The 226472-nt window shown below is 46.0% G+C and overlaps 1 protein-coding gene and 1 long non-coding RNA gene across 11 annotated transcripts; one reads left to right on the top strand and one right to left on the bottom strand.

The window, feature by feature from the left end:
• Positions 1-66103: 66103 nt before the first annotated feature.
• On the top strand, positions 66104-155225 carry LOC119181087 (histone-lysine N-methyltransferase E(z)). Of its 10 annotated transcripts, XM_075876870.1 has the most exons (22): positions 66104-66324; positions 70345-70462; positions 79818-79946; positions 80084-80197; positions 80311-80518; positions 86617-86713; positions 89495-89658; positions 103572-103598; positions 108816-108907; positions 109429-109639; positions 109806-109993; positions 114749-115010; positions 115657-115806; positions 116655-116716; positions 116773-116868; positions 121973-122029; positions 133757-133838; positions 133903-134068; positions 134181-145009; positions 145078-145260; positions 153055-153259; positions 155061-155225. In XM_075876870.1, exons 1-19 carry the CDS (start codon positions 66119-66121, stop codon positions 134239-134241), a joined length of 2490 nt encoding a protein of 829 aa, XP_075732985.1. In that variant the 5' UTR covers positions 66104-66118; the 3' UTR covers positions 134242-145009; positions 145078-145260; positions 153055-153259; positions 155061-155225. The 10 variants fall into 10 exon arrangements, with proteins under 10 accessions (XP_075732985.1, XP_037288164.2, XP_075732987.1 ...); XM_037432267.2 differs by lacking the exon at positions 153055-153259 and having other exon boundaries at positions 70348-70462; XM_075876872.1 differs by lacking the exon at positions 153055-153259 and having other exon boundaries at positions 115657-115770.
• On the bottom strand, positions 72549-157014 carry LOC142775471 (uncharacterized). Its single transcript, XR_012886775.1, has 3 exons — positions 156646-157014; positions 154620-154725; positions 72549-72990 (listed from the first exon to the last, which is right to left on the bottom strand). It is a non-coding gene; the product is annotated as an uncharacterized LOC142775471 (long non-coding RNA).
• Positions 157015-226472: the final 69458 nt, after the last annotated feature.

Genomic DNA, 226472 nt, shown 5'->3' with positions numbered 1-226472 from the left:
GGGCAGAACGCGGATGGGCGCATTCTATCGTCGTGTGTCTCGCGCTGGCTGTATGATTGCCATTACGCGACTGTGGCTTCTCTAACCAAATCTATACTTTGACAACTCGACTCTGTTATGGAGGCGGAAATGTTGTAGGCCCGTGTGCTCAGATTTGGGTGCACGTTGAAGAACCCCAGGTGGTCGAAATTTCCGGAGCCCTCCACTACGGCGTCTCTCATAATCATATGGTGGTTTTAGGACGTTAAACTCCACATATCAAATCAATCAAATCTTTAAAATATATTGAGGCATCTCAGAATTTCATTCACCAGATAGTGGAGCAGAACATATTATCAGATGAAAGATTGGAAATTTTCCGAGCACCGTTTTCTCCGAATAATCAGGAGCTTCTCAAACGAGTATGTACACAGGCAAATACCCCCCCCCCCCCCACCCCATTATAAAGAGAGTTTGTACACACGCTGCACTGTTATCCGCCAAGGGCTTACCGTTGTGTGCGAGTGAAACTTATTTTCGCTGCATCTCCTCACTGGTTACTTCTGCTGTGAGGCAACTGTGCAAACATATTGTGAGTGAGTGATAACTTTTATTCATCGAAAGGGTGAGGAAGGCTAAGCCAAGTAGGCTGCCAGGCCGTGCCTCTCGATCACGGCTTGCGCTCGGTCCAGGATCCGTGTTTGGATGTCTCTGTCGGTGCTGCAAATAACCTCCCATCGTTCCTCGGTGAGCGGGGTGGGCTGGCTCGAGGCGATAGTCCTGAGTAATGTCGTGGTAAGTGATCAGGGGTTCCGGCACTGGGGCGCCCGACCGCGAGGGGCCCACCGCTCGGTCGACAAGTCCTCGAGCTTGTTGGTGAGCCGTCTCGTTGCCGGGGTGACCCGAGTGGGCAGGGACCCAGATCAGTTCGAAATGGCGCCGCTCGTCTTGCTGCAGTAGCGGGCGAAGGAGTCATAGGGTAGTAGGCGAGACAAGACCTCGCGAGAAATTTGAGATGGCTCGTTTGGAGTCGCTGAGTATGACGCGAGCGTCGGCCAAGGTCGCAGCCAAAGCGATGGCCGCCTGCTCCGCTGCGACGGCGTATGTTGTTCGAACGGTGCTGGCCACGATTGCGATTGCAGGGCCAGAAGGCGCTGAGGAGGGCGACACGGAGACGATTACGAAGGCGTCCCTGAATGAGTTGTAACGGGTCGCATCCACGTAGGCGACGGCCGGGTGGTCAGCGTACTTGGCGTGAAGCATGGTCACGCGGGCTTAAAGGCGAGCGTCGTGGTGACACGCGAGCATATTCCTAGGCAGCGGCTTGATGCAGAAGGCCGTTCGAACAGCATGGGGCATGAGACCAGATCCGGAGGGTGGAAGGAGGTGTTGTGGCCGATGGAGGAAAGGATGTGGCAACCGGTTGGTGAACGGTAGAGGCGTTGCACCTGAGTGGAGGGGGAAGTGATTTTAAATGAAAAAAAGAAAAAAAGTGAGCCTGTTAAGGGTAGGAAGGTCGCTATGGCATGTACGACGGGTTCTCTTTAGGGTAGCGGGCTTCCCGCCGTCGTCCGCATAGCTGATCTTCGCCAGTGAGGAGACGCGTTCGTACTAGGTAGAACGAAATATTTATTTACATTATAAAAGAAGGATAGGAACTGTACAGGGATCCAGAAGATCCCGCAATATGTACAACAGAGATTTAGTTCATGGTTCAGCTCATGACTCCGCACAAGATTCAGCAGTATTTACAAAAATGCTTCGGCTTTTATAGCCCGCCGTCCGAAGGACGCGGTGATCACTCTTGCCACAAAGCAGGGGACGAAGTCATTGTGGTCCACCCACCAGAAAGGGTGCAGATATTGCACCACTCGGCTAGGCGAAACGGTCCAACGGCGCCGGTACAGTGGCGCCGTCCCCCCCCCCCCCCCGCCGCTGTATGAGCCCGTTAAACAAAAGGCTTGCCTCGTGAAGCTTCCGTTGAGACCCGACTGTTTCCTGGGACGTCTACCGGACAGCGTCTTGCAGACTGGGCGCCGATGGGGTGTAAAGCCTCCCTAGTAGACCGGCTTACACACAATGGCTTCTGGCCCGTAACAAGCCCCGTAACTGTCTCTCAGGGGGAGGACACCTCAACAGTAGCTCAGGAAGAATGAGGGTAGAGAAGGGATTACATGTATAGGATTAAAAGCTCAAGAGATAGAGATAGAGGAAGGAGAGAGCGAGGCGCAGGGACAGTGAACGACGGAAGTGAGAAGATGACGGGAAAGATGGACACGGTTGCAGGAGTCCGAGGACGGGGCGCCACTGGCGAGAGTTCTTGTCGGCGTCAGGTGATGGCGTAGGGCAAGTCCAGTAGGTCAGAGCTGCACTGTCGTTGAAGGTCGTCGGCGTCAGGAGGTGACGTAGGGCGAGCCCAGTCGGCCAGAGCTACGCTAACGCCGGAGATCACGAGGGCACAACCGATCGGCACGGAATCCAGGGAACCGGTGAGCCTCAACTCGTCGAAGGTGTTGTGTACACCAAGGTGTAGAAGTGTTGAGGGGAAGGCCTAGGGCGGTCTTGTATGCCCGACAGATGAGGACGTCTATCTTGTCGCGTTCTGATTTAAGGAGAAGAGTATAAGGAAGGCTGTTGGTGATGCGGGCAACAACGAAGGCGTCAACAAGGCGAAGCAGATCGTGTCCTCGCATTCCTGCACGCAGCGCGTGGACACAAGCGAGGAATATTGCGGTCTGTTGCACCGAGAGTGAGAGCTTGTCGATGGTGTATGTTATGGTGGTTGGACTGTAATATCAGCCCAAGCACGCGGAGATGGGGAATGATGGGCACAGGAGTAAAGTTGACGTGCACAGTGATAGTAGGGTGAGGCGTTTTGTAGCGATGGTGGTCGGGAGACCGCATGAGAAGGAGGGCCGATTTGGCTGCCGAGCAAGTGAGATCAGCCACGTGCACGTGGGAAGCCACGACGTCGGCTGCGCGTTACAGCACCTGCTCGATGTGGCTATCAGATCCCGATGTGACCCAAAGGGCGACGTTGTCAGTGTACAGGGTGTGTTTGATACCGGCGATACGGTCCGGCTTTCCAAGGAGTGAGCGGAGGATAAGATTAAATAGAAAAGGCGACAATACGGCACCCTGAGGGGTGCCGCGAGGGCCAAGCTCGTACGTGGGAGACGAGAGGTCCCCTATGATGATTTCGGCCGTGCGGTTCGTGAGGAATGCGTGAATGAAGTTGTAGGTGCGGGTGCCAGGATTGAGGGCTGAGAGTGCGGCAAGGATAGCCGAAATAAAGGAGTTGTTGAACGCTTTATGAAGGTCGAGGCTAAGGAGAGCCTTAGTGTCTGATAATGTGGGTGGGTCGAGGAGGTCATGGTGGAGTCGCAAGAGGACATCTTGCGTCGAGAGTTGGGGGCGCAATCCAAGCATGGTGTGGGGAAGGAGATGGTGAGCGTGGTGATACGTTTGCAGGCGAGCGAGAACGACGTGTTCCAGAAGCTTGCCTGCGCATGAATTGAGTGAAATGGGCCTGAGATTCTCGATTGTGAGTTTCTTTCCTGGCTTGGGAGTGAAAGTCACGCGAGCGTGTTTCCTTGATTAAGGTAGGTTGCCCGAGCACCAGCATGTGCTCGTTGAAGAAAAAAGTAAGGGTAATGAACGAAGGAGCGTCGAGGTTTCGGAGGAGCTTGTTGGGGATGCGATCTGGACCGGGCGCTGAGGTGGTGCGGACCTTCTGTAATGCCACGTAGACGATAGTTATAGCGCGAGAACAAAACGATGACACACAGACAAGAAGGACACAAAAAACTCCGTGTCTCTGTGTTGTCGTTTTGTTCTCGCACTATAACTATCGTCATGCCATACCAACTAGCCCAAGCTGCCACACTCCTAAGCCACGTAGACCGCCGCTTCTGTGTTGTCGGCGTCGAGTTCTGCGTTGGGAGCCCCAGTGTAGGATGCGAGAGGGGAACAATGTACACCAGGGGTCAGAAGCTGGAAGTACTTCGCTGACAGGCCTGCCATCAGCGACGGAGTGTCACCGGGGTAGGCCCGGACCAGTCGTTGAAGGTTGTAGTGGCTGGCGAGCGACCGGCTTGCCGGAAGCAGGGTCGTGGAGGTGGCGGAGGAGATGCCAAGACTGCAGCCCAACTAACCGGAGAGCTCCGGGCAGAGTTGTTCCCATTGTTGGCGTGCAAGCACGGTGGCGTGCTGCTCAATAGTACGATGGAGGTGTGTGATGCGGCGGCGTAAGCGACGGTTGTGACGGTTGCGTATGCCAACGGTTGGCGAGTCCCGTTGGAGCGGCCCACAGATGGGCAAGGTGGGAGTCGATTGCGGGATGGTCCTCTGTGGTAGTGATTGAGGCAGTGACCGTGTCAAGATCCGCTAGCAGCTGATCGGTCCATGTCGAAAGGTCCTCGATGTTGGGGGCAGCAGAGTGCAGCCGGCGTTTTCGGAACGCATCCCAATCTGTGTGGCGGGTTGTGTGTGGACGTTGCTTGCAGAGGGACGTGTTCACTTGAATTGTAAGAACATAGTGGTCACTGCCGAGGAAATGGTGCGTGTTGGACCAGCGCGCGTCGCGCACACTACGGCAGAAGCTCAGGTATGGTGTAGTGTGGCGGCACACACTGTTGCCGATGCGGGTTGGCTGCGTGGGATTGATGAGCAAGGAAAAGTTGAGGTCGTGAGCGAGCTGCCACAGCCTCCTTCCGAACCTTATGGTAACCCCAGCCCGGATGCCTGCACGTTGACGTCGCCGAGAATAAGAAGGGGGGATTTGGCTGCTGTCGTTGCAGGGGCACGAACCAGGGCGAAGAGCGATGCTTCTTCCGTGGCACGAGGGGTGTTGTACACATTGAGAATAAAAAGTGCTCTTTTCGCGTCTCAGGCAGTACCTCGAGAGAAACTTGGTGCAGTTCAGGGAAAGCCAGATCGGCTCGATTGACAACGAGCGCCCGCCAATTGAGGATGGCCGTGACGGGGTGGGGCAGGGGATCATGAGCTACTTGGTTGTGGGCAACGTAACGGGAGAGGGAAACGTTGGCGTGAGTTTTCTGTAGTACGATGATATCAGGAGAGGCCGAGGGGTCTATTTGTTGAAGGTGGAAAAGAGGTGTTTACGTGACGAAAACCACGGCAGTTCCACTGCTAAATGGTTACGATGGATTGGTCAGCCATTTTTGACAGCCGATGACATTCCCTCGGCCGATGATGGATAGGATCGGGCTGCGGAAGTGTAGTTGGTGTGGGCATGGAACGGTGGCTTGGCTCGGATGTTTTCGAGCAGGGTGTCAACTGTCGATTGAAGAGATTCGAAAGACGTGGCGGGGGGTTACGTGGCAAAGTCTGTGCGCAGGGAATTGAGAGCTTTGCGTTGAGTGAGAAGCTGGTGGACGGAGGTAAAGCGGCTTTCCAACCGTTTTTCAAGATCCACCAGTGTCGTCTTGATCATCATCATCATTATCAGCCTGACTACGTCCACTGCAGGACAAAGGCCTCTCCAATGTTCCGCCAGTTAACCCGGTCCTGTGCTTGCTGCTTCCAATTTATACCCGCAAACTTCTTAATCTCATCTGCCCACCTAACCTTCTGTCTCCCCCTAACCCGCTTCCCTTCTCTGAGAATCCAGTCAGTTACCCTTAATGACCAGCGGTTATCCTGTCTACGCGCTACATGCCCTGCCCATGCCCATTTCTTCTTCTTGATTTCAGCTATGATATCCTTAACCCCCGTTTGTTCCCTAATCCACTCTGCTCTCTTCTTGTCTCTTAAGGTTACACCTACCATTTTTCTTTCCATTGCTCGCTGCGTCGTCCTCAATTTAAGCTGAACCCTCTTTGTAAGTCTCCAGGTTTCTGCTCCGTAGCTAAGTACCGGCAAGATACAGCTGTTATATACCTTCCTCTTGAGGGATAGTGGCAATCTGCCTGTCATAATTTGAGAGTGCTTGCCGAATGTGCTCCACCCCATTCTTATTCTTCTAGTTACTTCAATCTCGTGGTTCGGCTCTGCGGTTATTACCTGCCCTAAGTAGACATAGTCTTTTACCACTTCAAGTGCACTATTACCTATCTCGAAGCGCTGCTCTTTGCCGAGGTTGTTGTACATTACTTTTGTTTTCTGCAGATTAATTTTAAGACCCACTTTTCTGCTCTCCTTGTCTAACTCCATAATCATGAGTTGCAATTCGTCCCCCGAGTTACTCAGCAATGCAATGTCATCGGCGAAGCGCAGGTTACTAAGGTATTCTCCATTGACTCTTATCCCTAACTGTTCCCATTCTAGGCTTCTGAAAACCTCCTGTAAGCACACGGTAAACAGCATTGGGGAAATTGTGTCCCCCTGCCTTACACCCTTCTTGATTGGTATTCTGTTGCTTTCTCTATGAAGCACTATGGTAGCAGTTGATCCCCTGTAGATTTCTTCCAGAATGTTTATATATACTTCATCTACGCCCTGATTCCGCAGTGTTTGCATGACGGCTGATATTTCTACTGAATCAAACGCCTTCTCGTAATCTATGAAGGCTATGTATAGTGGTTGGTTATACTCTGAGCATTTCTCTATTACCTGATTGATAGTATGAATGTGGTCAATTGTTGAGTAGCCTGTTCGAAATCCTGCTTGTTCCTTTGGTTGATTGAATTCTAATGTTTTCTTTACTCTGTTAGCAATTACCTTTGTAAATAGCTTGTATACTACAGAGAGCAAGCTGATCGGCCTGTAATTCTTCAAGTCCTTGTCATCTCCTTTCTTATGTATTAAGATGATGTTAGCGTTCTTCCAAGACTCTGGTACTCTTCCCGTCAGGAGACACCTCGTAAACAGGGTGGCTAGTTTTTCTAACACAATCTGTCCTCCATCTTTCAGCAGATCTGATGTTACCTGATCCTCACCAGCAGCTTTGCCCCTTTGCATGCTCTCCAAAGCTTTTCTGACTTCTTCTATCATTACTGGTGGGGTGTAATCTGGGTTACTGCTAGTTCTTATAGTATTAAGGTCGTGGTTGTCTCGGCTACTGTACAGATCCCTGTAAAACTCCTCCGCTATCTTAACTATCCTATCCATATTGGTAGTTATTTTGCCTTCTTTGTCCCTTAGTGCATACATCCGACTTTTGCCTATCCCAAGTTTCCTCTTCAATGCTTTGACACTTCCTCCGTTTTTCAGAGCGTGTTCAATTCTCTCCATGTTATTCCTTCTTACATCGCATACTTTACGTCTATTAATCAACTTCGAAAGCTCTGCCAGTTCTATTTTGTCTGTTGTACTTGACACTTTCATGATTTGACGCTTCTTAATTAGGTTCTTCGTTTCCTGTGAAAGCTTGCCAGTGTCCTGTCTAACTACCCTGCCTCCAACTTCCACTGCACACTCCATAATGATACTCGTCAGATTATCATTCATTGTATCTACGCTAAGGTTGGTTTCCTCACTGAGAGCCGAGTACCTGTTCTGCAGTGACACTCTGAATTCCTGTACTTTCCCTCTCAGTGCTAGCTGATTGATTGGCTTCTTGCGTATCAGTTTCTGTCGTTCCTTCTTCAAGTCTAGGCGAATTCGAGACCGTACCATTCTATGGTCACTGCATCGTACCTTGCCAATCACTTCCACATCCTGCGCGATTCCAGGGTGTGCACTCATTATAAAGTCTATTTCGTTCTTATTTTCGCCATTAGGGCTCCTCCATGTCCACTTGCGGTTTTCTCGTTTTCGGTAGAAGGTATTCAAAATCCGTAAATTATTGCGTTCTGCGAATTCTACTAGTAGCTCTCCTCTGGCGTTTCTAGTACCGATGCCATAATCTCCTACTGCCTGGTCTCCAGCCTGCTTCTTCCCTACCTTTGCATTAAAGTCACCCATCACTATAGTATACTGTGTTTTTACCTTACTCATTGCCGATTCCACGTCTTCATAGAAGCTTTCAACTGAAGCGTCATCATGGCTGGATGTAGGCGCGTAAGCCTGTACTACCTTCATCTTGTATCTTTTATTCAGTTTAATTACGATACCTACCACCCTTTCATGAATGCTATAGTATTCCTCTATGTTGCCAGCTATGTTTCTGTGAATTAGGAACCCCACTCTCAGTTCTCTTCTGTCTGCCAAGCCCCTGTAGCAAAGGACGTGCCCATTGTGTAGCACCGTATAGGCCTCATCTGTCCTCCTAACCTCACTGAGCCCTATTATATCCCATTTAACACCCTCTAGCTCCTCGAATAGTACAGCTAGACTTCCCTCACTAGATAAGGTTCTAGCGTTAAACGTTGCCAGGTTCAGGTTCCAAGGGCGGCCTGTCCGGATCCAGAGATTCTTAGCACCCTCTGCTGCGTTGCAGATCTGACCGCCGCCGTGGTCAGTTGCTTCGCAGCTGCTGGGGACTGAGGGCCGTGAGTTATTTGACGTAAGCATGTGGGAGTACCTCCCACATGCGTGTCGTCTTGATAGCTATCTAAATCTCTTCGGAGAGATGGAGAGATGTAAGAGGGACGTTCGGTCTGCGGCGCTTCCTAGCGCATCCTTCGGGGGTCTGCGCGTTTATGTCGGAGGAGGAATCGATCAGTGAAAAGTCAGAGAGGCGGAGAGAATTCATTGGATGACAGCGATGAAAAATAAGCCGGCTCTCAGTAACTACCGAAAGGGCAAGAACGAAATAAAGCGGGAGAGGATTCATGATAATTCAAGGGGAAGCATGTTCCCAAGCAACGATTTGTCCCCGGCTAGAGGTCGGTGAGAGGTCTGTAACCACTGACCTCTGTCTGTGACTGACCGCGAAGTGGTTGGCCCGACCTTGGCAACCAACGTAGGGCCGGTCTTGGGGAGTGACAATGGCCTCACGCCTGCCGACGTCGGAACACAACGCTGGGCCGACCGCGTTGGCCGACGGGTCCGAGTGCGTGATGCACGCGGGTTGACCATGGCTCGACTTTACATAAGCATCGATATGCCGACGGCTGCAGGTCGGTTGCCAACGTTCATTGCTGCGCTTTTCTTTTTGTATTTTGCGCACATGACATATTGGCTCAGTGCACATGTAAGATGAAATTAAACGCCTCTAAAGTTAGCGTGTGAGTACGTAACACGTAATAAAAAAAACGAACGCAACCTTCCTCACTTTATATGTTTATTCCACTATGTTTTCATGCAACTTTAATCGCATGAAACGATTTGCAGCAGTTCTTGTGCTACCCAATTATACAGTCGATGCAGTGGCATTCCTGGTAGCTCAGTTCTCTTTTTCGGCGAATTTTTGTGCTCTTGGCTGTGAATACGTATTTGTTGTGCGACGTTTTACCACCGAGGTGTGAGGCTTAATTGTATCGTTCTGTTGCTGGGAAAAGCTGAAAAGAACAAACAAAACTAATAATATTTAGAGAAAGGCAGACTATTTACATGATTAGTTGTACAGTCGCATGCGTTTATAAGCTGTATTTGCACAATTTGGCAAAAGATTTTTTTAAGTATATACAAAAAAAACTGTCCACTTACAATAAGTATGTCAGCGCGTTGTGATTATGAAACGTGCTTAAAGCCCGGTGCACAGTTTCCTCGTAATATGTCGCTGGAAAACAAACAGTGCAACAAATGTATTAAGGACAACACATATTACCTTCAAGTCAAGCCAGGGAGATATTTTTCAGTCGGTGTTTACAGCCCATTTGCGACCTAATGTAACGTTAAAAAATTGCGTAGGCCTTAGCAACCAAGCATGCATCTCACCAGACTTCCTTTAAGTACGGCGAGACCAGTGCATCATGCTATCCATACTTTTTGCAGTCATTGCTGCAGTGCTCCCTAAAGGATAAAAAATATGTATATTTGTCATGCTCTTTCAATATAAAAAGAACAACAAAAACACGAAAGGCGTTTATTTACCCGTAAACGATCAACGACGTCTGGTACAAGAGCCGTTCACCCGAACCATTCTTATTCGTCAGCTAGAAGAAACTACCGCATTTACTCATCAGTTGCGCAGATCAAAGTGAATTTTGTCAAGAGATAAAAGTGGCAATGCGTCAGGAAAGGAAATGCCACTTACCAGTACGTATGAAATCCTCGGCGGAGGGACGCGCCGGCCTCTGGAAACTTGGCAAAGGAAATTCTGCTCAATGCATGTGCGTCACTTTGCATGGTAGTGCTTCAGCAAGTCCTCGGAACGAGATAGCGTTGTCTCCATCCCGTTTCACATGCGTAGCGAGCGAGCGGCGGCGGTCGCGGCGATGAGCAGCGGGAGGACGTGCGCCGCTGCTCTTGCGCGACGCCCGCTGCTCTGGCGGGAAGTGTTGCTCGCGGAACGCGCCGGCTAACCGCTGTTTTCAGTCGTAGCTAAAAACCACGCCTTGATCCAAGTATCCTTCCTTTGGCACCCTTGTACTGCAAGGTTCTTCATCTATAACCGCTCGACTTTGACGCGTTTGTACACTGATTGAACTACGTGTAACGGGACTTTTATAATAAATAAACAGTGTTTGCAGTCGCTTTTTCTTTTGTTCTGGCTTTTAACGTACATATGATTCTTGTTGCGCGCTCATATAACTGGCCATGAAGAAGCAAGAGTTTGCTGGGATGGTTTTATTAGACAGCTTTTCTAGCTAGGTGAAGGTTTAAGAACTGCGAGCGTGTTTTACGCAGCATTTCCTGTGCTTCTCCGGTTCATTGCTCTTGTTTTCAGTGATTGATTTTTTGGGACGTGGGGTATATACACCTCGCAAAATTGAAACCTAAATTTTTGTGCCTGTTCGCTCGAGTCACAATAAAAGTTTATATAAAAAGCCTCAGTGGTGAGCTTCGGCCGTGTTTTTGGTCACCCTTTGGTATGTGCGAGCACACTCTTCATCGGGATTTTCCGAATGAAATACATCGCTTCTGGCACTCGGATTTGTATGTTTCTACTACACTAAATAGTAAGCCTCTTAGGTTTTTCAATGATTCAGTACACCACCTCAGACAGAGTTTCACCAACGGCAGGTAGCATGGTATACGTGATACACTCGTTGTCTCGGTTCTTTGGCTGCTCTATAATAAACTAGTGCGTGGCCCATATCGGGGACTACGCCGCAATGCGTGTTTTAACGGGAATTTGCGTCCATGAATGCTGCGGTGGTGAGCAGGAAAGCCGAAGTATCACATCATTTCACACAACACATCTTTGCCGTCAGTACACAGTGACATTCAATTGGTAGCCTCCGGCCATGTATTTTAGTTGCATGCATCTAGGCATGTGTTGCTGCATTGGTGCCTGAAATCAACAGCTGTTCTTCGTTATATGCGCAGTGTATGTTGTGCTCGTGACCGAACATCTATTTTCGCCTAGCCAGCCGCGCATTCCGGTACTGAGTGTCACGAAAAAACATGGCCAGCGTGGCAGGACTCGCCAACAGCGTGAAGGAACGCTACGAGTGCGCGACGAGAGCGGACACGCGTCGCATCGGCTCCCGCTCTATTCGTGAAGACCGGTGGAACCTTGCTTCACACTTCACCAAGATTGATCTTATCTTCTTCGTAACATCGTTCTGCACTAGAAGACACCTCTCTCATCCAGGTGGGCCAATTTTGGGGCATTTTATGTCCACTTGTTTATCTGACCTCGTGGGAGCTACGCTCGCCCGACCGAGCGTTGCACCGAACGCCGACTGCGTCGGAACTTCTCCGCGGCCGCAGCCACAGATGGTGGTCGCCGCTCTCCGTGGATATGATCCCACGACGTTGGCGTGGAAAGAAACTTCTACCCCAGTGCCCGAAAACTCCGTTCCACCAACGGATAACGTGAATGAGGGACTGTTCACCGTGGTGGCCCTCCGCAAGCGTCGCCAGCAATCTAAAGCTACCAAGTGCTCGGCTACCAAGTAAGGCCGCGTCCGCGAACATACCACCCGAGAAAAAGACATTTCGTGATCGTGGCGGCCTACCGCTATGCCCCGCATTGCTGCAGAAGACTTCACCATCGTGCTGACTCCTCGTGTCAAGGTGGATCTCAAAGCTACTTTTCAACCAAGTGAACTAAGCACCAAGCTCACCTCATACGTGAACGCTACCTCGAGTGACTCTATCAGTGTGTGGCCCATGTGGGATCAAAATATCATTGTTGTCTCAACCGAAGACATCAACTCTGCGAACCTTCTCTCTCTAGAATTCTCACTCGAAACATCACAAGGTCCCCTACCAATGATCGGCCACACCAAGATCAATGGGGAAGTGTGCCGTAACGTCATTACGGTGCACGAGCAGGAGACCTCCACCTCCTTGAAAACAAAAATCCATTGGCGTAGTGGAAGCATCGCTTTCATTAGAAAGCTTGGCAAGACTTCGGTGGTCCTTATAACTTTTGAGGGCCGCCGCGTGCCACGTTTCGTGCAATACAACAGCGTTGTGACACCAGTACGCGAATACAAACGCACCATTCCAGTCTGCTACCGCTGTGGCACGGTGGGCCACCGGGTGGAGCTGTGTTCCCACCCGAACGACCAACGCTGCGGCCATTGTGGTCAAGTTGTGGGGCTTCTGAGGAGGAGATAGCACCCCACGAGTGCAAGCCATCGTGCCTGGTGTGCGGTGAGGGACACCTCACCGGATCCCAGGCCGGCAAAGCTAGGTTTCGCCGCCTGCAGCAGCCGGGCGGGCATCATGGCAGTCGCGGCTCGTTGAAGCAGCGGTCAACGCCCAAGACATCTGGCGTCGTGCCAGAAGGATGTCATCCGGGAGCTACCAACCAAGCCACGAAGAACCCTGCTACTGGAGGGACCAGTCAACAAGCACCACCTCCACCTAAGACACCGTCACAGCAAACGTCATCCAAGACACCTGACCAGGGTGCTCCCGTGTTCCAATCTGGGGACGTTCCACCTCTGACTAATCTCGGCGCCCGTAAGTGGCCGAACAAGAAAACTGCTTCTCAGGTAGGCAACGGGGCGAGGGCTGCCTCCTCCTTCTCCTCTTGCTCTTTCTTCCGCGCCTCCTCCCCCGAATTCCTCGAGCTCAAACAAGAACTTGCTGCTCTGCGGGCACAGAACGCGCAGCTTCAAGCCAAAATTGCCGCCTTGGAGACAGGTAGTCCACCACTCCCCCTCGCGTCACTCCCCACCAATATTATCATTTCCGCTCCAGAACCGATGCCCATGTGCACCATTCCTTCCGTCTCGGAGCCTTCTAAAACTGAAGAGCGATTTCAGGCTATTGAAAGTACTATGACCGCTTTAGTGACACAACTCACCGCCATAATCAAAAGCCTGGGCACTCTTTCCAACACTGTTACCCAACAGGCGACGAGTAACATTAAAATTTGGCTCCATGGCGTAAACCCTCGAAGCCGAAGGGCTAATCCCCTGAAGGACGTTTATTGTCCCTTTAAGTTTTCACACGCCATCAGCCTCGCGGAAACACCCAAGGACTCCGAGCTCCCACTTGCACAGGGTGCCGAAGTAGGAGTATAGTCCCTCCCGGCCACCCCGAATTCTCTATGGCGACTCATCTTAACTGCTCCCCATCGCCACACCGAAAACCTCTGTTACTCTCTTTAATTCAATGGAACTGTAGATACTTCAAAGATGGGGCCAAATGGGCCCATTTTCGCCTCTATTTTGAAACATTTGAGCACCTGTGCGCCGTCATTGCCCTTCAAGAGCCCGGCAATGCCGCGCGCCTCTCAGGTTATAACACTTTTCAACAGGACCCATTCACCTGCCTTCTTGTACATGAAACCTTAACTGCGCAAGAGGTCGACCTCAACATTTCAATACCGTACTTGTACACTATGGTCACGGTTCTTCCCCTGCGAAGAACCGACCCCCCAGTGCACATCCTCGATATTTATTGCAAACCTAAACTCAAAAACATCACATTCGCTGACATATTCAGCAGGGTACTGGAGCTCGCCGGGCATGACCCCCTTTTAATAGTGGGTGCCTTCAACGCCCCTAGCAGGTTTTGGGGCTATCGCAAGGAAGAGGCGCGTGGAAGGAAACTTGCGGAGCTAACTTCCACGTGGGCATGACTCTTCAAACAGACCCCGCACAACCAACTCGTGTAAGTAACTCTGTCAGCCGGGACACCTGCCCCGGCCTAACATTCACGAAAAACATCAGACACGCAGATTGGTTTAATACCGAGGAAACCCTCTGTAGTTACCACTGCATTCTCAACACTACATTTTCTACACGACCCCTACAACGCCCCATCGCACAAGCTCACCTACCAAACTGGGAAGCCATCCGGCAGTCCTTACCTGAATCTCCCATCCCGGAGATCAGTTATTCCCAGTGGGCTCACTCTGTGCTCGAAACACTGAGAAAACACAAGACCAAAACACAACTCACGGATAGCCATCTGGATGTAGCTAACCATCTCCTTTATCTTTGGAAGGCCCGTCGATGCCTCACAAAAATATGGCGCCGACAAAAACACAACCGCAAACTCCGCATGCGGATGATACTGGATCTCACCCAAAAGGCGGCCGAGTACGCTGCCCAGCTCGCCGACTCAAATTGGGTAGATTGCTGTAACACTGCGAGCAGGCAAATGTCCAGTCGCAGTACATGGAAACTCTTCCGCAGTCTGATTGATCCCACTCAAACACGAGGTGAAACGCAAAAACAACTGCACCAAGCCTTTCACAATATCCACGGCTCCACAATGCAACTATCCCTATTATTACAGAACTGATATCTTTGCACTCAGCAGGACACGAGAGGCTCCGCGTATCGCTATGCAGGCAGAGAGAACTCGGCACTTGATGCTCCTTTCCAGTTACACGACCTTCGCGTCGCTCCAGCCAAAATGAGGCGAGGCACGGCTTCTGGGCGAGACAAAATTACCGTTAAAATGCTGGCAAATCTACCCGATGCAGCGCACCAGTCGCTTCTTGACTATATTAATACGATCTGGTTCGGAAAAACGCCCCTCCCACTACACTGGAAAACGTCTCTAGTAACCTTTATACCAAAACCAGGAAAACCGATCACCACTGAGAATCTCAGACCCATTTCTCTTACTTCTTGTGCGGGGAAGCTAATGGAAACTATGGTCAGGGATCGTGTCTCCCCCTTTTTGGAAGAGCACCACATTTTCGCCGATTCTATGTATGGCTTCAGGCCCAAGAAATCTTCGCAGGACATACTCCTACAACTACACCACGAAGTACTTAATCCCGTAGAACACCCCCACAATGACAAGATGATTCTAGCGCTATACCTTAAAGGAGCCTTCGATAACGTTAAGCACGAAGTCATCTTAGCTCACCTAAGTGCCACCAACTGCAGCGAGCGCACCTTCAACTACATCCGAAACTTTCTTACTGACAGAGCGGCGCACATTCGCATCCAAGATAAGGAATATACGGCCCCTATCCCCTGGGCACGCGAGGCACACCACAGGGCGCTGTGTTGTCGCCTCTGCTGTTTAACTTAGCTATGGCACAGCTCCCGGCCCGCTTGGCTGCTGTCGACAGAGTAAAGCATGCGCTTTATGCCGACGACATCACTCTGTAGGCCACAGAGAGATGCCTGGGCAGCATAGAGGATAGTCTGCAAACTGCCGCCCATATAGTGGACGAATATGCGGCCTACTGCGGACTCCAATGTTTCCCACAGAAGTCTGAATTCGTGCACCTTCGGCCGTCGGTGAAGTGCACTTCGTCCATCAACCTTTCCCTGCATAGTGGACCTATTAATGAGGCACTAGGAGATCCGTGTCCTTGGACTCTACATTCACAAACACCGCAGGGTCGAGACAACACTTCACAAGCTGCGCAAGTTTGGAGAACAGGTGGGCCACAGGTCCGCCGAGTCTCCAACAAGCGGGGAGGTCTCAAAAGCAAGGATGCGCTTCGTCTCGCACATGCTTTTGTCACTAGTCGCATCTTGTATGCGACTCCGTACCTGCACTTACGGAAGCACGATGAAGATTCCTTGGAGGTCACCCTTCGCAAAATTGTCAAGAGAGCCCTAGATCTCCCGATCACTACTTCCAATGCAAAGCTTCTTGCGTTCGGAGTGGTAGACACCTATCGGGAGCTCCGGGAGGCTCACCTAACAAATCAATACACGCGTCTGGCGCAGACCCCGTCAGGCAGACGACTCCTAGATCGCCTACACATTCAGCATAAATTCCACACAGAGGAGCGGGTACGAGTGCCCGAACATTGGAAATACGCGATTCATGTTCGACCCCTCCCCACCAATATATCACGTGAGTCGCACGCTGGCCATTAAGGGGCGCGGGCTCTTGCTCTCCAGCGCCAAATTTGCTCTAAACAAAACGTATTTTACATGGACATCGCCGGCCCTTACCGCAGGGGTTGTTCATGGCTGCCGTAATCCACCAAGACAGGCAGGTGGATGGTCTGTCCTTCCGCGCAACCAATGCGACCCATGCTGAAGAGTTGGCCATAGCTGTGGCTATATCACACGGCAGTTCTCAAATTATATTATCAGACTCCAAAGGAGCTTGCTGAAATTTTCAACTGAGATGGATCGCACCCCTAGCTGCCAAAATTCTTAAATCTTGTCCGCGAGTAGGTTACCCCTCTCCGCGTTCAATAATCTGAACTCCGGGCCATCAGGGCCTCGCAGGCAATGAGGTGGTGCACGCTGCCGCCCGCGCACTCATTCCCCCCACCGATGCCTAGCCCACCCATGACCCCTGTGTTCCAGAAGAAAACGCTCCTCTCCTAACTTATAGAGAGATAATTATCCATTACCGGGACTCCCACCGCCGTTTTCCTCCGCCCTGCAAAGGACTTAGGAAGGCGGACGAGACAATTCTTCTCCGGATATTTACGAATACTTTACTGTGCCCGGCAGTGCTTACACACTTTGACTCTTTCTTTTCCGGCCTCTGCCAGTACTGTGTGGAGGTGGCTGACACCTACCACATGGTATGGGCATGCCAGCTCAAACCTTCTTTACTCCTGAACCCAAATCCAACAAGAGAGGACTGGGAGGCAGCCCTGCTCGGTTGCCAGGACTTTGCGGCCTAACTAGCCATGGTCCAGCGTGCCAGGAGAGCGACCACGACAAATGGGGTTCCTTACTAGGGACTCCACTTAGTACTGCAGGGAGGCTGACCCACAAGAGGATGGTCTCCCTAGCAACCAGTTTTTTTATTTAAATAAATGTTTACTACTACTACTACAGCGTGAAAACATGCAGCACTGCAGGAGACGTGGACAGGTAAGCCTGGGTTTTGGTGAGAGATAGAGCTGTTGAAGGGGAGAACGGAAATAAAGGCCCCTCGTGAATGGCTTATTTCCCCGAACCGTGTCAGCACGCTTCGCAGCCCCTCCTTGTTGAGTCACATCACAAAATTCCTTTTCAGTGACCTGCATGCGTGGAATGCTACTTCTCAATTCGACTGCACTAGAGCCTGGCCTTGCTCTCTCGTATACGTGTTAAGCGTATCAGCTATGCATCATGTCACCAAATTTTATCTTCTGTCAAACCACTAATTTTTGCTGCTACAGAGAAGTACGGCGTGCCCAAAGAGGATTTGAAAAATTGCCGGAGTGCAAATCGTAGCCTAGGAGTGAAGCCGTGCCCCAGACATGGCTACACTCCTAGCGGCTGCAGCGGCCATCTTACTAGGGGCATAATAAAGTATCACCGTTCAGCGATTAAAAACGGAGAGTTTCCTTCGCAATTCCAACGAGTGTAATGTGGAAACTTTTTTAATGTGGAAACCAGTTTTTCTTAGTGAGCCTCCGATTGGAGGCAAAGTACTTGGGAAATTCAGTCACCCATACTTGTTTTTGTGTGTTATCTCGTCGGGAACAACTGTCTTTTAATATATAACTAATGTAGAATTAACACTAACATATCAAAGCCATTTGATCTTTAAGTGGGCACTATCAGAAAAGAGCATGTTTCCGCCATCTTGGTAGGGGCAAAAGATGGCTTCACTTCTGCTGGCAAGGCATTGCGGGAGCTTCCACTCCAGTAACTTTTTTAATCCTCCTTGGGCGTGCCATGTGGCTCCTCCACGCGGGAGTTAACGTGCGATGAAAATACAAAAAAGAAAAGAATAGTAAAATATAATCAAAAAGGGACGTACACTCTATTGTAACTCCGGTGGAAACTTCGTCGAGAGCAACGAAAGGGAAAAAAATCGCAACATATCCACGGAGTGAATGATGATGAGTGGGGCGAAGCGCTAGAGGATTCCTTCGCTAAACCGTGAATCATCCGCGAATATCGCCCACTACATCATCAAAGACGTGACATACACTGTATATATTTATACGAGAAATTTTATTGTTCGTAAGTAGCTATACGTCGCTTCCGTTCCCCCTTCATTATAACGAATTTATGTTTTCATTATAACGAATTCATGGTCGGTGAAGTGGTGGATCGGTAATGGGGCGTAGTGGGATGTTTGCAAGGACGAAGTAGTGGGCAGTTTGCAAAGGTAAAACGGGACTCGCTCGCTGGATTCCGTGCCGACCGGTTGTGCCCCCGCGATCTCCGACGACAGCGCAGCTCTGGCCGACTGGGTTGGTCATACGCCACCTCCTGCCGCCGGTCCCCAAAGACGACGTCAGCGCAGCTCTGGCCGACTGGATTGGCCCTACGCCATCTCCTGTCGCCGACAAGAGCTCTCGCAAGTGGTGCCCCGTCCTCGGACTCCTGTGACCGTGTTTTCATCTTTCCTATCTCTCTTATGTCGTCGCTCATGTCCCTGCGCATCTCTATCTCTCTATATATGTACCTTTGCTCCTATCCTTTTAATTCCTCCTTACCCCCCTCCCTCGTGAGCTACTGTTGAGGTGTGTCGTCATGCCACTGTTGAGGTTTCGCACCCTGATGCAGACAGTTACGGGGCTGACTTTTCTCTTCATTTCCCCCTCTTAGAACCACTTCAGGACTCGCTCGCTTGATTTCGTGCCGACTGGTTGTGCCCCCGCGATCTAAGAAGACAGCGAAGTTCTGGCCGACTGGCTCGCGCTACACCATTTCGGACTCCTGCGACCCTGTCCATCTTTCCTATCTTCTCCTTACTTCCGTATGTGGGCCTCTCTATCCCTATACCTTTCAATCCTCCCTATCCTTTTAATCCCTCCTTACCCCCATCCCTCGTGAGCTACTGTTGAGGTGTCGCACTAGATGCAGACAGTTACGGGGCTCACTTTTTTTCTTTTCTCTCTTTTATGAATCTTCCCTTACCCCGCAGTATAAACCTGTTTTGGGCTCGCGTGGCGGCTGGCACTCCGCTCTTGGAGCGAAATCGCTCGCATGTGAAACGCCCGTAACCCCACGACATCAAAATAAAAATGTAGGGAAAAAAATTGGCCCCGTATCTGCATGTTACCCTGCAAATGTCGTCAAAAGACGATAGATCTTGCGTCAGGAGAGAGTGAACCAAACGTTTATTTGGTGTTCTGCGCAAGAAAATCGGTGAATGGTATTCTGGAGGCGCTGCGTTAGAGTGCCTCGAGCGTGCAGTGGAGGCGAACGAGCGCATCAAGTCACGTCACACGTGAGACATGAGCGTTATTACCTTGGAAAACAAAACGCGAGGTGATAAGTTGTAGAACGCAAGGCGACAGGTAGGTGCCACCACCGTTTCGTCTAAGCAAAGCGTTGGAAACACTTTCCTCTTCGTGCAAGCGTTGCATGGTCAGCGCAACGTGATAAGTGCTACGGTGCTTAGAATTACTAATGTATGCCTTTTTCTAGTAAGAGACACACATACAGAATATTGACGTGTTGTTATGGTGCCTCAGATTTGCGCAATAACTGATTTTCAATTGAGAATCGCACAAGTATGAACGCTGAACATTGAGCAATATTAGTGGGCGCTGCGGATGGGGTCGGCCGTTTGGAGTATCGCTTGTCCACTTTGGTACCGTTTAAGGTACCGTCAAGGGCAGACAAACAGACAAATGTACAGACAGATAGACATACAGACCAAAGTTTTTGTGTCTAAGGTCGCCAAGAAAGACTATCGTCTTTAAAAAGCGAAAGAGCGACTCCGTGGCGAGCGAGCGCATTCCTTCCCTCCTTTCAGGGGTTACAAATTTAGTCACGCGTCCGCAGCAGCTGGACGCAGCCTGCTAGCCTTTTGCAGTGGCAGGCCGCGTTCTTACGGCTGCTGCGGACGCGCAATAAATCTGTCTGAAGTGGTTATAAGATGTAAAATAAAAAAAAAAAGTGAGCCCCGTAACTGTCTGCATCAGGGTGTGACACCTCAACAGTAGCTCACAGGGGATGGAGGTGAGGAGGGATTAAAAGGATAGAAGTAAAGGTATGGAGAGAGAGAGATGCGCTAAACCAGCGAGCGAGGACATATGAGGGATAAGAGAGATGGGAAAGACGGAAACATGGTCAGTGGAGTCTGAGGATGGGGCACCACTAGCGAGAGCTCTTGTCGGCATCAGGAGATGGCGTAGGGCAAGTCCAGTATGTCAGAGCTACGCTGTCGTCAAAGGTCGGCGTCAGGAGATGACGTAGGGACAGCCCAGTCGGCCAGAGCTATGCTGGCTCGCTAGATTCCGTGCCGACCGGCTGTGCCCTCGCGATCTCAAATAAATCTGTCCATTCTTTCTGGGAGAGACGTTACGCGTGGTGTATTTCTAGGCCGAAACGATGGGACCCCAACTTTTCTTTTTTCTTTCGAAGGAATGTACGTTCTGCTCTGTGTGGTAAGCAGTAAGCACGAGCGGTTGGGGTGTTAGAACCAGTCGTAAACGTTTTTTACGTCTTTTTTTTCCTTTCCGTGTTTTTCTGCTAGAGATCAGCACGCGAATCCTGTGTTGACCTTGGCTTGCCTGTACTTCTGCGCTTTCAACCCTTCTGTTCTACAATTATTATGTGTTCATTCTAACAATCTTTAAGGAATATTTCTAGTTTATATCGTTTGTGTGTCTGTACTAAAATCTTACATGAGGTCACGCCTGTCGTGGACAGCTTTCTTGGGAGATTTCAAGTTCAGGTCCGTGGCCTTGGACCATTGAAAGCGCGCTCGACCCAACGCGTATACTGTTCGCGCCTCCAAAGTGGGGGACACGTCCACCAGTGTCAGTGGTTGTTTTTGTGTGTGTATACACATGTGTGGCGCAAGGAGGAGAGCCCACAGGACTCCCAAAGACATCAGTGACCTGTCGCCAGCGACACATTTTAGCTGCGCAGACATTCCCTTTTATTCGTGTCATTAAATGAGTTTGTTTTGTTTTAATCCCTGGCTTTGTTTCACCCTTCGATATTTCACAACTTGAGTCATAGAGTCGTGGGGACACTACAATGCTTCTCGCGGAGGTTCTTTTTTTTCTCCCCACATAACACATATGGCGTCGCCATTTTCATATTAGCATAGAAATATGCATTACTGCTATGTACTACACTAATAACTAGCTTCTATAACAAAGCGTTGCGTACCTGTTATTATATACTAGGGTTGTTGGTGTAGTGCTGCCTAGGCAGTACGGAAAATCTTCATGATTGCTGTTGTATGAGTTTCGATCTTGCTGTTTTAAGGTGATACAGAATCACTTTTAGTGGTCGTAATTTAGCTGAGAAATGACAAATGCATTGAGTGAGTCAACTTTGCTCCAAGTCGTGGACGTTACTTGCATTAAAAGTCAATGACATTATGACCTTCAAATTAATTACACTTCGGCATACATACTGCAACTGATGAACTGTAGGTAGGCTCCGATTTTGCAGTATTCACCCATCCAATTAAATCTTACGGTAGCTAAAATCTAATATTTACGTCGTCAAACAATTGAGGCAGAAATTCACCGCTTTTCAGCGACTTTTCTTTTTATATAAATCTGGTGTTGTATCGAAGAAAACCAAAACCGTACTTGAATGCCCACACACACACATATATATATATATATATATATATATATATATATATATATATATATATATATATATATATATATATATATATATATATATATATATATATATATATATATATATATATATATATATATATATATATATATATATATATATATATATATATATATATATATACGACCCGCTCCAGCTTTAGGGAAATATTGGCCACGATAATGTGCCCTCTCCCCCTCCACCATCTGCTCTCTCTTGCAGAAAAGTGTCGAACCAGTCATACTCAAAATAAATGAATGGATATTCTTTAAAGGATGAACAAACAAAAGCGTAAACAAAAAAGAATAAAAGTACCTAAAAATCAAATCTAATAATACTAACACGTGCCGGCCGATGCACGTATACTATAGCAACGAATTCGTTTATTTTCACGCGCTATATTGATAATCCTATGTGTGCGGCTTCATGTATGTATAAATAAATTAATTGAGCAACTCACTTTCAGTGTTTCACGAAACTTCGCCGAGGCACGTCAGTCGCCCAGGGCTCTCGTTGATTCCGTGGGTAAGTGATCTTAATTTCTTTATGAAGTATGACTCCCGCTGTTCGCGCTCCCGTGTGTTCTGGAAGCCGGATTGTAGGAGTATGAAACTTACGCATTCGAAAGAGTGACCAGGAAGGTTGATATGTTTGGAGAACAGCGAATTGGGGAGGCCCTTTGCGTGTGCCCTGTGGTTGTTGAAACGCAAACGGAACGCGGTTTCCGTGTGTCCAATATATTCCTGTTTGCACAACTCACAGCGAATTTTGTATACCACATTGGCTGAGTCACAGTTAAAGTCGTCTTTAATTTTGTACACATACTCTGAACAGGAGGCTTCGGCCGTATCTGTGGTCACCATGTGTGCGCACACCCTGCAGCGAGGTTTCCCGCACGGTCTACAGCCCTGACGGTGGTCGGATTTGTGTTTTCGCCGTGACCAGTAAGCCTCTCAGGTTTTTGTTTCTTCGGTAAATCACCTTGGGCGGAGTCTGAAAAACGGCAGAGAGGCGACTACTCTGTTTAAGTATGTTAAAGTGGCGGATTAGCATAGAATTCACCCGAGGGGCGGCGGCGGAGTATGTGAGGATAAAATTTGCCCCTGAAGTTATATCTTTATTTCCGCCCTTTTCTCCCACTGTTGATTCTCGGTTCAAAGAGCGAGCGCGCTCAATTTCATTTTCAATAATTTTTTCTGGGTACTTTTGACGCAAGAAGACTGCTCTCAGTTCCTGTGCGTGGGTGTCAAATTGCGTGATTTCAGAGCAAATTCTATGTATCTGTGGGCTTGAAACTAAAGGACACCTGTTTTGCAGTGATGGGGGTGACTGCTGTGGAAATGCAGATACTGTTGGCGGTCAGTAGGTTTTTTTATACAGGGAAGTAGATATGGTGGTGCCACTGAGTGATACAGTGACATCGAGTAAGTGAACACTCTTCTGCGAATACTTGTGCGTGAATGTTATCGAAGGATGCAGGGAGTTGAAATGGGAAATGAATTTGGAAAGATAATGTTCACCATCAGCCCACACGAATAATATATCATCGAGGAAGCGTCGGTAGAATATCGGTTTGAATGGAGAATTTTCGAGGAAAGGAATCTCCAAAGAGGCCATGAAAATATTTGCGTAATTTGGGGCCATTTTGGTTCCCATGACAGTTCCGTTTACTTGTACTACAATGTAGATAATGTTTTTGGTCGAATTCAAAGTTATTACGTTTAAGTACAAGATTCAGGAGCACCTCTAAAGCGCTTTCATCGAACTCACTCGTCGGTTTACTTTTTCCGTAAGCGGCGATTGTGGCGGCGATTCCTTCGGTGTGGGGAATGTTTGTGTATGGGATGTGCTGAATGAGAGAGTCAATGAAACTAGAGATTTTTTCAGTAGCAGTATACCGTTGCTGGAAACTATAGGTCGGCCGGGATTTTTAATATTGTGAATTGTGGGTAATAAATAGAAGCGCCCGTTAGACGAGTTGCCAGGTGACATCATTTTAAGCATATGATACGTTATCTTACCAATCTTACGCAATGATATTAGTAAGGCCTTAATAGTGCTTTCATATACTCCTCTGACGGATCACAAGGGAGTTCTTCATAGAAATTTTCATCTGCCAGTTGGCGAAGCCCTTCTTTGATGTAGTCAGTCCGACCATAAGCAACGCAGGCAGGAGAGATTGATTGATTGATTGATATGTGAGGTTTAACGTCCCAAAACCACTATATGATTATGAGAGACGCCGTAGTGGAGGGCTCCGGAAATTTAGACCACCTGGGGTTCTTTAACGTGCACCCAAATCTGAGCACACGGGCCTACAACATTTCCGCCTCCATCGGAAATGCAGCCGCCGCAGCCGGGATTCGAACCCGCACCCTGCGGGTCAGCAGCCGAGTACCTTAGCCACTAGACCACCGCGGCGGGGCACACAGGCAGGAGAGAGCCAGAGCTTTACACGTTGAGTACGGCGAGTACAAAGGGGCAGTATATACAGATGTCGTGGAATAAAAGGGCAAAGACGCTTTTGTGATTGTGGTGGTGGACAGCCAGGTACGCTTGGTCGCCTCTGGATCGGTCAAAACCCGCTCCTCAGAAACTGCAGAGGAAGCGGCTATAGTGCTAGCTATAACTAATTCACAGTCGGACTGGATTTTCAGTGATTCAAAGACAGCCATCCGAAATCTGGCGAGGGGAAGAATATCAGCGACCGCCACACGATTTCTGCACGGGGCCACAAGACGATAAATTCGAGAAATAGAAATTGTCTGGGTACCAGCACACTCTCGGAACCCTGGGAACGAGGCGGCTCACCTGAATGCTCGAGGTTTCGTCAGCCGGGTAGGTGATCAGCTGCCCGTTCCGGGGAGGTCCGCGAGAGATGGGCTGGTGTCCTTTCACGGCATAACGAATCATTTTAAACTGGAGCGGAGGTTTTATCTGCCCCCGCCCATGCGGTTGACTAAGGTGCAGGAATGCATCTGGAGAAAACTGCATACGTGATATTTTCCCAACCATTACGTGTTGAACAAAATATACCCGGAGGAGATAAACTATGCAAATGGTGCCAGGCTGTGGCAACGTATTGTCACGTGCGTCCCGCAATAAAGACGAAAGCAACAGTGCATACGCGCATCTGCACGCTTTTATGCAGAACGCAACAACGAGAAAGACGAGGAATTCTCTGGCGCGCGGTAAATAAAAAGACCTACCCGCTGCTGCTCTCTCAGTGTCTTCAAATAGGACCTCTGTCTTCACGTCGCGATACTAGTGAAGGTGCTGGGGCCTGCAACCTGATGCAGGAAAGTGTTGTTCGGGACCGTACACCAGGTCCGGAGCCTCAGCATCTTGTTACGACTCCAGTACACCAATTCAGCCGGCGCCTACTAGGCCTAGGTCCAGAACTCTTGACTGCCTCTCCCCTTACCAACATGCATGGCAGCCCCTTCAACGTCTGCGAATCTTCCTACGGCCCAGACGACTCATCCTTACCAGGTAACTTTTGAGACTCCTCGTGTTCCCGAAGTCTTCCGTGTAGAACCGTATGAAGATGTCGAGGACTGGCTCGACCAGTTCGAGCAGACCGCTGTGGTGAATCGTTGGAGCGTGCAAGAGAAACTTGGCCGTGCCTACTTCGCTATAGAAAATAGCGCTCGCACATGGTACGAGAACAGGGAGTCTACTTTCTAAACCTGGGACAATTTCTGCCAAAAGCTTCTCGAGACGTTCCTGAGTGCGGACCGACGGGATCTCGCACAACAGATGATTGAAGCCCGCGTGCAAAAGCCGAACGAAAGCGTCGCCATGTTTGCTGAGGATATAGCCCGTCTATTTCGCCGCGCTGACCCTGACATGCCCGAGGCGAGGAAAGTTCGTCACCTGATGCGGGGAGTTAAGGAACGGCTTTTCGCCGGCCTTGTACGAAATCCGCCAACAACAGTGGATGAATTTATCAAAGAAGCGACCGTCATTCAGCGGGCGCTCCGGCATCGATGCCGCCACTTTGACCGCTTGCCCGACCAAACGCCTGTTGGTGCCGCCGCTCAAAACGCTGCCATTTCCGAAAGCTCTTTACGGCCAATGATTAGGCGAATCTTGCGGGAAGAGCGGCGGGCCCTCGGCTTTCCGTCTACCGAGCCTCCAGTTGCTTCTGTTGCGGAAACCGTGCGCCACGAACTACGGCAAGCCTTTTCATCACCGGCACCTTCACCTGAACCACGTGCATTGACCTATGCTGATGCCGTCCGCCGTCATCCGCCTGCCCCAGAAGAAGCACCCTTTCAGCCACGGCCCATCATCTTGACTCTCTTGATCGGCGGCGGCATGTACGCTATTTTTCATCGATGGACCTGCGAAGCGACTATTGGCAAATAGAGGTCGACGAGAGAGACCATGAGAAAACTGCCTTCGTGACACCTGACAGTCTTTATGAATTTAAAGTGCTTCCATTCGGGTTATGCTCAGCGCCAGTCACTTTTCAGCATTTAATGGACACTGTGCTATCAGGACTGAAGTGGCAGACATGCTTGGTCTATCTAGACGACGTTATTGTCTTCTCAGTTACATTCGAGAAACACCTAAGTCGATTATTCGCAGTTCTACAATTTATACGTTCGGCTGGCCCGACTTTAAAACCAGAGAAGTGCCATTTTAGTTTTAGCGAGCTTTGCTCCATAGGCCACGTGGTCAGCCACGAAGGTGTTCGATCTGACCCGGGCAAAATCGACGCTGTCGCAAAGTTTCCCGCACCGCATGACAAAAGAGCAGTGAGACGCTTCTTAGGCCTCTGCGCTTATTACGTCGCCAACTTTTTGTCTATTGCGGCGCTTTTGTCGTGGCTCACGCGAGAGGATGTCCCCTTTCTTTGGGGCGAAAAGGAACAAAATGCATTCAACGAGTTACGCTGACGCTTCCAAACACCTCCGGTTCTTGTGCACTTTGACCAGGAAGCGCCAACAGCTCTTCACACCGACGCTAGCAATGTAGGCCTGGGCGCCGTACTGATACAATGGCAAAAAAGTGACAGCCCATGCCAGCAGAGCTCTCTCTCGCACGGAAGAGAACTACTCGACTACCTAAAAAGAGTGCCTCGCTGTGGTCTGGGTGGTTCTCAAATTTCGACCGTATCTGTACGGCCGCTCATTCAAGGTCGTCAGCGATCACCACTCGCTTTGCTGGCTCACTAACTTGAAAGACCCATCCGGCCGTTTAGCAGGCTGGAGCCTTCGGCTTCAAGAGTTTGATATGACCATAATTTATAAATCAGGGAAGAAGCACACCGACGCAGACTGTCTCTCGCGGTCACCCGTCGAGCCTGCCGCTATTAATGACGAGACTATGGACGCGGCATTCTCGGGAGTCATCAACCTGGCCACTATTTCACAAGAGCAGCGCAGTGACCCTGACCTGCTTCCGCTTATCGACTTCTTAGAAGGACGACGTGAAGACGTGCCGCGAGTTGCGAGAGGACTGCCATCTTTTTGTTTAAGGAACGATGTCCTATACAAGAAAAACTTTTCTCCTACTGGCAGCCCATACTTGCTCGTCGTCCCTGCATCACTGCGAAAAGAAATTCTGGAAGCCTGCCATGAAAAAGTCACCTCCGGTCATCTCGGCTACACTCAAACATTGTCCCGCCTTCAAAAGAGTTACTACTGGCCGAACCTGCCTGTTGCTGTAAAACATCACGTCCAAACCTGTGCCGACTGTCAAAGACGCAAAGCACCCCCCGGCAGGCCAGCAGGCTTATTACATTCCGTCCAAGTACCAGCAAAGCCATTCGCCCAAATCGGAATGGATTTCCTGAGCCCATTCCCAACTTCTACTACAGGGAACAGATGGACCATTGTCGCCACCGATTACTCGTCTCGCTACGCAGGAGCTAAAGCCATGCCGAGGGCCACAGCAGCAGAAGCGGCTCATTTCTTCATAGAAAACGTCGTCCTTCGGCACGGTGCTCCAACAGTTCTCATCGCGGATAGAGGAACTGCGTTCATGGCAGAAATTTTGAGTCGGTTCTCAGGCTCAGCGGTACAGCTCACCAGAGAACAACGGCGTACCATCCACAAACAAACGGACTAGGAGAGTGGCTTAATAAGACCCTCGCATACATGCTCTGCATGTATGTCGACACAGAACACAAGAACTGGGATGAAATCTTGCCTTATGTGACCTTTGCCTATAATACCGCCCGGCAGGAAACTACCGGAATGACGCCGTTTAGTTTAATACACGGGCACGACGTCACTACAACGTTGGACGCTATGCTGCCGCACGAGTGTGACGACACTCATGCTGACGCCGAATAATTTGGTCAGCACGCCGAAGAAGCCCACAGCTAGCCCGCGTGCGTATTTGTCACCAGCAACACAAAGATGTGAAACGGTACGACCTACGACATAAATTGGTAACCTACACACCCGGGCGACATGGGCCAGGATCCCAATACGTCGACGCGGAATTTCAGAGAAGCTATTACGATGATACTTCGGCCGATATTGAGTCACCCGACGATTGAACGACATCAATTACGAAGTTATTCTCGACGGTGATTGCAGTTCCAGTCGCCGAAACCGCTCACCCGAGATCGTGCATGTCATCCGGATGAAACGCTACTTCTCCAGCTAACTCTCGTTTGTCCTGTGGGTGCCGGTGCATATGTGCGTTTTTATAAGTAGAGCGCCTTGGCTGCGCATCGGGACGATGCCATTTTGGAGGGAGGCAAATGTCACGTGCGTCCCGCGATAAAGACGAAAGCGACAGTGCATACGCGCATCTGCACGCTTTTATGCAGAACGCAACAACGAGAAAGACGAGAAGCTCTCTGGCGCGCGGTAAATAAAAAAGACCGACCCGCTGCTGCTTTCTCAGCGTCTTCAAATAGGACCTCTGTCTTCACGTCGCGACAATATGATCACATACTTTGGGAATGTAGCATAGTGCCGCCGCCAGGGGATATTATGCGTGATCCCTCTCTTGAGCACTGGGAGGCCGTGTTGACCAGCTCAGACCCAGTCGTCCAGTTAAGGGCCACACAGGTCGCCGCCAACCTTGGGTTGATGGCTATCTAACACGGAATCGTCCGTAGTCGCTTTCTGACGAAATAAAGTTTTATCATGCATCATGTTATTCCGCAAACTTTCTTGAGCCAACTGATGCGAAGCCATCGAAAGAGGGTGCAGGTGCGCGTGCTGAGGACCTTTGGTGTTCAAGCCGACAGCAGAAGCTCCGCAACAGCCTTCTTGGAGCGGAAAAAATCACGCGACAAAAAAAGGGCGTGGAAGCGACGAAATGAAAGGCTGCAGGCAACAGTAGATGCCTACAAGAAAGAGCTGCATAGATTAAAGGAAGAGTACAATGTAAGCAAATTTCTTCAAGTAGCCAGACACTGCGATCAGGGCTGCACTAAAGCCAGAGTGATAATGGACCAAGTCCTAAACTACAAGGTGAAAAAACCAAAGTGGTGTGAAACCACTATACGACACTGCGTGATTCTGCTAAGCCTCTCAACAAAGTCATACGAGTATTTCAGGACCGAGCTCCTCGTGCTCCCGTGCAGAACTACGCTACAAAGATACATGAGGACAACTGCCGGAGAAGTAGGCTTCAGTGAGCTAGGGAAGCAGAGGCTCAATACTGAGATCAAGTGCCTCGGGACGGAGCAAGCCAAAGTTTGCAGCCTCATCATAGATGAAATGAGAATAAAGCAAAGGCTTTCAATACCACAAACAACGAGACGCCTTCTTGGGACACATAGACATGGGCGCTCTCAACCAAGTGTTGCCAGACTCGCAAAGAAGCGAACTCGCTTTTGTGCTTTTTGATCTGTGGTCTTCACGCTAGGTTTCGTATCCCAGTGGGATTCGTTGCCAGATCAGTCAATGGCAAACTACTTGCGGAAACGACCAAGCACGTCATCAAGAAAACTAAAGAAATGGGATTCGAGATAGTTCGAGTTTTGACGGACAACCACAAAATAAACGTCGCTGCAATGGAAATATTATCAAGTGGGCAACCGAAAACCTGAGTGTCTCATCCCGGTGACTTAAGCCGCAGGTTTGTTTCTGGCGTTCGATTAGAGTCACATCCTCAACAACATCCGATCGCAATTTCTGGCACGAGAATTAGGAAGAAATGGCGAAATTTCTTCAACCTACATAGAAGACCTCTACAAGATGCAGCGGGGCTCGATTATTAAGCCGGTCCGTTTTCTCACGAGGAAACACGTCTATCCGTCTAATATAGGAAAAAAGTGGGAGTCAACCCTGCCGTCCAGTCATTTTCACCAGCCGTGACAGCGGCTTTGTCCTTCACGAAAAATCATGCCGGGCACACGTGCGACGCAAAGTTCGCCAGCGTCGGCCCAACTGTTGAGTTCATGAATAATGTGAGCAGATGGTTTACTCCCATAGACGTCAGCAACTGCCAGCAGCATATTGTCATAGGGTCGTGACGTGGCCGAAGACAGGAGACTTTGTGTTGCAATTTAACTGTTTATTTGGGCGAACCTGTGCCCGGTAAATGGACAGTTCGATTACAGTAGCAGTCTTGGACTGATAGCGGCGAACGGAGCGTCGGCCGTCGATCAACTACTGACAAGCGGGGAAGCGCGTCGGGATTTATACTCTTGCCGTCGAATGTTCTAGCGTTATCGCTGGCGGTGGCGTAGGTTCCAGAATAATCTGTACAGTTCGCAAGCGGGCGTTATTTTATCGAAATGGTCTACTACAGTCCGGAAAATTCTCGAAAACTGCAGGCGCGGTTAGCGCTGATAATTGTGTAGTTTTGGGACGATAACAAAACTTGGGAAGTGGAACGTGGCATTGCCCCCTCTGAAAAAGGCATCGTCCCGATGCTTTAACTAAAGATGAAGGCACAACAATAATGCAAGAAAGTACAATTAATAAATTAAGATACTGTAATAATACAAAAAAACACTGTTTCAAATTGTTGACGCGCATGAAACGGCTTGAGGCGCGCGACATGGACGACTTCAGGTTGCTATCGGCGTCGTTGAGTTCGTGATGCCGTCGGGGACAACCTCGTAATCAAGTGGGCCGAGACGTCGAACAACCCTGTACGGTCCAAAGTACCGTCGCAGAAGCTTTTCACTTAGTCCACGTCGGCGTATCGGCGTCCACACCCAAACCCGTTCACCGGGCTGGTATTCCACGAAGCGTCGTCAAAGATAGTAACGGCGGCTGTCGGTCGTCTGTTGATTCTTGATACGGAGACGTGCGAGTTGTCGGGCTTCTTCGGCGCGTTGAAGGTACTCACTCACATCGAGGTTTTCTTCGTCGGTGACGTTGGGTAACATGGCATCGAGCGTCGTTGCGGGGCTCCTTCCATAGACCAATTCGTATGGAGATATCTGCGTCGTCTCCTGCACCGCCGTGTTGTATGCGAAGGTCACGTACGGAAGAATGGCGTCCCACGTCTTGTGTTCGACATCGACGTACATTGCCAGCATGTCGGCGATCGTCTTGTTAAGCCGCTCGGTGAGGCCGTTGGTCTGTGGGTGGTACGCTGTCGTCCGGCGGTGGTTTGTCTGGCTGTATGCCAAGATCGCTTGAGTTAAGTCGCCAGTAAATGCAGTTCCTCTGTTGGAGATAATGACCTCCGGGGCGCCGTGACGTAGGACGATTTTTTCGACGAAGAACTTAGCTACTTCGGATGCACTGTCTTTGGGAAGGGCTTTTGTCTCGGCGTAGCGGGTGAGGTAGTCGGTAGCTACTATACGATCTACTTGTTTCCGAAAGACGACGTCGGGAACCGCCCCAGTAGGTCCATACCAATCTGCTCGAAAGGTCGGCAAGGTGGTTCAATTGGCTGCAGAAGTCCCGCTGGCCTTGTCGGCGGTGTCTTGCGTCGCTGACAGTCCCAGCATGTCCTCACATAACGAGTGACGTCGGTGGTAAGACGTGGCCAGTAGTACCTTTCTTGTATCCTCGCGAGCGTGCGAGAAACACCGAGGTGCCCTGCCGTCGCATCGTCGTGCAGGGCCTGTAGGAGTTCTGGTCGCAGAGCTGAAGGCACCACAAGGAGGTACTTGGCTCGGAGCGGTGAAAAGTTTTTCTTTTGGAGAAGACCTTTTCGCAGGAAGAACGCCGCAAATGCGCGCTTGAATACCTTTAAAACTTCGGCGGTCCTGCCTTCGAGGTATTCTATTAGGGCCTTAAGTTCGGGGTCGGCCCGCTGTCGTTCAGCGAAGTCGTTGGTGGTTATCGTTCCCAAGAAGTAGTCGTCATCCGTGTCGTCGGGTGGTGGTTAGTCGACAGGCGCACGAGAGAGACAGTCGGCCTCGGAGTGTTTCTTGCCGGACTTGTAAATGACAGTAATGTCATATTCTTGAAGTCTCAGGCTCCATCATGCGAGGTGACCTGAAGGGTCCTTCAAGGTGGCTAGTCAACACAAGGCGTGCTGGTCGCTTTATACTTTGAAGGGCCTGCCGTAGAGGTAGGGGCGAAATTTCGACGTAGCCTAGATGATGGCGAGGCACTCCTTTTTTTGTTGTGGAATAATTGGCTTCTGCTTTGGATAGCGATCCGCTGGCGTAACTAATAACCCTTTCAAGTCCGTGAGCCCTCTGCACAAGAACGGCGCCAAGACCTACGCTGCTTGCGTCAGTGTGTATTTCTGTCTCGGCGAATTCGTCGAAATGGCCAAGTAACGGAGGCGTCTGTAGGCGATGTTTAAGCTCCTGGAAAGCGTGTTCCTGCGGCGTTTCCCAACTCCACGTCGGCCTTGGTAAGGTTAGTGAGAGGATCGGCGATGCGGGCGAAGTTTTTCACGAACCGCCTGTAATAGGCGCACTGGCCCAGAAATCGGCGCACAGCCTTCTTATCAGTGGGCGGCGGGAAGTCGACAATGGCGGCTGTTTTGCGTGGATCGGGACGAACTCCAGACTTGCTAATAACGTGCCCCAGAAACAAGAGCTCGTCGTACGCAAATCTGCACTTTTCTGGCTTCAGTGTGCGTCCGGACGCCTTGATGGCTGGAAGCACGGCTTCAAGGCGCCGAAGATGCTCGTCGAAACTCGAGGAAAACACGACGACGTCGTCCAAGTACACAAAGCAAGTCTGCCATTTCAATCCTGCCAGTACTGTATCCATAACACGTTGAAAAGTTGCAGGCGCTGAGCAAAGACCGAAGGGCATCACCTTAAACTCGAAGAGGCCGTCCGGTGTTATAAACGCCGTCTTCTCTCGGTCTCTTTCGTCGACTTCGATTTGCCAATAGCCAGTCTTGAGGTCCATTGACGAAAAGTACTTGGCGTTATGGAGCCGATCAAGTGCGTCGTCTATTCGTGGGAGAAGATACACGTCCTTTCTTGTGATTTTGTTCAGGCGGCGATAATCGACGCAAAAACGTAGGGTCCCATCCTTTTTCTTTACTAACACCACGGGGAATGCCCATGGACTCTTGGACTGCTGGATAATGTCATCCCGGAGCATTTCATCAACTTGTCTCTTCATGGCCTCACGTTCTCGCATCGAAACCCTGTACGGACTCTGACGGTGTGGTCTGGCATTTTCTTCGGTTATGATGCGATGTTTCGTGATTGGGATCTGCCGAATTTTTGATGACGACGAAAAGCAATCTTCGTATCGCAGGAGCAGGGCCTTGAGCTGTTCTTGCTTATGGTTCGGAAATCTGGCATTGACATCAAAAGCTATGGGAGGGGCTTGGTTCCTCTGAACAGGTTCCGCAGAATCGGCGAGGGCGAAAGCGCTGGTGGCTTCGACAATTTCCTCGATGTATGCGACCGTTGTTCCTTTGTTCACATGTTTGTACTCATTGCTGAAATTCGTGAGCATAACCATTGCTTTGCCTCCCTGCAGCTCTGCAATTCCTCTTGCGACACAAATATTTCGGGTGACCAACAGATGCTGACTGCCTTCAACGACGCCTTCCAAGTCAGGTGATTTAGGAGCGCCGACTGAAATAAGGATGCTTGAGCGAGGCGGAATGGTGACTTGTTTTTCCAGCACATTCAAGGCATGGTTACCTGACGGCGTGCGCGGCGGGAGTGCTTCTTTTGTGGATAACGTTATCGACTTTGTTTTTAGGTTGATGACAGCACCATGGAGGCATAAGAAGTCCATGCCATGGATGACATCTCTCGAGCAACGCTGTAGGACTATATACGAAGTCTGTAGGATAAATACGGCCGTTAATGTTAACTCTCGCTGTTCAGATTCCTGCAGGCGTTACGAGATGACCTCCGGCTGTGCGGATTTCAGGGCCTTCCCAAGCTGTTCTAACTTTCTTTAACTTCGCGGCGAACGACCCACTGATGACGGAGTAGTCGGCTCCAGTATCGACGAGAGCGGTCACACTGTGGCCGTCGATAAGAACGTCGAGGTCGCTAGTTCGCCGTTTCGCATTACAGTTAGGGCGTGGCCTCGGGTCACGGCTGCGTCGGCTTGTTCCGCTGCTTCCATGTTGCGTCGTCAGGTCACTTCGGTAAGTGAGGTTTCGCCGTCAGGGCTTTGCCTGGTTGGCGTTGTGTTCGGAAAGCTCCGTCGCGGCGTCGTCGTCGTCGGAGGATCTTTGGTAGTTCGTCGCACAGCAACCGCACCTCCATCGGTTGCTGCCCTTAGTTTCCCGGATACGGGCTAGGATACCGGCCCCGCGTCGGGCCAAAGTACTTCCGGGGGTGCGGTGACATGCGGAGGCTGGGCGACGGTGAACGGGAAGGATTTCGTGGTGTCCATTGAGTTCCTGTCAGGTAGTCGGCGATGTCACGTGGCCGTTCTCCTGGCTGCGGACGCGGTGCATTAATGGCGAAGCCACGCAGTCCCATCTGTCGGTACTGGCAACGGCGGTATGTGTGTCCGGCCTCGCCGCCGTGGTAGCAGAGCGGGCGGTGGTCAGGGGCGCCAGACGTCAGTCTTCCTCGGCGCACTGCGCTGGGCCGCTGGCGAACGGTAGGACGTCGGTGGGGGTGGTGACGGCGGTGGCGTCTGGCAACGGAAGTGCGATGGGGCAGCGTTTTGGCGAGCGCGTGGAGGAGGGGCGTGGCGGCGGGCTGCAGCAGCATAGCTCATGGCTTGCAGCTGAAGCTCTTGAGGCTGAGGAACGCCCAGCGATTGCTGGATCTCCTGGCGTACGACGTCCGCGATAGATTCCACGTGAGGCTGTGCCGAAGGAAGTAATCTTCGCAGCTCTTCTTGCACGATCGCTCGGATCGTCTCACGCAAGTCAGTGGTTCCAAGCGCTTGAATGCCGGCGTATCTGGTAGACGAGAAGCTACGCTTATATTCCCGCGTGCGCATCTCGAGCGTCTTCTCTATCGTAGATGCTTCTGAAATGAATTCGGCGACCGTCTTTGGCGGGTTTCTGATCAGCCCGGCAAAGAGTTCTTGCTTTACTCCTCGCACGAGCAGATGGACCTTCTTCTCCTCGGACATGTCGGAGTCTGCGTGGCGGAAAAGTTTAATCATATCTTCAGTGAATAGCGCCACGCTTTCGTTTGGCACCTGCATGCGGGTTTCAAGAAGAGCTGCGGCCTTCTCCTTGCGCACCACACTTGCGAAAGTGGTGGGGAACCTGGCGCGAAAGACGTCCCACGTTGTAAGGCTTCGATCTTGATTCTCGAACCAGGTCCGAGCAGCATCTTCTAAGGCGAAATACACATGCCGGAGCTTGTCATTGTCTGTCCAGTCATTGAAGGCGGCGACGCGGTCGAATCTTTCGATCCAGCTATCCGGGTCTTCCGGTGTCGAAGCGCGGAATGTGTGCGGCTTTTTGGGTTGCCGGAGCAGGAGTGGTGCAGGCTGCACGGGGGCGGTCATGGTTGCAGTAGTTGATGCCGGGATGCGAGTCTGCCTGGCTGCTTCAGGAAGGGGCTCGTACTCTGGTTGTAGTCCCCTCTGCCTGCGGCTTGTTCGCTGTTCAGGGTTAGTGTCCGTGTCTTCTTTGACGCTTGGGCTGGGGTCGCGGCTTGAAGGAGGCGTCCGGTACATGGAAGAAACAGCACCTCCACCAGATGTCACGGGCTCGTGACGTGGCCGAAGACAGGAGGCTTTGTGTAGGAATTTAACTGTGTATTTGGGCGAACCTGTGCCCGGTAAATGGAAAGTCCGATTACAGTAGCAGTCTTGGACTGATAGCGGCGAACGGAGCGTCGGCCGTCGATCAACTACTGACAAGCGGCGAAGCGCGTCGGCATTTATACTCTTGCTGTCGAATGTTTTAGCGTTATCGCTGGCGGTGGCGTAGGTTCCAGAATAATCTGTACAGTTCGCAGAGTAGGCGTGATCTTATCGAAACGGTATACTACAGTCCGGAAGCTTCTCGAAAACTGCAGGCGCGGTCTGCGCTGAGAATTGTGTAGTGTTTTGGGACGATAACAAAACTTGGGAAGTGGAACGTTGCAATATTCACCAGAACCATCTGGGCACCAGGCAGTTTGATGATCCTGAGGACTCCAGACTTCATTGGCTGGAACTCGTTTCTTTAGAATGCATTGAAGAGTACAAGATAGCAAGCGCACCAATGAACTTTCTAACGAAAGAAACTCACCATGCACTGGTATTTACCACAGTCGCCAACGACCAGTGTATCAGATTTCTGTTAGAGGGTTCAATTTGTATTGACAAAGCTTTGAAGTGACCCCATCGAATACCTGTTTGCGACGTTTCGACGCAGCGCTGGCTGCAATGATATGCTGGATGTCAGAAGCGCTCTCTCGGGCCTTGAAAGATGCTGAAGACGAGCATGGTTGCGGCTTTCCACACAAGCAATGTACAGAGCTCAGCTTTGTTCGCTTCTTAGGGGAGCATTATTAGGAGTGGCGAGTCAAGCAGCACATCGACAACAAGCGTGGTCGCAGCAGTGAATTTGGCGCAGCACCTACTGCAGGAACCCTGCACTTCGACGAAGCCGTTTATGTCCACGCCTGATATAGCAGCAGTTTCTCTCATCGCAGGATGCAAATCTAGCGTCGTGAGTGAAAAGACTGACTGCGAGCGCTGTGCGTCGTTAGTCTTGAAGAGAAAAGGGAGCAGCACCAGTACTACGGACGGCTTGATTTCCCACCAGGACAGAGGTGGTTTGTGCTACCCCACTGCGGAGCACGTGCGTGTGCTGCATGCCCTGAAAAGATTTGTGGACGTGATGCTTCTGCACCGCGCAGCTATTGTAATTGTTGGCCTGCTAATACTGCTGTGTGACCGTTTTGACCAAATCCAAAGGCGCAAATTCATAAAAATTTTGTGCAGAAAGTTCATGAAGCCTCTATTCACAAACTATGCTGTCGATTTCACTGATAAAAAATCTGTGGCCAGGCTTTATCAAAGAAATTGAGCCGTTGTCACGGAAGCTTTAAAAAGCTTGCACGACATGCGCACACCTTCAACGTTGGGCTGACAAGTGGTTTCAATTCAACCAGTTGTTTCTTAATTTGTACTGACTTATTTCGTTTTATTTTTGTCTTGTGTGCATATAAAATTGATATGTCTTATTTCAATACTTCAACCTGTGAATTCCACTTATATTTCGATAGGGATCGATATTCGGCAGAGCACTCCTTCGAGCGCTTGCAAACAAAGAATAAGACACCTTACGACACGTTTTTTTCGTGATACGTTACCAAAACAAACGCACGAATGCGAAATTACCGAATACGAAGGAAATTAATCGCATAAAGTGGGAAAAATACAGTGGCCGCATCCACCCATAGCAGTCAAGCAAAGAGAGGCCACGCGAGAGGGTAATAACCTGACGCCACCACGCAGTCACTCGGAGCAATAGAGCGTCAGTGGTAGGGCAATGGGAACGGCGCGACGCAACAGGCACAGAAAAAATAGAGGAGACGCTGTTGTTTGAACACACAAGTAGACGGACGTCGACATTATAGGTAAAATTATAGCGCTGTGCGCACGTAACTTTCGCTCACATTTTTTGACGAGAAAGCTCCATGGGAAAGCCCGACTCCATGTCCCGCGCCATGCCGTTGTCAGATAGGAAGGAGGCGCGGCGCCCTGAGGCGCTTTGTCTCATTAGAGTCTCACGTAACTCATCAACCCATCACCATCCATACGTCTGTCCCGGCATGTCGTCCCCCCCCCCCCCGAGGGTCCTGAGAGAGGGAAGTTTTGTTTCGGGCAGACGGCCATATCCTGGCAAGGGAGCCGCCACTCGGCGCCAAACAGACGCTGCCTGCCTCCCGGCATATTTCGACCTCGACACGCAAAGCGGACGTACCCTGACAAGGTGGGCTATCGCAGCGCGTGGGGCGCGCTGCGGTCACGGCCCGTCTCCTGACCGCTAGGGCTCAGCGAGACACAACGCCATAAGCGCTGAGGGCTGCGATATGCGCCAACAAACAAAACGGAGTTGTGAGACGCGATTCGCCATCACATTCTATGTTTGGCACACAACCGATGAGCCCGCGTCGGGGACCAGTTCGCCCGTTTCATGGCTGCAGCCAATTTTTTGCGACGGTCCTCGTCAAGTGGAAACCGATAAAAACGTATGCTGCCTTTGTCAGCACAGCCGCGACGCGGCTCGTCGGCATATCGTTTTTTTTTTCTCTCTCTCTCGTTGCTTGACTGAGAACACCACATGCACCAATGAAAACCAAGCAGGAACTACGGTAGGCAGAATGTCTTTTGCCTACTGAGCGAAATTATAGTGTACTAGAATAGCGGTAGTGTGTTCAGGCACCCTCTCTCTCCATGCATCGCGTGAAGCGGCACACGTGGACAAAAAACCGGTTCTCAATGTGGCGCTGCCGTAGCATGGGCTGGCAGGATTGTCATCTCCGCGCCACTCTGCCTTCTCGGGTGCTGTTCAGTGACCTGTTGCTTGTGTTCGCGCCCGCTTAACGAAAGTTTTTCTGGCAATGTTTTTGCTGGCCACGCGGCAGTGAGGCAATGCCGAGTCATCGGCGGCAACGACACTACTTTGCATCTAGGTGCGAAACAAGGTATACCATTGGAAAAAAGGTGAGCAGCCGTCGCTTTTCGCTGCGCCCAAAGATGAAGCGCGGAGGAAGGTTTGGGAACCGAATTTACATCGAAAGGCTGGGACCTTGAACGAAAGCTGTTCTGTGTGTGATCTACACTTCGAGCCTTCATGTGTTCTCGGAGTCTACGGGCACGTTATCAACGGTGAAGAAGTTCGCGTACCACGTAGGAGACCAGAGCTAACGCCGACGCCGTGCCGATGTTACTGCCCAACGCTCCAAGCTACTTATCGAAGAAAGCGCCGCATTCAAGACCTCCGAGAAAGTGGAAGAACTCGGCGGTCGAATCTATCATCTCCAAGATAACTGCAGCACCCTGTGTTGACCGTGACGCCACTGATTCAGATTCATCGATGGACCTTCCTGCTGACTACGAACCCGAGGTGGCGAAGACTACAGGCACTGCAGCTTCGCTGGAACGCTTACTAAAGATTTGTTTACCTTCAATTTATATGAGCTCGATCGCACCGCATCTCGTGTCAAAGAGAGCGATAATTTACGTGCTGTCACGACTTCACTTTTTCGTGAAGGGTATCAACCTGTCTCGAGACAGACTCGAGAGGCAAAAAACCAAAAAAAAAAGCTGCATGCGAAAACCAGTCGGTGTTCTTAAAGGTGCACCACCCTGATGAAGTGATCGTGAACTGATAATTCCACAAAATGGCGTCGAATTTGATCGGCGTTACTGCTCACTGCAGTATGCGCGCTCGTGAGAAAGATTGTGAAAATTATTCCGAAGTCTTCAGCTACGGTGTGCCTCTCAATCAAATGGCAGTTTTGTCACCTTAGCCTCATAATTACAATTGCATGATGCAACTATCGACAAGAACGATGCCGCGCCCGTTACGAAGGAAGTCGAAGCTGTCACAGTGTGCAGACTACGACTCTATATATAGCAGTAATATAATAACAAACTTTCGGGTTTATAGATTCTCATTCGATACCTCGATTCAAACTTCCTAATTTTTTATTCGTTCACCTACCGAGCTTTAAAAACTGCGGGCAGTTTCCCCAGGAATGACTGCTTCGCCGTCGTTTGTTAATACCTTCATTCGGACCGTGCGTTGCAGCTTTGATATTTCGTTGTTTTGAATGCAGTACGAACACACCCATTCAGAAAGCTTCTTGCGGACGTGTCAGCAATTAAACACAAAGACTATTAAGCGCGACGTATGCAAGCGCATGTCACGGGATCGAATTCCGGCCGCGGCGGCTGCATTTTCGGCGGAGGCGCAAATACTGACGTGCGTGTACCTAGATTTAGGTGCACGTTAAAGCACCCCAGGTGATCGAATTTCCGGAGCACTCCTCTACGGCGTCTCTCATAATCATATGGTGGTTTTGGGATGTTAAACGCCTGCTGTTACTAATACAGAAGTGCACAAAAGACAGTGTGTTAGGCGACAGTTCATGCTAAGGTGGCGTCATCTCGCGGCTGTCGATACCAACTGCGGCAGCCACGGTTCCTCCCTGACCCCGTACATGGAGAAAGGAAAAATGACCCTGAAGTATAGTGTACTAGAATACTCGAAGCACGAAGGAAAGAAAGGTCTTCCTCCGTGCCCCGAAGGAAAGTTAGGAGAGAACCTGACGTCACTCGTTGTGAAAGCGGAAGTATTCTCTCGTTTACATCCGATTGTAAAGCAGAAGGCGGAAAGCACGTGGGCTGCGCAGCGCGGGTGTCGTGACGATCCGAAACTAATGGAACGGGGCTCAACACTCTGGGCCAGCGCGACACTTTCGGCGAAATCATGTCGTCCGAGTGTTAACAGCGAATGACTCGCTTGCTGGATTCCGTGCCGACCGGTTGTGCCCTCACGATCTCCGGCGTCAGCGTAGCTCTGGCCGACTGGGCTCGACCTACGTCACCTCCTGACGCCGACGACCTTCAACGACAGTGCAGCTCTGACCGACTGGACTTGCTTTACGCCATCTACTGACGCCGACAAGAGCTCTCGCAAGTGGTGCCCCGTGCTCGGACTCCTGTGACCGTGTTTCCATCTTTCCTATCTCTCCTATCCCCTCGATTTGTTGTCGCTCTCTCTGGCTTACCACCTCACGTCTCTTCCTCTTTTCTACACCTTTACTCCTACCCTTTTGATCTCTCCTCACCCCATCCCTTGTGAGCTACTGTTGAGGTGTCGCTCACTGAAGCGGACAGTTACGGGGCTCACTTTTCCTTTCTCTCTTAAGAATCAACTTCAACGGCTCTCCGAAAACGAAGCAAGTATACAAGATAACGAGCGCTAGATGCACTGACAACGGCGTGCGTTTTCACGTAATTAATTCAGCGTCTGTACATACAACACGATCGGTCGTGCGCATTCTTCTACGGCTGCATTCCAGCACGAGACCGACGCAGCGCCCAGCCACTGTGCCCGTGTTCCGCGTGAAACTCACCGGCGTCGGCATTCTGCGACCATGGTGACTTAGAGCACGGTGCAAGTGACACATGAACGCGGTTGCTCTAACGTTGAGATTGCTATGCTGGGGGCGAGTTTAACAAGTGGAACAAAAAAAGGTATTTTATTGCGCACATGCAAGTTGTTACTGTACACATACCGAACACGAAACTACGTATGTGCAAATGGTCCTCATTGCGTCTTGCTGGGCACAACAGCTTCGCCCCACAAGCAGGAGCACTGCCAAACCGTCACTGACCTGCAAGACGTTCGTCGTCGTTCCGCTTCGTCATAGTGCCTAACGCAATTTCGTTGAACACTTCAAATGCTTCATCCACGTCATCCGCCGCATGACACATAGATATGCGCTCGTTCTACGCGCTGTTCAGGCTCCGTGGTGTACGAAAGGTTTCGTAAACGTTCAGTTTCAGTTTATTTATTTTTACTTTCGTACAAAACATACATGCTTACATAAACATACAGAAGGAGGTCCCAGAGCACTTGGCTGAAGGGGGACCTCCTGTCAGAAAATGTGATAAATATGCACAAGTAAAATGCAGCAATGTGGAATAAGTTATACAAATAAATGGAATACAGACTAAAAAACAAATTTTAACAATCATAAATACAACAAAACACTGCAAAGAACATATAAAAATAAAATGAAAACCCAGATATTATTGACGAAACGAACAGAGGAACGAAAAAAGCAAGAAAAAGATGAGTGGCTACGGCACCATTAAGAGTGCATGAATATGAACAGGTGTAGATAATATTGCACATCTTAGAATTTTATGGTATCCAGCAGAAAAGTAAATAATGTGTTTTTAAAAACAGCTAATGATGAAGACTGCTTAACGTTAAGGGGAAGGCTGTTCCAGGTTGATAAGGACGTGAAATAACCAGGGTGTTTTTCCATAATTAGTATGGACTAATGGCAATAATAAATTGTTGTTAGCTACAAATCTTGTTCGGTTGGTGTTTACTAGAACAGCGTCTGGAAATATGTTTACTGGAGGAGGGTTCTTCATTATTTTAAATAACACTATGTATAAATTGTATTTAACAAAGTTGTCTAATGATAGTATTCTGTTATTATGAAGAATGTCGGACACACAGCAGCTGAATGAGCTGAACGTTAATATACGGATGGCCTGATTCTGTAAATGTTGCAGCGGTGCTATGCGAGTTGCATATGTGGTACCCCATGAGGTGATGCAGTAGTTCAGATGACTGTGAATGAAACAATAAAACAGTGTTAGTAGTGTAGGTTTGCTGAAATAGTACCTGGCTTTTAATAAAATTCTAATACCAGGAGCAATTTCGCGCTTCAAATGGGCGATGTGTTTCGTAAATTTTAAGTTAGAATCTAAAGTAACACCGAGAAATGAACATTCATTAGCTGCACTAATGACATGAGAATCAAGAATGATAGTGGGAAGAATTTCTGGTGTTCTGTGACTGGTATGAAAAAGCATGAATGAAATCTTGGTGGTATTAATTTTCAGCGAAATAAGGTGGCACCATGCTGAAATATTGTTCAAATCAGTATTCAACTTCGATGTAAGAGCAGTTAGTGATCGATCACTAGCAAGCAATGTCATGTAATCTGCGTAAAGGAAAGCTTCTGATTGTGATAGGTGATTAGGCAAATCATTTATGTAAAGTAAGAAAAGTAGTGGGCTAAGTATCGATCCCTGCGTAACTGCCTTGTTTGTTGTTTCAAAGTTAGAAAGTGAGGAACCAACACACACAACCTGTTGTCTGTCTGTTAAATAACTCTTTATAAGCTTCAGCACGGGCCCGTCGACCCCTACTGCCCGTAGTTTAGAAATGAGGATGTCATGATTGATGGAGTCGAATGCTTTCGATAGATCTATGAAAACTGCTCCTGCGTAGAAACCAGAATCAATGGCGCTTTTTATTTTATCTGTGAAAGAAAGTAAAGCGTAGTCAGTCGAAGAACCCGCCCTGAAGCCGAATTGATTTGAGGAAAGAATATTAAATTTTGAGAGGTATGTGGTAAGGCGTTTTTTAATGCACCTTTCAATGACTTTGCTAAAGAAAGGGAGAATAGCGATAAGACGATAATTTGAAATGCAAGACCGGTCTCCTTTCTTAAACATGGGAATAATTTTAGCTTTTTTTAGCTGTCTTGAAAATATTCCACTCGTGAAGATTAAGTAAGTGATACAGGATAAAGGGTTAGCGATGCAATGAGCGACTAATTTTACATTCGCTGAACTGATTTCATCTAGACCTGCGCCCGTAACCTTTAAATGATTTATGACATTGATAATCTCGTCTGGGTCTGTTGGAAATAAGTACATTGATTGTAAGCAACTTTGAGGTGATACTTGATTATTGTTGTTTTCCTCGGAAGTGGGACCACAGAAGAATTCATCGAAAGCGTTGGCAATATCTAACGGTTTGGTATAGAAGCCACGTGATGACTTAATCTTTCTCATGGGTTCATCCCGACTAGATCTATTTTAGAAAGAATTTATTATTTTCCATTGTCGCTTTGCATCAGAACCAGCCTCAGCTATTCGACGTTCGTAATATATTCTTTTGGCTTCTTTTAGTAGCTTATTCAGTTGATTGCAGTAGACTTTATAGCGCGTTCTGAGTCGAATGTTGAAAGGACGCTTTTTAACTTAGCGGTAAAGGTTGTATTTTTTGCGTAAGCTAGTCAGAAGGCCATTTGTTAACCAGGGATTTTGCAACGCAGGGATATGTCTCCGGCACCTCACGATTTCGGTCGAATTTACGATACATTGTTTTATGCTATCTGAAAATTCATTAAATGCTAAATCTACGTCTGATTCTGAGTTTATGGAAGACCATTTTAGCTTGGAAACCTGTGTAATATAGTCATCTTTGTTGATCACAGCTTTATAGAACTTATGAGAAGGTTTATGTAGTTGACAAGGAAGTTTAAAGAAGATAGGGAAATGATCCGTGATGTTATTCTCAAGTACACCGCAAACAGGAGGACACAAATGATTAGAAAATATGTGGTCGATTAATGTGGACGAAGACCCAGGGGTACATCTGGTTGGAAGGGAAACCAAAGATTCGAGGCCAAAACCATGAAGGCAGTCAGTGTAAGCAATAGTAGCGGCGCTGCAGTCGTCTAGCAAATTTATATTAATGTCACCAAGAATGAGCACATTTTTCTTTTCTGAGGATAATTTATCAAGCACAATGTTCAATTCATTACAAAAAGCAGATACAGACGATGAAGGCGACCGATATAAGTAACCGATAATTGTTTGATTGACATCCTCCAATTCAATCCACACAGTTTCACAATTTTGCACCGAGAATATTATGTCGTTCCGCCGTTTGTAACGAAGATTTGCAGATACAAAAACAGCGACACCGCCATAGCTTTGTTGTGTACGGTGGCAGTATTCGGAAGTATAAGAGGGAAATCCGTATAAATTGCCGTCTGCGTGAGATAGCCAAGTCTCTGACATGCAGAGAAGTGAAAACTTGTGATCTAAAGAGGCCAGAAAATCAGAGATTTCATCATAATGTTTTTTGAGACTTCGTGCATTGAAGTGAATTGCAGAGAGGCATGGGTTTAAAAAAAAGGACTGAAGTTGCATAGTCGAAAAATAAGATGACATTATCGCAATACGTTCAGGCGCTAAGTTAGCTACTCGGCCTGCTGGTCTTTATCGGAAGATAGATAAATCGCCCTCAGACGAGATACGGAAGACACGACTGTCACCTGTCTTTATGGCTTTTATTTCGCAATTTTCAGTCCAAAGAAACTGCCAGCCTTTGTCCCTTTTCAGTGACTGAGCTTTTGCGAATAGAATTTTGTTTTCACGGGTCAGGTGATCAATAATGTAAATGGGAACATGATTAGGGCCGGGGAATCCGAGATCCTTCAAATTTATGCGAGCCTTTCGCGCCTTGGTGATGAAGTCCTGCTTTTTTGTTCTAGAGGAGAAGCGGGCAATAATATTCTTATTGGCCGATCCAGACTTTGTTGGCACGCGGTGGACAACATCAATGTCAGCTTCAGAAATTGGACAGCTTATTTTATCGCCAACAGCCTTCAAGAGCGCAAGGCAGTTCTCGCCCTGTGTGCAGGCTACGCCCCTATTCGAGAGTACTGTTCAAGTTCTGACAGACGTTTGGCCATTGCTGTATTTTCAGTTTTGAGTGTTTTGTCTGCAGTCAGAACAACATTCTGAGCTCGGACTTCTTCAACCAACGAGTTAAGCATGTCGACACTTTTGGTTAGTGCCTCTATTTCCAGTTTCATTTCAACAATGCTAACTTCTGATGACAGTCTTATTGAGCATTTTTTCACAAGATCAGAGACAACTTCTTCCGACTGACTCTTGAACAAAGCCTCTAACTGATCAATTCTTTTTGCAAGCTCAGCACAAGAAGGCATGGTGTAAAGCACAAACAATAGCAATATATGGGCACTTGTAGCAGCGGTGGTCACCGAAGGAATTGTAAACTACTAGTTTACAACCTTTAACGGCACTAACCTGCAAAAACAGAGTAATCCTTGAAGTTCGTTGTTTCCAGCCGTGACCACCGCTGCCAAATGATGCCAAGTCGATTTCGCCGTCCCACTTATCCGGGAAGAATGAACCAGGCAGCTGCGCAGTGCCGATTATCGACTCGGGTTGACCGTGCAGGAAATCCACGCAGGTTGCACCAGTGACACACGAGACAGGCGATGAAACCGAGGCAAGAGCAACACGTGCGCCGAGGTGACCGTACACGGCTTGGTATAAACGACGAGCACTGCAAAAACAGAGTAATCCTTGAAGTTCGTTGTTTCCAGCCGTGACCACCGCTGCCAAATGATCCTATCTTGCGAAGAGTATAGTAACGTTGCGAAGAGTATAGTAACTGCCAGGAGAACACTGCATAACCAATAACGCGGCGCAGAGCACGGATATGATGATGATGATGATGGACCTTCAGCTTTCCTGGCACTCGCCCGCAAAGGGGATCGGCCAAGAACCGGGCGGCAGAATCATCAAGTGTGCTAATTCAGTCATTCAGGTAGTCTCGTAGCCGTAAATAATAACAATAGGCTAACAGGGTAATCTCTTTGTTGCCCTTATGTACTCGCACACAGCAGAGAAAACCTCCCTGTGGCTATAACCTAATGTAATCCCTCCGAAGGGTAAAATTAGTTCCACGTTTATTTATTTTTTTTTTGTCCGCCACGGCTCAGCACGAGACCTGCGAAGGCACACATGCCGCCGCCAGCCGCGGCCGCTCACTGCTAGACTAGGGTGGCTAGTGGCGCTGTCATCGGGCAATTGGTTTCGCCACGGAGGAAGGAAAGATAGGAGAGCGCATGCCCAGCCGGCGCTCTACGTGTAAAGTGTGCAGGAAATGACATCATGGCGGCCATAGTCACTGAGCACATGGGCGGTGTTGCTATGATTACGTGTTGCGCAATCAGTGCTGCCAACTCTAGAGAAATTGCTTTAAACCTAAGGAATTTAAACCTAAGAGAAATTTGTCAACATCTAAGAAAATTTTTCATTTCCACGTGAAGCAAGCAGATCGACGGCGGGACCTCCCACCCACAACCTCGTTTTTCTTCCTTCTTCCATTTTCTCTTCTACACCCCCTCTGCACTGACCCAAAAGCGCTGTGCTATACCCAGTTGCTGTTACGAGGGGTGCAAAGAGGCCGGTCTCCCCCCCCCCCCCCACCAATGCCGTTAGCGCTCTCCTACACTTCATTGTTCATTCTATTCGACGTCGTTCGAACCTAAGAAAAAGTGCTCCTATTTATTCCTATCCTTTTAATACCTCCTCACCCCCATCCCTTGTGAGCTACTGTTGAGGTGTCGCACCCTGATGCAGACAGTTATGGGGCTCACTTTTCTCTTCTTTTCCCTCTTATAACCACTTCTCTCAAGCCCGCCAAGTATATGTTTTTCTTCACACCAACCTCCCAATTTGTCGCCTTTCACCCGCAGCATTATTTGTTTGGTTTGTTGTTCTGTTTTATCAGTTTACCTTATTTGCGAACGCTGTCACGTTGCTAGTGGACTGCCCCGTGGAGCCATGTGGCTCCGCCAACGTCCCCAAGGTGACCTTGGTGGAGCCGTATGGCTGAAGCACGGCCAGAGTAGTAGGCTGCATGTACGCGGTTACTTGCAGAGCTGAAAAAGAAAGTTGTAGGAAAGAGTGACTGCTGGAAGACTGAAAAGATATATTTGAAACGACTATATAGCAGCCAACATTTGTAATAAACGTGTCTTTTCATAACCAACTAGCATATAATATGCTTTCATGGTTAAACTATTTTTCGTCACAATATCCTGTATCAGATATTATTACAAAGCTTGAGATCATGTTTTTCGGGACATTGTTTAAAAGTTATGTAAGCGTGCATCACTTCATGTTTTATATGAAACACCACCAAGCATTTTTTGAAAGAGAGTTGCAAAAGAACAGAACTGGTGAATTTTTAAAGCTTGCTCACCGGAATATTTCACGTACTGCGCTTTATATGTTCATTATTATTATTATTATTATTATTATTATTATTATTATTATTATTATTATTATTATTATTATTATTATTATTATTATTATTATTATTATTATTATTATGTAACTTGCATGCTATTACAAGTGCACTGTACCGTAGTGCAAGATTTTCGTGTTTTGCATTAAACAGCTAGCAGTGCTTCTAAATATTATTTTGATAATTTATCACTTGTTCGAACCTATACAATACTTCTTTCTTGGTGATTTGTATAACATACTGCGATCCGACATGCCCCCTGTAATTGTGATGACCACTTACCTTTGTGATTTCACGGAATAAGATGTTGTTTATAGCTTTTGAATTTGTACTGCGACATTTTTTCACCTGCAGCACGGTGATTTAAGTGAATATTTTGCGAACTTTGAAATTGTTTCCCATGGCACAAACTTATTAGTCTTCAAAAAACCGCTCTCCATATAAATCTAAACAAATCTAAGAAATTTTTTCACTACGGGGAGGGAAAAATTGACTCCGCATGTTAGCAGCACTGTGCGCAGTGTAGCTGGTCTAGCTAGGGTAAGGTGGCGCTAGAGGTGTGCGCCAATTGGTCGGCGCGCCGCCGCCGAAAGCTTTCGCCGCGCCGCCGCCGCCGCCGACGTTTTTCATCGGCGCAATCGGCGCGCCATTTATGCACCAGTACCGAATTTGTTTGTTTGTTTGTTCGTATCCTCTATTTTCACAGATTTGTCTTTTTCTTTTTCATCTTGATTTATATATATCTTCGTTTCACATTTATGTAGCCAGTAAAAAACAGGCTTTTAAGTTATCTTCATCTAGCTTTAGAAACCGAGAGCACCACTATGAACAGCGGCACAAGTTCGGCGGCCGCTGCATGAAATGACATATTGGACAAATTGACAAAAAATAAATGTAACAGTTACAGTAATGCATAAACGCTGCCATCTGAGGCTTAAAAGCAATTTTTGCCGGTTTTCTATGTCGTAATTAGCAATGATAAAAGTCATACGACGTTGAATGTACTGGCCCAGCGTGTTGATGCGTGCGAGTTCACCATAGCACTGTTAGAACATTATTATGGATGCGAAACGGCATCATAATCAGTCCAAGATGGCAGCCTATGATCGTGCCCGAAACAGGGCGTATACATAGAAGAAATGAAATGGTAGCAGTGCAGCACGAATGCAGCGCATTAGGTGAAGAACTACACAAAGCCCCGAAGGATGAAATCGAAAGGGAGAAGTTTAATGGAGATTAGAAGCGTCGAGGCATAATACATGCTCGAACTATACTCAGGGTATATCATCACCTGTCCGTGGTGTTAAAGTTGATAATTTTCGAGGATGACCACTCATATGCAGCGTCTCAACATGCTGCAGAAAATATTTGATGCCTTTTAATTCAGGCATCAGATAACCGGGATGAAGATGGCATGGCAGTAAGATGGCAAGAGAGAGAAAGGAAGGCTGGGGGATTAACCACATCTTGGCATCCGGTTTGCTGCCCAGCACTGGGGGTGGAGAAAAAGGGGCAATAAAGGGGGTGTAGAGAGACAGAAAAGAAAACGCATGTGCACTCGGGAGTAGGATGGCAAACTTAACAGAGGATTTATTACATTCTGTACAGACAGGGCGAGAGATTTCTTGCGAATGAGCTGGGTGGCTCATTATAAAGTGTGCGTTTTGACTAAATCAGGGAATGGGTCCAGAATGCGCTGTTAAATCACGGGGGACACACACCATTTCTGACGGCGCCGCTCACACTCGCTCAAGTCAACGTCTTTGATTGGGGCGTGGACACCACACTGCACTGACACCAAGAAACCACTGTGGTCGTCACGTCGAACGTCTTATGGTGCCGGAATGCCACCTCACTTCCCGGCTAAGATGGACAAAACACGGCGGACAGCAGGCTGGCAGCCCTTCGGTGGCTTGTTTGACGAACAAAGAACGCCGCTCTCCCCCGTCGGCCCAGGCGCTGCGTGTAACAACGCTATATAAGTGGTGAGCAGAGGCGTAATAAGCTTGCCTGAGGCCACCAGTTTTAAAAAGAACAAAATAAAATTTAAAAAAACTTGCCAGCAAAAAGTTTACAAAAGACGGCTGGATTCGTCAATAATGCGGAGACAGACACTTGAGCGACATGTCATATATGACGTAGTCCAGCAAACATGTTTTCATCACGTAACTTGAACGGACCTACTGGCACTGTGAAAGATGAATAATAATTGTTGTGGACAGTGGTGATGTACTTCTGTTGCGAGGGTAATGCTCAGAATTAACCAAATAAATCTTAACTTTATATTCAGGTGTTGATAAAAAAGTTAGTCAAGTTAGAAAGCTCCTCAGGTGGCTAAGTAATAATTTACTTCACCATACTTTATGTTGAAGTAATTTGCAAATAAATAATGCAATCTCTGTTTAATTGATATTCAATGACGTGACTGCAATCAACGGTGTGTCGTCGCTATAAAACTGGAACGTTATCTGCGGACACGAGCGGGCGAATACAGCGGAGAACGAATATGTCACGCAATAAAAGCGATGTGATGTCGCACATATTCGCCTGTACAACTCCGTGCCCTTTTGCTTGCTGGTGATGTATTCGAAGGAGCTAGCTAAGTCTCGGGTAGAAGTCGAGCAGAGTAGCCGGGGCTGATAAGAGTAACGTTTATATACACTATTTACACACTAAAGGTAGCTATATGGTGATGGTAGCGTCATGGAAGCGTGATGTGAGCTTCTCAGGGATGGTTCAGAGCGTCTCGGTGCTCACGCTTTACGCCCTGCAGGTCTTCCTAAAATTATCTGCAGGAGAAAACAGTGGACTGTTTGCAATAATCTGCTAGGCAGCTTTTCTGTAAGGTTAGTTTTTCAACCAAGAACTCACGTTCACAGGCTGCTTTTCTCGCTCATTTCGTTTTTGCCATTCTTTTTTTTTTTTTGAGATCTTGTTGTGCTCGCGTGCCTTCACTGGAATTTGGAGAGGTGACATTTTGTTGTACTTGCGTGCTCAAAATGAGAAATAAAAGCAGTCTGTGAACGAGAGTTTTTGGTTGAAAAACAAACCTTACAGGAAAGCCGTCTTGCAGATCACTGTAAACTGACAGACTGCATGTCAATTCAGTTCAGGGCAGTCCGAACAAATTGTCGTCTTCATCTCCATCCGCCAAATGCGGGGGGGGGGGGGGGGTAGTGGTTATAAGAAGGTGCCTAATTTCTGCAGCCCAGCAGGGAGCGCAGGAAGCAGCGAATAAGGATTTAAAAAAAACGAGAGAGGGAGAAAGAGAGAGAAAGTCAACACTGCCTTCTTTTCAACCAAGGAAATCTCTTTCCTTGGTTGAAAAGAAGGCAGTGCGCCTTCTTTTCGCACGTTCCTGGCAGTGCGCAGGAACGTGCGCCTGACACACTTGGAAAAGTAAAGCACATTGTAAAAGACCACTTCTGCTAATTGAAGGACTTGTAAACCATCACCATCTAGACTTTGGTATTCTGCAGAAAACCCGGTTTATGCACTGGGGCCCGGTGCACAGATGTTCCAAATTGCAACTCTTGATCATCGCGAGCGCGAAGACGGCAACTGAAAGCCTCTATGCTGTTGTCTGTACGGCCGGTGTAACGAAACCCTCCAGTCTTGAGGGTGTTGGGTTAAACCATACACTTTGCCCATTGCTATTTTTCATCATGGCGTTTGTCTATTAACTGACTTGTGCTATGTGGAGCACGCGGCAGTAGTGCCGATGTGCTATTTGGTGCTGGTACAAAAAGAAAACTAGTTTGGATCGCTTCTTCAATGAGTCCTTCAATTGAACCTATGCTAGGGGGCTGCATAGAAGACTATACGCCTGACACACTTGGAAAAGTAAAGCGCATTGTAAAAGACCACTTCTGCTAATTGAAGGACTGGTAGACCATCACCATCTAGACTTTGGTGTTCTGCAGAAAACCCGGTTTATGCACTGGGGCCCGGTGCACATATGTTCCAAATTGCAACTCTTGATCATCGCGAGCGCGAAGACGGCAACTGAAAGCCTCTATGCTGTTGTCTGTACGGTCGGTGTAACGAAACCATATATAAAAATATTTTGCTTTGGACGCACTCGGACTGAGACTAACGAAATTTCTCTCTATTTAAACTCACTCAGACTCACCGATGTTTTTGTCAGCCGGATCCACAAATACTTTCCTCAAATATACCCACTCATACTCAGACTGATCAAAACGTTTCTCCAGCGGACTCACTCGGGCTAATAGACTCGCGAAATGTTTCTAAAACAGATGCACTTGGACTGAAAATGAGCGATATTTGACTTGGTCCGGTTCATACAATAAACGTCGAAGGAGCACCATTGAAAAACACATGTGAAAGAGTTGCAATTGCCAAGCAACCTCATATATATATATATATATATATATATATATATATATATATATATATATATATATATATATATATATATATATATATATATATATATATATATATATATTGTCACGTGATCACAGAACGACCACAACGTCTGTTCACAGGAGCAGCACTGGACGTCGAGCCGAACCGAACGTTAGAGCACGAGCACACACCAACCGTCCTCTTCTTCTTTCTCACCATGGCACATACTCGCATTGGCGTGGCTAAACCTCGTTCCATGCCTGTGGCATCACCCCCCCCTTCGAAAAAAAAGTACCACCCCGATGACCAATGCCGATTAAAAGTTAAAGTAGTCGCGTACACGCACAAAGACGCGTGAAGAAGCAGTGTCAGGTGGCTCGGGGGTAGTGTGGCTTCATCCGTGACACATGAACAATGTCGGGCTGCTGGGAACATCGAGATCGCTGAGCTGTGTCTTCAAGCAGAATTTCGTAGTTGACATCTGTGAGGCGCCGTAGTACTCTATAGGGACCGAAGTAGCGGTGAAGTAACTTTTCCGAGTGGCCCCTTTTGCGAACGGGGATCCACAGCCAGACCAGATCACCGGGTTGGTAAATGACATGGCGATGACGTGAGTTGTACCTCTGCGAGTCGATTCGTTGTTGTTTTTGGATCCGCTTGAGTGCAAGCTGGCGGGCCGCGTCGGCGAGCCGGAGAAAGTCGTTCGCATCAGTAGTAATATCGGTCGTGTCAGGCAACAGCATGGCATCAAGCATCGTAATTGCTTCTCGGCCGTGAAGCAACCGGAATGGAGTGAAACCAGTAGTCTCTTGAACCGCAGTGTTGTAAGCGAACGTTACGTATGGCAAAATTGCATCCCAGTTCTTGTGATTACGGTCGACGTACATAGATAGCATGTCAGCGAGCGTCTTGTTTAATCTCTCCGTCAGACCGTTGGATTGTGGATGGTATGCGGTTGTTTTGCGATGAGCTCGTAACGTCTTGCATCAATTGGGCTGTAAAGGCTGTTCCACGGTCAGTGATAAGAACTGTTGGCGCTCCATGGCGGAGGACGATGTTGTTGATAAAAAAATACGCAACCTCATTGGCGGTGCCTCGTTGTAGGGCTTTCGTTTCGCAGTACCTCGTTAAATAGTCAGTAGCGACTACGATCCAGCGGTTGCCATCATGTGACTTCGGGAAGGGCCCAAGCAAGTCCATGCCGATTCGTTCAAACGGTTGTGACGGGGGTGCAATAGGATGTAATAAACCAGCAGGGCGCACAGGTGGGGCTTTACGGCGCTGGCAATGATTGCATGTTTTAACGTAATGCTTTACATCCTGGGTGAGCTTTGGCCAGTAGTAGCGAGTCCGAATCCGGGCAAGGGTACGTGCGAATCCTAGGTGGCCGGAGGAAGGCTCGTCGTGGCAGGCAGATAAAATGTCAGCACGTAGCCCTGGTGGAACGACGAGGAGGTACTCAGTCGCATAAGGTTCGAAGTTCTTTTTGTAGACGATGTCGTTGCGGAGACAAAATGACCCTGAACGTGCAAATGCCGATGGTGGATTCGAGCTGCGACCTTGAAGGTATTTGATAAGTTGTTGGATCTCTGAATCATTCCACTGTTGTTGGGCCAAGTCAGATTCACTGACTGCACAAAGAAAATGGCCATCGGTATCATCGTTCCTCGATGTCGTCGCGAGGGGTGCGCGCGAAAGGCAATCAGCATCAGTGTGCTTGCGGCCCGACTTGTAGACGACTGTAACCTCAAATTCTTGAAGGCGTAAGCTCCATCTCGCGAGGCGCCCTGAAGGGTCCTTGAGATTGGCCAGCCAACAGAGGGCATGATGGTCCGTAACTACTCTGAATGGACGGCCATACAGATACGGTCGGAACTTTGTTATCGCCCAAATAACAGCAAGACATTCCTTCTCCGTGGTCGAGTAGTTAGTTTCCGCAGATGACAAAATGCGGCTAGCATAAGCGATGGGACGTTCAGCGCCGTCTTGCCACTGGACGAGTACTGCACCAAGACCGATGTTGCTTGCGTCAGTGTGAAGTTCGGTGATGGCATCTTCATCAAAGTGCCCTAGTAAGGGTTCACTCTGAAGGCACTGCTGAAGCTGGGAAAAAGCGGCTCTCTGCTCTGGACCCCACACGAAAGGAGTATCCTCCTTCGTTAAACGGGTAAGGGGTTCAGCGATGTTGGCAAAGCTCTGGACAAAGCGCCTGTAGTAGGCGCAGAGACCCAAAAACCGGCGCAAATCCCGTTTGTTCGAAGGTGGAGGAAATGCTGCAACAGCCATGGTCTTTTCTGGGTCTGGTCTAATGCCATCGTGACTGATAAGGTGGCCGAGGAACTTTAGTTCTTCGTAGCCGAAATGACACTTCTCCGGTTTTAGAGATAGGCCTGCAGATCGAATAGCGACGAAGACGGACTGAAGTCGTTGTAAATGTTGTTCAAATGTTTTGGAAAAAACAACGACGTCGTCTAAATACACGAGGCAGGATTCCCACTTCAGACCGGACAGGACGGTGTCCATCATCCTTTGGAACGTTGCCGGTGCAGAGCACAATCCAAATGGTAACACTTTGAATTCATAGAGGCCATCGGGAGTTATGAATGCTGTTTTTTCCCTGTCACGTTCATCGACCTCGATCTGCCAGTAGCCGCTGCGTAAATCCATTGAGGAAAAATATCGGGCATGTCGAAGTCGATCCAGTGAGTCATCTATGCGTGGGAGAGGGTAGACGTCTCTCTTCGTCACTTTGTTGAGCTTCCGGTAATCGACGCAAAATCGAAGAGTGCCGTCTTTCTTTTTAACAAGTACGACGGGTGACGCCCATGGACTGTTCGAGGGTTGGATGACGTCGTCGTCGAGCATCTGTTTCACTTGAAAACGTATTGCCTCTTGTTCTTTCTGCGACACGCGGTAGGCGTGCTGTCGTACAGGCCGTTCGGTAGGGTCCGTTATAATGCGGTGCTTCACGGTTGGGGTCTGCTTGATTTTGGAGGTGGACGCAAAGCAATCACTATACGTACGTAAAATCATGCGTATCTGCTGTTGCTGCGCACAGGATAGCTGGCAATTCACGTCAACCGTGCTGGCTATATCAGTGTTACCTTCGGCAGCAGTGGCAATCGGAGCGATAGGGGAACATTCTGCGTCATCGATGGCTTCAAAGTTCGCGATTGCTGTTCGCTTTGCTAAGTGTTGGTACTGGCCGCCGAAATTCGTGATCAGAAGCTGAGTCCTCCTATGTTTCAGTTTGACGACAGCACGCGCGACACAAATCTGCCGAGCCAAGAGCATCGAGAGGTTAGTTTCCGCGATGCCACTACTCTTGTTGTCACAGTCGCTCTCCACCGTTACGAACATACTGGCTCGCGGCAGCAGTGCGATGGTGTCGTCAGCAATTCGAAGTGTTGTGGTCGGCGCAACTGCATCCTTTCGTAGGGCTGTATGGTTGTTAGATAACGTTATGAGCAGGTCGCGAAGGTTAATAATGGCTCCATGCTCGCGGAGAAAATCCATTCCGAGAATCAGGTTTTGGGAGCATTCGCGCAATACAACGAAGGAAACAATGTACGTCGACTCACGAATTCGGAGGCGGGCAGTGCACATTCCTAGCGGTGTCAATAGGTGACCTCCCGCAGTCCGGAGGTTGGTTCCTTGTCCCCAAGGTGTCGTTACCTTTCTTAGCTGTGCAGCGAGGTCAGCGCTTATAACAGAATAATCGGCACCCGTATCTACCAGAGCGGTCAGCGGGTGGTTGTCGACAAGAACAGAGATACGAGCAGAGACCTGTTTGTCGTCGATGGCGCACGTCGGTGAAAGAATGTCGTCGGATGTCGGCAGGCAAATCGGGGGAGGGTCTTGTAACGGTCGATCAACAGCGGCCTCACCCCCAGAGGTCGCTGTTCTTAGTTTCCCCGGCGCGGGCTTGTGGATCTAGGTGATCTTCCTGCGAGGACGTCCGCAAAGGTTGATTGTTGGCCAGGTGACGTGGAACGCCGTGGAGATGGTGAGCGGGATTGGCGACGCGGAAGGGTTGAGGATCGTTGGCTTGCCAAGTATTCGGCGATAGCACGGGGCCGCTCACCATCTCTGGGTCGACGAGCATCCGGACGAAAGCCGGGAAGACCCATGTGCCTGTAGGCGCACTCACGGTAGATGTGACCTGGTTCACCACAGTGATAACATAGAGGCCGGTTGTCGGGAGCACGCCATACACTGGATTTCCGTGTAAGGGGTGGGTTGCCGTACTGCGGTGGTCCCGAGTAGAACGACGGTGCCGTCTGCAGGGTGGACGGACGGGACGGATAGCCAACAGCCGGTGCAGGAGTACGCAGTGCTTCCGCGTACGTTAATAGCGGAGCTTCGGCTGGACGCGGGGCCATCATGGGTTGGACTTCGGCTGCACGCAGAGTCGTCATGGGGTGCACCAGCTGCCGGACCTCTTCGCGAACGACATCCGTTAAAGCAGCAACATGGGGCGGAGAAGACACCACGTGCAGCTTTTGAAGCTCCTCGCGCACAATACTGCGCACGAGCTCCGTCAGGTCTTTTACAGTCGTGACGTCAGGTGTTTGTAGGACCGACGACACTGACGAAAGACTGCCAGGACGTTCATACTGGTACGAACGCTGCCTTAGCATTCTCTCCATTGTCGTGGCTTCGCGAAGGAAATCCTCTACAGTGCCGGGAGGGTTCCGCACTAGTCCCGCGAACAGCTGCTCCTTCACTCCCCGCATTAGGAGGCGCACCTTCTTTTCTTCCGTCATTGAAGAGTCGGCTCGCCTGAACAGCCGCGTCATGTCCTCAACGAACATGGCAACACTCTCGTTCGGACGCTGGTTTCGGGAATTGAGGAGCCGTTTCGCTTGCTCCTTTCGGTCAGAGCTTCGGAAAGTATTTCGCAACTGGTTGCAAAACTCTGGCCAGGTTATCATAGTGGCTTCATGGTTTTCGAACCAAGTGCGCGCAGAGTCCTCGAGATAAAAGTAGACGTACCGAAGCTTTCGCTGCTCGTTCCACTCGTTGACGCTGCCGCAACGGTTGTAGTCGTCAAGCCAGTCGTCGACGTCCTCATAAGGGTCACCGTGGAACGGCTTCGGAGTACGCGGGACGTTGAAGAACCATGGAGGAGGCAGCGTTGATGTTTCTTGGGTTTGCGTTCCCGCACTAGCCATAGTACTGCCGAGTTGAGGAAATGGTCCGAATTCAGGAGGTAGGCCTAGTTGTCGCCTGCTACGCCGTAGGTCAGCTGGTTCTTCCAAGTCGCGGCTAGTGTCGGGACCTTGCTGCTGATTGCAGTGCATACAACACTACCCAGCACCTCCACCAGAAAATGTCACGTGATCACAGAACGACCACAACGTCTGTTCACAGGAGCAGCACTGGACGTCGAGCCGAACCGAACGTTAGAGCACGAGCACACACCAACCGTCCTCTTCTTCTTTCTCACCATGGCACATACTCGCATTGGCGTGGCTAAACCTCGTTCCATGCCTGTGGCAATATATATATATATATATATATATATATATATATATATATATATATATATATATATATATATATATATATATATATATATATATATATATATATATATATATATATATATATATATATATATATATATATTTATATTTATATTTATATAGCTTTCAACATACAAAAACAAGTTAAAAACAAACTTAACATTACATGCGATTTCCGCGACAGGCACATGCGCGCTGATAGCACTAAATACAATAAGTACCATATGAATTGGCTGCATGCTGTAAATACCTGTGCTATTTTGAAATTTGGTGACACTATGCTGGTATATATATTCGCCCACGCTTGTAATTTGGTCATTGTGCGGAATGCTGTAATATAAAATTTTTGACAGCAGAAAATCTGAGAACCATGACTTGACAGGGTCGCGTCTTTTAAAAAGTATGTTACCTGTCCCTAGTTTCGTATCAGGTAAGGTGCATTCATGGTTCATTATTCATCAAGTCTTCCTGCAAAACACAGCAAGAAAAACTTGTATTCATTGGAAGGACCAGTGGTTAGTGCACATGTACGTGTTATCCTACATAAGCTGAGTCTTTCGACAATAACTCATCAGTTGCAATACAGCGCCTGTGTTTGCGTCTTCTTAGGTGGGCATGATTGTGTTGTATTGTATGCTGCTTCCTCAAAAGGAAAATAATGACTAGGTCGTTAGCTACCTGCTGCAACAAATAAAAAAAACAAGATGCAACATTTTTTTCTTTCAGTACTCCTCTTTCTGCCCCCCACCCCCCGCACACACACGCACACCAGAGCTATAAGCGTCCAAGAAGGAAGAGGGGCTGTTAACGGTTGCGCACCTGTCATTGCTTCTCTAAATGTTTCGGTGTGAGGGGGTTCATCGGAGCAGCGAGGATATAATGTACGACAGGAATCAAAGGTGAACATTCGACATAAGCCTGTCTGTTTTGGATAGAAACTGAAGGAATGAGAACTCCAACCAAAATATATTTAAGGAAAAAAAACCAGATGTTTCGAAGCTGGTCCGGCTTCTTCCTCAGGGGTGAGAGATTGGCTTCAAAACGTCGTTTTTTTAATATGTTTTGGTTGGACTTTTCTCATTACTTCAGTGTACTAATAGAAGTGGGGATGGTGGTAGAGGAAATGATTGCCCCAGTGGCTTTCGCAATACTTCATTAGGCAAAATATTTTCTCTTTTCATCTTGCTGTGTAATCTCCTATAGCCTTCTCATGACTCTCGGCTAAGCTTTGTTTTGTGCTCGGTAGCTCAGAATGAAGTGAGTTTCCACGAACCTTACCTGCCTTCCAAACCAGTTACTGCATGCAAGCTTCCCCTGAAATCTGTGTTTGAAGAAAAGGAAAAAGACGTTATCTTTCCTTGCGAGAGCAGGGCTCAGTGGCTTGAAGGGAGAGGGGGGGGTAGGGGAGAAAAGAGTTTAGAAGTAGGAAAGAGGAGAAGGTTTGGAAGAACGTGACGGTCATGGCTGCCAGAGCAGAAAGAGAATAGGGGCCGTTGGCAGGGCAGTGCGAGTCGTACGACTTGGAAATGTGGAGCTGGAACCACGTACGCACATACCTACGGCCATTCCCACAAGAAAAAAATGTCCTAGATCACATTTCTTGGGCAAGAATACAGAAAACTAGCTAAACGAGAAAAGTAAAAAAATTCCGCCATATCCACGAAGTGAATGATGATGAGTGGGCGAAGCTCCGGAGGTAAACCTGGTAAACCATGAATCCTCTGTACATTTTGCCCACTCGATTTTATTACATCGCTCCCCCTAGCGTACGTCGCCGCACAAAATCGAACGATTGCCTTCAACCAATGACACGCGCCATATGTGACATCATTCCTATTTTATAAGATCTCGCGTCTTTCATCAACTACAAGTACCGCTTTCTAGTTTATAACATCTTGCATCTTTTCATCATCAGCTACAAGTACCACCATCTAGTAAACACTACAAGAACTAAACGATAGGTGGCTACATACAGGAGACGGTACCGCCATCTAGTGAACACTGCAAGAACTAAACTAGAGGTGGCTACATACAGGGGACGGTACCGCCATCTAGTGAACACTGCAAGAACTAAACTAGAGGTGGCTACATACAGGCTACAGGGGACGCACAGCCCACGCCCTAAGGAGCTTCGCCCCTAATAAATAAACAACCGATAATCCAACCACCGATTGTCACCACAGCTGCGGAAAGAAGGAAAAACGTAATCCATGACCTCGGCACCAGCGGCTACACAGAGGCATTTATTCGCAGAACACTGTGTATAAGAAAAGACACGGGAAACACGACACCAATGGCACCGCAACGACGCCGCATGTCGACCCAACTTGAGCGCAGGGAACAGCGAACGGAGCACAATGGCAGAACACTCCGAGACCACTCGCAACATGTTTGCCCCATACCAGTCCCGAAGGCACGGTGTAGAGCTCGTTGCGATTTGTAGTATTTCAGCATTCCTTGAAGAGCAGAAAGAGCGCGAAAGATTGGGTACGAGAAACTTGAGCGTGGAAAACGACCTTGCCATCAAGCCTTTTGCAGTGTGGACTGGAAAAACGCAATGATGGGTGAGGGACGACAGGAAGTTCTTACGCGCTTCAAAGATGACTATGAATGGAAAAGTGTGTAAATGGGAATGAAAAAAAAAATCTACAAAAACACGGGCGTTGCTATGTTGTGTCGGTACAACAGAACTGCAGGCCTGTTGGAAAAAGAAGGCAGCAATATCTCATAAAGAGACTCGAGAATTAAAAGCCTCTCTGATTGCCGAGAGGTAAAAGAATTCTTCGACCACGTTTCAGCTTGAATAAATTTATTTCCGCGAGTGATGAAGGATCACGTACGGCTTGAACGGTGCGTTTCTGCCTCCTTCCTTCTTGAAATATGGCCGCGAGAATTTTCATGGTACCCTAAATTACGCAGCCGCTGTTTGATTGATAGCAAATGACATGACAAAATCCCATGGTCTGTATCATCGTACATTTTAACAAAACTTGAAATCCAGCCAGATGGCGCATTGCTATCGGGAAATTTTTAGCGCAAACTAATGCTTCCTCACGACGTTCACAAGCACCCATCCTGTCTCTCTCGTTCTTCTTAACGTCTTGTTTAGCGCTCACAACTATCCCAATTGCCACATTTATTCAAGAAAAAACTGAAGTAGCATCAGAGGGCACAAGCAGTTCAACGCAACAGAGAGAGAGAACGGGTACTCGATTGCTCACGAATCGTGCTGCTTTCTCGTCTTTGAAGTCACATTAATAATGAATCTGGAGCTTAGCACTTCTTCTCCGTTGATTAGGTACATCATCATAGATCAAGCTCAGTGTAGATTCCGATGTCACGTAATAAAGGTGTCCTGGAGTGGCACATTTGTCACAACAAGCTGCAGAACCCAATTCCATGCCTTCGTACCGTCATGCTCGTTGAATACAAACGTTTGTAGATTGGATTACAGAAACAACATTAAAAGGCCGAGAAATATTTAATTCCTCCGTTCGTTAGTAACGCACTTCGTTATGTATTCTGTTCTCTGGGAGCAGATCACGTGATGAATTAACATAAAGTGCTGTTTCTATTTCACCACAGTCAGCGAACGGTGCACTCTACAAACACATCACCTACATTAAACTTCGTGCCAACACTATGCATACTATCCTCAGTTACATCGCCAAAAAAAAAAATACGGGTTTCACGGAAAGAATTTCCTAATGCTTCGTTATATATTCAAACGTCAAACTTAAAAATAGCACCACCATGAACGGGATTAACTCCACGGCCGAATTTCACTGCAAAAAGCGCGTGAATAACTGCACCTTCCAGGTATGCAATAGACATTGCATGAGGTTTTAGATGTGTGGGGACATCATTAGTTCAGGTTACATTGTTTGAGCGTAGAATTAGCTGTTTAGTCACGTTTACTATGATTTTTAATGTTAATACTTCACCTCATCGGTCATTTAGTGACGGTCATTTCATTTCCACATCTTTAAACGAGTTACCCCAGTATCAGGAACCGCCTCCTACACAAATTGGACCCATCGAGAAAGCTTAAAGGTCTATCGGACCTCTCCCGCCAGGATGCAACTTTACTGTGCCGCCTGTGGTTAGGAGTAGCTTTTACAAAGGCGTACTCTTTTCGCATAGGAATGGCGGATAGCTCCCGATGTGAATCGTGCGACACTGACGAGACAATAGAACATCTACTGTGTTCATGTGAACGTTTTGCGAGCGAACGCAACTTGCTACGCGAAACGTTAGAGACACTAAACAATAGACCTTTTTCCGAAGAGAGGATACTTGGCTCATGGCTCTACGCGTCGCTGGCCAGCAAAGCGACGCGGGCATTGCTAAGTTTTCTAAAGACGACTGGACTACGCGACCGCTTATAAGCGTGCAATGGACAAGGTCACATCTACACACACGTTGCCCTTCACTTCTCTCTCTCTTTTCCTTTAATCCCCTCACCCCTTCCCCCAGTGCAGGGTAGCAAACCGGACGTGCGTCTGGTTGACCTCCCTGCCTTTCATTTCTTCCCTTCCTCCTCCTCCTAAATGAGAGTTATGAATAGTTGATATGCAAGTATTTTTTAAATATATATGACTGGTGTTTTTCAAAGGACCTAGAATGAGTTCCGGGGAGGGAGAGATATGAACAGTTTTATCATTTGAAAAATAAAGTTTTCGGCTTTACAAACCGGAACGTCAATACGACAACAAGGGACGCCATAGTAGGAGGTTTTAAATATTCGGAACCATGGGTCGGCTAAATAAATGGAGCCTACATAGACTCGCTCAGTAAATGTGCTTTTATCTTAGGACTATATATAGGGCCCAGACTATAGCCGGTATTTTGGTCACATATAAGTGACCAAAAATATTTTTCTTTGCAAAACATTTTCGCAATATACTGCTTTCAATGGAGTAATTCATCCCGACATTTTTTTAATACACCTGAGGTAGCCGCCAAAACACCTTGGACGTTTGGCGTGGAATGACCGATCAAACTTTACGTCGATACCTATCACTTTTCGTCTCCACTGTCTCTTTCTAAGTTCGCGTTCTTCCTTTCTTGACATTCAATTTCACAGTAATTTAAAAAATCCACATTATATTGGTTCTATAGAAGAAAATAACTTGTGGTATACGCATGTTAAATAAAACTTGGCTGTGCACTTACGCCCCATCTCACTGTTTTGTATCAATCATTTCACCGTTCTCATCTTACTTACCTTATTGCCCCGTGGTTGCGATGGCAAAGAATATGGTACTTGGGTTGTTCAAGACGACACTTTTTATTTCGTGAACGTGTGCCTAGAAAAGTACAAAGTGCTAGAAATTGACGCTTTACGCAGATAGCGGTGATCAGAGCATTGGTCGTCGGTAATATAATTTGCGCGAAGGTACGTCGCCATATACACCCGTGGCATCGAACATCATCCATATTGTAGGTGTCTCAAGCTTATCAGAAGATTCTAAAATAATCTAGAATTTTCGCAGACTGCCAAGCGTGCTTTGCGCAAGGCAATTGATTATTATGAGGTGTTTAACGTTTCAAAACCACCATATGATTATGAGAGATGCCGAAGTGGAGGACTCCAGAAATTATGACAACCTGGGATTCTTTAACATGCACCCAAATCTGAACTCATGGGCCTACAGCATTTTCGCCTCTATCGAAAATGCAGCCGCCACAGGCGTGATTCGATCGCGCGACCTGCGGGTCAGCAGCCGACTACCTTAGCTACTGAACCACAATGGCGGTGTCTTTGCGCAAGACAGTGACATAAAAATACAAGAGAAGTGGCAGTATAATAGTGTTGCGATAAAATTTCAGAAGATGCAACAGGCTCCACTGTGGATGCTATTTTCATACAGAACCGTCAGCGGATAGCCACGCGTTGCTAGGTGGATCGACGTCTTTGGGTATTTCGAGTAGGCTAAGTTTTTACCTAAAACATACGGCGTGACGACAGCACTCACGTTGACTGTAAATTTTAGCGAAACGAAGTTTACGCTTCGGTTGGATGATATGCATATTATTAAGAAGCTGTTGTGTATTCCTCAAAGGTCGAGAACATCAATCGTCGAGCGAACCTTCACTATCACGTGCTGGATGAAAGGAATATATCTATGTAATGTTTACAGCCAGCCTATAGACTGCAACTGACGGTGTGGCCCGACATCACTCCTGTAAGTCTATATATTTAGGGTTGTATCCGTTACAGTAAAAAGTAACTAAATATGTTACTAGTTACTCTAATAAAAAAGGGAACGTTTCACGGCTCCACGTTGTATATATACATAAAAAGGTAACGCATTACCATTACCGTAACCGAAAAAAACATAACGAATGTTACCTCTGCCGTAACTCCGGAACCATCAGTTTTAATCAATGTGTCTTTGCTGCAGAAACGCACAATGAGAATTTTTAAATTTCAAATTTATGTTTCACACATACTAACCCAAGCAAGAATTATACTCAATGTTCAATTAACGAGAATTATTTGTACAAATGTGCTGAACCTTAGCAATGCTATAAAGAGGCTTAATGACGCCTGCCCATGTGATGGCTTCTGACTCTGCAGTGACACAGGGTGAAACCATTTTTTTTATTGGAGCATTACACACAAAGTGAGGTTCGATAATCTACGGTATTCACAAAGAAGCTATCATTGAACTCTCAAGAAATTTACAACAATCGGCCTTTTCTTGATCCTTCAGCCCCTTCAATAAAGCATGTCGAAATCGGTACTGTTGGTCCTAGCAACCGAAATGGACCGCCGCGCGCCAGTAGGCAATCATGGAGGCCTACGGAGACCTACATTGGTGCCTTTTTATTGGGGGGGGGGGGGGTATTGGGAGATGTCGTGGGGAGGAGGGGGGACACATGCAAGTTTGTGACACCAGATGGGGCTTGCAGACGCGTAAGTCTAGAAAAATCACGAAGGGGCACACACATCTTGTTGCAATAGCAGCCATTTTGTTTTAATATTTTGCAGGTTTTATTTTTGTTTATATAAGAATTAAAATCATGCCTAGAAATCAAATTGACAAACGAGCATAAGTTCCCAGCACTCGTAATGACATTATTCTATTGAGTCTTTTCCGGAACCAGTCGAGAGTGGCAGTTGCGATTTCAATTGTCTCACACACCTGATGGGTATTGAGCACGTGTACACGCTACAAAAAAAAAGCATTGAAAAGTTAAATGTTTTATACATACTTATCAAGCATTCTTATTTGGGACGTTTTTAAGAGAAATTTTGATGGGGCCCACTTGCAAGGGGTGTCCCCCTCCCCTGACCGAGCACAAAGGGGTCGGGGAGTCAACGTTCTCTGCAGGCGTGGTCAACGGGCACCCAGGTCATGACCAGTATGAACTGTGCATCTGAGAAAATATTGCATTTGCTCTCATCTTCACATATGGCCATCGACAGGTTATTGTCTTGGGTGTAAGGAAACCCTTCTTTCAACTTGCATCATGGCTGAGGGAGGGGGTCGTGTTGCTGTCGCTAGAGTGGGTAGCGAGTGCTGGTGCGGCTTGAAGGAGTCAAGTGCCCCTTTTGCACCACGCTTATGTCTACACTTCATTCATTGAACACAACGGTGAGGTCTAGTTGACTAATGCGCAGATTTGTTTTATTCCGCATCTTATACCGCTACCTAAAACATTCTCACATTGTGAAAAGTAGGTATTTCGATTCGTTTGAAGGAAAGTAACATTCAAGGCATGACAGATACTCAAAAGAGCGCTTTCCTGCAATCGCAATAAGAAAACTCGTAGCAGAGGTGCTTCTTTTTTCGTGCAGCGTACAATGTAAACGTGAGATCCAATTCGGAAAAAGCGAACTGAGTGACGTGCGTCGGTGCTTGCTCAATGTTCAATGAAAGAAGGTTTCATGAAGTATGACGTAGCCAACAACAGAAACAAACTTCTGCATCTTAAATTTAAAAAAAGAACAAGCAAAGTGCTGCACATTCGTGGTAGAACATGGACATAGATTGAAATACGCGTTTTTTTATTATGAAAGCGAAATAAAAACTATTTTACAAAACGCTTTGCATTCATCGTGATGTCGGCACATCTGTGTAGTGTCATTAGTGCTATTTGGATAAAAATTTCTGAATTTCAACTAATTCAGTAACCTCTGGCAGAAGAACCCTTTGAATTTTTAGTTTCGGTTTCCGCGCCGTGGGCGCCGCCGCCGCCGATGAAAATTGGCCGCGCGCCGCCGCTGATAAATTAACCGGCGTGCGCCGACAACGCCGCCGCCACCGACTCTGAACGACCCCCACGCCGCCGCCGGTCGAAATCACCTCGGCGCACACCTCTAGGTGGCGCTAGGGTGGCTAGAATGCCACCCTAGCGCTACCGCATTTTCGTGACGAAGGTAGGGTGGCTACCCTAACGAAGGTGCAGTGGAGTTTATCCTTCTTGTCGCACATGTTCCTAGGTAGTACCTAGGCATAGGGAGATCTTTAACACGGTGCAAGAGTAGTGATCTCTATGGAACAAGCGGGGCTAAAGCTTCCCCAGATCCAATTTACCCGGTTAGATGAGAGAAAAGAAAGGGAGAAAGGCTCGTGTGAGACGAGTCCTGCCGACACAGTTGGCGCCACTCAAGCGCTACACTCGGCGTGGAGATGGCGAAGTGTTTTGTGCGTGGCTGTGCGTTGTTTTGAAGCTCCGACGCCGCGTTCAAGCGAACGCTGGTGAGTGCATACCACCGCTGCCACTTATCGCGAAAACGCAGAAATAAAAGTAGCGTAACTGACCTTTTTGAATCTTTCGAAGCTATATTGTGTGCAGTTGTATTATATTTATTTTTTTAAATTTATTTTTTTCTGTTTTTGCCGTGGGTTGTACTGTCTTTCATAGTGCTGCTAAGCAGGCGTGCAGAAAGATTGGCAAAAACGTTCTGCTATTTGGACCGCATTGGATTGCGTGAATATGTGAGGTACGTGCAGTGCCCACATGAGCCGGTCGGCCCCATCATCACTGGGCCTTCGTTGGACCGCGTTAGGATTGTTGCACGTCGTCTTAGTCGACGTTATTTAGTGTGTGAAGAAATCGACCTACGCACCAGGCAATATGGCCTTTTTCGTTTGCTACCGCTCAATAACGACATATTTTGGTTCGTGGAACGTGGTTCTGCCTGCCCAATAACAAGGTAGCAGTGCGAGCGTAAATATTCCACACCAGATTGCACAAACTAATTTCTTTATGCGTGCATTTTTTTTATTCATTTTTCATGCTGCCGCTTTCGTATCTGCTACGCATTTCTTGTGAGCTTTATAATGATCGCGTTGAAGCACAGTTCCAATCATAACATAGAGACTGGCAAAACAACTGAACATGTTACGTCAATTCCGCGTGTTTGTTATTAAGGGATGTTTTCCTAGCCTCATCATTTCACGAGTGCTGGCACCTGCTGCCTTGCTGAGTATAAAATGGCCCACCAAGCATGCATGTGTAACTGAGCATGTGGCGCTGAGCATGCAGCCATTGAGGACCAAACTTCCAAAGTGATTATATGCTACTTGGTAAGTGACCAAGTAGACGAAACAAGAGAGAACAGAAGTCTACATCAAAAGCAGCCAAGTGTGGATCATGCAGTAAAATAGTGCTGAGCTACAGGGATGTGAACGAGCTTTTTTTTTTTGTGTGTGTGTGTGGCCTAGGGTAGACTGGCTCGTACCTACGAGGTGGATTGACCACACTGTCCAGTCATAAAGGATAACCAGCACCAGTAGCTGAGGTTAATATGGCAGACTGGAATATGAGCCCAATAGCATATTACTTGTAGTCTAAATTGATTGTGTTACACACCGTCATTTCATCTCTGCATTTTTAAATCGCCGAGCATTCCGCAAATAACATTTAAAATTTTCAATTACGCATTCTTGGTCAATCCCTCATAGCAAATATGTGGAAAAACAGACAAACGTGGCAGCAAAGTGTGTAGGACAAAGAAGACATTTTAGTGAATGGTTAAATGTTCATCTATCTCCTTTTCATATGTAGGCATGAGGTTTGCCTTTTTCACAGTGAAACTCGCCATGAGATCACAACAAGGGCGTCGTAGTTGTTCACCACCGCCGGCGATATCCGTAACTGCTATCACATGAAATAATAAGAAAAAAATGTAAAGAAAACATATCCAGGATTGAATGAGGTCCGAACCTGGGTCCTCTGTTTGGCGGCCCAGTATTTTACCTCAGAGCCATGCCAGTTCTGAAATATTCTGCTCACAAATACAAGTGTTATGTCTGGAAGAAGCCTCGTTAACATGCGTAAGACAGAGTGGCAGAAGAGTAAAATAACAACCAGGCGTCACAGAAAACGACTTATGTAACCAGGCGTCAGACAATGTAAATTGTGTATCGAGCAAGTCATTGAAGGCTTCCAACCCATTGCAAAGGGCTCAGTCAAAATTTTTGTTGTAATCAGTCACCGAATCAATTAACTTAGTAGTGGGTGTCTTGCAAGTGTACTTGTGTTAGTAGCCCCAAGAAACTTTTGCTGTGACTGTGCTGCACTTTCCGCACATGCCATGAAGTTTTCTCGTGCTGCTGCTGCTTTGAAATGCTTGTCTTTGAACTCTAGTTTGATTAGCTACAGCTTGGCCAAAAGATACTGCCTTGTATGACTGGTATTAGCGTGGCATGGTTGGTCTGTGCTAAAGTAATCAATACAAAAAATTTTAACCTAATAAATGTATTATCCGAAACATTCATCAGGTTGAAAATGCCCCAATAAATGTTTGATGTGAAAATGTTCATGTGGTGGTATTCTTAATTGTATTACATTCTAACCTTGATATAATAAACACGAATGTAATAAAATATTGGGTCTTATTTTTATGTAAAATGCAACTTTGTTGTAATGAGGTTTAAGTGTATTATTTATTTGCTACTAATTGGTACACTCAGAAAAACAATTCAACACCACTTTCATTGAAGCTGACTGAGATTCTCAGTTTAACTTACAAACCATTAGTCAAAACATAGTCACCGGCAAGGAGATTCAACTTGACAGCTGTGCCAATCATATTTTTCAGTCAAGAAAATTGTCAGTGAGCACTGGCATGCAGCTGGCCAGGTTTCAGTGCCTTGTGGGATTAAAAGCCATTAGATCCACAAATGGCAATTGTAATCAAAAGCAGGGCTGTGTGTTTAGACGATGCCCTTGCCATTTCTTGTAAATCTAAGACAATTGCATTGAAGTAGACTAGGCAGGAAGTTGACTGTCTCCTCATGGCCTTTTAAGAAGTAGGTTACCAGTCATTAGCAAGCTGTACTAGGTAAGAAAACATGACTTGTGGCCCTTTCTGTAATTTTAACACGAAAATTGTTTTATGCCAGGGTCCATCAAGACTTCAGTGACATATTTTCGTCATGGAAATGACGCTGAAAAAGTACACATAAGCAGAAGACAACATTTTCTTAACGGCCGTTCAACTTTGGTCAGCAAAAAGAGATGCCATGCACGCTGTCCACTGTGCCCTGGTCCCATACTCTGAATGCCTTACAAACGCGCCTGTTATGCCTTGGTGGTGCAGGCTGAGACGTTTACTTTAAGTTTTCTTTAAGCCTCAACATAATTTCTGTCCTCACACAGTGCTCTTGCTAATGTGAAGAAATGTATCATGATTGCGAAATCCTCGATAAGTTCCATCAAAGTGTCGTTTTTATGCGTTCTTCCCGTTTGGCACATTTAGAATAGGAAAACTGCAGTTTTGTCAATGCACTGCCAGGAATGAACCTATCTTTTGCATCGGCTTCGCTCATAGCCTTCATGCATACCAAAAATAGCTCTGTGACGCATGACTACACCATACTAAGACTGCTTCACATGGTCGTAAATCTGCATTTCGGCTAACGGGGAAGACACGATGTGCGTTGCGTTTCCTTCTGGTCATACAGCAGTGTTCAATTAACATGCCGCTAGTAGGCGACATTAGCCCAAGTTTGGTGTCCAATCAGTGATGCTCTTCTGGCTGTCACACCACTTTCTCTCATTTCGCTCCACTGTACAGCTATATGACCACAACGGCTTGTTTAACCATTGATCATGGACCCTAGTCTTTGGAATGCAGATGTACCACCAAGCGGCAGCTTTGGTGCATGCACATCAAACAGTGCTATATATGCCAAACACCAATAGGCATTGTGAAACGTCTCTTGTAAAGTATATAAACATTCAACCACTTATGTTAAGACAGGTTTCACATTTGTGTTATCCGTATTCCTATGATGGAGGGATCAACTGTGGTTTTTTTCTGTGTACATAAATGCTACTAACATTTAACCATTTTTTGCTAGATAGGTCAGAGGATTGCGTCAATCTTTTGGCTCATATATAGCACTCGTTGGGAATCATTTTAATGGGCTAGGTTTTGCCAGAGCAGCTTTGATCTTCAGCCATTCCTTGAACTTCAAACATTATCTGGAATGACTTTGTCAATTCTGATGTCTGTATCAATCAGAACAGACTGTTTTGCTTTGCCCTTGGCATTGAATTGTTTTTCTCCTGTGTGCCATTTCGTGAAGTTACCCATTCTCTTTATTCTAAAAGGCAAGTCGTGCTATAGCATAGACGCAAGTTCAGTCACTCAAGCGCCATTCGTGGTGTCTTGACTTCTTTCTTGTGTCCGTGTTTTCACGCCCTGTATGATGAATACCTTCCGAATAGTTCAGCTCTCTTTTGCCACCTACTCTTTTCCTTTCCAGCAGGCTATTCGTGCAAATGGATGTGAGCAAAGTAAGCCCAGAATGGAGAAAACGAGTTCGTTCGGAGTACATGAGACTCCGGCAAATAAAACGCTTCAAAAGGCATGACGAAGTCATGGTGTGTATCATGTTTTGCTGTGAATTTCCGATCAAGATGTGAATTGCCATGAATGCCTAGAAAAAGCAAAAATGTTTGTTAAAAAAAAAAGCTATGCTTTGGGAGTTCTTCTAGTGACACACAAGTGTTGCCCTCATAGGTAGCAGCCATCCCTGGAATGCCATTTTTGGGCTGCATAGGCATGGCATCTTTCACTTACTATCTAGCATTGTAAGCGTTTTGTACGCTGTCTCATGGCACGCACAATCTGCATCCAACAGAATGCATGTTTAGCTCCGAATTTTCGCAAATTTAGGAGCAAAGATTTAGAATTGCTCTAGTGTGTACAGTCCTCCCTGTCAGCTTTACATATTGTCCTGCAGGGAGCTTTTATTTTCACTTCCATAAAATTCAACAAAAGGTTTAGCGGTAGTGTTACCTTGGTTTTTATGTGTGTGTGTTATGGGCACAATGCCTTCTTGCAGGTCACGTACATACGTTCATATTTTGCAAGAATGGATACATGGCACAGTGTTTAAAGCTCTTGCCTTCAGAGCATGGGGGCCTGAGTTCAAACCCAAACACCGGAGTGGGAACTTTTCTTTATTTCTTTATAGTGGTCATTGTCTTATGTGCCAGGAGGCTGGATGAATAAATAGTTTTAAATTCATAAAGATTTCTCTGCTGGCTGAGCAAGAAGAGTCTACCTATTTTTCTGGCACATAAGGTCATCATTATAAAGGAATATATTTTAGGAAAGTTTTTCACTCCCCTTCTTATATTAAAAAAATGTATTAAACAAATGCATGCAAGGTTGATAAAAGATGACATTTTTGAGATATTTACTCGTAAATTAAGCATGAAAGCCACCATGATCAAAATAAATGAGAGGGTTCATTATATTCTCCAATGTCTTCTCTTTGTGGTGTCGAAATTTTCATTATAAATTTTGTTTACAGTGAAGAAATTTGTAATTTTTGTTTAGGGTGAAGAAATAATTTTTGATGCCCACAACCGATTTCGCTGGCAGGTGCTGGCGAACAGAGGCATTTTCCACGCTTTTTAGATTACTGCTATTGATTGTTGATTATATCTTTAGTTTGTATTGTTTTAGACCTTGTTAGATTATTTTCATTGGTTTGGGCATTGCTAGCATTGCTTTAGGCCTTTATTGAGTGCTATGTCACCGTGCTACAGGAGGCAGTAGATGAATGATGAGCTGGGGTCCTAAATGGCTGTAGAATTGAAACCAAAAGAACTTCAATATTTACTACCGCAAGGAAGACCACAATCTAGCAGCAAAGTGGAACTAACTTCTTCGCCACTTCGCATTGCAAAAGCACATGTCACTGTGTCAGCAGCCCACTTAAACTTATCCCGCAGGGGCGTCTGTGTAAGTAAGTGTTTGGTGCATAGCGACACCACGGACCCGAGCTAATGGGGGGTTTGGACTCCCTCCTACTCCTAGCCGTGAGTGGTTTTGCCGTGTCCGGGGAAAAGGGGATCCCGGGGGCTAGCCGACGCCGGGTGATTGGACCTTTAAGGCCCCCCAGCAGAGGCAACACACCCCTTTGGCCCCAGCTTCATGTAGACAGCACCCCTGGGCTGACCCACTCAGGGGAAAATCGGCAGTCGCTTTTTCCCATCTCTCTTTAGCTAGATCTTCATCTTTTTCTCGGTCCTGTCTACTTCTCTCTTTTGTTTACTTCTAGTTCTTCCTGGCAGCAAGGGTTAATTTCATGTGGTCACCCCACCTTGGGATACGTCACATTAGGTTATATTGGCGGTGTACAGCTGGTGTATGCAAGCCATTTCTTCATGTCTTGCAGTGTTCCCTCATTGGGCTCGGTGGTAAGTGGCTGCCACCACTACTGAACAAAATTCATATTTTATGGCCAAAAACTTGCAACTCTCCATTGATTGCTCCCTGAAGAGGGTGCACACCGAAGCAAGTTTTCAACTTTTCCAACTCGACAATGACAACTTTCCACGCTACCAAGTTATCCATAGTGATACATCAGCAAAACCTGTCAGAAAACTTTCCCTGTTCCTAGTTTCAAGGTGCCTAATAGACACACTTGGAACAGGTTACAAAGCAACGAAAATGGTCAGTAGAGACCTCTTCATTAAGTCAGAGACAGGGAACAATATGAAAAACTATCCAGCTTGAAACCTTTTGGTGATGTCCCCATCACTGTATAGGCACATTGTTCGATGAACACTGTCCGAGGAGTTGTGTCAGAGGATGACCTAGTTGACTTGACAGATGCCAACTTCTTGATGGCTGGAAAGAAGAGAATGTAAATAATATCCAGAGAATTAAGATGAAGCGAGATGGCAAAAATATTCCAACAAAACATAATCATTAACTTTGGCTCCAGCATTCTTCCTGAGACACTTGCACCTGGGTACACAAAGCTCCGTTTTCGACCATACATACCTAACCCCCAACAGTGCTTCCAATGTCAGAGATATGGCCACGGCTCGCAAAGCTCTCGTGGCCGGCAAACTTGTGCACAATGTAGAGTTTCAGGCCACACCTCCGACTCCTGCAAAGAACCAGCACACTGCGTCAACTGTGATGCCAATCATGCCGCATATTCACAGTCGTATTTATTTTGGAAAAAGAGATCATCACATTGAAGGTGAAGAAGAATATCTCATTTCAAGAAGCAAGAAGAAGAGTTTTGCCATTCTATGGCCCAACAACATATGCTTATGTGGCGCGTCAGGGGGCAGCATTGCACTAGCCCTCGCCACTCCTTCGGCAGAGCGAGCCATCAGCTGCATCTCCTGCCCCCAAGGCGGCAGTAGTTCAGTCTACTCTGCCTACACACGAACAGAGATCGGAGACCTCAGGGTCCTCAGGTCTCAAGGCCTTACCTCGCCAGGCGAGGTCTAAACTTTGAACAACCAGACCGCACATGTGGGCATCCAGTACCTCCGAGGAGGCAATGGATACGGTAGCACCCCTGTTGCCATTAGAAAGAGCGGCGTGGCTTCTTGGAGCACACCAAGAAAACAAAAAAGCAAATAACGGGGCACATTGACAGCCCTGTTACTTGAATTCCAAGTTTCCTCCTAAACAGCCACTCGCTTTTCGTACACACAGCACTATATTGCTGTCATCGTGAACACAAAAATTATACAGTGGTGGAACGTCGGGAGCCTTCTCAGGAACCTTGAGGATGTCCAAGAACTTTTACACAAACACCCACCAAAAGTGGTGTGTGTACAAGAAACACTTAAAACCAAAACAACACTAACTTTCTATGTAACTACATTATTTTCTTAAAGGACCGTGATAATGCCATGATATCATGCGGAGGTGTAGCCTTTATAGTCGATGAAGGAATCGCATGCACACACAACCCTGAACGTCCCTTGAGGCAGTGGCTGTTCGAATTGTCCTTTTGGACAAACTGATCACAATTTGCACTATTTACATTCTTCTGAACTATCAGGTACAGAAACAAGATTTCCAATCTTTAATTGGTGAACTTCCAGAACCTTACCTTCTCCTCGGAAACTTTAATGCACATAACCGGCTATGGGGTGGCTCTCGATATGACGCGCGAGGTCGGCTGTTGAACAGTTCCTTCTCTCATTGAGCGCGTGTCTTCTCAATCGAAAAGAAACAACCTATTCTAATCTTCCTAACAATACTTATTTTCCCATAGACCTAAACAGAGTATCTTCATCGCTTGTGCCTCTACTCTAATGGAAAGTCATCAGTAATCCCTACGGAAGTGACCATTTTCCCGTAGTTTTGAGTATACATCAACTGAATGTTCACCACAGGTTTCCAAATGGCTCATGACCAGAACCGACTGAGAGCAGTTTTTTGCCATCGTTCATTCAGGTTGGAGACTGACGTATGTACTTTAAGCATAGATGCTGCTGTCGGCTATTTCACAGCTTTTTTGATTGATGCTGCAACAAAAGGCATACCACAAGCGAATGGATTCTTTGGAAAACGATGTTTGCAGTGGTGGAACTTGGAGTGTCAAAATGCGCAAACAGCAAAACAAAGCATGGTGGCTGCTTCGGGAGTCTCCGACAGCTGAGAATCTCGAAAGCTTTAAGAAAATAAAGTCTGAAGGCAGGAGAACATGCCGGCAAGCCAGGAGAGAAAGTTGGTGAAAGCTTTTATGGGGCATTAATTCGTATACGCACGAGTGCAAAGTCTGGAACATGGTTAGCAGGTTAACAGGAAAAGAACCACATTCACTCTCTTTAGTAAGCACACAAGGCGATAGCTTGGAAGACCAGGCGACAGGAAAAACCACATTCACTCCCTCTAGTAAACACACAAGGCGATAGCTGAGAAGACCAGGCGAACTTCCTAGGCACCTACTTCGAACGAATGTTGAGCTCGTCGCACTATTCTGAAGCCTTCCAATGATACAAAACAAAAATGGAAAAACAGAAACTAGAGCGGAAATCCACAAAACACGAGGCATACAATGAACCGTTTCGTTCAGCTGAGCTGCAGGCATCGCTAAGTTGCTGCTATAAATTCGCTCCAGGCTCCGACCTAGTTCTATACGAAATGCTAAAACATCTGCCCTCTGAAACTCAAAATGCCCTCCTTTCTCTGTATAATGCTGTTTGGTTTTACGGTGTGATTCCCACTGCCTGGAAAGAAGCCATTAGTGTTCCACTTCTAAAATGGGGCAAGGACCCATCCTTAGTCTTCAATTACAGGCCTATCACCCTTACCAGTTGTTTGTGCAACGTCTTTGAAGAGATGATAAATAGAAGACTGATGCACTTTCTTGAAACAAACAGCCTACTTGAGCCACACCAGTAGAGGTTTAGAGATGGAAAATCTACCACAGGCGACCTTATTTGTATCGAGGCACAAATCCGTGACGCTTTTGTCCATAACTAATTTCTACAGGGAAGGCTATTATAAGATACATATGTATCTATTATGTGTACCCAGAAAGTGTGCTTGTAGCAGTGACCGAATGAGTGTTTAGAAGAAGCTCTGAAAGGCAGCTCTTTTAGCTTTTGCTGTGACTGTGCTGCGTTTTCTGCGCAGGCCTGGCATTTTTTTTTTTCTCTTTGTGTTTCTCAACATGGAGAAAGCCTATGGCACTACGTGGCGTTTCGGCATACTGAGAAACCTTTCACATTCAGGTGTGCGCGACAGAACGGTCTGTGTAATTTAAAGTTATCTGTCCAGTCGGACACTCCATGTTAGAGTGGGGACTGTTCTGTCAGAAACATTTGTGCAGGAGACACGTATGCCACAAGGAGGTGTATTGAGTTGTACTCTTTTTATAATCGAAATGAAGTCCTTGCATATGTCCATCCCATGAAGCATATGCACATATCTCGATGACGTGCAAATCAGCTTTAAATCATGCAGCTTTTCAATGTGTGAATGGCAGGTTCAGTTGGGTTTGAACAAGCTTTTGAAATGTGCAGATGAAAATGCGTTTAAACTGAACCCACAAAAGAGTGCTTGTGTCTTATTCCCCAGAAAGAGAGGCCTTCATCCTGATCCGAACGTTCACCTGCACGGTCAACGTCTGTCTGTTAAAAGTCAGCATACATTCCTAGGTTTAATATTATATAGCAGACTAACATTAACACAACATATTAATTACCCCAAAACAAGTGCTTAAAAACGATGAATATTCTGAAAGTATTTTCACGCACTTCATGGGGTAGTGACAAGTGTCTCTTGAATTTTTACAAAAACCTGATACTCATGCGCCTAGATTACGGTGCTAAAACCTATCAGTCTGTGACACCATCAGCCTTAAAAATACTCGACCTCGTGCACCATCTTGGAATTCATCTTTTTACAGGTGCTTTTTAAACTAGCTTAATGGAAAGCCGGTATGATGACTCGAACGTGTGGTCACTAGGTCTCCAGAGATCCTACCTGTTTTTCTATTCTTCCTTAAATTAAATGCAAATAACAAACACCCCGTGCGCTCCACCTTCGATGACTTGTCCAGTTCTTTTTTATTTGAAAACCACCCTGCTATGAGACAGCCCTACACACTTCGTGTGAGGAGTCTAGCAAAAGAAATGGGTGTGTCACTTTGTGAAGACCATTTGGTTGCTCCTGCTGTATCTGTCCCACCATGGCAGTGGCAGCTTATAAATTACGATATGTCCTTTGTTGAAGCTACTAAAAGTGCGCCTATTGCACATATGTATACACACTTCCTTGAACTGCAGTATAAATATTTATGTCCAAAGTATTTTCACCAATGCCTCAATGACTCGCACTTCTGTGTCCTACGTAGCGGTTGGTCCATCTTTCTCAGATGTAGGTGTTCTGCACCCCAATATGAGCATCTTCACTGCAGAGGCATACGCGATATTGTTGGCCACCTAACATATAAAAGAATTGAAACTTTCAAAAGCTGCTATATATACTAATTCTCTAAGTGTTGGCAACAAATCTGAAATCTCTTAAAAAATACACGAACCCTATCCTTGTCTCTGTGTACTCACTTCGATGCGCAATCTATGCACAGCAACAGTCTGTCATAGCCTGCTGGGTGCCAGGGCATTGCGAGATTCAAGAAAACGTGTTAGCGGATCATCTAACTGTTGCCGCCCACGAGTATGCCACCATCAATGAATCTATAGCTGTCTCGCGCTGGGCCTCAAACTCTTCATTAAACAAAAGCTGAGGGAAAATTGGCGTTTATGGGATAGGCAAACAAACAAACAAACAAAAAACCTCACCTCATCAGGCCACATATCGCGAATTGGCCGCGAATATCGAAGTCTCGCTACACGGAAGCAACACTTAAGATTAAGAATAGGACATACACACAGCACATACTCACACCTTTTGTCCGGTGACGATCCACCACTATGTGAAAAGAGCGGTGAAGCTCTTACCGTGCTTCATGTTTTAATACAGTGCAAAGAACTGGATTTAATTAGAAAAAACACTTTCCGTTTCCCTTCTGCCATCGAATTCTCTTGCATCCATCAATGTTTATAGGTAGGGAACCGCTTTTTAGCTGTCAATCATTGTTCGCATTTTCAAAGAATGTAAATAGTTTTCACGTCATATTTTCAGGTATTCCCGCAGCACAACCTCTCTTAGAAGAGGCCGCTGCTACGATGGCTACACTGAACAAAGCACTTACCTCGCGGCTCTTGGAAACAAGGGTGTAGACGATCAAGGCACTTGTGCGAATGCCATACATGTCCACCATGGTTTTATTATTGCAATCTTTGCCACTCATTTTTACTACACATGCTTCACGTTATGGTCATTATTTTAATACTTCTATGTTATTACCTGCCTTTGCACGAGGAATTTTAAGGCCCTTATACAACCACTTATCATGATCATTGTTCACATCTCTAGGTCCTGGCGCTCTTTGGCCATTGAATTGCCCTTGCACCACAAAACACCCAACATCATCATCAACCACTTAAACTTAGTTAAAATCGTGGAAAACGCATCAGTTTACCAGTGCCTGCAAGTGAAATTGGTTGTGGACATCAAAAATTAATTGTTTGTTAAACAACATTTACAACAACGAAAAATTTCCGCATCACAAGAGAACACATTGGATCATACAATGAAGTCTCTCATATATTTTTATTTCAATGGTTTTGATGCCGAATTTATGAGTGAATATCCCAAATTTTGTCAAAGTTGCAATCAATTTTCTCATTTTCTCAACAAATGCTTGTTTACATACATCAAAAATATTTTTAGCAGATACTATGTTGAGTGGTTACCTGTCTATGTTGAGTGGTGACCAGCGGTTATCCTGTCTACGCGCTACATGGGCCGGGCATGTAGTGCGTAGACAGGATAACCGCTGGTCATTAAGGGTAACAAACTGGATTCCCAGAGAAGGGAAGCGGGTTAGGGGAAGACAAAAGGTTAGGTGGGCAGATGAGATTAAGAAGTTTACGGGTATAAATTGGCAGCAGCAAGCACAGGACCGAGTTAACTGGCAGGACATGGGAGAGGCCTTTGTCCTGCAGTGAACGTAGTCAGGTTGATGATGATGATGTTGAGTGGTAAAAGACCTTTAAAATTTTCATGACTGAAACAATGCCGCCATTTTTGCCAAAAATGCTTCAATTTATGTGTCTCAGTGCTTTTTTTGTTAAGCTTATTTAGACTGGAAAGGGAACAAATGGTTTTACTTGCGATGTAACGTGAAAGAATACTGACAGTACAATGCTTTAAAATATAATTAGTCGTTCCACCCATTTTCGAGGTAAAAAGTACGAATAATTTATTCCCACCTAGCTTTTTCTTTTCATTTAACATTAAAAAAATAGCCATGTGACCACACAATTTTTTAAATGAAGATACTTTACTAAAATCACTCTCAAACCATGACCTGCCACCTCAATCTTTTTTTCAATAGCATAACCAGTGGTCGCATTTTGTGCTGGGTCATTTTACTTGAAATGACCAAGCTTGCTTGTGTAGTGCAGGGCCAGAGCTGGAAAAGTATGTTGCAATGTTGGTAGCATATCTCTTACACGGCAATTTAAGTCACCCAGTTTATCGTTATAATAGGAATAGGTCTTCATATTTTATACTATTAATTTTGAGACCACGGGCGCAATTCTTGTGGTGTCCACTTAGTGTACATGTCCAATTTGGCGGAGTGCTTTTACATACGCAAAAAATAAATAAATAGCAGTGAATTGTGACGTCATAGCACCCTTGAATATGTCGACGCACCAAACCCATCAGCACATTTCCAGTGTAAAGAAAAAGAAAATGGATGAAATGTACAGTAATAGGGCTCCTAAACAAACTTGACAAGTCTGAACTTGAGCATGAACATATATAGATGTTTGAAGAACAATGCAGGGAATGTGTACTGACCTTCCAAGTACGTCAGGCAGGTGGCAGTGTTAAACCTAATTTAAAGGCTGACATGACTATAGTTCATGCATGGCATTTCGAGGTGTGCATTTAAAGTCAGATCTCTAAGGACAGCATTCTTTGTGGCAAAACGCATTCTGTCTTTCTTATTTGTGTCGAGAGTTGTCAAAGCTACACGGCATCAGAATGACATTGCGGAAGAAAGAGCGGAAACTGGACGTGCACCGCTTGCTGAGCTCCAGCCAATCATTAGAGGCCACTAGACACCACAGAATAGCTCCTCAGGTGTCTGTCAGCTGTTTTGCAGTGACAAGTATAATATATGCATTTTACTTTTAATGTTGCAACCTCAAAGTTATATTTGTATTTGCTTTTTTATTTAACCTTGGTTCAGCATTAGAGTTCGGCTACATCAAATCGCACATCCCTTGACCAGAAAGACAGCTTCCCTTTTCTCTTTGTGTGTTATGCTTTGTTTCAATTGCAGTAAATGCACAAGTATGTAACAGTATCTTTTGTTGATTCCAGGCTGCATACATGACCAACAGGCGCTTCATTATTGAAACAGCAGCCCTCTTGCAAAAGCAACAGACTGAGACCAAGGCCGTTTGTTTATTTCCAGCTGACATGCCTGTGCACCTTCCTGTAATGAAAAAGGTATTACGGTATTATGTTCTGTGTAAGTGCGTTAATAATGAAAGTCTTTGAAAATTCTTGCCTTTAACTACTTGATGCGAGCTATTTCTAGCTTAACATTACTGAAAAATACATAAATTTCTTTTTTCTCGTAAAAGTGTGAAGCTGAGTTGGCCGATGGAAGCAAGCAGGTAGCACCAATGCGCATAATGTATGCTGTCAATCCCATTCCTACCATGTACACGTGGGCACCTACTCAACAGAATTTCATGGTAGAGTATTTTGTCTTTGTGACCATAGTGACACTTGTCACATTTTGTTACAAATGTGTTACCTTAGTAAGAGTCCAATTTTACCAAAAAAAGATGTAATGCTTTTGTGACAGGTGGAGGATGAGACTGTACTACACAACATCCCCTACATGGGAGATGAGATCTTGGACCAAGATGGCACCTTTATTGAGGAACTGCTAAAGAACTATGATGGCAAGGTGCATGGGGACCGAGATGCAGGGTCGGTGAACGACGAACTTTTTCTTGAACTGGTTCATGCTCTCATGGCCTATGATGATGATCCAGGAAGCAGCAGCCAAGGTGTGTTACGGTTAAGTCTAGTGGTTACTTGGTTTGTGATTATCAGTGACTATTTTATTGTCTATGACTAAATGAAAGATTGGGAATGGATCAAGTAATTATTTTTTTGTTAGATACAACCTAATGAAACTGAAGAACAATGAAGCCAAGGAGGGTGTAGAGGATATTATGCATGTTAGCATGCAGTGCCTCACTGGCTTTGCCCAATTGCAGAACTTCTGCTTGGTCATTGAGTTTGCTAGGCTGCTCACAGATGCAGTGCATGGTGGCTTCATTGAATATAAAGTTCAAAGTAACTTTTTCTTCTAGGGATGGGCTCATATTAGTTCTGAGCACTTGTGAAAACCCAGTTGTATTGTAGACATAGTTAATCTTGAACGGAAGGGTCTGTCTGCAAGAATTAATTTTTTTGTTGGTTAGTCTGCTGGTTCCCAGGATAAGTATGAGTTTTCTGTTTCACATAATGTTCTTCCACCTGTTTCTTGCTGGAACCGTATGTGCCACATTTGCATTTGTTACTAATGCTTCACTGCTATACACATATCATATATTGCGGTGGGGCAAGTAAGTATATGGCAGGATTTCATGTGAAGAAGAGTGGCTGCTCTGACTGTTGGCCTTGTATTTTTGTTTATAATATAGCCAGCATTTCCTGATTACACAGTAATTAATCTACTCTGAATAGTTACGAACTTACTGTGGTATCTGCTCTAGGTAATCCCAAACACAGTTCCAGAACTGCTCCAAAACTGTTCTTTTGCTCAGAATCTTCTCAGTTATACTCCTGCTCATATACTGCGCCAAATTATAAACAGGCCGAAGACTTATGTTAATGCATAAGCGTAATGTTGATTTTACTTTTGCTTCTTTGCAAATCTACAGAGTAACAAAATCATGCCATATATTTTTTATTTTCAGTCATAACACCTATCTTCCTGCCTTATGGGTGTGTTTGGACGCAATATCCAAAAACTGCAGGCTAGACAGGATAGTATTCTAAAGTTGTGTGTCAGAAAAAAAGAACACCCAAAAAGTTCATGTGCTAATGTCTAAACTGATGGTGCTCAGCTAAGAGCCCACTTTGCAGTGCACAAACACGGTTAATTGCACTTGGCTTTAAATAATCTTGAATTTTAAGTGGATATCATTCTATGCACAGCAAAGTAAAATTTTGTAAGTGATTTTCCAAAATTCTAGTATAAGAAAAAAAGCAAGAAGTATGTGTTTCATTTCATCCTTTATTAGTTTTTTAAAATATTTTCCTCAGAATGTGCTATTATTTGACAATCATGTAGCCCTCCTTCTAGTCTGAGATATCTGTCCATAGCAACATTAAAGGGGTACTGACACAAAATTTTGCTCCCGAGATAGCCTGCGAGATCGATTCCCATCAATATGCATATATAATGAGGAAAACATCAGCAGTGAATATACCGCAAAACCAGAATGTAGGTGTAATTTTTTTTCAAGAAAATAAAATAAATACGAAAAGTCGACCCTCGTCTTTTATACCGGTCATTGGCAGAAAAAAATTTGAAAGTCTCGCAACAATGGGCAGCCGAAGTCAGAAGCCTCCATTTCCACTGTGCGCATCAGCAACGGTGCTGTTAGGCTAGGCAAGGCCTACAGTGTACTAGCAACATCATTTTGCTTCGATTATCTTTGTCAGTCTGCTGCAAGGAGGCTTAAAGAAATCTTGCTGGAGTGGAGGCCGCCTATACATACCATCAAGGCGCAGTCAAGTCGCGCCATGTGCGCGGCGGCCACCTTGCCATAGGCAAGATACGGGAGCCAAAGCGCGCCCGCCGCGTCTTGCTGCCATGGTTTGTAACTGTTATGATGGGCATTTGGGGGATGTTGTCTAGAATAAGAAGTCAAATGACAGACAAGAATACAATCTTCTTCATTCTGTTTCTTTTTGGCATTTTCCTTGCAAGCATGCACACCAACTGAAGGTATCGCTGGCTTCTGAAAAGAAGCATACTCGTGAGAGCAGATGACCTCACGTTCTCAGCATTCATTTTCCTATTTATTTTATTCATGTGACAGAATCTTATGCATATGTGGAGTTCAGCCCCTAACTTTGTGTGGAATATGGATGTGGGGGTCCCAAGCACCACACATAAGGACATGCTCATAGAGAAAGATATACTCGTCAAGGCTGAGTGGTAGTGGACAGCATCGTCGAGGCTGAGTGAAGTAGTCAGCAGTGAGTCGTAGTGGTCGGCAAATGACTGGTAGTCGACGGCACTTTATGATAGGCTTTAAGAAAGAAGTTGTCGAGTATGCCGAAGTGCACGGCAACCTGGGGGCACAACGGGAATTCGTTGTATCGGAGAAAAGCATCCAATACTGGAGGAGCCAAAAGCAGTGCATCACATTTTGCAGCAACAAAAAAAAAACTTCGTTTTGTGGATGGACGATAGTGCACCTTGAACTGGCAATGCTACCCGCCAAATTCATCCGAGAGCTGCGTGCAAAGTTGCCAGCCCTGATAGCAGAGTGCATCCGCGTGAAATCTATCGAGATAGCGCGCTACTCTGGGCTCACAAAGGGGCGATTCAAGGGCTCGCCACCATGGCTGCGCCGATTTATGAAGTGGAAGGGCTTTGCACTGAGGCGGCGTACTTCTGTGTGCCAAAAACTGCCAAGATTTCGATAAAAAGCTGGTTGAGTATCAGCACTTCATCATAGGGCTTCATCGACAGCATTGTTGCATGATGGGACACATGGGCAACGCTGACGAAGCTCTTATCTGGTTTATTTGTATTGCATCGACGCACGGAGCACACGAGGCTCGGCGTCCTTAGCCCGGGCCGGGAAAGATGAAGAAAGTGACACACACGAGACCCGGGTGGCAACTCTCCTTATGTGCACAAGTATGGCTAATATATACATTTGTAAAACATCCTCTGTGGGGCCAAAAAACTGGTTCTGAAACCGGGACCGTAACCTATATACCACATCATCCCCCCCCCACCTCTTGAATAGAAAAGCATGCGGAGATAACACATAACACAAGCAGAATCATCCCCTCCCCCAAGAGAGGATGTCCGCATAGTCACTGTCATGTTTGGGTGTACGGCGCCGGCACCTGTACCGGTGCCATTTCCACGACAGGCGTCTGAACTGTCGCCGCCCACTGCAGTCCAGTGGAGCGAGAGAGTAGGCCTATGAACTTTTATCCAGCCTATTTTCGGCATAGTAGGGGCCGGAAAAAGCAGCTAATGACGCCACGATGTAGTATGGCTCGGCACCACCGACGCAGAACTCGTGCAGAGAGCAAGAACGGGAAGGAGCAGGTCGGCGTAGACGAGACCGGCAGAAGCACCTCCGCAGCACGCGGAATTGGGACTGGCTCTGGAATCGCAGTTGTCCTGCTCGACATAACTTTTACGTGTCGTTAGAGGCAGGCTCTCAGTGCTGGGTACCTTAAGATTTCTTCCTTGCTCCCTTCTGTGTTGCCAGCAGCGTGAAGGGGGAACACAAAGAATTGGAAGGAGAACCGCACTAATCTAATGAATTATTATTTTTTCTTTTAAATTTATTATTGTTCCACTCAAGACACCAACTAGTGTCTCCTCGATATGAAGAGGAAGACTACAGTGATCATCATCATCATCATCATAATCATCATATTAACCATGCTTGTGTACATAAAGAGAGTTTCCGCCCGAGTCTCATTTATGCCACTTTTTTCATCCTTCCCGGCCTGTGCTTCGAAGCCTTGTGTTCTCCGTGCGTTGGCCTATGATGAAGAGTTCATGGACCGACGCATGATACAACAATATGCCCTCGAACCGGACTGATTGCTAAAATATCCAAGCAAGGTGATGCTCTTGACAATGAGCAACGAGCATTCGTGATTTACAGTGATGCTCGCATGCACAGCTGATGGAAAGAAGCTGTCTCCTTGTATCATTTTCAAGAGAAAAGGGCTACCAAAACAGGACCTTCCCCCTGGATGTTATTGTGAAAGCGAACAGAAAAAATATTCGTGAATGAATCCCTCATGCTTGAGTGGATCCGGCTCGTGTGCAATCGGCGACCCAGTGCGCATTGTCAGCGACTGAGCATGTCGGTGCTAAACTCATTTCGAGGCCACCTCACGGCCGATGTAAAAAGAGCTCTGTTCGATAGCAAGACTGACCTTGTCGTGATCCCTTGGGGACTACCATCAATCCTCCAGCCACTGGACATAGTGCTCAATAAACTCTTCAAATATCGCTTGCGCGAGTCTTGCAGTGAGTGGATGCTGGGCGACAATCCCAAGACTCCCGCTGGTCGCCTACGACGTCCACCAATCGCGACCGTTTGTGGCTGGGTGTCGTCAACATAGATATCTCTCCCGCAAGAGATGGTGCGCAGGCTTTTCCGCAAATGCTACATCAGCAAGGCATTGGGTGGAATAGAGGACGATGCACTCTGGGACATAACTAGTGAGAAACAGACGTCGTCGGACTCAACTCTGAGTGAAAGCAGCTTGTGGCCTTCTGGCGTTTAACTACATAAGATTAGTGATTAAATAAAAAGAAACGTCACCACAGTGCAGCTGATTGTGTCGCGTATTTATCAAGGTAGTGGTGTGTCGCGATACGTTGTAAATTAAAAAAAAAAATTTTCCGAAATTGGGGGGAGTCGACATATATTGCGGTCTGACTTATTTATATTTCTGTTTTTACGGTAGCTTGGAAGGTATTGTACAGAAATTTGGAACTCTAAATTTTGAAGGTATTGACACTACCGAAAGAGACCCCATGTGGACGCCCCTACTTTCCTCGCATCTGCAGGCTGCAGTATATAAAACAAGTTATGATGATGTCATAGCCCCACCCCCTTTTTTTCCATGTTTGTTCCAGCAGTCTCTATTTGTCGGTGGCTGGTCGCGAGTGCGTGGCGGCAGCACACGCATTGAATGTTTCGTGTTTGCCGATAGTGTAGTGCCATTTCCTATTCGCAAGGACTTCTCGATGCGGACCGTGCGGAAATGTGTCAGAGTTCTGTGTGATAACATGGTCGAAAGCTGCCCACGGTAGGTGGCGATAGTTGCATCCAGTGGCTTGTCGTTTTTGGAGCTCTCAAACTGAAACTGGTCGTTAACGAGGAGCCTGTAATCAATTATCTGTCATAGCTGCAGAAAACAATGAGCCACGTTATGACTAACTGGCCTGCTGCAACAAGTTGCAGAAAAAAATGCGAGGCCAAAGTTTTTGTTTCATTACCCCTTTAATATTCCATGAAGAGAACATTGCCCTGCCGTTCTTTTCCTCCTATTTTCCTTTCTTGGTCCCTTTTACTGTTTTAAGCCATATTGAAAAGAAAGCCATTGAGATTGCATCCTTGACTGACCACCCCATTTTTTTCTCTGTTAGGCGTAGGCAATAATTTCAAAGATCTTTTTTTGAAAATGTCAAGTTTGTTAAAACTTTGCTTCAATATACAAACCAACATTTTTGTATGCGAAATTTTACAAAAACACTGCTTATACACCACCATAAATGTCAAAAGAAACTAGATAACAGATCTGTGAGATAACAAACGAGGAATTTCAGGCCGCAGTGGGGTTGAATAAGGTCTCCCAAAAGAGCACAATTCGCAGACTATGAGGGATTTCGTGGTCATTCACTTCATACTTTATTTGCTACCTCTCAGAGGTAGCGAATAAAGTATGAAGAGAGGGATTTCTAAGAGGGCTTTCTAAGTAGAATGAGAGAGCTGTTTAAAGACTTGTTAGATTGGGCATAGAAAATGGCTTCAAGCTAGGTTGGGCATAGAAAATGGCTTCAAGCACAGTCTTTGTGCAAACAAGATCATCACTATACACTGCATTGTGGACCTGTAAGTAATGGATTATCTCATGTGCTGCTGAGACACACACAGCTTCATCAGCTCCGTTTTGTTCTTGCAAGAATGTTATCATCCTTGACAGCCTAAATTTCATTTTGTCACAGAGGATGTACTTACCTTGAATGACCCTTCCCATTTCTTGAAACTTTTTTTTTTTTTTGCGAAGTGATACACGTTTAAGAAGTGTCGAACACTCCCACAGTATTTCTATATTATGATTTTCTTTCTGTCTCTTTTTTTCTTTTTTCAAGACAAATACGATGACAGGGGGTTACCGACAGACTTCATTTTTACTGCCATCTGTTCTGTGTTTCCTGATAAGCGATCCCCACAAGAATTGAAAGAGCGGTTCGTATCACAACATGTATTTTTTGTTTAGAAATATTGAAAGCTATGTACTATCAGTATTAAAGAAATAGGAACAGTTGCAAGCATTAGCAATGGTATAGCATGTGGTAGAATCAGGGCGTCGATGAAGTATATATAAACATCCTGGAAGAAATCTACAGTGGATCAACTGCTACCATAGTGCTTCATAAAGAAAGCAACAGAATACCAATCAAGAAGAGTGTAAGGCAGGGGGACACAGTCTCTCCAATGCTATTTACCGCGTGCTTACAGGAGGTTTTCAGAAGCCTTGAATGGGAACAGTTAGGGATAAGAGTTAAGGGAGAGTACCTTAGTAACCTGCGCTTCGCCGATGACATTGCATTGCTGAGTAACTCAGGGGACGAATTGCAACTCATGATTACGGAGTTAGGCAAGGAGAGCAGAAAGGTGGGTCTTAAAATGAATCTGCAGAAAACGAAAGTAATATACAACAACCTCGGAAAAGAGCAGCGCTTCGAGATAGGTAATAGTGCACTTCAAGTTGTAAAAGACTATGTCTACTTAGGGCAGGTAATAACTGCGGAGCCAAACCACGAGATTGAAGTAACTAGAAGAATAAGAATAGGGTGGAGCACATTTGGCAAACACTCTCAAATTATGACAGGTAGATTGCCACTATCCCTCAAGAGGAAGGTATATAAAAGCTGTATCTTGCCGGTACTTAGCTACGGAGCAGAAACCTGGAGACTTAGAAAGAGGGTTCAGCTTAAGTTGAGGACGACGCAGCGAGCAATGCAAAGAAAAATGGTAGGTGTAACCTTAACAGACAAGAAGAGAGCAGAGTGGATTAGGAAACAAATGGGGGTGAAGGATATTATAGCTGAAATCAAGAAGAGGAAATGAATATGGGCCGGGCATGTAGCGCGTAGACAGGATAACCGCTGGTCATTAAGGGTAACTGACTGGATTCCCAGAGAAGGCAAGCCAGTTAGGGGGAGACAGAAGGTTAGGTGGGCAGATGGGATTAAGAAGTTTGCAGGTATAAATTGGCAGCAGCAAGTACAGGACCGGGTTAACTGGTGGAACATGGGAGAGTCCTTTGTCCTGCAGTGGACGTAGTCAGGCTGATGATGATGATGATGGTGGTGTCTTCCAGTCCTCTACATTGACAGTCGGGCATCTGGTTTGGCAGCACTGCGCATATGTGTGGTCATGGTGATGACTGGATGGCACACACTATAATCATTGCAAATCCTTGCCACTGTTCTCATTTCAGTCGACGTTGATAGTATTATGCTTATCACAGTTCAAGGATAAAGAAGTGCTGTTTTGCCTTAAAAATGCCATCGGATGAAAGTATACTTCATGTGCATACATGAAGTGTACTGGGTGTTTTTAGAAATGTGTTCATAATTCTTAGATATTGTGAAAGTTTTATGACGGTAATTAAAAAAGGTAAATTATTAACCCTTTAATAAGTGGATATGCGTGGTCACTTTCATAGAGGATAATTTATGTTCTTTGTGTAGAGAACACGGTTTTGGGACGTTAAACCCCACATATCAATCAATGTGTAGAGAACACATTGCAACTTAAAGATTTTGAAAAAGCGACCTTTAGCAATAATATACAAGTCATGAAAATAAGCGAAATTCAGCAGTAAAAGCAAAACACGTAAGAATGCAACTGCTATATTTTTCTGAGATGGCCAGAATGAGCATGTGTCATTATATTTATCATGAACTGACTAAGTTGTGTGGGTGTGCAGGCAGTGCTTGCAATTATAGCATGCATGACACACATATGAAGAGGTTCAATTCTCCCATTTGACATAATTGCCTCAACTCTAGGAATTGAAAAGCTGATTAATTTAACTTAATTACTGTATCAAATGATGCCTACAACAATCATAAGATGCCTACCGCTATAGAGAAAGCTATTGTAAAGTCAGTGAGCAAAGATAGCATTTTCCTGATTTTCGATAGTTTTTCGCACACATTTCTTGAAATATCTGGTATAGAAGACATGGTTTAAAATAAATGGTTTAATATATGATAAGTCTTTATTTGGTGAATGAGTGACATTGTAATGTGTACATGAAGGTTTGTGTGTGCTACTTTTTTTTTCGCTCACAAGTTTGCCATGCTTATTATGAGCACATCACTCTAAAAAAGCAGATGCTGCCCAAGTGCAGTGTTAGTAAAGGTATTTATACCTTGGCTGTATGTTTCAAGAAATGTGGCCCAAATTTTCAAAAATAAGGGATGTCATGTTTGCTTGTTGCCTTTACCATTACTTTTTTGTGGCAGCTGACATTTTAAGATAAATAGAAACCTTAACTGTGGCAGTAATTGTACAGATGATAGTAATTAACTTATTAATTTGAGGAAACAGGCAGTGAGATCAAATAGACAAATTCAAGTTCTTCCTGGTAAAAGCTGATTGTTACTTTGAAATTTTGAAAAGGTGGCCACTGGCAACGTTTTTGGAATTATTCAGTTTCCTTGTTCTTGAGAATTTTCGGACAGATTTTTTGAAGAACCCACTATAAAATGCTAATTTTGAGCTCAAAGCATTCGCAATGCAGCCCTTGTGCTCTACAAATCCACTGTCATCTTTTGAAAGTGTACAATACCAACACATGTAAGTACATCATCTTGAATGGTTGGCATGTTGTACTTTTGTCCTATTTTCCAAGAATTTGTACTTTCTGGTGAACAACTCTTTTGTTGTTGCATGTCATATCTTACCAAATAGATGTGCCACTCAGCTGCTGAAAGCAGATCACCTTTCCGACAGGTACCGGGAGTTGATGGAGAAAGTGAATCCACCAACAGTGCCCCCTGAATGCACACCTAACATGGATGGACCATTCGCTCAGTCGGTACCCCGTGAACAAAGCATGCACTCTTTCAGGACTCTTTTCTGTCGGCGTTGCTTCAAGTATGACTGCTTTTTGCACAGTGAGTGGCATATCTGCTTTTGTGGTTTTACAGAAGTGATGCCTAGCAATTATTGCATTAAAGCAGATTATCCCTGAATTTACGAAGTTGCAGTGCCAACCAGATTTTGTGATTGATTGCAGTAGAAAAAAAAAATATGCCTTAGGGTTGCCTCATTATCCCTGTTTGTGAAGTTTTCTCTTATTTTTAGATATCGCAATCGGAAATAACTCTCACATTTGTTGAAGTCTGTAGGCTGGTTAAAAAGATAAATCTCAACAGTACATAAGGTGCAGTTAAGTAACTGTAATTTTGACAGATGAAAAGGCCAGTCACAGTCACTAGGAAACTGCATCATGGACTTAATTAATAATCTTATCTCCAAAGTCATTGAATTACTGCACTATGATGTGAGATTACCTGTTTGTCTCTGAGAGTATATTACATGGCAAGCAAGCTTGCAATTAGTTTGAGAAATTGTTACTCAATTGTTTTCCTTACTCTTTCAGAAATAATTCTTATATTCACAGTGTTGCTTACGGTTGTGTGTTGTATCAGTGCAGTGGTACTGTCACTATGAGCTTGTGACATGAGTCTCAGTGATGTTCATTTAGTTAGGTAATCAAGTGTCTAGGTCATTTTTTATTCTGCAGCGGCAGTGTCAACCAAATGGAAGTCCAGTATCTGGTTTTAATCTTGTAGAATCTCAAGGAGAAAAATAAATACAGCTTTACGTGTTGAAAAGCGAAAAAGCCATTTGCTAAAAAAAATCAGCAAAAAAAATGTTAGATATCTAAACTCTTCAGTTCAGTCATAGAAGATCCCAGGGATTGTGTTATGGTATGCTGTTTTTTTTATACTGATTTAGGTTGAGCATGGTTGAGTTGAAATTGGTACTGCATAATTGGTTGTGCATGACAGTGAAATTAGTACTGTAATATCAGAACTTGCTAATCTCTATTTTTAGGCTTTTTAATTAATATCGTAAATTCAGAAAATTATTTTGAGATATCATCGAGGAACCGAGCTTTAGCCTTTGTTATTGGATTTGATTTATCTAGATCCTGTACTGAGCCACAATTTCTAAAAAAGCAGACCAAGTGAAATATGTGTTGCTATATATATATATATAAAATGTGGTTTATATGCCATAAAACGTTGGTTGCTGCAAGGTTATAAGTATGAAAATATATGCGCTTTCATGTAACTCTTTATATTGCTGCATTTCGACGGGAGCCCCATCTTTTTTCAAGGCATAACAATATTACATATTTCCGATGTCTTCTCATAGCACTTAAGGTAGGAGGGAAAAGGACAGAAGAGAAAAATGAAGGAATAAGGTAAGGGGGTTAAAAGAGAGAAAAAAAGGACGGCATCTCAAGAGAGTAATGTAAACGCCAACATTGTAGTAGTAAAGGAGTGATGCCATCATTAACAACAATACACCTCACGCACCCACCCTTCCCCCAAGTGGACACTGTGACGACCCGTGTTAGTATTGCACCTTCTGGTGCAATCCACGGGCAGCTTGTTCATCTTCGAAGATTACGGCGAATCGATGGGGGGAAAGACTTGAGGGCTTCGAGTGCATGTCGGTAGCTCCGGAAGATATGAAAATGTGGCACCGGCACCACTATAAATTATATGCATTGGCTTCTTTCAGGAGAAAAAATAAATAAATAAAAGGTGCGTAAAAAAAGATGACTGTGCGACTTTGCATCTGCTTTTTCTGCAAGCAGACTTGTCTGAATCTGTGTGCTTGGGAATAAATAAGGAATGCTGGTGTTGCGGGTGGCAGCTTTCGAAGTGCAGATATTGTTGCCTGTCTGTAGGTTTTCTGTATACACTAGTTACTAACGCACCATCCTCTATTTGAATGAGTACATCAAGGAAGCTAATTTCAGTGTTAGAGTAGGAGTGTAAAGTAAATGCTGGGATGCGCTTGGCTAACTCGCATGCGGTGAGGAGGTTCAACCTTCAAGTTCGGGAGTTTAACTTGGGACTGCTGGATTTGCGCCATGTGAGAGAGGGCGTGTGGGCCATGGGATCGACACGTTCCCACCATAGACTATGCTCGCGGCCACTGGTCTACACCCGAGCTTCGCCGGATTGTCACTCCTGGCATGGAACATTTATAACCTGCTCCTCGACCTACGGCGGCTCTACATCAGCAACTGGCTTGACCACACATCACAGCCGGAGCTGTACGAGCTTCGGGAGACGCCAAGGCACTTTGGTGTGACCTTCCCGGTGACACCTGTCGAGGTGGCGTAGGGAAGAAAGGCAACCAAGCAGCCCCTGACTCAGCCACTGCTCCCTCTGGAGCTCGCAGATCCCTTCGGGACCCCCATCAAGGAGTGTTCAACTGCCTATGCGCATGCCACGGCTGGAACAGTGAAACAAAATTCTCAATCACGCCACACAGGAGCTAACTAAGGTCACCATTGAACACTGTAAAAAGACTCTAAGGACACTGACAGACGAGGATTGGTATGCACGAAATAACTTTCCTCTTTCGGAGTGGGAGGCCAAAGAGCTAGATTTATTTGAGCACAAAAAAAAAAAACGGGGCAAATGGAAAAGCTTAAGAGAAAGAAATTTGTGCGAAGTAAATGTTTCACCACAAGCTATACCCAGTGTTGCTTAAATGAATAATACCAAGCCACCTCACATTCAGGAAAATTTGCCACCACCCCCAAAGAACCAAACATCATCATCCTTTCAGATAAAGAACTTAGCAAAGAAGAATTGACTGTACTAGCACATGGACTTACATTCTGCTGAGCAATGGAAAGTATGATGAATTTACACTTCTGAAAAACCTAGACAACTTAGCACAAAACCTACGATAGGAAGAATACTTCTTCAATAAACCCCAAAAAGGTAACCCACTTTTTCGTGAGGTAATCGGACGACAATGGACCCCAGACGCCAACACACATCGACATTTGGATCTATACAGTCGAGCCTGCTTGTAACGAACCTGAGCGTGATGTGGCATCCATTCGCTGTATCCCGAAGTTCGTAGTAAACGAAACACAGCTGTGAGGTAATCGGACGACAATGGACCCCAGACGCCAACACACATCGACATTTGGATCTATACAGTCGAGCCTGCTTGTAACGAACCTGAGCGTGATGTGACAACCATTCGCTGTATCTCGAAGTTCGTAGTAAACGAAACACAGCTTTTAAAAAAAGTTGCGAGTGAAAACACAAACTTTCTTTGCTCCAAAAAGTCCGTAATGCACGTGTTTTAAAGAGCAGAAGCGATAAGGGCGGTCTCGAGTTCATTTAAAACGGCAGGGTGCTCGTTTGCCGAAGCCCGTGGCATAAGCTGTATGAGGCACCGGCTCCAAAGTTTCGTCATTCTCGCAATCCGATTCCTCCCAATCGCTCTCACCACTTACTTCATTCACAATGCCCCAATCCGTGCACGGTTCCACAGTGTCGGCATCATAATCGGCCGTAATTAAACCATCGCTACAGGTGTCCCACCCGCTCTCGCTGGTCGGAGTCGACGACGCGCTGCCACAAATCGCCGCCGCAGTGGTTCTGTTCGGAAGCTTCAGGCTCAGCATCAGGCCCGACGTCGACAAATCAGCCTCGAAAAAACAGTTTCGCGCACATGTAGCTGTCACCGTTGCCCACGAAATATTCACCATCTCCACAGCTGAATACCGGGACGCCCTAAGCGGCAAGTTGGCTGCCAGGTGGTCAACAGCTATGAGCAAGCGCTCCGCAACGCGGCACCTAACGCGCGGATTACGCTCAAGCCAAGCGGTCACACTTTTGACGTTTTGTTGAGCGGCAGGAAAAAGCGTACTTGTCCTCCTATCTGCCATCATGACCACACACGCACACCAAGAACGAGCAAGACGCGCACACGCGACACGCATGCCAGAACGCATGGAACAGCTCTGGGCCCATTTCCAGTCAGAAAACGACACTAATTCGAGCCAGCGTGGCTGGCGTCGTGGAGCGGTGGAGACGGGCAAAGGGGTTGTGATCAAGAGAGGAGAGCAGATTTGCGATAAAGAGAGGGGAGGATGCGGTGGGAGGGCGACCTTGAAAACCAAGACACACGGGGAGAAGGCAGGTTGGGTAGCTTGCTTGAAAGGTCCGCGAAACTCGCACGTAGAAAAACTTGAAAGAGTGCCTGCGTGCGCAGAAGCCAACCACGGCTGCCTGGATCAGTGCACGCAGCGGTGTTCGAAGAATCTGCGGCTGTGGTCAAAAAATTTTTTTGTTGCGCCGGCAGGTTTGCATCACCTCACGAACTTTGATATTTCGCGATTCGTTTCGCACAAATTTAGAGTCGTTTTCACGCTTCCGCACATGCGCGGAAGGCATGCTAAGTTGAGTGCGAAGTGAGCGAGATTAAGTCCAGAACACGAAACGAATCGCAAATTATCTAGGCCGGTAGGGTAGCATACGGGCGTGCACTAGACGCAGACTATCGGATACAGTCGGTGGCCAACGAAGTTGGCAAATGGTCTGGTCACTCCAGGCCGGCGACGCCAACGACAGAACCAGGGATCAAAAACAGGGTAGATGGCCGACCTGTTTTCGAAAGATCGGTGACAGTGTGAAAACACGGGCTTCGTCTGACGATGCCGGGTGCTCCAAGTAGCGGGAAGACAAAGGATGGAGGTCTGCGTAACAAAAAGGAGTTGGGGCATGGAGGAAAAAAACAGCTTTCCTTCCTTCATGGGTCGGGAAGAGCGGCAACTAGAGGGTCACGGAGGCAGGGTCGGCGTTTAGCAATCAGAATGTATGGGCACCTCGTCGATGCCTGATCGGTGGTCGAAAGTGGTTTCCCGGGAAGTCGGCAGACCGCTGACTCCGTTCGCTGTAAACGATCAGCGGCACTAGGAAACGTTTGTTGTAAGTGCAATTTCGTGCCATTCACGGTCATGCGGATATTGTTCGTTTTAAGCGAAAGTTTGTTTTAAGTGGGGCCGTTATATGTGGGCTCGACTGTATATAGACGCGGTTCAGAAAGATGTCATCCATGCACACCAGATGCACAAGATAAGTATGAATAACATATCAAGGAAAGAAAGATAATTCACTGCTCATGTTGAGCAACCGCGAAGATCTCGTCATTATACCAGCAGACAAAGGAGACGCGACTGTTATTCTAAATAGATCGGAATACATTGAGGAAAGAAAGTGACAACTGAATGATGAACAATTCTTTGAACACCTCGACTCGGACCCTACCACCGAGCACATAGAGAGAATTGTAACAACCCTAGAGGAACTCGCACGTGAAGGTGCTATTGATTCGAAGCTTCGAAAGGCACTTATTACGGTGCTTTGGGCACCAAGTCGTTTTTGCATGCCACCGAAAATTATAAAAATGTAAACCTGGGCAGACCCATTATATCAGGCACGGGAATGTTAACTGAACCTATATCTAGTTAGTATATTGACTCTTTAATCAAGGACATCCCACCCACACAAGTCCTTTTTGCATGCCAAAAATCATTTCGCTTGGGAAATATCAGAAGTAAAAATTTTAGACGGTGCATTTGTGGTAACATAGGATGTTAGTTCACTCTACACAAATATCCCGCATGACGATGTTGTAAGGGCACTTGTTGAATCGTATGGCACCCACAACATTGACACATATTCAAGAAGAATAGTAATTGAAATCTTAACAAGGCTTTTACTCGAATTGAACAGCTTCGAATTGAACAATCAGTACTACGTTCAAATCAGTGGCACAGCAGTGGGTACAAGAATGGCCCCAGACTACACTAACATATTCATGCACTATATGGAGTCCAATTTTCTTTCATCATGCAACATTGAACCTTTAATCTAAATAACATATTCATAATGTGGACATATTTGGAAAACGAGCTCCTCAAGTTCAACCAGGCATTTACCCAGCGCATCCCAGCATTTATTTTACTCACTCCTACTCTAACACGGAAATAAGCTTCCTTAATATGCTCATTCGAACAGAGGATGGTCCGTTTGTAACTAGCGTATACAGAAACGAACAGGCAATAATATCTGCACTTCAAAAGCGGCCACCTGCAACACTCCAAGACCAGCATTGCCTATTCCCAAGCACACAGATTCAGACAAATCTGCTAGCAGAAAAAGCAGATGCAAAGTATGCAAACACATGCAGACAACAACAGTGGCAGAAAGCACCCACTCAAATTTTAAGCACAGGATAAGTGGTGCACTAGACTTTGACTCGGACAATGTCATATACCTACTGGAATGTGGGGTATGTAACATGCAATATGTGGGCCAGACAGACATGACGTTTAGAATAAGATTCAAGTGCCATCGGGCACATGTACGTTCACTGCGAGGCCTTCCACTTTCAACGCACAGCACTTTGAAATATCACAGCTCTGATGAAATCAGGGTTGCACTATTGGAAAGCAATTTTCGAACAATCAGAGAAAGGGAACAACGGGAATCGTACTTTATCTACAAATTCAACACAATAAAAAACAGAATAAATGAACACCTAGGCACCCTGTCAGTTTTACGATCACTAAAAGATGCAAACGCCTCTCTCTAATCAGTCCTCTACCCCTGCCTTTCCATATCGTGACAATAATATTATCCCCTAACACAGCTGTAAGTGTGTGCATCTGGCAATATAGCGGAATGAATAGAATCAGTTTGCCGCTTCAAGCACAGCCGGCACGCACAGTCATCTTTTTTTTTTACGCACCTTTTATTTATTTTTTTCCTGAAAAAAGCCAATGCATATTATCAATAGTGGTGCCGGTGCCACATTACTGGCTTTTTGATATCTTCCGGAGCCGCCAACATGCACTCCAAGCTCTCAAGTCTTCCCCCCACTGAATTGCCCTAAACTTCGAAGATAGACAAGCTGCCCGCGGATTGCACCGGAAGGTGCAATACTAAACGCGGGTCGTCACAGTGTCCACTTGGGGCACGGGTGGGTGAGTGAGGTGTATTGTTGTCAATGATGGCATCACTCCTTCACTACTACTATGTTGGCACTCATATTACTCTCTTGAGATGCCATCCCTTAAACCCCGTCGTGTTTTTTTTTCTTTTTCTTCTTTGTTTTTAAATTTTTTCTTTCTTTTCCCTCTATCCCTCTTCCTTCATCTTTCCCTTCTGTCCTCTCCTCTATGAACATGCTATAAGAAGACAAGGAAAATGTGTAGATATTGTTATGCTTTGAAAAAGATGGGCTCTCGTCAAAAGGTCGGCAAAGTGAACAGTTGTTAAGTAAAATCGCATATCTCTGTCTCTCACTCTCCTTATAGATATATATATATATATATATATATATATATATATATATGTATATATACTGTGAGCATTATTTATGCGTCCCATCTTCTCATCTGTACATACTCATCATCACCACTTCAGTTTGGATTGTGGGGCTTATGCATATGACAATAAAGAAGAGTCTTGAGGGTCCTGGACGCCGTCTTACAAGTGGTGGAGAGTGCTGCCCGGTCCCTGCATCCTCTCGCGCTCTCAGACACCCTCAGCGTCTTCTAGAACATATCCCTGGAGTTCCGTTCAGGCCTCCGTTAAATAACCTGGGTTCAATAATGTCGCAAGCCGACCAGCCCAGCGCGGCAGCTTCGCCACCGCTCCCACCGCCAAGAAACCCTTCCCACCTGGTCACCAGCCCTCAAAAGGATCCTTTGCTGTTCGCAGGGCTTCCGGGTGAGGACATTGAAGACTGGCTCGAGGAGTATGACCGTGTGAGTGCCATCAACAATTGGAATGAGCCTGCGAAACTCACTCACACTCACGTTGCATTCTACTTGAGCGGTGTCGCAAAGACGTTGTTTTTCAACCACGCTACAGATTTTCCGACATGGCCCGCCTTTACACATCACCTCCGCCAGATTTTCGCCAACCCGTCAGTGCGCTCGGATATTGCCAAGGAGAGGCTTGGTGCACATGTTCAACACCCCGGTGAGTCTTACAGTTCTTACATTGAAGATGTTCTCGCCCTCTGCCGCCGCATCGACAACTATATGACGGAAAACAACCGTGTGCACCACCTGCTCAAAGGCATTGCAACAGTCGCTTTTAATGTGCTTGTGGTGCAGAACCCCCCGACCGTAGCCGATGTTGTTGCTACCTGTCAGTGCCTTGAGGAGCTTCAGACCACTCGGGTGCAACCTGATATGTCTGATCTGAGCTCGAGCCGTGACACAACAGAGCTGCGTGCATTGATCCTCTCTATCATCCGCGAGGAACTTCATGCACAGGCTTCACCTCGCCACCTTGATATTCAAACGGCGCCACCTGCTACTAGTCTACGTGACGTCGTGAGGGAGGAACTGGCCTTGATGACTGGCACACCAGTTCCGAGCTCACATCCCGTGTCCATGCCAAGTTATGCTCACGTTGCTGCAATGACACCTGCGCCCCACCAAAGCGTGGCCTCAATGACTGACTGACACACCTGTTCCGAGCTCACATCCTGTGTCTATGCCTACTTATGCTCAGGTTACTGCTATGACACCTGCACCCCAGCAAAGCCAATGCAGCTACGAGCGCCTGGAGTGCATGGTTCACTTAACTCACTCGCACCGCGAGCATCTGCCCAGCCTTGCAACGCCTGGCGCACTACGCGGCCAACTTGCTTTTATTGCAGCATCCGTGGTCATATTTCAAGGTTCTGCCAACGCCGTCAGCAAGACGAAAGACGAAGCTACAATGACTCTGAAGGGGAAGATTTCTACACCACTGGACCGCCCTATCACCTTCAAGTCCCTATTCAGCCTTTAAGTGTTTGTACAGTCCGCGTTTTCATAGATGGCATCCTTCACCACGTTCAGTTTCTTGTACTTTCTTTGTGCACTCACACACTCAATTTAGGATGGGACTTCCTTTCTCCGGCATCAGCTTTCATATCGTGTCGTCAGCGAGTAATTCATATGTCAGCTACTGAATGTTCATCTGATGTCGATCCATACAGCTTCCGTTTCGTTGCTGCCGCCGATTGTTTCATTTTGCCTTGAGATGAACAAGTATTCACGATCGCTTTGGATGCTATAGATACCGGTTACATGTTCATAGCTCCATCAGTTTGCTCCAAACCTGCCGGGCTTTTCATCGCACCCGGCCTTGTGCGGTTTAATGATGGTAAAGCATTGGTTACCGCCTTGAACCCAACTTTTTCGCCAGTGATGCTGCCCCAGGGCACTGCTGTGAGCTGCTTCGCTGACAGCGAGCCTTTTTCATTGGTTCCCCTTCATGCAGAATCAGCGTGTTAGTCTGCTTCAACTGATACCAAGGCTACCACTCTAGAATTAAATGCTACCATAAGTCCTCACCTCACTGCCGAGCAAAAGAGAGACCTCCTAGACCTTCTCCAAAAGCACAGCCTTTCGCTCGACGTAGATTCCATGGTTCTGGGCCGCACTTCCGTTGCAGAGCACAGCATCGAAACTGAAGGCAGCTCCATTGTACGCCGCCGCCCATACCGTGTGTCTTCGACAGAACGGCAAATCATTGAGGAAAACGTCGCCGGTATGCTCAAACGGGATATTATTCGACCTTCATCCAGCTCTTGGTCGTCTCCTGTGGTGTTGGTCCGGAAAAAGGATGGTTCTGTCCGCTTTTGTGTTGATTACAGAGCGCTCAATAAGATCACGAAAAAAAATTTATATCTTTTGCCACGCATAGATGATGCCCTTGACTCCCTAAAAGGCGCAGAGTATTTCTCCAGTCTCGACCTCTGATCAGGGTATTGGCAAATACCTATGCGCGAAGCAGACAAGAAGAAAACAGCGTTTGCAATGCCAGACGGGCTTTACAAGTTTAACGTCATGCCTTTTGGCTTATGCAACGCTCCGGCAACATTCGAGCGCATGATACTGTCTTACGTGGTCTCAAGTGGAAAACCTGCTTATGTTATTTAGACGACATTGTAATTTATTCTTCCACTTTTCCTCAGCACCTTAAGCGTTTGGACGAAGTTCTAACGTGCATTTCAAACGCTGGTCTTCAGCTCAATACAAAAAAGTGCCACTTCGCCAGCACAAGCATCAAAGTATTGGGTAACCTTGTAAGCAAAGATGGCGTTCGACCCGACCCCGACAAGGTTGCTGCCGTAATTAGTTTTCCTCATCCAGGCAATCAAAAACAATTGCGAAGTTTCTTGGGCCTGGCGTCTTACTTCCGCCGCTTCATCAGTCACTTTGCTGCCATTGCGGGGCCGTTACACAAGCTTCTGACATCGGGAACGGCCAACGAGTGCGAGTGTGCTTTCCAAGCCCTTGAAAGTGCTTTGACATCAAATCCCGTCCTCCGTCACTTCGACGAGAGTGCACCCACTTTCTTGCACACAGATGCTAGCAGCCACAGAATCGGTGCTGTCTTCCTCCAATGCGACGGCACTTCACGTGAGCGAGTAGTTGCTGAGACGTCCCCTGCTACGCCACTGATTGCCAAAGAGAGGGAAGACCACTGAACCCCTTTTCCATCCTGTTCCTTCTTGGCTACCTGTCTCAATCACTTTCCACATATAGGGGTTCGTGCTGGGGCCGGGAAGTAAGAGATGTCACGATTTTTTCTTAAACATGGACGCATTTATTTCAATAGCAAGTGCAAACGGCGTACACCCATACTGTCCGTGAACGATATCTCTGTTACACGAAATCGTAACGCATCAGAAAACACTCGCGACACGCGACACAGGATACATAAGCGAAGTAACGGCGACAATACAAGGGTGTCTCAATACAGAGTAAACACACGACACAAATTATAAAGTCATTAATTAATAAAACCGTGCAATGTCTCAATATGCCGCATCCCTTCCCGCAAAGCTCGTTTAAGTAAGGGAGGTGAAGTTCGTCTCACAGAATGTCCGTGTAGTCGGGGCCTCGGAGTTGGCTGCTCGAGTCGGGGCCCAAGGTTGGTTCTTGTCGTCGAAGTCTGATCTGTCCAATTCGTCAGCGTCTTCATCTTCTGCGTCATCGACGCCTACGTCGTTCCTCTCAGTGATTTTCATCTTAGCCCTCTTTCGTAACGCTCCATTCACTCGCCTCCTATCCTCACGTACCGTTCTTGCCCCAGTCATCATCTCATCGCCTCTCATCGCTATCTCTTCGCACCGTTATCTTCCTTTTCCATTCCGTCTCTCTACCATCTCAATCTCAACGCTCCGTCTCTCTGACTCTCTCGTATCGTCTCGTAGTCCCTTTTTGTGGGACCCGACTCCGCCCTACCGGGGCACCAAACCGATCGCCACTATCGACGCGGCATATTTTCTTGTCAGTCGGAGTGTATCATCTTCGACAGCCGCCCCCGCGGCCCGCACCAGTGGAAAACCCTCTCCCAAGCAAAGCCGAGCAAGTAACAATGTTCAAACTCAAGCCTCAGGGAGAGAGATGGGCGAGCCGTCCGAAGACACTTTAATTACGGGTGAACAATGGTCCCGATGGTTCCGGCACTTGATGAGCCGATGTCCAGACCAAGTCTCAACGTTTCCATGCAGCTCGGTGTCTCCCCCAAAATTCTCCGTAGCCACCGCTTATTCGTCATTCAATGCCGCGGGTAGCCATCCGCGCAGAACGCAGTAATGAGTCCTGGAGCCATGGAGGCTGACAGAAGTCAGACTGGACCCGGCACAGGCGCTGCGGCAGGGTCGCATTCCCTGAACCAACAAAAGGTGCTTTGCCGCTTCCCCATGCCACAAATCTGAAGGGTGCGCGCAGATTACCTCCACCGTACACTGTCAGACTGTCTGTAGGGGGGGGGGGGGGGGGTGGCGAGAACAGTAGAAATAATCCTTCCAGGTACTCCACTCCGGAATGCCCATTCGTTACACCGAAGGCTTTTCTTTTCCTTTTTTTATGCGTGGGTTTAAGAAACGAGCGTAAACATCTTGAAAGGACCGCGGTTCAGTCCGTGTTTGCGGGGACGTCACATTGCGTATGCCAGTCGCGCACAAACACCTGCGGAGGAGAACTACTCGATAACAGAACAGGAATGTCTTGCTGTCGTTTGGGCCATCCAGAAATTTCGACCTTATCTGTATGGACGCCAGTTCACTGTGATTACCGACCACAATGCTCTATGCTGGTTGTCTTCGCTGAATAATTCGTCTGGGCGCCTCGGTCGCTGGGGACTTCATTTGCAAGAGTACACTTTTGATGTTGTGTACAGGTCCGGCAAACAGGATCAGGATGGCGATGCTCTCTCTCGCTGCCCTCTGCCACTTTCATCTCCAATCACGCATCCTCGATGCCCTTGAAGTGGTCAAGCGGTTTCCTCTTCACTCACGTTATCACCCCTGGCAGTTGCTGGGTCGCTATCTTTAAACAGCAGCGCTCAGTTTGCCACGTGCCAACGTGACGACCCCTACTGTAACTGCATCATCGGATACTTCAATGGCTCACCTTCTCCACCTAATGCCAGACTACATCGTCAGCTACAGCAGTTCAAGATAAAGAACAATGTCCTGCAGCGCTATACTTACAATGTGGATGGGCATCGGTGGGTACCAGTACTTCCCCGTTCGCTGCGAAAACAAGTACTCGAAGCATTGCACGACGACCCATCAACGGGACACTTAGGATTTCAGAAGACCTACAACCGCGTCTGGAGCCGTTTCTTCTGACCTGGTCTTTCTACCTTTGTGGCTAATTATGTCGTTTCTTGCGCACTTTGTCAATGCCGCAAACGACCAACTTCAGCTCCTGCTGGCCTATGACAACCCATTCCATGTCCCAATACACCTTTTGTCACTGTCGGAATAGACCTCACCGGGCCTCTTCTCGTAACGCCAGCAGACCACCACTGGATCGTCACAGTTGTCGACCACCTCACACGATACGCGGAGACCGCTTCTCTACGCCCTAGCTCTGCCTCAGATGTTGCCGCCTTCTTTTTAGAAGCCATTGTGTTGCGCCATGGTGCACCTCGCGTGTTGTTGAGTGACCGAGGCAAGGCCTTCCTGTCCACAATCCTTGATGAAATTCTTGAAACTTGTGGCACAGTTCATAAGACCACATTCGCTTACCACCCGCAGACAAATGGCCTGACAGAGCGATTCTACTGGACTCTAATCGACATGATATCCATGTACATCGGACTCAACCACGATAACTGGGACAAAATCTTGCCGTTTGTAATGTTTGCACACAATACCGCTGTTCAACGAACCACCAGATATTCACCTTTCTTCCTCGTCTACGGTCGCGCGCCGACATTCATCATCGACGCCTCTTTCTTCAATATAACGACAAAAATGCCCACAACTACACCAGGACATTTTGTCTCCCGGCTCGCTGACACACTACAACGTGCTCAACTCAACATCAAGGCCAGTCAACAAGACCACAAGCAACGCTATGACAGTTTTCGTCGAGACGTCACCTTCCTTCCTGGAGATGAAGTACCACTTTAGATGCTTGTTCGTACACCCGGATTGTGTGAAAAGTTTCAGTCACGCTTTCTCGGACCTTACGTTGTTTGTGAACGAACATGTCCTGTACATTATCTTGTCACTGCCATCAAGGGTTCCTGGGACCGTCGTTACCGTGCCTCCGAGGTAGTCCACGTTTCTTGTCTGAAACCCTTTGTTCGCCGTACCTTTTCCCGCCTAAGTCTCGGCCGGGCCGGTCGCTCAAGTGTGCGGGGAAAATAAGTGTGAACATTATTTATGCGTCCCATCTTCTCATCATCTGTACATACTCATCATCACCACTGCAGTTTATATATATATATATATATATATATATATATATATATATATATATATATATATATATATATATATATATATATATAGAGAGAGAGAGAGAGAGAGAGAGATGTCATGTGTTGCAGTACTGCACATTATTTTTAAAAATGTGACTGTTTATTCTCTTTTTTTGGTTTCTTCTGCTCTTGAACTTCCCATTGTTTTTTGTTTGTTTTTTCGTGTCCTTTCTTAAAAGCAAATAGAGGGACGGATATACTTCCAGGTAAACGAAATACAACTATTTGCATCTCTGCCTTCACCCTCCACTACTTTCTTATTCCAAAGCTTTTTTGTGTATATGTGTGTATAACTAACACTTACTAGATTCCTAGCATTCTGCTGCACCTTTGCTTGCATTTTGCCAAACTGAATGGCCAAGTTTGATAGAATACTATTCTGCTAATCAGGCTGGTCATAAAGCTTTGAAGTGTCAATGGTGGCTCAAACATCTAACAGAGACCTGTTTTATCAAAGTGATGACTGTCATGGGCTACAGCCACTTTGCATACCTCTCCAGCTATAGCAATCACATGGAAAGATGTGAGCCTTCAAATACCTCATTGAAGTGGAAGTGTTACTGTTAAAGCCACAAACTCGTGTGTCTTGCAACATGCATGATCTTCCTTTACTTATACCGGTGTCATATATTGTTAGTGAAAGCTTTGAGGCATACTTAACAGGAAACTAACATGTCATTACTTTGCCATGTTGAAACGTGATCTTGAATTAAGGAATTGTGGAGGGAAGGTAGCTGTATTATTTTACAGCATTTACTGGCTTATTTGGAAGCTTGATGATCAGCCTGCCATACTTCATCTCTTCATCTGCCATGTCTTTGTCACCTTAACAAATGCGTCACGTGAGCATTTTACATCAGCTTGAAAGGCCTAGTGAACAGAAATGCGCATGATCAGAAGTTCATCTTTAGGATTTGCGTACTACCATAATGTGAACATAGAAACCAGTTTCCAGAAAATATTATATAAGTGCCAATGAACTCTTTGGTCATGACGCACCATTCTGGCAACTTTTATTGAAAGGGCAGATTCAGGCTCATGTTTTGAAAAGAAAATGATTTCAGTGATAAATAAATGGGTCTTGCAAACGAGGAAAATATTTTCTTTCTTAGTTTCCCTATCCCTATTATTGTCATACTCTTCACACTTAATGAAAAGGGCTTTAATAGTGGTTTATTTACCCCTCACTGGCCCTGCCCCCCTTTTATTAATAGTTATTTCTTTGTTAAAGCACATAATGCAACTTTTTTTCAATGCAAGAGCTGAAAAAGAATTATGCTTGTTAAAGGGGATAGAGGATACCTTTCTTGACTTAAAATTAAGATGACATCTTTAACTTGATTGCTTTGTTGGTAACTTTTGGTGTAAGGTTCCTACTCTATGAAACTAAAGTCAGTATTAGTAGTTTATTTTTCTAGTTTACTTTCTACAGTTCTGGATAGCCATACATAATTTCATTGGAGTGCAGGTCCTGGTCTACCAAGCGAAATCTTTGTGCATTTTTATGAAGTAACTTTTTTGGGGAAAGCAAACTAAGGCCAACTTAGGTTTTTGTTGTTTCACTGCTCCTGACTACTTTCCACAAGCATACTCACAAAGCTGAGTTTTATATGTGTTCCATCCTAGTAGAATGTGCCATTAGTCCTTGTGCTGTTGTGTCTGTTTCACTCTTTAAAGAAGTTGTGGGTAAAACCAAAATATGAACTCTTCTTTCTTGCATAATTGGTTCAGTAGCAAGATGCAGGTTTCTTTGTAGGTTTTTGTTGAGCCATCGTAGCATGCTTCATCAAAAGTGGTCAAACCGAAAATGTTTCTAGAATCAGCACTTTGACAATGAGATCTGGCAAACAGCTGATTGTGTTTACAGTCTTTTTTCCTCTGCCAAAGGGGGGGGGGGGGGGAGTTAACTAGCTGATTGGATAGGCATGGTGAGAAATGTTGGAACTCAAGGAGGGATATTGTAGTAGTAAGGAAAATGTGAGGAAAAGAAGTTTTTGCTTATAAGTGGTTGGACAGCTGGTTGTTTGATGAGATTCATTTTTCTATATGCAATTATGTTTTCACAAAAGTTCCTTGTAGAAAGTGTGCGTGCCGCATTCACTCTTGTCACTAATGATTTACCACTATATGCATTTTGTATGTTTAGTGGAACCAATCCTGATTAATGACTATTCTCTGGATATTGGCCTTGTCTCTTTGTTTACAATAGTGCTGCATTTTTTTTTTGCACTAACAATAAGCTACACCACGTAGTTATATGCATACACTTATTTGCATACAATTCGAAGTTATACCAAACACTTTTTTACCTTTTTTCTCCTTCAGATCTGCTCCAAAATTACATTGTTTCATTCACAAAAGTTGCATAATAAATTACCTTAATGTGGCTTGTGTGATGCTACAGTCCACTCAGGTTTTCTGGAAGCCGTTTCCTTCTATGGCTTTCTTTTGTGTTGACTTTATACAAAATATCACTGAGCTTTCATAGTGCAAAAGCTTTGTCAAAGCTGTCCATGGTTATGACAGTAACATGGAAGCACACATTGAATGTTCATACATCTAGGCCAGCATTTTGTAGCAATGCGTATTGCTCGATATGATGCTATTCTCATTATCCACTAGTCACTTGCTGTCTGATCCTGTTGATAATGTGGATGAACAACTGTTCTGACCATTGGCCAAGCACAACACAAAAAACATGAAAACTCAGCATTGCAGTAGACATTGTTACAAAGCTCTGGCATGTGTGATTTAGCACTTGAATGGTACCATGTCAGAGCAAAAAGTGTCATTGCACAGTCTTGCAGTGTTAGAAAATAATTGTACCAAGCTCTGTTCATTTTCATGAGTTCATTGAACTTACTATAAATTACAATTATTTCAATAAAAAAAAAGAGGGATGTAGGAGCTATCAAGTGCTAGAAAACATGTTGCTGTACACGTCGATGATATGTGAAGGGTGAGAGGTAAAGTCGTGAGGGTTAAGACCAAAGTTATTGAAACTGAAAACAAAAATAGTAAAGGAGACACGGGAAGTCTCACAATCCAAAAGTACCTGTGCATAAGCACACGCAGAAGCTGAAATTGAGTTTGCAGGACAGAACTGGTATAGTTTAATTCCATGGTTGTGGCGATCACATTGTCAGATGACATGACTGTACCTTCCTTTTCCGCCATCTAGCAGAAACAAATCTTGTATTTTTACATACTTCTACCTTCCTTTTTTTCTTGTCATATTTCCAGTGTAAAATTCAACACAATGAAATCACGAATACGTGCTAACTATCCCATTTTGTAGCTTCACTCTATTCATGCATGCTTGGTGGCTTGACAGCGATTTCTGTGTGCTGTCATACTCGGTAGCATATGTTTAATGTTAACTTTGTGTTGATCTTTCCTAGTCTTGTTACCAATTCGTACTTGTTGCAGAGGGCTCCGCCGCGGTGGTCTAGTGGCTAAGGTACGCGGCTGCTGACCCGCAGGGCGCGGGATCGAATCCCGGCTGCGGCGGCTGCATTTCCGATGGAGGCGGAAATGTTGTAGGTCCGTGTGCTCAGATTTGGGTGCACGTTAAAGAACCCCAGGTTGTTGCAATTTCCAGAGCCCTCCACTACAGCGTCTCTCATAATCATATCGTGGTTTTGGGACGTTAAACCCCACATATGTCAATCAATCACTTGTTGCAGAGAATGTACTACATCACTGCATCTGTTTGTCATAGTGCACAAGAAATTGACCCGTGCTGCATGCACAATCTAATCACATTGTAGCCTATTTTAGACGATTGTAATTTTTTTTGCATATTGACAAACAGCGAAATCTGGTTTGGCCTGAGAAAAGGAGCCTCTGCACATATTACTACAGACAAAAAGCTGTTTTTTTTTTTTTTGCTTTGTGTGTTAATTTTGTTTTAATGAGAACTTTCAAATCAAAATTTATGCCACTTGTTGCTTGTACTAATGCTTTATAGGGCACATGACAATAAACAAGGTATTTCTGAACAAGGACTTTTGCTTAGTGAAGGCATGCTTGAGAAAGGGATGCCTTTTCCTAGCGCATTGTCAAAAGCTTTTTTTATATTAATAGTCTTTAAAGATTAGTGTACAATGTATGAATCTGCCAAGTTACAAGACACAAGCTGATATAAACATCATTCATTGCATTTCATGGTCATCTCATGCTACATCATGCTTGGAATGAAACTGCAACATTTAGTATCCCAGCTTCTCTTTATATTAGCGCACCTTGGGCCCCTTTTTTGTTTGTTAGTATTTTACGTTAAAGTAGTAATGTACGCTATGCATGGCTGTGGTCCTTGCTTAAGTAGGCACTATTTTACTTAACACAGAGCAAGAGAGACAGGAGAGCCAATTTTGCTGTGAAGATGTGGATGCAAATTGCTTATTTGTGGGATGTTGTCAATGATTTGCTATATGTAGGAACATATTTGAATCTCTGAGGTTCTAGCAATGTCAGCCTCCAGCTGTTTCACACTTTGTGCAAGAGTGCACAGTTTTCATTTTCATCTGTCATTAAACACACATAACTGCAAGACACAAATGACCTAATTTTCACATCATGATGGTCCAGGAAACCTTGACAATAAAATTATGATAGATATCTAGCCTTTAACAAAGAAGCATACAAATTCAAAGCAAATTTACTCACTAGAATAAAGCACTTGTGTGCTGTTTGCTATTTCCTTCTGCTTACTGTCTGTTGGCAGCAATGGAACACTGGCCGAACCAGCTGGATCACTAAGACATCATGTCGTTAAAATGATTTCATTGTTGCTAGCTGGAACATTATTATGTTGCCTCAAAAATATAGTCATGCTTTATTGCGTTTCTGGACAACTAAAGGATGTGCTTTAAGTCATCATGTTTCACATCACACCCATGTACGCATAGAATTCTGTATATTCAGTGGTATCTCGAAAACTGGAGGTACAGAGGCATGTCTTGCTATGGGTGTGGTTATGTGGACACTTGTAAGCTCTTATATAGCTTACTTGTAAGCTTTTCTGTCCATAAATGTTTTCTTGCCAACCATCAGTACTCAAACTTTAGTGAGCACACTTACTGAATACTGATAGGGAAGCGATAGCACAAAATAGAGAAAAATATCACGATGATGTTGCTGATGATTGTGTGCAAGCGGCAACATGGAGGAATAATATGGAAGAGGAGTAGGAGGAAGTGGAGGCACGAGCAGTCGAATAAACATTGAGTGCTTAGGGTAGGGCTCCAGTTCGTTATTACCCGACAGACGAAAGATGAAGAATGCTTGGCATGATTGGTCTCTGCAGCTTAATCAAAGTCAATGTCCTGTGTATACTTCAGTCTAATACAGTCAGCACTCCTGTCTGTCTTGCCTTGTGCTCCTTGCTCTAGCACATGTTGATGTTTGTTGGTTCTTTCCAGCATTTCATCCAGCACCAAGCCAGTACAAGCGGAAAAGCTGTGACATGAAACTGGACACTGAACCATGTGGATCACATTGTTACCTCCACTTGGTGAGACTGAAGGACACTATAGATTTTTCTTTCTTTTTTCCCACTATATTCCACTTTTAACTTTGAAAATTCTGATGCTAATACCAAATTTGTAATGTCCATACTTTCTCAAGATATGCCATTGTATAAGTGGCACTGAAGTTGACATTAAAACACCATTTTGATCATTCAAAACCTGTGGATTGCCTGCTTGAACGTCATATTTTTCTTCTGTGGTATACTTTAATGTTGCGTGTTTGTCTTGCTTTCTGCCAATGTAATATTTTGTGGTTTGCTGCAAATGTGAAAATAGAATGCCATAATTGTGAGAAGCAGAAGTGTTTAGTGTGCTATGGACATAATGCACATAGGTGGTTAGGTAAAAACAGTGTGCTGTACTGGGCTTTCGATTGTGCATGAGTTTGCTATTATTGGCACTGTGTCTACATGTGTGTTTTTTAAACTACAGAATTGTGCTCCTTTACTGCTCATGTCATACTGCTCAATTCACAGCAGAGATAAATTTTTTTCTATTACCTTAGGATTCTGTGAAGGCAAGGCTGCAAGCAAAGCTCAAGGAAGAAAGGGAGTCATCGGAACAACGCCAGATGCAGAAGCAAATCTCCATGGACAGTGGGAATGAAGCGAGCGGTGAAGACAGCAATGACAGCACACGCACAAATAGCAAGAAAAGTGACAGCTCTGAAAAAGACTTAGATAAACCAGCACAGATGACTGTCAACAGCTTGTCAGGTTGGCTTACTGCCTCATTATTTTTATTGGCATATAGTTACGGGAGGTATGCAGAGCTAAACACACATTCACAATGCTGATTCATGAAGGTTAGATTGATCAGTCTCCATTACTTGGCCAAGTGTTAGGTTTCTCCCTTAATTAAGCCAGCTACATTTCCTTACAGGGAAATCATTCGAAAGCAAAGCTTCTCGCCTGCTTGCATCACTTGAACCTGTAGTGCAGCCATCGCTAGAAGAACTTCAGGAAGAGTGGTCTGGAGCAGAGCAGTCACTTTTCCGTGTCCTGTGGAGAGTTTTTTATGGCAACTACTGTGCACTTGCCACACTCATTCTTAGCAAGACCTGTGCTCAAGTAAGCCATCATTCATTGACGTGTAATGCAGTTCCTATAGTGTGGAAACCTGATGCCTTATTTATTTGCAGTAGCTCTTAAAAACAGACACAAGCATAAAATCTCACTCATCGCGGTAACTTGGTGACTCTGGTGTTGCACTAACTGTGCATGAGATTGCAGGATGAAATGTTCACTGTGCCGGCTGCGTATTGACACAGGTGGAACGTTAAATTGTAGTATCACACCTGCAACAGACCGATACTACACTGACGTACCTTTTGCATAAAATAATTATGGAAGTGGTTGTATATCTTCCTTTAGAATGTTGTCATTTATAATACTGAATAGTAACACTACCAATGCTACCTACAAGTCCTTGTTCTTTTAGTTTGTTGTGAATCATGTCAAGAAATTAAGACTGCATTAGGCAGCAATGTTTACAAACTTTAGAAGTGTTCAAAAAAAACCTTTGTACAACTTCATATAGATATGATTTCTGTTCCTAGTGAGTTCTGTTCAGTTCTGCACCCAACACATTTTTCTAACCAGAATGTCATCATATGCTGGGTGCCTCAGTAGCAAGGCATTGAGGGTAACATGCTCACAAATTCCACATCCATAGCAGAAAGGCTAGTAATTCTTGCTGCATGCTTGAGGCCTTATTTGCACAGGAAATTGAGAACCTACTGGCCAAGTATGCAATACGCTGAAAACCTTGGAAGCCTCACATAATTATTTTCCATATAGGTAATTGGTTGTCAGAACTAACCAAGGAGGATTAAAAAAATTGCTGGAGTGGAAGCTTCCATAATGCCTTACCAGCAGAAGTGAAGCCAGCTTTTGCGACTGCCAAAATGGCGAAAACATGCTCTTTTCTGGTAGTGCCCACTTAAGGACAAGTGGCTTTGATATGCTAATGTAAATCCTACATTAGTTCTATATTAAAATATAGTTGTTCCCGACGAAATAACACTCAGAAACAAGTATGGGTTACTGAATCTCCAAAGAACTTTGCCTCCACTTAGAGGCTTACTAATGGAAATTAGTAGCACTAAGATGCACTTCGAGCACTATGTGCTCGAAGTGCATCTTAGTGCTACTAATTTCACGCCATAGATGCATCGCCATAGATGCATCGAAGTGCACCATAGACGCACGCCATAGATGCATCGAAGTGCATCTATGGCGTGCGAGGAAAATGCTCCGTTCTTAATCGTTGAACTTTGATATTTTATAACGCCTCTAGTAAGATGGCCGCCACAGCTGCCACCTTGTTATAGGCACAGCTTCACTCCTGGGCAATCATTTCCACCCCAGCAATTTTTTTTTAATCCTCCTTGGTACTGACAACAATAAGTTGATGTATGATTCTGTAGTCTTAATGTAGAACATACATTTTAATGCACTACTTGCCAACTGGCAGTGATCTACCATTTTGTAGCAGGTGTAATGACATCCTGACCATTGTCTATGTGTTACTAGATTGCTAGGAGGTAGAAGTGAAAAGTGAGGAAAACTTCCCCATAGTCAAAGAAGGGAACATGCCCCTCACCCCTCTAACCTATAAAGTTTCAGGGCACTGAATTGTTTTTTTTTTATCAACTCGCCTATACTAGTCTGGCATGATGTTGATAAGTTATATCAGTCCAAAAAATATGGCCTGCTGTGTGTTTGTTTGAAGAAGCAAGAAAAACAAGAGGCAAGATGTAAAGTTTATGATAGAGCAGCTGTGATAATAGCATTTTGTAGAGCACATAGCTGCTGGTAGTCATGTTAAATGGCTGTTAATTATAGTGCTAATTGTATGAAATATTCCAGTACATTTTCTTATTGTAATGTAACATATTTACTCGCATAATGAATGCACTTGCATAATAAATGCACCCCCAACTCCAGTCATCAAAATTTGGATTGGATTTTATTTTTACTCCGCGTAATAAAAGCACCCCCTACATTCATCTGCTGTAGTCTCGCTAACCGACACCTGGTGCCTTCTCACTCGTTGGATCTCTTCCGTTTTTCATTATTTTGCCGACCCACCTCGACTCGCTCCCTCTCTCCCCTTCGCCCACTGCCAGGTGCCATATTGTTTTTCTTTCTATCTGTGCACGGCCCATCCCCTGTCTTATCTGTGTGCCACAGGGGGGCTCAGGAACTGTGGGAGTGTGGAGACATCGCAGCTGATAAGCACATGAGTGAAGGTCACGAAACTGCCCGCACCAACCAACGCGGGCAGTTTCAAAAAGCCCAACCAAGTGCACGCGATTTTCGAGCGATGACGACAGCATTTGCTGTCGTGAAAGGTCATTCGTCACTACCATGTCGCAGGTTTCTGAAAAACCAGAAAAAAATCGCTCATCATCCAGAAAAGATCGTGATAATTTCCGCAACACGGTAGCACCCCCGATTCTCACTTCTGTTGTTATCTGCGTGCAGAGGAACTTCTCATGAAGAAGTGAGGCGGCGACCGTATTTTGTCGTTAATCTTGTTATCGATGTTTTGTTTTGATGGTTCGGGGGTAGCTTGCTGCAATGTTGGTTACTTACTGCAATGTAAACAGCGTCGTCATGGTCATCATGCAAGATTGCTACGAAGTTGGCAAAGTGTGTTGTAGCGTCGTAGCGCACGCTTTTGGGCGCCTCTCGAGATCACAGCAGACCACTGTTGCAGTTGAACGATTGCGAGAAAAGGTAGCTGCAAAACGCTTTTATGGCGTGCTCGGGCGGCCTGGGGACAGCTTGCGGAAGATAGCACCATCAACCACCGAAGATGAATAAAGTGCAACAAAAAAGCTATTTCCAAACAGTGTACGCGTATGTCAATTGCAAAAGGCTAAGCGACCGAACTTTTTTTGCATTACCGCATTTTTTGCTCCTCCCAAAAAAGTTTTCATAAAGTTTACCCTGTGTAATAAATGCACCTCTTAACTTTTCACTGATTTTTCTAGAAAAAAATGTGTTCATTACGCGAGTAAATACGGTACCCCTTATACTCCCAGCACCCTTTACAGTAAGTACTCATAAGACTTCTGTACAGCCACATCACACTTTCACTTTGTCCCTGATCATACCGCCCATTTAATCATATTTCTTCGTGCTGTTTGGCCGTCCTCGGCACTTGTGCTCCATAATCAAGAATGTAAAAGGTCTGTTAGAACAGTATCCGACCATTGGTGAAAGAAAAAAACTAGCATAATTGGAGCATTGGAAACCTAATTCCCCTCAAAGCAGTTCCCTTGGAACTCCACACATCTTCTCCCAGCGGTGCTGCCATCGTTGGAAGCATTCTCAGAGGGCATCTTTTTGAATAGAGTTTAATTCAGCTGTCGTTGGAGCCATAATGTCCTTCCTTGTCTGAAATCCCTCTCCTTTCAATATCCTCTTGAGTTTTGAAAAACAGCCAGAAGTCGCAAAGGGCCATTTTAGGAGAGTAAGGAGCCTGTTGAACTACCGGAGCCTATTTGCCAAAAATGTCTGAACCAAGTGTGAGGAATGTGCAGGAGCAGTGTTGTGATGGATGTGCCAGTTTCCTGTTGACCACAACTCATGTCTCTTGTGCCACACAACATCACGTAGGCGACGGAAAACATCCTTGTAGTACTCTTTGGTAATTTTTGGTGATTGTTTGACCCTGTGGTGCGTACTCGTGGTGTACCACACCGCGGGAGTAAAAAAAAAGCACTCATCATCACTTTTATGTTGCTGCGCACTTGGCGGGACTTCTTCGGTCTTGGTGACGTGGGATGCTTCCACTGTGACGACTAAGATTTGGTTTCCGGGTCGTACCTATACACCCAAGGCTCGTCACTAGTGATAATGGTGTTAATGATGTTAGGGTCACTGCTTGTGAAATCCAGCATGTTTTCTGAGACTTCAACACGAAGTTGCTTTTGCTCCACCGAGAGCAGTTTCGGCACCAATTTCACCGCAACTCTCTTCATGGCCAAATCTTTTGTCAGTGCTGATGCCCATCTCATCCGCAATTTTCCGGATAGTCACACAACGGTCCCGCATCACAACAGCGTTCAGTTCAGCAATGACCTGGTCATTTCAGCATGTTGATGGCTGACAGGAGCATGGCTCGCTCTCCACCGATGTGCGGCTGTCTTTAAACCGTTTGTACGACTCCTTCATCTGTGTGTGGCTCATAGCGTCGTCACCGAAAGCCGTCTTGATCGTCCCAATGGTTTCCATTTGGCTGTCAGCCAGTTTTTTGCAAAATTTGATGCAGTAGCGCTGCTCCAGTTGGTCCATCATTTTCCTTGCAATGAAAAACCGACTAGAGCACTACCTCACTAAAACGCTGCGTCCCAGCGACTGATGCTATTGGCAGGCGGGAAAGAACCCACGCAAATGCGCAAAGGTTTAAGGTCGACTGATGCAAGCGTGCTTGTTTCAAATCCATCAGGTGCTCGCAAAAAAAAATAATAATAAGGTCGGATACTTTTCTAACAGACCTCGTACCCCATGAAGCACGACACCACAATGTTTATGGTGTGCCTACTCTTTATCTATTTCATCAGTTATGCTATGCACTGGTTTACCACCAAAACTGCAAGTGGCCTTGTTGGAAAACAATTTAGTATCTTAAAGCTTTTGTACAGAAAATATGGGGACAAGGCGAAAGGTTGCACACGTCTCTGTGTGTTTCTCCCCTTGTTTCTTCTGCATAACGGTTGAGATTATTGCTTTAACATAACGTTACAATGACAATCATATTGTAACCAATGCAATTTTCTTTAAGAAGTTATAGGTAATGTAATATTGTTGCAGGTGTATGCATTTGCACAGCGGGAACTTGCAGATCTTCCACCTGAAGAACATGTACATGACAGCACACCACCTCGTAAAAAGAAGAAAAAACATAGACTGTGGTCCATGCACTGTCGCAAGATCCAGCTGAAGAAAGACAGTTCTTCTAATCATGTGTACAACTACACTCCTTGCAACCACCCAGGCCAGGCTTGTGACCAAAACTGTCCTTGTGTCATGGCACAGAACTTTTGTGAAAAATTCTGCCACTGCAACTCGGACTGTACGTATTCGTTCCATACTGTCTACGCTGTTAAAGGGGCGCTGAAACACTTTTTCGAGTAACCATGCAATCAATTCACTGGAAAAGCGTACTACCTCACAAGTTGAACGCCGCAAAAACTTTAAGAATCCGTCCAGTACGAGTAGAGTTACAAAGATTTGTCATACGCTGCAATCACATTCTCTCTTCTCTCGTCTCTACGAAAGCGCTGGAAGCTGAGCAGGGAAAGATTGGAGGGGCAAATAAAAAACGTCACTAGCGCCTCGTGACCTTGAGCTTTTTTTTTTCTTTTTTTTCTCTTCGAATACGTGGCTTTTTTAGTGCGATCGAGCGCGCACACGTGGACAAGTGGCGGCCTCTCGCGGCAACCTCTGTAACAACCGAGCGCGCCATGTTCAAATCAGCCAATGGCTGATAGATGGGCTTACTGAGCTTATTTTCCGTGATTTGTCGAGAGAAGAAAAAGCTATGTTTAGCTGACTTTGATAATTTATTGTCAATTCTAGGCTGCGAGCTGCCCTATAATATTTGTCTTGCGTGTTGTCGGGAGCCTCTACTACCGATTGGCAGCGTTTGCTGACCATGCTCAAAAGGTTTTGCAGCGCCAAAGAGCTGGATTAATCTTACTTATTTCAAACACTTTTAGGTCAGCAACGGTTTCCAGGGTGTCGCTGCAAGGCACAGTGCAACACCAAGCAGTGTCCTTGTTACCTGGCTGTACGAGAATGTGACCCTGACCTTTGCCAGACCTGTGGAGCTGGTGCGTGTGATCAGTCCTGGGGGTGCTGTCCTTGGTGTTAGTACCAATCTGAGCTCATTCCACTGAATTCAGTAGCTACTTGGCATGAGTGCTGATGCCACACCATAAGGTGTAATCTGCAAAAATGGTAGACTTTCCATGTTGGTTTTTACTGAAAGAGTTATGTAAGCTTGAGCAAATGTTCTTGCAGCAAAGATTTAAGATTAAATTGAATTTGTTTATTTCAGATATACATACACAATTGATATTGTGAAATATGTCCACATGGTAAAGCAAAAGGAGACTCGTAGGTCTCTTGACAAGGTCTTCACCCTGGACTTACATGTCCAACAGCAGGAGCAAAACCAGTGAGAACATGCCAGTTATAGAAATAATTACACTGTTCATTATACAGTATGTAAATTAGAATGAAAATGAAAAGAAACACTTTAACATGAATATAAGGGAAAGTTTATACAAACCGTAATAGTGGAAGCAACAGTCTTTGCTTATGAAGCACGTAAAATATAAAGCAAAAGGTAAACATGAGCATGTTATGATACATCATTCAAAAGTTGTACGTTTGAAAGGAGACGGGGGTACGTAGTAGTTTTACGTGTTTTTTAAAACATGAAACGATTAATTTTGGTTGCTTATTTTACACTGTTAATATATTGCAATATTTTACAAACAATATGTCCAGCAGTCATATCAGTGCATAGTGTAATAAATATTGCTGCACCATCCCTTCTATTTGATTGCCTTTTATACTTAAACATAAACTTTACCCTTTGATTTCCTAGATTGTGGTAGGCATGCTTTGCCTCACTTGCAGTCTTCAGGATATTTTGGGGGAAATTAGTGTGTTTCTCATTGTGCATAGGTACAATTTTCTCTCGGTACAGATCAGTTTGATGTCCAAAACATTTCCTGCAAAAATGTGAGTGTGCAGAGGGGCCTAAGAAAGGTAAGGCACAATTGCAGTTTTTTCAAGACGCTGATTAAGAAGTGGCAAATTTTCAGCACCTGCTGTTGGCACCATCTGATGTTGCTGGCTGGGGAATATTCTTGAAGGAGACAGCTCAGAAAAATGAATTCATATCAGAGTACTGTGGAGAAGTAAGTAACATTTTCTCCAGTTCGTTGCTTCTTCACTTACAGTTCATGCATTACGATAGATGATTCATTCAATAGAAGTGCATGCTACTCTGAAAACATTTGCTGCTAGAAAATTACATTGCCTGAGTAATTTATGAGAAAAAAGTTTTGTAGTACTGATCTTAAATGTGCCTCAATGAGATGACTGTGCAAACTTGTGTGATTGCTCAGCTATATAGGAGAACCACGAACATGTAAATCTTTAGGTGGGAGGTGGAGGCATTAGTATGAAACAAATGATAATGACATTGATGAATATGAATACATGGGTAAAGACTTTATGAAAATTTTATGATAGGCACTTGTCTTCTCACACATACTCTACGTTCTGGCTGAAATAGTTTTGCCGCACCTTAAGTAACATTAAAGTGAGTGGTTAGCAATAACTGATTTATTAACTTTCTCATGATTATTATGAGAACAGTTGTATATGGAAAAGTGGCAGGGTGTGGCAGTTTATGGCATATGCATTTTGTTGAAATCCCAATAAACATGTTATTTGAGATGTTTATTTCCCAATTTCAAGGCCACAATAGACCTGTATTGGGGTACGTCAGAATGTGACGTCACTGGCGCACGTGCAAGGCAGTGGTTGGCAAAACACTTCCGCCGGTGGCTGGGTGGGGTGCAGTCGCTCAGTGCTTGGGGCACGTTTTTTTTTTTAAAGCTTAATCTTCATCTCACAGTGACATCTACTGTGGTATGTGTCAGAGAACACTAAGTGTGTGGTAAAATGCATGATGAAATAAATATTTGCCTGCTGGCTGACTGATTATCTCGGAGAAGTGAACACACGTGGCGGCCTATGCGAGGAACAGCGGCATCGTCTTCGAAAATATGCAGTGTTGACTGTGGCCTGTAGTGTGCGCTGAAAGGCATCGACAATATTGGTTCACCTTTACGGACGGTGAAACTGAGAATATTGTGCGTGGGGTGTTTGTAGTGGGAATAACGTGATGTGTCCTGTTTGCAAAAACACAGGTATTCATTGTGGGCCGGTTGCAGTAACGGGTTGTCGATGGAACTTTACGATCTGACATTTTAGTAGAGGTAAAAATGCATTTGACGCGATCATATGCGAGTGGGTACATCTTAGCGTATGCGCGGCGTGTAGAAAAATAAAAGTGCATGATCTCCAGGTGATATATACGACTACGCATGAGCTATAAGCATGTTGTAGTGTTGCCGAATCTGCATATACGCTTCACCACGGCTATAACTTTTATTATCAGATACCCCCGATACGTGTTAATGGAAACAGCGGAGATTTTTGTTTCTTATCTATTTTGTACTTTTGCGGCTCGATTCTTATGAAGTGACGATGTGCATTAGAAGTTTGTGTATCAGGCCTAAAGGAACAATGTAGGTACGAAAACACGTTATAGGTGTCAAATGCAGCAAGGTAACTGTGGCAGGTAATATTATATAAGTTGTCAGGTTTTACATCACATGAATTGTCACTGGGTTATTGAGAAACACAGCGGCGGAATTTCACTTTAATTTTCACGGGGATATGTTAACCTCAGCCTAACGCACGGCAAGAAGTGTTTCTTTCTTTTTTTTTTTTTTTCAGTTATATCTGATCAGACTTTTGCGCAATGAGTGAGAATCTTATTCGTGAGGTCGTGCACAGCAGCTCAAAACCGTGCTGTCACCAATGCTGTACCTCGTTTGCAACTGCATTGCACATGCCAAGATGGAAATTGAATAAGTTTACATCCATTCAAAACGTTCGCTTTCGAAAGACATCAGATTTTTTTATGGCTGCCATTTATGTGGGTGAAGCCCACAGCATGCCAGTCGCGTCTCTGGCTACTATAAATGAAGTTTGTCCATCCATCCAACTACGATGAGGAAATTTCCACACTATGAGCAGTGACCCTTCAGCGACACCCTTCTTTCAAAAGCTGTGACTTTAGAACATAGCAATGTAGAAATTTCTGTTGAAGGAATGCAGACATGCAGCTCTGTTATGCAGAAAGATGCTGCCGGCGGAACTTTCTTGCCAACCAGCACCTGCTCTGAGAGAGAGTATGGTGGGCGGGGTGCCCGCAGTGATGTCACACTGTTTACAAACAGGGAGAGGTCTGTTGAGGTAATATCGAAACTGAGCACGCCAGATATGCCGCTACTGTGTTAAATTAGTACAGAACTTCATGCGACAAACATTCCAAAAAGGTCATGACGGTCAGCGCAAACGAAATACAAACACAGAAGAAAATGACGACACTGGGAAACGGTGTACTGGGGACTCATAGAGGCGTCTGAAGTGGTAAAAATGAGACATGTGTGAGCTGCCCTTCGATCCCTTTAATTCATGAAGAAGTGGCTTTCATGGAAGGTGGACAGTGTTGGTAGTGTACGCATCAGTTTTTTCTCTGTTGGTTATCTTTGGGCTATGTGCTGAGTTATTAATCTTTTTTCTACCCATATATATATCTGTGATTTTTTCCATTAGACATTCAGTTGACAGACAGCGCTTGTGTCATCGTTTCCTTCTCTGTCCGTGTTTCGTTTGCGCTGGCCGTTATGACCATTTTCTAACTCGCCCAACTCACTACCCTATTAGAAAAAGGTGCTTCGCAGCAGAATCTGGTCAGGAAAAACAGCAGTTTTCAAATTCACAAGTGGACATATGTTGGCAAAAGAGCTGGGCCTCATCACTCACACTCACTAAAATTTTTTTTCAACCCGACACACTCAGACCCAGACTCCCTAAACTTTTTCTTGTAGTGGAAGAATATCATGTAGTGGAAGGAGTCTCCTCAAAGGGCCAGTAAACAACCTTGAGGTGCAAAGATTGTAATGAAGAGAAATGTGCACGCTTTTGCTATGTGAACATGCTGCTGCAAGAATTTTCTATATACATGCTATGATAAAGAAGTTACAGGGGTTGGAACATTCATTTCAGCTGGTTTCAAATTTTCGCGTGGCTTCGCCACCCTTCTCCGCCATAGGGAGGAGGGAAGGCGCAGCCCGCCATTGTGACTTCGTCCATTTTGGCAATGTAACATGTCGTCAGGAATACGTCATCGGCACACAGCCAATGACTGAGCAGGGCTTCCCCCACATGAGTGCGTGTCATAGCAGTGCGGGGAGGAATTGATGTGCGAGGAGCACCTTTCCTCTGGTGGTAAAGTAGCAAGATGCCTCTTATCTCAGAGGCTTTCGTTCTGGCAATACCACTTCTCCTGGTAGTCTCAGGCTCTACAAAACAACAGATTGAAGCACAGAAAAATTAAAATGCAGACTGCGTAGCCAAAACTGCATCAGCCCAGGACCAAGGTGCTGTTTCTTAGGGCGAAGGGCAAATCAACGAACTCACTGGTACGTCAAGTTGCCCGTAGAGAAGAATACGCATAAAGCTGTATTCACACGATGGACCAAATCGCGATTCGAGCTTGCGGAATGTGTGCTATGTCACCATACGTCAGCAGTTCACGCTTCGGTCGGCGTGGACCGATTTGTGATATGACGAAAGCCTAAATCCTTGGGATCCTCAAAGGAGCAGTGCAGAAATTCTCGCTTGTAGCGTGAATTCTCCCCTGTCGTGGTAATACTGGCTGCAGAGGGGTCCGAATCACGTCACATGTCACGGGACTGATTCGTCCACGATCGTGCCTATTGCGTTTATACAGTTGTAGAAGGGTATTGGTCAGTCGAAGCAAAAAGGCACGGGAAGTGCTTTCTTTTTTTTTTTTTTTTAAATGAATGGTCTGTACGGCTAGCAGCACTGTAATATTTGGAAAATGGTATCGCCTCTTGTCTACTGTACAAATCGATTTCATTGATTGATTGATTGATATGTGGGGTTTAACATTTCAAGACCACCATATGATTACGAGAAACGCCGTAGTGGAGGGCTCCAGAAATTTTGACCACCTGGGTTTCTTTAACGTGCACCCAAATATGAGCACAGGGGCCTAAGCATTTTCGCTTCCATCGAAAATGCAGCCGCTGCAGCCAGGATTCGATCCCGCAACCTGCGAGTCAGCAGCTGAGTACTACCTTAGCCACTAGACCATTGCGGTGGGACTACTATACAAATCGGCCAGCTTGTTTGGGGGAGTGTAAAAAAATAGTCGGAGCCTATTTACTGGCCCTTCAACGCATTATATATCGCGTGGCAAATGCATTGAATTGTGCCAGGTGTCAAAAGATGTGAACTGAGCAATTAATGTGTGTTTTAAAGGCCCACCAATTACGAAGCGCACAGACTTATTTGATCTTTAGCAGAAGCACATCCATCAACGAAATGAACAGCCCCGTAGGTTTGTGTGTTATTCTACTGATGCATAGTGGGCCCTTTGCTGATTCGCAAAAGGAATGATTATGGCATAGTGGGCACTTAACAGCTGTGCTTGAAATAGGCTTTCAATTATACATTGAAATGCCCAATGTTACACACACAGTCGTTTGTTTCCTTATGGCAAGCTTGAGGCACGCGCCAAGAAACGAAGCAGGCTAGCATTTCAGAAGGCGATGTGCACGAGGCTCGATCACGCTATCGCGATCTACTCTTGTTGACGAAGCTCAAGCAACCTCGAACTCTTTTTCTTATATTTTGCTGGTCTTCTTTGAACGCTGCAAAAGATCACCACGTAGCATCTGCTTTACCACAATTAATTGGATCGGTCATTTTGGATTACTCTCTACAACGTAAGAAGCCACGCTTGGTCCTGAAGTTAACATTAAAAATTTTGCATAGTTGATCTCAGTCAATTAATAATTAATCAACATATAAAAACTGTAACAAGTGATCTATGATGGCAAACCATATGTTGTCGGTTTCATTCATTTACGGTTAATGTTTGAAAAAATTGTTCTAGTTGCATGACCCTGTATGTATACAATAGACTCTGGAATTCAAATTTGTAAGTAAAGTAGCAAATTGGGCTAGTTGGAACATACACATCACGATCAGTACAAAAAGAAACACAATTTTTTAGTTCACTCAAACAAATCTTAAACTTCTGCTTCCCTTGCTATGTTTTCAATATATTTTAAAGACGCCTAATTTAAACTTCTACATACAGATCCCTTTGTATATGTGCATGTGGTGTAGCTGAAGCACTTGAGCTTTGCCGCACTCTTCAAGGCATCTCTTGTGCTGCAACACACAGTGAGTACAGAACCACTCCATGCTGTTTTCAGCTGCTGTGACTGCATGGCAGTGATTTAGGTGGTTAGTATGTTGCTCTGAGGGGTGTGGCCACACTCTTGCTGTGACAGTGGAATTCATATCAGGTTTCTACGAAAAGTTGATACAGCCTATGGAGGGCTTGCTTCAATACCGTCCAGTGAAATTATTAGTTTAGCTGTTAACCAAGGGAACATTTTATTAATTGGCAACTATACTTGTGCACAACTCTTTTTGGCAATGCAGCGAAAGCTACTAAGCCAAATCGCACGTATTTTACTGCTAATGAATGTAGTCCTACGATTGTGTCCTTATTTTGAACATGAGATGTGAAAAGTTTTGTCTTCATTTTTTGCATGTTCTTCTTTGACACAGCATGCAGCTCACACCAGTAAGATATTCGTATTTGTTTAAATTTATTCATTCTAATAATTGTTGGGGTTTAACGTCCCAAAACCACGATATTGTCATGAGGTCATGACACAGGCAAAGGGAGCAGACTGGAGAGAGCAGTTCGGGTTAAACTGTTTATTGGGCCTAACGTCCACTGCAGGACAAAGGCCTCTCCCATGTTCCGCCAGTTAACTCTGTCCTGTGCTTGCTGCTGCCAATTTATACCCGCAAACTTCTTAATCTCATCTGCCCACCTAACCTTCTGTTTCCCCCTAACCCGCTTGCCTTCTCTAGGAATCCAGTTAGTTACCCTTAATGACCAGCGGTTATCCTGTCTACGCGCTACATGCCCGGCCCATGTCCATTTCCTCTTCTTGATTTCAACTATGATATTTTTAACCCCCGTCTGTTCCCTAATCCACTCTGCTCTCTTCTTGTCTCTTAAGGTTACACCTACCATTTTTCTTTCCATTGCTCGCTGCGTCGTCCTCAATTTAAGCTGAACCCTCCTTGCAAGTCTCCAGGCTTCTCCTCCGTAGCTAAGTACCAGCAAAATGCAGCTGTTATATACCTTCGTCTAGAGGGATAGTGGCAATCTACCTGTCATAATTTGAGAGTGCTTGCCAAATGTGCTCCACCCCATTCTTATTCTTTTAGCTACTTCTATCTTGTGGTTTGGCTCCGTGGTTATTACCTGTCCTAAGTAGACATAGTTATTTACAACTTCAAGTGCACTGTTATCCATCTCGAAGCGCTGCTCTCTTCCAAGGTTGTTGTACATTACTTTCATTTTCTGCAGATTAATTTTAAGACCTAACTTTCTGCTCTCCTTGTCTAATGCTGTTATCATGAGTTGCGATTCGTTCCCCGAGTTACTCAGCAATGCAATGTCATCGACGAAGCGCAGGTTACTAAGGTACTCTCCATTAACTCGATGGCGATCCAAGTGCGCCTGTGGCGCGATTTTGCTGCAATTGCACATTCTTGAGCCTTGCTGCGCACATTTAAGTACAGCTTGCCCTAACTGCGCCAAAGTGTCGCCTTTTTACATAGCATCAAACTGTTTATGGCTCAAAATAACTTTTAGTCGCAGCAAACACAACTAGAGCCTCTTTGATAATGCCGCTGCTAGCCTAAGTATCAGCGCCGCTGTGTGTGTTTCCGTTGTTGAAAGTTTATCAGCAAGTCGTTGATAGCCATTATCAATGTTATGGAACTGGGGATAACGTGTAGAAAAGCTACATTTGGGGGTGAAGCTCCTTATGGCGTGGCTTGTGCGTCCCTCGTAGTACGTAACCACCAGTGGAATATACCCGAAATAGGTATAACATTTGACCTCCAAGGGGGTGCCAGTGAGAGATTTCTTTTGTGCGTTGTTTAACAATAAAAAATAGTGCTCAATGTACATGCCAATAGCTGCTAATGGGGAATGAGAGACAGGAACATTCAACTTTTAGTCAACGCGCACGCTGCGATCGCAGCAAACACAACTCCATTCCCCATTAGCAGCCATTGGCATGTACATTGAGCACTATCGGACAAGAAAGAGTTGCTACATTATACTCGCTGGGTGTAACCTACTTAGTTTTAGAAAGGTTTAGCGAGCGTTGAGCCGCAGGGCCATGAATACAATGAACTAGTATATACCATGGATGAATTCGAGGTGGTTAAAGGGGGGAAGCAGATATGAAGCGCAAGCCGTAGGAAATTAAAAGCTGAATCCTCCTGTCTCTCATTTCACATCAGTAGCCACTAGCATGTACATTTCATTTTATTATACCCCTCAGGGCCAGAGGCATTACAGAGGGGGAGTGGTAAAAGCACAAAAAGGTAACAAAATAAAAGGAACAAAATATGCAAGTACAATAGAGACGCACTATAAGTTAGAAAGAGCCTGAGTATACAATATTAGCTACAGAATTGCGAAAATGTTTACAGTTATTAATGTTTACAATGTCAGCGGGAAGGCCATTCCAATCGCGAGAGGTTCGTGGTAGAAATGATTGATAAAAGTACTCAGTATTACATGAAGCGAATCCAACTTTGTGACGATGATCAGTGCGATGGGATACATAAGATGGTTGAGGGATGAGTCGATCGCGCAGATCAGGATGATGATACATTTTATGAAACAAGGCAATGCGTGACACTTTTCTGCGCAGTGATAATGATGGGAGGGAAAGGTCTGATTTCATAGAAGTTATGCTGGCGGTGCGACTGTAATTAGCGCGAATGAAACGTACAGAGTTGTTCTGAACCATCTCTAGAGCAGTAATTAAGTTGATATGGGTGGGATCCCACACCGATGTAGCATACTCTAATTTCGATCGGATTAGTGTTTTATAGAGCAGGAGTTTCAAGGAGGAAGGAACGTGATAAAAATTTCGACGAAGATAGCCTAACATGCGGTTAGCTTTGTTAATTAAGTGCTCGATATGAGCAGACCAGTTTAGGTTTGCAGTAATGTAAACACCGAGGTATTTATATGAAGTTACTGATTCTAAATGAATGTTATCAATGTGGTATGGTGGTGGACGGGAAGATTTTCTGGAAACACGCATGACTTTACATTTATTAATATTTAGTTGCATTAGCCATTCACTGCACCAGTCTGCGATTGCGCCAAGATCAGACTGAAGTGAGGCAACATCATTAGAGTTCGTTATCTCTCTAAAAACAACACAGTCATCCGCGAATAGGAGAATATTAGAGTTAACAACGGAAGGAAGATCATTAATATAAATTAGGAATAATAAAGGCCCAAGGACTGAACCTTGAGGACATCTGTAAACTCTGAGTTAAAGCCATTAAAAGAAACAAATTGTGAGCGGTTTAAAAGGAAGCACTCAATCCATTTCAGTAAATTAATACCAATATTAAGCGTGTTTAGTTTAAGCAGTAGCAATTTATGACAAACCTTGTCGAATGCCTTAGAAAAATCTAAAAATATGCAGTCAATGATCGATGATCGATCTAGTACTTGATGTAGCGCATGAGTAAAGGTTATTAGCTGAGTTTCACATGAGTAATGTTTTCTAAAACCGTGTTGTGCTGAACAGAAAAAAGAGTTGGATTCTAGAAAACCGACAAGGTTAGTGAAAATAATATGCTCAAACATTTTACAACATGTGCTGGTTAAGGAAATGGGGCGATAGTTAAGTGGAGATGTCTTGCTTCCAGACTTGTGAATTGGAATGACCTTCCCAATTTTCCACTCATTTGGAAGAATGGACTGATCAAGAGACTGTTGAAAAAGTTTAGTTAAGATTAACGCAGCGTAGGCCGAAGTGTTTTTCAAGAACTTGTTACTAATATTATCACAGCCGGGAGCTGAATGAAGGCTAAGTCCACCAATGAGCTCAAGAACACCAAGTGTACTGATTAGTATAGGTGGCATACTTTCAAAGGTATGGCTGTTTGTTGTGGGGTTATTAACAGCAGAATGGGCAGAAAAGTTCTCAGCAAATGTACGGTTAAAAACTGAGGCACAAATATCAGATGAAATGGGGTCGCCAGAGGAATCGGTCAGTGTGATAGCGTCATCGGTTGAGGGATTAAAAGTTCGCCAGAATTTCTTAACATTTGTGGTTAACATGGAAGGTAGTACATGGGAATGAAAATGTTTTTTTGTATCTCGAAGGGCTTGAATGTACAACGTAGACGCTGTTGCATATAAAGCCCAACGTTCATTAGAAGGCGAAAGTTTTGCGGCGCGAAAGAAACGCTTTTTCCTGTTTGACAAATGCCGGATATGGCTGTTGTACCAGGGTGCATTTGAGTTGTTGGTTACACTGCGGTGTGGGATGTACTGTTCAGTGAGTTGAATTATTTTATCTGAAAACATATTCCAATTAGTTTGTACACTGCGATCGTCAAAACCGTCAAGAAAAAGATCAGTGAAGGTAGAAAGGTCATTGTTGATTGCCTCAAAGTCACCTCTGTTATAGTCACGAATGATTTTCTTCTTTTTCTTTGTTTTCGGGTGGGCTAAGTTAATGGAAAAATGTAGAAGCAAATGATCGCTAAGACCCGGAAGGTACGTTATGGGCGATATTATATCGGAACTGTTTGTTAGAATTAAGTCTAATGTGTTTGCAGCGTGAGCTACTATTCTGGTTGCTTGTGTACACATTTGCTGTAAGGAAAATACCGAGCAAACGTCTAAAAATTCGCGAGCTTGGGACGAAAGCGGAAATATTAAAGGGGAATGGGAATTCCAGGTTATGTTGGGAAAATTGAAATCACCCAGCAAGAGCAACGGCGATGTAGGGAAACGCGTACTAACAACGTTTATGGCATCTTGAAGTTCGCTACTGAATGTAGGCGAGGGTGAGGGTGGGCGGTAGCATACCCCGATGACTACATTCTGGTGACTAAGCGTTACCACAGCCCATATCATTTCTAGATTAGTATGAACGTGTACAGATGATGATGGGATATCGCTGGAAATAGCCAGAAGTACGCCACCGCCTCTCTGTGTGCCACGGTCGCGACGAAAAAGTGAGAAGCGATGAGCGTTTAAAAATATCTCGGAGTCGCACACTTGCCCGCAGAGCCAAGTTTCAGTTAACGCGATAATTTTAGCGGAGCATGTGTCGATCGCTGATGATAGAGAGTTATACCTGTTAAGAACACTTCTGATATTAGTAAACAGGACCGATATGGAAGCTACAGTCACATGACCACTGCCCCTCGCGCTTTCCTAGGGCTTGGAAGTTGCAGGCGGGGCAATGGTTCGTGTACTACGATTTGGAATGTTGATGATTGCTGTACAGATCATGATGGGATATCGCTGGAAATAGCCAGAAGTACGCCACCGCCTCTCTGTGTGCCACGGTCGCGACGAAAAAGTGAGAAGCGATGAGCGTTTAAAAATATCTCGGAGTCGCACACTTGCCCGCAGAGCCAAGTTTCAGTTAACGCGATAATTTTAGCGGAGCATGTGTCGATCGCTGATGATAGAGAGGTTGCTACGTTATACATTGAGCATTATCTGACACATTATCTGGTTGCTACATTGAGCACTATCTGACAGGAAAAGGTTGCTACGTTATATTCGCTGGGCGTAACCTACTTGGTTTTAGAAAGGTTTAGCGAGCATTGGGCCGCAGTGCCATGAATGCAGTGAACTAGTATATACCATGAACTCAAGGTGGTTGAAGGTGGGAAGTAGACCCAAAGCGCAAGCCGTAAGAAAGTGTGCGTGTGCCACCTCTCGTTTAGTCCTTGAAATGTCCACTGAATGGCGGTGCTTCTATATGGGGAATATATGATAAAAAGATGCGAGATGGTGGGACTTGGAGTGTTGAATAGATGGACAAACGGACACACAGACAGATGCATGGATGGACGCATTAACGGACGCAGAGGCGGATGCATGAACGAACGCAGGGACGGGCGTACGAACAGACGCAGGGACGGTCACACAGACGGACGCATGGACGGACGAATGCTTCGCCCCACTCTCCATCATTCACTCTGTGGATATGCTGCCATTTTTTTTTTTTTCTCTCGTTCGTAAGTCACTCGGGTACTGTGTAGTCACTGTGGCCAATGGGAGACTGGTATCGACATTGCGTGCTATAGAAACGGCCTATGATTAACGCAAGTCAATATTCGGCCGTGAAACATTCTCTTTGATATCTTGCAAAAAAGTAGATGCCTCTTGATCGCGCTTCGCAATTTTCTTCGGTATGCCAGTATCGTAAAGTTAAGCCTAAACATTCACGCGGAGCGCGTCTGGCACAATGTGGTGAGACTACTGCTCGCGAATGTTCTAGGACTCACTTGGCACCCGTCTGTCTCTTTTCTCCCCTCTTTTTCATGTTCCTAGTAAAGCGCCAGTTACGAAATGTTCGGCAAACTAAGGCACCAACTCGCCCGCAAACTTCTTCTAGAGTGCAAAGGATTGTCACGCGTCTTGATTTCCAAACCGATGGATCACGGGGGCTAGCCAGTGCACATGGAAATTGAGCCGCGAAGTCAGCCACAGCGAAAAAACAAGTGCTCTCTCGCCTCCTTAATGCCGTTAGAACAATCGGTGTTGTCATCAGTAAACCAAAAAGGAAAAAAAGTCAGTTTCACCACAAGAGTAAAGTTATATAAGAATGCAATAGAAACAAATTGAAATGTTACATGAAGTGAGACTAGCAGCTCACTCTTTGGGGTCCGATCTCACGCAAATTTACAAAACGCTTTTTTAAGAGAGTACGGCCACTCCAGGAACACTCTTTGCACATTATATTCGCCCTGTGACGGCTGCCCAGACAGTGAAATAACTCGCGTGACAGCGACAACCGTGCTCGTAAAATCAAAGGTCGCAGTTGCTGCACGTCTTTTACTCTAGTTAAAGACATGTGGGGTGGCGTTTATTCTTCTCTGTTGAACCTTTGATGGCCAATGTAAATGACAGGGGGATCTTATCTCATGTGCCTCCGAGTGAAGGAGGTGGGGCGACATGACGGCAACGGTATAAACCCGGTCAAGAAACTGTCAGTACAATTTCTATCGCAATAAAACATAAAGTAAGTCTCCCCGGATTGTAAATATTCTCTAGTGATTCCTTCGCACTTGTTGAGAACTACGCTTGCAAGTGAGCTCAGCGCGACCGCCGTTTGTTCGAAAATTGCACAGTGACTCTCTCCTTTGCCCAAATAAAAAAATATATGGTAGCACTTCTCCTACGAAACCAGTCGGTGGCTATCCGTCATTTTACCTATTCACAGAACCCCATAGTTATTTTTCAACCATGTCAGTGGCACGGTGCTCATATAACCCGCCCATCGCACCTTGATGGCATATTTGTGAATGCATGGTGTCGCAGGAGCCAGCATTTCAACAGACTTCGTCTCTTTCATGGCTAAATGCACCCCCCCCCCCTTTCATGTTTACATTGATCACTGACCACACCCTATTCGTAAAGTCCTTTAAACTAAAGAAAAATGTCGCTTGTTGTTATAGCTCTAGCAATTATTCAGAAGGGTGTAGCATCATTCACAGTGAGTTGTGGCCATTATTCAACGCACCATCTCCGGAAAAAATTCCAAACACTACGTTCTCACTTGCAGTGATTTAATTTTATTTGTCTTCATTCTTTACTCATGGGATTGCTGGTTTTCTAATTGTTTTTTTACAAACTTACGACACCTGTCGTATCAGAGAAACGGTATACGCCGTGCTTACCTCGTCATTAACGCATATAACCATCATTCTCACGCACGCTTCACTTTTGCACATCACGCACATTTTGCGCAATGCAGTGAAACCGTGATGTGACACTTTGGTGCTAAGAACTAGATTAACGGCTTCTTTGGATGCCTTTTTTTTTGTCTCCTTGTTTATATTGCAGCAGCATTTCTAGTTTTCACACTAATAAGAATTCACCGAGAATGTTGACATGTTTCGCTCCAAATTATTACAAACTTCGCTGTGTATACTCCAAATTCACTTCGAAACACAGTCCTGCTACAAATCTGCTCCAACACACTTTTTTCTGCTCCAAAAATTGCCCTAAGTCGTGAACTGACTGGATCACCACTAGTTATGCCTTAGTCTTCCAATTCTAGGCATCTGAAAACCTCCTGCAAACACGCGGTAAATAGCATTAGGGAGATTGTGTCCCTCTGCCTTAAACCCTTCTTGATTGGTATTCTGTTGCTTTCTTCATGAATTACTATGGTAGCAGTTGATCCCCTGTAGATTTCTTCGAGGATGTTTATATATGCTTCGTCAATGCCCTGATTTCGCCGTGTGTGCATGAGTGCTGATATTTCTACTGAATCAAACGCCTTCTCGTAATCTATGAAGATTATGTATAGTGGTTAGTTATATTCTGAGCATTTCTCTATTACCTGATTGATAGTATGAATGTGGTCGGTTGTTGAGTAGCCTGTTCGAAATCCTGCTTGCTCCTTTGGTTGATTTAATTATAATGTTTTTTTTTTACTCTGTTAGCAATTACCTTAGTAAATAGCTTGTATACTACAGAGAGCAAGCTGATCGGCCTGTAATTCTCCAAGTCCTTGTCATCTCCTCAGGGATAGAGAATACAATCTCAGAGGGATAGAGAATACAATCTTGGAGCACTGATTTTGTGGTTGCCAAACGTATGGCTTAGCCACAAGTTAAGTATTGAAGCTGAAATTATAAATAGAATGCATTACAGGTGACAAAAAAAATAAAAGCAATGCATTTCAGCTGGCCTTAACTTCTTCGCACATAAATTGTTCATGACTATACTGTTCAGTGAGAACATGAATTCCATCGAACCAAAGAAAGACAAGTCCTCAGTCTGACAAAACCATGCATGGCTGGTTCGAAACATGCCCGTGTACTCCACAACGGCCAGCTCTTAAACGCCGCGAGTAAGAATGCGCTGGTGGCGAGGGCACTATTATTTGGCGCCCACAATGAGAGGCCACGGGGAAAAACAGATTTAGTGGTTAACCCCTCTTCGTACGGATCTCGTCAGTTTTTTGGTGGGAGGAGACAAATGGGAACGAGAAGAAGGGTTCATCTTCATGTAGCACATGGTGGACGTTTTAAGAATTAGCTCCTCGTGAGCCAGAATCCTGGCCTCATCAGCATTGGGAGTTATGGGAGCTACAATTGAGGCGCGACTATGTGTGGAAGGAACAAACACTAAGAGTAAAAAACCAAGTTTGATTCAAAGCCGGAGCAATCACTATGTTTTACAATTGACATTTCTTTCCCCCAACAATATTGTGTAATGAGTAAATAATTTATGACAGTTTTTTATATTTACAAACAGTCTATTATTACTCTATTATTACTCAGTGCAGCCGCTGCACTACAGGGAAAGGCACACTTGTAAAATTCGTATGATGATGCACACCCTCACGTGTTTTACTGTGCCGCACTTGCCTGCATTCTCTGCTGAGCGCGAAATTGTGAAGTGTGTTTTATCATTGGTTCAGCTCTTGAATGCGGTGTCCAAAGGGCAGTGGAACAATGCGTATTACATTTAATGCCGAGTGCTTTTGTCGGTACCTGCAGAAACCATGTGCTGTGCAAGGATGCAGTACCAACAAATGTATGCCTGTTGACCCATATGTTTTAGATAATAAACAAGAACAATGGTTCAGAATACAGTGCTCGCTGGACTTGCATTCATCAGTATTCCTGCAGCCCAATTTCCTTCTTGAGCATGCAGTGCCTACTCTTACTCGTGTTATGGGTGAGCAGATCACCAAGTTATCTATCATGCTACAATTAGATCACCAAGCAGATCACCAAGTTATCTATCATGCATACGTAGTGGTAATTTATCGGAGCATAATGAAAAAAAAAAAATAACACAAGTAGTAGTGTCCGCAGACGTTTTTCTGCTTATCACCATTGTGTGTAGTGTAATAAATTTGAGTTATTGTGACCATTGAATAAAACTTATATGCAAATTTTTGCGTGAATAAGCATCGTTTCTTTCTGTTAAAAATGAAGAACACAAGCATTGTGCATGCTAAAGAACCTTCATATAGGAAGCAAATAAGCAACGCTGCAGATATGACAGGTATACGCTGTTTGTTGTTTTAAACCATCTGCGGAAGATGCCACGACTGCCAAATAAATGTTTAGAGAAAAGATTCTTTGTAAAACAGTCACAAAGTGAACGGTAGTACACTTGAACTTCACTATCTAGTCATGAGTGGGTATCGAATTTGCTGGCGTTGACTTGAAGCGCACTTGTGGAGTACTCGCCGGCAATTGCCTTAGCGCGAGTCCTTAGCGATCAGGGGCCCAAGAGAAGTAAATTGAGATCAAATTTCGCGCCAGTGCACCCAAAATGACGTCACTTGTTTATCAGCTATTGTATCACATTCGATATATTTTTTGTTCCGCCGGAAGTGTTTCCTCTTCACAGAGATGGTGGTAAGCCCCAAACAGCTGATCAGCCACCATTTTCTGAACGAATGGGCTTCTATAGAGCCTTCGCTACCAGTTGTATTTACCTTGTGTTCATCCCTACAGTGCTCACCGCTGTACGTCTACAGCCATGTCTCCGGGTTTTGCAGCGATGATTCATGGAAAGTAGGTGGCTCCCTTGGCTGCTGGATAACGGCCGTGGCGGGTGGCGGTGGTCTTTCAAGTCTTATCTGATAGAGGCCCGAACTCGGGATGTAGCCCTCGTTGCCTGTGGCTAGCTCGCTGATCGAGGCTGGCGTCGATGTCTCTTTCACGATTGGAGGGGGGCGTTCGATACATGGACCGGGAAGCACCTCCAGCACATGTCACGTGGTCGTGTTGCGGGCGAAGGGAGCAGACTGGATGTTTGGGTTAGACTGTTTACTGTGCCGAACTTGTGGCCACGTAAAAGGAAAGTCAGATTACAGCAAGATACTGGCTCTGATAGTGGCGAACAGAGCATCGGCCGTCGATCAACTGACAAGCCGCGAAGCACGGCGGCATTTATACATGTGTCGTGGAATATTTCAGCTTTATCACTGATTTTCACGCAAGCTCCAGAATAATTTTCAGTCTTGCGGGGCAGTCTTAACAGAACGATCCACAATGATTGCGAATTTTCTCGAACAATAATGCGCAGTTTGCACTGAGCATTCCTGACCCAGGCTTGTGGCGTATACCGAATCAAACAAAAGTGAAAATAAGAAACACGCGTGGCAATATGATTATGAGAGATGCCGTAGTGAAGGGCGTCAAAAATTTCGACCTCCTGGAGTTCTTTAACATGCACTCAAGTCTAAGCACGCAGGCCTCAAAAATTTTTGCCTCCATTGAAAATACAGCCGTTGCGGCTTGGATTCGATTCGCAACCTGCAGGTCAGTAGCCGAGTGCCTTAGTCAGGAGGCCACCGTTACGGGTAATTTATTTGTTGTCACTTTACGCTTCTGAAGGCGTGCAAAAGCTAAGCCTTTTATGTGTACTTTGAATGCTAAGCGGCATCTGGGTCAACATGAAATGCTCATCACGCACAGCCATCACTTTCCACAGCGGTATGGAACGCATGACATACTGCACTACTTTGCGTAGTGGTACATGTGCAGACGTTTTGCCCCTGTAGCTTTCTCCACATTGCAAAAAAAAGTTGTCGTTATAATTACCACATATTACATGTCACCACAAAAACATCACCACTGATGACATGCATGTTTCTAATAGGACTCTCATTTTCTTTTGGAATGTATGATCTGAAATATTAACTTAGTCCCCAGCAACAAGCCCACCAGCAGCACTCAAACATTTTGAGAAAAGAGTAGATATGTTGTTTTTTTTTTATACCCATACTTTGCCTTTGCAGTCTGTCGCTTACCTGGCTTGGTTTCTCACTATACTTTTAGATCATTTCACAAGACGAAGCCGATCGCAGAGGAAAAGTGTACGACAAGTACATGTGTAGTTTTCTCTTCAACCTTAACAATGGTAAGGGAAAGATTGACTTAATCTTTACATGGATGTTGACATCTACGCTGATGGTTTCTTATAGATTTTGTTGTGGATGCCACTCGTAAAGGCAATAAGATACGGTTTGCCAATCATTCAATCAACCCAAACTGCTATGCCAAAGTGATGATGGTGAATGGAGACCACCGCATTGGCATTTTTGCAAAACGGCACATTCATTCTGGTGAAGAGTTGTTCTTTGACTACAGGTAAGCATCTTCTGTAGTCGGTGTGTACTTCTTGAATGCTTTCCAAGTTTGCAGAATGCAAACATGATACTTCAGTATCTGAAATTAATCTCATTTCTATTTTTTTTTACAGATATGGGCCTACCGAGCAACTCAAGTTTGTTGGAATTGAGAGAGAACTGGAATTCTTGTGATTTTCACTGCTGGTTTTGTTGATCGTCTTGACCCTATTGTCTTGACTTTGTAAATAGGTTCTAGACCAAGCCGCAACGCACAATTTTGCATTGTGGCAGGCACAATTTTGACAATTAGGCATGTTTTGACTCTATAGTGAGTTTTTCTTCGACAATGGTGTATGAACGATTTGCATGTAGTAAACACACTTTTTTGCTGTTAGCTGTTTTGCATTCAGTGAAGAATGCTGATTTACTTAATTAATGATGGTCACTTTATAATGTGATCTCCTAACAGGGGTGGAAGTGCTGCGCCATTCTGACCTGCTGCACCTAAAAGGCACTTTGCATATGTAACGCCACATTTAGTCCAGTTTTATCGTCGACCGAGCAACTCGCGTGGGCTACACAAAAGACCCAACTGCATTCATATTAATTAGTTCGGTCATGTCGTATTTCAGTTCAAGCTTGAATTGTGCTCCACGTGAACAGAATACACAAATCTTATTAAGGTGGCATTTGTGTGCATACGTCATCATACAAGTACATTATGTTTTAACAGCAAAGTTGTTAGTCAAACTATAAAGACGGCAGTGGTGTTGCAAAAAACTTGCCACACCGTTAGCGAGCAACCGCCAGGCACAGCACACTCTCTACAATGGATACCATTGAACCATATAAACTGAATGAAAAAAATAAAAATCTGTTTCACCGGCAAAGCAATGATTGCATTAGCAACAATTTGTAATGTTCTTATGGTAATGCCGCGCGCACTCCTTTCGATTTTTGTTACCGCACCATTTCGCATATAACGCTGCTTTGCGCAAACCGTGACCAAATGACTGGGAACCAACTAGATAATTTGAGGACCTTCCGATGAGATTACAAACAAAGCGCGTACATTAGAGTTTGTTCTGGTTTGTTCTGGAAATCATGTGGCCGCTAGTGACAACGCTAGAATCTTCGGTGGCGCATGTATAAATGCCGACGCACTTCGCTGCTTGGCAGATTATCAACGCTCTGGTTTGCTGCTATCAATTTATAATGTGTAGTGCTTGTAGAGTGACGTTTCGTTTTCCGAGCTCAGGTTTGCCTAAATAAAAAAATTGGCAGATTCCACGTACAATCGGAATCGATGATATGCGAAGCAGGAATGAGGAAGGTTGATATGTCGCATTAAAATTGGCGCAACATTACGAGGCAGACGCAAATTACGCCGTACATGACTTTCATGTTGTGATTATCTTGTTTGTGCCTAGTATTTGTGTTTATCGTCCATTCACACTACGTAATACCAAGCTTGGTATTACGTATGCCACGATTATCATGTTCGGACGCGTCATTTACCTTCCTCATCTATTCATGTCACGTGATACCAAATTTGGTATAAGGGAAGCTAGCAAAACAGTCGCTAGTGCATCATGAGTGTGGTATGTAGTCATGATCTTGCATGACATGCATGTCATGATTATCATGTTTGCACCAGTCGTATACCTTTGTCATCCATTCACATCACGAAATACCAGATTTGATATATGTGAAGCTAGCGAAACGACCGCGAGTGCATCATAAGCTTGGAATGCAGTCTTGTTCCTAAGTGACATGCATGTCATGATTATCTTGTTTGCACCCATCACACAGCTTTTTCATCCATTCACATAACGTAATACGAGATTTGGTTCATGTGGAGCTAGTGAAACGACTGCGAGCACATCATGAGCTTGGTATGTAGTCATGTTCCTGAGTGACATGTATGTCATGATTATCAGGTTTGCCCCAGTCATATATCTTCGTCATTCATTCACATCACGTATACCAAACTTGGTATACGTGAAGCAAGTGAAACGACCGTGAACACATCATAAGTGTGCATGTAGTCATGCTCTTACATGGCACGCATGTCATGATTATCATGTGTGCAGCAGTCGTATACCTTCGTCATCCACTCACATCACGTAATACCAAATTTGTATGTGAAGTTAGCGAAACAATCTCAAGTGCATCATGAGCGTGGCATGTAGTCATGTTTTACATGACACGCATGCCAGGATTATCTTGTGTGCGCCCATCACATAGCTTCTTCATCCATTCACATCACGTAATATACAAAATTTGGTATGTGAAGCTAGTGAAACGACCGCGAGCGCATCATGAGCTTGGCGTGTAGCCGTGTTCCTAAGTGACATGCATGTCATGATTATCATGTTGGCACCAGTCATATACCTTCATCATTCATTCCAACATGTATACCAAACTTGGTATAATTGAAGCTAGTGAAACAGCCGTGAGTGCATCATGAGCGTGCATGTAGTCATGTTCTTTCATGACACGCATCTCGTGATTATCATGTGTGCAGCAGTGATATACGTTTGTCATCCATTGACGTCACATAATACGAGACTCGATATATATGAAGCTAGAGAAACGACTGCGAGTGCATCATGAGCGTGGCATGTAGTCATGTTTGTACATGACAAGCATGTCATTAATAACATGTGTGCAGCAGTAATATACCTTCGTCATCCATTCACGTCACACAATACCAAATTTGGTATATGTGAAGTTAGCGAAACAACTGCAAGTGCACAATGATCGTGGCATTTAGTCATGACTTACATGACACGTAATGATTTTCATGTGAGGGCCTGTTATGTTCGCCATGCAGTCATGTTGTACCATACCAGTTTTGCAATATGTTATGTGAACGAAACCACGACAGGAGCAGCAAGACCATGACATACATGTCATGCTTTTCATGTTATGACTAGTTAGTCACTTATACTCGTCCTACAGACATGTTATGCCATACCAATTTTGGTATAGATCCCTTATCCAAACGGTCAGGCGAGCTAAAAGTTGTAGGCGGCTAGCTAGATGGATGGACGGACGGATGGATGCGGTCAAAGTCGCCTGCGTTTAGTAAGAAATGCTTCGCATTCGAAAGTTCACGAAAAATCAGCGGCTGCTGCCTTCGTCAACATCACGACCCCGTGACGATACGAAGTGCGACAGTTAACTCTTTGGGATACGACATCGCGTTATTCTACGAAACGCTAGTGTAAGAGAATAAGTACGGCCGCTCCAGGAAGAAAAGACGGGCGGCATATTTCTTTTCTGCTTGAGCATTCGACACGCGGTGGGATGCTATCGCGTGCGCCCTCGGAGCGTTTGAGATGGGCCGCCTCATTTAATATCTGCTTGAGCAGCGCTTATCACACCAGCTTGCGTAATTTTACCCGCAGGTATAACGTATGATGCGCAGAGAATGTGAGCAACTTGTAGTTTACGCGGAACATCACGGCGAAAACACGTAGAGTGACCATATAATTTGTATCGTAGTAAAAAGCTTTTCACTTCATTGCCTAGTAATGGCGCGGCTAGCTTTTTTAAAAATTTATTTTTTTAAGCCTTATTGCATAGCCGCTTGATAAACGTTTTTTTTTTATCCAGCGGCTTGTGCTTATTGGTTTAGTATGAAGATAACTTTTATATCAGTCTTCATTTGCTGTTCATGTTGGATGTGCTGTTTTTAATTACATGTTGAACAATGCAACATTTTAACATCAAATATTTTCAATCCTTTGAGGTGTATTAGCTGTACAGAGTGTCAGTTATATTTTTTTTAGTTGCTGTGCTTTCAGCTTCGATATTGTAAGGTTTATTATATATAAATTTGGGTCTGGTCGCTTCATTAGCATTGCATGCTTAGTAAAAACTCCTGAATTGTTTGTGTTTACCAAAAAGCAAAGGTTCTAATTAACAGTGATTTGTGACCCGAGAAATCTGTTCCAAAACACCCCTTCTGGTGCTCCAGAGCTGCTCCAAAAAACTGCAGCCTGCTTCCGCCCCTGCTTAACTCCCAATGCGTGTGCACTCTCATTTTGCACCTACTGTGCTCTCCACTAGAATAACTTAGAATGCAGCTGCCAAAAATACCCAGTAGACAAGCTTGGTAAGGGTGTTTTTTTTTTTTTATCAAAAGACTGAGGCCCCTTCGAAACAACCCTACCGGATCTCTGTCTCATACGTGCCGGGAATCAGTGAGCAGTTGTCCAGGGTACTAGGAAAAGAGGGCATTGAGGTGGCACACAAACCCGTCTCAACAATCGGGCGATTCTTGCCGCGACCAAAAAACGACTTTTCTCTTCTTTTAAAATCACTTCCCCTCTCGCTGGATTTCGTGCCGACCAGTTGTGCCCTCGCGATCTCCGACGACAGTACAGTTCTGGCCGACTGGGTTGGTCCTACGCCACCTTCTGACGCCGGTCCCCGACGACGACGACAGCGTAGCTCTGGCCGACTGGATTTAGCCCTACGCTATCTCCTGTTGCCGGCAAGAGCTCTCGCCAGTGGTGCCGTGTCCTCGGACTCCTGCGACCGTGTTTCATCTTTCCTATATTCTCTTTACTTCCGTCGTCGCTCGCTGTCCTTGCGCATCTTTCTCCTCTCTCTCTCTCTCTCTCTCTCTATAAATATATATATATATATACTTTTAATGCTATCCTTTTTAATCCTTAATCCCTCCTTACACCCATTCCTTGTGAGCTACTGTTGAGGTGTCGCACCAGCTGCAGACAGTTACGGGGCTCACTTTTCTTTTCCCTTTTATAACCACATAACCAAAAGACCGCCTGCTGAAACAGAGGTTCCCCGGGCTAGTCTACGAAATTTTGTGCACAGACTGTCTCGCCACCTACATCGGTGAGACAAAAAACTTCCCCGAAAGGATACGACAGCATCGAAGCAATGTGCGTAACCTCAACGCCGTACGAAATGCGCTCGCTGAACACAGCGAAAAGATGGACCACCGCATCAATTTCGACGACGCCCGGGTATTCGACAAGAAGTGTAGCCACACAAAAAAACAGTTTATAAAGTACTGGCACATACAAAGAAGTCCTGGAAATGTTAACCGCTCAACTGGAACCTTGCCTAGTGTATACATGCACGGTCTACAGAACCAGTTAGGAAACACAGCAACAACAACGGTGTAAAGAAGGACGATGGAGAGGGCGACACCGCCAAGAAAAACCGCGAGCTTGAGAGCCGACCGAGCAGTCACGCCTGAAGAAGGGACCGAATCGGTCCCGAAAGGGCGGGATCGTCAGTGTAGATTCCTTACTTTTTATGTTTGGACTATAACTTGGCTGGATAATTTATGTTATTAGTATTAGAGTTTACCCAGCCAGACAAATATCTGTCGAAGATGTTCACCTTTACATCATTGCGCTCTCACTACGGCCAAGAAGCAACTCTGCTAGCAAAGCAGTACGTCAATGTATCCCGGGACGTGTCCACCTACAAGAACCAACTCTCCTTCACGAAGACATGCCAGGACCTGAACTTGATACCACGCAGCTTACGCCTCAAGCGCCTTGTCCACACACCGGAAGGAAACAACGTCGTGGCACAAGCCGAGCGCTGGCTGGTGAAAGCCCGAGTACACGAATGTCACAGCATCATAAAGAAGGAAGTGGACTTATATTTCCTCCGTAGACAACTAGAATACCGGATCCCTGACATATTCAAGTCCCTCGACACATTCGCCAGAAACGTCGCCGCAACCACAGACCAAACCAAACAGAAAGATTTAAGGAGTAAACTCATGGCACTGAAGAACAAACACAGAACCGCGGAAATGCAGCAAAACCACCAAAAGCGTCGTCAACCTCTCAAGACAACTATCGGAGCACGAGGCAAGCGTTCTTTCTAAAGGGCACAATTTCAATACAACTCCACCACCTCTTTGGCAGATCGTCGCAGCTGTTGAAGATGGCATACAACACGTGGACAGCGAGGAAAGGTACCACATAAGACTCAAAGCCATTGGAATCCTCTCAAAAGTACCAGCACGACCTCGAAGGAATCTCAACAATCCTGAAAAAGCAGCACTTCAAAATCTCCGAAAATACTCAACCATAACCATTCTTCCAGCAGACAAGGACAATGCAACCGTTATACTCGACCGCAAATCCTATGAAGACAAGATAAAAAAACCTGAAGAACCCTGAATACGTGAAACTTGCTAAAGACTCCACGCCCAGAATTCAACGGGAGCTAAACAAACTATTGGCCGAAATTTTAAAAACCACTCAGAATCAAGAACGCTTTACTTGCGCCCCATATGCAGAAACGGTTCAGCGCCGGGATTCTACGTCCTTCCTAAGATCCACAAACCGGGAATACCGCTACGCCCGATAGTTGACTACCAAACTTCGCATGCTATCTGAACATCTACACAGGACCCTATCACCACTAGTGGGGAAGACAGACATGTCATCATCATCATCAGCCTGACTATGTCCACTGCAGGACAAAGGCCTCTCCCATGTTCCGCCAGTTAACCCGGTCCTGTGCTTGCTGCTGCCAATTTATACCCGCAAACTTCTTAATCTCATCTGCCCACCTAACCTTCTGTCTCCCCCTAACCCGCTTGCCTTCTCTGGGAATCCAGTTAGTTACCCTTAATGACCAGCGGTTATCCTGTCTTCGCGCTACGTGTCCGGCCCATGTCCATTTCCTCTTCTTGATTTCAACTATGATATTTTTAACCCCCGTCTGTTCCCTAATCCACTCTGCTCCCTTCTTGTCTCTTAAGGTTACACCTACCATTTTTCTTTCCATTGCTCGCTGCGTCGTCCTCAATTTAAGCTGAACCCTCTTTGTAAGTCTCCAGGTTTCTGCTCCGTAGCTAAGTACCGGCAAGATACAGCTGTTATATACCTTCCTCTTGAGAGATAGTGGCAATCTACCTGTCATAATTTGAGAGTGCTTGCCAAATGTGCTCCACCCCATTCTTATTCTTCTAGTTACTTTGATCTCATGGTTCGGCTTCGCGGTTATTACCTGCCCTAAGTAGACATAGTCTTTTACAACTTGAAGTGCACTATTACCTATCTAGAAGCGCTGCTTTTTTCCGAGGTTGTTGTACATTACTTTCGTTTTCTGCAGATTCATTTTAAGACCCACCTTTCTGCTCTCCTTGTCTAACTCCGTAATAATGAGTTGCAATTCGTCCCCTGAGTTACTCAGCAATGCAATGTCATCGGCGAAGCGCAGGTTACTAAGGTACTCTCCATTAACTCTTATCTCTAACTGTTCCCATTCTAGGCTTCTGAAAACCTCCTGTAAGCACGCGGTAAATAGCATTGGGGAGATTATGTCCCCCTGCCTTACACCTTTCTTGATTCGTATTCTGTTGCTTTCTTTATGAAGCACTATGGTAGCAGTTGATCCCCTGTAGATTTCTTCCAGAATGTTTATACTTCGACGCCCTGATTCCGCAGTGTCTGCATGACTGATATTTCTACTGAATCAAACGCCTTCTCGTAATCTATGAAGGCTACGTATAGTGGTTGGTTATATTCTGAGCATTTCTCTATTACCTGATTGATAGTATGAATGTGGTCGATTATTGAGTAGCCTGTTCAAAGTCCTGCTTGTTTCTTTGGTTGATTGAATTCTAATGTTTTCTTTACTCTGTTAGCAATTACTTTTGTATATAGCTTGTATACTACAGAGAGCAAGCTGATCGGCCTGTAATTCTCCAAGTCCTTGTCGCCTCCTTTCTTTTGTATTAAGATGATGTTAGCGTTCATCCAAGACTCTGGTACTCTTCCCGTCAGGAGACACCTCGTAAACAGGGTGGCTAGTTTTTCTAACACAATCTGTCCTCCATCTTTCAGCAGATCTGATGTTACCTGATCCTCACCAGCAGCTTTGCCTCTTTGTATGCTCTCCAAAGCTCTTCTGACTTCTTCTATCATTACTGGTGGGGTGTCATCTGGGTTAGCGCTAGTTCTTATAGTATTAAGGTCGTGGTTGTCCTGGATACTGTGCAAATCTCTGTAAAACTCCTCGGCTATTTTAACTATCCTATCCATATTGATAGATATTTTGCCTTCTTTGTCCCTTAGTACATACATGCGATTTTTGCCTATCCCAAGTTTCCTCTTCACTGCTTTGACGCTTCCTCCGTTTTTCAGAGCGTGTTCAATTCTCTCCATGTTATACCTTCTTACATCGCTTACCTTACGTCTATTAATCAACTTCTAAAGCTCTGCCAGTTCTATTTTGTCTGTTGTACTTGAGACTTTCATGCTTTGACGCTTCTTAATGAAATTCTTCGTCTTCTGGGAAAGCTTGCCAGTGTCCTGTCTAACCACCCTGCCTCCAACTTCCACTGCACACTCCGTAATGATACTCGTCAGATTATCATTCATTGTATCAATGCTAAGGTTGGTTTCCTCACTAAGAGTCGAGTACCTGTTCTGAATCGACACTCTGAATTCCTGTACTTTCCCTCTCAGTGCTAGCTCATTGATTGGCTTCTTGCGTATCAGTTTCTGTCGTTCCTTCTTCAAGTCTAGGCGAATTCGAGACCGTATCATTCTATGGTCACTGCATCATACCTTGCCAACCACTTCCACATCCTGCACGATTCCTAGGTGTGCACTCATTATAAAGTCTATATCGTTCACATTTTCGCCATTAGGGCTCCTCCATGTCCACTTGCGGTTTCCTCGTTTTCGGTAGAAGGTGTTCTAAATCCGTAAATTATTGCGTTCTGCGAATTCTACTAGCAGCTCTCCTCTGGCGTTTCTAGTACTGATGCCATAATCTCCTACTGCCTGGTCTCCAGCCTGCTTCTTCCCTTCTTTTGCATTAAAGTCTCCCATCACTACAGTGTACTGTGTTTTTACCTTACTCATTGCCGATTCCACATCTTCATAGAAGCTTTCAACTGATACGTCATCATGGCTGGATGTAAGCGCGTAAGCCTGTACTACCCTCATTTTGTATCTTTTATTCAGTTTAATTATGATAACTACCACCCTTTCATTAATGCTATAGTATCCCTCTATGCTGCCAGCTATGTTTCTGTGAATTAGGAGCCACACTACCAGTTCTCCTCTCTCTGCCAAGCCCCGATAGCAAAGGAGGTGCTCATTCTGTAGCAACATAAAGGCCTCATCTGTCCTAGCTTCAGTGAGCTCTATTATATCCCATTGAACACCCTCTAGCTCCTCGAATAGTACAGCTAGACTTGCCTCACTAGATAAGGTTCTACCATTAAACGTTGCCAAGTTCAGGTTCCAATGGCGGCCGGTCCAGATCCAGAGATTCTTAGCACCCTCTGCTGCGTTGCAGATGGCGGCGGTTGCAAGGCGGCGGTCAGCTGCGAAGCAACTGACCGCCGCCTTGGTCAGTTGCTTCGCAGCTGCTGGGGACTGAGGGCCGTGAATTATTTGCCGTATGCATGTGGGAGGTAGTGGCCAGATTCTGCACTAGGGTGGCCAATCGTTCTCTGGTGAGGGAGTGCGTTCCCGGCGGTGTTTGCCGGTGAGGCCACACCCCTGGCCTGTTAATACAGTCCACGCGGATTTTTTTAGATGCGGAGCATCTAATACTCGAGGCTTGTAGTGCGGCGCCATCCGCAAGCTTCCTCCTCCTTCCACCATCTGTGTATCCCTTCCTCCTCTACACACCGCGCGCGCTTCACTCCTCCACCATCTGTGCACTCTTCCTCCTCTACACACCGCGTGCGCTTCTCCTCTTCACGAACATTCGCTAGCTGTATAATGTAGCGCGCATGCGCCGTCACGCTTCGAGAACATCGGCAGCTGACGCGCGCGCATGCGCCGTTGCGCTTCTCCCCCTTCTCGAACATTCGACAGCTGACAGTGCATGCGCCGTCGCGCTGTATATATACTCAAGGTCGGCGCTCGCTCGCTCAGTTGCCGCTCGTCGGTTGGTTTGTACGGCGCGTCGACGTCCAAGGTCGCGGTGAAATGAATTCCAACGAATCCACAAACACAATGATCGACGTCCCTTCGACCAGCGCCGCCCTTTCGCATACGTGTGTACGTGTTCACTCATTTAACACCCCCTCCTACAACCACGTTAACCAATTTAGCCATCGACCCAAGTAAGTCGCACTTTAACACCCCGTTAACCAATTATATGCTCCGCATCCTCCTCAGTGTTGTTCCCCCAAGGGAAGCTGCGGGCAATTTTTTTTTTAATCTGGTTGGGAACTGCGCGGCACCGGGATTTGAACCACGGACCTTTTGCATGCGAGGCGGATGCTCTTTCCACTACGCCATCGCCGCGTCGACATGTGACACCACCCAATTCGTTCAACGTGTGTCTCTGTTCACGAGTGTGCCCGTACCCCTCGCGGTCTCAGTTGCCCGGACCACCATGGAGAGAGATGAAAACCTCAGCACGGACGAACTGTGCCGTTTGAAGGAATTCTGCCTCAACGCGACATATTTTTTTCTGTCGGAGGTGATTTCTATCAACAAACAAGTGGAACCGCCATAGAAGCGTATCCCCGTAGTTTGGCACCCTCTGCGAACAATGGGTGACGTATGTGACGATTTCTTGGGAACGTAATCCCTGCCCCTAGATAGGTACTACACCAACTAGGGAACGATTTCTCGGTCTTGTCCCTGGGGACAAGGCCGAGGAATCGTCGGTTTACAGCCAGCCAACTCGCTACCGTCGCCGGCCTTTTGTTGGACGTTGCTATGCCTTTATTGCGTGTTGTTATGGTGGCTAGAGTGGTGTGGTGATTGGCGATAGCCAACTGAAATGGAGTCGCCCTCCTTTGAAGACGTCCGTGGATATCAGCATGTTCAGTTTCAGGGGATTCGACGCAGTGCGCCTAACTCAGGCAGTCTCTACAATGGGCTTCCAGCACGTGGATTTTGCCGTCGTTTATGTTGGTGGCAATGACCTTAGCCACGCTAACGCGGTGCCTCAGGAGGTATGCGACAATATCAGGGTAAGTATTAAGAAATTCTCGAATGCTTCGTGCCAGTCGTTGACGATTGTTCTTCCTTTACATTTTAGACGTAAGTTTTACAGCTCCTACACGAAGTGGCCCCGGCGGTGTATGTGTTCAAGGTGCTCCCGCGTTGTTACAGCCATGAGGACACCGATGCGCAACGCGAGGCACGAAAAACGCGCTTGCTTAACCGTAAGCTGACGGCTACGCTGAAGCGCCTGCCATGTGTTCGCATTTTGAACGCCGAGGTAAGTGCTTTACCGTACGTTTAAGGTCAGCATGCAGCTTTGTAAAAACGTTTTAGTCGCACTGGTTGCTCATTGCTTGCGGTTAGGTGATGAGGCAGGAGCTGCAACCAAATTTCTCTCGTGTCTATGCATTAATCTGAATTACCCAACCGTGTTTATTGAAAGAACGTTAGGCGATGTTGAGAAGGTAGCGAAATGAAGGCCAAGTCATTGGCTGCATTTCGATCTGCTTGAGTGGACGAGTGAAAACCTGCTGATGAAATGCAATGTATGTACTATCGGCGTCAAATGAAACCCGAACAGCGGAGCGCGTGTTTCAAGCATTAGGAACAGAATTGTGCTGGCCGTCCAGTCATCACCATTGACAGGCGTGCACATCTGGTTTGGCAGCACTGCGCGATCCCCATAGAGTGCATTATTATCTCCGTTTCTGCCCTAGTTTTCGTGTGGTGATAATGGGGGACCATCGTAGGCGTGCCAACCGCTTTTGATCGTATCACTCGCAATTTCTTGCTTTTACTTCAGCGTCGCAGTGCAATCAGTGTGTTGGTAAGGTAAAACAAAAAGAGAAATGTAATCGGTTTGCGGTTTCCAAATGACTGTCGTATCTCTTTCGCCAGCGCTGCTTCACTTGCACCCTTCCTCCAGAGACCGACCGGAAAGGGCTTCACTTTAACTGGGAATGGTGGTGGTAGTGGTTAGAAGGAAGAGGAAAAAGGCACCTAATTTCTGTCTGCCTTCAGGCGACACGGCGCAGTGCCTTATAGGGGTGGGGGGGAAGGAGGGATAAAAAGAATAGAAGGAAAATAGATGAAGAAATAGACAGGCTAGCAAGAGAAAAAAGAAGGAGATAGGGAAGTGGGGATCCGGTCGAAGCAGTCCAAGGGCGGGGCGCCACAATGCGAGAGCTGCACGGCGTCAGGAGACCGCGGAGGGCGAACCAGTCGGCGGGAGCTACGCTAATGTCGGAGATCGCGAGGGCACAACCGTCCAGCTTGAAATCCTGCGAGCGAATCTGGGAATGCCGAGCGTTTCTTCGGAAGAAAGAGCGGAAATTGTTTCGCTTTACCGGCACGAAGTGATACAGCGTGAAATTGCCAGCATTGTGAACCGAGTTTTGTCTACTATAAATAGAATTTGCCAGGCCTTCCGTGATAACAAACCGTGCTGCAATACTCGCCTTCGGCTGCAGTAGTCACTCTGTATTTTTTTTTTTTTTTGTTCCTTTCAAATAGCATTACCATACCTAGAACACAAGCAGAAATATTGCACTATAGACATTTATAGGGGGATCGCGCAATGATATGCCACTCCGGATGTCCGGGCCTGTCTGTGTCAATGACTAATGGACGGCGCGCACTAAGCCATTGATAAGGCTTGTACCACGCGCTCCGCTGTTCGCGTTTCATTTGATGCCGATAGTACAGTGCTCAACTCGGCTGCCTATAACGACGGAGCGTCGTGCGCGAAACAGCACGGGCGACATCTGGAGTCGCAAATACGCCACATCTTAGCATGCGCGGCGCCAGTGATGTGCCTGCCTCGCAATACTGATCCCTGTTTATCGCCGCGAATGCAACAACCGCTTTTGCCGTCAGAGGCGCTGAGCGATTTAACGAAAAAAAAACAAGAAAGAAAGACAAAGTAGAGCCGTTGTCTCTGTGATACGATATCACGAAGTGAGAATAGTTCTTTTTGGTTGTTTTATTTCCATTTTGTAATGTTGACAGCTCTTCGACGGCCAAAGCAGCCATCACGGCCGCGGAGATAAAGAAGGGGGAAACTGCAGGGCAGGCACATCATTGGCGCCGCGCATGCTCAGATGTGGCGTATTTGCGACTCCAAATGTCCCTCGTGCTGTTCCGCGTGCGACGTTCAGTGATTATAGACAGCCGAGTTGAGCACTGTACATAACGTACCTGTTGGAAAGGCAGCGATAACGTTTTAGGATCACTATAGGTCCTGTGTTCATCACAATGAAGGATATGAATAGGGCAATTATTTATGGCGTAGGTGCCAGTGGGTGCTGGTGTATCACCACATGTACCACAAAGGTTGTGGTGGGAGTCTTGAAGATTGGGACACTACCAAAATGCTTGAGCATGCACTATTTACATTGTTTGGTTTCGCATTTGAGCTTTTTGTTCCGTCTGCTACAGGATGTATAAGTTGATGCATGAATTTTTGCAGGTAGCCTTCTAGTAACTATTTATTTAACGAGCGCTTTGATTCTTTGGGAGGACACACCGGAATAGCGAAAGCATGTGAGCGTCCCATAGTACAGGAAATGAGCGAGTCATTTACAAGATTTTTTATACTAATAATGTGAGAATTGCCCACATGCTAGCCAACCAGTTAAAATTGAAGCTCATACATGTTAAAAAATTTTTGGAGCAATCTGGGTTATTAGGCGTATTGCAGTGCATGCACTCCAATACAGCTGATATCAGTGAGACTAGAAACACAAAACGAAGTTCGTCAAACAGTACAAGTAGACAAAGGGAAAAAAACACATGTCTTTGTTCTCATCTTTGACCATTGTTTGCTTGTGTGCTGTTTTTTGAAGATGCATTAAGAGCGGCGAGACCAATCTCACACCTTGCCTCAAGTTAAGGATTGAAAATGAATAGTCACATGGTTTGTTGGGTGGTTTTGCAATCTTGGAGCTCTGCGAAAGTTTTTTATTCATCAATAGAAAGCTAATGAATATTTCTCAATATGTCTCCTAAGCTTTCCATAAAAAGTTGTGTTCATATTGCTGCATTAATGAAACGTCTCAAAATTAATTTCAAGTTAGACAACTGCCTAGAATATACTGTCCATATCCTAGTGGAAATGTAAGGTAAATACATAGTGGTGGAATTGAGCATACTTTTTGCCATTTCAATAAGATTTCGCAAAAAAACTGGTTTGTTGTGCAGCCTGCTAGACAGGCCCTCATACTGCGCAAATGAGCCATTCGGATTGCTGTACGTGGTCTGCCATTTTTATGCACAGTAATTCATGCCTAATAATAATATGCCCCACCTAAATGACTCGAGCATGGCAGCCAATAGACCTTTTTCAAGCACACTAGCGCTGCCACCAGCGGGCGTGCAAGCGTTCAGGGGGAAAATGTACGCCACAGCTGCCGTCCCGACAAGCGCATAAGCGAGTCACGTTTCAACTTTGCATTTGCGTCATGTCACCTCTTTGTGAACTTGGCAAGGGGTGACATGTTAGTGGATGATTCACTCAATAACTTCTGTGCTTAGGTGTGATGGCCTCTGTAACTTCCACCTGGGCCAGCTGAGCGGCTCAGGGGTGCCAGGGTAACTAATACTGGTAGTTATTTTGCCTTCTTTGTACCTTAGTGCATACATCCGACTTTTGCCTATCCCAAGTTTCCTCTTCACTGCTTTGACGCTTCCTCCGTTTTTCAGAGCGTGTTCAATTCTCTCCATGTTATACCTTCTTACATCGCTTACCTTACGTCTATTAATCAACTTTGAAAGCTCTGCCAGTTCTATTTTGTCTGTTGTACTTGAGACTTTCAAGATTTGATGCTTGTTAATTAGATTCTTCGTTTCCTGGGAAAGCTTGCCAGTCTCCTGTCTAACTACCCTGCCTCTAACTTCCACTGCACACTCCGTAATGATACTCATCAGATTATCATTCATTGTATCTGCGCTAAGGTTGGTTTTTTCACTGAGCCGAGTACCTGTTCTGAAGCGACACTCTGAATTCCTGTACTTTTCCTCTCAGTGTTATCTCATTGATTGGCTTTTTGCGTATCAGTTTCTGTCGTTCCTTCTTCAAGTCTAGGCGAATTCGATACCGTACCATTCTATGATATGGTCACTGCATCGTACCTTGCCAACCACTTCCACATCCTGCACAATTCCTAGGTGTGCACTTATTATAAAGTTCATTTCATTCGTATTTTCGCCATTAGGGCTCCTCCATGTCCACTTGCGGTTTTCTCGTTTTTGGTAGAAGGTATTCAAAATCCGTAAATTGTTGCGTTCTGCGAATTCTACTAGTAGCTTTCCTCTGGGGTTTCTAATACCGATGCCATAATCTCCTACTGCCTGGTCTCCAGCCTGCTTTTTCCCTACCTTCGCATTAAAGTCGGCCATCACTATAGTATACTGTGTTTTTACCTTACTCATTGCGGCGGTGGCGTAGTGGTTAGAGCATCCGCCTCGCATGCAAAAGGTCCGTGGCTCAAATCTCGGTGCCGCGCAGCTTCCAACCGGATAAAAAAAGAAATTCCTCGTGGTGATGGAACTGCATGTCTGGGGTGCGGCCTCACCGGTAGCCACCGCCGGGAACGCACTCCCTCACCAGAGAAGGATTGGCCACTGTCACAAAACGAGCGCTCAAAAATGGCCGCGCCGCCGAATTCTCGCGACGAAGCGCTGAGAGGTCAACGGTAAAAAAAAAAGAAAACAAGCATCCAAAGACTCCCGGGCGCGCGTCCTTCTCCCCTCGGAAGCGTGGGTTCGCCGACGAACCTCCTCACCCTACATCAGCGGCCGAGCAAGCCCTCGAAATTTCTCGATGGAAAGGGGTGTGGTGATGCTGGATTGAGTCATCCGTCGTGGACGGCCCCCGTATCGTCTCGCTCTCTCCCCAGCCTTTGCTGCGTATCGCGCCGACGAAATGATGAGAACTTTCTGGAATCTCGCGCGGAAGGTATGTAATCGAGCAGCCGAGATGAGAGATCAGCAGAAGAAGGAAATTAACGCCAGAGTGCGTAGGGTATCCCGCCGCGTCTGTCTGTGAAGGTTTTGTCCGTAGTGACAAAGCAGGAGAAGAAGAGGATTTCCACCTGAGGGGTGACGACTCAAGCTACAGGCAAGAGTGTGTGTCTACCGCTATCGAGCGAAGGCGCGTGGCAACAGCTGCGAGTGTGAAGCCGACGTGTTTCCGGCGAAGAAGTTTGAAGTTCGGAGAGCGGCCAAGTGAAGACGCGAGGTTTCCTGAAAGAGAAACTTCGGGGGCAGCGGAACGACAACAACGCTGGACTTTGAGTGAGTGATTCTCGGAAGAGTATCATCCAGACTTTTGTTCCAAGAACTTTGGACTGAATAGGTTTTCTGTCTCTTTAATCTTTAAGTGTCTTGGTTGTTCAATGCATGCGACTGCGTTGTAGTGCGTATTGTTGTCTGTGTCCGTTGTTTCGAGTGTGGCTGATTGTACTGTGTAGTACATTGTTTGATTGGTGACATATTGTATTCAACTATTGTAGAGTGTGCATACTTGTGTATTGTTTTGATCTGCCATTATTGAGAATATAATTTTGTTTTGTTTATCAACTCTCGGCTCTGACTTGTTCTTTGGGCTCTGACTCGGCTCTGACTAGTTCTTTGGGCTCTCGGCTCTGACTTGTTCTTTGTTCTTTAGAAGTGGTCCTTTCTGGCGCGCCAGAAAGGACCACTTCTAAATTGTCCACGCTTTTGTGGTGCGGTTCGGAGGGCCGATACTTTGGCCCTTGGAATTAGCCCGGCGATCGCCTCCCGAATTAACGGGACCTGTGGCAGCCACCCTGGCACAGTATCTGGCCACTACCTCCCACATGCATACGTCAAATAACTCACGGCCTTCAGTCCCGAGCAGCTGCCAAGCAACTGACCACGGCGGCGGTCAGATCTGCAACGCAGCAGAGGGTGCTAAGAATCTCTGGATCCGGACAGGCGGCCATTGGAACTTAAACTTGGCAACGTTTAACGCTAGAACCTTATCTAGTGAGGGAAGTCTAGCTGTACTATTGGAGGAGCTAGAGGGTGTTAAATGGGATATAATAGGGCTCAGTGTAGTTAGGAGGACAGATGAGGCCTTTACGGTGCTACAGAATGGGCACCTCCTTTGCTATCGGGGCTTGGCAGACAGAAGAGAACTGGGAGTGTGGTTCCTAATTCACAGAAACATAGCTGGCAACATAGAAGAATACTATAGCATTAATGAAAGGGTGGTAGGTATCGTAATTAAACTGAATAAAAGATACTAGATGAAGGTAGTACAGGCTTACGCGCCTACATCCAGCCATGATGACGCTTCAGTTGAAAGCTTCTATGAAGATGCATTATCTTGAATAAGTTTTGAGGTTCTGGTATTTAAAGAGTGCGCTAAATAATCACTGGAAGTTGACTAAGGTTCTGTGGGATTGCATGCACGTCACTATATGCAGCTGCCAAAAAAGCTATATGCACGTACCAACGTTCTTGGCACTGTAACTGTAGGTTGGAATCAAACTTACAAGGCAAAAAGACAGAAGTTAGATAAGGAAAGAAATATATATCCACCACAAATGCTCACTCACAACTAAAAGGTTGTAGCACGTGTTAAAAAAGATATATATGAAAATGGGGCTGATCGGGCATGTTGCGAAAGGGCACAAAAACGCAAACAACCAAGGCTTTTGTTCATAGTGGACTAATGAAATTTCTCGAGTTGTAATCATATAGAAGGTTGTCTTATGTGAAGTGCAATATTCTTTATGATATGCCTCCGAAATTTTTCACATGGTCTGGGTAAGGTGACGGTGTAAAATTATCGTGCCTTTTATGATCAAATTACATTTGCATCACTGACGCTGCTCCATTCAATGAATTTCAACGCTCTCTGAGGTGTGTGTTGATACATTAACTAGTCTGGCCAAGCCCCGCCGCGGTGATCTAGTGTTGCCAGGGCACTCGGTTGCTGACCCGCAGTTCGTGGGATTGAATCCTGGCTTTGGCGGCTGCATTTTCAATGGAGGCGAAAATGCTTTGTGTTTCAGATTTGGGTGCATGTTAAAGAACCCCAAGTGGCTGAAATTTTTGGAGCCCCCCACTACTGCGTCTCTCATAATCATATGTTGCTTTTAGGACGCTAAGCCCCAAATATCAATCAACCAGTCTGGCCAATGTGTGTATATGAACACAATAAAGAGAAATTCGGTTAGCAACTTCTGCACCACAATTGTCATGCTTCTGATAGTATTTTTCTCTGCCCACTCCAGAACCCTATGACCTTCTGTGCATTATGGAACAAATGTGACGAAATAGCGAAAACACAATCCTCACCCCATATCACTTTCTAGCCTTCTGGAATACTTCAATATTTTTAGTTTGTTCACAGGTTGAGGATGTTTGTATTCTTCTTTGTTTTCTTTATTTTTTGTTTTTTTGCTATGCAAATGAGTTGTTAGCAAGCTGACACTATATGATGCACGAGATACTGCACCTCCTTGAGACAATCGATTTGCAGCTGGAAACTATTTCTCATGTAATGTGTGCAAGTTTTCTTTTTTTCATTTTTTTTTCTTCTGTGCCGATTGTGAGTACATCATCATTATATTCTATTGAACAATATTCTAGAACGTCGACGCAAAATGTAACATCGGTTTCGCTGAATGCAGAATTTAGTGGCAGCAAATATTTCCTGTAGTTGCACACCGCAAATTATGGGGGCAAGGTATCTCGCAAGTGAATTCTATATCGATCTCTTCATTTTAAACATGTTCAAAATGTGTTCATTTTATGACAGCACTTGAATTGTCAATAAAAATTTAAAATTCTGAAACACTCCTCTGCTATTTGGCACTAGCGGCCCAATAAAACTGCAATTGTATTAAATTCTATAGTGCCTTGTGAAATGTTAAATAAGTATGAATTGAGTGTATCAGCTCACATTTTTCACAATAGCACGGTTTTACTACGTTTACCGGGATGAAACAGCTCGCATGCTGCTCAGCTGCTACATTCGATGTACATATGCTCGGTTATATCTACACTAACTGCATTATTCATTTCACATTTTATGCCTCAGATACGTGGAGGTGCATTTGGACATATCTACTATTCAGGATTTAATAATCAACAAGCAGCAACGTGTTCTTTTCGTTTTGTGCTTGCGCCATACTCGTGCGGTGCCAACGAGCAAAGGGCAGCAGAACAGCCGGCTTGCTTGGCATATACGCTGCTCCCATAGTGCTCTATACGCCTGCGGGGCACTCTGTGATTGCTTTAAAAAGGTATGTTGCCTCCATGGCTAAAAAAATAGTCCGGCTCATGCACTCAGTTATGCTCTTTGAAAGAAGGGTCACGAGCTGTCCGGTTCTTAACGTCTGGAGTTGCCACTAAAGGCCCAACTGCATGCATGCGATTTTCTAGCGACAGCGACCAACTTGCTTCGTCGCAACGGTTGCAATCGCATGTTGGCGACAAAATGTCATTGTTGCTTGAATGAAAACTATCGCGTGCATACCCATAAATTGTGAATACAAGTTGAAAAGTTGGTCACTGACAGCATGCCAAATTTATTACTATCTTGTGTGGCATAAGGAACCCACAAAAGCATTTCACAACTTTCTTTTTTTCGCAATCTTTGGTTTCACAGTTACAGGGTGCCCAGAAGCGTATGCTAAGACGCAGTTAGCATGACGATTTCACATTGCAGCAAGTGACCATAATTGTCACAAGCTACCGTCAAAACATCAAAACAAGCCTTCGATAATGATATTTACGACAGAATACCTCTCACTCTCCGTGTGAGATGCAAATGTAATCAATGTGGTCAATACCTTGCATTTCTTGAAGTACGTATGGATAACAAGCATCGAGAGCGAATTGCAAGTGAAGCGAGAACCTAGGGCGCAGCCATGTTGCCGGAAATCGCCACACTGGCTTCCGGATGACAGGCAGTCGAATCTAGTTTTCCATAAATGCGTGACGAGCGGTGGTGAAGAATAAGCCTCCACGACAGCGAATTCTGTGGGTGGTCGCTGTCGCTAGAAAATCGCGCACATGCGGTTGAGTGTTTATAGGTGCAAACTTGTGTGCATCCACCTTTGATGACGAAGTGCTTCTAAAGTTGTATCCAACTGTAGAATGTCAGACACGCATGGTAGATAAATCGCATGTTCAGCATTTGCATGAATCAGATGCGCCGTGTTAGTCACATAAACATTTGTATTGCCTCCGTTTTGCAGAGTTCTCTGTCCACTTTGTGTATGTGATTCACAGTCTGGCTGTAGATCGTGCCTACAGTCAAATAGCCTTGCTGACTGCTCTGGCCTTTGTGCACCTGTTCGAAGCATTTACTCTGTTAATGTTAACCAAAACGTGCTTTTTTTCTCCTTATAACATAACCCTTGGGGTCACAATCTAGCCGGCACAGCAAAGGACCAGTTCTAATTATTTGTGAATAATTTCAAGCTACTTGCATTCCACATTTTTTGTACATTCTATTAATTCGAAAACCCCCTCAATTAGAAGATTTTTCACGGTCCCAGCGACTTCAAATTAATGAGGTTTTGCTGCACCTTCACAGTAAAGCAAGCGCGATTCAGAGGAGCTGCTATGATTCAGTGGACAACGCAGTGGAGGCCTCACCTACAACTGTCACTGTGCTTGTACTTCAGTTTGGCAAGCGCCTATTAGTGGTGCTCCGCAGAGCTCTGGCCACGTGGTGTGCTGTTCAAGGTGGAAGTGGACGCCTCTGTACACAAAATTGCTGTATGGGAACTGCAGGACTATGTGAACACACACATTTGTCATCGTCTGACTAGGCCCACTGCACGGCAAAGGCCTTTCATGTTTGACCAGTTACCTGGTCTTCTTTTCACTGTGACCACGCTATTTCTGCAACCATCCTAATCTCACCAGACAACTTACTTTCTTCGTACCCTTCCATGCTTGCCTTCTCTTGTAACCAAGCCTGTTATTCTTAACGAGCAGCAATCTCTTCTCGTTATGAACAAGATGTCTTCGCAAAAAACTATTCCGTGAGTGACTTGTCCCTTAATATTACACCATTTATTTTATTTTCCCAAGCCGAAGATGCCGCCCGGCTCCAAGTACTTCGTGCAGTCACCTGAGCAATCGCCATCATCGTCGACTAAGGGTAGGACGGGACGGGGGATAATCTTTTTTCCCTGCTCTGCCCAAAAGAAACAGCTGTATTTGCCCAAATAAAGTTTGTTGATTGATTACAGTCTAGCTGTAGTATTGTTTTCGATATAAGTTGGACATTGTTAGCACTATATTGCTATTGTGTTCAGCACCATGTGCATGCATAAAATGTCAGTTTTCTCTCAAAATAGGTACAAAAACATCATAGCAGCAACTAGAGTTTAAATAAAATGCTACGCATGTTTCAGAAATTTTTTTCTTTTTTCCTATTTGCCATGTCGACACCATGGTTGCCGAGAGGCAATGCACTGTATGAGAGGAGTTGAATGCTGCGTGCGTCCCTGCAGCCTGTATATTACTTTAAAGGGGTCCTGCAGTACTTTAGAACATGGTCAAAAAACGCTGCTGATCATTAGTTGAGACTCCCTAGTAAATGCATGCCAAATATCGTTGCACAGCATGCTGCCTGGAATTTACCATAAGTTCTTGAGTCGGCTGAAAATCGGCTTTATCATCTCTCGCAAATGACACTACAGGCTTAAAAATCACTGCGTCACAGTATTAGCTTGTGGCTGATTTCAGCCTGATGCGCTTGATCGTTTCTGGGGCAGCCACGAGAGGACGCGACCTGTCTACGCGAGCGTGGTCACACTGAAAAGCCACGCACTGGAAGGAAGAAAAGGACGTGCTCAAGATAACGATTGATTGATTGATTTGTGGGGTTTAACGGCTCACGATAACGAGGCATCTGTGATGTATTTTTTTCGCTCGTGCCATCCCTTCCTCTTTGGCTTCCAGATTCGTATAGACAAGAGAAGAGAATGTAATTCTCGCGTAAGACAAAGCTTTGTAACTTCGCTTCTACTGTATGGATTTCAAAATTCTTTTGTGGCGGTGAATTCGTTAGGCAATAGCTCCTTAAGTGAATCCATTACATGTATACTTGGAAAAGTGTTGCAGGGCCCCTTTAAGAGGGTGCCCCAGGGTCTTTCAATTGAGAGTACATGTAGCACGACACTGCATTACTTTTCCTTCCTAAATGCTTATCACTACTCAAATCAAAAAAATTTCTGTATTGCAGAAAATAAATGTAGAAACTGCACATAATTTTGTTCGGCAGCTGCCTGTCCGTGGTGTTAAGTGGACGGCGAAGGCTTGCCGCTGTTCGGGTTTCATTGGACGCCGATAGTACATCGCTTGTTTTTGTCATGCCAACTAGCGGCTAATACATACGAGTCGACAAATTAAACCTCCTGCGTCATATCATTTAATTTCATTACTCGGTACATCTGAATTTGCTGCAGCTCTTTAGCTGCGGTGTCCGCGCGTGCATGCATGATCGGTATCGAGCCAGTCAAGTCGTTCAACACTCGCTCGATGCCGCATCTAGCGCAAGTGAACGATCAATATAACTCGATACCTATCGAAAACGCAGCGTGTGACATATATAAAGCACAAAGTTCAATCTAAAATTTCTTCGACGCACGCATGTTACTGATGACCTCACCTGCAGCAGTGGGCGAGCGGTATCCAGAAGGAGTGTCCATGGGCTAAGGAAGTATCACACCTTCATGTGCGAGCAAAACAAAGCGCCAATCTCGATAACGGTCGTAAAAATTAACATTAACGCGCGTAAAACTTGCGTGAATTGTGCCAACGCCTCCTCTAAGATGATGCCTGCCGCACAAGAAGAAAAACAGCTGCCACTTTCTCTCCTTCATTCTGAAAATGTTCTCGGTCGCTAGCGTCACTTGTGGTGGACGGTGCAACAACGCAACACTTTGCATAGCCTCAGAAACAGTGGTGCACAGCTGCAGGTCTCAAACAATTCTCGACTGACGCGCCTCTATGGGCCGCAGATGAAAAACGCTTAGCTGGTACCAAGGAGGATATAAAAACCTGCTGGAGTGGAAGCCGCCTATGCTTACCCATGGGAGGGGGTGAAGCCGCGCCGAGCCGCCGGCGGCCATCTTGGCAGAGGCAAGAAACAGCCGGTACAGCTGCGCTCGCGCTTATCTAAGCAGCAGGTGCAGTTTCTCGCGTCTTCAAAGCAATAAAAACAGTTGTGTCAGGTTGTAAGCATTTATTCTTTGCTTTTTGGTGGCGAAATGGTCTACGATAACGCTTTGAGAAACTCGAAAATGGCAGAAAAAACACAATCACACAAACATTAAAAATATATGTGAACAGTATAGCCGAAACGAGCAGTGCGGGGAGACTCACTGATGTTTGAAAATGATCATTCTTGAAAGAACTGGCCTGACCCTGTCCTTGATGATCTCGCGGTTTCTTTCTTTTGTCATATGGTGGATGCGGATTTTCACATACAGCTCCGCAACTTTTTTGCACAAGCTGTAGATATGATTGTCGAGGGGATCAAGGTCAAGAATGTGCTGCTCTAGCTTCCGAAACCATTTTTCCTCTACAGACAGTCGTAGCACTTCCAAAACGAGATGCTTTGACTGGGAGTTAACTGCTTGAAGTGTTCCACACTCAATCTGTAGCCGTCGCAGCCCCTTTTCAACGGCTTCACACAAGCCAATGACATCCTTGGACGGGGACACAAGCCCACCTCTGTTTTTCTGCTCAACTAGGGGAACTAGCTCATCTGAGTACAGGGCTGCAATGCACTCTTCGCATGTTGTTGTCTTGCACACTTGGCGTACAACGAAGCCTGCGATATAAGGCACCACCGCAACAACTACGGCAGAAAGGTTTTCAGGGTGCGTGTAGTCGTGGTCATCGTGAGGCTCCAAGATCGAGGACCTGCGCATGTCTGTGAGCGCACTTGTTGCGTCTACCTGGGCGACAACAGTAGTGGCATTCAGGATGGAAACCATGTCTTTGGTGCAGTTTCCCGAGCTAGAAGACGTCACTTCTGTTTGCACCAGCAAACGCTTGTATGCTGCCATGAACTGAGCAGCGGTTGGGTTGTTGTTATACCCACCTCGGCCACGAACAGATCCGAAGAAGTTCTCAGCGTGATCCTGACTCAGTTTGTGCGTCAACAAGTACTTCAGCTTACCCTGGCCAACAAGCTCGTCGAACATTTTTTCAGTGCTCGCCATGCAGATCAAGAAGCCCACAAAACCAGTTTTTTTCAAGCCTTCTAAAACTGGCCGCCCAGCCGGATCTCTCAATCCCTTTATATACGCTTGGGTGTAGGCAAAGGATGGCTTCCAGCAGGCTTCATTCTGCTTCCGCAGAGGAGCCTTGTACGACCTTGCAAAAGGGTTCCTAGAATTAAAAAGGTCGAACAGGTGATCGAAGACCCTCACGAACTTCGATGTTGCACTGGCGCCCCGGAACTGGGGTAGCTTCAGCACATTTTCACAGAAGTCCAAGGCGTCGGCCACAGAGGAACTCAATGCTTGCGCAGCATATCGCACCTTCATCTTTTGTTTTTCCCATTGCACGTGGACTTTCGTGAGTTTGTTGCCCAACCGCAGCCCTTCGGAACGCTGCAATGCCTCCAATGCCACTATGTAGGCCCACTTTATGTGCTTTCCTTCAGCATCAACAATGTAGCTTAAGTTCGCCAAGGAATTACGGATAAGCTTAATCATGTGGCAGGTGTCTAGGATAATGTAAACATTCTTAGCATCGTCAGCTGGGTTCACAAAGCTTGAAGAAATTTGCTCACAGTCAACACGAAGTTGAGCACCTAAACACCTGGCCATAGTGAAATTCGACGAGGCTCCGTCAAATGTGAGAGAGACTACTTCAGCCTTCACCAACGCAAGCTTCTCAATGCACTGTTTGGCCAGCTCGGCCCTCTCTGCTCCTGTGAGTGAGTCTATTAAGAAGTATCCAACTGGCATCTTAAATCTGACGTTGATTCCAACGATCATGAAGACACACGCATTTGCAGCTTCAGGAAGACCGTCATCGTCAAGCCCAGTTCCAAAGTCAACATATCCTACTACCTTATCTCCAACTAGCTCTACGTGTTTCCTGATGGCCATGTCGTCTACAATTAGAGCGCAGTAGAAGGGTTCATCACGTGCTTCCGCAAACTTCTCAAGGAAAGCAAATGCTTCGGCTGTGAAGCCAGGAGCTCCTTGAATCGACTTGTACCAGCCCCTTAGTGTTCGCTGGGATGGGAGGGCTTCGTTGAACTTGGATCGTACATACTCGTACGCGGCTGGACTGTAAAAATGCAAAGTCAGTGCAAATGCTCGCAGCTCAGGTGGGTACTTGCCCTTCTGCTCATTGCCCACCCTGCAAAGTAGTTGCTGAATGTCATCCGAGAAAACAGATGAAAACACATGTGAGCCTTCTTCTGACAAGAGTTTTTGCTCTCTGATTTCTTTGATGATTTCTTGGGCGCTTTCATTTCTCTTGACCAGCCTTCGTTTAGTTTGTTGCAGTGTTTTGACCTTCTTCAACTGGGTTATCTCTTCTTGTGAGGAAAGGACCTTGTCTTTGTAGAACTGTTTGGTTGGCGAGTCTTCAGGAAAATTTTCAGCTCCAGGCAGGTCGCACAACCCAGAACACTCAGGACCAGGCGGGGCCGGGAAATCTCGAGACTTGGGGTCGGGACGCTTCCGTTTGACCTGGGTTTGAAAGCATACGTTTTCTCAGACGAGCTAAAAAGGCAGCAAGCGCAAAAACTAAATGAAACCTCACACGTATAATGTGGGTACAATTAAGCTACACATTTTCTTTGAAGAAATAATAAATGTATTAAGTAACAAGCTTTTTCATAATCGTGCACGAGACATTGTATGCCAGCAAAAAGGACATGCACCCGCTCTGGTAATACTTTCCATTCGCCGGATGTGCCTTTAAGTATTGAATTGTAACCACTGTCAGTATGCTGTGGATGTCAATAATTTTTTTGTAGTAAACATTGCTGCATGCCCATTCCTGCTTAAGACCTGGTAAACAGGTCAGCAGTAATAAATAAATAAATATGTATCTTGATCACCAGTTAAGGCGAAGGTGAAGCAGTTACCATTACCGGTAACTTCACCTTCGCCGGCGGCGTCCGGTAATGCGGTAAACGGTAACGCAAACACGGTAACGATATGCTAAAACTACAGCTACTCCTCCACAGTACCGCCAATTCTCGGCACGCAATCAATGCCACGTATACTCGCAACAACATTTCGTGGAACAAGTATTATGTAGCGGCCGTAACGCCACAAGCGTTATGCACGCTAAACATTACGCTTCTCGTCCAACGATGGCAGTAATACTCACAGGTTTCTGCAGATGAGGCGGAAAAGCTGGAAACGACGTGGGCACACTTCCCACCCGCAGTCGCGTCGTTTGCCCAGTGCGGTCAAAGCACTCAGGACTGAAATGCACAGAGCACAGGCGGTCTCCATCCTTAGCGCGCCACCCTTCACGGCGAACTGCCCGCTCCCAAAGACTCCGAACTTCTGCATTCTTTGGAAACCTGTCAAGAAATATACGACAATCAACTGCGGCACACGTACACACAATGCCATTTTGCTGCTCTTTCATGCGCGGGCCTGCAAGCAACTACAATGCGGCTGAAATGACCGCGAGTAGAACACGCTAAATTTCATGTACTTACAGGTGAAATGTGAGGCCAGAACCTTTCTTCAGCCTGTTTGTGCATCCGTAGGTAACGCAGGAGGTAACCATTATCCAAGAGCAAGACTTGCACTCATTGAAAACTTTGAAGAGAACAGCGTGCACCAGCAACGAAGCGTGGAGGCGACACACCGGCAGCGCGCTTTCTGCCTCCGGCAAGATGGCTGCCGCTGGCGTCACCTGACGGGCGTCGCTTCCACTCCAGCAAGTTTTTATATCCTCCTTGGCTGGTACCGCCCGCTGCCGTGATAATGAATGGATGGATGGATATGGCTGTACCCTTTAGATCGGGCGGTGGGTAGCGCCACTAAGCCGTAATACCTAATGAACCAAAAACTATATTTTTTTTTCCTTAAAAAAAGAGTTTGAGTATTCGTACTTTGCAGTGAAGAGTTTAATTTTCACTCGTGCCTTGACTTTAGCCACCAATCAGATAACCTCCTTCTAGTTAAGTCTACCCGCTTAAAGTTTATTTTGCCCTCCCGGTCCCTAAACCCCAGTGCTTTGAAAAACTCTGCGCCATCATCCTGAACTATAGGGTGAAGCCCTTTACAGAACATTATCAAGTGTTCGGCAGTTTCTTCTTCCTCTCGACACGCACTGCATACTGTGTCTATTCCTTCGTATTTGGCCCGATATGTCTTGGTTCGCAGTACTCCCGTTCTGGCCTCAAACAGTAGAGAACTACCCCGAGTATTATCATAGATCCTTTCCTTGGCAATATCCTGCTTAAAACTTCGATAGATCTCTAGTGCGGACTTCTTTATCATGCCCATTCTCCACATGTCAGTCTCCGTTTCCTTCACTTTCTTCTTAACCGATAGTTCTTTTTGGTTTGGCCACCTGCTGTTTTCTAAGTATTTACCAGTCAACTTCCTGGTTCGCTTCCTCCATTTTGTATCGACATTCTTCATGTACAAGTAGCTGAAAACCTTCCTAGCCCAACGCTCTTCCCCCATTTCTCTCAATCGCTTCTCAAATTTTATCTTGCTGCTAGCTTCCCTGCCCTCAAATAATGTCCATCCCATATCACCTTGTACTCCCTGATTTGGTGTATTCCCGTGAGCTCCTAAAGCAAGCCTACCTATTCCACGTTGCTTAATTTCTAATCTTGCTTGAACTTCTGATCTCATGCACAAGACCGCATTGCCGAACGTCAGCCCAGGAACCATGACCCCTTTCCATATTCCTCTCACAACATCATACCTATTGTAATTCCACAGTGCCCTATTTTTCATGACTGCTGCATTCCTGTTACCTTTAATCGTCACGTATATTTTGTGTTCCCTCAGATACTCGGTCCCATTGCTTATCCATACGCCCAGATATTCGTATTTATCTGTTATCTCTAGCGTGACCTCCTGTATTCTAAGCCCACTACCTTCGTTGTCATTGAAAATCATGACTGCTGATTTTTCCTTACTGAATCTAAAATCTAACCTATCTCCCTCATTACCGCAGATGTCCATCAATCTCTGCAAATCTTCCTTGTTGTTGGCCATTAGCACTATATCATCTGCGTACATTAATGCTGGTAGTGCCTGATCAATAAGTTTTTCTTGTTTGACTAAAGAGAGGTTGAAGCCCAGTCCACTTCCCTCTAATTTTGCCTCTAATCCTTGAAGGTACATCATGAATAATAAGGGTGACAGGGGGCACCCCTGCCTAAGCCCCCGTTTTACCTCTGCAGGCTTGGATACCTGCTTTTCCCACTTTATAACTACCTTGTTACCTTTATAGATACCCTTTAAAAGATTAGTGACTACATGTTCCACGCCTAGTGTGTCCAGTATTCCCCACAATTCCTCTTGAACCACGCTATCGTACGCTCCCTTGATATCCAAAAATGCTAGCCACAGGGGCCTGTGTTCCTTTTCTTCTATTTCGGTGCACTGCGTCAGTGAGAACAGATTGTCTTCCAACCTCCTGTGTTTCCGAAACCCATTCTGCAGTTCCCCCAGCACCCCCTCATCCTCTATCCACGCCTGCAGTCTTTCCTTTATAATCTGCATCGCCAGCCTGTAGACCACTGATGTCACTGTTATAGGACGGTAGTTGTTTATGTCAGCTTTGTCCCCCTTTCCTTTATAGATCATGCTCATCCTGCTAAGTTTCCATCCATCGGGAACTTCACCATCGATTATTATTGTGCTCACTGCCTCTCTCAAAGCCTGCTTAGACTTCGGACCTAATGTCTTTATCAGCCTAATTGGAATGCCATCTGGGCCTGTTGATGTACTACTAGGAACCCTTTTCTCAGCCCTTTCCCACTCTTGTTGTGAAAATGGAGCCATTGCACCACTTGATTCGTCCTCGTCTATTGTGGTGCATAAAGTACTTCTTTGTTGAAATTTTTCTGTCACTTTTGTTCCAATATATTCAATAGCTTCGTCCCCTTCTAGCCTAGCACCTTGGGCTGTAGTTATAAATCTCTGCTCTAGGCTCGTCTCATTTCTTAGGGAGTTTAGATGGTTCCAAAATTTCGCAGCTGCCTTTCTATCTTTTTTATGTACTTCTGCCAGCCACTGAGCTCCCTTCCTTCTAATCTTTTCATTGATCAGAAGGGATGCATCCCTTCTACAGCTTAGAAAGGTTGCCCATTTTCTTTCAACATCATCTGTCGGTTCACCCCGCTGCTTAGCATGTCTGTGTTCTCTAGAGGCTTCCTGACGTTTTGCTATGGCTCTCTTAACTTCCTCATCCCACCAACTTTTGGGTTTGTGTCTTCTTTTCCGGGGTGACTTGTCACGCGTCTTAGCAAGCTCTAGCTCAAAGAGTCTAATTAGATTCGTGTATGTCCACACTGTCTTATTATCCTCCGTGATTACTTTCTCAATTTGTTTAGTGGCTATTTCAATTTGCCTTTCTGGATAAAAATTTTCCTGTAGTTGCTCATCTTGTCTCCTTCCCACTTTCACTCCTCTTCCAAAACTTAGCTTGATACGTTTGTTTGTGATCGCTACCCAGACTTCTGGAGCCACCTTCATCTATGTGCATTCCCCTGAGCTTATCATACATCCTATGTGACATCAGTGCATAATCTATCGTCGACTGAAGCCTTCCTACCTCCCATGTTATTTGCCCTTCACACTTCTCGGTATTGTTGCAAATGATCAAATCAAGCCTTTCACACATATCCGTGATCATTTTGCCTGTCGGGTCGGTATACCCATCTATATCTTCTATGTGCGCATTCATGTCTCCTAGTATAATTATCTCGCACTCTCTTCCTAACTCCTGAATGTCCTTTGATATACACTCTACCATTGTCTGGTTTTCCTCTCTGGCCTTTGCTCCCGTCCACAAGTACACGAAACCAAGGAGTGTCATTTGACCTGCCACTTTCCCTTTTAGCCATAAATGTTCCTTGCACTCCTGCTTGACCCTTTGCCAGTCTGTACTTTTATGAATGAATGCCCCAATACCACCCCCCTTTCTGCTGCCTTCTGTTCTATTACAATATTCCCACGCGTAGTCCGGATTATTCGGAGGTTGTTCCATGTCCCTGAGATGTGTTTCTACAAAACCGTATACCATCGGCCTCTCTTCCCTTAGCTGTTCTTCTATCTCTTCCCACTTCAGCCTGTTCCTACCACCCTGCATGTTAATATACTCTATGTCTGAATTGGCTCGGCGCTCGTGGCTACATCTATTTATGCCCCGGACTCTATCTTAGATATTGGTGCCACATTGGAATCGTATTTGTCCATACCACCTGTCGAAGAGTCTCCCTGGTTGTTTTCCTCGTTACTAGCTATCCTGCAGCCCGAAGGGCTCGCTTGCCCCCCCAAAAAGCTACTGTGCGTCCTGCAAGTCGCCAACCCACCTCATGACCTAGCCGCCCATCGAAGTGAATTCTGTCTCGTTGAAAACCCCCCCACCTATGCACCTCTCTGTTTATTTCCACCACCTCAAAGCCTTTCTCTCGACTCATCCGCCATATCTCTTGGTTTGCGTTGACCACCGCTCTTTGCAGGTTGCTATCACGCACCGGTACCTCCGGTATTGTGCATATCACTACCTGTACCTTAGGAGAAGTGGCGCGCATGTCATCGACGCCTTTCGCCAGTGTGGCTGCTAGTCCTGCTGCATCTCCATTTAGGACATCGTTTAAACCGCCTGAAATTATCACTAGGTTTCGTCTATCAGCTGTCGTTTTGAGCTTTGCGCTCGCTTGCCTCATGACTGCTTCCAGCTTGCGTCCTGGGAACGCCCCTACTGCCACCCCCTTGTCACCTCTTACCCTCTCTTTGATGGCTTCTGTGCATCGATTTAAATTTGAGTCACCGGCGATTATCACATGCTGCGACTTTTCAGCTGGAACGTTCTGCACCTGGGGGCTACTTGCACCTGTGACGCCGTCTGCTTTTTTCCCTCCCTGCCCCACCACTACCTCGCTGAAGCTGGGCCTTGCGACAGTTGAACCGGCTAAACCTGTTTTTTCCAAACTTGCTTGCTTTTCCTTCTCCACCGTTCTGGTTGCCGGTTCCCTACTGTTCTCTCGGTAGGTAGCTTCTTTGTTCAGCTTCGCTAGCGCTTCCTCGGCGGACTTCAGTCTTTCTCCCATTGCCCTCGTTTTCTCTTGCTCTGTCGCCAACTCAGTCTCGAGCTTGGCGATTCTCATCAGCAGTTCACTCTGGGCAACCATCATTTTCTCCATTTTTTCCTCGACCTCACATTGCCTACACTTCGCGTCAGCCTCTTCTCCATCCGCTTCTACGCTTGGGTCCACTTTCAAACCCACTCCACATCCTGAACACTTTACAGTCTTTTTAACCATGCCTTTCTGACACCAATTGTCCCTATACTCGATAATTACTAAACTCGAGCCCTGTGCTACGAGAAAAAAAATCTAAGCTCTACTACAAAAATTTGCGTGTTCAATGTACGCGCACCTCCCCCACGGGGTGGCAAAAGAAAAAAAAACAACAAAAAATTCAAACACACACACCCGCACTAACTAATAAATACCTGGTGACTGGCCCCCGAAAAAGCCGTACCATAAAATAAGTGTTACGAAGATTTCAACCGCTGCCTTATAATTATAAAGACAAGCTCAAAACATTCAAAAACACTTATCTGCGCAGTCGATCCGGAGCGCTCAAAAAACACGTCCATCCACCTTGACAGCCCGAACGAAATAGTCTCGGTCGCGAGCGCCACCGCGCGGCGCTTGCTCAAAACTGAAGGCAGGCCAACTCCGCTGGGAGCGCGAGCCATTCCCCAGTCATTGTTTAGAGGAGGCGTTGATTGTGCAAACGTTACAAGTAAACAGTGGCGATGGCGATTCGACTAGGTGATCTGTGATACCATGCATTTTTCCTTCCTCCATGTGTGATTAAAGGTGTGCGCCGAGGTGGTTTCGACCGGCGGCGGCGTGGGGCTCGTTTTGGTGGTAGTGGTTAGAAAGATGAGATGAAGCACCGTGAGATGAAGGCACCTAATTTCTGCAACCCGGTCGGTAGTACGCAGTTTTGAGGCGGCGACGCTGGCGGCGTGGAAACCGAAACTACAAGTTCAAAAAGCTCTTTACTGCGTCTTTTTTTATATATTGGCTCAAATTCAGAGCTTTTACCACTAACTGCAGAATTTTACGTAGGAGATTACTAGAAGAAAATCAGCAAACGTTTCGTAAAGGCTTTGTTTTTGAGCATGCATACTGAAAATGGGGGGGGGGGGGCGAAGGGGGTACTTATCCGAAGTCGTGTACAGTACATTATTAATTTTTGAGGACGTTTTGACCACCCTGTTAGTGTTCATTAAATAGCGATTACCGCGGCTGGGATCGAACACGCATCAGAACACCGCTTCACTACAGTACGTAAGTTGAATGTATGTTAGATGCTTCCACAAATGTGCAGCATTCTTTTTTTTTAGGGGCGAAACTCCTGAGGGTGTGGGTCTGTCCATCCTCTGATGGTGTAGGTAGCCACCGGTGGCACATACCCGAAAGAGCGGTTCTTAACATGTCCGCTGGATGACGGCACTTCTATATAGTAAATACATGATGAAAAGATGCGAGATGGCTGTACTTGGAGTGTTCACTAGATAGACGGACGGACTGACGGACGCACAGACAGACAAAGGCGCGGAAGCACGTACGGACGGATGGACAGACAGAGGGACGGCTGCATGAACGGATGCATGGGGAAACGCACGGACGGATGGATGCACCGTCAGTCAGACGGACGGACGCATGGAAGCAAGAACGAATGGGCGAACGCTTCGCCCCACCAATCATCATTCACTCCGTGGATATGCTGTTTTATTTTTTTTGGTACTGTCTTTGCATATGTCTCACAAGGTTCATGGCGGTAACCTGCTGTCATATCATTTGAAAGAATGACGAACCTAGCCTTGAAGGACGCGCGCTCACAACAAGATTCGACACGCAAGCTTGGACGTCAGTATTTTTATTCATTTTATTTATTTATTTATTTATTTATTTATTTATTTATTTATTTATTTATTTATTTATCAGATACTACCGGCTGCCTTTTGGGAGCCATGGCAGGAGTGGGTACATCACATTGCATCGTTTCAGTCGACAGCCGAAATAAAAAAAAGAAAGAAAAACAACAAATGCACATATGTCTAATGATAACAACCCATGTGGTCAAATGTGAACTCAAGACGCGAACATAAAAAACAAGTCCAACAGCATTTGCAATAATACACTGAGGTATGACACAGGAGCAATAACACATACAGGATCGAGTGATTGAACACCCGAAAGACGCATACAACATTTCAGAACATGAGTGAAACGGCCAACGAACCAAATAAGCATGTGAACCGAAGGACAGCTTACGTCAACAGTAGAATACCGCGAAATAAATGGTTACCCGCAAACATTTCAAGCTGTAAAAGAGAAAGAATGACAAGAACTGCGCATAACATCACAGATAAACTTGCACGGCATTTGTGAACGCATGAACTGATGATAGGCCGACTATGTCACATGGAAGCTCGTTCCATTCCGCTATCGTTCGAGGAAAAAACGAAAATTGATACACCTTCGTCTTAACTCGTGGCCTTACAATCGTCTTACTGTGCTTCCATCTTGTCGGCCTTGCGCCGTTATACTGCATGTAATCAGTGAAGCCCATTCTAATATTACCGTTCACAATATTGTAAAGCATTTGCAGTCGATGCAGTTTCCTGCGTGATTCTAGCGTTGGAAGTTCGCTTAAATGTCTAAGGTTAGTAATGGACACGTTCCTGCCGTAAGAGTTGAAGATGAATCTTAGCGCTTTTTTTTTTTTGAACGCGTTCAATGCAATCGATGTCTCATTTGGTGTGCGGGTCCCAAACTACGTCCGCATATTCTAATAGCGGTCTAACTAATGTGGTGTAGGCCACAAGCTTAGTTTCAGGAGTGCAATGCATCATGCGATTTCTTAGCATGTAAAGTTTTCTCAAAGCCTTGGAAACAATGAATTGCACATGACCACTCCAGCTTAGCGTAGAACTGATATGCAAACCCAAGTATTTAAATGGGTCTACTGAAGCTAATGGAACATTATTGATGCTATAGGTGCAAACCAGCGGCTCCTTCTTGCGTGTAACACTCATCTGAACACACTTGGGAACGTTTAGGCACATCTGCCATTTTGAGCACCTGTTGCTAACAGCTGCTAAGAAGTTGTTTAGTATTTGTTGATCTTTCACTGACTGCGTTGCATGTATGCAACGCAGTCGTCTGCAAATAAATGGCAACATACTGGTGATGTAATCTGTAAATCATTAATATAGATTAAAAAAGAGTAACGGGCCGAGCACCGAACCCTGAGGAATGCCTGAAAGAACAGATGCAAATTCTGAGTCCGAATTGCCTATGTGAACAAACTGCCTACGCCGTGTAAGATACGAGTCGAGCCACTGTACTATCCGAGGATTGTCAAAAAGGCATCGGATCTTTAACATTAAATGTCGGTGTGACACACGGTAGAAGGCTTTTTTCAAAATCAAGAAAAACCATGTCAATCTGTCCGCCCATGTCAAGCATTACCATTAGATCATTTACAGTGTGAATAAGTTGCGTTGTAGTGGACAAACCGCGCCGAAAACCATGCTGACTACTTAAAAAATAATTGTTGTCCTCTAAGAAAGAACAGATATGCTTAAATATGAAATGTTCCGAAACCTTGCTACAAGTGCACAGTAGCGAAACTGGTCTGTAGTTGATTACTTTAAGTTTGTCACCAGTCTTATAAATAGGCACCACTTTTCCAGTTTTCCATTCTAAAGGTATTTCCGCTGTCCGTATACTTTCTTTAAAGATTATGTTCAGATACTTCGCGCACCATTCGGCGTATCTGCGCAGGAACATATTTGGTATGCCATCCGGGCCGATAGATTTTTCTAGTGTCTAAGTCGTGTAGCGCCGAAAAAATGCCGCTCTCGTTGATTTCTATATCCGGGATAGCATAGCTAGTTTTCGGATATGACGAGGGCTGAATGGTGGCGCGAGAAAACACAGACGAAAAGTAGTCATTAAATGTATTGGCTATACAGTTACTGTCATCGGTGATAGTATCATCAAGTTTCATTTTGCTAATAGCCTCGTTCTTATTCGTTAGGTGCAACCAGAACTTCCTTGGGTCATTTGCCAAAAAATGATGCATTTTGACGCTGAGGAAATGGAACTTGGATAGCTTTATCTTTGTGCGCAATTCATCTCGGAGTAACTGTAGGGACACCGCCCCTTTGTTCCCAGCCGAGTGATGTAATCGCTTGACACGGCGTTTCAACTAATATTTAGCGAGTGACCCAGGGATTCCGCCGACTACGCTTTTTTTGTCTAGTAGGGACATAATTGTTAATGCATTTATTAACAACAGCCTTGAAATGAATCCACAAATCTTGGACAATAGAATTTCCAGTAGCATAAATATGCTGAAAAATATCAAAATCTTCTTCCAGAAGGTCTAGTACACTCTCATCTTGAGCACAGTTAAAATCAGAGAATTTTTAGTGACGTTTTCGCCCTTTATTCTCGAGTCTCGCATACGACCAGCAAAAAGGACGATGTCGTGATCGGATAGCCCGGGCAAATACGACATGTCATAGCCTACAGCACTAATATTTTCCGAAACGAAAAAAAGATCAAGAACTGTGCTAGAAGTAGCTGATACACACGTATACAGGCTGATCTACAAGCTGGTTCAGACGAAACTAGAAAGCAATATCAAGCATTAACTCGGAATGCTGACATGATGAAGGAACACACAGTAGGTCCCAGTTAATTTTTGGAAGGTTGAGATCACCGCACAAGATGACATTAGCATTGCTTTTACAGTGCTCATACATGAAATCATGAAGTTTTTCTAGAATTGAAAGATCTGCATCCGGCGGTCTGTAAATTGCACCAACGAAAACACCGTATTGGCACAGGCAAACACGAATCCATAACATTTCTACTTTGGTATTGTGAGATATCACTGTGTACTCAATGTTTTTCTTCAGCACAATTGCGACGCCACCGCCCCTTGCCCCCCGGTCGTGGCGAATAATCTCATGCGACCTTGGCACGATGTCCTCATCGGAAACGTTATCGTGAAGCCACGTCTCAGTTATTACCGTCATGTCTGGGTTATACGCTAGAAGAAGGCCCTCCAAATCAGCAGATTTAGGTAAAATGCTTCTTGCATTAATATTCATAATGGAAAACGTATTCTGGGTGGCGCATGGTGGCAGTGGCGTTGTGGCTTTTTTTTCTTTTGAGATGCCCGATCATTACGCAGGGAAGAATCGTGTTATTTAGAGTGCAATGGAACCATCATGTTGCTTCCTTCATCCCATCTCAACAGTTTTGTGTTGATTTTTACTTTATCAAACAAAAGAGCAACCTTTTCACCTCTCTCTCTCTCTCTCTCTCTCTCTCTCTATTTTCCTTCGTAACTTCCCATAGTTTTTGCCGGATTGCCTGAATACGAGGGGAAAAATCCTCGGAAATACTATAGTAGGTACCTTTAAGTTTTCTGCAATTTTTTTTCCTGCAATTTTTCAGTATTCTCGGCTTGTCTCTCCCGTCCACTAACTTAAAAATTACCGGACGGTCCTTGCTCGGATTCGGCTTCCCTAGTCGGTGGATACGTTCAATTTTAACGTCATGAACACTCAAGGTATCACGAAGTATTTTTTGAGCAACTTCTTCCAACGACTCGAGTTGTTCTCCCCGAGGCTCCGTAATACCATATATAATAAGGTTGTTCCTTCTACTTCTATTCTCTAAATCATCTACCTTCAAAATTAGTTGATCAACCGTCTTCTGCGGGTCGTCAACTCTAAATGTGTAATCGCACACAGTGGACGAAAGGCCGTCCAGTTTCGTTTCAATTGATGTCAGCTTTTGCGTTGTTTCGTTCAACCTCAGGCTACTAGTACTGATGGCCGCTTTAATTTCCTTCATATCCTTTAATAACGACCTCAGCATTTCTTCCATGTTAGGACCCGGGTTTTCCTCTACGTCACCACAACAGGTCAACAAGTCAACGAAACAATGATATACGGCAAGCATATTTGAAAGCAGTGACCGTGGGCACGGTAGAAGCAAAAGACACACGTTATTGCTTTTGTAGCAGGAAACTGAACGGTTGTCTCTTCCCTGTACAAAGAACAAAAAGGGGTGTGATGAATGTGCGTCCATCGTGCCTCCACCGGTCCCACTGGCCCAGTCAGCTACGGCGACTGTTCTTATACCAGATGCACACGATGACGTCGACGAGAGTGGCGCCAGTAGTCTTCCGAATGGTGCAGTACAGATGCGCATGTCCAGGTCAGCTGCGTTATCCCTCTGTGTATCGATGTGCCAGTCGAAGATACGTTCCGTCGCATCCGGCCCAGTGCGGTTGACACGTGTGTCGCCTGACGAGGGAATCAAGGTGATGGCAAGCACGGTCTGTACAAAGAACAAAGAGGGGTTTGATGAATGTGCGTCCATCGTGCCTCCACCGTGCCCACTGGCCCAGTCAGCTACGGCGAATGTTCTTATACCAGATGCACACGATGACGTCGACGAGAGTGGCGCCAGTAGTCTTCCGAATGGTGCAGTACAGATGCGCATGTCCAGGTCAGCTGCGTTATCCCTCTGTGTATCGATGTGCCAGTCGAAGATACGTTCCGTCGCATCCGGCCCAGTGCGGTTGACACGTGTGTCGCCTGACGAGGGAATCAAGGTGATGGCAAGCACGGTCTGTACAAAGAACAAAGAGGGGTTTGATGAATGTGCGTCCATCGTGCCTCCACCGTGCCCACTGGCCCGGTCAGCTTCGGCGACTGTTCTTATACCAGATGCACACGATGACGTCGATGAGAGTGGCGCCAGTAGGCTTCCGAATGGTGCAGTACAGATGCGCATGTCCAGGTCAGCTGCGTTATCCCTCTGTGTATCGATGTGCCAGTCGAAGATACGTTCCGTCGCATCCGGCCAAGTGCGGTTGACACGTGTGTCGCCTGACGAGGGGATCAAGGTGATGGCAAGCACGGTCTGTACAAAGAACAAAGAGGGGTTTGATGAATGTGCGTCCATCGTGCCTCCACCGTGCCCACTGGCCCAGTCAGCTACGGCGACTGTTCTTATACTAGATGCACACGATGACGTCGACGAGAGTGGCGCCAGTAGTCTTCCTAGTAGTGCAGTACAGATGCGCATGTCCAGGTCAGCTGCGTTATCCCTCTGTGTATCGATGTGCCAGTCGAAGATACGTTCCGTCGCATCCGGCCAAATGCGGTTGACACGTGTGTCGCCTAACGAGGGGATCAAGGTGATGGCAAGCACGGTCTGTAGAAAGAACAAAGAGGGGTTTGCTTAATGTGCGTCCATCGTGCCTCCACCGTGCCCACTGGCCCAGTCAGCTACGGCGACTGTTCTTATACCAGATGCACACGATGACGTCGACGAGAGTGGCGCCAGTAGTCTTCCGAATGGTGCAGTACAGATGCGCATGTCCAGGTCAGCTGCGTTATCCCTCTGTGTATCGATGTGCCAGTCGAAGATACGTTCCGTCGCATCCGGCCAAGTGCGGTTGACACGTGTGTCGCCTGACGAGGGAATCAAGGTGATGGCAAGCACGGTCTGTACAAAGAACAAAAAGGGGTTTGATGAATGTGCGTCCATCGTGCCTCCACCGTGTCCACTCTTAATGAAGCAACACGGTTTGAGAAGAAAACCAAGACGAACAAGTGCTACACGTGATGCAGCTAGTACAGATGAAAACACTGCGCATGAGACAATCACATAATAAACAACCAACACGTGCCCATGTGCCGTAAAAACCATTAAGATTTAACCCAGGGCACGACACATTCTAAATTACATTTCTCTAAAAAGATGATCAATGTCTTTTCGTGATAACGCTATGGAAGGTAGTACACGATCAGGACTATGTTATTTCTTAGAATTTTATACACTTCAGTCAGTTCTGTATCGCATATCGTGGCATTTCATATATGCTTTCATCAGTTCCCTCTCGCATTTATTTCATTGCTGGTTATCGTTAAAAACTGGCGAGCAACCACACACTGCAGTCGAGCAGCCGAGTATCCTCCCGTTGATCTCATGAACATTTCAGGTTCTTTCAGCGTCCCGCCTGGCCTATGCACATGCTATCACAAAACAAGGAATGGCTAAAATCCCTGTCTTTTTCTTCTTCCTCATACAACAAAGAAACGGTATAGGATACGTATGACATCTAACAAAATAATGAGTCCTTAAATGTACACTTCTTTCCTCCCGTTTGCGAGTAATTCGGTTAATATACTACATGACCGGATTTTATGATCTCACAAAATTGCGAAAGCATTGCATGTCACCGAGAATTCAGCAATGTTTTTTTTTTCACGTTATGAGAAATCGTGTACTACCGCTCGCCTACTATACCCACTTTCACGCGTACCTGAAGTTCAGTCTGTTTATTTTTTAACTTCCTTTTCGTTTCAACTCTATCCTGCGGCCTTACAACGGGTGACTCAAACGCTGCAGCTTTTCAACGAAGGCTGTCGTCCAAGTGCCGCCTAATCCCCTCCGCAATCGTAGGTATGCGTGACCCCCTAAAAATGCACGCTCTTTCTAGTGAGAGTCCTTCCAAGCAAACAAAGGAAAAAGTGCGGATGCGGCGGGGGGAGGGGGATAAAAAACAGTAGTTTACATTGCCAGTGTCAGAAAAAAATTCCAGCTTTTTTTCCTTTTTTTTTCTTAAAGTGGAGTAACTAGCACACATGTAATTAATTGTCCACGGAACCCGTTGTTGGGTTGGTCCGGCACCGAGTCGCAGAGAAAGCGGTGACCCCTTTCTTTTTCCTCTTCGTTCTTCTAATACAAGGAGCAACAGGTCGCCGGAGGGCTGTGGGCCTGCTGATGGCCGTCCAAATATGTGCTCCCGATACGGGAAGTGGGGCGCTATGCAGCCCGACGAGTTCGGCGAAAACTATTGCAACGGTTCCCGGCCACACCGCCCTGCTTGAGGAGAGCGGTGTCACGGCGGATGACAACCAGCCACGATAATTGAGCGTGACGAGCACCGGTCTTTTTTTTTTTTTGCTCCATTCCACGAGCGTGAGACTTATGCCCTAGCCGCCTGCTCACATCAAGAAAGGGACACGTTGGTAAAATGTGGTGGCAATGCCTAGTCAAAAACCTCGACCTGCAGGCGGGCACGTGGGGCTCAGTGGCGACATCTTCGTCTGGTTTTACGGTATGTCCGTCACGTAGCAAAATGTTTGTCCTGTAATTATTCTAAATTAACGTCCAGTTTCCTTCTACTGAAGGAAAGTTAGTATCGTCAAACTGCCACGACCCCGTCTTTGCGAATCTCCTGTGCCAGAACGACCAGACACAACACTTCAACGACCTCTAGAACCGCCGATATATTTCTTGAGAGTTTAATGCCGTTTCGTAATCTGTCATATAGAGGGTTTTTTTTATTTGGCCGTTTTATCAATTCTACAATTGCTCGCATAGCGATGATCTACGGTAAAACACTATGTACAATTTATTGATTGATATGTGGGGTTTGACGTCCCAAAACCACCATATGATTATTAGAGACGCCGTAGTGGAGGGCTCCGGAAATTTCGACCACCTGAGGTTCTTTAACGTGCACCTAAATCTGAGCACATGGGCCTCAGCATTTTCGTCTCCATCGAAAATGCAGCCCCGCAGCCGGGATTCGATCCCGCGACCTGCGGGTCAGCAGCCGAGTACCTTAGCCACTCAACCACCGCGGCGGGGCATGCACAATTCAGATTATCTTTCTGAATATTTCGTACGACATGCTGAAAGGAGGTCGATCGGTGTGTATAGTTTGTGGATGAATTGTGAAAGAGATCACGTCGTGCGTTGAAGAAGTCAATTCATATATGCGCATGATGGGAAGTTATCAGGAGAACAGGAAGTGTGTGAGGACAGTTGTTACGTCACTCGTATGAAGATAAAAGTGATGATCTTTAGCGAACTATACTTTATAAGAAACCAACCAAAAACACGAAAACAGCGAATGAGCCAGACAGGACAAGTGCTGGACTAATAGCTAAATACTTATTAAAGAAAACCCCCGAACGTATGAACCATCAGCATATGCGTAAGTGGGCTATCTGAGCCTAGTACGTTGCACATTTAACAATACAATGCCAAGAATTAAGCATGTCAAGGTGTCGCAAACAGCGCATTTCTACAAAGCCAAAATATCAACACCACGTGCGCCCGTTGACTAATAACTGAGGGTTCGCATCACATATGTCACGTTGCCTTTTTGATTATATTGATAGGCTTCACAACTTTCATATTAAATGTTATTTCTCAATTCCCCCCCCCCTTTTTTTTGGCACCCTGATTTGAAATCAGGGGTGCGCAGCTACAGCCTTTGCAGTGCAGATGTACGTGAGTTTCAGAATTTCCTTGTCATGCGGCCGTGTCTACAAAGGTCAAAAGAACCGATCAGCTTCAATGACAGGCTGCGTGAACACCGCATTCTACTCCCTACAGGTACTGATGGAAACTCACCTCTGCACTGCAATGGCTCTACGTCCTTGATTTCAAATCAGCAAGTGTCATGGGCAAGGGAATAAAAAATAAACTTGAACGTAAAGTACTTAAAGCCTTCAAAATAAAACAAAACATGGCAAAGCGTCATGTGTATATCATCCATCAGTTTTCCTTACAGATAAAGAATTCACGTTACAACATAGTGATTGCACGGTAGCATCTACTCTGTAGTGTTTCATGAAAATGTGCTGTTTGTAACACCTTAACACTTGTGCACTGTTAGGCGTTCAACTGTGAAGTGACACAGATAGTATAATTTATGCACGCGTTGCTGGGTTGTGTGTGGGTGGGCTTTCTGCAATAACCGCTGTGTTTGAAGTCCAATGCTTGCTCTCTGTGGTTGTTCTCCTTTGCTGTCTTCGTGTGTTTTGTTGGATTCCTCTTTCGAATATTATGAAGCAACTCGCACAGCAAGCTGCGTTAGTGACGTACTGTTTGAAACACCGTTGAGTAAAATCGGCATCTAGATTTAGTTAGTCGAATTTAGTCGAAGATAGAACACGCGTGAAGTAAGACGCATATTACTCGGTTTGATTGTCTGACGAGTGCATGACAAAGCGGAGGAAACACAAGAAATTACGTACCTTTATAGTGTTTTATCCGCATGTATTCATGTTCTGTGCAGTACTTCACACGAAGTTGATAATGATCCTAATCTCACCAAATGGTCGACCTCTCTGAACCTGCCAATTGGATCGATTGTTTGGTAGAGCATACTTCATCTGTTGCGTTGATCGTCTCTTCCTCTCTGCATTAAAGGCTGTGTTCCGATTCCTTAACCGACTTTTTCTAAATACGCATGCCTCAAACAGCTGGCTCCTGCTCGTTTATAAGCAACTATACGCAACTGCTTTCATACGCATTCTGCTGAGTTCAATTTATTACCTTAATGGTCTTCCTTTTGAATTACGTAGGGGGGCTTCTACATCAACTAGCGCTGATCTTCCCTTTTGAACTGTAAATGTTTCTTCACTCGCTTTCACAGTCGCACTTATTGTTATTCCAATACCGTCTTTCCCCACCTTTTATTCATACATGATTGTGTGAAAAGGAGTATGTAGACTCGATCGCCAGCCAGAATATGTTGGTATATAGTCTTCGTCAAACACCGCCGTTGGCGCTGTCACCGACCTGTATTCGCTTATTTAAAGTGAGCTTGGAAGTAGCTTAAAATTACGTTTATTTTAGGTCCAACACTACCTTCCTACGCTATTTGGAGTACTGAACAAGTTTCATAGCGAAAGCTGTTATTAGATCACAACTCGGGTCACGCTCAGTTGTCCGCCGCCGCTGTTGTCCGTAACCACATTGCATGAAAATAGAAAAAAAAACAGCATTAATGGCACAATGGGGCTCGAACCCGGGTTGATGTCGCGAAAGCAATCGCGTTAATACGACTTAATAAGCGTTTTAATACAGCAAAAGAACAATTAAACAGTCGTCGCACAGTGCGAATAGCGTAGCGTGTGGGTCGTCCAATGCTCCAACCCATTACAAAAAGATTGTTCTTGTTCAGCTATTAACTGTGGTGCGTACCCACTTCAGGCATAATTCCTCATCGTCGTCAGCCACTGCATGAACAATTGGCACAAAATTTCTTACAAGTGTTTAAGATACCACGCTTATCGGAAAAATGACGAAAAATAGCAGAACGAATGTCGGCCTACCACCATACAATTTTTATTATTAATGCCGTAGTGGGTATCGAGCAACTGTGCTTGCAGTAGTTACGCAATGCGTGTTTAGAAAAGGCTCTGAAAGGCCGCTCTTCTAGTTTTCGCTGTGATTGTGTTGTGCCTTCCGCGCAGGCCTGGCGTTTTTTCTGGTGCAGTTATTTAGCTGTAACCAGCAGGCAAATTGATTGCGATGCGTTTACTAGAAGGCAGAATTAAGAAAGGACCGATAATTGACTGGTGACAGAATAAACTGCAAAAGAAAGCCAGGTTTACTAAAAAAAATTCAATTGACGTGCCAAAAAAAAAAAACGACACATTGGCAGCGGCGGCGCGCCGATCAGCTGGCGTCAGTGATGACGGCGTAGCGAAAACTGTCGGCGGCGGCGCGCCGACGTCTCGGCGCCCACTTCTATGTGTGATACGAGTCATACGACCCCCTTGGTAGGGTGGCTAGAATGGAGAGGTCTGATCACTGCGGCGGCGGCCTCTTGCCTAGCGAGGCCCCTCTGCGTGTTCTCGCCGCTGGGGGGAAATTTGGCGTGTCAGTCTGGGTAGGGTTAGGGTGCCTTGATGCCCGCGCGCTCCGCTGAAGGTGAGGACAGCCGCGTCGTCTGCTACGACGGCCGCCATTACGGCTCCTGCCGTAGTGGGGCAGCATGCGAAGCGCATTACCGCTTGCGGTGCTCGCGTATGGTAGGAAAGAAGTACTCGTTGGCGAGCTTTTTTTTTTTGGTGCAACTTGGACACCTCTTAGTGCTGTTGTTGCCTAATTGTTAAATGGAACAACGCACGTCATACAAACTGGTGGCCTGTGCTTGTACAATGCGCCAGGGGCTGACATAGACTGAATGAAATGAGTTACGAACTCCCACACCAGAAAGATTCGCGTTAAACCGTTGTCGTCGTTAATACGGAGGGGCGCATGAACTTTTATTACTACGCTTGCTGAAAGGAATGCAATGTTTGTGTCTTTGTGAATCAGCCGAATAGCAAAGGCAGGAATCGCTGTACTTTATATACTTGCATGTGTGTGTATATATAACACACACACACACACACGCACACGCACACACACACACATTATCTGACATTCGGTACCACCTTCCCCTGCCTCACCATTTCATGCACTGTGCAGGCAGCATACCCGAGAGTAACATGCTTTACCAGTGTACCTTTATGAAACGACACCCACGATTTCAGTGAACAGGCCATTTATTTGTGCGCCTTAATGCTGCGTTGTCCCACTAGTGAAAATCAAAGTCAGATACAAGACAAACCAAATGCAGTACGAAATGAAATGTTTAAAAATAAAAAATGCAAGAGTCAAAAGCGTGCCCACGTGAGCCGAAACCTTTTAAGCATACAGCTTATCTTGGCGTGTCCATTTCTCATGAGAGGTTGACGCCGGCACATGTTTTGCTTGCATGTCCATTGCAACTCCCGACTGGAACCTGCCGAAGGTGAATGCGCAGCCTTATTCTTGCGTACCTCTCTGTGAGCAGTCGGTATATACTGTCCTCGTGCTCCGCGCATACACACAAGCTGCGGCGGTGCACCTTGTTTAGGTATGCGGTGAGTGAACGAAGCGGCGACTTCATCGTGACTACTTTGTCCGTGCACCAAGAGTTTATGGCAGCAAAATGCTCCTCATAGTCTATCAAGGCTTTCATAACTCCCTTGCTGGGGTAGATGAGGTTGCCTCCATCTGAAACGTACTCTTTCAGTGCTGTCAGCGAAGCATGCTCGTCGTTGGCAGTTCCAAGGAGAGCATCTTTGCATTTTGCGCACTTCACAGATGTCAAAATTCTCTTCAAAATAAATCCTCCTAGGTAAAAGAGAATACTGCATTCTGTGGACGACAATCCTTCGATGAACAAAATCTCTGAATCATCGATTTCTTGAGCTTCCTTCTCGACGCAGGCTTCCTTCCCCTGGGATAGCAGGTCCACCAGGTACTCCCTGTCATCAAGCTCGTAGCTGGTCGTCCTCGGTGTATGCAAAAATTGGCTTACGCTCACCAGTCTCAGAGCGCACTTGAGATCGTAGGCATTGGGAACCGGCTTCATAAGCCGCACCACAGAAAAGAGGTTCTCTAAGCAGTCCTGCAGGAGCCTGCTCGTAAGAAAAAACTCATAGCCTTCGTCTCCTAAAAGAACGTCTTGGAGGCGAAGTACAACTGTAGTTGATATGAGTACACCTGCTTGCGACGGTTTCCAATGGGATGTGGCACCCATTTTCATAGTTCTGATGATTTCTATTGCTGTGTGTAATGTATCTAGGGCTTCGGAGTACTTAGCCCTACTTCTCCGACTCAGGGCCAGTGTTGGATGCCGCGAAGACATCAGTGCATACCATTTTGAAATCAGCTCCATGAACCAAGCTGTTGTTTCTGCTTCCTGTTTAAGAACTCCTTCCTTTATAAGGAATCTGATAGCTGGGGGAGCTTCCCGAAAAAGTTGTACAGCGGCACCAACCTTCATTTTGGTGAAGTGGCCTGCGCTGGTGTGCATTTCGGATAAGTTTGGGGCTACCTTCAGTTCTCTTTTAGAATCTTCTTCGAGCACAGCCTGAACATATTCCAAGTTGACTTGTGAAGAAGGCAGGCCATGTTTGGCAACTGTGGCCTCACTCAACGTGAAAACTTCTGAGCTCAAGAGCTGGCCTCTGAGGTTCTTCAAGACGTGAGCCGGATCAGCAATGAAAAAAAGTTCCTTCCCGTCCATGCACGGATGAGGTATGGAGCACACCGTGGAAGAATCTCTGTGACTGGAAAAGGCGAATTCCCTCCACATTGCGCGGTTTGCCGAGCCCATGTCACATGTGATTGCGTGAACTCTCAGATATATTTGACTGCACAGCTGTACTAGTTCCAACACATAGTTTTTCAGCAAGCCGCCATCGATGTTTCTTCCGGTAAATTCATATGCAATCACCTGCTTCCATCGCTGGCTAAGGCCGCCCAACATAAATACCAGAGCATGAACCGCAGGCTCTTCAGGCTTCGGAGAAAGAGTTATTCCTCCGAGAAGTGCGTCTTCAGCCCGATCTAGCTCAAACCGCAGCACTATCTCCATTTCATCCAAAAAAAGGACGCAGTCCTTTTCTACATCCTCCATGGTCTCGGCTTTGCATTTCATAACGTCTATCACTTCGTGAAGAACGCCTGGGAGAAACTTCAAATTTTGAATCCTCCGTGCGAGCGTTCTTTTGGATGGGAGAGGATATCCCATTTTTCTCAAAGTTTCATATCCGGTTGTTCCACAAGCAAACTTAATTTGAAGGCCTTGCTTGACAGTGTGCGGAGACCAAGAGTTCCCCAAGCTGCTGCTCCTTGAGAGAGCGCGTACTTGATCGTCGTTGAGAAATTTCATATTTTGCGAAATATTTGTTGCCTCAGTCTCGAGTTTTTGCACTTTTTTCTTGAGACCACTAATGGTGTTCTTGGCTGTGTCATGATGTTGCTGAAGTTCAGAGTACTTTCTTGTAAGGTCAGCAAGCTTCTTCTTCAGTTCTGCTGATTCTGCAGTAGAATTTGATGTCTCACCAGCCGCTGCATTAACTTCTCTTGAATCTGCATCACTAGTGTTCGCTGACAGTTCAACAACGGCGTCGTCAACTTCCATGGTGTCGTGCCCATAACACGATGTTCCTTGCCGTGTAGATTCAGGAACGGCGTGGTTTTGTGGGGTCTCTAGGGTAGTTTTAACTGCAGCTGGATATTGACGCAGACCAGGAGGAGATTTGTTGGTCTCGTTGCTGGAGGGTGCAGGCACAGTTCTTTCTTTTGGTGGCTTTCGTTCCTTAGGCAGTGCTGCAAGCAGAAATGTATGTATTCATGAACATATTCAAGCAATGCCAGTTCATGTCTAGCTTGTTAATTTTACAAATGTAACACATGCAGCAGATACCGGCTTAGTTATTGACGTGAGGAAGACACTTGTCCTTCCCCCGCCCTTTCCACAAGGGATAGGGGAAGGTCTTAAAATACCATAATTAAATTGTGCTCAAAATTTCTCCCCACAATAAATGGCTCTAATTCAAATTGGAGCTTCATATGCCAGAGCTACACGTGTGCGCCGTTGTGGAGGGCTCAACTGACATTCGCTCCCTATGCAGTTTATTGATTATTTGATTGTAGGGCTTAACACGCAATACTTTTTTGCAGACTAGTTGGTTCATACTTGAAAAATTGAATTGCTGCACAAACTTGAAGAAAAAAAACAAGAGAGACAGGAAAGAGTGCAGTTTTTTTTTTCAAGCTTAACACGCCAACGCAACACAGGTAATGAGGCGCACTGTAGTGGGGGCTCGTGCATCGTGGATCTCGTATACATAATGGTTTCCGTTTTCCCCCTTTGTAAATAACATAGCCACTGCACCTGACATCCTAGCAGTACACGACCGTGTGCTAAGTAGCGGAAAACTGTTGTGCAGTGGGTCATGCCTGTAAACACTGAAATCCAGACGTATATACAGTCATGACCAAAAAATGCAAACAAGAAATATAAACCACAACACTCAAGTATCGCAATTTTTTTTACATGCAAGTCAAAGTGATGCAACGTAATCACAAAAACAAAGTTGGGAAATGTAGCTTTCCAAACGCACTAATAGCGTGCCATTATTTGACCGTCTAATATTAGCAGTATTTTTCGATTTTGCGTGGTCTGGTTCACATTTTTGTGTTCGCATTTCCTAGCTTTGTCCGTGACTGCATTTCCAGAATTTATGCACTAATGTGGACGCAGCATATGAGGACCTATTTGGTGTTAGCTTCGTAGAAATCCCAGGTACATAGAGTACTTGCAACTGGTGCTGCTTTATGTAATGCAAGAAAAAAGTTCAATCTTACGTTTGAATGTGAACAAAGTTGGGACGGCATTTGGTTTCAACTTCTTCCAGCCATCCGCACGATGTTGCTCATAGTTGTTCTCTTCAAAGTGAGCCTGCAAATAAAACCAGAATTAAAAATTAACACACTGGCAGAAGAAAAACGAATGTCTGTCACTGTCAATAAACAAGATTTCATGTATGCATTCAGTATGATTCGCAGCAGGAACTAGCAGCAACTTTGAAGCACAAAAAGAAGGAAACTAATTGAGCTCACGCGCGCTTTCACGTAAGCCACTTCAGTGAGCGCGATCATAGACCCAGCCTGCTGTTATAATAACCCTTTCAATTTTCGCACTGAAGATCTGTAAGGATTCCTGAATTCATGTGAATAAAATATTAGTCTATTGTGCCGACAAAGGACCAGATCTGATTTTATAGCGAGCGTTACAGATTTCGTTCTATCGAAAGCTTTGTACCCAAGCCTCCAAGTTCCCAATGCAATCGAATTTATTTGTCAGGTAAAAATGACAACACTCCGTAACAGCGCTTGTTTTGTTCGTCACTGAAGTGTTCCTGATTCCCAAGTATACATACGACGATACACACAAGACGGGCAGAAGTCCGGCCTCGTAATATTACGAGTTTTTCGCAGGAACAGCATGTTTATGTTCAAACGGCTTGATTTCACAAGAGGCGTTCAAATTTCGACCGATCAGTGCCAACGCGTGCACGAATAAACATGGGCAGGCCTCGTAAGCGTTGTGAAATCCCCCTACCACGCACCCGAGCCTATGTTAATTCCCTGCGAGGCCATATGCACGCATTTCACGTCCAATTTCCTCTTATGTGAATTACGTGAACTCTACGTGCCGTACTCTTGAAGTTCGGCGGCAGTCAGGCGCCGTCAGATTTCCGTACTCGCTCTCCGGCACGCGGCCTGAACTCACTCCCCGTTTTCTGCCCTTGCATATAATTTTCTCCCTCCTCCACTTTCTAAATTCTCATCTGTTTAACTACACCTCCTGCGTCCCCATCTCTTGCCTACTTTTCGTTCAGCTCAACTCCGCCAGCACCCGGTCGACGCGTACGCTGTCGGGGCGAGTTGGCGAGCGAGTACGGCAATTTCACGAAGTCTGTCTTCGGGCTGCGAGGCGGACGGTCACGACAGCGGCAGCCGGTCTCGCGAGCAAAATAGATGCGAAGCGCAGTGCACGAAATTAACAGCCTCGGGTAGGGGGTGGGAAGGATTTCACAACGCTGCTGCCAAGGCAACACTTTCCCGTGCAAGGGCACTGAAACTAGTCGCAATTCCTATGAATGTAGTAGCACACTCGAGGCCCTTGAACCAGCATGAAATGTTATCGACACGGGGGCTTCCGAAGCCCCCGTACTTGACGCATTTTCTTAAAGCGTGATCTTTTAACACGAGCACGCCGCACAGTACCCTGCACGACGTTTGGCTGTCCTGCGTTTACATTGCGCACCTAAATAAAAAACAACGGCGCCCTAAATAATGCTGACCAGTCAGAATACGACGCACTAAAAAAAAATGTTTACTTACGCTGCATACGTGCGACGTATCAGTCGGTTGCCACTTGTCTCGTTTGATTTTAACGGTCCAAAGAAGCCTTCTTTTTGGGTCTCTTGGAAACCGGTACAACTTCCATCCGTTTCTCGAGTGATTCGAGCACTGCGGCACGCAGCAGCCGGGCATGGTGATGCGGAGATGGGTGAATAAAACTGTAAGGGAATGAACACTGCCCAACAACACCTCACACGCCAAGCACGAACTACCGGCCGGAGGCGCCAAAATGGCGGTCGCGCTGGCGCCGAAGCCGAGGCGGCGGCATCTGCCCTTGCAAAAGCTGACACCACTCTAAGCGGGGGCGCGCGCATCGAGGCACTCTAGGTAGGGTGCACGGAGGAAGGAAAACCTTTTTCCTTCCTCCGTGGTAGGGTGGCTAGAATGGGGAGGTGTGATGACCGGCCTCCGGAGGCTGGCCCAAAAGCGCGTTCCTGCCGCGCGGTGGCATTGCCGGTGGGGGCGCTGTAACAGGACCATATATAACAGGACCGGGAAGGGTGTAACAGGACCATATCGGAAAGGAAAGGTGGGGGTGTAGGAATGCTAATTCACCGCGGAGCCAAATGGGTTAGAGTGAAACAGACGTGTTCAGAGCCCCTCTGGGTTCTGGGCACAGTAGGTGGAAAGGAAACGTGGCTAGGGGTAGCCTACTTGTGGACGGGGAATAACTGCAGAGAAAAGAATCAGGAGATAGTGGATTGCATGAGTGCGGATATTAAGGAATTTGGTAATGGGGCCGAAATCATCCTTCTAGGGGACATGAATGCCCACATACATGACCTTGACGGATATTCAGACACCAATGGGAAGTTATTACTAGATCTTTGCGAGCAACATAGTCTGGAGATAGTTAACACGGGGCCTAAATGTGACGGCCAGATCACATGGGAAGTCGGAAACAAGCAATCAAGTATTGATTATTGCCTCATGACTGAAGGAATTTACCACAAACTGACAGAAATGAGGATAGACGAGGAAGGCATTAACAGCTTGGGTAGTGATCATAAACGAATAACATTACAAATGGGATACGAAACTAAAAATATGAGCATGAAATCAAAGTCTGGCAGCTCGTATTTAAATGACAAACAAATAATAAATATAGCCGCAAGGGTCGAGGAAGAAGTAGGCGAAATACCAGGCAAGGACTGGGAGTATAGGGAGCTGTTACATCTAATGACGAAGGAGATAGGGAAAGAGAAGAAAACCGTTTGCTGGAAAGGAAAAAGGAAGCCAAAAAGTTGGTGGAACAAGGAAATCCGGGAGGCGATCGAGAAGCGACGCGAAGCATCACGGGAGCATAGAAAGGCAAAAAAGGAGAAGCGGCCGCAGGACGAAGTCAAAAAAATATGGGAAATATATTTGGAGAAAAAATCCCTTGTACAGAAATTGGTAGAGGCAAAAATTAAAGGTGAAAGTGAACGCTGGATGACAGAGATACACGAAAAAAAGGAGGCCGCGCCTAGGATTTTTTGGAGCCACATAAAGGCGCTAGGTAGGAAGTCTGTCACAACGCAACAACATATTCTAGATGAAGGAGGAAATCAATTGGAAGGGTACGAAGCGCTAGGTTACATCCAAAAGGTAACAGCCGATTCGTTTCAAAAGAGCGTCCAGGGGATCTCCCCGGTGAGTAAAAGTGTGGCGGAGAAAGCAACAGAGGAAGAGCTAGTACTTGATAATTTCAACTGGAAAAAGGCCGAAGGAAAACTTCCAAAGCGCACTGCCGCGGGTTTAGATGGGATTCCCGTTAGCCTCATTAACGAACTAGGACATAACAGTAAAGAAGCATTGTTAAAAGCAGTAGAAAAAAGCTTAAAGGACGGACAAATACCGGACAGTTGGCGACAAAGTAGAATGAACTTAATCTATAAAGGCAAGGGAGAAAGGGACAAGATTCGCTCGTATAGACCACTAACCATTACATCGGTACTATACAGGTTGGCGATGCAAGCAGTAAAAATGAAAATAGAAACATGGGCCGAACATAACGATACTTTGGGAGAACTTCAGAACGGATTTCGAGTCGACAGGCGGTTAGACGATAACCTGTTTGTTCTCACTCAGTGTATAGAAATATCTAAAATAGAGAATAGGCCCTTGAACGTGGCTTTTCTAGACATCACTGGGGCATACGACAACGTTAATCAGGAAATTTTGTGGGATATATTGAAAGGAATGGGCATGGGCGACGACTGTATACAGCTTTTGAGGGAGATATACCGAGAAAATACAGTTTGCATAGAGTGGGAAGGAATGCGTAGCAAAGAGAACGTTGAGGTTAGCAGGGGTCTGAGACAGGGATGTCCTTTGTCCCCACTGTTATTCATGCTGTACATGGTGAGTATGGAAAAAGCGCTAGAAGGTAGCAACATTGGTTTTAATCTGTCACACAAACAGGGCGGCATGATGATTGAGCAGAAGCTTCCAGGTTTATTTTATGCGGACGATATCGTCTTATTTGCGGACAGTCGAGATGATATACAGCAGCTGGCGAATATATGCGGAAGGGAAGGTGAAGCTCTTGGACTGGGATTCAGTGTAACGAAGTGTGGATTGATGGTATTCAATGATCCCTGTGATCAGACGGTGTCCATACAAGGCCAAGAAATACCGAGGGTAAGTGAATACAAGTACCTTGGAGTATGGGTAAATGAGAGTGATAGATACATGGAGGTACAGGAAAAAGCCTCGGCAGCAAAAGGAAAGAGGAATGCGGCAATAATGAAGCGCAGAGCGTTGTGTGGATACAATAGGTATGAGGTGCTTCGAGGTCTGTGGAAGGGTGTAATGGTTCCAGGGCTTACTTTTGGGAACTCAGTGGTGTGCATGAGGGCAGAGGTGCAATCGGGAATGGATGTAAATCAAAGGACTGTGGGACGCCTCGCGTTGGGTGCTCACGGGAAGACGACAAACGAGGCTGTAAAGGGCGATATGGGGTGGGCAGGTTTTGAGGCGAGGGAAGCGCAGAGCAAAATAAGGTTCGAAGAAAGGCTAAGAAATATGAAGGAGAGTAGATGGGCAGAGAAGGTGTTCCGTTATTTGTATAGGAAGAGCGTGGACACACAGTGGAGAAAAAGAACTAGAAGACTCACTAGTAAATATACGGCTGGTATTGTGAGCCATATGTCAACAAAGAGCGTTAAGGGAAAGGTCAGGGAGGCGGAGAGGATTTACTGGATGGCAGCTATGGAGAAAAAACCGGCTCTGAGTAACTACCGAAAGGGCAAAAATGAAATAAGGAGGGAGGCATTTTACGATAATTCAAAGGGAAGCGCTTTACTGTTTGAAGCGAGATCGGGTTGCCTTAGAACGCGTAGTTATAAAGCAAGATTCAGTAAAGAAGAAGAACAATGCACATGCTGCGGGAAAGATAAGGAAACGGCGGAGCATGTTCTGATTGAATGTGGAGATATCCACCCAGGTGTACGTTTGGGCACGAGCCTACAGGAAGCCTTGGGTTTTAGGGACAACAATGGAAAGCTGAACACACCCGCGATTGAAATAAGTAAGAGACGGTTAGAGTATTGGTGGCAGAAAATTAGAGAGAAAGGACAAAAATAAATATTGGAAAAATAAAATATGGACAGTGTGCCGTAAATGACAGAGAACTTAAGCTGAAAATTTACCTTTTTTTTCCATTAAGATAGAATTTATCGAAGTAGAGGCATTAGGCCAACATGAAAAAAAAAGGAAAAAGGTTTTTTTTTTCTCGAGCCTGGTGGCATACTTGTCACCACCCCGTTATAAAGGGGACGCTCATAGCATCCATCCATCCATCCTGTGCTTTTCTCGCGTCGTCTACTTGCCTCTGGGCGGGTAAACGATTCGTCCGCGCTCACTTTTACCGCTGTAGTCTTTTCAATTATGTTGTTGACGTCGGGAAACTTGCACGTGTAATTTACAAGCACAAACTACGCAGCCGATACAGAGCGTGGGTTTCGCGGCCACTTCTTGCGAGATGGGCGCGCTTGTCACGCGAAAAATAGTTTAGAGGAATCTCTCCCGCAGACCAGCAAGTGGCAACAACCCTGCGTGTGTCGCTCGCAGATTTGTTATACATTTTCGATTGCAATAGTACTTTTAAGAGTGGAAGTCAATGCAGTTTTTATGCACTGAAGCAGAAGAATGCAATAAAGTACAAGACTTGTGGCTTGATACAAGTTTATTGGAAACAGTACATTAAAACATTACATAACATTACATAGCTCGGGCTCTTGATCCTTAAAACAATGCACTCTAAGAGCCACGCTTTGTCGTATCGATATCCTCGCATGGATTTCCGCTTAGATGTCTCAAAACATGCTCGGACTGCATACTGCTGCTTTTTCGGAAGCTGCTTGATCTGAAACAAATGCACGAAACAGGCAGCTTTACTTATGACGCTAAATATGTAAAGATACAGCACCTTACCTTTGCCTCAAATCTGTTTTCCTTGATAGAGTAATTTCTTTGTCGTAACGTTCGTACAACCTCATGAAGGGTGTGCACTTTCTTACTCCGCCGCCTCAAAGTGCGAACGGCACATTTCAATCTCCTTCCCGCTGTTTTTACCAATGAGCGTCGCACCTTATTTTTTAAGCGCAGCAAATGCGCCATGAGGATTCGCCTCACTTTTCTGCACTTCAGACACCACTGAGGCATATGGGCCGGCATACCTGGAAGAAACAACAAAATGGGCGACATGTGAAGTATATGAAATAATTTTTCACAGTTGTGATGCCCAAGACGTATGTACCAAAACACAACATACCTTGTGACACAGATCCGTCACACACAGCGGAGAACAGGCCATTTGCTGACGATGTTGTGCAGTCAGAGACATCTAATCGTTTAAACTCGCTGGTATTTCCAACTCCACAACACACAGAGAGTTTTTATGCATACACCAGAAGCTCTTGGGCCTCTTCCTCAGACTCAATGGTGCGCGGACAGTGAAGGTGGCAAGCCAGGAAAACGGTGCAGGAGGGTGACTTTTGCTCTCCAATTTCGAACACAGCTATCTTGTTGAAGGCAACAGGAGGTACTTTGCTTGTATAATGTTCAGCTGTTTGGTAAATCGCTATGTTTTTGTTTTGGAATGTCTGACGCGACCAATACTCCGATAGTAGTCGAAGACCAAAAATGAAGTGTTTCCGAGGTAGGTACTTCATCGTTGACTATGTCCAGTTCGTCATGAGGAATGAGCTGAACCGATTCGCGTTCTGAATCGTCAATGTCCTCGCGGCTCTTCTTTGCAGGCACGGAAGAGCCCTGTCCCATTCTCCTCTTCCTCTCTTTTGGCAGAGTTTTCGTCATATACTTTGGAAGGTTCGGGAAAATTGTTGGAATAGCACTCTCTTTAAGGGCAGGCACATCGCGTGGTATATGGACCTCCTTTCCATTCAAAATGTGCGCGTAGTGTCTCATGATAAACCTGAAAACGTAATAAAAAGTGAGCGTAGCCTCTGTAATGAAGACACTTCGGATTTCCAAGCAACGAAACAATAATTAATGCATGTGCTGCAGCGTTAGGTGACACACATCTAGCCGCAGGTCGATGGAGGCAGAACGCAAAACGCGCCCACGTGGAGCAACATGCCAATGTAAGTACAAGAACAACGGATCATCTGAATTAGTCTGGCTCTTTCCACTGCACTTGTGCTGCTCATGACCCGTGTGTCACACCGGGTCAGTGTGCTAACTTGTAGAAAGCTCAACTTTTCTATATGCTTAAACATGTACGAATTCCATACGTACCTTGGGTCAAAATGCCTTTCGCAAACTGCAGAATTCTCTTGCAGTGGCTTGTCGGCCCTTGGTATGGCACGTGCCCACTTTTCAAATTCATCCTCACGGGCAGGTGCACGAAAGAGAGACAGTCTTTCACTGCAGGATTTGTAGCCGGCGTCGCAACCTGGCACAAAGCACCACCTCTGCGTTTTTTCCCCCGTCGACGGCATTCTTCAGAGCGGTTTAAAAATCGACGACAACCGCTGACATCATCTCCTTCAAGAAATCGGGAAGCGATAGAAAAAGCAGGCCGTACTTCGCGAACAGCAACAGCTAACTTGCGCTGCTCCGTCACCTACGAGACACGAGCAAGACATGCTCACAGTCGGCACATGCCAACAGCGCCCCAGACTGACGCGCCTAATTCCCCCCCAGAGGCGAGAACGCGCAGAGGGGCCTCGCTAGGAAAGATGCCGCCGCCGCAATCATCACACCTCCCCATTCTAGCCACCCTAGTCTGGGGCGCTGTTGGCATGTGCCGACTGTGAGCATGTGTTGCTCGTGTCTCGTAGGTGATGTGATGGAGCAGCGCAAGTTAGCTGTCGCTGTTCGCCAAGCACGGCCTGCTTTTGCTATCGCTTCCCAATTTCTTAAAGCAGATGATGTCAGCGGTGGTCGTCGATTTTTGAACCGCTCTGAAGAATGCCGTCGACGGAGGAAAAAAATTACGGTATATTCACGGGGTGAATGATGATGAATGGGCGAAGCTCCGGAGGGATTCATCGGTAAACTGTGAATCTTCCGTGTAATTCGCCCAGTCGATCATCATGTAAAGACGTGAGAAACGCTGTGTGTGTATATACACAAATCAACTTTTATTTGTTCTTAGACGATGGATGGCTTGCGATGTCCCTTGCCTCGCGCGCTCGCACATCGGGATTCTGTCTCCGAGCGCGCGCTGCTGCCGCCTTGCGCTCTCTCCGCTGTGCAGCCTTATCCATCCGGCGACTCCGAGCGCGCGCCAACAGCGAACGGATTTTATTACAACGCTCCCCCTAGCGTACGTCGCCGCACTAAATCGAACGATTGCCTTCAACCAATGACACGCGCCATATGTGACATCATTCCTATTTTATAAGATCTCACGTCTTTCATCAACTACAAGTACCGCTTTCTAGTTTATAACATCTTGCATCTTTTCATCATCAGCTACAAGTACCACCATCTAGTAAACACTACAAGAACTAAACGAGAGGTGGCTACATACAGGAGACGCTACCGCCATCTAGTGAACACTGCAAGAACTAAACTAGAGGTGGCTACATACAGGGGACGGTACCGCCATCTAGTGAACACTGCAAGAACTAAACTAGAGGTGGCTACATACAGGCTACAGGGGACGCACAGCCCACGCCCTAAGAAGCTTCGCCCCTAAAAAAACGCAGAGGTGGTGCTTTGTGCCAGGTTGCGACGCCGGCTACAAGTCCTGCGGTGAAAGACTGTCTCTCTTTCGTGCACCTGCCCGTGAGGATGAATTTGAAAAGTGGGCACGTGCCATACCAAGGGCCGATAAGCCACTGCAAAGAAAATTCTGCAGTTTGCGAAAGGCATTTTGACCCAAGGTACGTATGGAATTCATGCATGTTTAAGCATATAGAAAAGTTGAAGTTTCTACAAGTTAACATACTGACCCGGTTTACACACGGGTCATGAGCAGCAGAAGTGCAGTGGAAAGAGCCAGACTAATTCAAATGATCGGTTGTTCTTGTATTTACATTGGCATGTTGCTCCACGTGGGCGCGTTTTGCGTTCTGCCTCCATTGATACGCGGCTAGATGTGTGTCACCTAACGCCGCAGCACATGCATTAATTGTTGTTTCGTTGCTTGCAAATCCGAAGTCTCTTCATTACAGAGACTACGCTCACTTTTTATTATGTCTCCAGGTATATCATGAGACACTACGTGCACATTGTGAATGGAAAGGAGGTCATTATACCACGCGATGTGCCTGCCCTTAATGAGAGTGCTATTCCAACAATTTTCCCGAACCTTCCAAAGTATATGACGAAAACTCTGCCAAAAGAGAGGAAGAGGAGAATGGGACAGGGCTCTTCCGTGCCTGCAAAGAAGAGCCGCGAGGACATTGACGATTCAGAGCGCGAATTGGTTCACCTCATTCCTCATGACGAACTGGACACAGTCAACGGTGAAGTACCTCGGAAACATTTCATTTTTGGTCTTCGACTACCATCGGAGTATTCGTCACGTCAGACATTCCAAAACAAAAACATAGCGATTTACCAAACAGCTGAGCATCATAAAAACAAAGTACCTCCTGTTGCCTTCAGCAAGATAGCTGTGTTCGAAATTGGAGAGCGAAATTCACCCTCCTGCACCATTTTCCTGGCTTGCCACCTTCATTGTCAGCGCACCGTTGTGTCTGAGGAAGAGGCCCAAGAGCTTCTGGTGTATGCAGAAAAACTCTCTGTGTGTTGTGGAGTTGGAAATACCAGCGAGTTTAAGCGATTAGATATGTGTCTGACTGCACAACATTGTCAGCAAATGGCCTGTTCTCCGCTGTGTGTGATGGATATGTGTCACAAGGTATGTTGTGTTTTGGTACATACGTCTTGGGCATCACAACTGTGAAAAATTATTTCATATACTTCACATGTCGCCCATTTTGTTGTTTCTTCCAGGTATGCTGGCCCATATGCCTCAGCGGTGTCTGAAGTGCAGAAAAGTGAGGCGAATCCTCATGGCTCGTTTCCTGCGGTTAAAAAATAAGGTGCGACGCCCATTGGTAAAGACAGCGGGAAGGAGATTGAAATGTGCCGTTCGCACTTTGAGGTGGCGGAGTGAGAAAGTGCACACCCTTCATGAGGTCGTACGAACGTTACGACAAAGGAATTGACAACATGACAACATGCTGGAATTTCTCGAGCAGTGGGAGACCCATGCAGGAGGGCTCGGCTTCTTAAGCAAGAGCACGGCAGAAGGTCTACGTGTGACGATCCACTCTGCGAAGGACCTACTGAAGTACCTCACTGAAATGGTTGGGTTTAAGTTTTTGATGACCTCCCGTCTCAGTCAAGACTGTTTGGAGCGTTCCTTTGGTATCGTCAGACAGGCCAGTAGAGCTAACGATCACCCAACTCCTGCGCAGTTCATTATCATAATCAAGTATGCTTGTTCATTTTCAGTCCTGTGCATTAAAATACAAAGCATATAATCAAAAGTATCAATTTTTATAATTTACATGTATATATGCAGGTGCATAAGCTTTTATAGCTTGGCGAAAAGCCTCAAGGGAGCAAACGTATCTCCTGGACTTTTGGAGGCCCTGCTGTCCGAGGACCATCTGCTGTCTGAAAATAAAGCACCAGCTTGTGACGACATTACACTACCTGTCGAAGCAGCAGAGGTTGCGATTGGCCACGCTGACTACTTTGAAGAACGCAGTGATGACCGCCTCACCTATTATATTGCAGGATATGTAGCCAGGAAGCGGATCGTCTCAACCCAATGCGAAGCTTGCAAGGATGCCTGCCTCGTGACACGTGGTAGTGTGACGGACGAATTGCTAGCAGAAGCGTGTAAAAAGTGGGACATGGTGGGCCTTCTTTACCCCTCTGTCCATCTATATAGTCTAATCAAAACCCTTGAGGATAGACTAACTCGTGCATTTAGCACCACGCGCTTGCACACCAAAGTAGTGAAGGATTTTTTTGCGCCTAGCAGCCAATGTGCCACAAATTGGCTGCAGGGAGCATTCAGCTTCTTTAACAACATCGGTTGTCAGTTTATACAGCATTACGCGTGTCCATTTTCAGCTGAAAGGGCTAAACCAGCATGCTGTGTAGAATAAAGCCAAGAAGGTGAAGCCCTGTGTTATGTAATGTTTTAATGTACTGTTTCCAATAAACTTGTATCAAGCCACCAGTCTTGTAGTCTTGTCACCTGCTGGTCTGCGGGAGAGATTCCTCTAAACTATTTTTCGCGTGACAAGCGCGCCCACCTCGCAAGAAGTGGCCGCGAAACCCATGCTCTGTATCGGCTGCGTGGTTTGCGCTCGTAGATTACACGTGCAAGTTTCTTGACGTCAACAACATAATTGAAAAGACTACAATGGTAAAACTGAGCGCGGTCGAATCATTTACCCGCCCAGAGGCAAGTAGACGACGCGAAAAAAGCACAGCGCCCTGACCGGCAGCGCCACCGCGCGGCAGGAACGCGCTTTTGGGCCAGCCTCCGGAGGCCGGTCATCACACCTCTCCATTCTAGCCACCCTACCCTTGGATACGACCACGTGGCACGGAGGAAGGAAAGGTGTCCGTGGATACGACTATCTGCCATTGCAGACGATGTCGATCGAGCTCTTCTTTGTAGAGAACTGAAAGCGCCGTACCTAATAGTGTACAAATAATAATAATAATAAATGTGAAGAAACAAATGTAAATCAATTTTACCCTGCAGTCAAGTTGCGTCTTGTACCTCACATTGCGACTTTAAATGACACTCTATGCAGTGCAGACACCATATTTTAACACAGACAGACACAAGGTGAAGCTTAGAAAGTAATATTTTATTAAAATGCTGTTGATTGTCAGTGCAACCCCTTAACTTTGAATGAGCATATAGTTTTGGTCAGGAACTGAATGCCGATTAGTTCAGGTACATATTAAGGTCCTCCATACCTTTGTGAAACGTACAGTATCTGAAATAAAAAATAAAAGCGAGAAATGTGCAGGTAAAAAATTCACTAATTGAACACTTTGCACTCCAGTCATTTATTAATTACAGCAGAAGTGTTATCATATGGAGTTGATGATTAACTTAAAATTTTAGTGGCCACCTCGATCATTCTCCTCAGTCCAGCGCAAACATCAATGCATGATACTTATGCCTGTTTGGGCAGTGGTCATCATTGGCAAGAAGAAGAATTAGAATTTATGGAGTTTTACGTACCAAAATCACAATATGATGAGGCATGCCGTAGTGGAGGGCTTCGGAAATTTTGACTATGGTGTTTTTAACATACACCGACATCGCGCCATCTCGCCTTCATCGAAATGCGACCGCCGCGGCTTTGGGGTCAGCAGCTGAGCACCATAACCACTGCTCCACCATGGCGGACTTACGTAAGCAAGCATTGGCATATTTAGCAAGCCAAATATGCAAATGCTTTAACAGTGTTCACAACCACAGCAGTGTATGCATCACCACAGCAGGTGCCACCAAGAGTTGGAATCTGAAAAGTAAAAGCTTACTATTTAAAGAGACAGTGAAATATAAATTTATCTGTACATTTACACCCTAAAATGAAGTCATCTTCTTGAACCATCAAATGCACGTCTTTACAATGTTACAGGAATATTTACCAGCAGCTTATACAATATGAGTTTGGAGGCACCTTTCGTGCTCTAACACACGTACCATCTATGGCTGCACACCAAAACTACAAATTCTTGGTTTGTATCTATTCGCCAAATACTTACCAGCAGCTTACACAACAAGCATGGAGGCACCTCTCGCACTCTAACACACGTACCATCCAGCTGTTAGGTATGGCTGCACACCACAACCAAGGAGGGAAAAAAACTGGCCATCAGAGTATGCCTGTCATGGCAAGCTTGCTAGTGGACAAGCACTTAACTTGCTTTCTTAATAAGTCCTAGGAGCCCAATATTAGTAGGGTACTTCATCACTCCGAAGGCTTCTTTTGCTAACTGTAGTCATGCCCTGCTGATGTGATTATTTGTGCAGACTCCACATTTCTGTTCGTGAGCTGCTCTTTCAGAGCTTCCTTTTGAGCTTCTGTAAGCCTTGAAAGAGTTGATGATGGTTGGGATAGTCTTGGCTTCTTCGTAGAACAGAATCTTGCTTGATGCTCTACTTTCTTGTTGGCTGGATCATTAGATTGGTCTGGAATTTTTTTTTCCTGTCACCTTCGATAAGCTGCATAACTGGCTCGAACAACTCATTTGCCTTCTAAACGACTTTCTGAGACACTTCACCATTCACTATTGCTTGTTTGACAGACTCTCTTCGCCTTGAATAATGCTGAGCTTGACACTGTTGTGACTGCCTCCAACTTCACAATGCTTTGCTAGATGTGCAATGCCTGGCTTGTTTCAGTTGCTGTTATGGGCTCTCATTTTCATTGGCACTGCTTGACAATGTGTTTGCAATGACCACACAGTGAATGTGCTTGCACACTGTGAAGTGTATCAGGTGCGCATGGCAAGTGCAGGTAAGTATGCACACACATTGCACATTCATTGCATGTCAAGAGACAGCAAGCATCATCCCCAACTTTTGTCACAGTATAAAACTGCCCTTTAGTAGACTGAGATGGCACAGTCCACGTGCCATCTTCATTTAATTTTGCACAGCCTGCTATTTCAGTGCCAGATCTGTGATATCTTTCAGTTGCACTCAACGTTTTGCCCTTCACTCCTTTGACTATCTGGATCACCCTCTTCATCAAAAAATCGTATGTCAATTCTATGAGGGCAGAAATTAGTTTATCAACACGCTTCTTCTTTCTTCCCTCGAGCATGCTATGCTTCAATGTCCTGTGCATGCTCTCAAGGTGGACATTGCCGTTCATTCCTGCCCTCGTGCTGAAGCAGTAGGCCCACTCTTCAGGGCTAACTGCGTAGTTGTCTTTGAAGTACTTCAGAAAGTCCCCAACCTTTTCTTCATCAGTGTCAATGAATAAATGAAGAAACTTCTCAAATAGTTGCCGCTCGAGGAGCTCTAAAAGGAACCGCAAGTTGTGGTAGACGTCTGGCCTCAGCTCCTTTCTACACACTCGTGTATCTTCTTCCGCCAATTCCTATTCACATGCCAGGTGCACAGAAGTTGCTATTCAGGGGCACCCATAACTGACGACCATGCCTTGTAAAATTGTGAGGTATCATCAGACATAAATGTCTTAGCAGCCACATCTCTGTTGATGGGTAACTTAAGAGACTTGAAAACAGCTGCCAAGTTTTCTTCATTCATCTTATTGCAGATAAAATAGGCTATAGGTATACTTAAGTCCACTTCATCCAGTACTATAAGAGTGGTCAGCTCAAACTGGTACCCTGTAGTTCCATGTGTCAAGTCTAGACGCACAGTTCCAGTGCCGAATTCTTCCACCAGCTCCTTTTGTGGCTCTGTCATCAGAGTAAGAGCAAAATATTGTTCACCAAAGGTACCATTTGGGTCCACTGCACCCTGTGCCTTATAGAGGCTGACAAGTGTTTCACCTTTGTCTTTCATTGCACTCACCCACATATTTACACTAACAGCATCATTGGGTGACACTGTTCAGGAGCAGCAATGTGAAACTGCCGTTTGATGTTATGCAGAGTTATGTCAAATGTGCTGGCCTCAGCTTGCTTGTCACAGATATTCTTATAATAGCCGAACTGGAGGAGAAGGTTATCACTCGAGTCGTGGCACACACACAGGACAGCCTATAGCATCAACCGCTCTCTCGAAACCCTTCCACCAGTGTATACAGATAGACTGCGCTCCACGGCAAAACGAGAGAGAGAGGGGGGGTCATTATCCGCCCCGCGAGTGCTTTGAAGACGCAGCTGCTACGTCATCCCGCAGTCACCCCTGAGGAAGGAACCAAGTCAGTTTCCAAATGTTGGGCTTTTTCAAAACTTTTGGCGACGATACCTTCCAGATGCTCGTCGCTAGGAATCCACAGACCGTCACCGATGTTGTCCAGCTCTGTCAGGAGTACGACGAGTTGCGTAAGCAGTGTGTCTCGACGCGCAGGGCCGCTGAAGATACGGCTTAAGTTTCCGCCCTCGTGCACGACGTCGCTGCTGATCACACCGTCTTACTGCCCCACATCAAGCAATTCATTCGCGAAGAAGTTGCGCGTCAGCTTTTTTTTTGTGGCCGAAGTATCCGCGCCAGTGATTTCGTTAGATTCACGTCTACACCAGGTCATTGAGATGCAGGTCACGCAGGCACTGCCTCCATCGCCATCTGTCCCTACGCCGCTGACCTACGCTGCCATCGTTGCTAGACCCCCAGCCCCACCTGTCTCTGGCGCATACCGGGGCACCTGGTCCTCCTACCCTACGACGCTGCCTACATACACGGCACCCCATCCCGTTTCACCCCCTGCACCTTCTGTCGTTAACCCATGCCGCACCTTGGATAATCGACCCATCTGTTTCACATGCGGTTTCGTGGGACACATAGCACGCTACTGTCGCCGTCGCAACTTCCAGCCTCCAGACCATGGGAATTCTGCAAATTACGAGGCTCCCCAGAATCCCCAGCGACCATCTTCTCCTATCACCAACTCATTGTCCCCACGACGCCCTCTCGATTCTCGCCGGTCATTACCACCCCGTCGCCCATCTGTCTCCCCGATGCTTCGGCGCACGAGCCCCGCTCGAGAGAAAAACTGACAGCCGCAGTTCCGGAGGCAAGAACTGTGTCGTCGTCGAACTTTCTAAAACCTCCTCTTTGTCCGACCAACGAAATTGATGTGCTAGTAGAAGGTGTTGCTGTACGTGCACTTGTCGACACAGGCGCCGTCGTTTCTGTAATTAGTGAAAAACTGTGTCGCGATTTGAGAAAAGTTACAACACCGCTTACGAATCTTGCTCTGCGTACAGCCACCTCTCATTTCATCGCGCCGACAGCTCAGTGCACAGCACGCGTTCTTATTCAAGATGTTTGGTACGGCGTCAACTTTGTTGTTCTCCCACGTTCATCTTACGACGTCATACTAGGATGGGATTTCCTTTCTACCCATCAGGCCCTCGTCGACTGCGCTCGTGCTGAACTCACGTTGACGAATCCGTGCCTTTATATCGACCACCACAGTCCCTCGAAAGTGTTTGCCGCAGCTGACGTCCGCATCGCGCCGTTGTCCGCCGTCCTAGTGCCTGTGTTTTCCCCTGCTGCCACTAACTCGACGCTCCTGTTCCAATCAACTATAGCTAGTGTGCAACACCGAACCATCGTCCTCCCGTTTCCCGTCATCAACTTTTCCAATGGTTCGGCGGTACTTTCTGCGTGCAACGTTTCTGCTTGTCCGTACATCCTGCTACGCGGCGAGTGCCTGGGAAGCCTCGAGACCTTAAATTGTATTTTCGAAGACCCAATCTATCCAGACAAGCCATTTTTACCGACTTGTGCCATTACACCCGCAACTGACGCTAATGAACCTATGGATGTATTCCGCAAGTTCATTGATTGCAACCTCACGCCTGGGCAGCAGAAACAGCTGATCAAGCTCCTACAGCGTTTTCGAGCCTCGTTTGACCACAATCAGCCTTCCTTAGGTCGAGCGTCATCTGTTGTTCACCGTATAGATACCGGTCAAGAGACGCCGTTACGGCAGCGTCCATAACGTGTGTCAACTACCGAACGCCGTGCCATCAATGAACAGGTTGACGACATGCTGACACGTGGCATAATCGAACCATCAAGCAGTCCCTGGGCCTCTCCAGTCGTGTTGGTGAAGAAGAAGGACGGATCCATCAGGTTTTGCGTGGACTACCGACGTCTCAACCAAATCACGCGCAAGGATGTCTATCCGCTGCCACGCATTGACGATGCCTTGGACTGCCTACAGGGAGCCGAATTTTCTCTTCTTTAGATCTGTGCTCTGGATACTGGCAGGTACCCATGGCAGAAGCCGATCGCGAAAAAAACAGCTTTCATCACGCCCGACGGGCTCTACGAATTCACAGTCATGCCCTTCGGCCTCTGCAACGCGCCAGATACTTTCGAGTGAATGATGAACTCTATCCTTCGAGGCCTCAAATGAAACGTTTGCCTTTGTTATTTAGATGACATTGTCGTCTTTTCAACTGATTTCGCAAACCATTAAACCCGCCTTGAGAAAGTCCTCGCGTCTATTTCTGCCGCGGGGCTGCAACTGAATCTGGAGGAGTGCCATTTCGCCACTCGAAAGCTTACGATCCTTGGCCACGTGGTTTCAAAAGACGGCATTCTTCCTGACCCTGCTAAACTTGCAGCCGTTTCAGCGTTTCCCAAACCGACCACCATGAAAGAGCTCCGAAGCTTGATAGGCCTTTGCTCTTACTTCCGGCGCTTCGTCCGCAATTTCGCGACGATCATCGCTCCTTTGACCAAGCTCCTCGCCGGCTCTAGAGACCTTTCAGCCTGGTCTGCCACCTGTGACGATTCTTTCAATGAACTGCGCCGCCTCCTCACTCCGCCTCTTCTGCGACACTACGACCCATCGGCACCCACAGAGATCCCCACCGACGCTAGTGGTGTCGGGCTAGGCGCTATTCTTGCACAGCAGAAAGACGGCTTCCAAGAGTACGTGGTTGCCTACGCAAGCCGAACTCTTAGCGAAGCCGAAATCAACTATTCCGTCACTGAAAAGGAATGCCTCGCCTTTATTTGGGCGATAGAGAAATTTCGACCTTACGTGTACGGGCGCCCTTTTGACGTCGTGACTGACCACCACGCCCTCTGCTGGTTGTCTTCACTGAAGGATCCAAGCTGTCGCCTCGCCCGATGGGTATTACGCCTCCAAGAATATAATATTTGCGTGGTCTATCGCTCCGGCCGGAAACATTCGGACGCAGACGCCCTATCCCGTTCGCCCCTACCCCCTGACCCGGACTGCTGCGAAAGTCTAACCTGTGATACCACTGCCGTCACCATCACCGACATGCCATCTGAGCAACGCAAGGACCCTTGGGTTGCTTCGATTCTAGACATCTTGTCTGGGCGGACGGCTCCCCCCCCCCTTCTCGCACGTTGCGTCGGCAAGTCGAGCACTTCGCCACTCGCGACGACATGCTGTACCGCCGCAACTATGCACCCGGGGGACGTCAGTGGCTACTCGTGATTCCACGTCATCTGCGATCCGAAATTTGTTCCACGTTTCATGACGACCCCCAATGTGGCCACGCAGGCTTCCTGAAGACTTATTCTCGCATACGTCTCCGATATTACTGGCGTGGCATGTACCGTTTTATACGACAGTACGTTCGGGCCTGCTCGACGTGCCAGAGACGGAAAACTCCCCCTTATCACGCCAGCGGTACCTTGTTACCCTTACCATGCCCATCCCGACCATTCGACCGCGTCGGCATTGATATCTATGGTCCCCTTCCCAAAACTGCTGACGGTAACCGCTGGATCATAGTTGCCGTCCACCATCTCACGCGGTATGCCGAAACTTCATCCCTTCCCTCGTCTACAGCAAAAGACGTTGCAACTTTCGTTCTTCACAACATCGTATTACGTCATGGAGCACCTCGGGAGTTACTGAGCGATCGTGATCACGTATTCTTGTCAGACGTCATCACAGCATTGCTGCGTGAGTGTCACGTCGTTCACCGCACTACAAGCGCCTATCATCCCCAGACCAATGGAATGACAAAGCGCTTCAACCGCACCCTTGGTGACATGCTGTTTATATATATCTCGTCAGACCACTCCAATTGGGACCGAGTGCTCCCGTTTGTCACGTTCGCCTATAATACCGCCACTCAAAGCACTACTGGTTTCTCTCCTTTTTTTCTCCTTTACGGACGCGAACCTTCTTGCACTATGGACACCATTCTTTCGTACAAACCTGACTCCTCAGAGTCCACGACTTTGTCTCAAGCCGCTACATACGCTGAAGAATGCCGCCAACTGGCAAGATCATTCACAGCCCAAGACAAAGGACGCCAAAAGCACCACCATGACGCATCAAATAACACTACTTCCTACGATCCAGGTTCACTCGTCTGGCTGCATGTCCCTTCTGCTACACCTGGCCTTTCTACCAAGTTGGTCCCCAAGTATTACGGCCCATATCGTGTGCTACAAAAAACGTCACCAGTGAAGTACCTCATTGAGCCACTGGAACCATCTTCTGACCAACGTCGTCGTGGCCAGGAAATTGTCCACGTCTCGAGACTTAAGCCCTGCTACGACCCTTCCGTGTTTACTTGTCCATAGGTCTCCAGGATGGCTCCTTATTTCACGGGGAGTAATTGTAATGAATCTGAATAATGGACGCTCTGCTGGTAATGAAGAAGACGATGATGATCAGTAGCTGTAGTAGTAGCTCGCGCATGCCGCTCGCCATTAGCCATACCTGCCTGATAAAGCACATTTTGGCAAGCTGCGTCTGAACCTTTCTCGACGTACAACACATGTTAATATATATATATATATATATATATATATATATATATATATATATATATATAGTAATAACTGCGAAGTAGTCAGATTCTCCCCAATTCTGCTGAGAAAGTGAAACGCGAATACGTGCAACTGAAATGAGTGAGCGTTCTCACATATCCAAATGACTTCGTTGTGTAAGTGTTGTTACGAGGCGCGACGCCAACACGGTCCTGAAGGCGCCACTGCTCCGATACTCGCCACTGCCAAGGTCACTGGCTGTTTGGTAGCGTAGGTTTCTCAGCTCGCGACTGTTTCTGCGCAGAGCTGATAGACGTGCGGACAAGACGGTGAGTTAAGGCAAGGCAAGGTTTGTGTACCGCATAGAAATAGAGGCGTTACATATTCGGCATTTAGGCCTACAGTTTAGGGACTCGAACAGCCGAGATGTCTTCTCTGACGCATACGTCGGCTTCTCTCTAACTCATAGGTCGACTTATTTTATAGGCACCGGGTGGACCTTTGCGTCACCAACGTCCAATCAGAAGCGCCGCTGGCCATGATGTCAGGTTCCTTCAGTCAGGAACCGCCGCTGGGTTGCGTCCTGATCCTCACATCCGGAGCCGCTGCGCTGGGTTGCACCCAAGGACGAGGGATGTTGCCACGCATTGCGTAAAACTCGCCAGACTGGAAAGCGCCGATTGCTTCATCGGGCTCGTGGGCTGAGGGAGCTCGCTGTGCGTTACGTGACAGACCGGCGCCGCCGCTTGATGACGTCGTTGAGTTGATCGCGTCAGGCGGGCTCGAGCACTTGCCTTGACACAGATTGCCTTTGCAGAGGCATTGACATTCGGTGTGGACTCGCAGGCGTAACAGCACCCCCGCCGCCAGACAATGCGCCGGAAAGACAAGCTGCTTCCACGTGGCTCGGATGTCGGGCGCACTCGTTCGCCAGGTTCCTCCAGGTTTGCCACCAGGGCCATGGGGAGGATGTAGCTCCAGGCTCAGTTCCGTGAACACATCCCATTCTTGAGCACGGATCCCAGCTCCACTGGCTTGCGCCACAACTTGTCGACTAGGCTTGCTCGTTTCTTCTGATGATTTTTCGTCTCAGCACTTGTCGATGGTTCTGCAACTTGTCAAGAACAGTTCGACAACAGACAACACATGAAACAAGCAAGTGCCCCTGGTTACCCGACAGAACACCAGACAGAATATAGAAAAACATACCTAGCTACGTGTCTATCGGAATTTCGTTCCCTCCACATCAAGAGGCACATGTGGGACACAACACTCTTAAAATGAGAACTCAATTTTTTTTACACGCACAACAACGTAATGAAATAGAATACAACATAAAGTTGGTACCTTGAGATCACTCTGGACAATAGCGCTCAGCTAAGGCCATGATGAGGACAAAATTTTGTCCCAACTCGCCAGCAAAAGACCGAAAGGCGGATTGATTGATTGATTGATTGATTGATTGATTGATATGCAGGGTTTAACGTCCCAAAACCACTATATGATTATGAGAGACGCCAAGACCGAAAGGCGGAGAAGGTACAAACTAAAACGCACGACTAAATGCGTCTGCATTAGCGTTTAGCTTTCCTTTTTTTTTTGTAGCGAACGTATCAGTTGTGCTGTTGGAGTATCATGCTCCACCTCAGTAACCGACCACTTTTAGGCGACATGTTATTTAACCAGGTTAGGGGACAGTGGTCCGTTTCGACCACAAACCTGGAACCGCAGACATAACAGGCTAGCTTTTGAACGGCCCACATGAGGCAAGCGCATTCCTTTTCAGAGGTACTACATGTATGCCTCTTCCCTGCAGCTCAGTTTTCGACTTAAATACAAAACTGCCCTATCGGAAAAATTGCCATGGTGGATACTGGAAAACATGGTGGGCGTAGTGGAAATAATAGTGGGCATGGTGGAAATTATGCTGGATATGGTGGGACGTAGTGGAAAATATGGTGGATATGCCGGGACATACTGGGTGGTATGGTGTACAGATGACGGGTAAAGTGGAAATGATGGTGGAAAGCAGAGGCTAGATAGTGGGCAATAATGAGACACTCTGCCCACCATTGCGATAATGCTGGGAAGCCCTAAGCATATGGTGGGTGGTGCTTATTATGGTGGGCCACATGGTGTACCAAGCTGAGAAACTCTTCCCGCCATTGCGATAATGCTGGGAAGCACTAAGCAGATGATGGGTGCTGCATGTTATGGTGGGCCACATGGTGTACCAAGCTGAGAAGCTCTGCCCACCATTGCGATAATGCTGGGAAGCAGTAAGCAGATGATGGGTGGGCTTATAATGGTGGGCAATTTATATAGTGTACAAGCTAGGATTTGTAGACTACATGTTCTACCACCATGATTTCCACCAAAGGTTAGGCCTACCGGCCGAGCCCGTACGATTGTGTTATCCGTGCTTTCGGATTTCAGAATACACGATTTCGACGATTAATAATGACAATACAGCACAGCCATGGCATCAATTAACCTAAATGAAGCATTTTTCATTGTGTATGGTGTCCGCTAGAGAAACAAAAAACATCGATGCGACGCGATTCAAGCACTCCCAGAGAACGTACGTCTCTTCTCACCGACAGCCGCCGGTCGCACTCGCCGGCACTTCTCTAGCTTTTGCGCGAGAAATCAGACGTGGCAATTCGTATGCTTGGGGAACCAATATGATAGCGTAATGTTTCCGGCACACTGCATTCGTTTTGGCCGAGCCGTTATGTAGTTGTTGCTTTAGTGAAAGAGCTACAGCATTGCGCTGGCACGACCGCCCTCTACATTGCGCGAAAAACATTCCAATACTCAATCAAATAAATTAGGCGGGCGTATCTATGGAATGAGCCTAGAAGCGTCACAAAGCGTGAGCAGATGTCGCCCTTTAGAACGAGCGCGAAGTGGATATTAAACTTGGCAGACCCCGCCGGTCAACTGCTGCTGCTCCCCAGTCCCCTTGGTTTTTTTCTTGAAGTTGTGAATTGTAAAAAAAATAGCACTGGTGCCATTAACACAATGGCGATCGTTACAGGCAGCAGTTGCTTGTGTTTAATCAATGTGCAACTTTTAGTAGTAGGTGCAGATCTCGTCTATGTTGTGTACACGACAAACATAACTGAAGTTGAACCATAAATTTGTATGACAACTAACTATTTAACACACAACCAACCTCATGTTGGTATGGCGCAGTGCATTCTTTCGCCAGCACTCGCACGCGTCGGACGCAGGAATCATGGGCTCCCGCGGAGCGGCAAAGGTGGTCCTTGGTGGCCGCGGAAACAGGATTACAGACGAAAGTGACAAGGATTATGAGATCATCTTGCCGAATTTGCCAACAGGACGTATTGTTGTGAACACAGTGTTTTTGCACGGTGATATTCGAGTGAGGCCTTTCAAGGTCGAAGATTTCCGAGACGCCCTGGACAAGGAACGACTGCTTCCCGACGTAACTGCATTGGGCGCCTACCAGATCAACCATGTGTGGGCCGTCACCTTTAACAGCCAGGAGGCGACGAAGAGGCTGACTGAACTGAAAGAACTCCAGGTCAAGGGACGCCGCTGCCTCGTTATCGACCCTCAGGAGCAGAAGGCGAGGCTGCGGCTTCACTGGCTGTTACACGGCGTTTCGGACGAAGATGTCCGCACGGTGTTGGCAGTGTTCGGGAAAGTTACAGAAGTGACCCGGGAACGCTGGCGTGTGGAAGTAGTAAATGAGAAGAGTTCGATGACCCACACTGTTTTCATTAAGCTGAAAAGTGGTATGAAAGTCGAGGACCTACCTCATCAGATACGAGTCGCCGGTGAATTAGCCTTAGTGGTAGCCCCAGGTCGGCCTATGCAATGCCTGCGTTGCAGCGGAACAGGACATGTGCGTCGCGAGTGTAAGGTGCCTCGGTGCTCGCGCTGCCGGCGTTTCGGGCATGGGGACGTGGAATGCGTCCGTTCGTACGCCGCAGTGACCGCGTCAGCGGAGGCCGAAGATGCGTCAGAACACATTATGGACGTGACAGAAGCAGAGGACGCGGCTGAAGGTTGCGGAGATCAAGTCGCAGAAAATTTGAACTGCACATCTGCAACATCAGTAGACGAATCTACACCGGCACCTGTTGACACTCGACCAGGTTCTGCAGCTGTATCGACCGATACAGCTGACAATGCAGTGACAGACGCAGGCTGTGAAGTAACCGGAGCGTCTGCCCATGCGTCGGAGCAAGGCCAAGTTGTCGATGGTGCCTCCTGTAGCGTTGGTTTCGACATGAAGATAGACGGAAACACGTGCAACGCCAGCCGCGTCTCTTGACCCAGCGGTGCCGTTTCAGCCATTAAAAGACCATTGGAAGAACCCGTGAAGACGGGAGACAAGAACAGTGCAAGTAGCGTGGAAGAACCACCGGCAAAGACGCCGACTGGCAGACGCACCAGCATGAGAGCAAGAGCTGGTGGCACCACGGACAAAAAAGCTGTGAACAATTCAATTCTACTGTGCAGTGAAACCGGGCGGTCGGACGGTCCTGGAGGCGTCTAGCGTAGCGCTAGACGTGCAAGGTAAGCGCCATGCTGCGGGCCTAACTCCTCCATATGGTTGTAATGGCGCCTCAAGTATCATTTAGCTTCGCCACGCTGAATGTTAGAGGCTTGGCTTCAAAGAAGAAGCAAAGCCAAGTCTACCGGTTGTTATTGGAAGAAAATCTGGATGTGCTTGCAGTGCAGGAGACGAAAGTTGAAGGCGAGGAGGAGACTGGGAGCATGGTGCTTAAGTTTACATCACGGTATTTTGCCACTGTGAGCCAGGCCATAGGCACATCAGGGGGATGTGTTCTTTTTGTTAGAAAACTGCCAGGATTAGTCATAGAAAATGTCTTTTCTTGCTCTTCAGGCCGAGTGGTATGGTGTGATATTGTTTATTGTGACACTGAATGGCGCATTATATGTGTTTATGCTTCAACTATTGGCCAGGAAAGATCGGGTTTTTTTTTCAATTTACGACAACATATGTTTACTGGTAGGAAACTCTTATTGGTGGGTGATTTCAACTGTGTCTTGAATGAAAGTGATAGATCAAGCAGGCGCAACGTTAAAGATAGAAGCAGTGATGTCCTGGCACAGGTGATTATCGAACACGAATTAGTAGATGTAGCGGAGTGTTTGCATAGCTCCCAAGATGTGAAGTATACCCACTTTCAAGGCACAAGTAATGCACGATTGGATCGACTTTACCTTACTGCAGATGCGATATCCCAGTGTACCAGTTATAATGTTGTCCCTGTTTCCTTTTCCGATCACTGTCTTGTAAAATGCAATATCGGGTCAAAAAAAGAAAGGAACGCCTTTTCTTGGGAACAGTGGAAAATGAACTCTAACCTCTTAAGGGATGAGTCGTTTAGCGCATCAGTTATTAAAAAAATAAGTAATATTAACATAGAGTGTATGGACAAAATAGGAGAAGAATGGGAGCTATTCAAGCAGCGAATCAAAATAAAAGCAATAGAGAGATCTAGCGTTTTATATTTTGAATCTAAGAAGAATGAGAAAGAGCTTAGACGAACACTTGAGAGACTAACAGCTCTTGAATGTGAAAAACCTGGAGTATATGGTGACGATTTGCGAAGTATCAAACAGAGGATAGAGGTATATGAGGAGGAACGCTATCGCGGAGCGCTAGTGCGAGCCAGAGCAACATCAATGACTGTGGATGATCGCCCGACAAAGCGAGCGCTTGGATTAGAGAAGAGTCACGCCAGACGAAATCACATAGATGCCATTGAAGTCAACGGTATCGAAGTTTCAGACAATGAGAGCATAGGACGAGCGTTTGGCAAACACTACGAAGGACTCTTCGCTGCCACGCCCATTGATTCAGAGGCATTCAAGCAGGAGTTCCTTAGCAGAATGCCGAAGTTGTCAGATAACACCAAATCAGCTTTAGAGCTATCTATAACGCCAACGGAAGTAGAAAGGGCTATAGATAAAATGAATCCTGGTAAATCTCCAGGGCCGGACGGGCTTAGTGCTTCGTTTTATAAGGAGTTCAAAAATGAATTATCCCAAGTACTTGCAGATGTCTTCAATCAAGCTTATAAACTTAATGTCCTCCCTAGGTCCTTTAGTGAAGCACATACAGTTTTGATACCTAAGACAGAACACTCGGAGAAGTTAAAATTAGTTTCTTCGTATAGACCGATATCACTAACTAATTGTGATTACAAAATTTTAATGAAAGTACTAGCACGGCGACTTCAAGGGGTAACCAAAGAATTAGTAGGGCCTCACCAAACATGTGGGATTATGGAACGCTCCATTGTGACTAATATACACAAGATGCGCTGCGTGCTCGAGTGTAACAATGCCAATCAAGTAGGGGTAGCCATTCTACAGATTGATCTCGAGAAAGCTTTTGATTGTGTTTCCCACAACCTTCTGCTTGCTATTCTTGACCATGTCAACGCTGGTTTTGTAATCAGAGATGGAGTATCTATGGCATACCGGAACTGCACAACCCGACTGGTAATCAATAAGACGCTAGGAGATACAATTAACATAAAGCGTTCTGTCCGTCAGGGCTGTCCGCTGAGCCCCCTACTTTTCAGTTTATATATAGAATCGTTGTGCTTAGCAATAGCTCAAAACAGTTGCATTCGTGGCTTTAGATTACAAGAATCCGAAGTTAAAATTTTGGCATATGCCGACAATGTGGCTGTTTGTTGTATCGATCAAGATAGTGTTACCACTACCATCAGTGTGGTTAAAAGGTTCGGCAAGGCAACTGGCAGTCTAGTAAACTGGGGAAAAGTGTCTGGGTTTCTGGCATGGAGAGTGGTCATCGAAACCAGACTATTTTGTCAATGTTAAATGGGTGACCACACCTGTCAAGTACTTAGGGGTGCCACTGGAATTTTATAAAGATAATGAGAACTACTGGCAAGAACAAGCGAAAGAAATCCGGACGAAAGCTAATAGATGCAACGGTAACCATCTGTCAGCGTTTTCTAGGGCGACTGTCTGTAATCTTTTCTTTGCCTCAAAACTTTGGTATGTGATGCAAGTATTGCATTGTTCAAGGGCAAACATACAGAAGTTTCATCGTATCTTCGCAGTGTTCGTGTGGGCTTCGAACTGGGAGAGATGCAGTCGAACTAATCTGTTTCGAAAAGTGAAACACGGAGGGCTTGGTTTAACACATCTTTTCATACGCCAAGTCGGAAAAAGGTTCTTTTTTTTTTTCGCTACACAAGGGACCCTTTCTTACGTACAGTGTTCCAAATGAGACTGACGCGGGCTTTACCTGAATATGTGGTTAGCACGATTGACATGACCGGTGCTGTGCGCGGGTATCTTAAAGAGGTTATCCTAAGTGTACGGTTTTTATCTGTTAGATTTTCCAATGAATATTTGTTTTCAGTGACTCGAAAGAAGTTGTACAAAGATGTATGCGATGTTGTTTTACCTGAACCGCTGTACCGTGCCATGTACGCTGGAGGTGAATGGAAAGATGTGCTTAAACGAGTGAAGAGAATGCAAGTGGCTCCTGGCGCGAAGTCTTTCTTTTTCAAGCTGCACACAGGTACACTATCAGTCAGGACATTTCAAGCAGACCGTGGTTTTTACTTACCTTGGGGGACAAATTGCCTTATCTGTAAAAAAACCGGAAAATATTGACCATGTTTTCTTACATTGTTGGGAAGGAGTATATTTTTGGGATGTACTTCAAAGGACGTTACAGAAAGAATTACCTCTAAATTCATATGGTATAAGATTTCTGCCAATAGTGGACGAAGAGGGAATGCCTTTTGATTTGATTATGCTATGTGGACTTCACTGTTTATGGCGGGCCCGTATGGCGGGTTTCTATCGCGATCAGGATGCACGGCCTGCACGAATGTATTTCCGTGAATGTATGGCCAAGTATGTTGAACTGCAGAAAACTCAGAAGATTTTACCTGAGTGGTTGTCGAGGGTGGAGCCCTTGGCAGCACTTAGGGAATTTTAAGTTTCTGTCGGACTGTTACTGCTCGTTTTTGTTCTGCTTGCGGTTTGATGTATGCGCCTGTAAACAGACAATAAAGAAAAAAATGGTATGGCGCAGTGGTTAGTGTCTCCGGATAGGAATCAGCAGGTTGCACGTTCGATCCTCCGCGGCACGTTGTCCCCCTTTTTTTTTTACGGGACGGGTTTTTTTTATACCATTTTTATAGAATTCTTTTTTATTTTTTGTGGCAGCTTGTCACGGTGATTCTCACGCCATTTCGCGCTCAAGCGTTGCCGGTACTGCAGCACCCACCATATCCCACTATGCGCCATGGTGGGCGTTTCCCACCATTCACCCACTACATTAATCCACTATAATGGTGGGTGGTGGTTTACACCATGCCTAAAGAGCTTCGTCGCGCCCTCTGGTCCACTGTCGGGTGCCTATACAAGAGCCCTGCCTTCTCAAAAGAAGAAACATTCGTTTTCTTTTTTTCCCAAGTTTACTCTTTCCATTAGCGCTTTATTCGAGAGGTCCTCAGGCTGCTCTCGAATGAGCGTTTCTTGATAAACCCTCGATAGCTCACTCCAGTTAACTTTCCGCTACAGGCGAGAGCGTTGCACCCCTCTTGCTCTCATCCAATGGCGTCATGTCGTCTCCTCCGCCGACAGAGACGGCTTCCGCGACGGGCGGTTCGAGCTATTCGAGGCAACATCGCCTCGCCCCCAAGGTCACGCAAATCAGCTTCTTAACAGGTGATCTTTCACTACACTGAACGAGATCAAGTACCTGCGAAAGCTTCCGTGCTTGCGATCGCGTGAGGGCCATGTACGCTAAGTTTGAGAAGAACAATTTACCCTGCTCTTTGAGAAGCTGCTCTGATTTATTAGAAAACGATCGGGGAGCGCGGCAGACACAGCCGCTTTGGCACGAAGCTTACCGAACGGGCCTTCAATAACAACCGTAGCCATTGGTAAGCAAGCACTCTGCTCCTCGGCGACTTGCCTGATCCACGCGCATTCTCCTGTAAAGTCGTCCGTAGACACCAACGAAGGATAGACAACGTGTACGGTTGCCGCTGAGTCTCGAAGTACTCGACAAGTTTTCCCATTCATACTAATTTCCTGGAGATACGGCGCTAACAACCGCATGTTCTTTTCAGATTCTCGGATCGTTGCGAAAGCAAACTTTTGTTTACAGTTTACCGCAATGCAGTTGCAGTTGTAGCAGACCACCGGCTTCCGTGATTCAAACGCCCGTGTGGTATCAGTGCATTGTTTGGGAACCTCACTCTATTTCTCCGCTTGTGTTTGCCCTTCCCCTACAGTGTTCTTCGTAAGAGACGGGTCCTTCCTAAAATTACGGTGCGGAGTGGGTTTCCGTTGATCCGATTTCTTTGAAAAGTCCTCTTTCCTTTCATCCTTTTCAACGCGCACTGCCCTGCTATGCAACTTTCGGCGAGTATAGTACTCCTCAGCTAACTCTGCTGCCTTGTTTAGCTGTACTTCACCAAGTTTATCCTGCAGCCAAAGCTTGACATCCTCCTCGATGCAGCGGTAGAATTGCTCCAATGCAATGCATTCTACCACTTTATCGCGATCGTCATGTACACCTTTGCCCTTGAGCCATTCAGTTAAATCGGCTTTAAGACAAAACGCGAAGTCAACGTGTGACTCATTAGGGAGTTATACAATAGGGCACCGCGAGCCCTTGTGGTGCGGTCGCTGCACTGCGCATGCGTCGTAACGCGAGTCGGCGTTCGCGTTCAAAATTCGAAATTGCGAAAATCCGAAATTCCGAAATTGCGTGCGGTGATTGCGGCCCGCATGTGGCCCGCAAGCGCTGGTTTCGAGGCTACGGTGTCGCTGCGATTGTGCGTTGCGGTTTGCAGCAGGGCAAACGCTATTCTAAAAAAATGGCAGTGGCTTAGCTCAGCTATGCCAGGATATACGTAGTGTTAGCAAAGGTTCAGCTGATTATTCTTAGCTTTCCAGAGTGTCTAGGATTAGCTTGATTATCATGCTTACTGCTGCTGCAATGACGCTTACCAATATACATGTGCCACATAGTACGTATGCCGTGTGCCACACACACGGCATACGTATTATGTGGCACATGTATATTTTCTGCTCAAAGTCCAGGTAGCTTCTCTATTGCCACAAAGACGGATCGGTGGTCAGTAAAGTAACACGCTGCCGTCTCTATGGCCCCAAGACGGTATTGGGCATTTTCTGTATTTCTATGATAGCATAGCAGCGCCCGCGCTGGCACCAATATGTCTGTCAAGGTCATGACATCACTCCTTTGGGAAGCTTTCCTGACTGTCTAGAATTAGCTTGATTATCATGCTTACAGCTGTTCCAATGACACACACAAGGTATACGTATTAAGTGGCACATGTATATTTATTTTGCCGGGCAACTACTTCAGGATCCGATGAGTTAAGCTTCTCCGCTCTACTGCACCGTTGAGCAGCATTTGCACTCCCCTTCTCCATGGCTGTACCAGTGGCAAACGCCAGTCAGAAGCGCTATCAAGCGGCTCCAGCGCAGTGTCAGATGGCGACTGCACAAGGAAGGCGAGCGCGTCGGCGTCCACATGTCTACCAAGGCTATGACGGCACTCTTAATTCTAGAAAGCGCACACCGGCCGTGGCGAGTCGCGCGCGGCCGCAGCCGAGTGCGAGGGAGGTGCCGGCTCCGGTGCGTGACACCACTGATCGTCTGCGCAGCGCATCGAATTGCGCGCACACCGGTGGCGAGCCGCGCGTGGCGGCGGCGGAGTATCATTGCGCATGCGCAGACAAGTGCCACGCGAAATCTGCTCAGCGAGGCCAGTGTAGCTAACGCTACAAAACTCTTATGGCGTCCGCTTCGAGCGCAACGCCCGCAGCGCTTGCAAACGGTATCGGAAAGCCTCGGGTGACAACCTATAACGTCTCAAAAGCACTTCCTTAACCTCGTCATAGCTCTCAAACGCTTCCCTCGACAAGCACGTTATCACGTCGGACACTTCGCCCGGAAAAAGAGCTAACAGGTTCTGCGCTCAAAGAGACCGCTCTAAGGCAAGTTCGCTCACAGACGTGTTCGAACTTGACGAGATACTTCGCCATGTCCTCGCCGACTAGGAACGGTGGCAGTTGGTCCCGAATTCTATGACTGCTGACCTGAACTGCCGCAGAAGCTGCGCTAGGCGCCTGCGAACACTGTAGGATTGCCAATTATACTCGTTTCAACTCGAGGCGCTCCAGTTTCTCGGCCTCCTCACGGCATTCTCGCCTTTCAACCTCCTCACGGCGTGCTTTGATATCCACCCAGGCCGCATCGACTTCCTTAGCCATTTTTTTTTCATCCTTCATAATCTCAAGGATCGCTTGCTTTCGTTTCGCACGGCCCAAAGTAACGCCCAGTTCCTCACAAATTTCGACGAGTTCCTTCACTTTAAGGCTCTCTATCGTTAACACTAGCCTCTTGCTGTTTGCCCCTGTTGAGAATCTACTTGCCGTACCCACTATAAGTCTACTAGGAAGACAAGCAAGCAATCATTAACACTGCCGTGTTTACACCCCCCCCCCCCCCCCATTAAGTTTGGTTTCAAATCCGATTTGAAACCAAACTTTCAAGCCAAGTCAGAGCGGCGCTCTGACTTGGCTTGAAACGATTAAAGCTCACTCACCAATGCTTCACACAGACCTTCTCTAACTACTATATCCTGTGCTAGAGTAGTCTGGTGAACTGATGGGAAAACATCAGGCACTTACCGCATCAATGTCGCTGACGCCGGCCGATCCCGCAGCTGCCATACACTGTTACGAGGCTGGAGGCGGAAATGATGTAGGCCCGAGTGCTCAGATTTGGGTGCACGTTAAAGAACCCCAGGTGGTCGAAATTTCCGGAGCCCTCCACTACGGGGTCTCTCATAATCAAATGGTGGTTTTGGGACGTTAAACCCCACATATCAATCAACTGTTACGAGGCGCGCCGCCGACGAGGTTATGAAGGGCGCCACGAAACTCGCCGCTGCCAAGGGCACTGGCCGCGCCGACCACGTGGGGACTACTCCCAGGCGTAAGAGTGTGTGGGCTGCGCTCGCAATTACAGAACTCATGGCACACATACGTTAACGAATGGGGAAAAACTGCACCCCTGTAACCGCTGTTTTGAACAGTGACGTCATTGTGGTTGTCTGCTTGTTGCGCTCAACGGTCCTTTGGTTTCGGTTTCGCCAAAGAGTTTAGGGAAATTTCATTATTTTGTAGTTATTACTAGAGGCTGCTTTTCCGAAATCTCAAAGTGGCATTAGGTTATTCACATCAAAGACTTCAATTCTCTCATCTGACTTACTGCCTGCCTACACTGATTAAAAAGTTAATTAGTTTACCTTTCCTAATCACTGTTAGCCTGCGACTACAGAAAAAGCAACTGTGAAGACAGCAAGCTTTATCTGATTTTTGAGTAATATTGGACACATTTCTTGAATTACCCTCTATATAAATGTGTCCAATATTATTCAAAAACCAGAAAAAGGCGCTATTTGCTTGTCTTCACAGCACAGTTGCTTTTTCTGTAGCGGCAGGCTAACAGTAATTATATATATATATATATATATATATATATATATATATATATATATATATATATATATATATATATATATATATATATATATATATATATAGCATGCGTGAATTCTGTGCAGTGAAGGGTGGTAACACGAGCAGGTGTAAATGCTGGTCGCTTTGAGTCGCTTGTTGGTCGTGTGAATGGTGGTAGTAGTCTTGTCCATGAGCATATCATGCTGCATCAAGCTTCTTTCAATGATTCACCATCACGTTTGCAGGCAACAAATATCAGCTAGACAGTTTCTTGCGCACAGGGCCATTTTCAGTGTACTAATCTTCATCTGGCAAACCCTGCCACGGTGGTTTCACTAATAGCAGTAAGTGTATGTAAAGCAAGGACGGCGTCATGGTACAAAAAATTGGACAGTGTCCCCCAGAAGTTCGCGTTCTGTTCGGAAACCTGGATCCGTCGAGCGGCCACGCCCGTCGAATATGCAGCATCCTGAACTCTGAGATGTGGTTTCAAGCCCGTTACTACAAAGATCTACTCAAAGTAACCTGCGCTAGGGAACAAGGCACGAATGGCCGTGGCAAGAGGTACAGAGAATGGTGCCGAATAGCTGACAGGAGCACCGAGGCTCTCTGGAAGTCAGTCCTTCTTGGGTTACCCAGGAAGAAGAAAAAGACACAAGTTGCCAAACAAGAGGTATTAGTTCTAGGTGAACACAACATTCCTGCTAAGCACATCCAGGTGCTTGAAAGAGGTCCGAAGTACGCACTGGAAGTGGCACCGTGTCCTGTAGATAAGCTCGCGTTTTGCCGGCAGTTGTCAAGAAACGTAGAAGAAGAGCTTCGCCCAGGGTGCTCGTCTGAATGCGAGGATGTAGTGTCTCGGACAAAGAATCAACGCCAAAGGCCTGTGAGTGTTCGACCACTTTTGTCCTTTTTTGCGGAAAAAAACTGAGGCTAGTTCTCTCGGATAAAGAAGGCCATTTTGTGGTGCTGTCAGAAAGCCTGTTCGCAGATAAGGCTAGCGCAGCCGTTGAGAAAAATTTTTAAAAAGTGCCGGCCAAGACGGCCAACGTAAAGAAGAGTGCACTTCAGTTATTGTCGAGTCTGGGACTCGACGCAGTCGCAGCAAATGTCAAGAAAGCACAAGGAATGCAGCTTGACAGGTTTTTCGTTGCCAAAACGCACAAGAATGACGTTACGTTTCGAGCGATCGTATCAGAAAGACACACGTGGCTCGAAGTGGTCTCCCGCTTTCTACAAGGACAGTTGTATGCCCTAAAAATTAATGACCCCTACCGAATCCGCAACTCGCAAGCCCTGGTTGACTTCCTTCGCAAAGATAACCCGTCAGGCCTGAGCGCAGCGAGTATTGATGTAGAAGACCTCTACTATTCGCTTCCACACAGTGAACTAGTGGAGAGCGTAAAAGTTTGCATCACGCAACACAACGACGAGCTGGAGTTCCGGTCAAGGTGCGGGTTAACAGTGGAGGCATTTCTGGAACTGCTCATGGTGTATTTACAGTACACTGTTGTTGGTGTTGGCAAGGACCTATATGTGCAGAAGGCTGGTGTATGCATCGGGTCGGCTGTAGCACCCATCCTAAGTGACATGTTCCTCAGTCACGTTGATAGAAAAGTGTCAGGTAGTCTAGCAGGGACTGCGGAACACATTTTCCGGTACGTGGACGACTATCTTGTACTCGTACCAAAAGATAACTATAACCAGAACGTCATCAATGTTCTCAAGGTGTTTAGAGAGAATTCCTGTGGGCTGAAGTTCACAATAGAGTTTGTACAAGACAAGTCTCTACAGTTTCTGGACATCAAGTTGCTCTTCAAGGCAGATCATGTGTGTTGGCGGTATAGTCCACGAGCCAAAAAACCACTGCTAAATTTTGCATCTAGTCACTCAAAAGTAATTAAAAATGCGATAGCATCCTCATGCTTTGGATCTTCGTTGCTTCGGTCATGTGTGCACGAGATTGCTTCCAGCTTTCAGGACCAGCTAAGCAGGCTCGGGGCAGCTGGGCATCCCAGCCATTTGCTGAACACTATTTGCAAAAAACTCATCCCAGTGATAGAAGGTACGGAAAGAAGTCCCAGAAGAATACAAAGTGAAAAAAGAAAGCTTGCAGTTCTCCCATATGTTCATAGGTTGTCCCATGGCTTGAAGAACGTAGCAGCGAGATACGGAGTAACATCGGTTTTTACAGCACCCAACAAGCTGTCAAAGTTGTGTCCACGACTTCGGAACATGGTGGAGTCCGGCACTACGCAGAATAAGAACAGCTGCCAGATGAAACACAGCCAACAATACCGGTCTTGCAGAATAGCAGTGGTATACCAGGTTCCGTTCAGCTGTGGCAGATCTTATGTCGGGCAAACTGGAAGGTGTGTAAACACACGGTTGAGGGAACACGACTCGGCATTACGTAGTTCAGGACGAACACATCTGGTGGATCACTGCAAGTCTTGTGGGTGCGTACCAATTTTTACAGACACAAAGATTCTGTCAACTCACAAGAGAAAAATTAACAGGGAGTTGATTGAAGCATTCTGTATTAGAAACATGGGAGAAAAATGTGTTGGCCAAGCTTCCGTCACCATGTTCGATAAAGAATTTGACTTTTTGAAAGGCACGTGCAACAATCCGTCTACAGATGCGTGAAATTTTCAATTTTTGTTGTTTTGTGGGTCTTATCATGACGTAGCGCTGAATAAGCTTTCTTTAGGTTATCTCGTTTGTTCCTGGATCCACCGATGGGGGGGCGTGTGGGCTACGAGAAGATATAAGTACAGTTCGTTGTTCAAAATAAACTAGTTGCGAGTTTGCGCCCGTGTTGTTTGCCTCTTTTCCTTGTGTCCGTGTACGTGTTTGCGCAAAGAAGTCATGAATGAATTAGCTAGACTGTTGTGTAGCTCTAATACTTCGCGTATCTAAGAAGCTGTGTTATGTTGGACTGGAATGATTTGATCATTACTCAACTGTTTTTGCAGCAGTGAAACAACTCGAATAAAATTGCTGCATACTAGAAAATTTGCGTATTAGTATGGAGTAAAAGAACAAATCATGAGTTTGGACTTCATTTATGAGATGTCAGATGTGACTTGTCATTTTCTGTGGCAAATCGAAGTGATTTATTCGTATGGATTTCGCTTGCAACTACTTTGTGCATTTGCATGTACATGACCTCGTATATGTTTGTGTTCAAGATTAGCAAAATGCAGTTAGAAATTGGAGGTAAATATGCCAGTAAAACATGAATATGCCCCCTTATCCAATCACATTTCGCGTTTGCTTTCATCTGTTGGTATTCATTGGAAACACGTTGCAGCTGTAGAATTGAACAGCCCCTACATTGCAGCCATCATTTGGAAGATCATCATATCCATCTTTCCACTGATCCCGCTACCGTAGAATGTGAAAAAAAAGTCCACTACTTCAATCAGATATGTGAAAAACAAACACATAACAATTAATAAAACCAGAACATATTTAAATAAGTGTGATTGATTAAGTCGACAATGCATAAGCAACCACCATCATCATCACCACCACCCTGACTATGCCCACTGCGAGGCAAAGGCCTCTTCCATGTTCTGCCAATCAACCTGCTCTTGTGCTTTCTGCTGCCATGTGATACCTGCAAACTTATTAGTCTCATTTGCCCATCTAACTTTGTCTCCCCTTGCACATTTGCCTTCTCTGGGAATCCGATATGCAGGACAAAAGAATGACGGACTTGAATTCAGGCATACAGTTGAAACGCAGAATAAGTTTTTTTGTTGCACGAGTTTTGCGGTGCACCAATCATCACACGTACATGTCCATGCCTTGCTTGCTTTCAGAAAAAAAAAAAAAAAACTTTCCTCAACTTTACAAAACTCTTCGTGTGCTGGCAACACTGGTTGATAAAACAAAGATTACTACGCTTAACAGTGTCAACACGGCACTTTCACATGGCGCTGCGCTAAAGTTTGTGCGCTATAACGTCGGATGGCGTTGCTTCGTCGAAGGCGAAAGAATGCTGTCTGTGGACCTCCTCATTCTCATCGGCATTAAGAATTTCATTGGCGAAACAGCAGAAATAGTTGCGCTATGCGTGCAAACATCAAGCCTCTTCGGCGAATCGCATCAAATTTACTTCGAGTTGGAAGAACCTGTCAAGCAAGCCAGAGGTTGAAAAAGGCAACTCCTCATGTGTAGCCCGCCTCTCCGAAAAGTGGAGGCACTTGTGCACTGCATTGCTGCACTGCTACAGGCAAGACAACAGTTTTCGTGGTAACTCTGCACTGCGATTCGTGCAGCCGATTTGAGTTTTGTTCTCCCGTCAAAAACTGAATACCCATGCCATTCACATGATTACAGAACAGAGCTATGCCTGGGTCAGTATCTTGAGCTAAGGCGAAAATCGTCGTAGTTTCGATTGTAAAAGGACTGCTATCTTCTAATTCCCGGATATCTGTTAGGTTTGTATTAAATATGGTCGTATGCTTCCGAACACTCGCCTGTTCGTGTTGGCAGTACTTGGTATTCAAAGCAGATATATGTACGCACACTACACACACAAACATAATATATTGCTTTCTCTATTAAAATAGAGGAGGCGTTGTATATACGCACATGCACAAACTTACGTACGGCCGCACGACCCTGGTGAAAGTATTAATAAACATAAGAAACTCATAACTAATCAAGGTAAACTAATTTTTAAATAACCTTGTTAGGTTTCTAGAAATTAACAATCAGTTATTCAGTGGCATGATGATAAACGCATTTCTATAGGAAACAAGCCTTTGCCAACACATGCGTATCACTGTATTCTGGCTATGGAGTCACCATAGTCAGGCTCCCACCGTGAACAATGAATAACGTCGCTGCTACGTCACCTATGTGACCTAACGCCGTGACGTCATTTCGATGTTTTTTTTTCTGGCAGTGACTATGGTGATAGGGTCCGTCAACTATCATTAGAGTGAGGGGGGCCATCAGCACAGTGTAATCGTGACTGCAGAGACGGGCCCGTCAGTGCAGTACTATCGTTAAAGTGAGGGGGCCCGTCACTGTAGTGAAATCCTAACAGTGACGGGGCCCGTCATAAAAGCGATGCAGCTATAGCGATGACCCCATCATCGTAAAGCAATGACTAGGGTGAGGTGGCCTGTCACTGTAGTGTAATGGTAAAAATGAGGGGACCCGTTGCCGTAAATTTGTAGTTGTTTTAGACGCCACAGTCTAGTTGCTCTGGTGGCGTAGTTGGGGAAGCGGTCGTGTCGTGACGCAGGTCGCCAGTTCGAATTTCCGTTTTCGAATGTTTTACTTTTTTCTTTTTTCAAGGGAATGCTGCAAAAAAATCATGTTGCTATCAGCGGCGGTTCTTACACAGCCCTAGCATGTGGATTTCGTGGCGCTGTGTCGTTGGTGTCCGACTTTGGTGCGAATAGCGCTCTTTTTTATTTTCTTCTCGCAGCTTTGTTTGAAGTATTGTTACTTCAAATCACATTGACATCCACCCTCCATGGAGTTTTCGTTCATTTGCATTGATACCGTAGTGGCAACTAATATAATTTGTTACACCATATAGTGGTGTTCCCAAATCAATCCGTTCCGCATGTTTTTCATGTTGCTGTATAAAGGCGACATATGGGCTGATGCCAAACGTTGTGCAGGTCACTATAGAATGTGTTCCAAACCTGAGGGCTGTGCAGTTGGACCGTATGTTTCAGTAAGCTCCCAAACCAAAATACATATGACTACAATATACGTAACTCCGACTTCGGGCCTAGTTTGCCTGAAATCGCACACACAGGCTTGATGTGATCGAATCGGCTCCTTCAAACAAGGGGGTATGCACGTCGCTTTCATCCCATGAATGTGTGCTGTTGCTATAAGCAAACGTAGATAGACATTTGAGCCTTCTGAGGTGCAGTAGATACTCGCATGGTGATGTGCTCTCTGTAGATGTCTTCCCACCCTGAGACGACGCTTGTCCTGTGGGAGCGAAACATGTTTTGCATCGTTCTAAGCAATTAAAATACGAGCGCGCCGATTTCGTAGGCGTGACCGGTCGTCTCGATGCTTTAATTTGCAAGTGCTGGCTGGAGCGGCTGCAGGCTTGGATAAACCACAAAGTGTGATCGAGTCGATAAAACGAATACACAAGAATGAACGTGCATCTAGCAGCGTTGATGTATTCTGTGATGAGAAAAAGTAGCCATATAGACGGTTTCAAGATTGCAAGCTTTGTGCCCCAAAAAAACTTTCGGTCACCTCATTTACCAGCTCGCAGAGTCAAAACTGAAAGGACGTTTTCACGTTTTTTCAAGGGTAAGGAAAGTCTCTTATTAGTTTTTCAGATAAAAGAAATTTGTGTAATGTTCAAAGCGATCTCCAGTAGGTTTTATGTAGTTCAAAAGAACATTTATTTGAATATGTTTTTCCAAATTATGGGAGGAAAGTGTAAAAAATCAGCAGGCTATTTTCTCACACTCTCCTTCCCTACCTATGCTATTCTGGCACAACGGTGGATGAAACCGGAAGTCATCAAGGGTCTCTGTTTGCTAATACTTAAGGGGTCTATAGGGAGCTTGAAAGCAGTCACCTCGCACAGCAGTAAAGAAAAAAAAAACAAATGAAAAAATTCTTCAATTACTTCAGTAAGAGCACAAACCGGAGCACTATGTTGAGGCCGGTCACTATAGGCAGCGCTGTTGAAACGGCGCCACCTCATAATTGCATCATTATTATGGCGCTCTATTAATTGCCTCGATGCAGTAATGTCTGTGCATGCACTTTAATGATGGCGGTGAAAACTCGCTACACTTGCAGTACTGCAGTGGATTTCGTGGTGGGGCGGAGCTCGGACCAGGGCTCTGCAGCAGTTGCCACTCAGCGAGCCGGGTCCATCAGTGAGAACCTCGGCTCAGCTGACCGTACAGGTTCTCGCTGGCCAGCGGCTCCTCCCATCGCTCCACTGTAGGATGCTGCCTTTAGAGGCCTGTAAACCACCCAGAGGCAGAAATGTAAATGTTGTTGGTGGCTCAAGGAAGAATGAGACGCCTAATTTCTGCAGCCCAATAGGGAGCACAGCGCAGCATCTTGTGGAGGGGGAAGTGGGAGAAAAGTGGACACTAGTAGTGTAGGTGTTATAGTGGCCAGGTGAACATCAGCACAGACGGCAAGGCGGCAGCAAGGGCAGGGGTCCCCGTCTCAGCGGTAGGCTGCTATTCCCGTCTCGTCAAGGAACAGCTCCAGGTTCCGCAGTGCTGGCAGATGAGGATGGGACGGGAAGATGAAGTGCTCCAGTGTGGAGGCAGCAAGGCCCTGTCTCTGGTAGGCTGGGGTGAGTCTCGAACATTCCTGTGCCGAGGCAGGGCAGGCACAGAGTTCAAGGGTCTTGGGGTCCCCGCAGCAGTTGCAGGCGAGGGAGGCGCAGAGACCTTTGGCGTGGCGGCAGGCCGCGATCCACAGGCAGCAGGTCCATAGTCTCGGCAAGGTGGCTCGTTCACTCATGGTTAGGCCCGTCTCTCGCAGAAGCTTCGGTTCCCATCCACTGGCCGCCCGCTTGTCTGGATGGACTGTGACGAGGAGCTTCTTAAGACGAGCGTGCAAAAAGACCCTGGCCGCCACGGCCCATGTGATGGGAGTGCCAGGCGGGTGGGCTGCCTTGGCCAGTGTGTTCGCCTCCTTATTGCCAGGTATGCCCACGTGGGAGGGCAGCCAGTAAAACGAGAAACACCCCTGATGCCGTGGGCGCTCGGAACTTGGAAGCGAGGAGGTTGGCAGTGAGCCCGGCCCGACTATGGTTGGCCAGGGTGTACAGGGCTGCTCTGCTGTTGCACAGTACTGCAACCAACTCTGCAGGGGGATCCTCGGCCAGGACGTCCCCTGCGAGGTGAAGCCCCGCCAGCTCCGCAGTCGTGGAGCTCGCCGGAAAGGGCAGCTCGCATTGTCTGCTGCTGGCCCTGGATGGAATGACACAAGCTGCTGCTTCAGTGCTGTCTAGCATGACGGATCCGTCAGTGAAAACCTGCAGTTGTCCCTCCAGCTGCTCCTGGAGCTTGCAGGTGGTGGCCTGCTGCAGTCGGCCACAGGTTTTCGGCGCTTGGTTGTTCCATCAAAGAAGAGGTGGACCTCTGGCGGCCAGTGCATGTGCATGCATGTGCTAGCGGAAAACAGGCTTTCTTTCACCCAATGATAATGACTCTGGTACACAGCGTCTTTTGAATTGTACAAAGCGTCAGTTGATGTCATGCCAGCTGTTGTCGATTAGGGAAAGGCAGGGAAAGGAGCTTGCAAGCGTCTGTTGGTGGTTTATGGGCCCTTTAAAATAGGCAACATTACTCGAAACAATATTGAAAGCAGAAAAGAAAGAGAAAAGTGCAGTTGGTCGGCGCGACTCGCATTGAAGTCTCACATTAACAACGTACCCACTGTGCCTTAAAAAATCAACGCAGTATGGCTAACAATCGGCACAAACAGTGACGCGATCTTGCGAAAAAGCAAAATTACGGCGCCCTGAAAGCATTAAAATCAATTTTGACACATTATAGAAAATAAAATGAAATAATAACGGGATTCCAACCGACGACCTGCGGCACGACTGCATCTGCAACTGTGCGTCAATCTACTGCGCCATCCGAACAGCTGGGTAGTAGCATCTAAAACGATTACAAATTTACGGCAATGCCCCCCCCCCTCATTTTTATCATTACATTATGGTGACGGGCCCTTTCACCTTATTCACTCACTGCCTTACGGTGACTGCGCCCATCGCTATACCTGCATCGCTATTATGACAGGCCTCGTCACTGTTACGATTTCACTACGGTGACGGGCCCCCTCACTCTCATGATAGTACTGCGCTGACGGGCCCCATCACTGTAGTCATGATTACACTATGCTGATGAGCCCCCTCAGTCTAACGGTAGTACTGTGCCGACAGGCCCTGTCACTGCAGTCATGATTACACTATGCTAACTGGCACCTCACTCTATATTGTACTGTGCTGACGGGCCCCGTCACTGTAGTCACGATTACACTATGCTGATGGGCTCCCTCTCTCTAAAGACAGTACTACGTTGACGGGTCTCGTCACAATAGTCACTGCCTTGGACATGTGTCAGAACATGCTGCACAACCCATTTCTATGCCCTCTTCAGCCATGTTTATTTCGAACAATTGTGGATTAGACAAAAGACACAATAATGGAGTTACGGATAATTCTGTTTTTCCTCTTGTTAGTATCGCAACTTGATATGTGTTCTTCCCTCCTCTGGGAAAAGATCATACGAGTTTTGTAGTGTGCATGAGCATAAACTGCTCATTCTATTTAGTCATAGTTTGTGAACGATGTACTCTAATCAACACATTAGTAACTATTAGCACTAAAGTTGAAGCCAGTGCAATGTATTAAATCACTATTACATCACCAAAAATTACTTTTAGAAGAAACTCCCAACGTCTAGTTGGAAATTCTAGCTTTAAATTGTGGAAACACGCCGCCGCCAACGGCATCAGCTCCATGACCAAATACACTGCAAACAATTTTACAAATAGCTGTGACCTTGGAAGTAGGCAGTATACATTAGCTTTAGACATGTTAGCATTTTAATGTCGATATCTCATCTCAGTGGTGCATTTTATGGCGCCATTTCATTCTGTGCCTTTAAGTTAAGGTTATTTTTATTCGAAGATATGAGCTAGTGGTTTTTATCAAGGACCTTCACTGGAACGAGCTCCAAGGGTGTGGGGAATTGGACATTTACAATTCGGAAATTCAATTCTGTGGCTTGACAAGCTGGCACATACACGATTACAAGGATCGCCAAATAAGTTTTTTTTTTCACATAGAACACACTAAGACCCACACTACCCAAATTTTAGCCGAAGCGAACTCACTCGAACTCAAGCTCACCATGGCAAAACTCAGCCGGGCTCACTAGCACTCCAACTAACCTGAGTATCACTCAGTCGGACACACTCAGACTCTGCCTCATGCCTCAATCCGAGTCTTTCAATTCCTTTGATCGACTCATCAGTGACTTTCTCAAACTATAATGGGAACACATCTCTCGTTCACGTCACGCGTTGATGAAGATGTTTTGTGTGCGTTCACTTTGGTAAAATATGGGAGAATGAGGAAGGGTGGTTGATATGCCCACATGACGATAATAGGGATGATCTTTACCAATCTACATAAAAAGAAACCAGAGAAAAACACGAATGCAGAGTAGGAACCAGGAAAGACAAGTGCTGGACTTACAACTAAATGTTCATTAAAGAAAGCCACTACTCAAATGAACCAGAAGCACATGCTTAAAAAAGATATCTAAGCCACAGTTGCACAATTAATCGCACATTTTTTCCAACAAATGTTTCAAGGTGGTATAAGCAGCCGATTTCCATGGAACTCCAAAATATCAATGCGAACCGCGAGTTATTTATCTGCGAGGAAAGCTGGGGTATCACTCACACATGACACTTCGCTGTTTTTATTTCGAGGGCTTCAGGAGCTTCGCCTTCAATCTTTTCTTTTTTTTCCTTTGCCAATGACATTCAATGATTTGAAAGAATTTCCTTTGTCATGCGGCCTTGTTTACAGAGATGAGACAGGTCGAGGCCTAGTGACACCGATAGGCAGTGTGAACATCCTTGAGGCACAATGACCTCTTCCCTAGTCTCTGCGTCATCGATATATCAGTGTCATTGGCAAAGGAAAAAAATGGATTGAACGTGAAAATTTTGAAGCATTAGAAAACAAAACAAAAAAAGGGCAAAGTGCAACGCATGTATATAAGTGATCCCCAAGTTGTCTATACAGCTAAAATCTGTACCTGTGATCTGCAATAAAGTCGAACCACACCAAATCACTACCAGTGCCAGAAATAAATGTATCTTCTACCTTAAAATATACAGTACTTCATGTGATGTGTTCAAAATACAGCTAAGGCCCTACTCGTTAAAATCTACTCGTTAAAATTGCGAACCATCACAAACAGAGTTACTCTTTTTGGCGGTTCCTTTCGAACAGGCGGTAAGTCTATTCGGAAACTATTATGCCGTTTAAAACTTGAAGCAATGGGTTCCAGCCCCGCCGCGGCGGTCTAGTGGCTAAGGTACTCGGCTGCTGACCCGCAGGTCGCGGGATCGAAACCCGGCTGCGGCACCTGCATTTTCAATGAAGGTGGAAATGTTGTAGGCCCGTGTGTTCAGATTTGGGCACATGTTAAAAAACCCCAGGTGGTCAAAATTTACGGAGCCTTCCACTGCGGCGTCTCTCATAATCATTTGGTGATTTTGAGACGTTAAACCCTACATATCAATTAATCAATAAAAATACAACTACAGATACCTAACTTGCCAAGTGTCATAATACAGATGCAAGACATCCAAAGAGTACATATAGTTTATTATAACCTAAGAATAAACAGCCCAAAGTACTGCGGTGCACCTATCATCTGCACCAGTCATGCTCATTGGTATGGGTTTTAAACCATAGCTACCTTTTCGCTGCTAATGTAAATACTGTGCAAAAGAATTAAATGATTGTCGCCCCTTGTTAAAATGTTGCATTTGGCTAAGCAGCAGTGTCATCATGCTTACACTTGCCAGAAAGATCGTTTTCTACCAAAGACATGGTCAATGAACACGATTCTGTATGGTATAATCACCACCTGAAACACAAGAGAAGCACCGATTGATTGATATGTGGGGTTTAATGTACCAAAACCACCATTGATTATGAGAGATGCCGTAGGCTCCGGAAATTTCGACCACCTGGGGTTCTTTAACGTGCACCCAAATCTGAGCACACGGGTCTACAGCATTTTTGCCTCCATCGAAAATGCATCCGCTGAAGCCGGGATTGGATCCCGCGACCTGCTGGTCAGTGGCCGAGTACCTTATCCTCTAGACCACCGCAATGGGGCACGCCAGAAGTGCTCAAAGTCGCATAAATGAAGGCATGCGACTGGGATCAGGCATCAATGCAAATTCTCTGCAAAGCACAGCAATGTCTGTGGGTGGAGCTTACATTTATTATAAGGTTGTAATGGACTAACGATAGTATCCAAAATCACATGTGTCTTCAGTACTGCCAAGCCCTGGCAAAAGCCAGAATAAACTGCAGACTTTTCATTCAATGAACTCCCCAGCAGACTACAACGTTAACTTCAGGAAACCACAAGCATACAGTAGACTTTTTGTTAAAAAGA

The sequence above is a fragment of the Rhipicephalus microplus genome, chromosome X, assembly GCF_043290135.1.
Source record: "Rhipicephalus microplus isolate Deutch F79 chromosome X, USDA_Rmic, whole genome shotgun sequence".
NCBI lineage: Eukaryota > Metazoa > Arthropoda > Arachnida > Ixodida > Ixodidae > Rhipicephalus > Rhipicephalus microplus.
This window is presented reverse-complemented; position numbering and strand designations above follow the sequence as displayed.

Excerpts from the sequence above, each read along its gene's own strand:
- LOC119181087 (XM_037432265.2), top strand. The coding sequence starts at position 66,119 with ATGGAACAAGCGGGGCTAAAGCTTCCCCAGATCCAATTTACCCGGTTA. Across the intron at positions 70,463-79,817 it reads AAAGGCATGACGAAGTCATG|GCTGCATACATGACCAACAG; the intron begins GTGTGTATCATG and ends TGTTGATTCCAG. Across the intron at positions 116,869-121,972 it reads TATCAGAGTACTGTGGAGAA|CTGAAGCACTTGAGCTTTGC; the intron begins GTAAGTAACATT and ends CATGTGGTGTAG.